We start from the raw sequence: 288,358 nt of genomic DNA, 5'->3' as shown, positions 1-288,358 counted from the left end.
CCTGGGTTATACTTTGGGCTCTGGCTCCTCATCTGTTCTCCGACTCTTCTTGTTCTTCCTAAGAGACTTCCATTTGTATCCTGCAAATGTGGGACTGATAGGAAGGTAGCTGAAGCACTTGTACTTCCGGATAAAGTTCATAATGAATGGTATGTCATAGGAATCATTCCCTTCCATACTCGGGCCTTTGCGAGCCCCACGCTTCCACTTCCGGATTCCCCTTTCTTCAGGTGTGCCTGAAAGGACCATTCACTCAGGTTAAAACAGAGGATTAAGTCTGTATGCTTTAGGTAACACGAATGCCCTGTTATGTATGTAGGATAAACATGCCTCAAAAACATTTCCAAACACATATTTTTCTGTATGATGTCTAGTAGAGGGACAAATACACATTACAGACCGTAAGCAAACTGTCCTATGTTCTATTACTTTCTTCAACCTGATATAAGAAGAATAAGCTCTGGTAGATAGTGCTCAGGTTAGAGGCATTTGTATCGCTTTATTTTTTTATTAAACTGTTTAGGCCCAAAATTTTTTATTTCCGTCTAGATTATAAAATTCCTGGTGCAATTCACACGGTGCAATTTTGCTTGCGATTCGATCCCGATTCACTTGGTATCAAATCAAACAGCAAGCAAAATGCACTTGATTTGGCCTATATAGTACAGATCTGAACTGTCTTGACTGCACAGTCTAGTTTTCTATTCCATTTTGATGCCGCAAATCAGTATCGAATGCGTCTGAAAACTGTTCTGTCCATTTGATTTTTTTTATATATGCAAAATTGAATAGAACAAGAGACCAAATCGAACCGTGTGTACGGGGAATTAGTGATATTTTCAGCCACAGGGAATAATTCGGAGGCTCCCAAACACAAGGTACCCCAATGGTCCAGGTTTTAAGTATAACCATGCTTAACCACAGGTGACTTAATAAGTACCTCAATTTCCTTTAACTATCATGTGGGGACCGTCAGGGTGACTTGTGCATTGTGTTTAGGAACCTCTGAGCTTATACACAACAAAAGGGGAAGACTTCTAGTGTGTATAGGACTAGAGAGAGATTACTGGACAGAAACCACGGCTTCTATCTTTTATGCGGATTTTAGATTGAATAACCAATTTGTAACCATAAGATAAAACCGTGCACTATGACCATTTGTGTGTTTATTTTGACATTACACAAATATAAAATGGCAAAATAATAATAAGATAAATGGCTTTTATACTAAAGGGGCCTGGATACATCTAAATGCTGTAGATTAGTGATTGTCAACTTTTTACCTTGCGGCACACTAAATAAGAATTTAAACTTGCCAAGGTGCACCATGAGATCCCCACACGGCAAAACACATTGGCCCCCACAGGAAAAAAAAACTTTTGGCCCCCATATAAAAAAAAGCACACTAGTCCCCATAGGTAACAAAATAAAATACATTGGCCCTTTACATGAAGAGACCAGTAAACAACAGTTTAACTGGTGGTGGCTGTAAACTGGTCTCTAGATCTGGGGGCACACTTGAGAACAGCTCAAGGCACACTAGTGTGCCACGGCACATTGGTTGAAAAACACTGCTGAAGAATCGGAATAACAGTGCTGACACATGGCCCACATAAAGCCACATTACCAAATACCGTACAAATGCTTATCTTTACACGTGAAGAACATAGGCTAGCCTAGGGCAGCAGAAACCACTCACCAGGAATAGTGTTATCCAAAATAAAAGCCACGCAGCCACCCACAAACATGGCTGTCGTAAGTAGCACATTTAGCACTTGATCAATCTCTGCAATGCCTGAAAGAAAAAATGATGATACATGGGAAGGCCTGTTCCACAGGCGGAAGTTATCATTTATTCTTTAAACCTAAATATTTTGTAATAACTATTTTTATTTTTTTTAGAGAACCACCCTACCTATTTTTTACTTTACAAGGTAAAGGTACAGATAAGGTAAAACAATGTGACTTTACAACTTATGGTTACAGCTTCAAAAGAGATAAGGATGTGTTCAGCTACTCAAAATTCCAAGATTGGACCGTCACTAGCGCTGGGTGTAAAAGCAAACACTGATCTCCTAGTGTGTATGACCCAGGAGGCAAGCGTTGCAGTTGATCCTCACTCAATTGAAGAGTCTGACCAGTTGGCTTGATCACCTCCCTGGATATATGTAACAGACAAAGAACTTACTTTAAAGTTCTGTCTCGTGTTCACATAGCAGGTACTTGCTCAGGGAAACAATCCTCAAATATGCGTCTGTGTGATAAGTGGAAACAGCACTTACTTTTAGGTTCAAACTCGCATGCACGTAGCAGGTGCTTGAAAGGACCAGGTAGTCACTTGGTAGGGGGTAACACAATTTATTCCACACGATAAAACACACAAGGATAGCGGGACACAGGTCCAAGGCAGGAGGCGCAGATAGTCCGGCGGAATAGCGCTGCAGACGCGGCCGCGATAAGCGCTCCTGAACGGTCCTGGTTCCCTTCCGTATAGATGCTGCTGTGTGAAGCAGGTAAGATGGCGTCAACGCGTTTCGGAACCGGAGTTCCTTTTTCAAGATAAGCCATCGATAGTTCTTTGATCCTTTTAACAGGTAACCTCCGGATCACATGATTATCACTCCTCCAATCGGAACCTGTATAGCCCGGCTTGTATAGTGTATTGGTATCATAACATTACTAACCGCAAGCGTTACCAGACAGTCTGGGCAATAATCATAAAGTGATACAGAGAACTCTGCGGTACTAAACATACATAATCCGAAGCATGATATATAAATTTATAAAATATATAAAATATATAAAATATACAGTACAGAAAATGGTTTAAAATCACATATAAAACATATCTACAATACTCCTAATCTTTCTCCATATTATAAAAAGCCGGGCATGGGGAGATAAGAAAATGAGAGAAAGGACAGATTAGTGAAGGTAAGATACACCTAGACAGGACATAATAATGGTTACAACAAATTTAAAGTGCACAATCAGTATAGCAGCATAGCATTTAATTAAAAAAACCATTTATACTCGAAATCAAGATTGAGACCTTTAGGTGCTAGTGTTTTTAATTCAAAGATGGTTCTCATTTCGAGTCTAGCAAGATCACTTTCTGCATTGCGGGTTCTCCAATTTTTATTACATACTATGATGCCGCAGAATGATTTCAAGTATTTAATGTTACATTCATGTTTTACTTTAAAATGCATAGACAAGTTATGTAGCTCATAGCCTTTTTTTATATTACGGCTGTGTTCGGCAAGCCTCTCCTTCAGCATCCGGCTGGTACGGCCCACATATTGGCAGCCACATTGACATTCTAAAAGATATACTAAATTCCTGGAGCCACAAGTAATAAAGTCTTTGATGTCATACGACTTATTGGTAATATTAGACTTATAGCTGGTGATCTTACTGGCGGTTTGGCAAGATTTGCACATAATGCATTGTCCGCATCGATAAAAACCCTTGGAGGTTATTCTTGATGGTCTCTTATCGATGGGGATAGCACTTTTGACAAGCAGGTTTTTTAGATTGTCCGCTCTTCTATACACGAAACGGATTTAGAGATAAAGAGAACCTCATTATTGACTTGTGTAGAGGCCCCCTACACAAGTCAATAATGAGGTTCTCTTTATCTCTAAATTCTCGTCTCAGCATCGTGTGGTTGAGCGCATTATTAATAAACATTGGGGAATTCTTATTAGAGATCCGGCATTAAAACAACATCTGGGCACAAAGCCCCGTTTCGTGTATAGAAGAGCGGACAATCTAAAAAACCTGCTTGTCAAAAGTGCTATCCCCATCGATAAGAGACCATCAAGAATAACCTCCAAGGGTTTTTATCGATGCGGACAATGCATTATGTGCAAATCTTGCCAAACCGCCAGTAAGATCACCAGCTATAAGTCTAATATTACCAATAAGTCGTATGACATCAAAGACTTTATTACTTGTGGCTCCAGGAATTTAGTATATCTTTTAGAATGTCAATGTGGCTGCCAATATGTGGGCCGTACCAGCCGGATGCTGAAGGAGAGGCTTGCCGAACACAGCCGTAATATAAAAAAAGGCTATGAGCTACATAACTTGTCTATGCATTTTAAAGTAAAACATGAATGTAACATTAAATACTTGAAATCATTCTGCGGCATCATAGTATGTAATAAAAATTGGAGAACCCGCAATGCAGAAAGTGATCTTGCTAGACTCGAAATGAGAACCATCTTTGAATTAAAAACACTAGCACCTAAAGGTCTCAATCTTGATTTCGAGTATAAATGGTTTTTTTAATTAAATGCTATGCTGCTATACTGATTGTGCACTTTAAATTTGTTGTAACCATTATTATGTCCTGTCTAGGTGTATCTTACCTTCACTAATCTGTCCTTTCTCTCATTTTCTTATCTCCCCATGCCCGGCTTTTTATAATATGGAGAAAGATTAGGAGTATTGTAGATATGTTTTATATGTGATTTTAAACCATTTTCTGTACTGTATATTTTATATATTTTATATATTTTATAAATTTATATATCATGCTTCGGATTATGTATGTTTAGTACCGCAGAGTTCTCTGTATCACTTTATGATTATTGCCCAGACTGTCTGGTAACGCTTGCGGTTAGTAATGTTATGATACCAATACACTATACAAGCCGGGCTATACAGGTTCCGATTGGAGGAGTGATAATCATGTGATCCGGAGGTTACCTGTTAAAAGGATCAAAGAACTATCGATGGCTTATCTTGAAAAAGGAACTCCGGTTCCGAAACGCGTTGACGCCATCTTACCTGCTTCACACAGCAGCATCTATACGGAAGGGAACCAGGACCGTTCAGGAGCGCTTATCGCGGCCGCGTCTGCAGCGCTATTCCGCCGGACTATCTGCGCCTCCTGCCTTGGACCTGTGTCCCGCTATCCTTGTGTGTTTTATCGTGTGGAATAAATTGTGTTACCCCCTACCAAGTGACTACCTGGTCCTTTCAAGCACCTGCTACGTGCATGCGAGTTTGAACCTAAAAGTAAGTGCTGTTTCCACTTATCACACAGACGCATATTTGAGGATTGTTTCCCTGAGCAAGTACCTGCTATGTGAACACGAGACAGAACTTTAAAGTAAGTTCTTTGTCTGTTACATATATCCAGGGAGGTGATCAAGCCAACTGGTCAGACTCTTCAATTGAGTGAGGATCAACTGCAACGCTTGCCTCCTGGGTCATACACACTAGGAGATCAGTGTTTGCTTTTACACCCAGCGCTAGTGACGGTCCAATCTTGGAATTTTGTGTTGCTATATTAGGAGATTGATGGTCTCCTGGACCCATTTAAGCGGCTTATCATTCATTTGATTCTGTGTACTCTTTTCACGCCAGGTTACATATTTGTCCCATTTTTGCCAGTGTTCAGCTACTATTCTACTAATGCAGGACCACATCCAGTATCCTGTAGTGCCATGTTCCAATGGGCGCTCTACGTCTCTGACTGAAATTGCCTTGCTCTGATGTTGTTCCACGCATATACTTCTAGCCTGATGCGTTCAGCAGTGACATGGTTCTATACTGTAACCATCTCTGATTGATAGTCTCCTGCATTGCTTCTGTGACATGCTACTGTATGCCTTTGATCTGAAGTTTTTTGGCAGTGCTGTGCTCCCATGTTGTACTGTATCTCCATTCATGACTGGAAGTGTATGCCAGTATCGTTCTCCCATGTCCTATCTCCATCCCTGACTTGAAGCACCTGGCAATGCCCTTCTCCCATGTCATATTTCCATCCCTGACTGGAAGCGCCTGGCAATGCCGTGCTTCCATGTCAGATCTATATCCGACTGGAAGTGCCTGGCAATGCCGCTCTCCCATGTCATATCTCCATCCCTGACTGGAAGCGCCTGGCAATGCCGCTCTCCCATGTCCTATCTCCATCCATGACTGGAAGTGTCTGGCAATGCCGCTCTCCCATGTCAAATCTCCATCCCTGACTGGAAGTGTCTGGCAATGCCGCTCTCCCATGTCAAATCTCTATCCCTGACTGGAAGTGTCTGGCAATGCTGTTCTCCCAAATTATACAGTATTTCCATCCCTGACTGAAGTTTTAGCAGTGCAGTGCTGCCAGACATGACATGCCTCACATCTGACTGAGGGGCAGATTTATTAAGCTTGGAGAAGAGATAAACTGGAGATAAAGCGGAGCAAAGGTAAAAGGAGATAAAGCACCAGCCAATCAACTCCCAACTGTCTTTTTCAAACACAGATGATTGGCTGGTGCTTTATCTCCTTTTACATTTTCTCCGCTTTATCTCCAGTTTATCTCTTCTCCAAGCTTAATAAATCTGACCCCAAAAGTGCCCTTTGGGGATTTGCCATACCATGACTTCACCTCAAATCTTATGTGCCCTTTAATAACACTGGGGCAGACGTATTAAGCCTTAACAAGAGATGAATGCAAGGGTGATAAGGAGAGATAAACATCCAGCCAATCACCTGCTTACTGCCATGTTACAGGCTGTGTTTGAAAAAAGTCAGTAAGGAGCTGATTGGCTGGACGTTTATCTCTCCTTATCACCCTTGCATTTATCTCTTGTTAAGGCTTAATACATCTGCCCCATTGCCACAAGCCCCAGCTAACAATGTCCAGCATATCCATGGCCCATTGCCGTAACTCTGATCTGAATTGTACGGCATGGAATTGTCCAAAGCCATTCCATTACCTCTGAGATGAAGTGAGGAACAGTCTAGAGTGCCACACCTCTGTCTCTGAGCTAAAGTGTCCAGAAGTTACATTGCCCCACGACATACCTCCCCCACTGAGTGAACGTGTCTGGCAGTGCCATGGCACCACCTGTAATCTGTAGGGTCAGGCGGTGTCCCAATGCCAAGCATTGTCTCTGATCTTAAGTTCTTGGTTTTCATAATTGCAACATGCCTAGCAACTAGCACTGACTAAGTGTTCTACACTGCTCCATACCACGCTCTGATCTTAAGTATCCGGTAGTGATTACCCCACTTCTGATCTAAGGTGCCTTGCAGTGACACTGCCCCGTGCAATATGGCAATCACAAATTGGAGTGTCTAGATGAAGACCTTGCTGCAAAATGAAAATTAACATATATCTCATATATAATTCTATATTATACAAGCCTTTAAGATGGTAATAAAATAACCAACAGCTGCCTTGATGGATGAAATTTCCCAGGACAATATTTGTGCCAATATATATGCCAATGAAAGATTAATACAATGAACATTGTAGCTTTGGCTAGATTTGTGTTTAGCTGGTGCATATATGCATTAATTTCACATTCAGATACTGAAATATCAGACACAAACTGTAGGCAGGAGACTCTGGCATTATGCTCCTAAAGAGAATATGTTTCCTATGTTTTACATGTTTGTATTTGGTGATTTTGGTTCAATACGAATCACTCATACACACAGGATTGGGTACTTATGTATGAGCCGGGTGCCCACTAAACAAATAGCATCGCATGCGTTTTTTGCATGCAATGCGATTTTCCTATGTAATTTATTCACTGCTCTCTGGGCCTTGGGCGTGCGACGAGATCGCATCGCATGCGATCGCAGCTCCCGCATACGATTTTATAGGGTGCAATGCCATTTAATATAGTATACACCAGGCCAGAGAGCAGTGAATAAATTACATAGCAAAATCGCATCACATGCAATCGCATCACATGCAAACAAAATCGCATGCGATGCGATTTCACTACGGTTTTCTATTTGTTGTTTTGCACAGAGAACTCACAAAAGTATAAATAATTCTATAGACTTATAACAATTTAGTTATTCATCCACAGTATTTATGGTATGCAGAATAACAGAGAGGCATGCAAGCCATGACAAAAGAACAGAGGCGTGCAAGCCGTGACAGAACAATAGAGAGGCGTGCAAGCCGCTACAGAACAATAGAGGCGTGCAAGCCGCGACAGAACAACAAAGAGGCATGCATGCCGCGACAGAACAACAAAGAGGCGTGCGAGCCGTGACAGAACAACAAAGAGCCGTGCAAGCCATGAAAGAACAACAGAGAGGCCTGCAAGCAGCGACAGAACAACATAGAGGCGTGCAAGCTGCGAAAAGAACAAAATAGAGGCGTGCAAGCTGCGACAGAACAGAGAGGCGTGCAAGCCGCCACAGAACAACAGAGAGGCGTGCAAGCCACAACAGAGAGGCGTGCAAGCCGCGGCAGAACAACACAGAGGCGCGCAAGCCGCAACAGAACAGAGAGGCATGCAAGCCACCACAGAACAACAGAGAGGCGCGCAAGTCGCGACAGAACAACAGAGGCGTGCAAGCTGTGACAGAACAGAGAGGCTCGCAAGCCGCGACAGAACAACAGAGCCACGCAAGCCACGACAGAACAGAGAGGCGCACAAGCCGCGACAGAACAACAGAGAGGCACGCAAGCCGCGCCAGAACAACAGAGAGGCACGCAAGCCCCCACAGAACAACAGAGAGGCATGCAAGTCGCGACAGAACAAAAGAGAGGCGCGAAAGCCACGACAGAACAACAGAGGCGCGCAAGCCGCGACAGAACAACAGAGATGCCCGCAAGCCGCGACAGAACAACAGAGAGGCCTGCAAGCCACGACAGAACAACAGAGAGGCCCGCAAGCCGCTACAGAACAACAGAGAGGCGTGCAAGCTGCGACAGAAACAACAGAGAGGCGTGCAAGCCGCGACAGAACAACAGAGAGGCATGCAAGTCGCGACAGAACAAAAGAGAGGCGCGAAAGCCACGACAGAACAACAGAGGCGCGCAAGCCGCGACAGAACAACAGAGATGCCCGCAAGCCGCGACAGAACAACAGAGAGGCCTGCAAGCCACGACAGAACAACAGAGAGGCCCGCAAGCCGCTACAGAACAACAGAGAGGCGTGCAAGCTGCGACAGAAACAACAGAGAGGCGTGCAAGCCGCGACAGAACAACAGAGAGGCGTGCAAGCCGTGACAGAACAACAGAGAGGCGTGCAAGCCGTGACAGAACAACAGAGAGGCGTGCAAGCCATGACAGAACAACAGAGAGGCGTGCAAGCTGCGGCAGAACAGAGAGGCATGCAAGCTGCGGCAGAACAGAGAGGCGTGCAAGCTGCGACAGAACAACAGAGAGGCGTGCAAGCCGCGACAGAACAACAGAGAGGCGTGCATGCTGCGTCAGATGCTTTCTAATGCCATTCTAGCCTTAAAGGTGATCTCAAAATTGTCAAATAAAAACATAATGAATAACTAGAAGGGTGTTTATCCTAAGAGGAATAGCAGAGAAATGGGGTAGGTACTGTATATGAAGGACTGAACTTACCTGTGACCAGTGGGTTCTGCTTTAGGTAACTGGGGAGCATCAGGCCAAAGAAAATAGAGAACCCCAGGACAAAGAGGTTTCGTGAAGAGTTTAAATCCACAAACTGAAGGTTGGAGAGGCCAACTGCCGTAATCATTCCTGAGTGGGAAGCAAACATGATGTGTCACCCGAAAGAACATTGGGAATCAGTATTAAACAAAGATATATGCTGCATGTAAAATAGGGATACACTTTAAATGTATTGTACATACATTGCATAACTTTCATACTTGGGTCTATAATAGGAAAAGGTTAGCAACATTGACTCACCAAATAAGGTGCAAAACAGCGCCCCCAGAACAGGATCAGGTAGAGAGGCAAACAGGGCACTGAATTTCCCAATCATGCCAAGCAGAAGCATGAAGGCCGCACCGTACTGAATAACCCTGCGGCTGGCGACCTGTGAGAAATTGGACATGACTAATATTACAAAGATGCAAATCCTACAAACCTCTTTTCTGCTAAAATAATACAAACCAAGCCTTAATATACACCATTAATGCTGGTCAAATATTTCACCTTGATTTAAAATTTCCATACATTATACAGTATATGTACATTGCAATGTCAGGCTTGCTCAGCATTCAGTAAGTCAGACATACAATATACATGCCACCATCTGGTTAGGGAAATGTATGCGTGAAAGGTTTCTGTATGAGGAAGGAGTTCTATAAACCTATATTAGGGCCGTATTCCGCATAGATTGCTAATCAGAGAATTCACAATGCATTTGATTATTGAACATAGAGCATGTGCAGCGCAACTAAATATCTCAACGCATAAAAGTCACAGTTTGACAGGAAGCTACTGTTTAGGGGCAGAAACATGGCGTTTCTGGGTGTGTTTATAAAAATACAGGCGTGCCCAGGCATTTTTTGGGTGGGTCTCTGGCATCAGTGATGACCACCACCAGCCTGATTGGATGGAAAAGACTGTTTGATTGTGCAGTTTTTTTGAATGGATCTGCGAATGCATCGCTATTTACATGCATTTGCAAAGAGGGAGAGAGAGGGAGAGAGTCACGTGAGGACTCGGCGGCGGACCTCTCACAGCTGTCAGTGAGCTGTGACGTGCTGTAAGCTCAGCTGACTTCAATGAGGGAGGGGGCCAGGCAAGGGGACAGGGGCATATTGGAGCACGTCCCACACACTGAGGCTGCCTCTGGCCAGGCACAATGCACAGTAAGTGAGACCGGACATACATTGGGCGGAAGAAAATAAACCATCGCCATCAGTTCCCATCATCGATGGCTCAAAACTATTTGACCTGTCACTATCGATGCCCAAAACATTGAGCACTAGGTAGCAACCGCCAATGTTTTGGGAACACCGATAGTCGATGGCCATCCCTACCATACACTGTACAATTATTGTATGCAATTTTGACTAGACAATGCGGTGCAATGAAATCTTGTTCAAATTGCATACAATAATTGCACCGTGTATGGGCACCTTTAAATAGATAGGATGATTAAAATCACTGAATGTTATTACCTGTGCGTGTAAAATCAGATTTTTCTCTTCAACAACCCGGAAAAACAGTTTGGAAAATGAGAGTATACAATCAAATCAATAACCTTACCTTTGTTATTCCGAGAACACCAATATTGGGACTAGATGACGTGGATCCATTTCCAGTACCAAAGACACCATCCAGAACACAGGACAGACCTTCTATAAAAATCCCCCTGCCATGTACACAACAGTTATTATGTAGCAGTGTATTTTTCTTGCACGGTCACAGGCCAGTGCAGCACAGTTTACATTCATTACCTTTGCATGTGTATAAACAAAATAACTAACCTATTAATGGCATGGATTGGAGGAGGTGGGGCACAAGACAGACGGGCACAGGCATAGTAATCGCCAATAGATTCAATAATACTTGCAACTACAGCACTTAGCATCCCGATGACCCCAGCTGCAGACACTGTGGGGAGACCCCACTGAACTGCGACAAGAGGAAAAACATGAAAGCAGAGTGTTACAAACTGCAAGAATAAAGGGTTGAAGCATTCAGTTTAAGTAAAGCCAAACAGCAAAAACAGTTCCAGCAATACTATGAATTGTACAGACTTTTCTAAACCAGGCATGTCCAAACTTTAGCACTCCTACGGTTGTGAAACTACAAGTCCCATCATGCCTTCCCACAGTTTTGCAATTAGGGAATGCTAATACTATGGCAAGGCATGCTGGGATGTGTAGTTTCAGCTGGAGGGCAACAGTTTGGCCATGCCTGCTCTAAACCTTGTACATGTACTAATATGGCTTGTGCTTCTAACATGAGCAACACATTGGATTCTAGCAATGTATTAGCCCTTACACCTGTAATAGAATAAAGGTGGAGACCAGTATTATGCCTTCTACAACCCGTGACTCCCTCATCGAGGTCAGATCATCAAATGTGGCCTTCAAGAGACATTTTTAGGTCCCTACCCATCTCCTACAACTGGTCAAATCAGCGCATACAGTATATAAGCACGTGACCGTGGAAGACATGAGCCCCAATTACTATATCACTATACAGTGTACATATAACTAATCTAAGAGGCTTTAGGAATATTTACTAGTGTCCCGGTAGAAGTTTGGGTTAGTACTCAACTAGAACGAGAAGTGTTTGCTCAGCTTTATGGATTCTCGTTGTTCACTGGTTACAGGAAATCCTTTAACAAAACAATGACCAAGCCAAATATGGATGTAGAGCGTATCCCAATAATTAAACAATCTAGACGCAATCACCGAGCATAAAATGACCGCCACCCTATCTTATACACCATGTGAGCATGTCGTCAATAAATGTTGGATCTGTATAGTAACAGGCACAATATATACACAGGAGCCACAGCAGGACACCGCTTCAAATCTTAGTGTACCATTAGACACCAATGACCTGTGCCAAGGCCAGGAAGGTATAGATGCTACCCATTTACGATCATATCGCTGAGTTTTCCCATCTGCAGGTAATTCATTTCCTGTCCCATATAAACAGACATTTTACATGGCTTTATTTAACGGTCAAATGTTGTATGCAATATCTTAAAGATACGGTGACCGACCACAACTTCCAGCACAGCAGGGCTGGTGGACAGGGGACAATAAGTCCTCTTCTGGCCACCAGCCCTGCTCTCATGAAGCAAGTTCTCAGAGTCATGGCTAAGTGTTCCTTGAATCAATACTGTTGGACAAATAAACATATCCCAGATACCACGCAAAACCAAATATTCTCACAGCGATATCCTGCCCCCTTACAGTCACATCAATTAAAACTTTGTCAAAGACAGATTTGTTTTATTATATAACTTGAGCAACAGCATCTTTTTGAAGTGGTGAAAAGACAACATATTATGAATGTACAAGGTTACCTTGATCTCTACAAGAATCCTTTTCCTAGAATGATGCGTCCTGACACCAGCGTTCGAAAACACAAGATATGTAAGTCCCTGTGTACACTGCTCTAATGGAGGGAAAGCCACAAGCGGGGGGACATTAACGCTGTAACGGCAAAAGTACAAAGTGATTTCTAAAGGGCCAAGCCTGCATGTATTCTTCTCCAGCACAGTCCCTGAACGGCCAGAGGGGGCAGCAGTGCACTGTCCTCCAGTACATCACTGCCCCTTCTGTCAACAATGTGGTTTAAACACACACGTGGATCAGAGCAGTGTACACAGAGAATGTGATCTAGTGGAGCCACACGCGCACACACACACACAAATTACATCTGTTCCACCCAATGGCACAAACGGTTATATCCTCAATAAAATAATGTGTTCAATATTTTATTTTTAGAAAAAAAAAAGGAAAAGGGCGATAGAAGGGCCCCATTTAACAAGAAAAAAGATGGGTGCAATATCCTGCAAAACCGCAAGATGTGCTAATTTTACTAGTTTATTTCTGCCCTCCGGCCACTGCTGAGTGAAGACTTCAGTACATACAGCAGGAGGGAAGATGTGGAGAGTGGGTGAGTGGGGCCGAGTGGAAGGGAAGGGGAAAAGAGTGGCAGGAAAAGTACGGAAGGCTGGGGGGGGGGAGAAAAAGACAGTCGCTCCAGGCGACGGAGCTGCATCACTGCATTGTGCGTAATGTACTGGATGCCAGTTACCCACCGATACAGATTAATGCCAGGATTACAGCGCTCACTAGAATAGAATCCGCCTTAGATACATTAGAAATTAGTAATAAAACTCTTTACACTCATTATTAAATGGGGCCCATCGCTTCTTTAGTCAAAAGAAAAGCAAGAAGTGGGGTGTATGAGACACAATGCAGTAAGTGCGGGCAAGCCAAATGTGTGCGTCACAGGGCAAGCCAAGGGCGCAAAGATAAAGGCAATGCCACGATACAATGTGAAGTCACACTGTGGGCATTTAACTACAGTATATGCTTACATGGTGACAGCCTTTTAGTAAGTGTGAGATAAATATTTGTGTTCAAAGAAGAGACAGAATATTTGAGGGACCTTTAATTACCATAAACTGTACATAGACTGACAAGCGGACACAACAGAAATGTCACGGAGGCGGGTCACATGACTCCTTTCAGCTACTAATACTAGCAGTGTCATGGCCGTAGTAAGCATGGCTGAGGTAGGGACCACGTTCTATGGTCACAAGACCTGCTTCATATCATGCAACTGCAATAAGGACAATCCCAATCAGTCTAACCAGTGCAGCACATCTGCCATACTGCAAATCATGGCATCTGATGGGACATACATCCATTACATAGGGGACACTTCACTAGCAATAAACAGTGACAACTGCATGCTCGTAACTACAAAGAGTAACAAACACTCCAAAGACCCAAGCTAACACAATATGGCAGGCTATGGAAAGGTCAAAGGGTAAGTGTACCGTGTGCGGCTGTGTTATGTACAGACTAATACTTACATGGGTAGGGAACTTTAAACCAAGGGGCCACGGTCAGAACCCCCTGCCTGGCATCGGTACGAGCATAATAGCCATATTTGGTACTATCTGGTGGGAAAACATCAGTTACAGTAAAGATGAAGCAGAGCAGCCAGGACACAAGGATGGCCATAATAATCTGCAAAAGAGAAGAAAGAACGGTGAAAATGTGCAGTAGCGACCACCGTTCACTCAATTTCATATATATACATAGATACTGTCATTATGTGGTGTCATGTGATCTGGACAGGAACTAATACAGGTGGCAGACACTGTACACAGGGTCATTAAGCTAGGTACAAGCTGAGACCGTGTTTACCGGGAGGATATGGCGCTGAGGGCGGTAAACATCAGAACGATCATTGTACATGGAATCACACAGGAAACGGGGTTTTTGCACCACCAGTATCGTAAACCGCTCACATTCAAGTCTGAAACAACTCACCGGAAACATTTTGAAGAGCTGAAACTTATAGGCGGTCCATCCCTTCTTAGACTTGTATATGGGAAGCGGTAGCTTGACATTCCTGGCGTACTGGGAGAAGAGGAGGACCAAGAAAATGGTGCTGATGGGTGAGAACAAAGAAACAAATACATCATTACTTTGTCTCAGTAGTAATAAAAGCCGCAGTCAAAAACGAAAAAGAAAAAATGGGCTGTAGACATACTGTAGAAGACATGAAGCCAAGCATTAAGATATAAAACTCAAGTCTCCCATATCCAAAATGCTTGGGATCAGAAGTATTTGGGTTATCACATTTTTCCATATTTTGGAAGATCTGCAGAACATAATGAGATTTTTTGGGGGATTGATCCCATGTCTAAACACTAAAAGCGTTTATATTTCATATACACCTTATACATACAACCTGAAGATAATTATATTCAATACTTTAATATGTGGGTGCATTGAACAAAGGTTTGACTTTGTGCACAGTAAACCATAAAAAGCAAAGATTACAGAATGTCTCACACTCAAAAGATTAAGTATTCCGGAATATTCTGTAAGGATATGCCCAATCTAATCTAGTGGCTATCCACAGCAAAAGCAAATCTTTCCACACACGGCTAAGCACGGTAGTGAGCGTACACGTGGCTTCCATAAGGAATGCATTGTGCATATGCCCACTGCAGCAAGGTGAGAATTATGGATAAGCTTGGCTAAACCTGTATTTATAAATAGGATTGTGACTGCTCTGAAAGCATAAAAACAAACCGGTTATTGGCATATATATCACATATGTAATTTTCGGAGTTAAACAGAACTAATGTAACACATGATTTAAAAGGGGAAGGAAAGGTTTAACATGTTTTTTTTAAACGGATGCAAGAAAATTGTAGGAAAAATGTTATGCCAACAGTGACTGCAAGCGGAACCAACCAGCTGCAAGTGGCAGTACAGCTATGGTAAAGGTATGACAGGAGGGATTCATCAGACTAAAGGCTGCTATTCCTTTAAGCCTACTGTTAGGGGATTAACATTAGCTCGGACCTGGACAACTGGCCGATCTTCATTTGTTGTGAAACTACAAGTGCCAGCCTTCCCTGCCAAAGTTTTGACATTAGGAAATGGCAAACTACGGCAGGGCATGCTGGGAATAGTTAGATCAATGGGACACACATCAAGTGTAATCTATGCACACAGCCTAATTTAAAAAAAAATATATATATATATATATATATATATACTGTACATAGTGTCCGTGTGACTCCAAAAACTGCCATCTGTTGGCACCAAGTGAACTCCATCTACTAGCTTTAGAGCAGGCTTACTAGTCGTATATATATAACAACAATATTCCAATTTGCGCTATAACATGAGAATTATATAACCTTTATAGCAGCCTGTAGATTATATTTCCCTGAAGGAAGCGAAACAAAGCAGAACAGCATGCGAAACAATAGTGTATTGGCGCTAATTTTTGATACCCAAATGAATCATTAGTGTACATAATGTGATTTTCTAAAGTACAGAACATCAAGCAGATGTCTTATCCAAAGGATTTTTATTAAAAAGTCTTTAGAAGCAAACTGGCACACTGAAGAACAAATTCTTCAGTTGTTTTTCAAGAAGAGGTACCCGACGCATTTTGTCCATAAAATGGACATCATATTTTTATTCAAGTCTTATTCCTCATTCCCTGTTTATAAAGTATACACAAGGTTCCAGTATGCCTGACTGGGGCAGACTGAATGCCAGTGATCAAAAGACAGCGTCGACCTGCTAAACAGAATGCCGGCAGGGATTGGGTCAGCATACTTACCCTCTCCCCCTAACCCTCCCTATATGCAGCCTAAGCATCCCCCACCCATAGCTTAACCTGACCCTCCACCCACACTGGCCGCTGGTCGGGAATACATCTTAGAGCAGGGGTGGGCAATAAGCCCACCCCTGCTGATGATGAACTTCACATCCCAGCATGCCTTGCTTTAGTTTTGCTATTAGTCAATGCTGTCACTGATGTAAAGCATGCTGGAATGTGCAGTTTATCAACAGCTGGAGGGCCACATATTGCCCACCCCTGGCTTAGAGTGCCTATTATAATAAATATGATGAATGCTGATCTGCTGTGAGTTTTATTTGAACAATGTGGTCACATATCACATGCACCTTAGATATAGGAGTGGTGAGGGCAGGAGATCAATGATTAAGAATATATATATATATATATATTCTGTCTATGTGTATGTATATACACAGGTGCATGTATTTATACACCCACCCACTCTGAGCCTGGTGTGGTACAGCTTTCACATGGTAAGGCGAGGGTCCTACGGTGGCTCATGGAGGACAAGAACCATCCGAGGAGCAGAAGAGCACACACATGACAATTTGCAGTTTCCCTTTGTCACTCAGTTAATATCCCTGCGAGTCACAAGACTCTTACTTACAGTCTGCTGAATATCGTCAGACTGAACTTCTCAGAAAAATACGCATGGGATAATAATGCAGATGTAATATTGTTTCAGTTAGCAGTGGAGATACAGACAATGCATTTAGACAGGCACATTAACGCGGTCCGTCAATTTATTTGAAATGTGTACCTAGGATTAATACAGTCATTTTTACCCGCAGGGGGTGGAAATTGCTTTACATACTTCTATTAAACTGCTGCTTCCAAGAATACATGATATGCTAGGTTGCAACATCTACATTTGCATTTATGGCTATGAGGCATGTAGAGGAATGGGGTGTGTTTAAAAAAACAAAAACACATCATGTTAAAGATCAAATTAGTAAAGACAACAATGTACCGTGGGAAGTGAAATGCAATAACAGAAATGTAAATAGTTGGAACACAAGTACCCCCCAATTGTGGGCTATTTGGGTCTGCTTTTTGGACTAACCAGAGCGAATGTAACTATTCAAGAATAAGGTCGCTGGGGGCTATAAAGCGACCAATCAGGAGGGGATAATAGGTCACCTGTCCTATTGAACCACGAAATAGAGGGAGCCTACTGGACGGTAATGCCAAAAAGAGCACATATAATATACTAGTTAAATATGGGGGTGTCTTTATATATAAATAACCAAATAGATAACATGCAATTATGTGCTTGCAGCTCACAGTACTTCACCTGGCCTTCTTTCATGTTAAACAGCCCTTTCTTTTTTGCGATTTTCCAGGAAAATAGCGTCTTATCTGCAAAACGGCATAGGACGCACAAGCAGCTTTTGTTAATTATAATGATATGCGGCATATCTATATGTGGTATGTGACTGCATACAAAAAGTTACATTACACAGCTTTCCAGGAAAACACTGTAACTTTCCATTTCTTACGCAGATACAGCGGCAGTCACACACTGAATATAGACATGCCACACATTTATTCAGCAGAAGCTGCTTGTGTGTCCCATTTGCTCCGTCTTGCAAATAAGACTATTTACCGTAAAAAGTCACCCAAACAAAAATGCTTAGCACTAGAGTCCCACGGAGCGTACGTGTTATGTATAACGTGACTTCTATCGCATGAAGGATAGATGTACTGTATGTGGACACATCTGTAGATTGCCAATGGTCACACAACTCTCCTTAGCATGTCTGCTGAACACTAGGGACGCGATATGATCATAGCAATAGAAATTCCCTTTGTTGCAATAATGCACCAGTAGATATCCTCTTGCAGTATCCATAGAAGGACTAATCGGCTTATTTAAATAAGCTGACGTAAGTAGCATACAGGCTAACCAAAAAAACAAACATTTGCTATCAATAGCAGGCGATAAATGATTATCATACGATTTGCACATTTCACTAGAAAACAAGCATTAATCACCATGGTAAAATTACAATCCCAGATTTCTTACGACTGTACCTACCGCTGAATGGTACTATTGCAGCCAGTAAAGAGAGCTGTGACCAGCTCACTGATCCACATCCTCTTGGTGGGAACAGGTAAGATCAATACAACAGTATTTAAAAAGTGGTGGTTAGGTAGCGGCAGTCAATACTTACAGCATAGCGATGCCCCAGTGTTTGCCTGCTCTCTCGCCAGCAGCCTGGAAGCCGGATAGGCCAATGAGAGACACAGTGGGAGTGATAGTCAGTGGACCGATGTACCTCAGCAAAGCTCCAGGAAGACCAAGGAAACCAATGACCACTTCGATGAGCGAAGACATGATAATGGCTCCCTGTATCTATATATAAAGGTGGAGTATGATAAAATAAAATTAGAACATGACACTGTCCCATCATCTAATAAAACCTAATTTCTCATAATACTTCAGCTGTGTATATGCTTATACATGTTGTGGATGCCAGCTATATGCGCTCAGCATTAAATGGTAGGTCCCAGCTAACAATTGGGTTAATAGGTGAAGTACTGTACCTCCCGTATCCTTGGGTACCATATATGTTCTGTGTGAAGGAGCTCTGTTCCATTGGCAAGAGACAAATCTACAAAAATAGACAAAACACCAGGTGACCCAATCGCCAGATCCGTAAGACATCTGCGAAACGAACTAACCTTGATTATTTCAATGCCCCTGGTTGCTTAAGGTGCCCACACACTAGAACGATTTTTGGGCCGATTGGCAGATTTCCGATAAATCGGCCGATATATCTATCGTCCGATGTTTACCGATAATCGGTCGAAAATCGGCTGATATCGGTCCGATGCGCGCTCCCGTGGATCTTTAGCTGAATCTTCTGATCTTACGTGCTGCACGAAAGATCAGAAGATTTAACAAAAGATCCATAGGAACGCACACAGGATCTTAAGAAAAATCTTTGGTAAAGATGCGCGCTTGCCTGAAATCTTTTGTCCAGGACGGGAAAAAGATTTCAAGGCTAATTTATGCGCACATCTTACGATCGCAGATCTTTCTAGTGTGTGGGCACCTTTAGACCACCCCAAAGAAAACCATTCCCTTAGTACCATCTGGATCATCAAATCTTAAAAATGCCCAAATTGTGTGTACTGGGTTCTTCGATCACATTAATAAGGTAATATATAGTTTAAAAAAAACTTTATTACTGTACGAACAAATCTCAGGTTTGCAAGTCATTCATTTTTAAAAGCGAATATAACTTTTCAGAATTTACCGAAGACTACTGTGAATACGTTAACAAGAATTTAAAGTGCATGACTATGCAAACAGACTGTTGGATTAAAAACACTTCCTCATCTGACAGCTTGTTCATTGTTTTCCAAGAATAAAAATACAGTAATACATTTCCCTGTCATATGTCTAATGAGCCAACACTATAAACAATGCAGGAGATTTAAACAAAGAAATATAGAATTTGATGGTAGATCAGAACCACCACTCACTCACTCAATCTGCCCTTTAATGGGTAGGGTATTAGGGTGCGTTAAGCGGTTTGGGTTAGGATGGAGTGAAGGTTTAGGGTGTTAGGGTCAGGACTAGATATTATAAAGCATTCTGAAAACCGCCAGTGGCTCTTAAACAGGGTGCCACTGTTTGGTGGTTCTATAATGTGATCATTTGTGGTCAACATGACTGGCGGCTGACAGTCATAAAATATGCAGAAAAACTTTCGGCCTAGGGCTCCGGGGGCAAAAAAGCTAACACTTTAGGCTGTTTCCGAAATACTTCTGTATCCTACAGATAGCAGTGAACAATCAATCAGACTTTATATTCAAATGACCTGCAGCAGATATCCAAAATAGATCATTTATTAATTGTATTAAGTTATGTTTATGATATGGCAATAAGTTTTGATATTTTGTATAATCCATACATACATGCACTCTCATTTGACATATGTATATGATTTATTTGAAATCTGTTTATAATACTTTATTCTTAATAAAGATTTATTTGTTAAAAGAAAAAAATGACCTGCAGCAGACTTGCATACAAACATTTTCTGTAAATTACATTTGGCTTTATTTAATAAGCCCTGTTCAATAAATTAAACTTAACATATATCTGCAAAATAAATAAGCCAAAAGTACAATAATAATAATTAGAATTTTTAAACAATTTAAAAAGGGGTCAGCTTGCAAAACCCAGGTTTGTGGGCTGCTAACATTTCCTAATCACATATGTAGCTTTCTTTAGTAATTGAAAGGAATCAACCATTTCTTCCTATTACTGCATACAATTATTTTAGTATAATACACACCGGATTAACACAGACAGGAAGGTGCAACCATGTATGTTCCTAATGAGTCTATGTACCCTATTCTGGTCCACGCACAATGCTGCAAATTTTGCAGCGTTGCATGTGGACTAAACACTGCATGCGCGGTCACCCGCCCGCCCTCGCACGCCGCGATCCCCCGCAGTGGCGGCGAATGGATGATCATCCATTTGCACACTTGTGCGCGGGGGAGAAATTATTTGATGGTCAGCTGCGTCACATGGGGCGATTTGCGTGAGAAAGCCCAGTGTTTTCATGAAACGCTCGGTGTTCCCATGGGCTATGCCTCCTGCCGCCGCCCCAGGCCCGTACTGCTAGGTACGAGCGGGTCAGCAAACATGTCGTTTGCCGTGCCTGCTCGCACCCTGTGTCTGCACATGTGCTAAACATCTGTCCCCCATATAAACGCGTGGGGGGGGGGGGGGGAGGGACACACACACCAATTTGAATACCCCCCCCCCCATGTTTTAGGAAAACATTATTGGAGATAATCCACGCTGAAGCCTACAAATTATTACTCATGTTGGGAAGAACGACCATAAAAAGTATCTATAAAACGTTCTTTAAAATTTAGGAGCGAGTCATATAATAGTTTTCAACAAGGGAGAGGGGAAGTAGACCATCTTTCTTTGTGCATCAATGCCGGTTTCCTTAGAGTGTAAGCTTGTCAGCAAGGCCTTCCCTATGTGGGGAATTTAGCTGCCTGCAGTAATTTACTGTGGCTAAATTGATCCCCCTGAGCTATTCAATTAGCCTCGAAGGCTGCCAGATACTGGCACTAATCGGGGATTTTGTCTGTTATTACCCAGTTTGGTAAAGCGGGCCAGAATATACTGATCTACATAAGAAAAGGTTAATAAACCAAATAAATCCTTTGCAAGATTTTTTTTCACTAATTTTCTTTAGCGTTTCTACTTTTATTGTGTAATATAAAATATGAAAACAATAAATAAATCAATATGCATATGCCACTCTGGCAGTACACCATTGAAATTAGAATTTGTGATTCTCCCAAATTTGTTTGAGAGTGGTTTCTAAAACTATTTAAAAATAAATAATATCCTGAGTGCCTGGGGAATCTAGTGAACAAGGACGAGCACTAAATATGAAGTTTTTGTTTAAACCCTTCTAAGACTGACGCATTTTTATGGGGAACATAAAACTAATAACTACTCAAAACTATAATAATAACAACAAAAAAAAAACCTGCTGGAAATTTCCATTTAAGAGATTCCCATGAGTGGATCATCATAATACCTGACCTTTGACCCATTTCCGTGAAAGAAATACCCCTCCTTTATCTTTCTCAACTGATACAGAAAGGATATGGAATGTGACAGGAGATAAGAGCCAGATTAGCCGCTGGAACTGTACTTCATAACCGTTTACTGTAATCCCACAGCTAAATATACCGCCAACGCTACTATAACGTGTGTGTGTGGCTCAACTCCATTAGTGTACAGACCTGGCTGACTCGATGTCCTACAGTTACACGGACCCCACACAGTTCACGTTTTCCAGGTCACTCAGCAGGTGCATTCATTACTCATTGACACATTTTTTAAAAGATCCACAGGTGGAACTAATTATGTGATTCTGTGAGGAGACATGCAAAACATGCACTGTGTGGGGTCCCGAGGACCACGTTTGAGTACCTGTGTATTACACCATTACACTGTGAACATATTGTGCAGATTTACTATAGTTAAAACCCTTATGGGTTTCAAATTGCACATAGTATTTGTGCATCAGATTATAGAGCCGCGGGAAACAATTACATATAATCCATACATTTCAATAGAACAGTGACACCCAATCTTTAAATTGTAATAGCAAAGATGTTATGGACATTGGCATTACAGATCTATATAGGTTACAAAACAACCTGGCTCCCAGGCGTGTGCCATGTCCACCAAACCTGACCACATGCTTTACGGGCGGCATCTTATTTCTTGAGAACCTGACGTCCTATGCTTATCTATTATTTCCTTGCCTCTGTGGGTTACAGCATGATTCTGAGTACATTCCTTTCCCCACCTGAATAAGACCCAAAGGCTCCAGTGTCAGAGATTATATGCATTCTTCTATTCACAAAAGGTGCCTCCACTCCCTGGGGAGAAGCGGATTAACCGCCAACAAGGGGAATAATCTCAGAGGTGTCTCACGCAGAGTCCAACCTGTCAGGCTGGGTGCCTGTCCACACAAATAATAGGTGGCAGCAGGGACCCCGGGGTGACATGGATTAGCAACTTCACACGGCTTAAAGCTCTTGGATATTTACCTGTAGCGTTACATTTCCACTTCTCAAGGGATAGGATGGCACGAGCTGGAGCCAGGAAAGCAAACGCACTCGCTTGGAACAGGGGTAACCTGGAGCAAAAATTAGACAAGAGGCAACTAAGGTCATTCATCTTGCACAATGTCACATTAACATTATTCTTAACAGGTTAACGCAAAGGTGACAATAGGACTTCCTTCTGATGGTATCATTCCAGCTGCTGACTATTATCAAGTCATTACATCACACCAAGTGGTTTAGAACTTTAAGGTGACTGGTTATATTATTTTCTAAACTAGAGTTGTGACATGCTGTGTGATGGGTGTTTTATGGCGTAGGTTATACTGTATTAGAATATATCCAGATTAATCTATAATTATAATTAAATCAATTTGTAATAATGTTTAAAGTGTACCAGGCCAATACCAAGGGCCGGATGTAATGCAGTGCGAGTCCGGCGACCAATGCGGAATGCCGATCGAACGCTATTTTTTTAAAGGGGCATTCAATTACAAGGCAAAACCATTATTTACAAATGAATGCACCTTAAAAAAAACATCCAGAGTTCAGCTGGCATCCCACTGGCCACCAGACTCGCTCAGTGTTCCATCCCGACCCAAGTGTCCGTGAGATTTCCCAAAAACTTTATATATTGCCAGCTTTGGGTTAAAGCGTTATAATGACTATAGCTGCCCATACACGCTGCTTTGTGAGCGTGCTTTCCGTGCTGTACTAGCACGGATCAAATCGCATTGCATTGCATGTGCAAACGTTGTGCATGCAATGCGATGCGATTTGATGAGAACTAGGTACAAAACGTATGTGCAAGCACATACTTTTTGTACTGTGCGATGAGGTGCGCGGGAGCGCGCACCTCAAAGCACACATCGGGTCAGCTCTCATAGCAGCGTGTATGGGCTGCTTAATGAGTATATTCTGATATTCTGTCCAATATCAGTGTGAATAGGATTGAGGTGACCACGGAAACGTCAGTATGGTGCATAATATAACCCGCAGCGAATCTCAACCCTAGCCAGCATCACTACTATGTTAGATCGAGAAGACATAAATGTACAAGTAAGACTGTCACCACTGTACTTTATTGGGTGTATTGGACTATTTGAGGGTAAAAGGCATGGCGGCTAATGTGGCCCATGCATCTAGATGTTATGCCCCAATTGCCCATTCTGTTGGATTTCGCTGATCGCTGATATCGACCACATAATTTGTACAAAACTACATGTTAACATAATCATTTTCACAAAACATAAAGGTAAAAAATCTGATGCAGTTGTCAAAAGCCTCACCTGCACCCAAACGTTGTCTGAAGCAGAGTCGTGATTCCCACACAGAAGAAAATGGTCCCAATCAGCTGACTAGTTGCCCACTGGTCAAAGCCAACGCACATGGCTTCTGCAAGCAGGAACGGCACAGCCACTGTCCCACTGAAGCAGGTCAGGTAATGCTGCCGGAGACCATGTGGACAAGAGGAAATTATGTCACACATATCAGAGATATCATTTTAATAAGACAGAAACTAACAAAGTACAAAAAATAAATAAAAAGTGTTTTATTTTTTAGAGTACATCTATTATGTTTATACATATGGCAACACGGGTCACTGAATAAAACACTGGATTTTTCAAGTGCACAATGAAATACCTTCAGTGGAGCGGGGAAATGATGGGGGGGGGGGGGGGTTTGATAGGAATTTTACATAATCTACTTTCCTGCCTTTTGGGGGACCTCCGACTACTGTAATAGCCCCCTCACCAAGCCAGTGACTCGAGGGTATGCGGGGTAATGATGCAGGGTCAAATGTGCATGCACACTGTACAATTTTTTTGACCAATTTCGTTCATTTCGGCCATTCTGAACGAAATTGGTCAAAATATCTTTCAGTGCGTTTGCGACGAAGGACGAATGATGATGCGCATACCAGCCAGTTGTTCATCAAGGTTGTTCGTCAACTGTGCATGCACCTCAATTTGGATATTTCAAAAAGAGCCTATAAACTGTAGCTAGATCTTTCATCTACATCTTTCGTCCAGGACACTGGGTTCAAGGGACATGTCTTTCAACGAAAATTGGTCAAAAAATTGTACAGTGTGTATGCACCTTAACCTAGATTTCAATGTAAATGTTCTAAAAGTCAGAATTTTAGGATGCTGCTGCCATAATTCATAACACCATGCTTAAGCTCTGTATACCGGTTAGTCCACAGCATCAGTAACTGGACATTCAGGCCCAGTGATTACATGGAAGGTAAAGGGCGATGTCCTTCAAAGAGAACATCACACTATTTGGCACTTGTATACAAGTGACCAGAGGTCAGTAATTAGTTATCAGGTGAACAGTCAGTACTGACAAACACACAAGGGGAAATAATAAGGAGAAAGGTGACTACAGCATGGCGATACTACCCATTGCTGAACATTTCCCCTGATGCAGTCACTTGGCATCGCATTGGCTACATGTATTTTTTCCCACAGCCTTGCTCATAAAATTATGTACAGTATTATTTTGTGAGCTAGGCTTTGTGATAGTTATGCGCATTCAGATTAATAGGCAATTATGTTTAATAATAACACTGCATGCTGCATGTGAACAATAATTATAAGATTTACATTGGTCACGCAACGGGCTGACACAATGCAGCAAGCTTCAGCATCTCTGGGTGAGGTGTTGCAGAGGATGCGGATGTAACAATGTAACTGTGCCATTCTGAGGGAAGTAAACACTCATTATGTTGTTTGGTTGTTCAGCGGATACCGGCAAGGCACAAATGCCACCTCCTAGGCACGAAAGGCCACTCAATTCTCCTTTGTCATCCGTATTGTGTTTCACAGCAGGGAGAGTAGACCTAAATTATAATGTGCTCTATGACTCATTTTGAGATGAAAAATGTAGCATGTGTAGGACTCGTTTACACTTTAACCTGGGCTTGGGCGCATTCACCATATCCCAGAGGTTCCCAAACTGCAGTCCAGGTTTTAAAGATATCCATGCTTGAACACAGGTGACAATTAGCAATTTGATTTGACCTCAAGCATGGATAACCATATACCCTGGACTGTAATGGTGGAGTTTGGGCAACTCCGCAGTAGACCTATGGCTTTCAAACTGTTAACAACTCAACCATTCTCAGTGTCCATGCATTGTATATACAGCTCTGCACTGACAACGGTCTGCATACAACCTACTAGTCACTACAATATACCCATAATACCCCCCAGGCTGTCACATCAGCCACTCCGCTGCTCTATCCACCTCCTGCTGGCACCCTTTCCTCTGCCAATACCACTCGCTCCATAGTACCAACTCACAGACCCAGCCACCTCGCAGCACAGTCCCGAATACAGATCACTAACTCATCAAATGTTCTGGCTCCCCCACCCACAGCATACATTTCCACACAGCCATTATCAAATATGGCAAGAATAGAGGCTTTTGGCTGAAGCCACACTGCACCCCTCTAATACACATGCTACCAACCACAATGCTTACAACTAATCTATACTACAGTACTACCCTAAACAACATTGCACCCCTACACATCACTCCCTGCAGGTATTACTATGCTACCACATTAACTAGACACTAAAGCCAAATCAATGCTTAACTTTATCGCCTCAATGTTCTGAAGGGTGTGGTACGGGACTCCGACAGTCGGGATCCCGACAGTCCCTACTCAGACAGCATGGCGAGCGCAAATAAGCCCCTTGCGGGCTCGCTGCGCTCGCCACAATTCTATTCTCCCTCTATGGGGGTCGTGGACCCCCACGAGGGAAAATAGTGGGTGGCCGTTGGGCACCCGGCTGTCGGCGTTTTGACAGTCGGGATCCCGACGTCGGGTAAACGACTGTCGGGAACCCGTTCTGACACCCACCCCGTACATCCACTGCACTCGTAACATCTATTAAAACACGTTAATGTATGCCACCTCATACCTCATCCACACAACATAAAAGTCAAACTTGCGGACATTCCTCATCTGCAACATTTTTTTTTTTTATGTAACCCCAGAGTAATGCTAATGTTTCCTTAACCCTTTGAGTGCCAAAATTGCTGTGGGAGATTTGCTAAATGCCCTCTAAAAATGCCAGTTGAGGAATAGGAATCACTTTAGTTATTGCCGGCAAATGATCTGAAGTCAATTATTTGAAATTGTTTTTATATATTGGTCCAACTTTAATTGTAAATTGTAACTTTCTTGTACTAGATTTACGCACAAGGACATTATTTACTTAAAAGAAGTCTATGCTGCATGCAATCATTTTATAAATGCACTTATCATAAAGACTGGACCGGTATAACAGGGGAGGAATCTGTTCCCTTAAGACCCATTATCCATGCGGTCCCTATAAAGAAATACCACTGTTGCTGCTCACTGGAAAGGCCATAGGCACACCTCATAGGAGGGGAGATGTAATATGCCTTCTAAAGAGTGGGGAAGTTGCCCATAGTAACAACACAGCTAGCACTGATCAAATCCACTCTATAAAATGATAGATAGAAGCAGATGAGTTGCTATGGACAACCTGTAGAAGGTTTGATACATCTCCCTCAAAGCTACGGAGAAAAGCGTTGCTAACCAATGCTCTGAGGGCATGCTGCTTTAAATGAAATCTTCTGGCTGCCAGATTTACCTGTAAGCCCAGGAAGATGCAGAGATACCAGGGCGGCACATCCTCCACTGTATAGATCATGTCCATTCGATGCCGGTCTAGACTTCCAGTGCTGTCCAGGGTCTCTGCCAAAGAGCTCTGCAAGAGAGGAGAGATGCATCAGTCTCTGCAGCAGCCTACAGGAGCTTCATGGACTTCACCAGATTTGTTAGGAAACGAAAGAAATTATTTTAGAATGGAGTCCAAGCTGATCTCTTAAAGTTGTCTCCTAGGGGCCAATTCAGGATCACTCGCAGTGATCTGAATTCGGCCCCAGCCCCGATGGTCAGCGTTTGCGCATGTGCATTTCTGGACATGTGCAAACCCCGACCGTTAATGGTTTTGGCAAGTTACACACTCACCAGGCCGTTCACTGCGGGGAGGGATGGGGGCGTTAACAGGTCTGGACCAGGGGAGCGCCCAGCATTTCCTGTGCGTCCCCCTGGAAATGATGGGCATTCCCCTTTGCATGTTTCAGAGGAGATTCTGCGGCGTGAGGTGGGGGCTTGTATTCGGTTGGGCGGCATCTCAGGCGCTCGGTAAGCTTACCAAGCCAACCTGAATGAGGCCCTAGTGCACATCAGAAAAAGATCAGTTTATAACTGTGAGACCGTACATTACATTAGTGGGGGGATAACTCAGGGGATTTCCTATAAGCAGTGGTGCTTTGTAGCTGCTAATAGGTTCATCCGGGGCTATCCCAAATAGCCCACATGCTGGCATCCCTTCTCCCAGTACCCGATGTTATTGCATGTTATGCTTTGCGTGCCTGCTATACAGGAAGCATAATTCCTGATAAGCAGCCGCCGGGACCTGCGATAAACAAATGGGATCAGGGACTTATCCCCGTACCCATGTGTTCTCGCAGGTCCATTTAAGGTGATAATTGTATACCGTTATAATGACCATCAGTCATTAAATTGCAATATCCGACCATTCTTACCAGCCAAAGCGGCATTGGTAATAATAGGATATCCTTCCCTTGTATAATCAGGGAGCAGGCATAACGTTTGGGATGATTAGATGTATGTTGAAGGCCTACTGCAGTATAAAAAAAAAAAAAAACAGAAATCCGCGTTCCTGAGCTCACTACACTTAAGGCATAAACCTTTTGCAGGAAAAATAAAGTGGAAGATAGGTTTTCTGCAATACTCTATCCCAGCTCTCCAGCTGTTGCGGGACTGCCTATCCCAGCATGCCCCCTGGTCTGCTGAGAAAAACATCTAGATATATTTATAAAAATAAGCAATATTTGCTCTACTGTCAAAGGGACAAAGACATTAGACACTAGATAACAAACTCGTGACACAATGGTCAATAACCTGTGGTGATATATTAAACAACATTTATACATGTACGGAAATTACCCTTCATAGTCTATTCTGGCATACACCAATTAGGAGATATGAACAGGCATACGGCAGAGTAATAAGAATAAGAAAAGGTAAAACTGATGTAGTATTGTCTAGCAATCATATACTAGAGCAATATACTGCTACTTAACCCTTTGAGTTCCAAGGGAATTTATCAAAATACTGTAGGTGTGAAAATTTCCAAGCAATAATTTTTATTCATCATAATGACCTGTAATGTTTACCTTACATCGAAGATAATGGGCCAGATGCACTATGCTTCAAAAGTGATCAAATGGAGAGTGATAAACAGCCAGCCAATCAGCTCCTACCTGCCATGTCACAGAGTGTGTTTGAAAAATGTCAGGCAGGAGCTGATTGGTTGGTTGTTTATCACTCTCCATTTTATCACTTTTGAAGCTTAGTGCATCTGGCCCATAATCTTTTTGTTCACTCAACATTTTTTATTTTAAATTCTATAACAAACGTAAGCGACTCTGGCCCTTTAAAGGGTTAAATATAGTCATGGCGACAAATAAGAAAAATGTAAAATGCCATTGTTTCATTGCAATACACCATCACATATCGGCCATTAATTGAGACCGGGCCGTATGTAATTGTTTATTGCAGCCCAATGTTTTTCAGCACGTCGACAAGAGAAAGAACTGAGAAAAGCCAGACTTCTGCAGCGTGGGCATCAGATCAGAGAAACAATTGAACAGGTTTTTTTGAGCGCTCCTAAAACAATGAAAGCCCCACCTCAGAGTGTAAAATAAATGGCATCAATCATGTGCCTGGAATGTAGACCATTATAAATGGTTGGATTGGTGAAAAAAAATAGTACAGGGAAGTACAAGTCCCTTCATTAATGTATGGAGCGGATGGCTACTGTGCGCCACAGTATGAGTTTAACAGTGTGCTCTCTCAATGTAAACCTACATTATTTTAATTAATTAGTGGAACACTGTAGACATTAGACACACACTAATGAATTATAATTACCTGTGGGAAATTACATTCACTATACAAGAAACAAAGTAATGGGCAATTGATATCTTCTGAGGAAGCAGCTATAATGACTGAGAAGCTTTGAAAGGCATCAAGAAGTTTATACGCTGCTTGGTTATGTCAGCACCAGTTGTATTGCTGGTTCTTGCTTTTTCTGTGCCAGCATATTCCAACATGAGATACTATATCCCAAACGTTTCGGCTCTCCTGCAGGTTGCATTATAGGGAGTCCCAGCAGCCTAGCACAATTGTATATGGATAACAATTCCATGGAATAGATGCTTCCTGTTGTTCTAAAGGGACATACACACTGTGGGGTAGATGTATGAAGCAGTGACAAGAAAGGAGAAGCGATAAAGTATCTGGTACTTTATCACCGGCCAATTAGCTCCTGAATGTTGTTACAGGCTGGGTTCAAAAAAGGGACATTTAGGAGCTGATTGGCCGGTGATAAAGTACCACACACTTTAACTTTATCACTTCTCCTCCCTTATCGCTTCATACATCTACCCTTAAGCCCCGCACAAACGGTGCGATTTTAGCAAGAATCGTTAGGGATATGGTCGCTGAGCAATCATATCCCTGTGCATACGGGGTGACTGTCGCTGGGATCAAGCTCCCAGGACCAGCCCTGCAATGGTCACAAGAGCATGCACCTGCGACCAGCGGCTTCCCCTGGTGGCTTAACGGCGAACAGCTGTGTCCCCCTGCGGCTTCCCCGGCAGTATCTCCTTTTCATCAGCGACCATCCCTGGTCGCTGATGAAAAGGAGACACTGAGCAATAAGATTGCCGAGCAATATATTGGCTGCAATCATATTGCTCCGTGTGTACGGAGCTTTAGAGAGATTTGTGCCAGAGATTTATAATAGGAGATTCAGCATGAGAGATTTCCAATCTCTCACTTCAGGGGAATAATTGCCAATATTGACAGTCACAGACTTTGTTCTTAATTAGATACATAAAAATAGGCTGCTCCCAATTTACCATGCTACAGAAGTTTTATGGTTTAATTTAATGTAGTTTACGTCATTTTGTTTGGTTACATTTATAGCCATGTGATTTTAATGGTATTTTTTTATTGTGCGATTCTAATGATATTTTTTATTGTGTGCTTTATTTTTATTATAATATAATCTGACAAACAGCCTTCGGTTTGTTTTTGTCTCTGTTGGATATTCGGGGGTTACATTTATGCCCTTATTTTTGGAAGCAGCAATTTGCCAGAACATATACTCAGGCTTACTGCGCCTGTTTTGTTTTAAATTCTGTGTGATAATCTGGTTAGAACCTGAAAGTACCGTTACTGCGCCCCAATCAGTTTGGCAGCTGATGTCATCGAATAACCTTGTCTGACAAGATGAAGACATTCTGTCCTGATAACATGGATTTCCAGACTGTTTGTGGACACAACCAATTCATGGTGAATAGAGTTAATAAAAGAAAGCAGAAAGTTATAACCATGTTGTATTACTTTCCAAACTCCAGGAGGAAGGTGTGGTTACCGTTCTCAAGTAAAAACCAGAACAACTATACCAAAGGTGAAACTATTGCAGGTTTTCAACTCCGTTTCTTCTGGCTCATTCAGCAGTTTAAGAACGTTCACATCTTTTTTTTTAAATACCATTAATTGTGTCAAATACTGTACATAAATACTCCATATAAGTACATACAAAGTCATATGTATTCAAAGAGTGCAGAATCACTGTGATTCATAGTAGTGTTGCTAATGCATTTGCAGCTGTGACCCTGTAAATAGCGGATGTCCGAAAATATGCACAGATGCCTTACTTTCTATTGAGCCCCACAGATCCAAGCAGCTGTCTACAAATATGCAGCGATTTCACAGATTCTTTTAAACAGACTGTGCCGCCGCTATTCCCGACGGGGGGAGAATAGCGGCGGCTCCCTATTTAATGATGTCTAGCGACAGAATTGAAGCGAGATCACAGCAGAACAGGCCCGACTTTAGAAGGTGTCGGGCCCGTTCTGCCAATAACAGCCGTGGATTTTCACGATCCAGGCCGCAGATCGACAATCCACGGTCGTTTTCATGGCCACGCCCCTTTGCGCTGATCGGAAGGCGGGACATTGAATCCCTCCTGTTGTTCAGCTGTCGGGCTAACCGCAAACGGGCCAGGATCACGGCTGTCGGGAGGGATCGACAGCCGCGATGCTGGATTGAACACCCCCCTGTGAATCACACTGTGGTCAGGTGAGGGAACTGGGGCATTGCGGACATGATTTGTGCATACAGAACTACAGCTGTAGGATGAGAGACAGACCAAAAATGGTCACATTGTAATGGTTTATGCTACCGCCTCCACCAAACAGTCGCTGACGGACAATTACTGTGGATAAATCCTACAAACAACATTGCTGAAGTACCTTATTGCATGTCCAGTTGACCGATAATCGCTTACCTCTGTAAATATTGGAACAACATAGATCTCTGAATAGAGGCCCTTAGGCTATATACAGAAAGTGGCAGTATGTCCTACAATTTCCACATGCTTGGCCACCCTTTAACCTGTACACCATGGCAGCACCTGTACTTGGGTGCAGTGCTAATGCAGGACAAACAGATGGAGCCTTCTTCAACTAGCCTTCTCTGGAGAGCCATAGCTCACCAAGGCCTATTGTTCTCAGATGCAATACAATACAGTAGGGAATTGGCATAGGATTAAGGTCCTTATTCTAGTTCACTATTTCTGACAAAATCCTTCTTAGATGGACAAAACCATGTGCACTGCAGGTGGGGCAGATGTTATTTGTGCGGAGAGAATTAGATTTGGGTGGGGTTTTACTTCAAAGTGAGATCTATATTGCAGTGTAAAAATAAAGCAGCCAGTATTTACCCTGCACAGAAACAAAATAACTCACCCAAATCTAATTCTCTCTGCACATGTTACATCTGCCCCACCTGCAGTGCACATGATTTTGTCCATCTAAGAAGGATTTTGTCAGAAAGAGTGAACTAGAATAAGGGCCTAAATCCGACAGCTCTGGCTCACCTAATCCTATTAAAAGGCTAGATGAGGATGGCTTTATCTGTACCTCCTGATCAATCAGGAGACAGCTGTGCTGAACTGTAGGATACAAACTGGCACTGTCAGGGATCACCCTAGGTTTACATTATGTGCAAGTGTGAACAATATCTGTATTTTATTAAACATACAGGTCTGTAAAAGGTAAAACAAATCATGCAAGGTATATTGTCCGGTTTAATGAGGATGCTGCTCCCTGTTCTGTTAAAGTGGAATCTCCCACGTCCCCTATCCCAGATTATTCCAAGTTCATAGAGTCTGAGCAAAGATCTGAGAACTATTTAAATAAGGATTACCCGTGGCTTTTCCAGCTTTCATGCCTGTCATACTAATGCAGAAACAAGGTCTGGAAATGAGCCCACCTGACAGTGACCTTAAACTTTGCAGTCTGGTCAAAGACTGTAAAGAGACTAAAACAATACATTTTGCTGCCAGAGTGACCACACCAGTGCCAGATCTCAAATGTGCACTAAATCCGGTATTATGTGGATCAGGTGGATTCAGAAATAGCATGGAAATGTAATCTCTAAAGAATTTTAAGAGACAAAAATCAAGTCTGTGCACATTGTGGACGTAAGATATAATTTACCCAGCCATTATATAACCTTATTCCCAGGATGCAACCAACTTGGCCAATCTCCCATAAAGCAACACAAATGCTTCAGGCAGAGCTGTCAAGTCATAACATTAAAGTCTTGCAGTGGGCCTGGCTCAGAGTCACATGCAATATTGTCATCGGACATTGATGCATGGACTGTCTGGTTCAAATCATGATCTGAGTCTGCAGGCACGGCGTAGGGTAACAATGAGACAATTCTTATTATGGGACAATTCACACCCCTATGGATCCCTCTTTATTGTTGAGTACATGTGACTGGGCTGTGAGCTGGGCATTCGCACATACGCAAGGTATTCCGCGGATGTTTATTCAGAGGGGAGAGCCCTCAGAGCACAACAGAGCTGGTGAAAATGTGTGCTACGGCTGCTGATGGCTACTGTTTCAATGGTATGGATGGGGGGGTGCAGTGGTTACATAGATACTATGTACCCTGAATACAGGCAGAGGACCCCATTTAAGGGCAAAAGCTGGCACAATCAAATGTTGCTCTTGTTCATTTTTGTATAAAATTGAGGGGGGACCAAAAAAAAAAAAAAAAGTACCTCGCATGTTACAGTGTTTTGGCTTTTTCCATTTCGAGTAGCTGATTATTACTACTCCATTCCAGACATACACGTTAAGTGGATGACCGAAAGGGTTCCTCAGAGAGATGCGATAGGCAGCATTCCCAGGGAGAATGTAGCAACCACTTCTATTTTAAGTAAGGAACTGGTTTTTATTTGAAAGCTCCCTGTGTTATCACAGCAGAGTGTGTGCCTCATACAACATATTAATTAGGCAAATGCCCAGGGGAATGTTGGGGGGGGGGGGGGGGTGTACTAACAAAAAGCCCCACAGCAGAGCTGTAGCAAATACACCATAGAGGTGACTGAGACGTCCGCGGCCACTCTGGCTGTTATAGAGGCTGCACATTACCCTCAATCTAGGTCAGAAATTAAAGCGCTGCATTCAATCAAGGAGATCATCTGTAAGAGATCATCTGTTACTGCAATAACATATCAGCAGGAATTTTAATTAAGTGGAACAAACGGAAAGAAACAAATCTAACAAAGCAGGAATGAGCCGGTGGGTTGCAAGCAAACTTGCCAGTGGCATCACTGGTGGAGATACATTATCCCGGGTAGGACACGGGAAATTGCCAGGGCATGCACTGCCTCAGACTCTGTTTACACTGCACTTCAATCTGGGTTATTCCCTGGTAATGCCCTTTTACAGTGAAAAACGGATCAGTCCTGCCTTTCCTTGCTGCGGTCATTAGAAATTGCCTTTTTGGGCTGTTTATGATGAGATCACAAGAAAGGAAACTCTTCAAGTTTTTTTGCTTTTTTATGCTGAAAAGGTCAGGTTTGAGGTCTGCCAAACAGTCAAGCTGAGGATGATGCTGCGCGACACACTGTGGGCCTTATTGTAGTTCACTCTTTCTGACAAAATCCTTCTTAGATGGACAAAACCATGTGCACTGCAGTGGGGTGGGGGGGGGGGGGGGGGGCAGATGTAAAATGTGCAGAGAGAATTAGATTTGGGTGAGTTATTTTGTTACTGTGCAGGGTAAATACTGGCTGCTTTATTTTTACACTGCAATATAGATCTCAATTTGAAGTAGAACCCCACCAAAATATAATTCTCTCTGCACAGGTAACATCTGCCCCCCCCCCCCCCCCCCCCCCCCCCCCTCTGCAGTGCACATGGTTTTGTCCATCTAAGAAGGATTTTGTCAGAAAGAGTGAACTAGAATAAGGCCCTGTGTGACAGCCAGCCTGTGTTGCTGCAGAAGAGGCTGTAAAGACACTGCGGAGAGCGCTTGCAGCACAGGTTGTTGCTGTAGTGTATTGTACAGGCTATAAACATCCTGGTATCCCTGCTTTTGCTGCTCTGTGTGGGTCTCCGGAAGATGACGTCATCTGCCAGAGCCACAGAAGCACCAATCAGCTTCCCGCAACGGTCTCCGGGTCAAATAAACTGGGTAAGTACAATACCATTTACACAGCCCCTAACCCCGGATAAGCCCATGTCCGACCCTGCCGGGGAACAGGACCCACATTATATATTTTTAGCCATTTACACCAAGCCCCGGCCCGGACTGGAAAGGCAATAACCAGATTTCACAAGAAACATGGCACAGTAAAATCTACTACTCTACGTAACCCAGTATGCATGTAAAATACACTGTATGCAATAGCAACCAGGCATCAGCTGACAAAGTAAGAGTGATATATGGTTTATACACAATTACCTGTGCACAAATCTGGGATTTATCATCAGATGGTTGTTGAGTGCGGTTACATCCAGTATAGTCATTATATATGGCTCTGCCAATTAGTATACATGTAAACTATACATTGTAAAACAATGTGATCATTAACATGCTAGAGATAGAAACAAAAGGTAAAATAATCCCCGTGGGTAAAAACAGACAGATAATAAATTCCACCCATGTCTTGGAAAGCTGCACCTTCAAGTCCTGTCTCGTGCGGCTAAGGTTGCCAAATTGTGACAGCATCGCCTATAATTCCGTGTTATGCAAGGAATAGTACTATGAAGGTGGGGCACACAGATAAGTAACGCTAACATTCATTGTGAGCAAATCACTCAATGCTGACACATTGAAGGGAACATGGCACATTCAGACTTAGAGATGTAATGTCTTCAAAGAGTGTGCACCCACGTCAGGAATTCATCATTTCCATCAATGCCTGAGCAACTTGAGTGCCAGGTGCGCACTTAAGAGCTGTTTCTGGTTCAACAATCTCTTTTCCGACCTACAATACCAGTAGTGATGTCAACATTTAACAAGCACTGCAATCATAGACTTGTAAGTGGCGGAAGCAGAGCTGCTGCCTGCGCCCGGTCATAACAGCTCCCTTTACAGGACATGACCTTGGCCAACCGCTGTACATACTGGGGGTTCTGGGTACCAGTGAATTGGAATACAAAAAATATATCATACCTCCCAACATGACCCTCTCCAGGAGGGACACAATGCCCTGTTCCTGGACTTCCCTCTTACTGTATGATTTCGATCACCTGGGGTGAAAAACCTTTTTTTATCCGTGAACCTGTTTAAAACAGGTGATGGTAATCATATATTAACAGGGAAGTCCAGAAACAGACTATTGTGTCCCTCCTGGAATGGGTCATGTTGGGAGTTATGATATATTAATAGTGTTCATTCTAGCACCCGCCATATTTGAAAACCCATGCAGTTCCTCTTCCTGCCTGTGGTGTCGCTGTCTGCTGTTGTGTTTCTAGCACAGGTCTGGTTTGCATATCAGAGCTGATATACAGACCACTCTGTGTTAGAAGCACTACAGCAGACAGCGACACTCCAGGCAGGGAAGAGGAACTGCATGGGTCTCCAAATATGGCGGGTGCTAGAATGAACACTATATTAACCTCTAGTATTTTATCCATATATTGACTGATATGTAATAAATACACAGAGTGTAGATCGAAGGAATAATGCCACTGTATAGGACATTAGTACGGCCTTGCCTATAATACGGTGTTCAGTTCTGGAGGCCATATCTTCTGAAGATTATGACTACATTGGAGACTGTACAAGGAAGGGCAACTAAAATGGTGCATGGCCTAATTGACAAAACTTACCTGAAAAGGCTGAAAGCTCTTAACATATATTGTTTGGAGGAGAAGGGAAAGAGGGGACATGATGGAGACTTAAATATAGCCAGGATTATAACAAGGTCAGGGAGGTACTGTAAACAATTTTCAAAAGAAGGTGAGAATTAGAACAAAAGGACAGGCACTGACATTGGAGGGACGGAGATTCAGGGGAAACCTGAGGAAGATTTACTTCACAGAAAGGGTAGTGAACAAGTGGAATAGCCTCCCATTAGAGCAGTGGTTCTCAACCTCACCCTGCAGGTGCACTCATTATACACCAACACATTTTCAAAAGATCCACAGGTGAGGCTAATTACTTCACTTGTGATTCTGTGAGGAGACCTGGAAAACGCAAACTGTTGGGGGGTCCTCAGGACCAAGGTTGAGAACCACTGTATTAGAGAGACAGTATAGCAATTTAAACATGCATGGGCTAGACATAAGGATATCCTTACAAACAAATAAGGATCAAATAGGGTTTGAGGTAACAATATGGTTAAAAAAGGGGCCGACTAGATGGGCCAAGTGGTTCTCATCTGCCATCACATTTTGTTTCTATGTGTACTCTTTAATTCTACATTTGAAAGCAATATTACAGTTTTTTTTTTTTTAAACAGGAATATGAAAAGGCCGCTCACAAAAAGAGGAGATATTATAGATTAGCAGAACAGCTACATATACATCTCTCTTATATTCTCATCTTTCATAAAACAAACTTTTCTGACACAGGGCCATCATTGCAGAATTCCAAAATGGGACCAGTTGTATGAACGAGAGTTTTTGGGTCATGATTTCCACACGAATACTTATTTTTAGGTCCGGAACAGGGAAACCGTTACAGATTTATCCCGTTAATATGGGAACAAAAGTTTTAACTACAGTAAAATTTAAGTAAACATATATGTGTGTGTGTAAATAAGGTGACAGTCATATGGAAAGGGAGATACGTGGGAGCGTTAAGTAAATATGTCACTGTTAGCAATCATATATAATGTATATTTAATAGCCTGTACTGCTGCAAGAGGAACGTATCTGTGAGGTTTTTATGTTACATTCGCACATGTGTGCTCTGCATATAATTTCTCTAGAGTGCCACCATTGTGGAAGCAACCATCACTGGATTTAGAGGAATTAACCTATCACAAGGGTTACCACACTCTGGGGCAGATTTATTAAGCTCGGTGAAGTGATAAACTGTCTGGTTTTTATCACCGGCCAATCAGCTCCTACCTGTGAAGTTACAGGCTTGGTTTGAAAAATTACAGGAACGAACCGATTGGCCGGTGATAAAAAACAGACACTTTATCACTTCACCGAGCTTAATAAATCTACCCCTCTGTGCCATCAAAGCAGCATGGTGCTATGGCAACTACCCACTGTTCATTTTCAGACGTAAAACATTTACAACCAGCACGCACCTTCTCCGCAATCACGCTTTCTGTCGTGTAAATGGCCATTAGTTCTGTGTCTTCAGTATCTTGATCAACACTGGCCGTAGCACCTCCATTTATCACCACCTGAAATCAAAAATATGAAGCATGAGACAGCAGAATCTGAGAGAAATCATTGGTAGTATTGTTATATAAAACACTTACAGGTCACATGAATGATAGGTCACATATTTTTAGACATTGATGCCCCTTTCTCACTGCAGGTCTTAAACGGTAAATTGCCATTTTTTTACCATTTCTAAACGTTTGAGGCTGCAGTGGGAAAGCGCCAGAGTTGATTTATAAGAGTTGAATATGCGCATATTTAATGAACGGCTCCGCTATTTCCCATTCGCGGCAGGGACCCCCGCCGATGACATGGCAATCTCCTAATGGACCTTCCTCCGCGTCCTCCTCCTGAGCACGGACGCGCTACCCAGATCCCCAGTACCCCCGCTGTCTGTGCACCAGCCTCCTCCTGCATGATGCTTTCAGCAATCAGTCTGGCCGACTAGGAGCCCTTGAATGCCCGCTGCCTACCCTGCCTACCATGCTGCTCTGCTGTCCGGATGCAAGGTACCAGCTGCAAGGTACCAGGGGAGGGGGGGAGGGGGGAGCAAGCTACCAGGGCAAGGGGGGGGAAGCGAGGGTACCAGCTGGCAGGTACGGGGGGGGGGGGGGGGGGGGGCGGCAGGACAGGTACCAGGGGATACGAGGGGTTTAAACGGTATTACTGCAATGTGAATGGTACTTAAACGGTATTTAAAACGGTAATCTACTGCAATGTAAAGGCAGCATGAGTTTTATTTGGGGTTCAGTCTGTCTAGGTTATTACCTCAGACATATGACTAGTGAATTGGTAGCTTGCACACTGGGCAAGTGCCCCCTGGACTGTACCAGCGAGCGGTTCTGGGAACTTTATCACATGGCATGGCTACCAGTGTAATTCTGTGCTTCGGAATGCAGTGGAGTGCGGCATTGATGCAGGTACCAAGAATCAGCACCGATGTGTAGATTTAATTCTTCTTTTACATTTTGTCAACTGCTACCATATAGTCTTCCGCCCCTCATCCGCCTCATTTTAGCTTAAGGGCCAGATGTATCAAGCTTCATAAGTGATAAAAATGGAAAGTGCTAAACAGCCAGCCAATCAGCTCCTACCTGCCATGTCACAGGCTGGGTTTGAAAAATAACAGGTAGGAGCCGATTGGCTGCTTGTATACCGCTCTCCACTTTATCACTTTTTGAAGCTTGATACATCTGCCCTAAATCTCTTTAGATGTAAATCAAAAAGGTTCCACCACAGCATTCACGGAAGACCCAATTGGAGTGAAATGGTTTTGAAATGAGTGAATTACAGATTAGGATTGCACCACTTGTCACAGGCAGCCACAACGATGGAAACAAGAACATCACATAATAGTGCAGGTGTGGTCTATAACCTATACGCTGGACTCCACTGAATGGCAATGCAGATTGCGGCCTTATTACACTGCTTGCATAATGATACACTAGGTGACCCGTTCCCTGGTGTTCTTGCTGTATTATTAATGACATCTGACTTCTGTAATTCGAAGTGCCACATTTGACAGCTTGGTAAGGAGCTGCTAACAAAGCAGAAAGGACTGAGGACAAGTTGCGAGCAGCAAATTATGGGACGAGGTCTATAGCGATGTGACAGGTGGCCAGGCACGTGTCCAATCGGATGTCACATTCAGGCTCTTACCTCCCATCATAACAAGTAGGATTGCAGCACATCTAGGCAACAACAAAACTTTAATCAAATAAAAGACAATTGTGTTTTTATAAAATAAAATGACACGGCTTTGAGGAAGGCAAATTGACAATGCAGTCAGTGTACGGATTCATCTGGGGACACAGAACGCATGAAAGAGCCTGAAGGTGCCCATACACATACTGATTATAGGGTACGTTTTGTGCTAAAATAGCATCGCATCGCATGCTGTAAGGAGTAGGGGGACAATTATCATTACATAAAGTAGCTAATATTTGTGCTTAAACAATATATGCATGTCATGTTACTAATTCCCTAATTTTGTCAGTTTATCTATTCTTAGGAGACTGGATGGAGAAACTCGGCATGGTGCAAATATAAGAAAGAATGCAATAACAAGAATACAGTGTTAGTTATAGGTCTTGCCACACAAGGCGATCTTTTGGTCACTGATTACACAACACTTGCGAACAATAGGAGCGATCATTATCTGGCATGGTGTAAATACGGTCAGTATATGACAGTTATTGGCCTCTGTGTGCAGTTATCTTTCACCAACACTAGCAGGGCCCAGGAATGCCAGAAGCGCAAGTGTCATAGTATCTCTCGCCCAGGAGCCAATGTGATGCCAGAGTTTCATATCACCCAGTTCATCGAGAATTATGGAATGCCTGAATTAAGTAAATGTGATGAGACCTGCCCAGTGCCTTTAACCCCCAAATCTATATATCTGGAATACCAAATGTATTTCAATTTAGTTCAAGTATTCCCACATGGAGTATACAAAGTACTCAGCCACATACAGGGGGACATTTATCTCAGCTGGCATATGCAGGAGACGAGAGGGAAGCTGCCACTGGCCGTTATTTCCTAAACTGTACATGGAAAATGAAAATGACAGACTCTGGGTGAGATGTACAAGTTACTTGTGCATCCGTGTCTGTGACTCTCTCCCATAAAGTAACCTTAGTGGTTCACATGGCTTCCATTGTTGTACACTTATTGGGTTTATGGGGAGAAATTCACTAAGACTGAATGGGTACGAATGCACTTATTTGCACCCATTCAATGTGAAATACGACTGGTATATTAGAATTGGCTAATTTACCATCAGCCAAATTCGGCATATTTTCCGTATTTATATACGGCAAGCTCAGACAAATTCAGGTGTACGGATGAATACACCATTGATAGAACTCGGCCCTATATAGTCATGAGTTCTATGGTGGTCTTCTCATTTACTAAAGTTCAGATACACGCCGAAAGCATTCGCACAGGGCAGACCCCTATCATCGAAATCGGGGCCAAATTCAGACCTAAACAAATGGGTCTGAATCGGGCCTATTCTCCTCGGAGTCTTGGGGCTCATCCAGATTGTCCTTAGGAAACGTTTTAGAGAGTAGTAGCTACCTCATTGCTACACTGATGAGCACGCTATACTTGTTTTGTGATTCTTTTAAAGGTGACCTCAAGATGCCTACAAATCCTTGGGTTGGGTACATATGGACAACCGTTGTGTGTGCATCCATGGCGACGTGAGAATTTTGACAGTGAAACTGTTGGCACACAGCATGTTGACAGTCATCATGTCTACATGGATGATGGGACAACACTATGAACGGTCGAAAAATAGTCCCCGGTGGTCTAGGATGTTAAATATTATCCCAGCGGCACCAGCATCCACTTCCAAGTCCCAGCATTCACGTGGGTTCTGGTGGTGATTTCACTATCCCGAATCATGATCCTTACACCTATCACTCCTCTTAGTGCCCAACACTAAAATCCTAACCTCTTCCCACAGGCTAATTCCAATCCTCTCTGAGATACTTAAACCTAACCTTCTGCACCCTCAGACTATGAACATTTCACATGGCCACAGTTCAGACGACGGCATTGTGAACTTGTCCACATTCTGAACCATGTCTACATTGTGGTGAGGGCATTATAACATGTCAACATGGTTAGTGTCGACCTTTTGACTGGACACAGACATGGAATCTGTGTCCTCTCCAGTAGGGCAGGATCCACCAAACTCAGGGTGGTCAGTCCGTGGGAAGACATCAGCCCTAACTGAGCTAATAATCACAGATGTATTTCCTTGAAAGTACTGCTTCTTTAAATTGCCAGTGTCTCTTTAATGCATACATTAATAAATAGTCCCATTGTCCCTGGCAGATCCAGATGTAGGAGTAAAGGCTTTATGCACCACACGATAAGGAGCATTCCAGGCAGATGACATGTAACAAAACTAACATAGCCCTGTGCCACATAGACTTTCACTGCGATGTAATGACTCAGCACCTTTCACTGCCTGACTTTTAAAGAGCACTCATTTTTACTGCTGAGGAATACAAATCACACCCGAAAATAAATAAATCTACATAAATCAACCCTTACTTTCAAATAGAAAGTAAGGCTTGATTTATGTAGATTTATTTTCTTTTTTTTTTTTTTTTATTGAAAACTCCACTATCCAACAACCAATGCTGTTTATGATCAGGATATTCTCTATCATGTATTATTTAATTGGAGGACCACTTGGCTCCTCGTCCAACTCATCGAACAGTATGGAAAAAGGATAATGCTCTCAGACAATGCGAACGGAACTTCGCAATGTAAGCAGCTTAGATAGGGATGAGCAGTGTACAATGAAGTGACTAATGTCATGGGAAAGCAGTATGTAAAAGGAACAATAGGAGGTGTCACTGTACGTGGTGTCTCGGAAATACCCAAACTTACATTTGTTGTAATTTGGCATGTCAGTCCGAAACCCGAGTCGACTGTTCATGGCAAAGCGATATGAAATAAACGGGGGCATGCCTGATGGGCGGGACATCTCATTTCATAAGTTGTGAATACATTCAACATTTCTCGATGTACATTGTCATTTGTGTATTGGGAATACCAGGCTCCTTGGACAGCATAGTGGCCAACCACGGGGGCTTGATGATCGTGACCAGTAGCATCTAAGCAGAACTGTCCATGGTAACTGAAGAGATACACTGGCTCAAGTCCTATACACAGTCAATGCAGAAGATGTTCTTTTGCTTCCATGGGATGTAGGAGAAGACCCACCAGAGTGCTTCTGTTACCATGGACATCAGACACTGCGACAATTGCACCCAGGAGGACTACAACATGTGGCTCCAGCAGTTTTGAGCGGATGGTAATGTTTGGGTGTGACGAAGACTTCATGAGACCAAAGACACCAGTTTTCAACAAGGCACCGCACAGGCTGGCGATGGTTACATAATGGTGTGGGGTATGTTCACATTACATGGGTTAGGTTCACATGTCTGCCCGAATGTGTCATCAACCAACCCAAGCATTCAAGAATTGGCTTGAGGAGCATTCTCGAGAGATCCGATAAATGGTGTGGCCACTACACTTTTGCTCATCATGAATCAAATCAAGCATTTATGGAACGTGGTGGAGAGGGTACATTTGCACCTACTAATGGTAGGGAATTCTGGAAAGCTATTCAGGTAGCATACTGTAAGTTAACATTGCTCCAGAGATCTTCTGCTCGCTTATGGAAACAATGCCATGTTGAGATGTCCCACTTTGCTGGACGAGAGAGGGTTCTAGATGATACTAGGCACCTCTCCCATGACTTTTAGCACTTCACTGTTTCTAGAGGCTGATGCCCTTCATAAGGCATTAGATCTCTTTGTACTGTGACTGATTGGTGATCAGACTCCTCTGTAAGCAGTCATTGTACTATAGCTGGAATTGGGAGACATGAGCAGGAACTAAATTCTTTCATAAAGGTGCGGGTCTAGCAAGCGCTTGCTACATTTTGTGGCCACATTGCTAAAAAGCTAGAGCTGCACTACACAAAGCCAGATACAGTCCAGCCATGTTTCAGGTCGCAACGGCTGAGTTGTCTGAACCACGACCACAAAAACGTTGGCCGCCGCCATACAAACGTTGGTCACTGCACAACTGCCCCTTATTGCACCATGATTGGTGTTCTAATTTTTTTTCAATGCAGTTCACGGGCGTGCGTGTGCAGATCTGCAAAGATCTCAATCTGTGATTTTTCTAGATCTGCAGGGATTGTTGAATTGGTCCCGGAGTCCGATCTAGCCACGTGCAATAGCTCTGGCTTCTGTGTGTGAATATTCTTATCTTCTTTATAGTCTCCAATTAAAACTTCTCTGAACTTTTACCCAGGAAACAATGTGCGATGAGCTCACCAATGACCCTGATAGCCGCTTTCCTCCTAGCACTGAAACCGGCCACAAGTCAGCTCATTAACCCATAACGGGGCAGATATGCTTTATTACAGAGACGTTTATTAAATACCAATTTACATTTCATAGGAGAACAAGGTGGTTTCTAGTTCTATTCAGGTGACCAATAACAGACTTTTGCTTCAGTAAGAGATGATAAACTGTATATTCCTGTTACACAATTCACATTTAAAGCAACATACAGTATGCAAACATACACACACACACACACACACACACACACAGGGAACTATGAATAAGTGAGGTGCTGGGGGAATCCAGTTTCATAAGTCACTTAGCACTGAAGTATTTTGATAGGATGGTACATTACAATAACTGCACATTTAGGGGTGTTAGAACGGCTGCATAATGTCACACGCGGTGGGATAAGGGTTAAGATGGGGCTGAAATGGGGCAGGATCTTCTCCCCAAACCATTAAGAATGATAGAGCAGCAAAGGAAGAGGTTTCTATGGCAACCAGACACTTGGATAAAAGCAGCAGATCTAGGGCATGCAGCAGATAAAATTATGTGTTCTAAAAAAAAAAAAAAAAAAAAAGGATTATTTCAAATATCATTGCTCCTGTGTTGTGTGCAGATGGCGACAACCTTTTATCTGTAGGAGGCAACAAAATGCATTCATAAAAAGAGACCTTTATAGTACATATGAACTTGTACATAACCCAGAAAGGTAGCTGGCAGAACAACAGTCTAAATGCCCATTCACACTGGGTGACTGAGCTGAAAGCAGCTCAGTTTTGTTGTTTGAGCTGCTTTCGGTTCAAAACCTGCCCCGTGTATACAGGGCAGCGATGATGCGCGCTCCCGCATCACCACCAGCCACCGATGCTCATTTGCTGGTATTACCAGCAGATGGGAGTCAGGATGGACAGCTTTTCAGTGTCCTGCTATGGAAAGTCATCCACCCCTGGGGAAAAAAAATGCTAAAACTGGCAAAAAACGCTCATTGTGTGTGCACTTAAGCGGTTTTCAGCGATTTTCCCCATGATCGGTCAGCGTACATGCTGGGCAATATCAGCCAGTGTGTATGCACCTTAACAGCCTATACTAACATACTGTAATAGGAAACAGATGAAGAATAGTATATCTTATTATAAAAAGGAGATTTGGAGATGCTAATAAATTCTGTAGAGTGATGAAAGCCGCTTCCAATTCAGGGAAAATATTCATTCCCCAGTTCTGGATAAGGCTGCAGTCCCACATGTAACCTCATGTCATAAGGCAGAGAAATACAGGCCCTCCCAAAATTACATTGAATTCAGAATTTCTGGCTGTCTCCTAAAACAAATCAATCTCCCTGCCAAACATGGAGGAATTCACGGTTTAAGTACCTGGGAGTATGGATTACTCCTCAGATTACAGTGTATGTATATCAAAATGGACATCATTACCTTTAATTATAAACAGAGGGTAAATATATGGTCTCCCTGTGTCTGGCCTCCCTCCTTGCTGCTGTGTCTGGCCTCCCTCCTAACCTGGCGTTACGTTCATACTTTGATTGGACAGATTATGTTAAAGACTATCCCTTTTGGTTGAACAATTCCTACAATTGAACTACTGAAACGCTCCACTGATACGAAATGGGGTTATGCCTGGGGTCAACGGTTTTGTGAGGGTTTTTCTAAATCTTTTCTTAGGTGCAAAGTGAATTTGATTTCTCGAACAAAGCCTTTTACATATATTACAAATTAGACCTGCAGAACCGTACAAATATGGTAATTCCTCTCCTCCATAATTATCATCTCCGATTAAATCTATGGTTGGGGGGAGTCACTAGTCCCCCTTAAAATTTAAATGCGAGGCTCAGATAGGCGCCATTTCGGATAAGCACTGGTTACAAATTTGGGGTTCTATGAAATACACCACCCCATGTGTTTTCTATAAGTAGGTCTTTTTCTATGCCCAATACAGAGTGGATCTGGTTTTTGGCATCTGTTGTGGCACTATCTGGTAGTGTTTTCTTTGCAGGGATGTGGGATGATATTAGGTCAACACTCACTTCTCTTTTTCTATTAGGCCATAGGATAAGTCTGCATGTCACCTTATCACCATGGCAAAAGTTACAGTGGCATGGGCCTGCTTTGCGATAGATCCTACGGATCTGTTAACAAGTTGACAAAATACCACTTTAAATGCGACAGATGACGCCCATTAAGATTAGGTAAGGGGACATCTCTATTGGCAGACCCTTAGAGCAGGTGGCTTGCGTTAGACACTTTGATTGGCGCTGTGGGCTCCCCATATTTATAGTACAATCCTTATCTAATGTTCTTTGAGGGATCGGTATGAAATCCCAGCGGTCAAAATCCCGACAAGGGGGGTATGTGGATCGCCCCCCCTTGCGGGCTCTCTGCGCTCGCCAAGCAGCAGGCCTGGTGCCTCGCTATGCTCTGCATACTAATTTATTCTCCCTCTATGGGTGTCGTGGACACCCATAGAAGGACTAAGTGCCGGGATTTCGGCGGTCGGGATTCCTACCGCCGGGATACTAACTGCATCCCGTTCTTTGAGTACGCTTTGCATGTCAGTACTTTGATCTGTTACGTTTGATTACTGTGTGAATTACAGTTGATGAAAGATCTGTCTGGTTTTATATGGATTGGTTAAACTAGTAAAAGATCATTTGATTAAAAAAATAATAATAATTGAGACATATATTGGGCTGTCTTGGTTTTAAAGCAGAAAATTTACACATCATTGATTTCCTATTGATTGCTAAACATACATGCCGGAAATATTTTGTACTGGTTCTTAAATACTGTAACTGGATGACATTTTAGGACTAACCAAATAGAAAATAATGCAGGCTATTGACATAAAACATACAATGGCTTTTAGTGCCAAACCAATGTAAAAGAGCATTACTACAAATGCCTATTATTATATGAATACTGAGTGGGCACTTTATGAGCTATATTAAAAGGACCCCTGCCTTAGATGTACGCAAAACTGTCTGCCTGAAACAGGTCCTGCGTCGTCACACAAGGTGAACTTAGCTCTGGCCCAACAGTCACATTACCTCCTTTATTCAAAAGAATTCCATTGTGTCACGGCTAACTTAAAAGGCAAAGTTAGCAGAGACATCATACCACAATAATCTGTTCCTTATCAGTTCAGTTATAAACTTTACAGGATGAGTCAAACCAGCGTCCCCAATGAGCAGTTATCAAACCTTTTATGATGCTCCTTTAGTAAAGGTTGTGGTGCTTATGACTCCTGAAAATAACCCATAAATGACTATTTCCTGTCCAACTTTAAATATCTTAGAAAGTACCGATTAACTCTGCTAAGAAATCTTTGCCCTTCCTTGAACTTTCCCTTCTATAGGTGTGTAAACCTACAATTCAAATGCATTACATCTGATGGAACTTAGCAAAGCAACGGACGCCTGTAATATACAGGCTAGCCTAGGGCTACCTCTGGAATGGAAGGGCAGAAGAAATCTGTCATGAATAATCCTTTTCATGCATAACTCAATTCATACCATTGTATTGTAGAAGTGGTTAAGATTCTCTCTCACAAAGGTGGACAGAACGGATTGGGGTGAGGCAGAAATGCTGCAACAGTTATTTATGGGCGGAGTTGTTCTTTAAGATCACTGCAAAAAATAACGCCTCAAGTCGTGAACTACTCCAGCTGCTAGCCTACTGTACTTATTAGTCTAAAAGGAGGAGAGATTAGTGCACTGAACTGTGGTCTTCTAGGCTGCCTTTATAAAACCATTGAATGTATGAAAAGTACCTTTGGGCTTACCGGCAAGGTGAAAAAGGTTGTATGTTTTGGTTCCTCCTCGTATGTCCCATCGGTTGAGTTTGTGGATTCCATCACTTTAGATGAGGGGTTCCGCCCAATGCCCATCGCTGGAGCAGTGTCTACTACTGTCTGGCCTTGGCTGAGCCTGGCTGGTGGGTTACAACACTGCAGTATCCCTGGGTTAGAGAGAGATAGCCACAGGGGTCAGAGAGATGGCTTGGCCTGCCTTGGCATCCGGACTGGCAAGTTTTGTACTTTTGGTCTTCAGTGGAACCTGGAAGGGTGATGTGGAGATTTTAAAAAAAAATACTTTCAATTCAAAGCCAGAATGAAACAAACATTCTTATACCTCTACGCATGGAGAGATGCTCAATAACTGAAATATAATACACATACAGATGAGCCATCCTCATCTAGCCATCTCTGGATAGCCATGGGTATCCAAGGCCTATTGTTCTCAGCAGCAATACAATACAATACAATATAGAACAATACATTAGGGCAGGCATGTCCAAACTGTGGCCCTCCAGATGTTGTGAAACTACACATCCCAGCATGCCTTGCCATAGTTTTAGCATTCCCTAATAGCAAAACTGTGGCAAGGCATGATGGGACTTGCAGTTTCACAACATCTGGAGGGCCATAGTTTGGACATGCCTGCAGTAGGGGATTAGCAGAGTAATCCTATTACTAACTTAATCCTAACTTAATCCTATTAAAGGGCTAGATGAGGATGGCTCCATCTGTAAATATTTCCTTAAATAAGAACACTTAGAATCTCAGTCCAGCTATAGGTATCTGGGTATATTGCTACACAAGACAGTAAAGAATGACGTGCACAGTTCACTGGGTTCTGGCTGGCAACCTGTCCTAGAGCTTACATTGTCTGCACAACTGAAAGGACATTGATTTGGGTTACTGATTATTCAGCGCTGTCGTTATTGTGACATTACTATTAGGGGTTATAGATTAAGGTCAGTCATTTTCTCTGCTCTACACACAGAAAGGAAAAAATAAAATATTAATAATAAAACTTATTAGATACGCTAAAAGCTGTGCAAGCAGAGAACGAGGAAATCTAGACACGCACTATAAACATGGAATGTTTAGAAACTGGATTCATACCACCGCTATGATATAAAAGAATGAGTCTATGCTCCTTTGACGTGCAAGCCACTTTTCACCATTTAAGACCTATTCAATTAAAGTGCTGATTTTTCGGCTGCTTGAATTATTTGCCGATCCACATGTTATTGTCAGAACTGCGGCCCTTTTTGACTATTGTTTTGTTATTTTTCGCCAATGCAGTTTAGCCTTTTCTAAAAAGTGAAACTGCAGCGGCAAAACAGGTCTAAGAACTATCAGAGAATAGCCGCAGTTAGATAGGAAAGTCTATGCAAATAAAAAAAAAAAATAATATATATTTTTTTTTTAATCCGTGCACGTCCGAGCAAACGTAAGGAACCAACTGGTTAAGGAGTATAACTTAAGGTGCATACACACTGGGCTATATCGCTCGATGCCCCCTTTTCATTGGCGACCAGAGATGGTCGCTGAGAAAAAGCAACCTCTGCCGGCGGTGCCACAGAGGTAATCAGCTGGTCGCAGGATTAGAACGGGCTTAAAACGGGAGCGCGCACCCGGCGATTTATCGCCGGGGCACACTCCCATCACTGGCAATATGGTCCCCAGTGACCATATTCCAAGCGACATCAGCCCCTATCGCAGCCGTGTGTACACGACTTTAGGATTCATGTTTGTTGGGGTGGCTGAAAGCACCATTTATCGGTCTCATTTCAAAGATTCCTCTGAATACTAGATTTGATCTACAGTAATTCAGAACCCCAGCTGGAAAATTTGGAGACAACAACAGTCACTACAACAGCAGCCTCGCCCTAATTAAAGTTTGGGAGTCCTTTTCTCATTGGTGCGATACACAGCCGTACTGTCCTAAAAAGGGGAATAACTATAGAAGGGAATCTGAATAATACAGGAAATACATTGTAAGTGAATGGTTACATATCATTCTAAGAATTAAATTGAGATAAATAACAACATTGTTCTCAGTAAAGACATTGCATGGGTGTGTTAAGTCTGTTATATCAATGGTATTAAAAACACAATCAAAAGATGTGGTTATGTATTTTCATTTGCGATGAGCTTTGAGTCATATGACAGGAGAACTTCAGAACATAGGAACCATTTATCAGAAAAGCAAATAGTAAACAGGAAATTGATTCAGACATGATGTACAGGATTTAGAGACATCAGATGGAACATTTATGAGGCTTGATGTGCAGTAATAGGACCCCAGGTGGGAGATTTAGGCTGGGTGTACAGGATTTAGAGATGGCGGCTCAACTGGGACATTTGAGGCTTGATGTGCAGCACTTAAATATGGCAGCTCAGCTGAGACGATGCTTAGGCCAGATATGTAACATTTGGAAACCGCAGCTCAGGTAGGTTATTGACTAATGACTTAAGTGAATAGCTCAGAGTTCTAGTACATCATTAAGACAAACAGGGTTCACTGCATTTATTCTATTCTATTCACTGAAGAGGTCTGTTGCATCATTGAGCATTGAGTCCCATGGGTCCTGAAGGACTAGACCTCAATGACCTATACACCTCAGTAGTCTGCTGAGGAACACATCCAGGGCCTTATTCTAGTTCACTCTTTCTGACAAAATCCTTTATTTTTACACTGCAATATAGATCTCACTTTGAAGTAAAACCCCACCCAAATCTAACTCTCTCTTCACAAGTAACATCTGCCCCACCTGCAGTGCACATGGTTTTGTCCATCTAAGAAGGATTTTGTCAGAAAGAGTGAACTAGAATAAGGCCCCAAGTGTGTGTCAGCTGAGGTGTAACATGTATGAGGCTGGCTGTACAGTGTATTAGGCAGTGTCCCACATACTTGGTGGAAGACGTAGGAGGCTCGCTGTGGTAGAGGGTTAGACACTCAGGTGTTATATTTGAGGCTGGACGTGCAGGACTTGAGAGCGCAGCTTACCAGGAACATTTTGAGAATTTGAATGGAATAATGAGGCCCTTGTCTCAACACAATTCATCTACAAATAAATGCATTGTAAAGATGAGTTATAAGATGTGATTACAGTGAATACCCCTATGAAAGCATGGTTACTGTGTTCGTAAAAGGTGTGCCACTGATAAATGCTCAGATAAACTCTATGAACCCAGCAAACACTACCAATCTAGATAGGAGTAATAAACCAAGTCACGTGACAACGGCGATACTACACAATCTCACACATCTCAGCTCAGTAATTTCACTACATTCCAGTGTACGGCTTGCATTTATTTGAGCTCCAATCTTCCAAGCCTGATTTTTATGTATAGGAAATGCCACAGTGATATCACAGGGTCCTTGTGAATTGAAAGACATTCTACCTCCGCCACGCAGGAGTTATAGGAGCGCACATTCGATGCATTTCTGGAATGTGAGATTGTCGATGCAGAGTAAAAGATTTCTGGGAAATGATTTTCTGAGCTGTAATAGGAAACAGAGGGAAATAAATGTGTTTAAAACATATCTTTCCTTCTCTGTGCACTGGTTGGTGATTTAGCATTTCACCACTCCGCTGTAACTACAGGTAGCAATCAGGATTTGAATGTCCCAAAAGGGAACAAGCGTGTGCCGCACACCACAGAAAAAACCCAACTGAATGACAGACACCGTCTTAGGTCACTGACTCAGTCATATGCTCTTTTTAACTAACGAGAGGTATAAGCCAGTACAGCAGACAATTTATTGAGACTACATGTGTCAACAGAACTTTAATATTCTGCACAGTAAGAGTCATATGACCCTGCACCGCTCATGTGACTTAAAAAAAAAACCATGCTTGCAAAAATCTTACCACAGACCAGAAGAAGTGCAAGAGAACATGCGGATGAACCAGTGCTGAAAAAAGCACGGTACTTGTTTCCTAGCAGGGCGCCCACTAAGCTATTTGCTTAGTGGGCTATTCTGCGTAGTGAAATCGCATCGCACATCGTATGGCATGGCTTTTTGTGCCTTGCGATGCGATCTCAGTAGTTCATTTATTTACTGCACCCTGAGTGAAATCGCAGATGAGATGACAGTGTGGCGAGCGCAGCGAGCCCCGCGAGGGTATGCGGATTACTTTACATGTATTCCGCGTCCCCTTGCACGGCTCGCTGCGTATGCCACGCTTCAGGCTCGGTGGCTCGCTGCACTCACTACACTATACATAATCAACTCCACGCTGACGTGGATAGTGGGGGTATGAAAAGGTCAGAGGATGCAGGGCTCGCCATGCTTCAGGGTGACGTGGAGAGTGGTGCTGTTTTATGTGCTTTACCATATGAACTACTGAGATCTCATCTCACATCTCACGCCACAAAAAAGGGCCATGCGATGCGATTTCACTCAGGGTGCAGTGAATAAATTAACTACTGAGCGTACCTAGGAAACGGGATGCAGTTAAAATCCCGGCGGTCGGGATCCCGGCGTTCAGAATCCCGACGCCGGAATCCCGACCGCCGAAATCCCGACACTTTCTCCCTCCGTGAGTGTCCACGACACCCCTGGAGGGAGAACAAATTAGTGTGCCGAGCGTAGCGAGGCACCGGGCCCGCTGCGTGGCGAGCGCAGCGAGCCCGCAAGGGGGGGCGATCCACGTCCCCCCCCTTGTCGGGATTTCGGCGTCGGGATTTTGAACGCCGGGATCCCGACCGCCGGGATTTCATACTGAATCCTAGGAAACAAGTACCAAAAGCACAATTGATTAAAGACTGCGTTTGGGACCACAAGTACCAGCAAGTCCTGCTGACCACTATTGCAATAGAGCAGTGATGGCTAACCTTGACACTCCAGCTGTTGTTGAACTACACATCCCAGCATGCCCTGCATCAGTTTTAGCATGGCCAAATAGTAAAACTGATGCAGGGCATGCTGGGATGTGTAGTTCAACAACAGCTGGAATGTCAAGGTTAGCCATCACTGCAATAGAGCATGTCAGCTCTTGTGGCACTACATAAAGTTTGGAAATCTACAGGTTTCCTATCCCCATGTTAAGCAGACAGATCTCTTCCCGAGAAGTAGGTGGTGCAATCTGGCCGTAAGAGAATGTATGAACCTTGACTGATCCACAGATTAGTACTCAGATCCCAATAAGCTCCTTGCAGTGGATAACGGACTTAAATCGCCAGTGTGTGAAGGTGCACACCCTGAGCAGGATAATCCACTACAGGAAAAATACAAGCCCTGCATCCCAGAGAACCGTTCCCTGTGCATAGAGCACCTTCTCCGGCACCAGGAGGCAGCAGTATCCTAGCTGCTGTGGAACTGTACAGGAGGTGACGTGCTGACTCACCACCGGGATGAATCAGTGCCCTAAAAATGGCCATTTCCTTTTACTCAAGTATGACGACAATCCAGATTAACCGTATCATTACCATTTATCTGAGAGCAGAGAAAACACACTAAACAAAGCCTGTAGGAATAAAAATTGAATATCCAATAATTGCTAAACCAAAGTTCTTGATCAGAAGAGCCAATTGTTCGCTGAGGATCGATTAAAGTGCAATAACCCAACCAATCGCAGCACACTGCAGATGATGATATTACCCTATAAACATTAATTTCTCTATACCGGCACATCTTCCGTTATCTGACGTGACCAATCAGCATTCTTCTCCACAGCTGTAACACAATAAATAAAACCATTGTGTCTTGTTCTGCTACATTCTGCAATGTACACAAGGATCGGCATATGTATATAGCAGCATTTCATTTCCATTGAGTGACGCACCAGTATTGTTTGCATTCATGTAAAATGCCTTCTCTGCATATCTGCCGGGCTGCCATTTATTTGTGGTGCTTGATACGAGTAGAATAATGATATGATGAGGTAATCACACAATCGATACGAACGTGACGCATACTATACCTCAAACCAGACCTTAAAATCCAGATGATGAATTTGCAATTATCCCCGCAGTGTCCGTGTATAAGCACGAACGTGATTTATAGCAGCGGACATCAGTCACATGCTAAGTTGCCTGGATACAGGTAGAAGAAACAGGAAGTGTTCCATATTAAGTCTGCAGAACCTGTTGTACATACTGTAGAAGCACATGGGAAATAAGTGCATGGTACAGACATATTTACAGGAGGAAGAACAAAAATTCACTAATACACACATCAACCTCCTGTTCCTCCTCCTTCTCCGTTTTACTATTTTTATCCGAGTTACCTTAATTCACATTGCTGACTGTATACCATCTGCCTTTACATAGAGTTTAGCTACAGAAACGTCAGTGTAATCAGCATCTGTGTCCAAGATGAGAGCAGTGCATAAGAAAAATCCTACTGATTACTGCTCGGGAAAGGTGGTCACTCTCAGAGGCCAGATGTAAAGGGCAGTTACCAATGAAAAGATAAGGGGGGAGATTCTCTAAAGCAGACATGCGGTAAAAACCCGTTATCTGGGTTTTTACCGCATTTCTGTATGCTCTGTCCCCCCTCCGCAGTGGCACTGCGGAGGGAATCGCCAGCAAAAGTTTAAAAAAAAAGAAAATTAAAAAAAAAAAAAATCGCTGGCTATTCCCTGCAGAAGCCTATGGACATCTTACCGCAGCGCTGTGTGAGGGATCTGTCACGGATCCCTCCCAGCATGCCCTGCAGCCGGCTCTGTGCTCTGCACATGCGCAGATGTAATCCCAGGTCTCTTTTTCATAGCGTCTTCAACGGTCCCAGGAGTGCATTTCACAGGCGCGCCGGTGACTGCTGAAAAAAGAAGATCCCAAAGGCCACCGTGGGACCATCGGGAGGACCAGGTAAGTATGTTAAAAAAAAAATCTGGTCCAGATTTTAGAGCAGCAGCAGAAAAACTGATGTGATCAGGGTTGGGCTAATTAGCAGCACCTGTGCTTTCCTGATATAAGTGTTTCCAGGGCAGAGGGTCAGGGTTCCTGATGGTGGAATAGCCGCCCAGGTGATAGGGCAGAGGTGTGAGCCACAGTAGGAACCACTGGGACAACATAGACTATGCTGTAACCAGACGACGGTGGTTTGCACCCCTAAACGTAGTACACTAAATTTCACGGTTACTATAAATCCTTGAGTGCCGTGTTTTGGATTACCCCTCGGGGTTACCATGCTATGCTTCTACTAATCTATAAAAAGGCACCCGGTCTGTGAAACCATTATTCTCAGAGTGCGAGTTTACTGAACAAAAACTGCGGCTGCTACATTGTAGAACTTGTGTGTGCGGATTCAGAGATCTGCTTATTGCTGACTATTGCCTAATAATGATGGTAACAATTGACTATTGCCTAATACCTCTGACACACCAGTGGTCTTACATTAGCCTATACTGTACATAGAGTTTAGCCCTGCATTTAGCAACTCAAATAATTAGATCACTCTACAATAATACTCTGTGTATTATTAGCAACACCCGGAGGGAGAAAAACAGAGATGATCACTGTATCGCTGGCAAGGAAGAGTAGTGTTGTTATTTATCCTGGTGATAATGTGCCTATTCTATGAAGCATTAAAGCTCTTCACATCTACTGACAAAGCTGCAGAGCACAAGAAAATAGGTGAATAGAAAAGCACCTATGTGAATATACCCGTACTATGGTCCTAACGAAGCAAAAATAGCTTTCACCTGACCTGACCGCAGCGTGTATACATTGGGGCAAAAATGGTCGAGTTCTGGCTAGTGAGTACTGTCGCTGAGAAGCCATATATTGCCCATATACCTTTACATTTGTGAAAACTATACTTTTCATTTAGATCATGTTATTTTTCATGACCGCCTGACATTTGGGCAGAAACCACAGCAGTTGGTCTTATAAAGTCCTGAATTGTCTGTAGCCAGTCTACGGAACAAGAAGTTAGGTAAGACCGACGTCTGCTCCCCAGGTGCGTTATCCGTGCCCCACCACCAGGGTTCTGCAGGGAGATGGGGATCTATCATAGCTATGCCTGTCCTTACCACTTCCCTAGACTTGTACGTATCATTATATTCTCTAACGGAAATAAATATTTGCAACAGAGCAACTAAATCACAGCTAAAGGTTAATTTTACTCAATGAATTTAAGCAGAATATAAGGTTTTGCTTTTGTGTGAGCTAAAGTGCTGTTGCTTTTACTGCGTATAGAACCCCAGTACTATACTGTACAGCTCCCATATAAAAAAAAAAAAAAGCTACATTAAAATAAAAACGTAAAATACAAAAAAATGTATAGGAAAAGGGCTAAAGAGAAGACTGTGCCCGTAATAAACTCCATTGCTCATACAAGGGTAAAATAAAGATATTTGTTCTTTTATTCATGTTACGTTTACAGACATATAAGGAACCACTTTAGGAATGGCCAAAACTAAACTAAAGACTGGTATAGAAGTGTGACACCAGCCGTAAAGTGTACTTGTATACTTATCTATAGTACTGTATGACTAACAGGCACTGGCATATAGAACATTTCTTCCATCCTAAATGTTGGCATCCCTGAAATGCAAGGACTGCCACACCAAATAGTAAAAAAAAAAAATGAATAAAAAAAAAAAAATTACAAAAATATTAAAAATAAAAATATAAAAACATTATAGACAGGTGCCAGAGTGGCCATCATTTGAATACAAAAAATGATGATAATAATAATCTGTTATTATATGTACATCAGCCTGCCTATGGTATATGCCATGCTACAATGTTCTATTACACAATCCCTAGAAGGCTTACTAGCATCCATACTACACTGAGAAGGACGCTGAATTGTAAGCTTCACGGTAAAGGATCTTCTGTAGCACTAGATCAGCGCTGATCAGACAGCCAGGGGAAGCAATATATCCCCCGTCCAGATATAAATAACATGACACAGCATGCAGTTCTAACAAAGACACCAGTGAAAGCAATATAAGAAAGTGTTAGGAAGCCTCCTTTTATATAGGAATACTATGGCAGTGCACTAAATAAAACTCCATGTATATCCAGTACATTAGGAGAATGAATAAGCGCACACACTGGCCCGTGCAAAGGCTCACATCCTGACCATCCTACCAAGACAGAGCCTCCAGGAATCAACTCGAATGCTAAACTTAGAACAAAGACAGTGCCTAGAAAACAGCTCCCAGCTCTGCCTGCTCAGGATATGACTTTGCCACACCAGACAAGACACTAAAAAAATGTGAAGCTTCGGGCTTTAAATAATTTCACATTCCGAGGACGTCTGAAATGAATGAAGATGCAAACTAGCAGCCTCGGAGATAGGACACATGTACTCACCTTGAATGAGATTCACAGTTCATGAACAAGATGTGTCTCCTCTGAAGCTCGCTCCCTGTCTGCGATCTCTTCCAGCATGTCTGTGTCATTATACAATAGCACACACAGCATGGTTACTTAACATGCCGGAAGGCTGTGCTGCATTGCATAAGACTAGACCTGCCTCACTAGCATCACTGCAGTCTGACTTGATAGATACCATCCAGTGGCACAGTGCGTTATTGCAAGCCAACTTCATCTGATTAAAAAGAAGGTGGCTTACAGCGCAGCATGTACATGGCCCATTAATAGCATCTGCGCATTTCATCAATGAATACACAATTATAAACCTGGTATCTTCAGGCGGCGCAGTCTGACATATTCATCATAGCTAAAATGACATCGCTACATTCCACATACACTGTATTCCTATACAAGACCCAAATTAGGTTGTACACTGAACAATCCAAGCAAAGAGCATAAAGCAGGAATGCAACAATATAACGGTAACTTACACAGTGCGCCAAATGTAATAAGGTGTGAGAATTAGAAAGTGAGCAATATTTTTAAAGCAGCGATCATTTACTCTGGGGGGGGGGGGGGGGGGGGGGGGACACAGGTGTTAAGCCCCCTAATGGTCGCTGGAGCAGCTGTTTCCCTCTGTGGCTCCCCCGCCAGAGTCTCCTTTTCATCAGCGACCATCTCTGGTTGCTGATAAAAACGGGACACTGAGCAATATATCGCACCTTGTGTACACAGCTTAAAGGTCCATACACCCTGGCCGACTATGCCCAGCGTGTATGGACAGCGATGACCACTGTCATCGCTGGGGGGGGGGGGGGGGGGGGGGAAGCCGGTCAGTGCATACACACTGAGCGGCTTTCCCAATGCCCGGTGACATCAGAGGGGAGAGGGCGGTTTTGCATAGTGCAGCGCTATGCAAAGCCGTCCTCAAAGCCACTCTGCTGGTATTACCAGCAGATGAACGTCTTTCCCGGTGATGATGCTGGAGCGCGCAGCAGCGCTCACCACCGGGGCATACACATGCCGTTTTGAGCGGCTTTCAGCTCTAAGTTGCCCAGTGTGTATGGGCCTTAAGAGTGCACCAAAAAGGAGTTTTTCTCTTTTTGAGTCACCTCAGTTTGTAGCGCTTCAATGATTTATACTTAACCAGCGTTGTCCCTTATCTCAGCCTATTGAGATAGCTAGATAGATAAAAATATCTTACATATGCAGCAATGGGTTTGCAAAGTTTCAAAGAAGGACCCTGTGAGCTGAACTATTAAATCTAAAACAAATGCTGTAGCTGACATGATGCAGTGAGATTTATGTTAATAGGGTGGAGGTCCAGTGCACAACAGGCACTCTGCTAGTGACGTGCACTGCGGCCAGACCCGGCATATCAGAGAGAGCAATAACTCTAGTAGCAGATGAAAAATAGTCCCAATTTCAGGAAAGTATGAGGAGAAGCTATTTCTTCTGGGTTGAACATGACTTTTAGTTTCCTTTAAAATACTATCATTTCAACAAGCGCATCACGCTCTACAAAATGGATCCAAGCTTATTTATTTATATAAAAGAATAGAAAATGCTATGGTACTGAATGGATGAGTGATTCAGTATATGTGATTTGCTTTTGACTTTCAATAAATTTGCAAAAAACAACAACAATTTTTCACTTTGTCATTATGGGGTATTGTCTGTAAAATTTTGAGGGGGAAATTAATTTATTCCATTTTGGAAAAAGGCTGTAACATAATAAATTGTGGAAAAAGTGAAGCGCTGTGAATACTTTCTGGATGCATTGTACATAATGGGGCAACTGTATTAAGCTTTAACAAGAGATAAATCCAAGGGTGATAAGGAGAGATAAACGTCCGGCCAATCACCTGCCAACTGCCATGTTACAGGGTGTGTTTGAAAAAAGTCAGTAAGGAGCTGATTGGCTGGATGTTTATCTCTCCTTATCACCCTTGCATTTATCTCTTGTTAAGGCTTAATACATCTGCCCCATTGGCCCTTATTCAGATCTGATCGAAGTACAAATTTGTTCTCAAAATGGGCAAAACCATGTGCACTGCTGGTGGGGCCGATGTTAAGCTGTGTACACACACACTTCGATTTGCTTTAGATTTGATGTTAGATTCGATTTTCTATTAGATCTGGCATTATATCTTCCCATTCAATTTGGCATTAGAGCTGTACTTTTGCATTAGATATCGATTTCGATATCAAATTAGATTTACATTCAAGGTACAGTGTACACATTCGATTTACTGGATCAAATTCGATATTTCCTTAGCTGCACAGTCTATTTTTCATTTTGATTTTGAGAAAACGGGAGCGCGCATCGAATCGAATGCAGATCGAAAGTGTCCTAAAAACTATTCAATGTGGATTCGATTTTGCTTCTATAAGCAAAATCGAATCGAAAACTGAAATATCAAAACGTGTGTACACAGCTTAACATGTATAGAGAGAGTTAGATTTGTGCGAGTTATTTTGTTTCTGTGCAGGGTAAATACTGGCTGCATTATTTTTACACTGCAATTTATATTTCAGTTTCAACACACCCCACCCAAATTTAACTCTCTCTGCACATATTACATCCGCCCCACCTGCAGTGCACATGGTTTTGCCCATTTTGAGAACAAATTTGTACTGCAATCAGATCTGAATAAGGGCCAATAACCGGGTACAACAGCAGGGACCAAGTCATGTCACAAATGATGCTGTAAGATTTCGTCTTCGGTTATCTTTGCTGCGACCCTACTTCCAATATTTATTTCCATTCTGAGGCCAAAAGAAGTGACTGCACACAAACAACTGCCATGCCACCAAGTAAACGATGCAGACCTATTCTGCAGCGCTGTACAGAGTATATTTGAACATTCACGTCAGTCCCTGCCCCAGTGGAGCTTACAATCTATATTCCCCACCACATGTACAAGCACACACAGACATTCTAGGGTTAGTTTGTTAGGAGCCAATTAGCCTACCTGTATATTTTTGGTATGCGGGAGAAAACCATAGTACCCGGAGGAAACCCACACAAGTACGGGGAGAATATACAAACTCCGCACAGTTGGGGCCATGGTGGGAATGGAACCCAGGACCTCAGTGCTGTGAGGCAGTCATGCTAACCATTACATCATCCATATTAATATGTGGGTGCTTTTAACATGTAGCCATCAGTTAAGGCCCCCATACATTAGGCCGACTTGTCCTAGGGACAAGTCGGACCCAATTTATCTGCGAGCCGCCCGGCAGCTCCCCGGGAGGCTCACATACAATTTGGCACTTGATGTGCCATTTTTTACATGGGATAAATCGCATGCGATTTATCCCATGTAAAAAAAAAACCCCGGGGAGCTGCAGGGCGGTGAGGAGTAGTGGGGGCGGGCAGCGGCGGCGGTGGTGGGGGCGGGCAGCGATGGCCAGCGGTGGTGGGGGCGGGCGGCGGGTGCGGTGAGCGCTGCTGACCTGGCCGGGCAGTGTACTTACACATAGCAGCAGCGGGGACGGGACGCGTAGTGGCGGCTATTAGATTTTTAAAATATTTGTCAAATGACCGGCCGCTCTCTGATTGGCCGGAGAGCTCTCAGCCAATCAGAGAGCGGCCGGTCATTTGACAAGTATTTTAAAAATACAATAGCCGCCACTGCGCTGCCCGTCCCCGCTGCTGCTATGTATGAATGGGCAGCCTGTGATTGGCTGAGCGCTCTCTCAGCCAATTGCTGACTGGCTGAGAGAGCGCTCAGCCAATCACAGGCTACCCATTCATTGTATGGGCTTTTTTTTTTTATTCCGTACTGACAGCTCCCCCTGCCCGGCTCTATGCCGCCTGTGTCCCCCGCAGCGCCCCCAGCCCCCCCCCTGCTCCCTCTACCGCCGCGCCGCCCCACTAGGTCCCAAGTCGGGTGGTCGGACGTGCAGCAGGTCCGACCACCCGACGCAGATCCGATGCGCACAGGACCGCGCATCGGATCTGAGGGGACATCAAAACTAGCCGATTTTGGTCCGATTTCGGCCAGATCCGACTGATCTGGCTGAAATCTGACCAAAATCGGCTAGTGTATGGGGGCCTTTACACACAGGAAGTTGGCACGACAATGGAGATTATGAATTCACCAGAAAGCTACTAGAGAAAGAGCCCTTCTTCCCTCAGGGAGGTTCCTTGTGCAAGGATAAGCTGCACATTCTGTCATGGCGTATGTGACCTATCTGTATCTGTACATCAACCTTATTCTTCTCATTTCTGCCTCCTCCCTTTTTATCTTATCCACACAACCACCATTGCTCTCATGACCTTCTGGTTTGTTTGTTTTTTTCATTAAACTTCACTATCTCTCCTATTTGCCATTCCTTCACTGATATTGTTCATTACTCTCCAGTAATATCAGACCTGTGATTTCTTTTTTTTTTTGATCAACACTCCCGAAATGCACGTATCCACTGTAGCTACTGATCCCCCCACCAGCAATGCTCCCCAAGTAGCATTCACCTCACACATCCCTGTAACATTATCCACTCCCCCCCCCCCCCCCTCCCCCCGGACTGTAAGCTCCTTGGAGCAGGACCCTCTTTCCTCCTGTTTTCAATGCCATCTTCTGTCACACATCAATTGCAGCTCTCTCCCACCTACCTAGGGTGGCCAATCCCGGGATCGGGATCCGCGGTATCCCGAGATTTGGCCCCCAAAACACCGGGATTTCAATCCCGGGATTGGAGTTTCCAATCCCGGGATTTCGGAATTAGACTGCGCATGCGCAGTCTAATGCCGGGCAGCGTCTGAGCGGGTGCTCAGCAGCTGCCCGGCTTCTCCCGTCCCGGGCAGTGCGGCTCTGCGCAGCGTGACGACGTCAGAGGTCACGCTGCTCAGGCCGCACAGGCTGTCTGCCTCCATTCTGTCCCCGGACCAGCCCGCCCGCCCAGCAGCGGACCTGCCGGCACACCGGGGCACCAGCGGACCAGCCCGGGCTGTCCCCGGATCAGCCTGCCCAGCCATCCTGTCCCTGGACCAGCCCGCCTGCCCAGCAGTGGACCTGCCGGCACACCGGGCCACCTGCAGACCAGCCCGGGGCTCCATCACCCCATCTCGCCCACCCACCCGGCCGCACCACGCATCTGTAAGTAAATATGCGGGGCGGCCGAGGTGGGTTTTTAATAGTAGGGAAGCCAATCCCGGGATTGGGCATTTTTCAATCCCGAATTCCGGGATTGAAAAAATGCCCCGGGATTGGCTTCCCTACACCTACCATCTATGCCTACATCTCAGCTCACTTGCGTTCATTCATCTCTACCAATGACAACTTGCCCCTGGTAACATGCAGACTGCTCCTCTGTTTCCCAACATCTCAGCTGTATTATGTACTAAGTGTGCTGCTGATTGTTACCTGTGCTCTGTTTTTTTGTTCTTCAGTTAGTTATGTTTAGTCCTTTGTACCCTGTATTGTTCTAATGTGTGCCATATGTATGGTGCTGCCAACCACTTGTGGCGCCTTATAAATAAAATGTAATACTAACAACCTGCAGCATTACCCTATAAACCTTGTTCATCCCCACACTCTTATCCATCGATCGCTCTTGTAGCATTACTCCCCAGCTCAGTAGCAACTGATCCTCATTTTACTCCCACCCATGAAACATTTGACTCCCTTGTAGCAATACCCCCTCAATTCTGTAGCTAATTACCCCTGTAGCCTCCTATTTATCCTTCCGCCCAGTGTCTATACAACCCCTTGAATCATTATTCGCCATCTTCATTTCAAATGATCCCCACAGTCTCGCCATATCTCCTTACCCCTGACCCACTTTTAGCAATTTAAGTATACCTAGACCACTTATTTGTCCCCGCTGAGGTCAGAGATCAGCACAGTGGGATAGGGACATATCCAGTTATTTGTGCACACTTTTGTATTTGGCAGGACAGAATCACAAATATTCAGGGAAGCACAATGGGCATGTGTTGCCAGCGGCCATAGCAATGTTATACTAAGCCTGCTGCAGCACTTCCCTCTGTGCAGGAGACTGTACCCATGATCCTGCCAGTGGGCATAGCAATGTTATACTGAGCTCACTGCTGCGCTGTAACATCGCAGCACTTCCCTCTGTGCAGGATACTGTACCCATGATCCTGTCAGTGGGCATAGCAATGTTATACTGAGCTCACTGCTGCGCTGTAACATCGCAGCACTTCCCTCTGTGCAGGATACTGTACCCATGATCCTGTCAGTGGGCATAGCAATGTTATACTGAGCTCACTGCTGCGCTGTAACATCGCAGCACTTCCCTCTGTGCAGGAGACTGTACCCATGATCCTGCCAGTGGGCATAGCAATGTTATACTGAGCTCACTGCTGCGCTGTAACATCGCAGCACTTCCCTCTGTGCAGGATACTGTACCCATGATCCTGTCAGTGGGCATAGCAATGTTATACTGAGCTCACTGCTGCACTGTAACATCGCAGCACTTCCCTCTGTGCAGGATACTGTACCCATGATCCTGTCAGTGGGCATAGCAATGTTATACTGAGCTCACTGCTGCACTGTAACATCGCAGCACTTCCCTCTGTGCAGGATACTGTACCCATGATCCTGCCAGTGGGCATAGCAATGTTATACTGAGCTCAGTGCTGCGCTGTAACATCGCAGCACTTCCCTCTGTGCATGAACATGTGTACAGTGAGGAATGTCAGGTATGACTGTGATGCACATTGCTAAAAGCAATGAAACCCTTTAGGTTAAATATTTTGGAAACACAAAAGGTTACATGGTATTATACTGTGATGATCTAGTAAGCTGAAGACAGGTAATATGTGGGCATCCTTGTTCTATGGCATTTTCTATTTACCTGTACTTTCCCAATAGTACAGTATGTACCGTGGTGCATACAGGTCATCTTGCAGTATAGTGGAAAAAGTCATACATTTTAAGATCTCAGAATCATATGATTGCAAACATCTTTTGCTATATGAATATATAACTTCCCAAACATGGAATATTCACAGCGAGAGACAATAACCTTTTGGGGTATATTCAATTCGACATTCTTTTGTTGGAATGGATGCGACACTACCTATAAATCCAGCGGTCAAATTTGAATGTTGCATTTGGCTGCTGATTGATGCTCACCCAGCCGGCATAGGGTCCGGGTGGGTGCGTCGGCGGGAGGTGGCGGTATATGTCCAGGAGGCGGTAGGAGCCCTGCTCTCACCCAGCCTGGTGGAGGAATGGGTGAGTGACGTGGGAGGTGCTGGGAGGTGGGTGGACGGCACCGGGGCGAGCTGCTGCTGCTCACCCAGCACCATCCTCCCTGCCTCACTCCGACTTTTGGATTGACATCAGATTGAGATGGTCAGAAAAGGGGCCAAAACCTGTTAGATTCGGCCCCGTTTTCTGACAAAAGCAGGTGGATTTGCAGCTATTCCGCCACTGCACTTGGTTTCAGACAGGTCAAAACATTATGACCTGTTGGAAAAAAAGCAGCTAGAGTTCAATAGGTCGTAACCCCTTCCAACCTATTCTGGTCAGAAACTGCCATCTTTTCTACAAGGTGGCAGTCCCAACTGAAATTCAATATACCCCTTTGAGTGCCAAGTGAATTTATCAAAACTGGTGTGAAAAATTACCAAGTAAACATTTGTATACATCATAATGAACTGTAATGTTTACCTTATATAGGAAACTAGGTAATTCATCGCGCCCTCCGGGCTCACAGGGGGAGGGAGGGCAGACCTGACGCTCACTTGTTGGCTGCTGTGGTGTATAATGGTGGGTGGTGCTGTTGCCCTGGTTGGGCGAGGGGAGGTGTTTTCCAAGGGGGTGGGGATGTGTGTAACGCTGGTCTATCCCTAGGGAGGCGGGTTTGTGTATAACGCTTGGCGTGGGGGGGGGGGGGGGTGTCCTTAGGCAGAAACTGTGTGTGTATAACACTGTCAATCACACTTGTAACCCCACCCAGCGTTATACACGCAGGGGATGAGTGGTTATTGGTTTCAAAACAGACTAGCAAGCTATAAAACAGAGGGCTCCTTTGAGTGCCGACATCTCTAACAGATGTCGGCACTAAAAGGAGCCCTCTGTTTTATAGCTTGCTAGTCTGTTTTGAAACCAATAACCACTTGGTTTCAAAACAGACTAGCAAGCTATAAAACAGAGGGCTCCTCAGGAACGGTACAGCCAGAAAGAACCCTATTGACCTACAGCGAATATGAAACTGACTGTAGATCAGGGAGTGGAGGATGACAGTTTCTAGTAAAGTATTTTTACACTAGGTGATTCATCGCGCCCTACGGGCGCTCTTCACACCGTCGTAAGGTGCTGTACCCCCTTACTTTGTGAACATTTGTATTGTGAGAAATATGGTTAGAATTGTATGAAAGATGGCCTGTATTGCAACTTGAGTTATAGGTGAAATGTGTTTAAATAGAGAGCATATGATTTGGAAGGGGGCGTGTATTGTTTTGTTTAATTAAAAAGCGGTTACAGAGTAAGATATACATTGATAGTGTGGATGGTACAGTGACATTTGTGGGTGTGGGTGTGTGTGGGGGGGGGGCTGTGTGTGCATGTTTAGGTGTGTGTGTGTGTGCGCAATAGTATAGTAGGGTATTTTTGAGTCAGCGACTCCCCACTGGCGGAGGTCACGACACAGGAAAACAGGAGGCTGGGTAGTGATAGGGATGAGTGGGCATACGGGGTACTAAAGAGGAGGGTGGGAGATACTGTGCAGCTTCTGCCAGTGGGTGAGGGTCCAGCGTGGCAGTACAGGAGTACAGGACAGTGGCCCTGAGTCAGTGTCTCCTCCTACTGGGTGGGAGTTAGGGTGCAGGAGGCTGGGCTATGAGGCATGATAGGGGCATGTGGGCAAAACAGCGTCAGCGACTCCCCAGTGGTGGAAGTTACGGTTCAGGAGAGCAGGAAGCTGGGTAGTGATAGGGGTGTGCGAGTATACGGGGGACTAAAGAGGGGCTTAGGGGTGCCGTGAATTGTGGGAGGGGTGCGGGGGGTGCCGTGAATCAAGGGAGGGAGGGGGCGCAGGTGTCCGCGAATTGCGGGAGAGGGCGGGGGTCCGCAAAGCGTGGGAGGGGGGCGTGAATTGCGCGAGGGGGGGTTGCGAATTGCGGGAGGGGGGGCACGATGAATCACCTAGTTGGTTATATATTCTTGTAGAAGGATGGTAGGATGTTGCTGTCATTGAGAATGCATTTACATAAACAGTAATAGTAGCAGTAAAAGATCTGACTTAAAGCACCTACAGGAAAACAGAACAGGTGTTATATATTATACAAAGAATTGGTTGATGATGACTAGGTTGACGTGCACATAGTTGTCACTGGAAAAAAATTGCCACAAGAAAAAATCAACACAGAAAGGTCAACACATGTAAATGTTGACATAAGTGTGGCACTTCATTGGTGTCCATGTCGACACATGAGAATTAATATGAAAACATTCCAAAAAAAGAAAAATAAATCTTCAAAAAATCATGTCAACCTTTTTTATTGTCGACCATAGCCGTGTCAGTGTTGTGCATGTGCCATTTAGTCCTGGGGTTGCCGTGAATCGCGGGGGGGAGGGAGGAGGTGAGGGGTGTCCCGCGAATCACGGGAAGAGGGGTCGTGGGTGGATGCCGTGAATTGGGGGAGGGGGGGTCGCGGGGGGGTGTGGGTGGGGGGTTGCCGCAATGACAGGAGGGGGGGTCAGGGGGGGGGAATCGCGGTAGAGGGGGTCACGGGGGTACCGCGAACCGCGGGAGTGGGGTGCGGGGGGTTGTCGCACCTGGTGTGTCTGGTGAGTAGCTGTGTCTTTGCTGGGTAACATGGGGAGGCAGAGGGTGTCTGGCACTGTGGGCTCACTGGGCTGGTTCTCTGTCATGTGAGTCAGTCATGTGAGTCAGTCATGTGAGTCAGTCATGTGAGTCAGTCATGTGAGTCAGTCATGTGAGTCAGTCATGTGAGTCAGTCATGTGAGTCAGTCATGTGAGTCAGTCATGTGAGTCAGTCATGTGAGTCAGTCATGTGAGTCAGTCATGTGAGTCAGTCATGTGAGTCAGTCATGTGAGTCAGAGGCTCCACCCAGCATTAGAGAGTCAGATACACTTTGAGTGACAGATGTAGCCAAATATATAAGAGATTTTAGAGTTTTATACTTTATTAACATGAAGCTTCTTATGTGAGATGCAATGTAATCAGAGTGGGCAAGGGGTCAGATTCAGACTTGTTCCCACAGGTACGAAATCGGCTCCACCCCTGATAGGTAGGGGACTGCACATGTGTGTAGGTGCTAATGCGCATGTGCATTCCCCCACAGCAGAAATTTGAATTAGTCAGGGCGCTCGCTGTCTGATTGACAGCAGGGGACGTTACCACGTGGATACCCACTGTTTCATGTGTGCCCACAAAAAGAATGGGTGTACCCATAGAAACGCTGGACTGGCCCCAGCAAACGCAGGCATCCCCATGCCTGCTCGGGGTGGGTGGAGGTCGTATGATCTAGATGTACAAGTTGTAACAGCTGGCTGTCATCCAATATGGCCACCTACTGTATATGTATGGCCAAACTGGATGTATGCGCTAAACCCACTGGGTAGTTTCGGCACATATCTGCCAGCATTTGTGTAGTGGGAGGAGCTACGATATGGGGAGCGGACATGCAATCATAAATCATGGCATATTCGTCCCGACAGGCAGTGAGGTCTGGCCAGTAAGTAAGTGTGGATATCCGCACACAGACTACACAGCATCAGGAGGTGCAGAGACCGAAGTAGATGCTTAAAGGGCCAGGTAAACCTAAAGGTGCGTACACACGTACAGATTTTCTGTCTGATCTATCTGGTGGGAACAAAAACCTGGAAATGTATGGGAGCATATGACAATCAAATAATTGTTCCCAAACACTTGAAAACAGACAGTGATCAGTCAGACAAATTGTTAAATCATTCTGATATACCAAATTTATCAAAGCATATATTTTTTTTCTGTTTTCCTGCATTTGGGTGGAAATTTTTGATTGTCATATGCTCCCATACATTTCCAGGTTTTTGTTCCCACCAGATAGATCAGACAGAAAATCTGTACGTGTGTACGCACCTTTAGACAGAATTCCCATAATGCTATTAGCCCTACACATCTGAGCGGCTCCAATCAGGACTATAGCCACCCTGCGCAGTCTGTCGGTATTGGGCGCGTGAGACGCTCGCACGTCATGACCCCGTTCACCGGATTGCCACTGCGTATGGCGTGCGGGCGGCCACAACGAGAGTGGCCCCATCTGTAGTTCAAAGTTTGTCTGCAGTTGATTTTACAGATAAAGCTTTCCACTTGTCTATTTAAAAATCACTCACATAATACAGAGGTGATATGGACGCCCTTACCATGACCGTATTTAAAACCGCAGAGCTGCATTCTAGACTTCGTGCCAAATCCTCCTAGAAAATCACCCCCCTCCACCTTCCCTCGTGGCTCTTCCTGCTCACTGGGGGTAACTCCCTTTGATATCCTGTCAACTACAGGATCAACGCCATTTATTTTCCCCTCCTCTGAGGTTCTTGGTAGAAGTAACAGAATATTTCTTAGTAGCAGTGTTGGAGGTTTGTAGAGAAAAGCTTGGCTGGAGTTTTTACTTGTGGTATCATGTAGGGCCTAGCAGAATATTTGCTTGTATTGTATATGACCGTTCTATCAGTGACCTATAAAACACGCCCGCGGTAAAATATTCTGAGGGCTGATATAAAGCAAATAAGGCCATACAAATTCAGTCTTCGGTTATAAAATGCATAACATTGCAGATTCAGGGGCAGATTTATTAAGCTTGGAGAAGAGATAAACTGGAGATAATGCGGAGAAAAGGTAAAAGGAGATAACGCACCAGCCAATCAACTCCCAACTGTCTTTTTCAAACACAGCTGATTGGCTGGTGCGTTATCTCCTTTTACCTTTTCTCCGCATTATCTCCAGTTTATCTCTTCTCCAAGCTTAATAAATCTGCCCCTCAGTCTTGCTGCAAATTTGCAGCCCTTCCAGTGAACACGTTTGCAGCTGTGCACAGGGTCGAGGGGTGGGAACTAGGCGGGGAGGCCTTGACCTGCTCGCTGGACAATCTTAGCTCAGCATGCAGGTCTGAATCAGGCCCTTGTTGTAGATCTAGGTAGATTTTATGGTACTTGTTTCCTAGCACGGCGCCACCGATTTTAATTGCATACAATCGGGTTGCAAAAATCGGGTCAATCGCATCGCATGCAACCAAATTGCATGCAATGCGATTGACCCGATATTTTACATTGGAACCAATCTTAAACGGTCCCTGAGACCCGATTTTACATTGGCCCCAATGTTAAATGCCCCCCAGACCCCATTTTTCATTGTATGACACCCATTGTTAACGCCACGATCAACGTGAACCCGAAGCGTGGCGAGCGCAGCGGTACGCGTCTTCCGACCTTTTCATACCCCCACTATCCACGTCGGCGAGGAGTTGACTTTATATAGTGTGGCGAGCGCAGCAAGCCACCAAGCCCAAAGCGTGGCGAGCGCAGCGAGGGTACGCGCATTACTTCAGACGTATTATGCGTCCGCTCGCCACACTATATAAAATCAACTCCACGCCGACGTGGATAGTGGGCAATTAGAGGACACGTTCCGATGCGCTCGCCACACTTCGGGTTGGCGTTCATCGTGGGGTGGCGTTAACAATGGGGGGGGGGGCATTTGACATAGAAATGACCCATCAGGCTGGGTATACAATCAAAAATTGCATCGCATTCCATTATAATGGCATGCGATGGACTCGATTTCACATTTGTCGGGAAACCTAAAAAAAAAGCCTGAAAATCGGGATCCGTCGGGTCCCATCGCATACCTTAAGTTAAGGTATGCGATGGGACCCGATGGGCGCCGTGCTAGGAAACAAGTACCGATTTAATTTTTTCTAATAAAAAAGCAATGTACGTATGAAGCTGCAATTTAGTGACATTTGGCAATTACTCTACAAAACAATAGTGAATGAAAATATATATTTCAGTTTTTTTGTTTCCCATGAATGATGAAGGATTATTGGACTGAGCGTTTTGAATATAACCCTTTCACCTCACACTAAGCTTTACAGGAACACTTTCCCAAGGACATTCTGTGAATGAGCTGGGTGTGCCTGTGAAATGACTCCTCAAGCGCATCTATTGCTGCCCATGGTTTTGGCTCCAAGAAGCAAAACAAACCTGCATCCATTACGGCAGCTCCCAAATGCCCTGTGGAATCATCGTCAGACGGAACGATGGTGATGCCAAGTAACTGTACACAACAACTGCAGCTAGCGGAGCAACTGGCACACACTGTGATACTGCGGTAACTGAACAAGCATCGTGGCTGAAACATTGCCCATACACGCTGCAAGTCTGTCAGTTTTAGGCTTCGCATGCAGCACATGACAGAGTGTACAAGCTGGGAACAGCTGGTATAGAGAGCTGGTAAATATGTACGGACAATCCATCCCTCTGGAATATGCCCACATCTGACAGCCCAAGCCCACTTTACCGAAGTGCACTTGAAAAAAAAAAATCGGACATGGGATTATGCCAGTTGCTCACATGGGTTATACATTGGCATTATTAATAAATGTCACAGTGTCACTTTCCAACATGGTTAGCAAAGGCAGACTGCATCTCTTACCAAGCAGATTTTCAGGCTCTTTTTGAGCTAGTCTGTAATATTATTTATTAACAATGCTTATATAGCGCACACATATTCCGCAGCGCTTTTACAGAGTATAGATTTATACATTCCCTGCCCCAGTGGAGCTTACAATCTATATTCCCTACCACATGTACACACACACACAGACATTCTAGGGTTAATTTGTTGGGAGCCAATTAGCCTACCAGTATATTTTTGGATGGTGGGAGGAAACCGGAGTACCCAGAGGAAACCCACGCAAGTGCGGGGAGAAAACTCCGCACCATGTGGGTATCGAATCCATGATCTCAGCGCTGTGAGGCAGTAAAGCTAACCATTACACCATCCATACTATAATATAAATGCCACCCATGCATGGGGGATAAACTCTGTGCGTTTTGAACTAGATTGCAGCGCACCTAGTTCACAACGCATCTGATGTGCTATTCAAAAGACTGGGCAGCTGCTAATTGGTTGAGAGAGCTCTCACAGCCAATAAGCAGCCAACCAATATTTTGAATAGGGTTTTTCAATTCGGTCGTCCCCTGCCTGCAGCTCCCTGGGCTAACGTGATCATTTGCATGAAATGTATCACATGTAAAAAAAGGGCACATCAAGTGCCATATCTTATTGAGCTCTCCCGGGGAGCTCAGGGGAAGTCGGGGCCAACTTGTCCTTAAGACAAGTCGGCCTAATGTATGAAGCCTTTAATCTGGCCTTAATTAGACCTGCAGTCACAGAAAGCAATCAGAGGCCAAGGAAACTGCCACGCAGTTACAGGAGCGTTAGGCCCCCGTTTTCCCAAACACCGCCTGCCTCTACTTATGTCCCTCTCTGCTAATGCCTGTCACTTAAGTAAAGGGCATTTGCATTTCTGAGATGTGCCAAGTTTCATGAGAACTGTGAAACTCCGCAATTCCATCTTACAAAAAACCCTTAAAATGGATTTCTATAATGTATAGAATTTTTATTCATTTGCATCCTACTAATTCAATCTGATGCTAAATTAAGTGGAATGCAATTCTATTGCCATCATGGATGATGCAGTAGATCAGCACCACGCTGTCCCTCCTCTGACAGTTGTTAGGGAGTAAGCAGTCACTCTTCACCATAGCAACCAAGCCAACTTAAAATAAGGTAACGCCACCGCTGCCTGAACCATTTACACCTCCCCAGGTATATTCCACGAAGCCTGCATGTGTCGTAACATCAGTGTGAGGACTGAGCTGATCCCTTCAATTACACCAAGTCGCCCAAAGGTGAACTTACAATATATGAGTCAACAGCGTAACAATAGTGGGAACATTAACACAAGGGTGAGATGTACTAAGCCTTGAAAAGTGATAAAATGGAGAGTGATAAACAACAAGGCAATCAACTCCTACCTGTCATTTTTCAATCACAGCCTGTTACATGGCATGTAGGAGCTGATTGGCTGGTGGTTGATAACTTTCCATTTTATCACTTTCCTAGCTTAGTACATCTGGCCCAAAGGACTATAAAACAACCACAGGTACTTGTGGATTATCACGGCTCCCATCGCATGCCATATATAGTGGCATGCGATGGCATGCGATTTTTGCCGTTTTTAACAAAATCGCATGCGATTTTTAGCAGAAAAGCATCCAAATGTATTGAAATTAGTATGAAACATGTTCAATGGCCCCCAAATGGCATTTTTGAGGCTGTACCACCCCCACTATCAACGCGAACCCGAAGCGCGGCGAGCGGCGGCGAGCGCAGCGAGCCCGCGAGGGGCGGCGGTACGCGTCCTACGACCTTTTCATACTCCCTCTATCCACGTCGGCGTGAAGTTGAGAATAGAAAGTGTGGCGAGCGCAGCGAGCCCCCGAGCCCGAAGCGTGGCGAGCCCCGCGAGGGGATGCGGACACCTGTGAAGCCCGCGAGGGGACGCGGATTCCTGTGAAGGGATCCGCGTCCGCTCGCCACACTTTCTATTCTCAACTCCACACCGACGTGGAAAGTAGGGGTATGAAAAGGTCGTAGGACGCGTACCGCCGCCGCTTGCCACGCTTCGGGTTCGCGTTGATAGTGGGGGTGGTACAGCCTCAAAAATGCCATTTGGGGACCATTGAACATGTTTCATACTAATTTCAATACATGTGGATGCTTTTCTGTTAAAAATCGCATGCGATGCGATTTTTTCATGTACGATGCCCATCGTAGGAGCCGTGATACTCCACAAGTACCCAACCACACACCAAGTGAGGTGAACCTGGGTGGCAATTCAGACTGGTGCGGGACAAATCAGCTCCCCCGGGCGATTGTCGGAGTTTGTTCATGCGAATATGCAAATGTGCAAACCCAGGTCTGTATCAGGCACCTAAAACACTGCATTCAACAATTCTGCATGATCTACTTACAAAGAGTTAAGTTTGACGGAACCTTTACGCATTCTATTGCTATGACCACATTAAAGCAACACTCATCAGATAATTACATTTAACACACAATATTCACCTCTTAATCCTAGCCGCTGACGAAAGCTTGCCTGTCACAAGTGTGGTTATTACCGCCTAGTGCCTGCGGTGGTTGTTCTTTTATTACTGTAGGAGTTGATCCAACAAGCAATTAATGCAATTTCAACATTCACTTATTGTATAACAAGGATTCTCACAGCCTGTTACACTACAGCAGAAGCACATTTCAGTTCTTATATATATACACAGACATTATATATACAGTATACACAGCACTGTGCAAAAGATTTAGGCATGTGTGGGAACAAGTGCTGCAAAGTAAAAGAATGCTTTCAAAATAGAAGTGTTCTTTTATTTTACTCAATGAACAAAAGGCAAAGAGATCCCTTCGTACAGTGTGTGCGTGAATGTCAGCTTTTAACATGTACAATGTGGTTCTAGTTGATAGATCTACAATATCTAGACCAGGCATTCCCAACCACGGTCCTCAAGGCACACCAACAGTGCAGGTGTTTGTGATATCCAGGCTTCAGCACAGATGGTTTAATCAGAATCCATCAGAAACTAACTAAGTCACCTGTGCTCAAGCCTGGATATCTACAAAACCTGCACTGTTGGTGTGCCTTGAGGACCGTGGTTGGGAATGCCTGATCTAAACGGTCAATATCTCTACCCCAAAAAAGGTGGACATGCAAGGGGTCGAAAGGGTAAAAGTTCAACAGGAAAACGTTTGAAATGCAATAGGTCGACAGGGTCAAAAAGGTCAACATGTAAAAGGTAGACAAATGACAATGATACGGTCAACATGAGTTTTTTATGATGATTTTTTTTTTTTTTTACTTCACCATCGATGTTGGCCTACTGGGAGAATATAATAGTGTGCACAGCATAGTGAGGCACCGAGCACAAAGCATGGTGAGGGTACGAGTTACACTAATTGAGAGTCCATGTTTACACTTTTCGACATGGACATCAAAATATGTGAAAACTCATGTAGACCTTTTCATGAGTCTACCTTTTTCATGTCCGCATTATGATCATGTCGTCCTTTTGAGGTCAGCCTATTGACTGTCTATCTAATAATCCACACCCATATAAAATTCCATTGGGACACGCACCATTCTAAATATGCAGATTCAGCTGCTTACTGTTTCGGAGGCAGATGTTAAACAAACAGCGGGAAAATTGCTAAGATGTGTATTCCACTTCACATGTGATGTTGCTATGGGCAACCAATTAAATCCTGTCTACTATCTTCTAGACTCGGGTGCTAAATAAAATTAATAGATTCTGATTGGTTGCCCATAGCAACATCACATGTGAAGTAGAATACACATGTTAGTAAATTTCCCCCATAATGTGATTGATTAATAATTAAAATGCTATGAATTTTATATCAAATTTTAGCTTGTGCGGGGCAAAAATAAAGTCAATGTCAATCCTGACTGGAATGGGCAGTAACCTTGGCAAGAAAATGGTTTATTAGCATTTACTTCCATAACGACAGCATATTTTCTTGCGCTTTACAATTGATGATGCCACGCACCATGTATTTGCAGGAGAACCCCCCATGCTAACGGTGTCCCCCCTGATCAGCCGGAGCACCACCTGTTTGAGTCTATCATTATTAGTCTTCTATATGACAGAGGCTCATTACCAAACTGCTAAATCGCTGCAGGTCCTCTGAAATGGTAACACGTGTCTCATATATACCGACTCTCTTATTTATGTAGGGTAGCGTCAGCTAGGAGCACAGATAACATACCTACTAGAGCAGGGGTCCTCAAACTATTTTGCTCTGGGACCCCATTATACAATAAAAATAATTACGGGACCCCAACAAGTGAATGCAGAAAGTCATCACATCACATGTGTAGGCAGCAGACAGCACATACCTGGCAGCATTGTGGAGGCACAGAGTGATGGGAGAAGTCTAAAAGAACAGACAACTCAAACAGATTTTTCAGACTCCTTGAATCACTGACTGAGATTAGAAAAGTCATCAGCCTGATGGTCAGCAACATGGAGTCGCGACCCCATGCTGAGTAGGTCGGGACCCACTTTGGGGTCAGGACCCACAGTTTGAGAACCGTTGTACTAGAGAGTACCATGGCTTGAAGGAGAAGGGACATCACTCATTTAAAACCTAGCCCCATTTTTAGAGTCCAAAATGGGGAGACAAACACTTTTACAATAGAGTCTAGGTTACTAATACCCCATTCAGATCGCATTTATAACCTGGGTTATTGCCACGTTGGGGTGCAGTGTAAAAGTACAAAAGTCAAACAACCGGCAATTCAACCAAGGTTATAAGCAAGGTTTTAAACCGGGGTTGCCCTATGTATAATGGACAACCCAGGTTTAGTGTGAAAGTGCTACGGAATCTGCTGCACTATATAAGAAACTGTTAATAAATAAATAAATAAAATAAAAAATAAATAGAGCCCTTATTTTGGCAATTGGCTTTTAGCACAGATGATTTAAACATGGTCATTCAGCAACTGGGAGGCTATTCCATTAGTCCCTCAGCTACTTAGCTGTTGAGGCAAGCAAACGTACTCATTCGTATGGGCACATAGCGTAATTACTTTTACCAGAGTTGCGAGTAAGCGATGCCGTTAACACCCTGATGGATAGGATGTTTGTAGTCAGGATTCTGATGCCAAGACTCTGACTAGCAGCCAGAAGACCGACGCAAGAATGCAAATTTCAATTAGGAAGCAGACATTAAAATCCCGCCTGTAAGCATTCAGTCAAGCAGGGCCAGCAACAGAAATCTTGGGGCCTGGTACACCCATATATCTGCGCCCCTCGCCTTCCCTCCACCCCCCCTCCAATCCTACCCCCATGAGCAGCATATGTTTGTTATGTTGCATACTGGATTTGTTTCTTAGATTACAAAAAAGCACAGAAAATGAATATTCATTAAGCAATCTAATAAAATCCGCTGAGCACAGTGGGCCATAATAGCATCTGCACTTTGATATTACAATTACATTGCATACTGAATATATAATTATCTGTGTGTGTGGGGGGGGGGGGGGGTGTTATAATTATTAACTGCCTGTTCATAAATGAGCCTGAGTAAGTTACAGCACTTCTGCATGGTCACTTTTACCAAGGCCCCTGCCTGGTACCACCGGCGCCCAGTGGAGAATTTCCCACTAGTCACGCTGTTGGGGGACAGTACTTGGTTGCTTGTATTGGTAAGGTCAGGCACCTGCCTGGTACCACCGGCGCCCAGTGGAGAATTTCCTACTAGGCACGCTGTTGGGGGACAGTACTTGGTTGCTTGTATTGGTACGGTCATCACAAAATGTATCAGCAACTGCAATTATTTGCACTATACTGGTCCATATGCCATCTTGAATGGAGTGTAAATGGGTAGAACATGCACATACTGCCCCCACGGGCGCTATACTCAGTAGTAAGGGGAGCCAGGCTTGTGACCAGACCCATGGGGATTACCAGGGGGTCCAATTAAGGTTCACTTCCAGAAAGCGAGGCAGGTGCTTTACCATACCAGCCATGCTTACAGCTCCCAAATCATTCAGAACCTTGGGGCCCCTCGCCCTTGTTGGGATTTCCTGCATCGGGGTGCTAGTATTTTGACTACCAGCATCCTGACCACAGGCCATCTTATGGAAATGCCATGATAAGATATATTAATATATTTAACCTTTATTAATTCTTGAACCCTTTATTTTGAAGGGTGAGTGGACTCACCCAATAAATACACCCCATGACTGAGAAGGAGGATTCCACTTGTCCTCAAGAATGCAACCTGGTTCTAGGGAGCAATGAAATATTCTATAGTTGCCTGAGTGCCTGCATCTGCCACTGGAGGAAAAATAGGGGACCGCATAAGTAAAGGCTGCAACAGAGCTTCTTCCTTCCCAATATGGCCTCTATAAAACATTGGACTGTCTTCCGTTGAAAGAGTGGATTCCTGTCTCCTTATAGCAGTTGTCCTCACCAGCAGGTAGATTATCTGCGATCACATGAAAGAAAATTAAGTTTTTCCACTTTTTATAAACTACAGTACCCAGCATTCCAGTCTTTGTACTATTAAAAGAATCTAAGGGGAAGATTAGCACTTCAGACTCCCATGTTATGTCCCTTATTTGATGGTGCCCTTTATGTCCCAATTAAGAAATTTGGCTTCTATGCATTATGGTGTGATGAGACCAGCCCCAAAAGTACCAAACAAGGTTCCAGAGGTGTGTTAGAAAAATTATTAAAACTTACTGTAGGAGGATATTCAGCAAAGCTTGGACAGAGATAAAGAAATCAATTAATAAGTTCCTGAGCGGTGTGGACGTGCTTCTCTGAGCTACCGGACGGCAACCCTTGGTCACTCTTCTATAAGTGACTGTCTGGCAGTACAGCTCCCTGCTGCTACCCGTTGCTGGAGAACTCGACGGGTGTGGTGTACTCACAATCTGTCATACAATACATCTGCTGCCTGATTGTATGATTGAAGTTTCATTTAAATAGGGGGCTGGGCTACTAAGATCAAAAGGATAGGAGTACCAAAAATACTGTTTTTTTTTCTTTTATAATTTACAGGTTGCCAGCAGTGACAGAATTGAGCAAAAGGACGTCCACTACTCTCTTCAGCCGCCCGCCCGTCTACCGCTTGGGAACATTTGTGGCTCTTCACTGACGCGGACAGCCCGGAAGCTCCGCTAAACTGGGAGGGAGTGTCAAATTACCCCGGTCATATGACAGACTGCACGTGTTTAAAAAGCACATACAATCTGCTCCCAATCCCAACTGATCTGATGTGCAGCCCGTCAGATCAGAGGACCAATCCTCCAACCCCCCATGGCGAGCATTGCACGACTGTGTGCACATAATCTGCATACAATCCATCACACACTCCTTCGAGATTGTATGATTGGGTGCAATGTCTTTAAGGTGTGTGGGGGGGCTAAAACCCCCATATAGTGACTAGGACTTTAAGAGAATGCTGCATGTTTTTCCCCAGCACAGATGCGGTTCAGAGGCTGCCTGCACTTGCTACTACTGTATAGTTGGCTGATAATCTCACGCTGGCTGTGGCATCCATACAGAATTACAGCATCATGTGACAGGAATTCCGCACTTCCAGCGACCTGCTGTGGCACGGAGAACACAGCGTATAAGTGCCAAGATCATACAGTTATAAAGCAATGCTCCTGTGAGACATCAGACTACAGTTTGCATTAATCTTTCATATGTGCCCGCAGCACATTTCTTCTGGGCAGTTCAGAGACTACACAGAAACACTAATCACCGACCACAGCATAGAACAGCTCTAAGCTTACACCGAGGAGTACTAGCCATTCATCACAATGTAGCTTCTGAAAGCCATTTGAAAACATGCTTTAATGGCTGGAGAGACAAAGATAAAAATCACAGCACGCTATGCTTCTTAAATAGATATTTTTACTACACGTGGCTTTGAAACTAATCACAGAAGCACCACAGAAAATAGTAATTGCGCAGTTTAAATCCTTCTTTCTCAGAATCTTGAGTTAACAAGAAGTGGTTCAGCAAATCCATAAATCACTCCCAAACCAAAGACCTTCATCATTTTCCCTGCATGCTTCACTAAATCAATGTTTTATAGAAAGTAATCACACGGTGAAGGCTACTCAGTGTGAAGGAGGTCCCGTTGCACTAAAGGGGTTAACCAAAATATTCCACATTCCAGCAGTCAAGGTCCCGGAAAAGATTGCCATGGTGCAGACAGTAGCAGAGGAAGGGATACTCCGGGAAAGGGATGCACAGTGCTCAGCCTCCCACTGAGTCTCACACAAAAGGGGACATGGATAGGACTGTGGGTGTCATGCGATATCGCATCGCATCGCATGCGACCATCGGATGCGATGACCCGATTTTTCCATAGGAATCAATGTTAAAATGATTCCTATGGAAAAAGGGGTCCTTTTCATACCCCTACTATCCAAGTGGGCATGGAGTTGGATATAAACCTGTGGCGAGCGTAGCGAGCCACCGAGCCCGAAGTGTGGCGAGCGAAGCGAGCCCCGCGAGGGGACGGTATTCCGTGTCCCCTCGCGGGGCTCGCCACGCTTCGGGCTCGGTGGCTCGCTACGCTCGCCACAGGTTTATATCCAACTCCATGCCCACTTGGATAGTAGGGGTATGAAAAGGACCCTTTTTCCCATTGAATTCCATGTTAAAATGGACTCAGTCCATTTTAACATTGATTCCTATGGAAAAATCGGGTCATCGCATCGCATCGCATCCGATGGTCGCATGCGATGCGATGCGATGTCCCGATCCGACCCGATTTCAAAATCGGACGCCCGGATAACTCACAAGTACCAAATAATTTGCTCCACCTGTGGATCTTTTCAAATGTGTCAGTCGGTAATGAGTGCACCTGTCGGGTGACCTGGAAAACATGAACTGTGTGGGGTCCAGAGGACAGTTTGAGAACCCCTGTATTATTAGATAGGTAATTTACACAACTGTTTTCTTAAAGTTGACTATCATAATGTTCTTCACAAACAACTTCATCCCCATAAAACATAAAATAAGCGATCTGGGGCGTGGCTTGGCGGCCATTCTGGGAGGCAGCGTCTACAGACCAGCTCCCGGTTATAGGGACAAATTCACCTCACCCTCATCTGCCACAATGCCTCCAGGCTGGACCTGAAGATGCCGTGCGCCGGACAGTGCTGACTGCGGAGCCGGTGAGGGTTTAATAACCCTCCTGCAGGTTGCGGCCTAGCGGGCTAGAAAAGCCAGGACCTAGATTTTGCAGCGCAGGAACATGGACGGCCGCTGGACCAGAGGCCACCGGACACCTGGAGGAGGCGGCCGCAGTGCCAGGTGAGGCCTGGGACACGATTTGGGGATAGCGGCCCATGCCCTTCCTGCCTGGAGAACCTGCTACCTGACCCCACCATACCACTCACCATATCCCTGGAGTGGTCTGGGTGCTGTGGACAGGAGGCCTACAGCACTTAAGGGTGTCCAGCCTGCGGGGGCATCTCCTACAAGGTACTGCCTAGCTTCCACCCCTGGCTGATCCTCCCTGCCCTGTCGCTTGAGGAACTTTCCACATATTCTGTGTAATATCCCTGGGCCACACTTTCCACCCTATATTGAATTCCTGCTGATGATGATCCTCTATTGTGATAATTTGTCACTGCACACTGCTTCCAGTTCACTATTATGCTGCATGGACTGTAATTATCATCAAAGTCTTCCCTCTCAGGGGCTGCCCCCTACACGGCTTGTTCATCTGATCTCTCTCCCTTTACTGGGGAGAAGTTCTGTGTATATGCCTATACTACTTACCTTTATCATCTTTTTGGGACTTACTCAACATGGGTGTTCATAATGTTCATCTAGATACTGCTTATTGTTGTTTGTTACTCTAAACCGGGCATGTCCAACCTGCGGCCCTCCAGATGTGCTAAAACTACACATTCCAGCATGCATTGCCATCATTCTAGCATTCCCTAATAGCCAAATTGTGGCAAGGCATGCCGGGATGTATAGTTTTAGCACATCTGGAGGGCCGCAGGTTGGACAAGCCTGCTCTAAACTATGACTGAACTCAACGGCTGCTGATGCTGTCACAGATCCCTGTTCCACGCCCGTAACTATGACCACTGAAATGTGACCGGTTACCAATATATCTCACACTTGCAGCCTCCCAATTGCTAGTCCCTGCAACGGCTGATATTTCTCATGTCTAGCGATCAGGACCTGTGTATGGAAAAATATTTAGTGCCTTTCTCGATGTCCTCTACTGGTTCATCTCAAGCCCCACCTACCGACTCTCAGTGTGGTTACTCAGACTGACCGCTCAGTTACCTGGCTAACTTCACAAACTAAACGTAAAGCAGCAAGCACACAACGATCATCTTAAATGAAACCTGCCGATGTTGCTGCAGTTATTGGTCCTATGCTAGACCAAAAACTAGCTGGTCTCAAGACGTCCATTAACTCCACCCTCGCTCAACTCACTCAACATTCCCAACGTTTGGACACTGCTGAACAAAGACTCTCTTCTCTGGAAGACGAGCTACATGTGGCTGAACGTACGGTGCATTCGCACTCTAAGGATATCCTCATCCTGACCGAGAAGCTAGATGATTTGGAAAATCGTAACCGACGTAATAACCTGCGGGTGGTGGGCATACCGGAATCAATCCGGGGGGCACGGACTTATGGATATCCTGGCCTCTTGGATCTCAGAACAATTGGACCTGGACCTCAAGGGGTTACCGTTGGTGATTGAGAGAGTGCACAGAATTGGACCTGACAGACCTAACCCGACTGGCAGACCGCGCCCTGTTATCAAGCGTATCCTCAATTACGCTGACAAAGTCAAAGTCCTAGAGCACTACAGAAAAACCGACAGCCTTACATACAAAGGAGACCGTCTCCTTATCTTCCAAGACTTTTCTAATTTGGTGACTTCTAAGCGCAGGGACTTTGCTCCTATATGCAAGCATCTTATTGATTCAAAGGTTACATTTTCACTGCTGTACCCGGCCTGTCTCCGTGTGTTCAGGGATGGCCAGCTACTCTTTTTTTGATGATCCTGCTAAGGCTAGGGCTCACTTTTCTATCCCTGAGGCCTGAGCATGGTGGCTGTTGTCCTTGGATGCTCAGAGACCCGTCGATGTTTGCTACGACTGTCTACTATAACTATTTACTGGTTGCATTGTGTGATTTCCTTCCCTATATGGTTATATCCTATTGACTGTTAGGCATCTGCTGAGTCTAGTTTATGGCTTATCTGTTCTTTCTTTTGGTTTTTGCACTGTTTTCTGTGATTGCCCGTCCTCCTACCGGACCCCCTCCCACTATGGGTACACCCTTCTATGCTCTCTGGGACAGGGAGGGGCCTCTCTCTTTAGGAGAATTGGTTGACATAGCTAATCAAACACCCCCCTCCATTATGTCAAGGGAAGATAAGATGCCCCACTCCTTATATCATCTCATGGAATGTCAAGGGTTTGAATCACCCTGTTAAGCGTAGGAAAGTACTCTCCCAGCTTCATAGTATGAATCCCCATATTTTTTTTCCTGAAAGAAACGCATTGGGTTGAGGGTTCTCACCCATCACTTAACGTTCCATGGGTGGTAGAGTGTCTCTCAGCTTCCTTTAGTAGTAAGACCAGAGGAGTAGCCATTTTATTTAACAGAAACCTTCAATATTAAATTATTAGATGATTTTTAGATACAGAGGGTAGATTCATTCTCATTGATGTGCTTATAGATAATGTTACATATACCATGTTGAATGTTTATGCACCGATAGATCATGACTCTTCTTTTTTGCCATGCTTCCGCTGTCTTGGGGATATACCAATCTTATTTTTGGGGGAGACCTCAACACAGATCCGAGGTAAGTGCGAATAGATCTCAAACCTCCCCTAATCTTCTATCTCCTTTCTGCTCACAACTGAATCTTACTGATCCCTAGCGTATATTCCACCCCTTACAGAAAGACTTCTCTTTCTTTTTACACCCGCATTCCACACATTCCCGGATAGATTATCTTTTTCTTTCAGATCACCTCCTGTCCAAGGTCACTCATACCTCCATTTACAATATCATTGTATCTGACCATGCACCTATACTATTGACTATACAACTGACTCTACCTCAATCATTTACCAAATGTTGGCGGTTCCCTGCCTATCTTTTTCACTCTTACACCTCAAACAGGCTTGGTTTAACTATACCACTGATAACTCAGCTCAGGCTGGCAGCTCTTCCCTGTATTGGAGTGCCTCGAAAGCAGTCCTTAGGGGCCACATCATGTCATATGTACATTTCAAACGGAAAAAATGTACTACCCAACTTAAAACCCTTCGCACCACACTCACCCTAGCCCATAATACCTACAAAATAAACGACACTCCTACTCACAAAGAGGAATATCTCTCAGGTTTATGACACCTTCAACCGAACAGACTCAGTCACACCACGACTATTATCGTAACCAGTTACACAGGTTTGGCAATAAATTTGGGAAACTCCTAGAAAACTTAATCAAAGGCCCGCGCGCTCGCATATGGGTTAAGGCTATTGACCATTCCGGCACCCTTCTCATCGACCCTAATGCGATTTGTAGTGAATTCTTAAACTTTTATAGCTCCCTCTACTCTAAGGAGCCATCTGATGCTCTTGAAAGTGAGACATTCCTTGCGACATCTAAATTGCCTAGATTAATTCAAAAAGAAAGGGAGATGTTAGACCGCCCTGTTACAGAGGAAGAAGTCCTTGACACCATTAAATCCTTGCCTAATGGTAAGAGTCCTGGACTGGATGGTTTTGGTGCTGAATTTTATAAATTGTTAAAGGTTTCCATTTATTTTATTGTCATATTTTTACTCTAATTTTAACACTGTAGTGGTTATATACCTATGTTGAGTGTATTGCTTAGAGATATCTTTTCCTTCTTGCTCCTTAGGAGCTGTAGTAAGCACCTCCCGCTCATCTTTTATTCAGATAGGAGATAACTAGCACGGATGGTGTAATGGTTAGCATTACTGCCTCACAGCGTTGAGGTCATGGGTTTGATTCCCACCATGGCTCTAAGTTTGTATATATATACAGAGTTTGTATATTTACCCCGTGCTTGCATGGTTTCCTCCCACAATCCAAACTCTGGCTTCCTCCCACAATCCAAAAATATACAGGTAGGTTAATTGGCTTCCAACAAAATTAACCCTAGAATGACTGTGTGCATGTACATGTACAAGCTCCACTGGGGCAGGGACTGATGTGAATATTCAAATATTCTCTGTTAAGCGCCGCGGAATATGTATGCGCTATATAAGAAACTGTTAATAAATAAATAACAATTTCATCTATTCTATATGTTTTTTTTTTTTTTTTAGAAAATGTTGAAAATGGTTTTTGACCCTCATTGATATTCTATATATCATCATCCACTGTTTGATGTACTTTTTTTTGTTTATTGAGGCTCAATAAAATATATTTTTAAAATAATAAGCGATCTGGCCAAGCATCACACTGTCCTGTGGTTTATTTTTTGCCTCTTTAGAATTTTTGTTCTTTGTACCAGTATAAACATGAATCATTTATACTGAGGATCCTTCTATAAAAAGCCGTCCTTAGGAAATATCTATCTCCGACGGAACTCTTAAAAACGAAGCACATTAGCATTTCGGCACTCAAGCTTGTTCCTGATCAGCGAACATTTGATCTCCATGTCAGAGCTCTCCCTCCACATACATAAGGAAGGAATGGGATGGAGAGGTGGCAGTTTGGGGGGTTTGGTCTATGATTGTGAGAACTAGCTTTCCAGAGTCTCCCTGCTCTCTACACTGACATTCACGTGCCTGTGGTTGCCATGATATTGCGTGACACTTTGAAAAAATTAATTTGCTTAGAGCATGAAGAGAAAACAAAAAAAGTTAGACATGTATTAACATAGGTATACGTACAGTGAGGGGGTGAAATAAAAAAAAAAAAGGTCGATTTTAAAACTCCTGTGCTTTTTCCTGAGCAGTTGAAATGTTAGGTAAAATCTTTATTTCAAAAAGGTAAAAATGTCAGGGCACAGTACAGAATATTTGGTTATCCTTATGAATAATGATGATGCACTTGAAGGGGTTGAAATAGAATGATTCAGCCACTTAAAGGCATATTCAAATTCTCTAAAATTCTCAATAATGGCTGAAATGATGTGGGCCAGGTCCATGGAGGTGTTGCATTGATGGGAGATCGGATTGTGATCTTGTAAATCGGAGCTTAAAAGCATTTCCTCAACTTTTATTTTTGCAAACTTGCATTAACACATGGAGAAATCACCCGACACAAAAATATCGATGTCATTCATAGAAAAACACTTGCTGGCTATCAGTTTTTCAACCATTAATAAAATAGTACAAAAATCAGCCATGACACCTTTTCAACAACTTGCCTGGCCTGGTTGCATCCGATGAAGCTCTTGGCGAAATGTAATAGAAGTCGCCCATACCTTCCAAGTGTACACGGACGGCTGTAGAGAAACAGCCACCGGGATAATTTAAGTTGATAGACAACTGTCTCCACCATCAATGTATTAACCCAGTGGTTCCCAACCCTGGTCCTCATGTACCGCCAATGTTTTGCAGTTCTCCACACAGAATCACAAGTGCTATAATTAGCTCCACCTGTGGATCTTTTCAAATGTGCCTGAATAATGAGTGCACCTGCCAGGTGACCTGGAAAATGTGCACTGTTGGGGGTACTTGAGGACCAGGGTTGGGAACCACTGTATTAACCAATGTTTTTTTTTGGGGGGGGGGGGGGGGGGGAAGGTTTAAAAATGTATAATACTCCACATCTACCATATATGAATTCGTGAGGAAAAAAATTGACCTGTGTAAAGGTAACTCACAACTTCTTAAATGCGAGACGCCACGCCTAGGGTGGCCAATCCCGGGATCGGGATCGGCGGGATCCCGGGATTTGGCCCCCAAAACACCGGGATTTCAATCCCGGGATTGGTGTATCCAATCCCGGGATTTCGGGATTAGACTGCGCATGCGCAGTCTAATGCCGGGCAGCATCTGAGCATCGCTCAGATGCTGCCCGACTTCCCCTGTACCCAGCAGTGCGGCCCTGCGCAGCGTGACGAGGTCATAGGTCACGCTGCGCAGAGACCCCGCCTACCCACCCGGCTCACGGAAAACACTTTCCTCCACCCGGCTTGCTCCGGTCCGAGACCCCGTCTACCCACCCTGCTCCCGGCGACCCCTCCTGGCTCCATGCCCACCCTCCCGACGACCTCAGCCAGCAACGTCCTGCGCAGCGTGACGAGGTCATAGGTCACGCTGCGCAGCCCGCCCCGCACAGACAGATAAGAAGCATCCTCATACTGAAGAATGTGCTGGCTCACGGAGACCCCGCCTACCCACCCCGCTTGCTCCGGTCCGAGACCCCGTCTACCCACCCTGCTCCCGGCGACCCCTCCTGGCTCCATGCCCACCCTCCCGACGACCTCACCCAGCAACATCACCATGCCCAAGTAAGTAAACATGCGGGGCATTTTTTTTTTTTTTAGGGAAGCCAATCCCGGGATCCCAGGAATCCCGGGATTGAGCATTTTTCAATCCCGAATCCCGGGATTGAAAAAATGCCCCGGGATTGGCTTCCCTAGCCACGCCAGATCTCTCTGTAGCGCAAATAGTTAAGTTGTCAGTACAGCTTAACAAACAGTTGGTCTCTGCATCATATGCAGAGATGCAATATGCATAGGGCTAACTACACCCCTAAACTTAAGACAGATTACCGGCCTCTCTACAAACTAACTGTTTTAAATGTTCTTCCCCCAATGCTGACATCATACATTGCTTATGGTCTTGTCCGATAGTGCAGGAATTCTAGAAGGAGATTCAGGAATATATCACGAAAGATTTAAACATTTCATTCATGGTCACCATGCCCTGGACTCTATGGAATTATTACCCTGATTCTCCTAGTCTTAAATTTACTATGGATAACCACTGCCTATTGGGCAGAATTGCCACAGCTGCGAAAAAGACCATTCTGGTGAGGTGGATTTATTCAGATTCCATATCGATGTCGCTCATGTTCCCAAGATTATCGCACATGTACCAAATGGACTGGATAGAATGTGCCTTGGATGTAGAGTCCCGCTCCACGAAATTCTTTGGTATATGGCTACGCTATATTCGAACGATGAAACGTGAAAATGGAGGGTAGTTTGTTTGTCTACATGGTACAATATGGCTACGCTAGAGGGAGGCGGCCTGCCTTTTTAAATATAGAGGACTTCATATAGTATTGGAAAATTTCTGCAGCCATGTACAATACCCATATAGATCTGTGAAACACTGCACTGTACTTCTATGTTCATGTTAAGATCTTTTTTATCGAGATGCTCAGGTCACATTTATTTGATTCATAAAACAATATTTATGAATGTATAATATATATTTATTTTATTCTATTATTATAAATTTTAATTTTTTAAGTAACCTCTAAACCCAAGTAATTCTGGTTAGAAATATACTTTTCATGAGATCAGATCACAAACATGTTTTAAATGGAAAAGACAAGGAGGATTCATTTTTAAACCACAGGTTTTAACAAGGGTAAGTATTGGTGTATTGTTGCTGCTTGTATAGAGGTTGGCAGTGTTAGTGGGTGACTCCCAGTACAAGTTAATGTTCTCTCTACCCCAAAGTTTGAAGATAATTATTATTATAATAATAATAATATACATAACTATGCCAGCCATAATTACCTAGCTGTGCTGTTGAGCATGGGTAGCAATATAAATAGGTTCAGTAACATTAGTATAGTATTATACTGCACTGTCACCGAGAGCACATGATATTACAGGAGGGACAGCTCAGTAGCACTTTGGAGAGTCTTGTGCTCTCCTAGGCGCTACCATATATCGGCCATGGCTGGAAACAGCAGCCAGGTCACCGTTAATACTAGAATAAGATCTAGAATGACTACGAGGAAGGGAGAACATTAGTTTTAACAGGATTGCCCTTTAAGGGACAGTTCTATTACAATGCCTAGCTAAAAGCCGTTTTTCTAGACTTGATTAGCAAAATGTTCTATAGGCCCAACTAGTTAAAAAAAAAGACACTGAAATAGAAAAAGTTGTCTATTTGCAGCGTGCTTGAGGAATGCTGTCTGTTTACTAGTCTAGATTAACCCCTCCCAAACACACACACATACACACCCCTGTACTACCGCTTTCAGACCGCAAATGCCGGGTTGAACACTGGTCCATCCCAGGAGTGACCTGGCATTCGCAGTCTGAAAGCTCCGCATCTGACACGACTTAATGCTCGACCCGGGGTGGCACTCTCACACCGCACCTCGACCCGGGTTGGTGACATAACAATCTGACAATAACCAAGGTGGAGAGTGCAGTCTGAAAGGGGTAAAATGTGAATGAGTATATTGTAATCCAGTGATCGCAAATATGCTTAGCCTGCATGTTACCCTAAATAGCAGACCGGGACCCAGTTTAAAAATGAGGAGGTCTCCGGAGACACAGGCTCTTCTGGACCCAACAGGAACAGTCGAGAACGCATGGCAGCAGCCAGCGACAGGAGATGGGGAACAGGGGCAGCTGAGAGATGGAGAGCACAGCGCCGGTGAACTGGAAGCCTGGAAAAAAGGAGAACCGCCTCCTCTCTCTACCCTCTCCTCTCTCCCTCCCCTGTCTCCTCACCCACTCAGCTCTTATGCTCCACTTTCACCTCACCTCCTCTTTCCCCTTCACTACTTCTCCGCACTCACTCTTGCCCCCTTTAAACTCACCAACTCTCACCCCATCCCTATGTCACCTCCTCTAGGCCCGTCACCTCAACCCCTCCCCTCTCCCCTATGTCCAGTCTTTCGCTCTCCCCCACTGCTCTCCTCTTTCTCTTTTCCCCCTATCTTTATCTCTCTCTTTCTCCTCGGTCTTCTCCCCATATTTCCACTCGCTTCCCTTCTCTTTCAGACTTCCCCCTCTCTCCCTGACACTCACTCTTGCTCCTGTGTACTGTTTTCCTGAGATTCTTACTCCTGCTTGTTCCTCTTTTTCCATGAAGACCTCTCTCTCTCTCTCTCTGACTACATCCCACCCACTTCCTTTCTTCACTCTTTTTCCCTGACACTTTTTGTCTCTCACTGCACTGACTCTTTCTTCTGCCCTCACCTAAGAGGCATTGCAGCAAAAAGTAGTAGTGTGATCTCACTTGAATGTGTCATCTGATAGCAACATCAGCAGCATGAACAACCGCACCTGATTCAGGTCCATTGTTTGGGAGGTTTGGACGTTCCATGAAATACTCATTTGCTATTGCATGGCAATCTGCTGTTCATATTTGGAGGTAACAACTGTATTGGCTGTGACACTCTTTGATGAGTTTAATACTTTTATTTTGCCGGTGATGGGGTAGTTTTTGTAGGCGCCAGAGTGGTAAAATCCCATTTGTACTGCTATTTATTGCCGTTTAATGCTTTTCTTTGGGTTTATGTGACGGTTTACGAACGTTTGTATGAAATTAGGGGCTTTGCCGTGAACTACTTAAGGTCACTTCAGAAGATATTCTGCCAATGGGTGGACAGCACATGTGCAAGACACGCTTTGCACATGTACATATCAGGTCCTGGGTTGTCATTTGCAGTCTCCCCCCCCCCCCCCAAAGCCACAGCATGATTGACAATCTGCTCTCACCTTGTATGTGTGCAGATGCCAGAATTTGCATCATCTAACACAGACTTCCTGGCCCTAGCAGAAGAGGTCCAATGGTCACTCTGTGAGGTCAACCCGATTCTGTGCGATCTGCTCAGATCGGCTATGCTGGACCAAGGCATCTTTTTTCCTCCGATTTTTTACTTTTCTGCTACATCCAAAAACAAGTGAAAACAATGTGCCAATCTCAGAAACACCCCCAGATTCTCGTCTTCCAGCAAAATAGGCCAAAGTTTCTCGATGACTGACTTGTCTGGCGTATTGCATGATGAAGTAGATTTCCACTCCCTTATTGTTGGTAGATCTCTACAAATTGAGTAATGAAGATCGCTCTACCAGTTCTACTTCAAATTTAAGGTAGAACTATGTTCTATTGAATTCAGTAACCTTTAGGCAACCAATGTACAGTACATAAAAGGGCAGAACAGATGTTTTGTTAGTAAGAGAAGTCTAGCTGCTACATTTACAATGGACCGTAAGGGAGAATCTACATAATAATTTACCATCTCCAGCCCAGGGCACGCACTTCCCTGGCTTCAGCCTCCACTATCCTATATATTACTGTTTTAGAAGTAGAACAATCTGAGAAGACTGTAACAACGGTATGCCCTCCCTTTGACATCACTTCTTAAGGCAATCATATTTGTTCAGAAAAGATAACCATTTTGAAAATTGTGATAGCCAAAGTCTTGAGACCACCACAAAACTGTCTGCACTAATGATAAGTAAGTGGAAAAGTACAGGGTGTCTAAATGTATAGTTTTAGTAAGTGTATACAAAAAGGTCAAGGATTTTCTGTTGTAACCAGCATTTCTGGTTTGTTATTTATTATTGTAATACTTTTTTTTTACTTTTGATAGGTATTTTTGCAGCATTCAAAGGACATGTCTATGTTCCTCCTACTTCACAGAGGTGGTAGGGTTGAGGAATGCACAAAGGATAAACAATAATAAGGGATGGGTCTTTCATTGTGTGCATTCTATCTCTCTATTCAACATACAGTCCATGCTGAAGTGATAATCCTGTGATGATGATTCATAGGCTGCACATAGAAGAGTAGCGAACATGTTAGGTGCTCAGTTAAGGGAGAAGATACCTAGAGCTACAAAAACTGCTTAATGCACATTGTCAATGCCTCATTGGGTAGACCCATTGTCCAATTAAAATACAGCGGAATATGCTACTAAGAATTACATTTCTTCAAGATACTCCTGGTGAAGCCATAGCTTTGGGATATCAACCCTTTCTCTTTGGATCCATTTTTCCCCTTTGTATATATCCCAGCTGCTCCTCTTCCCCCTGGTCTTTTGAGTGTCTCTCGATTATCAGTTCCTGGAAAATACACAATTAGAGGGGGGTATTCTAGGCTACCATGGAGTCTAAAAAACACACAGTGATTATAATCCACTATTTTCTTCTTCACTGCTTCATGGAAGCCATTACCCTGGGATATACCAAAGCAGAACACGAGCAAGGTAACAAAGACCTCTCACGTGTGTAATGTTCCCTAATCCGGCTAATTTCCTACAATGCCAGAGCAGGTAGAATACTGCTTCCCCTCGCAGTTATTAGACTGAGCCTCATGTCAGCCATACTGTCCCAATATCAGCTGTAAGAAGGTTGGGCGACAGAACCATTGGGGTACGTAGTGTGATCAAGTATCTGAGTCTAAAGGTGGACATACGCACGCAGATTTATCTTCAGATCTGGCTGGTTGGATCAAAAACATGGTTATGGGTGAGTGCAAATGACAGTTGACCATTTGCTTAGAAATGCCGGAAAACTGACAAACTGTCACTCATCCATTACCATGTTTTTGTTCCAACCAGCCAGATCTGAAGATAACTTACTAGTGTATGGGCACCTTAAGGGCACAGCAGCAGCTGACATTCATCGTCAACTTGTCGTAGTCTATGGTGATAACATCATGTCATAGAAACAGGTTTGGGTTCTTAACCATTGCGTCCTTAAATGACGCTACATACTCTGGGGGGTTAGGTGTGTCTCCTGCAGAAACACTACGTCCGCCTGCAATAGAAAGAATATATTCTATTAATTAAGGTGTGCCGCAGCACGGCAATCGTACCGTGTCTATTGAAAAAGAGTAGACTACACTCTTCTTTTTTATTATTTTTTACATATTCTGCACCGCAATTGAGAGCAATTAATGTATAATTGACTATAAGTGCATTCAATAACTGCTAAATACCTAGTTCATAATAATTGCATTACCACAGTGTTTATTAACATCCAGTAAAAGACACAATAAGTAACTGTTGATTGTAACATACATTCTAGTTACTATTCTACACTATTCAGCAAGCCATCTCTAACTTTTGAAACAATATTATCTTGATTGCTTAATTGAACAATTGAATATATCGAATTCTGCAAAGCTGAGTTTGTGTGCTACAAAGAACTGTTTGCTTTTGAAATATAAGGTTACTTAGGGGCTATTCCCCTGATTGTGCTTTTTTATGAATAACAGCAATTTGCATGAAGCTATTAAATAATTGTGACTTGCAATAGAAATACTTTTGCATTATCAGCCATCTGTCTGAAGTTATTGAATAATTGCGGTTTGTAAGAAAAATATATTTCGCATTTGTTGCCATTGGTTACCTCTAAAGCAACCAGAGTCCAGTCTTGTTACGTTACACTTAGAGGACAAGCTTGGCTTTGGAAAGTGGATACATATGGTACACAATTTTTGCTATATTATGTAAATAAAAAACATATTTTGTACTTGTTGCCATTGGTTACCACCAAAAAGTGGATATATGTTATACGAAATTAGAGTACTAGGTACTCTTTACCTAGAAGGGCGCCAACGATCAAAATCGTGGTCATCGCGGGTAAAAATCGCGGTGATCGCGGTCATCGCGGGCAAAATTGGATGGTCGCGATGCCCGCGATCACCGCGATTTTCCCATAGGGAACAATGTTAAAAAGGCTGATTGACCGCGATTTCACTGTTAAATGGCTCAATTGACCCGATTTGGCCATATTAACCCTGAATTAGGCCCAATTAACCCTTAAATGTCCCCCCCAATTTTTGACGCCACCCCACGATCCACGTCAACCCGAAGCGTGGCGAGCGCAGCGGGCCCGCGAGGGGCGGCGGTACGCGTCCTCCGACCTTTTCATGCCCTACTATCCACGTCGGCGTGGTGTGAGAATAGAATAGTGTGGCGAGCGCAGCGAGCCACCGAGCCCGAAGCGTGGCGAGCGCAGCGTGCCCCGCGAGGGGACGCGGATACCTTCACAGGTAGACGCGTCCCCTCGCGGGCTTCACAGGTGTCCGGGTCGCCACGGACACCTGTGAAGCCCGCGAGGGGACGCGTATAACTGTGAAGGTATCCGCGTCCCCTCGCTGCGCTCGCCACGCTTCGGGCTCGGTGGCTCGCTGCGCTCGCCACACTATTATATTCTCACACCACGCCGACGTGGATAGTAGGGCATGAAAAGGTCGGAGGACGCGTACCGCCGCCCCTCGCGGGCTCGCTGCGCTCGCCACGCTTCGGGTTGGCGTGGATCGTGGGGTGGCGTTAAAAATTTGGGGGGACATTTAAGGGTTAATGGGCTCTGTGGCCCATTTAACATTGATTCCTATGGCCAAATCGGGTGGATTGAGGCATTTAACACTAAAATCTGGTCCATCGCGGCTTTTAACATTGCTTCCTATGGGAAATCGGGAGCATCGCGTCGCGGGCATCGCGGGTACGTTTATGGCCGGCCGCGACGCGACCGACACGATTTTCATGTTTTACATTGGTTTCAATGGGAAATCGCGGGCATCGCGTCGGTCGCGTCGCGGCCATACATAAATGTACCCGTGATGCCCGCGACGGGCGCCGTACTAGGTAAAGAGTACCGAGTACTATATTATCCACGAATTATGTGTTTTTATGTTGAGTGTGTTTCAGTATGTCCTATTTTATGCTTAAAATATTTTGAATTATAGTAAAAGCTAATGGTGTGTACACACGTTAGATGTGCCTTAAGATCCTATCCACGATCTGATCAGATAGGATCGTGGATAGGATCTTAAGGCACATCCGATTTGCATCCTATCCTGACTATATAGTGCAGATCTGCACTATATAGACAAGGCAGCCAAGACTTTCTGGCTTTCGATACGTGAACGCGCATCGGGATCGGAACCCTTGCGATCTGCATCCGATGTTGACTATATCGTCAACATCGGAAAGGAAATCGGACCGTGTGTACACAGCATAAGTTTTAAACAATTTTTCAAAAGTAGTGCCCCCACAAACAGAGAGTACTTTTTCTTCTTTTCTCTAATTAATCTATTAACAGTGCCCCGTCGTTATTCAAAGTTTTGCCATTCCTTAGTCACAATTATCCTTTATAATTGTTAACCGAAAAAAAAATCTCCATTTCTTAGATCTATCTTCAAACAGGTACTGATCATCACATTTTTAACTCACTTTACGTTCTGTTAATCCTGTACCTTCCCAAATTTCTTCCAAATTCTCACTAGACATCCTCAACTATGTAGTGTATGGAACCTGGGAATCCGACAGTTGGAATCCTGGGCCGTTCTCGTTCAGTTCGACTGTAACTCGACAGCCGGAATTCAAAGTTCCGTTTGTCTAGTGTCAGAAACTCTGCGGATCGGACACGGATTGTCAAAAAAACTGCGTGAATTTGACAAACCACATCCGTTTCTGACAAGACAGATCCAACTGGTTTTAAAGTCCGGTCTGTTTTGTTGGAAACGGCCTTCAATGCTGTCAGTAATGGCAGCATTTAATAGGCAAGGGCCGCTATTTACGCCAGCGGGATTGAAGACCCCCTATATCTTCTAAAGAAAGTTTTGTCTGCAGCCGCCCCATGCTCATAATACAGGCTTGTCTGTAACTTAGATCTTTTGGACCCTTGTAAAGCACAAAAAAAATGTCACCCATTCTTTAAGTTGCTGTAGCTGGCTAGGCTGACTAGGAACAGGTGCAAGCTCAGAATATTGTATCAGGAGACCCAGTAAAGGCATATATTTGTAAGACATTTCTTCTTAAACATTTTCTTTCTAGGGATAATAGTTGCTCTAGGCACACTGTATATTTAAACAAAATGTCAGCACTTACTAACCCATCCATAACTTAAGCGCCCAAAAGAGGACATACCTCACCTAGTGGTGTTCTGTCATTGCCCTTAGACTGATCAAATAATCCACTCAGGGGTAGATTTATTAAGCTCGGTGAAGTGATAAAGTGTCTGGTTTTTATCACCGGCCAATCAGCTCCTACCTCTCATTTTTCAAACCAAGCATGTAACTTCTCAAGTAGGAGCTGATTGGCTGGTGATAAAAACCAGACAGCTTATCACTTCACCGAGCTTAATAAATCTGCCCCTCAGTGTCTTATTTGATCAGTCTAAGGGCAATGATAGAACACCTCTGAGGTTATGCACAGGCCACGTTCTGTCACACTGCATCCTGGGGCAGCTGTATCTCCTATGCCTTACAATGTCCTGGCTCACAACTGGCAACAATAGGATTTGAGCCTCTTCACAAATACCTGCTGGAGCACTGCGCTAACCAGAGAGGTGCACACTTGCGGCTCTATGAGGTACATCGCTGGCCGATATTTTGAGTTAAGTCCTAGATAAGATAAAAAAACAAGGTTCCCTACACAATATTTATTAGCAGACAGGGTAAAAAGACAAAAGGGGGCAGACCCTTGTGAAAAAAGTTCTAAATATACGAGAATGGGATAAGTCACATGAGGAAGTAATAAGGACATGTGGGGCCCCAATTTTTTAAACAAATCTGTCCAATCTTCTAAGCCGGGTATACATTACGCAATGTGTGTACCCGGCGATATGGGCAGCGACAGGGACCAGGGTGCAGTGCTGGCATTGGCAAGTGCATACATACTTGCCGATGCCGCTGGGAGGGCACGACGGAGGGGGAAGCGGGGCTATGCTGCAGCCCTCCTTACCATTGTGCTTCCTCCTCTGTACATGCAGGACAACAGAGTGCATCATTAACGACCTGTGGCAGGGTGCATCCTGGCCAATATCTAGCATACGCATTAAGCAATATTTTATACAATATTGCTCAGAAGGAAGAAAAATGAGCAATAGCATTTAAAATATGGCTTAGTGTGTATGGGGCTGGCAGTGATTTATAAGCACAGTGATAGAATCAGAAGCTACAGTATTCAGTCATATTCATGAGGTTTGAAGAAGTGCCAGACAGAAGCCATAACGGGACTGAAGCCGAGGAGAACATCGAAGTAGCCAAAACAAACCCCCAAGGGAGAGCTTTATTTTTACACTTTAACTCTAAACCGCAGTATACAAATAACGCTGCCCAGTATTTGCTTTTGAATGTAGCACACACAATACATTCCCTGCAATGAGAGGAGGGGTGGTGTTTGTACACACAACACCTGTAACTGTAAATGAGGGAGAGGTGTGTAGTACAACAAGAGTAATGGATGAGGTGTGGGAATGTCCTGGCACGAACATCCACAAAGCTAGAAGAGACAAACCATCATAAACTAATTTAGGATATGGGTGCCAGAGCAGCAACAAATGGACTTAGTCCATTCAGAAGCTGTGACTATTAATATATTATATATACACACACACACACACACACAAATGTCTAGGTATACTCGCATCTTCCTTGGCCCCTTAGTTACACTTCATTACTCTCTGTCCTAAATGAGAAGTTATTTAGTATAAATGGTCTGCAAATTCATAAACCATTTACCAGCCCCAGGCCATAAGTGCAACTGCTGATATTGTGTAAGAACATTTGAATTACATGGTGCAGTTGACATGTTGTAACATATAGTAAAGTGCCGTCACGTAACGTGCAAATAGAATTAGCTCCAACTGTGCATGGGGAAGTCAGACTGGTGCTCTATGCCTATGGTAGTTACATTCTGCTGTGTTTGTCAGGCATCTGTATGTATAATACATTGTACGATCTTACTTGGTATCCCTACCTGTGTAGCTTTGAATGTCACCGCTCTACATGTGGAACATATGTCTATCTTCCATTCTAGTTTAGCACTAGATTAAACTTTCAAAACACTCTGACAAGTGCTTCATGGAGCGGCAGATAATAGGTTAATTGGTCAGCAATTACTATACTGTGATAGGCTAGAAGGATAACAAGGAGCTCCATAGATTTCTATAATAACTGTAACCATCGAATATTTATAAATGCATAAGGATTACATAGTGTTGTAATGGTCATGTGAGATCAGGATGATAGACGCACATAAAGCATTTAACACGGGATTGGGGCTGATCTTGAGATGGTAGTAAAGAAAAAAGCAAGTACTGTAACTTGGCTCCTGGACAAACCATGTTACACTGAAGGGGATGTAAATACAGGCTTAATGAATGCAGGGTGAATACGGTCTGCTTTTGCATGTAACCCACAAATGCTTGCCAGCTTTATTTCAGTTTGTGCACATCCCACTGAGGTCTAATGGTGCCCATACATTTGTGCGATGGGACATCGCATCGTAAGTACTTTTTTCTTTAAAGCACCCGATGTTGCATGCCACCTGTCGAATGCCACCGGGTGCTGGAAGTGGGCAGGTGGGTGTCAGTGTAGAGAAGCGGGTGTCAGGAGGGCTGGTGTGCGGTGTTAGTCAGCGGCGGGCAGCAGAATTTGAAGAAAATTAATTAATTTCAAAACACGGTTTGGCCCACTGGCTGAGAGCTCTCTCGGCCAATCAGAGGTCTCACATTCAGGTGGCCACTGATTGGCTGAGAGAGCCCTCAGCCAATCAAAGGGCCGCCAAGTGTTTTAACATGTTTATTTTCCAATTCTGCTGCCCGCCGCTGACTACCGCCGCCTGCCAGCCCTCCTGCCGTCTGCTCCGCTACACCGCCACTCACCCGCTGATCGCATGTGGTTTTTAACAACATGCGATCAGCGGGCGAGTGGTGGTGTAGCGGAGCAGACGGCAGGAGGGCAGCAGAATTTAAAAAAAAAAAAAAAAACATGTTAAAACACTGGACGGCCCTGTGGTTGGCTGAGGGCTCCTGTCACCTGAAGGTGACACGTGCACATGCACACAATGTGACACACTGCACATGCAATTCAATAAAGATTATGTGCAGCACATAATATCTATTGACACAACAGTTGACCGGTGGGCCTGCGCATCGCGTCAGGTGATACATTAGATGTGCATACAATCCTCTGATGTATCGCACCGATGTGGACGTAATCGAAGAAGTGTATGCAATATTGCCCTGGTGTATCGGCACCATAAGTCACCCTGCACATTTAATACCTGGCCCAACCTGTAACAGAACACGGTTTTACCAATGTGCACAGGTACATCTGTGCACATTTTGTAGTTTGTACCCAGCACAGAATCAGTCCCATAAAGGCGTATAGCCCGATGGTGGGTCACAAATGGGAAAACTTTGTGTCCATTCAAAAATGCCATAAAAAAAAAAAAAAAAAAAAAAAAAAAAAAAAAGGTACACGTCACTAGGCAGGCCACATGAAGGTCAACATTCAATAGGTCGAAAGGCCTTAGGTCGACACCCTGAAAAAGTCAACATGGCTTTAGGTCGACAGGGTCATTCGGTCGACAAGCATTAGGTCAACATGTGCAAGGTAGACAGTCAAAAGGGTGACATGGGTTTATTCCACTTATTTTTTTTAGACGACATGTGCCGACAGGCGGTATTTCACACCCTACCATCCACTAGGGTGTGGAATAAGAATAAAATAGTGTGCAAAGCGCAGTGAAGCACCGTGCCGGAAACATGGTGATCGCAGTGAGCCATGCGAGGAGACGCGGTGCTACGTTACGGTGTCCATGACGACTGTGTCAGCATTTGGGACAAGAATGTCGAACTTTTGACTGCCGACTTTGTGCATGCCATCTTAAAGCTTGTGTTGACCCAATGACCCTGTCGATCTAACCCCATATCGACCTTGTTGAGGGAGTCAATCTAAGGCCTGTCGACCTTCAATGGTTGAAGGAATGAATGTCGACCTTCCTGGGGTCGACCAATTGATTCCAACCCTATTAAATCAGTTACACTATCTCATATAAAACCAAAAGGTAGTATCCTTCATTTATTGGGAGCCATAAACAAATTGCATATACAAATACACTGCAAACCACAGTGAGAAAAATACACAGTACTGAGCAATGATGAAGATATGATACAAGCCATATAAATAATACTACATACTTTATACAGTCACCATACCCTCAAGGCAGCAGTGGCAGCTAACAAGATGCTGCTGTTGGCAAGGGGGAGGTGATGGTCTAGGTAAGTTAAGGAGGGAGGGGGCTCTGCTCACAAGAGCGTACAATATATAAAGGTAATGCAGATACTTCTAGTAAAATTTCCAAGCAGCTGAGGTAAAAAAATAAAACACAGGCAACCAGTACAGCAGGAGCCCCAATAATACAACAAAGTCAGTGAACATACTCAAGACATAATAACTGGAGCCATTATGGGCCTACGGAAAAATGCTGGAATATCTATTAAATGCGTCTTCCTTCAGTATGGTTAGTTCTTTATTAATTAATTATTTCATTAAATATTTCATTAACATTCTGACAGTGTCCTTGTCTTAACCCTTTGAGTGCCAAGTCAATTTGTCAAAATAGATGCGTAAATTGCCCAAGCAAACATTTTTATTCATCATAATGACCTGTAAGGTTTACCTTATAAGGGAAATACAATATTTTTTTACACAACATTTTTTTAATTTGAATTCATATAACAAATGTGAGCGACGCTGGCGTTGTTAGAGAATATTTTGAGCATCTCTTATAGAGATGTGGGCACTCAAAGGGTTAATAAATAATCTGTGGCAATGCAACCGACCTTTCCCGGTTCCTTCTGAATTTGATGTGCATTTAAAGTCATAGCCCTGGACTGCATGGAAGTTTACCTTGAACATTGTGAATAAGGCACAGCGGGAATAGTTAGGACTTTCATGTGAATGTGTAAAAGTAAGCAGCTAGTTATAGGGGGAACTTGTCCTCACAACTATACACGCTGTACTGTATGTAGGTTACCGCGGCCATTATTTGTATGGCATGAACTAGTTGTACGCACACTATCACACATTTGTTATCTACGGTATCACAATAGGCTTGTTTTTGACAGTCACATTACATAGCTATGAGGAGCTTCTGGACTTCCCTTGAGATTTGTGTTATCTGTTGTGTGACCTACTGCCGGGGGGAGCATCAGCCTTGTGTCCTGTGAGGTTTGCGTTGGTATCCATATGGCCTTCCCTGGGACTTTATTACACTCTGGATGCTGTGCTTTGTATAGGATTTGTACAGCTTATCCGCATAATATCGGTCTATGACATAGCACTAAGTAGCTGATTCAAATCTTTTCACAGAGGTCTGAATTCGGCCCCAACCCCAATGGTGAAGGCCTGTGAACCCCCGCAGCGAGCACCTTTGGTATTCCGACTGGCCTGCCCAGCGTTTCATGGGCATGCCCACAAAAACAGTGTGTGCGCGCCCATAGAAACTCTGGGGAGCCCTTCAGAACTCAGACGGCTGATGTCACATGACGTCAGCGCCCACCCTCATTACGGCCATCGCCATGTAGGATAAAAGTATAGACTTTCTCTATACCCCTCAATCATTCAATGATGCGCGACCATCAAAGGTTTTTTCTCCGTGCAGCCGCATGCAAGCGGATGTGTAAGCGTAGATCTCCGCACACATGGTAGCACGAGGATTTGGGATATACGCAGCCTAGCGAGCAGGTCTGAATTGGGCCCTAAGTTCTCTAGTGCAATTCCACCTTAGATACAGTATAAGTATATGGAGTCAGTGGCACATTTTGCTGAGATGGTCTTACAATGGCAGAAAGGATTTATTTGCAAAGTGACCGACCAATAGGGAGCTCTGGTGAGCGATAATTGGTGTGAAGAGACTCATATGCAGGCATGTCACATGTCTCAGCCTTTGACTGCAATCCTCTAGGCCGCAGGTTCTCAAAGTCGGTCCTCAGGACCCCACACAGTGCATGTCCCAGCATGATCCAGTATATCAGTTTTACCCAACAGTGTGACTGCATGGAGTGCATTGTGGGAACGTTAGACTGCCTACCTTTCTTGGAGTCACCATCTGCATTATGTTACCCGGGCATCACTTCCTTCCAAAGATCCCTACAACACAAAGAAGAAAAACATATTTTTTTAAAAAGTGACAGTCATTCATATACAACATACACACTGCTTGCTATGCCTGCCCTGCTCTGAAGTACGCTACTTCAATTCATTGCTTTCGGTGGGGCCGGGGATGGCCGCACACATGCGAGCTTCCATTCACCGGAGCATTCCTCCCTGGCCCCTGAAGAAGGGGAGCCTTGCAGAAGGGAGAGGACGAGCGAAGAGGGAGGCAGAGATGGAGGAAGAGGAGAAAGAGAAGGAAGGCAGGCGGAGAAGGAGACAGAGGGCGCCGGAGTGCGGCGGCATCCACAGCCCCGCCAGAGGAGTCCACCCCTGTCTCCAGCAGGATCCCCTTTCCACGTCACCCAGCTACGACGCAGGGCATCAGCTCAGCCCCCGGGGAATGAGGGAAGGAGTCCCCTGGGCGGACCAGCAGGACCCCCAACTGCACCAGCAGGACCTTCCGGCCGAGGCACACACGGTCTTCTGGCCCGCAGGCCCCCAACAGTCTGCAGGAGCCTGTCTGTCCCCACCCGAGGCTTCAGCTCCGGGTTCGGTTCGGTGGCGGCCCCCCAGGTACCACTACACTATCAGGGGCATTATTCATGTGACATTTGGATAAACTTTTAATAAATCCAATTCCATAAGGAACAGGACTCAGACAAAACACAGACTGTAACCATACAATAAAGTTCTGTGAAATTACACCAGACTGGGCTCTGGTTTTTCCTGTGCTGTGCCCCAATGGTTTAACAATATATTAAATTTAACTATTTTTGCATTTGTTCTTAATAATAAACAATTGTTTAGGTAACAGAATGCCACATCTAGGCCCTTATTCTGGTTCACTCGCAAAGGAAAATACCTTCTCAAATGGACAAAACCATGTGCACTGCAGGTTGGGCAGATGCAGTCTTGCCTACCCTCCCGCATTCAGCATGTTTACACAGACTTTAGATTATTTTATATCTAAATTCATAGCAAATGCACTAAAGTATGTGTATAAAACATTTCAAAACAACCCTTTTAAAACTTCCTCTTGTAATACTAATACCCACATCTTTATTTCCAGGAGTAGCTAGCTCCATTAGGATTAGCACTTCCAGAAATACTAGTGTTACCACACATCTCTCCATGAGTTCAGTAAAAACATGTTTTTACACCGGAATTACTTAGAAAGAGCAGTGATTTGGAAAATGTATTTTTGTCCGTTTGCTTTCACTTTCCATGGAATGGACCAATGTGAGATCTCAGTATTTCCCTGCTGCTGTCCAGTAACCAAATCATCTATTTCACAGGAATAGAAACTAAATCTCATCTAGATGAAATAAGGAATCCCCAGACTCCTTTTGCTACACTAGCATTTATAATAAACTCAGATGAACAAAAAAAACCATAATAATTAAAACAAGTACAAAAGACTTTTCATTGAATGTAATTACTGTGCTACGGATTATATCAATATGCTTTGACAAAGTTCTTGCTACTCTAATGATGTTGTTGCCCAGCTCTCCTGACAAGCAGAGCATCAGGGGTCTGCCTAGCATCAGGGCACTAGCCTGGAATGCTGCTGCTGGCTACACATGGCCATGGTACTCCGGTATTCAGGTAGCAGCACCCCAGCAATAGTACTTTTTATTTGATTCACAGCAGGGGTTCCACTAAAGGTGCCCATACACGTACCAATTACCCGGTACTTTTTGTGCTAAAATAGCATCGCATCCCATGCACAACATATGCACAACGATGCTATTTTAGCACAAAAAGTACAGGGTAATTGGTACGTGTATGGGCACCTTTACACCCCTTTCACACTGGCAAATATTTCCCGGTTTATTGCACATGAACGCGCAACAACTGGGAAACTGGTCAGTGTGAAAGGGCCCCAAATGATTATCCCGGGACCAGCGTTCTGGTATTTCAACTAGGGTTTTGACCAGAGTTGGACCCGGAATGCTTGCGGGTCCATGGGCAGTGTGAATGAGTAACCGTCACGTTCACTGCACTGTAAAAGGTGCCGCTGGAAGATGCTGTCATCTGGGTCGGGCGTCTAGTGTGAAAGCACTTGCAAGCTGGGTCAAACCCAGGATTTTGTACCCAGCTTGCGACCTGGCTTGCAATCACTTTCCAGTGTGAAAACAGTGGATTATGCTTACGATAATTCCATTTCTGCCAGTATACACCACTTCCCAGATATCCCAGCATCTGGAACAGGCTGACCCAACGGCCAAACCATTTTTCCCACACTGCAATCCATTGGCTCTCCCTGTTTTGGGAAGTCCCGCCGTATATGACAAGGCTCACCGCATTTAAAGCATACCATGGGAGGCAGAGCCATTGGCTTAACCACTGGGACCAGAGTTCTAAGATTTGGTATTGGGACGAATCCTGACCTGACTTTATTCACTTTTCCCAGAATCAGGTGCCACTCAATCACCACTGCCAGTTCCTCAAATGTCTGGGGGTCAGCCTGAAGGGCCCACTGCTGCACCAAGCTATACAACGCCCGCATAGCCTGGTCCAGTGCACCTATCACCACAATTTGCACTGCAGTGTTTTTATCTGGTTGCAACCAGGCCTTGGTCAGCTGAATCCTGGGAGGCTCAGAGCCCTGCAGCTGCCAGTAATGGAATTTGTTGGCTTTCCTGGGGCCTGTCGCTCCAAATATTTCAAGTATAGCATTCTTAAGGGTAGGATAGGAGCGTGACTCAGCCACAGATTTATCAACCTAGGCCTACTGTGTCTCCCCGGTTAAACAGGGAGCCAGCCTGTCAGACCACTCGTCCGTAGGCCATCCCAAACGCGTTGCCATGCGTTCAAACGTGCAAAGGAATGCCTCTATGTAGTCAGCTGGGGTGAGCTCCGGTAGCTTTTCCCGCTCCTGCCAACTTTTCCACATTTCTATTAGCTCTTCATTCAGCAGCTGAATATGAGCTTGCCGCCCCTGTATCTGAGATTGCTGTTTATCATCCAGGTGCTTCTGTCCGGCAGCCATCTTCTGCTGTCCCTCATACATCATCTTGTTGCCCAGCTGCCAGTTCAGTAAACAGTGTTTAAAGCTCTCCTTGGAGGCAGAGCCTTTGGCGTAACCACCAGGACCTGAGTTCTGGGCTTTGGTACTGAAACGAATCCTGACTTGAATTTATTAAATTTTCCCAGGATCAGGTGCCGCTCAATCACCACTGCCAGTTCCTCAAGTGTCTGGGGGTCAGCCTGAAGGGCCCACTGCTGCACTGAGCGATCTAACACCCGCATAGCATTGTCCAGTGTGACTATCTTTACAATCTATCAATAATTGCCCGGCCTATGAATTTGCAGCTGTGCGATCAGGCCTGAATAACCCCCATAAGCAGTATCATCCTATTGCACCCACACTGACATTAGGAGACTGTACACGCAGCGTACTGTGTAAACAGGAAAATGCAGTTTACATGAACGAGGTTTTATAGATGAGATCATTAACTATTTCCCAATCTTACAACCAAATGTCCTCAGCATGTCCTCCATCCACACACACACACACACACACACACACACACACAGAGCATGGGTTGGAATCCATCGTTTCAAACACAGCCAATGCTTGTTTTACAATCAACCATTGTACATATTAAGTGTTCATTCATAGCCACAGCCAACATGCGGAAACATACAGGTCACTGCACCACAGCCAGTCAGTGAAATGGGCTAAGATCTGCAGAAAGTCATATTCCTAGAGCTTGTAATAGAAATAGAATGTGGAAGATGAGACAAAAACAAAGGAAAGTGTACTCCAGGCATGTTCAAACTATGTCCCTCCAGCTGTTGTGAAACTACAAGTCCCATCATCCCTTGCCCCAGTTTTGCAATTAGGGAATGCTAAAACTATGGCAAATCATGCTGGGATGTGTAGTTTAACAATAGCTGGAGGGCCGCAGATTGGAAATGCCTGGTGTACTCCTTTCCAGTGTCACAATGTGCTCGAATTCCAAACAGTTTTTTGTTAGAAAACATTCCAGACACCATCCAATATAGGGTGTATATTGTATACAATGTTTTCCAATACTCACTATTATCTGACCTAGTGTTCCCGCTAGGCTGTTTTGGCGGGGCGCTGCTCCATGCCCAATTTTTAAATAGCAAAATGCGCCCTGCCCCTTTAGCAGTGCCCCGCTAAAAGAGACTGCCTCAGACCATGCAGGTATGACCAGGGAAGCCCAGCACTGCCATAGATGGCGATGCCTGGTGCTTCCCCGGCAGTGCAGACACTACAGAGGGGCCAGGGACGCCCCCTTTGGTGATGGGGGCGACCGGGCCCGCCCCTTTTTGTGGCAGTGTGGCCCAGGCACGCCCCAACAGTGACTTCAGCAGGCCCAGTCAACCCCCCTTACGCTGCCCCCATGCAGCAGCGCCCTGCCCTGCTTAGTTCCTAGAAGGAACACTAATTCCTCCGTAGGCCATCCCAAACGCGTTGCCATGCGTGCAAAGGAATGCCTCTATATCGTCAGCTGGGGTGAGCTTCAGTAGCATCTCCCGCTCCTGCCCAGTTTTCCTCATTTCTATTAGCTCTTCATGCAGCAGCTGAATATGAGCTTGCTGTTTATCAGCCAGGTGCTGCTGTCCGGCAGCCATTTTCTGCTGTCCCTCACACATCATCTGGACCTGTGCTTGCGGCCCAGCTGCCAGTTCAGTAAACTTTTTTAGTAATTCCTCCATATTACCCTGTGCTGTATTGTATGTTTCAGCTGTACGTGACAAGGAATCACATACACTGGATAAAGATGAAGTCTTGGTCTTTATTTTGTAGAAGGCAAAACAGCATACCAGGTAATCCGCATAAGCAAGTATGGTTACAGCATTGCAGCATACAGGTACAAACTATTCAGAAAGCTCCAGTGGTCCCTACTGTAGCCCACACCCTGGTCTATCACTTGGGCAACTATTCCACCATCAAGATCAATAACCATCTGCCCTGGAAACTATTTTATTATTAGGAAGCCACAGGTGCTGCTTCATCAGCCCAACTTTGATCTTATCAGTTCGTCTTGCTGCTTCTCTTAAGGTCCATACACACTGGGCGGCTATGCCCAGCATGTATGGACAGCGATGACACTGAGCGGCTTTCCCCCTGCCCGGCGCCGACGGAGGGGGGAGGACGGCATTGCATAGCGCAGAGCTATGCAAAGCCGTCCTCAACTCTGTTCATCTGCTGGTATAACCAGCAGGTGAACGGTTTTCCCGGTGATGATGCGGGAGCGCGCAGCAGTGCTCACCGCTCATCGCTGGGGCATACACACTGGGCGGCTTTGAGCTGAAAGCCGCTGAAACAGGCTGTTTTGAGCGGCATTCAGCTCAAAGTCGCCCAGTGTGTACGGGCCTTTAAACCTGTACTAGATCCTCCACAGTACTTTCATGTAAAAAGATGTTCAGGTGCATGAAAGGGAGGGGTAAATGCTGTTTAAGAGAAAAATGCCGTTTTCTCCCAACACATATTGGGGGTACCTATTGCTATTGCCACACCCAGATATAGCAATAGGGACCACCAATATACAGAAAAGCCATTACAATAGTTTGGGTGCTTAATAATACATTTGCGCAAATATATGTAACCAAGATCTCTGAATTCTATTTGTTTATGTCTGGATACTGAGGTTATTCAGTGTGCTGGGGGGAATACTATGTATTTGTACTTCCATATATATCTATCTAAACACTGCCATCTGTTGGCAATGAGAGAAAATATATTATCTGTCTCACACATACAGAAACACAGAGGCAATCACAAGGTAGCAGACTAGCTTTCAAAGCTTTGGCTTTGGGTGGGCTTAGCTAGTATACAGATGGTGTTCTCCTATATCTACACTCAATACATAACAGAATTGAGAGCGCTAAAGTAGGCGAGAGTCAAAGTAGTGATTGCAAAGGAAGTAAAGTAATTGAATTCTCATTCACTTTATTTTATAACTTTACTTCAATAAATGATACTCCTTACACAACGTAGCACAGATGAACGCCATACTACCCTCAATACGTCATGCAGTACGAGGTGCCTGGCATGCAACTCTGCACCGGTTGGCGTCTTTTTCTGCCGCTTAAACCGCAATTAGTATGCACGAGGAGACTGTGCCGATTAAATATGACGCTTGGATATATACATATATCAAATGAATCAACTTAGTCTCATTGCACATCTGAGTCACACTGTGTTCTGACCGAGATGCATATTCGGCAAGTCGCCCGATGCAAGAACATTCTGGCATGACCTGATGTGACTGCGGCAAAGATGCATGAGGACGGATCTGTACTGCATGTGAACCAACAAGGCAAAGCAATTCTCAAAGCTCCCATGTATTTACACACATTTATAGGCAAAGCTGACACATTCATGAGATTTCTGTCATGCGTTAGATATGAAGTCTGCGTTACTAAAATAACTAGGAATGAACACAGATATGTCTGATGTACCCTTCACCTACAGCAGACATGAACAGCTACATTCCACTTCTCTGCACCATCCTCAAGAACCAATTCATATAAACAGAGATGGGGAGGATGGAAAAATGACCCTGTTCATCAAGTTCATCCACGATTTTTGCAAACATTCGGGGGTGCACTGGGTCCCTACAGTCATTAATCTGGTAAGAAACAATGACAGCAAGCAGATAAATACAGATTAACATGACAAAGATTAGTCGCAGTACACGGCATCTCCTGATTTAAGTGCTGGACACAATGTGGACAATTGAATAGCTCTAAAAAATAATCCTCAGAGATTCACAAATTTGCGTTCAATTGGTTATTACAGATATAAATCTACATTTATTTATAGTATATGTACCCAAATTTTGCACTACACATTACCTATGACGTTGCTACTAGTCATTATCATCAGTGAACACTTGTATGAACCCTCTACCAAGTGCAAAAGCTACATCTGCAAATATTATTACACTTATGCCCCGAAGATCCCATTACAGCAGTTAGCCCTTTTCAGTGATAATTGTAGAAGCCATCAACATGCGTTACATGCTGCATAACCCAAGCTTTTGCAAGCTAAGCTGTGGGACATGCACTGAAAGCACACAAGGCCAGCACCATCGACAGGAATACTGGGGCAGATGTATTAAGCCTTAACAAGAGATAAATGCATGGGTGATAAGGAGAGATAAACGTCCAGCCAATCACCTGCCAACTGCCATGTTAAGGCCGCCATACACTATGCGATTTGGGCCCGTTTTGACCCGATTCGGAGGAATCGGGCCGTGAAATCGGGCCAAATCGCATGTGCAGACATCCCATCCGACCCGATGCGCGGTCCCGTTAAATCTTATGTGCAGCCCAAGGCGGGCAGGGGACGCAGCGTATAGTACGTGCGGTGGAGGGAGCCGAGCGGAGGACTGTAAGCAGGGAGCCGGGCTAGAGAGGCAGTGGGCGCACTATCCTGGGCGGGGGGGGGGGGGGGGGAATGCCGCAAATAGATACTTCCAGGCGGTGAACGCTGCAAGGGGATCAGAGACAGAGACCAGGTAGCGTAGGGGAAGCCGGGCACATAGAAATGAATGGACGGCCAGTAATTGGCTGAGAGCTCTCTGACTGAGAGAGCTCTCAGACAATCACTGACTGTTAATTCATTTCTATGTCCGCCCGCTGCTGCCCGGCTTCCCCTACGCTACCCGGTCTCTGCTCTCTGGTCCCCTCGCGGAGTTTACCCCCTGGACCAGTGCGCCTACTGCCTCCCCTGCCTGGCTCCCTGCTTGCAGTCCACCGCTCGGCATCTGGCTCCCTCCACCGCAGGTACTACAGGCTGCGTCCGCTGCCTGCTTGCAGCCCCCATGCCCTGCTCAGCTCCCGGCTCCCGCTGACAGCAGCTCCCCGGGGGGGACTGCATGTGATAAATCGCATGCGATTTATCACATGCAAAACCTGGCACATCAAGTGCCAAATCGTATGTGACCCCCCCAGGGGAGTTGTCAGTAGATTAGGTCCGACTTGTCCTTCGGACAAGTCGGCCTAATGTATGGGGGCCTTTACAGCCTGTGTTTGAAAAAAGTCAGTAAGGAGCTGATTGGCTGGACGTTTATCTCTCCTTATCACCCTTGCATTTATCTCTTGTTAAGGCTTAATACATCTGTCCCATTTTCACTTCTGTACTGAGCCCGGTTCAGAGTTTTGATAATAAGCCCATACACCAGTGGTTCCCAAACTGTGTGCTGTGGCTCTGTGGGGTGCCTCAGGACACTTGCAGGGGTGCCTCGGGTTGGTTGTCCAGGACCAATTCAAATTATTTATGATCAATTATTTCTGGACAAAACCAGTGCTGGTGGCTTCCAATCATAAAATGTGTATAATCAGAACCAAATCCTGCCCTTTACCACATAACGGAACCTAAGAAGCACATATAAACACAATCTACTTAATTTGATATATATTTTTTGGGGCCATGGGGTGCAGTGGAAAAATTCTGATACTCTAGGGTGCCGTGATTAGAAAAAGATTGGGAACCCCTGCCATACACACTGGGCGATTTTGAGCTGAAAGCCGCTCAAACTTGGTGTTTTGAGCATCTTTCAGCTCAAAGCTGCCCAGTGCGTACGGCCCGGCGGTGAGCAATGATGCGCGCTCCTGCATTATCACCGGGAAAGCAGTTCATCTGCTGGTATTACCAGCAGATGAGCAGCTTTGTGGACAGCTTTGCATAGCGCTGTGTTTGGACAGTCACAAAATGCTGTTTCTGATGTTCATATAAGCTCTTCTTTCAAAACTGAAATATATGTTGTGATTTGTATGTAATTAATAAATGATGTTTTAAAACTTTCATTATTTCCTGCTATTTGTCTCTCATTACACGGTTCCAAGCATAGTAAGGAAGCACGGGTTGTATCATGGTTAGCATTACTGCCTCACAGCGTGGAGGTCATGGGTTCGATTCCCACCATGGTCCTAAAGGCCCCTATACACTATGCGATTTTTGGCAATATGTGTGCGATAAATAACTGGTAATAAACGTGGCCAATGTTTTGTCTACTGTGCATGTGTCTGATCCACACTGTGCATATACAGTATATACTGCAATGGTCTTGCAGTCATAGTGAAAGTGTGGTTGTAGATGCAGGGCAATTGACAGTCATTTGGGGCAAGGTAAAGGGGATAACCAAAGAATAAGATCTTTAGACTTTCAGGACCACCATCCTTTTACAAATGAGAAAACAAAACTCAATGTAAGGATTATTTATAAACATAAAAAACGTTAATAAAATATCATTGACCCAAATGTGATGCTAAATGAAATAACTATAAGGTTATAATACTGCAGAAATGCCCTTGTGCTCACAATGGAGTAATAAGTAATAGGAGTTAGAAATTGCACAACTGGTGAGAACAAATCTAATTTTCATGGTACATGGTTACACCAAAGCAATTACAGGAATAAGTCAAATCTCAGAGAAAGCAGACAGATGCACGCAAGATAGGAATCTCAGCACCCCTGGGTGTCTTATTGCTTTTCAAAATGAGTAACTGGTACAATTATCCACCAGAGTGATGTACCGACTCCAGGAGTTTCATCAACTGCTTCTAATGTGGATACATTTATTTTATGGAGATTCATTATGTCTAGGCAGCAGTGGCATGGTTTCACCAGTCTGCTATGTCCATGTGACCTACATATTACTGCATCTGTCATGCTGCAGCAATGTTACTACTACATGCTCTGCTGCACTGATTGCCCTCATTTGTTCACAGTGCCCTGCAGCACCCACTACCAAGTCACCCACACCATTCTCTGCAGCACCCACTGTCTCACACACACAGTGCCCTGCAGCAGCCACTACCCTGAATCACACACCGGGCTCTGCATCACCCACTACACACAGGGCCCTGCATCACCCACTACCCTCGATTACACAGTGCCCTGCAGCACCCACAACAATCCATTCATTATTCCTGCCTCCCTTTACTTATTAACATGCAGCACCCACTACCCTCCATTACACAGTGCCCTGCAGCACCCACTACCCTCGTCACATGCAGTGCCCTGCAGCACCCACTACCGTTCATCACACACACACACACACACAGGGCCAGATGTACTAAGCCTTGAAAAGTGATACATCACCAATCAGCTCCTAACTGTCATGTCCAAACCTCGCCTGGGGCATGACAGTTAGGTGCTGGTTGGTTGGTTCTTCATCATTCTCAATTTTATCACTTTTCAAGCTTAGCACATGTTGACGGCAGTGCCCTGCAGCACCCACAACCCTTAATTACTCATATGGCTCTTGTAGTACCCACAACAATACAATAATCAAAGTGCTCTACTTTACTTACAGTGCCCTGGAGAACCTGCACTCTCCTTAATCAGTGTCCTACATGATCCACTGTCTTCCTTTACTTGCAGTGCCCTTCAGCACCCACTTACTACCTTCATTTGCAGTGCCCTGTATCAACCACTGCCCCCGTTTACGGTAGTACCCTCCAAGACAATTAGACTATGCCCTGCAGCACCCACTGCCCTCCTATACACCCAGTGCCCTGCAGCACTCTCCATTTCCTGAGGGTTTGCGCACACTGACGGCCTACATTAGGGCACATGATAACCCCTCCAGCTTTGCTATCTCCATTACACTCCTCACCTCTGTTTCATACAAAACCGTATCTGCCTTTTGCGTCCCTGGCAGCCCAAAACCCGCACACCCCACGCAGCCTCCGGGACCACGGTATTACCTGCCATCAACGGCATTCACTGTGAGCGCAGTAGGGCGTCCCGTATCCCCGGGCTTTGTTGTCTGCCAGCCCCTGTGAGATGGAGCGGCGGCTGGCAGCGGAGGATGGAGGCGGATCCTGAGCTCCCAGTCTACATAATCTGCACAGCGGCGACACTGACAGTTCACAACGTGCGTCATTACGCAGCACGCCGAAGACTGGCATGAAGCTGCACCGCGCGCTCTGAGTCTGCTGCCTGTGCCCTCACTTGCTAAGTGGTGACTGTGTGAGGCGAGCGTCTAGTAAAGCAGAGCAGCCAGTGGGTGCTCAATGTATCAGAGGATAGTGGTTTGTTCCTAATATACCTACCACTGAGCTGTTCTTGTCCTGTCATTATTGGAATACACCAATACTTAAAATAGCTGTCCTACAGATAATTGAAGAGTCGTTCAACTTTAAACCTCATCAGCAAAAATCTCTTTAGTTCGAATCCAGATGAAGTAAAGGTGGTTATGGAACATAGGGTTTAAAATGGATTAAGCTTGGTGAAGAGGTAAAGTGGAGAAAAAGTAGAGCTAAACTTGAAGGAGATAGGAGACAACACACCAGCCAATCAAGTTGAATCAACTGTGTTAGAAAAATGATAGCTGCGAGCTGATTGGCTGGTGATCTACTTCAGGTTTATCTCCACTTTATCTCTTCACCAGGCTTAATAAATCTACCCCAATGATCACTGGCCGTCCTAGTAGGGATGGCCATCGTTGCCATCGATGGCAAAAGTGCAAACGATCATCGATAGTGCATAAAAATTTGATGGATGACCATCAATGTTTTTACATATCGATGGTCATCCATTTTCTTTGTTTGATTGGCCTCTGGGCCTATCAAAATACGGGGGCGGGGCTTCGCGGGTGTCAGAGCTATGCTCTGTGTCCCGGCCCCTTGGGGAAAACGCAAAAACAAAACTATTTGTTTAAGCTTGACATCGATGGTGGGGAAACCATCTGGTTCTCCCCATCGATGGCAAAACTATTCTACATCGGCCATAAACCATCGATTATTTCTAATCATCGATGGTCAATGGCCATCCCTACCTCCCAGGTGTTCTAATATAATGCATGCTCATTGAGCCAGAGGGCTCAATGAGCATGCAGGCTTAGCATACTTTCTATAAAAATGGTCCAACTGTTGTCAGAAATGATTTTTGGGTTACATGCCCAACGTGTTCAACATTACAGAATTCTTTAACATCACAGTTTTCTTGACATGCACTATACTTTGAATGGTGGTCCATGAATTGGTTTCCAAGGCATCATTCTTATCTTTCAATATTTATATATAAAAAATCCATTTTATGGTAAGACCAATGTGCCTGGTCGACAAAACGTTCGTGGTCACGTTTTAACTTATGATGCCTTGCAATACCAACCTAACCATACCAATATTTTGCTATTTATTTAACTTTTGCACTTTATATATTGATTTGTACTAATTTTTTCACGCATCACTGTTATGTTGTTTTTTTGCACTTTTGTTCTTTTGCACTGTTTTAAGTACAATTTATTTCCAAGTAGATTGCAACTATGTTGCAACAATTATTGTCACATTGATTTATGTACTGAATTTTTTTGTACATTCTTAACTGCAACACAAGTACTTGTTTTACCTTCCAGCACCGGACGGCTCGCTTCAAAGCCCGCCCCTTCACAACGGGGCGATGACGTCACGACTGAGCGCCGGGAGGCGGCGCGGCAATGGACGCTGAGCTGCACGGAGACGGTATAAAGGTATGTGGTATGTCACTGTACATTTGTCTTAATGCACCTTGATAAAGAGGCTGCACCAGCCTTGAAACGTTGGGTCACCATCCAGTTGTCTGGTCCATTTTTTTGCATTGAGTGCCGCCGTCACCAAGAACCTATATATATATATATATATATATATATATATATATATGTTCTAAATAACTCTGTACTCCATACACTGTGGCAGTTCTACAGAGACTACCATGCCACCTGTCATGTTTCCAGGGTAACGCTGGACTTTTCTACAGATAATTTCATAACCCAGATGAACTGTCCAGCTCAGAGTCCAAATCTTAACCCCGTTAAGAACTTTTTTGGACAAATTGGAGTGAGAGGTGCTTTCAAGACTGACCCATCCTTCTTCGTTGTCACAACTGGATACTGTAGTTAAGGTGAAATGGCAAAACATACCATCTGCTGTTGCCCAGGAACTTGTGGATAGTTTGCCATAAAGGTGTCTGCAGTAATCACTGGTTGGTGGACCTACAAAGTACTGACATCAATACAATCTTGTTGATCTATTTGCTGTCAGTGTCAAACAAAACTTACAAATAGGTTAGCTTAGTGGATCCAAAACTGTGTGCCATGGCACCCTGGGGAGACACAGAGCACTTGCAGGGGTGCCTCGGGGAGGTTGTCAAGGACCAATTCAAATTATCTATGGACAATGTAATAGGCAAAACCGGAGCTTGTGGCTTCCAATCATAAAATATATGGACAAACAGAAGGGAATCCTGTCCCTCAACACGTAACTGAATCTAATGCTGCCCATACATATGTGAGATATTGCATGCAATAATTCGATTTCGGACACATCTGGCCAATAAATCGAATGATTGCATGCATTTTGAAGGGGACATTCGACGCGATGCGCAGGCACGCCGTGGAATGTTGCATCGATAGATATTATGTGCTGCACATAATATTTATCGAATTGCATGAGCAATCGCATGTGGTTTTTAACCACATGCGATTGCTCAAATGCAATCAGCGTGGGGACCGGAGCTGGCAGCGGGGACAGGAGCTGGCGGTGGCGGCGGAAGACAGGAGCGCTGGCGGGGACCGGAGCTGGTGGTGGCGGCGGCAGCGGAGGACAGGAGCGCTGGCGGGGACCAGAGCTGGCGGTGGCGGAGGAACTGGCAGCGGCGGAGGAGCGGGACAGAAGCACTGGCGGGGACCGAAGCTGGCTGTGGTGGAGGAGCTGGCAACGGCGGAGGAGCGGGACAGGAGCGCTGGCGGGGAGAGGGGTACATACCTGGCTGGGGACCGGAGCTGTCATGCGGCGGGACTCAGCAGTGGCAGCATATGACTTTGAAACACAGGATGGCCCTCTGATTGGCTGAGGCCTCTGAGAGAGAGCTCTCTCAGCCAATCAGGGGCCGCCTGAATGTCTCAGCGGTAGCGGTCAATTAGAGGGCCGTCCAGTGTTTCAAAGTCCTGCTGAGTCCCGCCGCCTGCCTGACAGCTCCACTGTTCTGGTCCCCAGACAGGTACGTACCCCGATCCCCGCCAGCGCTCCACACAGCCACTTCCAGCACCCGATTTCTGGCATGCTACATCGGGTGCTGCACTGGGCACCACTTGATGCGATCAGATGCGATGGGACATCGCATTGCGATGTCCCATCGCATCTGATGGCATAAGTGTATGGGCAGCATAAGGATGATATATAAACACATTTTAATTTAACCCCTTCATTGGCACTCCTGAGAATTTTCCGGGCTATGCTCCAGTGCACAGACTGGCAAACCCGGAAGATCCTCGGGAGTGCCACTGCCTGTGCTTCCTCCTGCTGGGCAGCTCCTTGCTCAGCTTCAGCGGCTGCTTCCCGGACCTGACTCCTTCCCCGGCTGTATGCAGCGTGACCTTGTAATAACACGCCGCACACAGCCAGGTTGCCGGGGGCAGGGCTGGGCAGCGGCTGATAGACTGTTCAGGGGCGCTGCCCGGACCCGGGGGTTACAGTGGTGGGGATTTTTTTAGGGAGCGTTCCCCCGAAAAAATGTGCCCAGTGGGGAGCGCTCCCTAAAAAAAAATACCACTGAAGAAATTAATATTTTTTTTCAAAATAACTCAAGAAGAAACTTTTGGTCTAGGGGTGCCACGAAAAAAATTCTGATACTCTTGGGAGCCGTGATTCAAAAAAGTTTGGGAATCACTGGGTTAGCTCATAATCAAAAGTGCAAAATGATTAATACTGGTCCAATAACATGCCCGTGAAATACATTGAGGCAAAGAGTAAATATATTTTACAGAGGTATGCATTATAATCCTGGCTTATTGACTATGTTGGGTGTATAGGTATATTGATTGAAGCACATATCTTCTGTCCAAGCAACACAAGTCCAACGCAAGTAGTAGTGCAGTGCAGGTGGTGTAATCGGCCTCACAGGCCTGTGGTCATGGGTTCAATTCCCACAGCAGCCCTAGTTGTGTATACACTCCCTGTGCTTGTATGGGTTTCCTCCAACAATCCAAAACTATGATTATAGGATGCTTGTCTGCCCAACTAGTTGGCATATCAAGCATGTTTGATTTTGCCCAACTAATCTTATAGACAGGGCTGCCACTAGGAATTTTGGGGCCCGGGACTCATTTCCAGTCCCACCATCTCCCCCCCTCCCTTCACTTACTGCTCGACTCCTGCTGCAGGTCCTGAAGCACAGGCTTTTTCAATGCAGGACCCAGGGGACAATTAAAATGCTGGTGAGGCAATCAGAGCTCGTGTACTGGGCCGGCAGCCGCTCTGATTGGCTAATGGTACACAAGCTCTGATTGGCTCAAAAGCCGGTGCAGCATTTTAATTGGCCACCCGCGTCCTGCATTGAAGAAGAAGGCTGCACAGCGGAGGCATGTATGTAGGGGGAACTTATTATCATACAATGGAAAATAATGTTTTACAAAGTTCAATAATTAATACACACAGGGGGTGATTCTGGTTGGCTCGTTTAGCAGCGCCCCCCCCCCCCCCACCCAGTAAATATCTCCGCCGCACTGCAAATGGATGTTTTGCATAAACATCCATTCGCAGGGTAGCGTGCGGGCCCAAAATCGTTAGATTCGATTTCTACATGTACAGTGCTTCATTATCAGTCCCCTGCGTGAACATGCTGGTGACCGATTAAATTAGTACTGTATACTGGAAAGATATGTGAGGGTACGCGCATAACAAGCTACCTTTTCTTGATGTCTCAGGATCCTTCTTGTTTCTCTCTCTCTCTGTTCTGATTTTGACTGAACTGAACCCTCATGTACAGTATTTATCCCTAATATTATTGACCTACTGTATCTGAGCTCCCTCAAGTGATCAAAAGAGTTCTATCTCCTTCAAACAAATTATTTGAACTAGTCTGTAAAACAATGGGGCATTATCTCTCACTGAGGTGTTTATCTTTGTAACATAAATGTGATAGTTCAGCAAAATAACCATAATTCATTGTTTAAGAAATGCTAATTTAGGCCAAGACTCTTGTTGTAGTATACAGTACCTTATCAACTCCTTTGTATTACATTGTAATCTGGTCTTGGAAGAAATCTTTTGTGAAATTCTTGTGTTCTTGAAGTGAAGACAATGAGGTCTGGACAATGCCATGGGTAACTTACCCATGGCATTATCCAGATCTCATTGTCTTCACTTCACTTCACTACTGGGGACATCTGTTACTGGCACTACTGGGGACATGATATGTTACTGGCACTACTGGGGACATGATATGTTACTGGCACTACTGGGGACATGATATGTTACTGGCACTACTGCGGACATGATATGTTACTGGCACTACTGGGGACATGATATGTTACTGGCACTACTGGGGACATGATATGTTACTGGCACTACTGGGGACATGATATGTTACTGGCACTACTGGGGACATGATATGTTACTGGCACTACTGGGGACATGATATGTTACTGGCACTACTGCGGACATGATATGTTACTGGCACTACTGGGGACATGATATGTTACTGGCACTACTGGGGACATGATATGTTACTGGCACTACTGCGGACATGATATGTTACTGGCACTACTGGGGACATGATATGTTACTTGCACTACTGGGGACATGATATGTTACTGGCACTACTGGGGACATGATATGTTACTGGCACTACTGCGGACATGATATGTTACTGGCACTACTGGGGACATGATATGTTACTGGCACTACATGATATGTTACTGGCACTACTGGGGACATGATATGATACTGGCACTACATGATATGTTACTGGCACTACTGGGGACATGATATGATACTGGCACTACATGATATGTTACTGGCACTACTGCGGACATGATATGTTACTGGCACTACTGGGGACATGATATGTTACTGGCACTACAGCGGACATGATATGTTACTGGCACTACAGCGGACATGATATGTTACTTGCGCTTCTGGGGACATGATTTGTACTTGCTTAAATGATATCCTTTTAAATTGATATATTGGGTGAGATTTAATAGGATGAGAGATTCAGAAAGTGAGAGATTTGGTAAGAAATCTCCAGGCTTATTAAATCTCACCCAATGTTTCAGATAAAGGTGCTTTATCAGTATAAACACAGGCCGCACATTGTTTACTTCTGGTAATACCGGAAGCGACGATGTGCATTCCACTTCTGGTGATATTGCGGCACAGATGCTGTAATTACGAGTCTATGCGCGCTAATCAGATGCTAATCAGATGCTAATAAGCTTAAATAGATAGGGTATATATACTGGGGCCTGGCGTCAGTTTGGCATCAGTTTGGCGTCAGTTTCACTGTAGGGTCTCATAGACAAGTTGGCTCCATTTGGATAAGTACTCTAAAACATTTTACAATTTTTCTTTGGTGAATGTTTCTTGAGAAAGGTCCAATACTAAGGACCTAGACGTCGGAGTTTCACAAAAAATACTTGTGGATATACCTATTAATACCTGTTGCATAAAGTTTTCTCTTTTTCTTGTGAATCAAGTATCACCATTTTCCAATAAAATCCCCCCTAATACAACTTGGTACATGACTCGTATAGCAATAAAAGATCCTCCAATAATTCTTTATGGGAGAAGGTGAGGGGAGAGCGAGCATTTTGTTTATTTATTAAAAAAAAATATTATTATCAAAATATCTTTATCTTTTTTTTTTTGCATCTTATTAATAGATGTTTATTGTTATAACTAAAATCTCCTATCCTTATGTTTAACATAACTATGGGCCTTATTTTGGTTAATTCTTTCTGACAAAATCCTTCTTAGATGGGCAAAACCATGTGCACTGCAGGTGGGGCAGATGTAACATGTGCAGAGAGAATTAGATTTGGGTGGGGTTTTACTTCAAAGTGAGATCTATATTGCAGTGTAAAAATAAAGCAGTCAGTATTTTCCCTGCACAGAAACAAAATTACTCACCCAAATCTAATTCTCTCTGCACATGTTACATCTGCCCCCCCTGCAGTGCACATGGTTTTGTCCATCTAAGAAGGATTTTGTCAGAAAGAATGATCCAAAATAAGGCCCTATGTGCAGAATCTTATAAAGGTACATATGGAGCAATTTGTGTATATAAAGACCCGATTCAGGTTTGTTTGAACGGAATTCGATAATTGGAGGACAACGTATGCGTACAGTCTGCTGTGCCCATGCTTGCACAGGCTCCGAACACTGTTTGAGTGACAGCATGCAACCATTTGAGGGTGTGCCACCGGCGTTTTCAGGGACTGTCCTGGAAAACGCAGGCAATCCCCAGACATCAGTGACCTCCTTCTCCCCACGGTCTTCACAGTGCAGAGTCAGTCCTGGCTGCCAGCAGGGGAAAAGTCACTCAGTGGTGAATCATTTTTCCCATGTGCACAGGTACGGGTACGGACGCGGCCGTTCTGTGGGGTGGCGTTAACCTGCTCTCTGGGCTCTGATCACTCGCAGCTCAGCGAGCAGGTCTGAATCAGGCCTATTGTTTCAGTGTATGCCCCATGCAGGAAACTGTACCAAAGGGCTACTTGTTGTTCTTTTATTCTGGGATTAAAACTGCCTTTCACGTAGCATGTCTAAACATGTAGATTTAATCCCTCAAAAATGGAAATGTTAATCACTTTCTAGACCTGAACTTGTTAACAATGAGAAATGTCAGCAGACTATGAGAATAATAATATAATTATATAGTAATCAGTCACTAGTAGTAATCAACAGAACACAGGCAGAAACAGTAAAGGTTACTTTAAAGGGTGCTTTTCCCAGCACTTTACAGGAAGAGGAGGCTGTGGGGGTTATGGCCTGATTCTAATGCATTTGGTCCCTGGTGTGTTCGCAATGGGGACCAATGTTCCTGCCCTGCATATGCGCACATTCACATATGCAGGGCTTCTGGATGGAGGTGGGCGGAGAGCGTTCACATGGGGACGCCCAGCAAACACAGGCGGGCAGGAGGTCAGATGTCACAGGACGTCAGCCGCCCGCCCAGTTCTCAAACCCGGAAGCCGCAAGTCTAAGTCAGCACAGATGGAGTTAGATTTGTGAGCAGGGGAGACAACATTTGATGATTTTGCCCTGTACGTTACCCTGCAAATGGATGTTTATGTAAGACATCCATTCTTAAAGTGGCGGGATGTTTGGAGCACGTTTGGCATTTGCCTGCGCCATGTCAACAACATAAGACTGGCTCCTAGTGGCTTCAACCAATAATTTACCATAAAGACCTAATTCTAATCCAGTGCCTAATTGTATTTTTTCCAGCTACAGTATGGGAAAGTTTTTTATTAATCACTGGATCCGTTTACTCACAGACCCTATATCTGTGAAGTTGTATTATTTCAAAATAACCCAAACTCATAAAGATTCATTAGCCCCTAGATGTTTAAAACTGATTGATGTACAGAATAATTGCTTTAATACCTAGTGGTTTCTTTAAATAAAAAGTAATTTGTGCTGATACTGTATTCTAGCATGATTTATAAACCATTCGATAATCCCACAATACTATTTCCTGTAAAACTACAGGGTATATATTTCCTAATATTTCCTAATCAGTATTTTTAAAAGCCAACAACTCTGCCCGCCTAGGGTGCCAGGATGTGTGGGGTGGCCCGTCTAGGGTGCCAGGATGTGTGTGGTGTCTCCATTCCACCTAGGGTGCCAGGATGTGTGGGGTGGCCCGTCTAGGGTGCCAGGATGTGTGTGGTGTCTCCGTTCCACCTAGGGTGCCAGGATGTGTGGGGTGTCTCCGTTCCACCTAGGGTGCCAGGATGTGTGGGGTGTCTCCGTTCCACCTAGGGTGCCAGGATGTGTGGGGTGTCTCCGTTCCACCTAGGGTGCCAGGATGTGTGGGGTGGCCCGTCTAGGGTGCCAGGATGTGTGTGGTGTCTCCGTTCCACCTAGGGTTCCAGGATGTGTGTGGTGTCTCCGTTCCACCTAGGGTGCCAGGATGTGTGTGGTGTCCCCGTTCCGCCTAGGGTGCCAGGATGTGTGCACATGGTTTTGCCCATTTTCCAAACAAATTTGTACTGCGATCAGATCGGAATAAAGGCCAGTGTTTGTATTGCTTGCGATACAGATACGTAGAGCCACAAGGTCAGTATCACAAGTAAAAATAAACTGTGCAGGAAATACACACATATACATGCATACTGCGTATTTAGCCATGGTCAAAATCGTCTCTATGCACTACAAGGGGAAACCGCAGTTAAAATAGTCTATAGACCTTATTAGCAGACTATTAATATATTAGTTTGTGCAATTATGCAGATTGTTTAATTAGTGGACACATTTGTATGCGATTTTCTGTGTCATTTTATAGATTAAAATGTATTACTACTGCACATGCGAGTGTGCTCTATTTTTTCATTGTATATTATATTAGTTGTGCTAAGTATTCCTGAATACTAGTTGGGAGCTGCATCAGATCTTAAAGCAGGGTTGCTGACTTCAGAGGCGCACGGGGGAGTGAGGCCACTGACAGGGCAGGGTGGCGAGCGGATATCCAGTGTAGGAGTGTGGTAAACACAATTGTGCCCGTGACCCCACCGGTATTTCAGGCATTGCACAGTGGGGCGGGGCTACAAACACTCAAATCGCACCATTTGCTTTCACGGAGGCTTGCCTACCTTTCTGGCGGGGCGCAAGGTTGACCCGATTTCCAGGACCCTCCCAGCCATTCCAGGAGGGTAGGCAACCCTGTCTTAAAGTGATCAACATGTGGTTATGTATATTATATTTATTGTTGCGTCTGATTATTTATTTAACACTCCCAAATCATTTAACAATATATTTTGCGCTGTGGTGATCTCTGTGTACCCATGGGCTTAGATCTGGGTAACCCCAGTAACTTATGGGTCTATTTAGCAAAAATTTCAATATACGCTCAAATATATTCATATAAACAAAACAATGGACAGCAAATAAGAACCACTTAGCCTGTGTAGTCATTCGCACAATATCATCACGATTATTGCCTCACTTTTCACTGCTATGCAGCAACAAAATCTTCTCAAGGACCGTGGTTTTGTTAATACGCTGTTCCTGCGAAGTCCGTGGCATCAATGTTTTTCTGAATGTGGAAATGATGGAATCCAGTTTATTGTATAGCGCATGCGCAGCCAGAAGACCACCTCCATCTGCTGAACATGCATGTCCACTTTGGCTATATAGCCAATCACCCACATGTTCAGCAGGTCCCAGTGATGTCACCGAACAGTATTGTTTAGTGTCTACACTCAATTTCGTTTTGACCAGCAGCAGTACTGATAAAACACAAACTCAAAAATCCTGATGTTTGTGCCACCAGGAGTGCCAGGGTAAATGCAGGCATGGCCAGGCGTTTTAGGGGAAGACATGTGACATCCGCTCCAGCCCCGATCAGCCTGTTTCTATTGCAGCCGCCAAATAAGTCCCGGGCTACGCACAGACTGCACACACGGTAAAAATCATCCAATGGTGAGTGGCTGGCGTATTGTTTTGCTGCTTTTTGCCAATCTGCGTCATTTTCGCAAGCCTTGCACAGCAATTTGCAGGCTTGCATGGGGTTGGATTTCACTCTGACTGGGTGGCGGTTACCTGATTACAGGGCTCAGCGATCAGGTCTGAATAACCCCCATATCTGAATGGCCGAAGGGCTGTAAAACCATCTTCATCAAGGGTAGAATAAAAGCAGGAAGGGTGAGAGTACTGGATCTATGCATCCATTTTGACCAGTGGCGAAACTACTGAATGTACGCCCCCCCGGCGCAAATTTTTCGGCCGCCGCCTCCTCTAGCATCCTCAAAAACCTTCTGCAATATGGGGGCAGCCATTTTCTAAGTGTCACTTTTCATTATAGCAGCAGGAGCCGGCGCCGGGAGAGACAGGACCGTGACCGCAGACAGATGCGGCAGGCCAAGTACCGGCAGACAGCAGCGGGTATCTATAGCCCCGCAGACCCCCCGGCACCCACACTTTCTCTGCGCCTCCCCGCAACCGCGGGGGCTGCGGAGCTATAGTTACGCCACTGATTTGGACTGGGTCCTGGCATCGAGGAAGATGGCATTTCCATGCAGCAACTATCTTGGCTATATGGAAGTTTGGATAGAAGCACAAATCTCTAGAAGACAAATCAGCAAGAAGATGGTGGAAGATTTGGCAGGAGAGTCTGGGAGCTGAAGGCAATGTATCATATGGCTGATGACAAAGACATCTGGCACAACTTATGGGAGCAGCAGCCATGTTTTGTCCTCCATCTTGCCCCTGAGGTGTCTTATGCAAGGCCTTACTAAGGTGTTTCCCACAGACAAAAGCACTGGATGGTGCAGGGGATTATTTTAGAACACATTTAATAGAGGCTGTCTTTCTCTTGAGGGAAGATGTATTAGATTCAAGTTTTTATCCATAATGACAATTAGTGGACACAAGACTCTTGCGCAGCTTCTGGGAATGCTCCAACATGAAACGCTAGGAGAAAGTTCAGCAGTTTGCATCCATGTCTTTTACTGCCATTTACCATCCCTTGTTGGCTTCAAATACCCTTAGGGGTAAGGATTAATCCTGCTCTTTTTTAGAAACATTATCTTTTAAGAAGTATCTTTTTTACCGGCTACATGCAGGATATGGTTATAGTATTATTTTACTTCATTGTAGGTCTATACAATAAGGGGAGAGGTCTCGGTCCATGATATTTTGTGTAGGCTAGGTTACTATTGTGTATTATAACAATACTCAGATTTATATAGCTTCACTATGTTTATTCTAATACTGCTTTCACATTGCAGAAATGGGTAATGACACGGTATTCTTAAATGGGACTTTAAAACGGGTCTGAGCCTTGAGACCTTTCACATTGCAGGTGAAAACCGTTTTAAAAATCATTTTATACCATTCAAACATTCAACCCGTTTAACCCCCAAGGGACACGTTTCAAGCCATTGAAATAGAGCTGTTCAAACTGCCAAAAAAACGGCTTTAAAACGTGTAGGACTCTGCTTTTTAACCGTGTTGAAATACCGGTTAACTTTAACCGGTAAATCAACTCTGGCACTTTCACATTGCAGCCTTAAACGTTTTAAAATGGAAAAAAAACGGCAATATACCGTTTTAAAAGTGCGATGTGAAAGGGGTATTAGTTATATTTTATTATGTTTGTATAGAGTGCCCAACAAAGTCGTTTTCTTGTGTCCTTTTGTTTTCCTATTGTACATATCACATAATGCCTGAGAACTGCTATTGGCACTTTTGCTTTTTAACAGCGATTTAAATTAGTACATTGTGGTTTATTTGTTGGTTTTGCAACATGATACTTTATCATGTGTGGAAATTCTCTTTAAATTCTTGAGGCCACACAGAGATTAGAGACTCAGGACAGTGCGGCTTAGGCAGCAAGTTACTACATACTGGCATAGTACTAGAACAGGCTCTTGGTATAACTCCCATTCTCTACTCCCTTCATTTGATGCCTATAAAATGGCGTATCATCTTCAAGATTAACTTAAGCTGGCCATACATCTACAGATGGATTGTTCGATCTGGCTGATTGGAACAAAAACCTGGTAATATCTGAATGACAGTTTGTCAGTTTTTCAGCATTTCGAAGCAAATGGTCAACTGTCATTTGCGCTCATCCATTACAAGGTTTTTGTTACAACCAGCCCAATCTGACAATAAATCTGTAGATGCATGGTCAGCTTTACTAGGTTTCAAAGCACTACATGACCAAGGCCCAAGGTACCTGAAGCAGCTTCCATACAGTCCCACTGCAATCTGTTGATGAAGGACTTTTAGCAGTACCTAGAATCTCCCATAATTCATCTGCGGGTCAAGCTTATAACCATGCGGCTCCAACTCTATGGAACTCACACAGTTCAAAAGGCCCCCTAACTCTAGAATCCTTCAAAAAGAGACTCAAGACTTTCCTGTTTATTCAGGCGTTTCCATAATTCCCTCAAGTATTGTTTTTGAAAAGCTTTTATGTACTTCATTGTTCCTGTACTATATCATTTATTCCATCTGTAGGCGCTTAGCCTTTAGTCCTATTGGAGAAAGAGCGCTATATAAATAATAATTATTATTATTAGAAAGGTCACAGCGGTGTTTGGATATCATAATGCTACCTAGCGCTTCTCTAGAACACAAATGTCTGGTCCAGGTTACTATTCCCAATAGATAGCCAAGTATATAGTAGTAGTGAATTGAAGCAGTTTAGTTATGGATGCCCTGGGAGTTCCACGTTCTAAACTTGAGCTCCATTACACATAGCAAACGTAGTGTAGAGAAATGGACACTGTTCCCTTCTAGAGGAAAAAGATTAAATTAAATAATCAATAGCATTTATTTCACACTAAAAGCATAATACAGCAGAGATGTCAGATCATGTTGTACTTTGGTGTGTATGAGAATCAATATGCATTATGTACAGCTGCAGCGCCATGGTGTATGGAATAGCACCAATCTACATCGAAAATCAAATATCACGCTCTAATAACTTTAAAAACATAGAACATGGGACAATGACGTACAAAGTATAACGGTAGGGAAGCATGGGACAGGGGCGCATGTTTGTTTTGTAAACTGAAAATCCCTTCTATAGATTCACCTGTACAGCTTGTATACATCTTATCCTATGTATATTTATAAAAAAAAAAAATTAAGGAAATTATTACAGTTCAATTATGGACTACATGTCCCTTTGGTGGGACTGAAATGTTTTGGTGTATGTCCAGTGCATGACATCCAGTATGGTTTTTTTCCAAGCGTTAACCTACTTGCTGATGTAATATAATTTGTTTAAAAAGAAAGTCTAAGAATCATATCGCAAGTACGGAATATCTCCACCTTCCAAACCTTTTAGGACAGTCGTAGAGAGTGGTTTACAATGTTAGAAGCAGCAGTCTACTTAGCGGCTACACTGATGCCGCATTGATTGAACAGTGGGTCTTCTTCTGCTTGTCCTACTACAATCGTCAGGCGGCGGATTGCAGCACCATCACGTATACCGTTCCCATGGCGCGCACACGGCGGCTCAGTCATCAAAGTCCGGAATGTCCTCATACGAATATCCTCGGTATCCTTTAGAAGCATAATAAGCGATTCGGAGGTGGTAGAATCCAGGCAGGAAGACCAGAACTCCAATGATCAGTATAGGAATGGCACGCTCGTTCCCCTTCAACAAAACCAAATGTTAGAAAAATGATGATCGGTAAATACATCATAGTAGCCCATTGTACCAAATATGTGTCAACACCAGTCTACAATACTAGCACTCTAAAACCATTATCTGATAGTCTAATCCTTGTAGAAGGACTATACACCTTTCATGACCATGATCTTCATGATAGAAACTTTCAAATATATCAAGGGCTTTAACAAGGTACAGGTGGGAGACATTCTTCACAGGAAGAGGAGCAGCAGAACACGAGGACATGCACTGACACTAGAGGGAGGAAGATTCAGGGGAAATCGGAGGAAGAATTACTTCACAGAAAGAGTAGTAGATAAGTGGAATAGCCTCCCATCAGAGGTGGTAGAGGCAAATACAGTAGAACAATTTAAACATGCTTGGGATAGGCATATCGATATCCTTACAATAAAAATAAGCATCAAATATGATTTGAGGTAACCGGTTTAAAAAAGGGGCAGACTAGATGGGCCAAGTGGTTCTTATCTGCCGTCAAATTCTATGTTTCTAACCTTGGTGAGAGAGAAAGTACAAATCAGCTCCTAACTGGCATGTTACAGGCTGTATTTGAAAAATGTTAGTTAAGTGCTGATAGTTTTTTTTATCACTCTCATAGCTTTGAAACATATGCCACTAATTCATAAATGATAGTGATAAAACCCTCAAGCTGGATTCTGTCAACTCTGTGAGCTTCCTAATAAGTTACTGGAAGCTATCATGTTACTTATTAATTCAATAAAAGTGCTTTAGATCACAGGAGGTTTCTGGCAATGGGGTGCCATCACAGCTCACACGGTCAGTATTTAACTGACCCCCTACACACGCCGTTCCCACCTTGCTGGGTTTTTGTAGCTGCATGGAAACGGCGTGTGCAGCCACTAAAACAGCGAGGCTTGCAGCTAAATGCAGCAGGCTCCCTGCATTAGCCGTGAGCCTCAATGTTTGGGGGAATCCTCGCTGTCATTGTTTTCAGCAATCCCCACAAGTCACATTGAATACGGCCAGTGTATAGTGAGTAACTGCAAAATGATTCTTCAGGTAAACCATTTTTCTTTTCTTTTTTACATTCTAGGGCAGGGGTCTTCAACCTTTAAGACAGTGTGGGCCACATTAAAAAATTCAACGAAGCCCGAGGGCCACTAAGCTCTACTGTGGTATTTAGCACAGCTCTTAATAGATAGACAGCACAGCCCCCGCATAGATAGTTGGCACAGCTGCCCATACACATAAACTCTGCCCCCAATATATAGTCTGCACCAGGGCTATTTCTAAACAATTAGGGCCCCAGTGCGAACAGAATAAAAATGCAGCCCCCCCATACATAACTTGGTATTTAAGAAAAAGGGGTGTAGCCTAATTATAAGGGGTGAGGTCTAATTATAAGAGTGTGAACTAGCAGGAAAAAAAATTACCTGACACCTCACTTTTGCAACCTGCATGACCAAACATTGGTTACCGCAGGAATGGCTGTTGTCCTTCAACGCTTAAGTTGGCTGTCTAAAGGCCGCACAGTGACATATAAACATGAAGGCCCATTACACCATGATGCCCATTGCACATTATGCCACACAGCGGTGATGCCCATTAAACATTATGCCACACACCGTGACGCCCATTGCACATCATGCCTCACACCATGATGCCCATTGCACTATAAGGCCCCCAATACTCCTGCTTATGCATATGATGCCCCCAGCAGTGCCTCTCACAAAATGCCACCAGTAGTGTCCCTCATAAAATGCCACCAGTAGTGTCCCTCACAAAATGTCCTAGTATTGCCCTCCATAGTCAGCACCACATTGCACTGCCAGCCTCCCCTCCCCCATAGTCAGCACCCTCCCCATACACAGGGCCACATTGCACTGCCAGCCCCCCTCCCCCATAGTCAGCACTCCCAAAACATTTCTAAATGCAGCCAGGTCACCGCACCCCCCAAAAAAAAAAAAACATTTCTAAATGCAGCCTTCTAAGCCAGCTCACCTCACCCTCACCCCCACCTTCAACAAAACAATTCTATAAACAGACAGCTCATCATCTCCTGAGGCACCTGCCTCAGTGTCCCTTGCAGAGGGCTGCTGCTGCTGCTGGCGGCGTCAGCGTCTGTCTTTGCTGTCTTCACAGCTAAGAAGGGACAGGTGCGGTGCAGTGCCTGGCTGGAGGCTGGCGGCGTTTGTCACAGTCTCCTCCCGGCTGTCTGAAAGGACGCGGGCGGGACGTGTGCGCGGCATCAGGAAGTGGACAATGCGCACAGTCCCACCCGCCCCAGCCTCAACGTCACCCAGCAGCATCCTCTGCCGCATCCCTCTGCTAAGAGGACAGCAGGGAAGGATTTTTTTTTTTTTCATACAGCACGCATCATTTTACTGACGGGCCAGGAAAAACAAGTCGGCGGGCCACGGGTTGAAGACCCCTGTTCTAGGGTATTCAAGTTTAGGTTTACCTTAAGCACATTGGGGCAGATGTATTAAGCCTTAACAAGAGATAAAGAGAGACAAACGTCCAGCCAATCAGCTCCTTACTGACTTTTTTCAAACACAGGCTGTAACATGGCAGTTAGCAGGTGATTGGCTGGACATTTATCTCTCTTTATCACCCTTGCATTTATCTCTTGTTAAGGCTTAATACATCTGCCCCATTATTCCCTATTCCTATAACCCATGGCCAATCCTCAGCCTGTATATTCTTCTATTCATCCACCTACTTTCTCACAGTCTTTAGTCACAAATCAACATTTACTTATATAGCAATAGCATACTTCAGCACTTAAGGGGCATACACCATTTAAGATGATCTGGCTGATTGGAATAAAAATCTGTTGACGTATTGGAGCAATTGACCATTTGCTCCCAAACATTGAAAACACAGCTAAATTGGTTACATCAGATTAATTTAACCAGTTTGTAAGAATGATGTTTGTCCGTTTTCAGCTAATTGCCATTTGCTTCCATTCAATACCAGATTTTCATTCCAACCAGCCAGATAATTTAAAGGTGGCCATACATCCACAGATTGATTGTCAGATTGGGCTGGTTGGAACAAAAACCTGGTAATATCTCCGATCTGACAATCGATCTCTAGATGTATGGCTAGCTTTAGTGTGTGGATCCCTTGAGCCCTCAAACAAATGAAACATTTTTTTTATATATAAATCGTTCTATGCTGTATATACATATATACACTTGTGAAGAGAGGTAGCACACCTATATGCAGGGTAGTAGTCCTGGTGCCCTCCAGTTCACTTAACAAAGTGAAAATAACACAAAGAGGATAGCGGCGGCACTCGGCGAGGAAAGAAGTCAATGGATGCAGTACTTGGTTCAAACGTTTTCGATATCTAATTTGACATCGTCATCAGGATGACGATGTCAAATTAGATATCGAAAACGTTTGAACCAAGTACTGCGTCCATTGACTTCTTTCCTCGCCGAGTGCCGCCGCTATCCTCTTTGTATATATGTATATATATATATATATATATATATATATATATATATATATATATATATATATATATATATATATATATATATATATATATAATTTCACTTACATATGCTAATGTTTATTGTAAAAAGGTAATGATAAGAGAAAAGACAGATGATTATTTGTTGAAATAAAAGTGAGTGAAAGGATGGCTTACCCCATTACTAATGTGCCCGGTAATTAGGAGGGCTCCGATCACAATCAGAAGAGTACCAATCAGGAACAGGACAGTTGCCAAAGCAATGGCTTTGTAGGGGATTTTCGGAGGGCTCCTCTTAAACTAGGGGAAAAAAAAAAAACACTTAAAAATAACTTTTCTTCTGCCTCCCTCCATGAAATGTTATTACTGAAACTCAAGCGGATTAGTATTACAATGTGTCAACACAATCACCTAGCCAAGTATAGCCATAGATAAGGATAAAAGCCGCTCTGGAGATGAAGGTAGGTAGGATAAAGTACACCTGTCACCTACAAAGTAGAGATAATGATCATTTGGCTGCCAAAAAACTAAGATAAAACGCTTACAAATTAGCAAGAAATCAATGACTCGTCTGTAATAAATATTTTATAAGCTACCTTTGTATGAATAACACTTTTGTCCCAACGCTCTGCCCACGATGTGGGTAACAAGCGCACACCATGTAGTGGCATTATATGAGCTTAAATATTAATGAGACCGTATAGTATATAACCTGGATTCTGGAACATTAGACAATGGCTCAGTGAGGTCACCGATTCCCTGAAACCTGATAGGCTGCACAAGGGTTCAATATCTTTTTTTATATAAACATCAGTGAAATATCTGAGAGTGCTCATATTGGTTCATCAAAAAAGCAGGATAATATATGTGGGCTTTCCTAATAAAATTTGCACTAGAAAATGAGAATGGATAGTTTTTAACCTTATTTTGTTGTGATTGTTCCATAAGAGAATCCCTGCTGCATTCAACAGATGACGTTTTTTATTAATCTCAAAATGGGTAGATCTGGAAGTTGTGTCGTACTTGCCGACTGATAAAATAGCCTCTCCGCGAGAAGCCCGGAGAGGACAGCTGGATCTCCAGGTCGGGGGGCGGGGACAGGGCGGATGAATCAAAGCCCCACCCCCAATTCATGCAAATGCTGCGATTTGCGGTTCCACAAGTAGGGAACGGGGCTAAAATGACGCGATTTGCATAATTTTAGTCCCGCCCATGCTGCGGACCCGCCAAAACCGGTAATTACTGTGGCACGGTGGGGGGGGGGATTGCGGGGGCTGCCTGGCAAATGCGGGAGGATTGCCAACCTTCCCGGGGGGGCCGAGTTGTGTCCTCCTCTCATATGCGGAAAATGTAGTGTTTGGAATCACCAGTCAATAATTAGTAAGACGGGGACTCCTACCTTACAGTGATAGGGAAAACACATATTTTCTCATTCAGTGCCTTCTCCATCAAAGATGTACTGTAGTGCACAGTGCTTGGTAATCAGACAATAACAACCAAGGAGCCCATATCTCATTAAGGAGCAGACCATTTGGGGGTAATTTGGCTGACTTTGTGTTCCGCAGTGTAGGTGGTTATGATTTGGTTACACTGATCACACGGACATAACTTCTATGGGACAAAAGGAGACTCGTCTCTTTGAAACAAGGGTGCCCCGATCTGTCTAATACTGGCCATACACTAGAACGATTTCAGGGCCGAATGTGTGATTTTGACGGCTCATGCGATGCATTGTGTGTTTGTACACATCGTAAGGTGTTTCGTTAAGTTTACGATCTGATACGCGGGTCGTTAAATGGATCCTATGATCTTACCTGCTGCACGCAAGATCTGGAGATGATACCAACGACCAATATGCTGGAGTTGCAGATCTTATGATAGACGTAATGTGAAGTTACACACATAAGCTCTATTGTGTGTCTGGGAAGCAGCTGTGTGTCTGAAATCTTAAAGATTCCAAATCGCTTTAATGTATGGCCAGCTTCAGTGCAGGAATGCGGCACTCCCCAGCATCACTACAGAGATTTCCTTTCCCACCTAGCCTCACTTGTTGTTTACGACCTCCTCCCCTGCCTCCCTCTCAGCACTGATCACAGGTGGGAGACTTCCGAAGTACATTCTAAACAGATCATCAGCACTTCAGTTGAACACTTTTAATATACATGCTGAAACCAAAAAGACTCAGCCTTAGCACTCAACCAGATAACGTTATGGTGCCCATACACTTGGGTGCTGGAAGAGGGCTGACTGGCGGCGGTGTAGAGGAGCTGGCGGCGGGGGCAGCAGAATTTAAACATTTTTTTTTTCTCAAAAGACTGGGCAGAACTCCAATTGGTTAAGAGAGCTCAGCCAAATCCTGCTGCACCCCGCCACCAGCTCCACCACACCGCCACAGATCACACTGCAAGCGATCGCATGTGATTAAAAACTGGCGGGCCAGCCCATCACGTCGGGTGACACATGCATCGAAAATTGCATGTCATAGCTCATTGTATGGGCAGCATTAGAGTGGAAACTGACACAAACTTACATCACTGTGCCTTCTACTACATGAAACAGTACTGTGATATTGTAATGATAAAGTTTTGCTGCATAGGAGAGACTGTTAGGAGCAGACTAGACTTAAATTGGGAGAGTAGTAAAAAAGGGGGACATCTGGTGGACAGATTCCCTTTTAGTTATTTATTTTTTGAATACGATGACATAGGAGCCATCTTTTTTTAAATGATTCTGGGTGCTCACATTATAATTTTTATATGAATGAAAACACCATGTACAGATATGGGTAGTGGTTGCAGCAGTACTGATATTGAGGGTGCACCCACAATAACCTAAATTACAATATATTTCTGCTCTGCACTGCAGAACTTACTCATTGTTTTCTAAATTAAAAGTATGATGCCATCTAGTGGTAATAATGCAATCCTACACATTTACAAGTATCACATTATTTATTAACAGTTTCTTATATAGTGCAGGGCCACACACATCGCTATGCCCTTACACGGAGCAATGTAGGGGCATTTTCTAAAGCTGTGTACACACGGTGCAATATCACTGGCAATATAGTCGCTGAGCGATAAATCGCCGGTTGCATGCTTCCGTGTTCAGTCACCTAATTTCCCGTGTTCCAACTGTCTTTTTTATTTACCATGTACTTGTCCTAATTTGCATTTGTACTGTAAATCACAATCTTTCTTATATTCTTCTTTGCGCATCTATGTATTGTCAGGCGCTGCGGAACCCTTGTGGCGCCATATAAATAAATGATAAATAATAAATAAGTGATCTAGGGGCAGATTTATTAAGCTTGGAGAAGAGATAAACTGGAGATAAAGCGGAGAAAAAAGGTAAAAGGAGATAAAGCACCAGCCAATCATCTCCCAACTGTATTTTTCAAACACAGCTGATTGGCTGGTGCTTTATCTCCAGTTTATCTCTTCTCCAAGCTTAATAAATCTGCCCCCTAGTGAGATTGCTTAGAAAATGCCTGGGAATCGCTACGTGTATAGACCCCCTTAGAGTATGATTATGTAAATCAAAACAAATAAGCGTTCCCTCCTGCAGTGTAGTTGAAACAAGTTTGATTTGATATGATGTGTCCCAGATGCACTATACACACAAAGAACTTTTAAATCCAACTCCTTTTATCTCTCCTAAATCAGTCCAGTCAGCAGGAGGAATTGTAATTTTCTTTGTGTGGTCTAGTGCTATGTGCCGCAGTGTTAGATGTTTATTTCTATACTGAACTTAAAATAATGAAAAACTACTATGTTTCTGTGCCAAAACCAATTAACACATTTCCTTGTAAATTCGCTTGCATGGCCTTGTGAAGTGAGCTCCACAATCTACAATTAGCAGTCAAATGTGTGAACAGTTCAGAGTATAATCTAAAAAAATCTCAGACACCTGAAGTATCCTTGCTAGAAAACGCATTAGACGGTTTTGCGTGCCCTAGAAACATGTTAAATCAGGAGTTCTCAAAACCAGTCCTGAAGTACCACCAACAGGTCATAATTGGTGGATTTAATCATAGACAGGTGAGTTGCTTTATGTTGCTAGTTAGTAATTATTCTACCAGAAATCCTCAAAGCATGACCTGTTGGAAAAATGCGAGGGTTTAGGTTGGGAACCCCTGCATTAAATGGTTCTGCATTTGTTTCCCCTGAGAGAAAAGGTAATTTAGTGGACGAATTTATTGCTAAGAGACGAGTTGTTTTCACAAGCCTGCGAGCGCAGAGTATTGTCTCTAGTCAGTGTAACATTTTAGAAAAGAAACAAATTGGGAAGCAGTGGATATCGATTTCTTATAACCTCCAACGATTGCTTTAGGATTAGCATCCTCTCTGATGGTGTTCTCAGTGAAATCTATGTAGTAATAAAAACGGCGCATTCCACAATAGAACTTATGTGTGTAATAACATATTAGCGACTAAGAAATGAGCCCTCTAATCTCTTGTACAATATATAGTACACTGTTGCCTATGGATATATGCACTCAATATACAAAGTGTATTCTACTTAAAGAAAAATAGCCACAATTTATTTTCAGCCGAAAAAAAAAAAAAAAAAAAAAAAAAAGGCCTGATATTGGAATTCATGAATGCATCAACTCGGTGTCCAATTGGAGGATGTTGAAACCGAGAATGCTTCACGCACAATCCCTAATAAATTCAGGCATCATGGCATAAACATGCCGGCACTGAGGCTAATTGGATAGACCCCGCCATTAGTATTAACGAAAGCCTTGGGCTATTTAACTGGATGCCAGCTTTAGTATTAACATATCTGGCCAGAGTAGGTTCCGCAGTGTGTGATCTATAAACATTAATCTATTATGAATCAATGTTTTTAATGGAGCCCATATAAGTTTACTATTATAAACAGATAACCTCCATTATTTATACAGATTTAATATATAAGAAAAGTTTTTCTTTATAGTGGTCTACAATAGATATTAGCCTTATGCTGTGTACACATGGTGCGATTGGCCTTGCTACTCAATCTGGATTGGATCGCACAACAAGCCAACGTATTAGGTTTTGACTATTTGGCTATTCGATTACAGCTAAACTGGAGCGCGCATCGGAATAAAATTGGGATCGAAAGCTTAAAACCATGTTTGATCTTCATTCACTGTGTATGCCATACCGAGTTCATTTTGACTATATAGACAATATTAAAGGGCATAAGCTCTGTACACACGGGGGCGATAGGGGCTAAAATCGCTGGAAATATGGTCGCAGGCGACCATGTTGCCAGTGATGGGAGTGTGCCCCAGCGATAAATCACCAGGTGCGCGCTCCCATTTTCTGCCCCGTTCTAATCGCTGGTCGCAGGAGCTTGCTGATTCCCCCGGCAGAGGTTCCCTTTCATCAGCGACCATCTCTGATCGCTGATGAAAAGGAGAAACTGAGCAATATATCTCCCCCGTGTGTACGGGGCTTTAATCTCACAGTGTGTAAACACCATTAGAGTGGTATCCTATTGCCGATGGTAATTTACCACATGGCAAAAGCGGTATATTATCCTGTTGATATTACCAGGCTATCCAATTATATAGCTCGCTTTTACTGTGTGGTATATTATCAGTAATAACACGTGATCCTGAATAAATTCCCAGACCCATCTCGTTCTCATGGAAAAACAGGGCTGATAAGGCTGCTTATCGAGGAATTCTGCTTGCCAATGAGGGACGGATTGTTAGGGCTAAATGGATAGCCCCCGGGGTATCAATTAGTCACTGTATTTACTATGGCCAATGGCTGACTAATATATATTTCTTACTTTTAGTGAAATTGTTAGGAACATCCGGACTGCCCCTGGGCCTTATCCTCAAGGTGAGCAGGGAGCTGTAAGTGTAGAGCAGCAGGAACACTCCCATCTGAACTTGTGTGCTCCCACTCTCTCACACCCACCTATAATTATTCCATAAGACCAGGACATTTAGAATCTAATCAAAATAATGTTATCTCAATGTTCACCCTTCCATTGGTTACCTGCAAATGTGTTCTTGCCATACGCGTACTTCCATCCCACTATCTGCTACTCCTGTAATGTGTACCTCCACTGATTGCACACCCTGCCAGCGGTGACCTACGCAGTGCACCCCAGATGTTCTTCACATGGTTCTTTCTATAGTGCACCCATGGAGGATATTACCCAAAAATCCTGCACCAATCCTGTATTGTGTGCTCAAGGTTTTCTTTTTTTTGTGTCTTGTCTATTGCTCTAGTACTTAAATCTTCTGCATTGTTTTTGATGTCTGTAAAGGCAGATATTGTATTTCCATCATAGCCTAGGACAATGGTCCCCCAAACTGAATTACTGTGCCCTCAAGTAACAATGTTTGGCCCCTAGGACAAACATTTCTTATTGAGAAATTCAGATATAATTTTTTTTACATACATATACACACATATATATATATATATATATATATATATATATATATATATATATATATCATCTTTAGTATTAATTATGTGATGAGGAAATAAGATTTCCTTCTGCTTGTAAACATATTTTCTGACTGTCAGCCACCAGCATTGATTTTGCCTACCACATTGACCATAAATAATCTGAATTGATTGGACCACCAATCTGAGGCACCACTGCAAGCTGGTTTCACACACTCTGGCTCCCGCCGGACGGTGAAATCCCGCACGGCCAGGGAGCCGTGCCGCACACATTAGTTGTGAATGGACACTATTGTGTCCATTCACACGGGACGGCCATGGCCCGGCCGCACGGTTGCAGCCGGATCCCGCCACTGGAAGGGACGGCTGCCAGGCTGTGGCCATCCCCTAAATGATAATCTACTGTGTGCGGCACGGCTCCCTGGTCGTGCGGGATTTCACCGTCCAGCAGGAGCCGGAGTGTGTGAAACCAGCCTAAGGCAACCAGTTCGGGAAACACTGTTCTAGCATTTGGTTAAAAAACCTACAAAGATACCACCATAGCACTTAAGCCTGTAGAAAGCATGAGCCACAGTAATGGCAATAGCGTAGAGCACAGAAGTGGCACATGGGCATTGCAACCTATTTTTATTTACCAGATACAGATTACGCACAGCCCTAACAAACTGGTTTACAATGCTACCACCAGGTGCCTATTCCAATGCTGGAGATATACTGGGTCAAGAAATACTGATCTGATGTTTAATCCCCCCCCCTTATGGAACCTTACCTGAAGATCAATGTAGCCATCATCAGTGTCAGAAAGCTTAGAGTACTTCACTTTGCTACTTGGCATTGCAGTTGCGCTACTCCGTGTTGGCATCATTGCATAGAGGGAGATCCTAATACCTACAACATAATATAAAATTATAGAAACACCAAACCTTTGCAATTCTGCCTGAAATGCTGCTTAAACCAGTGACATGACCAATATTGACTGCAAGACTGAGCAGCAGCAAAAAGGACTCAAGTACTAAAGACTGTTCCATTAGCTTCAACTTCCTGAATCCATTTATTGGTGACTTCCATATCGTGTACAGTGACTATTTATTGCTTATTAAGCCCATGTGCCAATAATAAAAGCACACCTAGGAACAAAAGCATGGAGTTACATTTTCAAAATCCCAAGATACATTCAATATGTAGCTTAAAATAAAAGGCCTAGCTGATGAATTGGGCTGACTGCTATTGCTAGACTTTATATGGAGGGTCACCAGGAAGAACAATAGAGGTTTCGGAATTGGGAAACTGATAACTATACATAGTTCAGATTTAGGGAGGTATTCAATCTCGGGTAACGACTGTCAATCTGCCCAGACAGCCGTTTCGTTTTGCTCGACCGCATATCGCCAGATGCGATTCAATGTCCTGCCTGTCGATTGGCAAAAAGGTGATGTGTCCACATAAACAGCCAGGGATTGTCGAGATTCAGCTGTGATTGCAACAAAATCGGCACGACAGCTTTTAAAATCAAGCGATGGTTATGTGGCCTTTTGAGTCTTATATGGACCATAGATCAGGTCAGGGCATCTGGGAAATTCTGCATGTTAAAAATCCCCAATTTGCCAACTCTGATTATATTTTAGATGGAATTGCCAATGTGGGGAAATCCAACATGCTACATATACCAAATAGCCCCAATGGATCACTGATATACGGGTCTTATTAGCCTATGCCCATCAGCTTTGTACTGAGGTATTTTCAGATGTTTTTTCTATTTATTGATGGTTATTTATATACAGAGAAGACCAACTGTACCAGGCTTTACGGGGAATATGTAAGTGGCCCTAGACCAGTGGTTCCCAACCCTGGTCCTCAAGTACCCCCAACAGTGCACGTTTCCCAGGTCTCCACACAGAATCACAAGTGCTGTAATTAGCTCCACAGTGCACGTTATCCAGGTCACCCGGCAGGTGCACTCATTATTCAGTGTCCAGCACTCAGCGGAGCCGGGAGCAGGCAGTGTATCAGAAGCCGGCAGGTCCCGGGACACGCACAGACCGGGAAGCAGCTCTCCGGCCCGGGGATTGTATACGTAGTACTAGGTCACTTGGGGAAGGTTACAATTTGTACTGCTTAGTAAATAGCCCAACGGGTGTTGCGCTGGGTCACCACCTCCGGCTGGACCCTATGCAGGTGCAGAAGCAGTAATGTATCCCTCTAGCCACAGCACTGAGCCATCACATCCACACACTGGCAGCAGGTTACAGTAGTTGTTATGTGGACCAGGCTGGGAAGATGAATGAGCGATGCAGGGACTGGCGTAGAGAGAGGGGTCTCTGTCCATGGTACCGAGCAGATTCAGGGCACAGTACAGTGGGGTCCGCCCCACGCCTTTTACTTTTCTCCCTGAAATGATTTATCAAAAAGTAGGCAACCCTGCCATAAGCTAGTGTCAAGCTTTTGGCAGTATCAACCCTTATGTGTCGACCATTAGTGGTCAACCTAGACTTTCATACCTCCCAATATGACCCTCTCCAGGAGGGACACAATGCTCTGTTACTGGATTTCCTTCTCAATTTATTATTGCCATCACCTGTGGTGACACACCTTTCTTATCAATTAACCTGTTCAAAGCAGGTGATGGCAATCATACATTACCAGGGAAGTCCAGGAACAGAGCATTGTGTCCCTCCTGGAGAGAGTCATGTTGGGAGGTATGGACTTTGTGTATGCACTGACTGCATACCCTGCAGAAGTGCTACATGGCAATACAGTAAATACATTGCGGTACAGAGGCAGCATATGAATCCGGTGTATAAAGTATTGGCTGCAGCGCCTGGATACACGCAGGATCTAAGCCACCAGCTTGCAGTGCATGCCGGTGTCATAATTGAGAGACACATACCTGCTACTTCTCTGTGCGGCCATGGTGCACTGCAGACAGAAGCCCCGGGACAAGGTGTAACAGGAAGGAAGAAGCAGCTAATCGCTTCCCCACCATCTGCGCATGCTCCGCCACATGACGCGCCGGCCCCGCCTCCCACCTACCAGGAGATCTGGCTGCTGATAGGCCGGATCGCCTGTCACTCTGCCTTCCCTACTACTGGCGGAAGACTTGTTTCACGTAGGAATGGACAACGCAACGGTAGTTGAACTAGCGATGCAGCCGCCGGGTGTTAACGCATCAGCGCTGACCCATCCGATGTTCTATTGCACGTTGATGTGGTTGTCTATTGGGCAGGTGGAGCACACGGGCCCAAAGATTGGCCACCCTAATTCCAACAGGCATTCCTGTGCGCACCAGATAGGAGCTGGGAATCGCAAGGGCTGCGCATAAGATTTGTCAGATTCTGCAGCCTGTGCTAAGATACATTGTATGTAAAAGGTGTGCATATGAAGCATCTTATACAATCGTGCTGGCAGGCTATCGCACGTGGGGTGCCGCATGCAAGGAAGGAATGCAATACCATACATAAGTGTATATGAACCACTGCAGCATACACTAAGTGCTGCGGAAATGTATGCGCTATATAAGAAACTGTTAATAAATACACATGGGGTGACTTCAGCCCCTGCTAAGTGATGTAGGTTAGCACAGATTGCTCAGTGCACATACCTTGTAAGAGCAATGTTTGCTGAGCGATCTGTGTGGACCATTGTTCTCAGCATGAGAACACTGGTGATCTCACTTGATGTATACTGCATGCAGAATATAGTCAGGTGATGGCAACACGCAGGACCACACATCTCTCGGGCCATGCTTCATTTTTAAGCGACCTAGTTCAATCACGTAGAAATAGCCTTCAGGTCCATACACAATGGGCGACTATGCCCAGCATGTATGGACAGCGATGATAGCTGCTCAGTGCATTCACACTGAGCGGATTTCCCCTGCCCCGACGGAGGGAGGACGGCGTTGCATAGCGAAGCGCTATGCAAAGCCGTCCTGAAAGCTGCTCATCTGCTGGTATAACCAGATGAACGGCTTTCCCGGCGATGTTGCAGCAGCGCTCACCGCTGGGGCATACACACTGGGCAGCTTTGAGCTGAAAGCCGATGTTTTAAGCGACTTTCAGCATGAAGTCCACCAGTGTGTATGGGCCTTTATAATCGCAACATGTGTATGCCTCATAAAGGGTAACTGTATTAACGGCAATGTGATAAAGTGGAGAATGATAATGCAGCAGCCAATAAACTTCTTACTGTCAAGCTAGTCTGGGTTTGATAAATGACAGGAGCTGACTGGCTGATGACCGGCCACTCTATCACATCTAAACTCAAAAAAGGGTCTCGGATATTTTTTAATTAACACAGCAATCATTTACAAACCAAGTAAAATTATTGCCACTTAAACCCCCCCCCCCCATTAAAATTCAGTGTCACACCGCCAGTCAACTCAGATTATTTTGCATCCCACTATATGTTTCTATATGAAGATGATTGACTGCATTGTGATTTAATCTCCAAAAAAGCCCCCTCCACCGTACAGGGTGACTACCAGTGGCAACTTCTACTTACATCTGATAGAGGGAATGTCCAAAGGGGAGACAGCCCCCAGCCCTGGCACCTTCACAATAAGTCAGGGAATGGCTCCTCCTTACAGGAAGTCAGTTCTCAACTTATCCTGGAAGCTTTGGAGGCAGGGAACATCTCCCAATGGGAAAGCCGTATTTCTGGCACTGACAGGAAGAACTTCTATTACAGTAAAAGACTGCATATTTTTCTGTGAACTGAGTGGCAGATTTTACCTGAGGGGCATTAGAGATCAAAGAAAATTCTCATCTCATTTTGTATGTACACACTAGAGCAGGGGTCCTCAAACTATATTGCTCTGGGACCCCATCAGACAATAAAAATAATGACAGGACCCCAGCAAGTTACTGCAGGCCATCACATCACATGTTTAATCAGCAGACAGCTCATGCTTGGCAGCATTGTGGAGGCACAACATGATGTGTGGAGTCTGAATAGACAATTCAACAGATTTTTCAGACTCCTTGAATCACTAACTGAGATTAGAGAAGTTATCAGCCTGATGGTCAACAACATGGAGTCGCGACCCCATGCCGACAAGGTCGGGACCCATGTTGGGGTCAGGACTTAAGGTGCCCATACACTGCCTGCGACGTGTCGCAGCAGTGTACTGTTAAAACTGAAATAACGCATCAATAATTATATACTTTTGTTATACTCTGTTTTCTCAAATATTGTTTTTATTGCTGCAGATGACTTTAGCTTGTTGCACAATGTACTATTCATTGCGTATGAGGCCTTCCCTTTGCGCTAAACAGTTATTATATGTTAGAAGCAGCAGCCATTTTGTTAGGCATGACTTGCATATCTCGTTACAAGATGGCGTGTGGAGTCAGAATACTGCTGAAATAAGTAATTTCTTATGAGATATTGTTTTGGATTTCTGGGTTTAAGAATGCCTTATTGATGTAACAGAGAACAAGGACAGACACCTAGACTCCACAAACTGAATAATATGGGAACAAGGCCACACATGCGTAGACCCACAAGGCCACTGAAGTTGGGTGTTGGGTTAATTATGACATCATGATTGAAAGCAGAGCTTGCCAATAAGACTCAATGCTTATGAGTAATTAATAAATTAATGTGATAAAGGTTTAAATATCAGAGTGATAGAGGGAGGAAAAAAGGCATTTGAGGAAGAACACGCAAGCACGGGGGGCTGGAGGTAACTATGAAGGAGGTTTAATCATGGCTGATCACTGTCCTTGAAAGGTGTCCATTTTTATTTGATTTAGAATTACTGTTTAAGTATTAGCTAATCAATTTTATGTTTCTTGTGTTAGTCTGCATTTGCAAATATCTGTAATGAAGCTATTCTTTAAGTAAAGCATTGTCATACCTTTTATAACAAGGTTGTGTGGGTGTGCAATCATTTCAGCGTTGCCGTTATATTTAAAGGTAATAAAGTAAATAATTTGGTTTGGGTTATTTATCATATCTAATCTTATCAGATAAATATCTGGTTTATCAGTTGGAGGCCCCAGCGAGATTCAATGATGTTGGTTTTCACATTTTATCAGTTGAGAAAATCAAAGTTTGAAAGAAAAAAAAAAAAAATTAGCTATTTAAAAAAAAAAAAAAAAAAAATGTGTAGAAAAAATTGTAAAGTCGGTGCATTTTTTTGTACCCTTATCTTTCTTAACATCTGTTAAAGTGTGCTAATCCAATATCACTTGAAACAACTTCGATCTTTAATTATAAAACAAATAGATCGTAATTTAAGGCATGGAAAGACAACGCTGCATTTTGCAGACTGTCAGCTTGATAAACCCCCCCCCGCATCGCCCATTTCTTCTCTGTGTCAGAGAATAGATAAGGAGAGCAGCGAGAAACTTGGCAAGAAGTTGTAAACAACATTGCTTGGGTCAGGAAGGGTATTTCTTTAGTTTATTTGCAAAGCATGCAGACTATAGCAAGCATATTGGTATAAAGGTTATGCTGGCAATAAATTTTCTACTTTAAAAAAAAAAAAAATATTCTTTAAATGACAGTATTTTTTTTTGTTTGTTTTTATTTTTTGACCGCGGTTGGATTGTTTGGTGTATATTGTCTGCTGAGGATATTGCTGAAGTAACTAATCTGTAGCGGTTGTTTTGATAATTAGAGTTTCTTTGTTTGTCCAATCTATAAATTTTAAAGAAGTTGCATATATTTGTTGTAGGTTTTCCCGTGCTTATAATTTGGTGATTAGAGATAGGTAGAGGAGATTGTGCATTTACGTCTCTTTCTGGTTGTCTGGCCAGCAACATGTGGAAGAAATGGAATGCATGATTTATCCATAATCTGTATTGTTTGGAAACCTCCGGATTGTCTACTGTATATGGTTTATATAAGAAAATGTTAATAAATAATTAAGTATACGTTGCATTGTTAGAGCTAGCAAGCAGTCGGATTACAATAACAATTTGAGATAGTTTCTTTGTATCCATAGACAGAGGTCAGTTAAAATACAGAGTTTAAAGGACTAGACGCTAATATTGTAAGCCAAGTAACAGTTCATTTTTACCACCAGAATAAATAAAGTTAATTGGAATATTGTTTATAACAAAGTAAGATCGAGTTTATCTCATTGTAAAGTTTTTTTCATCTCTTGTCTTGCGGAGATGAAGTCCGTAAAGTAGGACTGATGTTTTTCTGCTTTGGGTTTTTGATTTAATTTTTTTGGTTTATTAAACAAAGCAGCTGTGAGTTGGAAACTCTAAAGTGATGGATTCAGTTGATGTAATGCGAGATAAGGAGTTGTCCATGTTAGGTGAAGAAACAGGAAATGATCATGTGAATTCAATGTTTTTTTTCATTTAATGAGTAATACATTTTGGATAAGAAAAGTGATATATATCGATGAGATATAAGTCCAATATAACATCTATTCTTAAAGGTTCATATTGATATATTAGACCATGTTTTCTGTTGGCAATTTCTGTTGCCTATTTGTTTGATCTGGATACATATATTGAATCAGATATACCTTGAGTAATGCGCAGATAAGTCCTGGGTTTATTTTTATTCTTATGAATGGAAGGTAATCAGTGATAACTGACTCAAGGCTGTGGGGTTTTCTTTAAGCCAATTTTTGTTTTGTTTTTGATTTGTGTTAATTTAATTTTGTTTGTTTTGAAAAGGGGAGGGTACTAAATGTATAGAGTATCTTAAGGGGTTAATACTGTGGCCACAGTTAGCTAGATAACCAGGGGAGATAGTGATCTAATCGTGTAATGATCACTTAGACAATGTGCAGATATGGTAACAAAGAATGACATATTGCATATAATTTTTTTCTGATTTGATGAGTTGATTTTTTCCTGTGAAGAGTGCTGACCGGTAGCGAGATTCACAGGGGGTATCTGCCACCTACGTACAAGGTAGAATATATGGGGAAACATAATAAAAGAAGAAAGGGAGGGGGTGGGACACGTGACTACTGATAACAGAGGACAGTAGATGAAACACCATACTGATAACAGAGATGGACAGTAGGTGGCCCACTATACTGATAACAGAGGACAGTATGTGGAAGGCGTAGGTGTGATAACAGTGACAGACACATAACGCATGGTTAGGTTTTCTGGGGACATTTTTCATTTATTTTATTTACATTTTTGTCTTTGAAAGAGGTAACACCTTTTTAGGCATTTGTATGGGATCACAGAAAGTTCTGAGTATGTGACAAGTGTGAGCAAGTGAGAAGGAATAGAAAATACTATGCTGGTCATAGTTAATTGGAATTGGCGATGATGATGCACCTGTGAGGTAATGATTATTGGATGAGAGTGAACGCGCAATGGTCTGGTGACAGGTGGTGAAAGCTTCAAGAATTGAGATAGTATATCCCACTAACCCACATATGTTTGGAAAGATTGTACTGTCCCACTGAGGGGTTAATTCTGTTCAGTGAGAAGTGAGGAGAGGTGATATGTCTTTTAGAGCCTTAGGGAGAAAAAGAAAAAAATGGGGAAAAAAAGAATAATTTTAAAAATTTTTGTTTATTTTTGAAAAAGCAGAAGGGAATAAGTTTTTTTTCAGTGATAAGGTGAGAGTAACATCAGAAATAACTCTGTAGGAGATTAAAGGCAGGAAATGGTTAATGAGATTGATAAGAGAGTAAAGTTGTATTCCTAAATTATGTGAAATATCCAAGGAGTGTTACAGAACTGTTTTCCATAACAAGGACATGAAAGATCTTAGAATTGAAGATATTGTTTACCCTTTTGAAAAAGGCACAATGAATAGATTAAAGTTATTGCAATGTTCTGTATGGGACAGTGATCAGCCATACCCAAGGATGACCTCCAGCCCCCTCCCCACTGCTTCCCTCAAGTGATAATGTTGTTTTGTCAACATCTGTTTAAAAACTGCCATTTTTTTTTTTCCAAATGACAAATGCTAATATGATGTCTGAGCTTAATAATGCTATTGCTTTTGCTTGTTTTATTTAAATAAAAATCCCAGCCAATAGAGGTGTGACTATTCCAGAGAAAAGATTAATTTACAAATTGATGCATTTCATTTTGCACAGAAAAAGCAAGAGTTTAAAAAAAAAAATATATTATTATTAATATTATTATTATTACTGAGCCACTAAAAATTATTTAGAAAAAATATTGAGTCTGCAGGTACCTCTGCAGAATCCTTATCAAAGCCCTTATTGAAAAATACAGATTTTATAGTGATTATTATAAGATGCATATTGAGTTGCATTTTTATGCTTACTTATTTATCTGATTGCATGCTGCCACTTTACTAGATCCATTGGTCATGTATATGAGCCCACAAATAAGGAATGGAGGTCACAATTAGGTGCAGCACTACTGGGTTCTGCTACTAGTAAATCGCATTTGCTGCACAACTAATCATGATATTCTCTTAAATATTTGTAATGATTTAATGATTGTTTTTTCTCAGAGTGGTTTGGAAGAAATTGTGTATTATTAACAGGAATCCATGAGAGACTGCTGTCAGAAGGCACTAACCGATATGAGGACCCTCACGGGGTTAGAGGATACGAGTGATGCTCATAGGGCATTAGCAATTAGTATTTTGATGAGTTTTCAACTACTCATCCTGTCACAAGTTTCTGAACATCTATGGACCACAAGAAATAGTTTTTTCCAGATTTTACAACAACGCATACTATTTAATACCCATAGTATTTGCAACACTCTGTTATTGCAGGTTATCTGCCCAATGTGATTATTACAGTCATCTAATCATTGATTTATGATCTGCATAGTTCTTAAAGCAGATAGTCAGGACTTACTACATTTATTTACAGCACAGTCCAATATACGTGGACTTAATTAAGCCAAAGTTTTATGGACAGCCCCACTATGTCCCACAATGAGTTGCATGATTGCTACCACAATGCTGATTCAATATGTTTATGATCTAATGATGTGTTTAAATTCTTTACAGGACTCTCTTACTGACACCTTTTCTATTACTACTACTAAATCTAACTGACACAGAGCTGACAAAGTACAATATACTGACATAATTGCTTCATTTGAGGCTCTGATACACGCACTGACAGAAACCACAGCACTGGATATATCAGATTTATCATATACCTGTCTTTACTGTAATGAACAACAAGCAGCGGCCTTGGGAGTTTGAACACATATACATGGGGGTTCACATAGACCCATCAGGTACTACAGTTGCACACTTGACCAAGTGGCATCTGCTTTACCAACATGTTTAAGGACTGTGGCGGCTGCTGCAGCCTTTGTATAGAAATTACAGAACACCGCACACTATGTGTCTCTAATGCTACATCTTTTCTAATGAACTCTTCACGGACAAGACACATTTCCAGTGCATGGTTCTCTCGTTGGGAACTTTTCTCCCAGCGCCACATGACCTGACTATTGTCAGGTGTGGTACGCTAAATCCTGCTACTCTGCTACCTGGTGGGACCCGGGAGTCCCAGAGGATGGATGAGAGGCAGGATTTAGAACATGATTGTGAGGAATATTTAAAGCAAAATTTCTCCAATTAGACCTGATATCTCTGACACGCCACTACCATCTACAAAGATTGTAGTTGTCACCAACAAGGAGACTCAGGATGGCCATATACGGGATATGCGGTAGTATTGGATTTAGAGATCCTCATTTTCCATCGTGATTTTGCTATGATATAATACGCTAATATCACAGCAAGTAAAGGAGCTTATTGAGGCTGTGCAACTCCCTGCAAAGGCAGTAGTTGTTAAGTGTCAAGCTCACATGTTATAAAGTGATCTTGTTGCACTTGGTAACAAAAATAAGATGGCCACTGTTGTGAATCACACCACTATACAATTTAATGTTTTTACAATTGACCAGCAGAATCGTATAAAACATCAAGAGTTGTGTATTTAAAAGGAATGTGCCAATGGATGATGAATGGATACAGTCAAAAGGCTAATGGCCTATGTAAAGATGGTGGGGGCAGATCAGTAGCTCCCCAAACCCCTCCTCCTGGCATATGCGGAAGCTGCCCATGGGATGACCCATGTAAGGAGAGAGAGGGCATGTATGTTGATTTCATCTTATGCAGAGGCCCAAACGCATCTGCAGAAGAATGAACTCAGGAAAATTATTCCTATAGAACCATCAAACATTTCTCCTACCACTGGTCCATTCCTAAGGTTTAAATTATTTTTTTGGGAATTTACATGCATTTAAAATTGTCATTATATTTAAATGGTATCTGATATGTTATCTTGATTATAAGGAACATCCCAGCTGTCCCATGTACAGCATCCTTTACAGCAAAGAAATGTTTTGAGAAGTTTGTGTTCAGATATGTTATCCCATAAGGTATATGGTATTTAAAAAAAAAAAAAAAAAAATCATAGAGGTATTTGACAGGAAAGGTATTCTAATGACTAAATCAATGTATGGTTATTGAAGGTTGGTTGCACTCACCATTCACTAAAAGGTTTTAGTCAAAATTGAACATGTTAACACATGCACATTGAGAACACATTATTTAGGGTGGGTGTGGAAATTACCATGAGTTGACTTGAAGTTTTGTCTTCGGTTTTGTATGACATTCACACTACTCCTCAGCAGCCACTGAACCTGTCCCCTTCTAAGATCATTATTTTAATTTATATATACATTTTTTTGGGAGACCATCAATCCCTATTCAACATCCAGCAGCAGACTTGTCACTCTAATTCTCACATCATCTAAATACTTTACCAGAAAAGCAAACAAGCTTATGAAGGGATGTTGTTATAAGGTCCAGCCTGGAGACTATGCAATGGTGAGAAAATTCTTACAATTAAAGGTCTCGTAGATCAAAGGCAAGACCCGTCCCTGTGAAACAAACCAATTGAATTAATGCGTCTCACTGCAAGAAGGTTTCCGACCTGGTGGTGATATCAGTTGAAAGAAAAATAAACTGATGCAGATAAATACTGTGACTTTGATTTTAACTTAATAAACTTATTTGATGATGGGCCTGTCCAGGGCCCCCACACAGACCAAGACAAGGTCCACGGAATCGGGGGGCATCCTTAGTGGTGTCCCTGCGGGTTGTGGGCAAGAAGAGGTCCACGGAATCGGGGGATACCCTTAGTGGTGTCCCTGCGGGTTGTGGACAAGGTGTAAAACAATGATCCCCATGAGTGACCAAGTTTCCCATACACTTACTAACTGAAGAAGTCATTTTTGTTTTTTTAAGTTTTCATATTTTTATAGTGAATGAGGGTTACCAGGGATTGGTTGCTGGCAAGGACAGTGTGTATAGTTATCAAAGAGGTAATACTAGAGTCATGGTGGTGGATTCTACTTCTGCTTTTAATTTTAATCCCACAAGTATAATCATAACAGACACACATATACATCATACTACTGATGCTCCCAGGTTTCGGTATGCATCAGAGGATGGTAATAAAATACTGATAGCCAATATGTTAAACTAATTAGAAGGTTTAAAATAAATATATGAGTAATAACATAAAAGTAACTAAGAACATCCACACCAGAACCATTGATAGAATACATCTAGTAAGGTATCAGTAAAGAAGAGGCATTCTAAGTAATGATGGTAACAATGGTGCAAACATAATATCTAAATGCAAACTGACATTTCTTCCTTAGACGCTCATCATGAGCTGATGAAAAGAACAATAAGGTATACTGATTGTTGGTTATATTGTCATCTACGGTACCACTCCGGTAATGTTGGGTTAATGGCTACTTATATTTGCAGTCAAATCAAACAACACTTCATTTTCTATGTAGGATTTACACAAGTGAATCTTATAAGGTTACTGACTCTCCCTAGGTTTAAAATTGGTAAAGAGTGTAATAACAGGAGATATTTTGGAGTACAACAAAACATGTAGTTATGTGACAGAGTTGGGTGTGCTAGTATAACATCAAGAAAAAAAAAAGGGTACTCATTGAATTGTTTTTTATGATGTTTTCTCAAACATACCGTCTCATAAGCCATGGACATTACCACAAGGATTATATTATATTTACAAAATTTAAGGTTTCTAAATGGTTACAAACAAGATCTATTGTAATAAAATTTTACTTTTACTAATTAATACAGTGGTGATTCAACATGAAGATTTGAAAGTAACACATGGTATATTAAAGAAACACACTTATTTACATTATCCCAAGTTCATAAAATTGTATTTGAATTTGTGAATATAATTAAAATATGGTACCAGCATCACAAATACTAAACGGATGATGACATTAAAAGGAAAGTTGAATGAAATTATTTGGGTTAAAAATTAGTTTATTGAACAGGTGTGAGTGATGTGATTCCCTACAGTTGGTTTATTTGGTTGAACCCCAATAACTGGTTCGCATAAGTCAATGTTATATGCTTTAAGAAGTTTAATGTTTTTGCCAAGATAATATTATTGATTTTTCTGTATACTAGTGAAATGCTTCAAGAAGGTTTTCCGATGTATTAAGAGAGAAACAAATGATGCGTTTTGCAAGAGATATGAACTTTCTTTGGAGAAGTTCAGAGGATGGACTGTTAAAACTGAAATAACGCATCAATAATTATATACTTTTGTTATACTCTGTTTTCTCAAATATTGTTTTTATTGCTGCAGATGACTTTAGCTTGTTGCACAATGTACTATTCATTGCGTATGAGGCCTTCCCTTTGCGCTAAACAGTTATTATATGTTAGAAGCAGCAGCCATTTTGTTAGGCATGACTTGCATATCTCGTTACAAGATGGCGTGTGGAGTCAGAATACTGCTGAAATAAGTAATTTCTTATGAGATATTGTTTTGGATTTCTGGGTTTAAGAATGCCTTATTGATGTAACAGAGAACAAGGACAGACACCTAGACTCCACAAACTGAATAATATGGGAACAAGGCCACACATGCGTAGACCCACAAGGCCACTGAAGTTGGGTGTTGGGTTAATTATGACATCATGATTGAAAGCAGAGCTTGCCAATAAGACTCAATGCTTATGAGTAATTAATGAATTAATGTGATAAAGGTTTAAATATCAGAGTGATAGAGGGAGGAAAAAAGGCATTTGAGGAAGAACACGCAAGCACGGGGGGCTGGAGGTAACTATGAAGGAGGTTTAATCATGGCTGATCACTGTCCTTGAAAGGTGTCCATTTTTATTTGATTTAGAATTACTGTTTAAGTATTAGCTAATCAATTTTATGTTTCTTGTGTTAGTCTGCATTTGCAAATATCTGTAATGAAGCTATTCTTTAAGTAAAGCATTGTCATACCTTTTATAACAAGGTTGTGTGGGTGTGCAATCATTTCAGCGTTGCCGTTATATTTAAAGGTAATAAAGTAAATAATTTGGTTTGGGTTATTTATCATATCTAATCTTATCAGATAAATATCTGGTTTATCAGTACGGACACCCAACAGAGTGCGAGCTGCCGGAACCTTCCCAGCGGCAGGGACACATGCGATCCGTTGTGATGGATCGCACGCGTCCCTGCTTCCCGCCCGCCCCAGAACGGGTGGTCGGACAGCCAGCCCGACCACCTAGTCGGGTCCGATGTGCACGGGACCCGACTGCATTCGGTCCGATTTAACAGGCCGATTGGTCGCAATCGGCCGAAATCGCCTCGATGTATGGGGGCCTCTACAGTTTGAGAACCGCTGCACTAGAGCAAGGATGGAACAATCATTTTCCATACTTCATTAGCATACTAGAGAGCACTAGCAAAATTGCTTGGTTTAATTATGCTGTATCTCAAACCAAAGGCCATTCACTAGCAACCTCAAAAACACACAATCCACCATATTCCATAAACGATCTGGCATTACGGTGTAGACCACACATGCACTTTTTATTGGATCTGTTGTTTTAAGATGCATACACAATGCAATTTTGGCTATATTGTCAAAATTGCATAGCAAGTTAATTAAAATTGCAATGATCCTGATGCGTGGCCCTGCATGGCTAAATAGACTGTGTAGGTAAGTATGTAGGTGACCATGTCACCTGTAGAATGTTTGGCCTAAGCCAAATAGCAAGATAGTGGAAATTTTATGCTGTGTACAGATTTAGGCTAATGACCAATTTTGACATGGTACTTAAAGGGGCATACACACATAGCAATTTAAGCCCTATTTCTAAGCAATCGAATTACAGTACAGATCACTCCATGTTAACACCCTATAGCAGAGGTTCCCAAACACGGTCCTCAAGGCACCCCAACGGTCGAGGTTTTAGGTATATCCATGGTTCAGCACAGATGGTTAAATCAGACTTATTAAGTCACCTGTGGCTGGACCGTTGGGTTGCCTTGAGGACCATGTTTGGGAACTTCTGCTCTATAGCGATGGATGCAGTCCCACAAATATAGATGTGCAGGTGCCTACCCTGAGCATTTTTGCCCTGCGTGTATACAAAATCACTCATTGAATAGACACTGAGCAATTTTCACACATTTATTGATTTTTGTGGTGGAGGACTGCAGTAATGCAGGAGTACTTGTCAGCATTCACCACCTACAGGGGCAGCTTTTGAGCTGAAAGCAGTCTAGACTAAGAGAGCTGCTTTTAAGCTCAAAATCAGCCAATGTGTATGGGCCTTTACAATATGTTGATATTGGCCTACATTCTACAAACTACCTAGTATGGTCAGATTAGCCTGCACTCTCTCTAGCTTACAGACACTACAGGGCTGTGCTTAGTTATCGCATGTGGCACAATACTGGGCGATTTGGACTTTTAGCCAAAACAGTTCACCTGAATTGCACCATGTGTACACAGTGCAGCTAGCCAATATCAGCCTGAATTGCACGTGTACACCAATATTTTCGAAATATCAGGAACGGAAGTCTATGCCACTATTCATGATTAAGATCTGTGAGAGGAGAATGAGCGTAAAGGACAAGCAGCCACTAGTTCCCCAATGTTGCAAAGCAGACAATAGTCATTAAAACACGTACACTCAGCTACATGTACCCGTCTTGTGCACAGCAATGTACTGTTACCTACCTGGTTGTTGTGGCAAAACTGAATTGGTTGCCTAGGCACTGCAGGTATGTGTTCCCTGTGTGATAACTGTACCTGCTGTATTGTTACCTACCTGGTTGTTACGACCATTGGTGCCGCTGACGGCTGCCTAGGCGCTGTGCATCTCAGCAAATATATGTTCCCTGCATCTATAACCCCCAGGGTACATTCTATCTAGTCTATACCTGTATGTTGGTGAATCGCCAGACTATCTCTGCTGGCGATCAGACAGCAGCCCGGCGCTCCATCTGAGTGAGACGCATGCGCGTCTCAGTTTCCATGCGGTGGGAACCACGTCAGTCTCCGCTTCAGGGAAACGGACAGGGTTAGGGGAAGCGGTGGGGACCCAGGTGACCGCCGGCAGGGACCTGGGGGAAATCGCTGTCGGAAAGGGACGCGGATGCATCTCGTGCGTCCCCTTTCGCAGAGCAGATGGTGGCTGGCGATTCTACCACCATCCCCTGCAAAGACAACACTGGCTCCATCTGTATATCTATACGGTCACTGTTTAACTACCTAACTGGCTGTTGCACAACAATCCAAACCAAATTCCTAGCATGCGCAAGTATACCTGGCCAATAAAGCCAATTCTGATTATTTCTATCTGTTTTCAAACATTTGAGAGCAGATTTTGATCATACCAGACAATTCTATAGACATAAACCAGTCTTCAGTGTGCCTTGAGGAGCAAGGCTGGAAAAACATCTTGGCTCCTGAGTGGGCATAAGGAGATTGTGTAAAGTAGTGTTTGTGCATTGTGAAAATTTACTGCACAGAAACCTTGCAACCAAAATGACCACGTGTTCCAATAAATCATGAAAATCCCAAGTTTGACATTACCAAATGCTCGACTAAAAACAGAAAATGTGTAATGCCAAGACCCAAAGGGAGATTTTTCTAGGTCATCTAAGATCCCATTTTCATACTTTCCAAACATGTTCAGAAACAAGGACAATTACCGTACAGAGCAGCTGAAGGTGCTGACAAGTAATTGTGTCAATTGAGTTGAGGTAAAAGGTCTACTTTGGAATTATGGAGAACAATCATGGGATTGATAGGCCCTTTGGCCTAAAATCAGGATTTGAATACCAGGATTGGTATTCAGCAGCTTGCATATTGCTTATGCGCTACACTTAACTCTCCGTCCTGTGTTTTATGTATGTGCAGTAAAATATATACATTTTTAATTAATGCTGGGCATCACTGAGCACCTGTAGCAGACAGCCTAGGCCAGAAATGGCTAACCTTGACACTCCAGCTGTTGAACCACATCATACCTTGCTACAATTTTGCTATTTGGCCAAGGCAAAACCATACAGGGCATGCTGGGATGTGTAGTTCAACAGCTGGAGTGTCAAGGTTGGCCATCACTTGCTTAGGTATTACCCATCTAACCCTGCCACCAGCAGTGTACAGCAGGACGTACCAGCAGAGGTGCAGCCCTGTAGCTGAACCAAAAACCTTAAGATGTGCTCATACTGTTCAAATGGGCACCAATCTGTTTCCCCATCCCTTTCTTTACAAGAGTTGCCAAGCACCCACAAGTACATCTAATGAAGACAGCAATCATTATTACAAAGATGTATTGGCTTCACATGGCAGGTTATACAAAGATTGATTATTTACAAATATATCTACAGACATGCCTAGAAGTACAGCCAGGGTGACATCTTGCGTTACTGTTACAAGGCAGTTGAGAAGAGCTGGGTTTTTCTGGTGACATTATTGCCTAAAAGCTATACAACATTAAGACCCTTCTTCATCCTCGATCTTGGGAGCCAGATAGTATTTCACGTGTCCCATATCTGCAATTTTGTATTCCACCACTGCAAGATAAACATTGTAGTGTTAACACACATTGCTAAATCACACAAGCAATTCACAGCAGATTGTCGAGAAATGTAACATTTTACCAACTAAACATCTATATGCAAATAAACGCAAGTCTATATAGCCAAACTACTAGAATGTATGAATCCCAGCACTCACCTAAGGGGATATCAGCAGACATACTAAGAGTCACCGTCGGGGACAGCGGTGTGGCTTTGGTGAAGAAATTCAGATACCTCAGAGCAAATGTTAGCTGGACTGCCTCATTCATTTCTATTGTTACCTGGTGAGAACAAGAAGTGGTGTTACATAGGTATTTAAATCAGACAAGCTACAACACACAAGGCAGAATGTCTCTCGCTGTATTACACAAACACCGAAATATCTTTGAGGGGCCTTCTATTAGCCTTACTGTGGCAAGCTAATAGTAACCATTAGTCACAACACTAATTTGCTTTAATATGTACAGATGGATTGCCGGTACTAGAAGGCAACTTCAATTTGGTCAAAGTAGACTTAAAACTTTGGCCAAAAAAATCTGATTATATTGCCGATTTATGCAACAAATGAATTTGGTTTGTTTGTTGACACCATTCTTCTAAGGCTAAACAAGGACTAGAATGAAGCCTCTCATACAGAAGGAACTTACAATCCATATTTGACAGCCTCCAATACCTAGCACTGCATACACAATGTCAGTTTCTCAGGCATCCTTCAAATGATCTACTTAAAACGAAATTTGGTCACTACTGCAATTAAAGCCTGGGTCTAACTGCAGCATTTGGATAAAAAAAAAAACATTATGTCATACTTACAGCTTCATCCTCTTTGTCCACATTGGAGGTCTGTGACAGCTTAACATTCCCTGTTCCCAGCTCACCACTTGCAGAGAATTTTACACCATCTTTCGCACAAGAGATCACAACAGCATCACCAATCTGACTAAGGTCTCTGCAGATCCGTGCAAACTCTCCAGATGGCATCTTTATAACACAACTGTACTCTTGTTCCTGGAAGAAATACCACAAGCATTGGATGACCCCATTGAAGCCACACAATCACTAATGCCAACAATAATGGACTTTGGGTCTATGTACTAAGCTTTGGAGAGAAAGTTGCCAGATAAAGTAGTAGCTAATTGGTTCCTAACAGTCTGTAACAAGGTAGTTACAAGCTGACTGGTTGGCACTTTGTATCAGTCCTCTCCCCACAAAGCTTATGGCTATAAACTAGGCGATAGGCATTCAATATGGACATTATGCATACAAGTATAGCAATCTTTTAAATAAGCAGCATCCAAATTGCATGCATTTGACAGAAGATTCAATGCATGGTCCTGTGCACATTGCACAGGTCAAGTCACACCAGCTGCAAAAAAAATCTGAAGGATCGCATCTGTGCCAAGTAGGCATGTGATATCATGGGCGGGATGTATTAAAATAAATCCCGGCCCTTCGCGCCCCCCTCCCGCCGCATATGTACTAACATATGCGGCTGGCATCGCGGTGCGGTGACTGAGGCCCCCCACGATACCTGGAATGTGGTGTGCGGGGGGCCTCCGTCACCTCCCAGCCGGCTCCTGCATCCCTCACGCGTGAGGCCGGTTGACGAGGCGGTGGGTTTGCGTCCGCTGTATCATTTTTGATACATAGGAAAATGCAGTAAAACCTGTGTTTTACCGCATTTTCCATTTGATACATCTCGCCCCATATGAAGTCCTTTTACACACAGAAAATAAAAGGACTACATGTGATACTGCCACCCGGGAAGGTCTTGCTTATTCAAGGGGGATGCAGGCAACTTCTCCACTTGAAGTCACACCAGTGTATGGGGCCATAAGTACATAAACATTTAAAATGGAAAGCACTGTACAGTCAAGTGTCTAATAGTAAAGCTTACTGGAATTCCTAATTGCTCAACATCCAGGTCCATCAACTTCATCTCATAGTCAGAAACCTTTTCTTGATCTGGTTAAAAAAAAAATTTTTTAGCTCATGTGCACATTACAGGCACTACAGATAACATTTTTATTTATTTAGTTTCTTATTTGGGACAGCATATTCCGTTGCGCTTTACAATTGGAAACAGATAAAAAAAACCTGGAGGCAGAGACAGAGGTATAGTAGGAGGGCCCTGCTCGCAAGCATACAATCTATAGAGATAACAGGAGGGATACATAAGGATAGAATTCCATAGCATGGCAGTCCCAACAGATTACAAGACAGTAATGATGGGATGCAATTAGCTCTGAATGCTTAATTTATCCCCCCCAAAAAATCTAATACCAGAAACAAGTGGTCAAATTTTACTCACATCAGCTAACGTCAAAAACTCTAAACAATGTATGCCAACATAGGCCTTCCAAGACTAGTAAATCTCCAGAATGAAGACCGGTCTCAACCAAAATGAAACATTTTTCCTAGCACAATTTAGAACTGAACACTACCCTTGTCTTAAGGCAGTGATGGGGAACCTGTAGTCCTCCAGCAGCTGACGTACAAATCCCAGCATGCCCTGCAAGTTTTACTATATGGCCATGCTAAAACTGTTGCCAGGAAAGCTGTAGTGCATAGTTAAACAGCTGGAGGGCCTGAGGTCCCCCACATCCATGTATTAAGGTATATATGAGAACAAATGTTAATATACTTTATATTTCCTCTCCCTGCATCATTCAATGCTATAGATTGAAAGCTTGCGAACAGGGCCCTCATACCTTTGACTATCTGTAAATATCCAGTTTGTTGTATCACTGTCTCTGATTGTAAAGCACAAAGGAATATGCTGCACCAGGGTTCGCAAATATGCGCTATAGCGTGTATTTTACCCTAAAACGGCCACCGGGGACTCAGTTTTGCTGCGCCTGTGAGCCGCCGTTAGCCAATCACAGCAGTGGCAGCGCCGGGACCCAATCATTACACAGTGGCCGCCCGGCAGCCAAACATTGCAAGTGGGTGCCCTGCAGTTACTAAAGCCGCGCGCCCTGCCATATTGTGAGAGCAGGTTCACGGTCAGTGTCTGTGCGGCTCTGCATCCTTCTGCCGCCCCCCGTCCATTCTGCTGCTGAGAGCGGGGGACGGGATGCGATATGGCTGTAACAACTGACAGCCACTCTCGGCATAAGAGGTGAGCGGGCTGTCAGCCCAGTGGGGGACTGGATGTGGCTGGAAGAGCTGACACGCTGCTCAACTCAAAGCAGCGTTTCAGCTCTTCCAGCCACATCCAGTCCCCCCGCCTCGCAGACAGCCCGCTCACCTACTCTTTCATCAGCCTTACCAGCCCCCCCGGGGCAGCGAGCAAAAAATGCAACCCCCACCCTTGTGGCAACCAGAATTACCCCCCCCCCCCCCCCCGGCAACCAGAATATTCCCCCCCCCCCCCCCCCGCGCCAACCAGAATGTAACCCCTGCAAGCAGCATGTAGGTAAGCAGCACTTATTTGCTATAATACATACTGGGCATTACATTGTGTGCTATAATACATACTGGGCATATCAGTGTGTGCTGTAATGTGTACTGGGCATTACTGTGTGTGCTGTAATGTGTACTGGGCATTACTGTGTGTGCTATAATGTGTACTGGGCATTACTGTGTGTGCTATAATGTGTACTGGGCATTACGGTGTGTGCTATAATGTGTACTGGGCATTACGGTGTGTGCTATAATGTGTACTGGGCATTACGGTGTGTGCTATAATGTGTACTGGGCATTACGGTGTGTGCTATAATGTGTACTGGGCATAACTGTGTGTGCTATAATGTGTACTGGGCATAACTGTGTGCTATAATGTGTACTGGGCATTACGGTGTGTGCTATAATGTGTACTGGGCATTACGGTGTGTGCTATAATGTGTACTACTATGTGACCACACCCCTTCACCCAAAAAAACATGTCCTAAATTTTTAGGGCGCGCACTGTCCCTGTTTTCAGGTTTATATACTTTCTAGTATACATGTATCTTTATGCGAGTGGGCCAACGGTGTGTGCTATAATGTGTACTGGGCATTACAGTGTGTGCTATAATGTGTACTATTATGTGACCACACCACTTCCCCCCAAAAAACATGCCCTAAATTTTTAGCGCGCGCCTTCGGCGCGCACTGTCCCTGTTTTCAGGTTTATATAGTTTCTAGTATACATGTACCTTTATGCAAGTGGGCCAATTGATACTTACCCCCCCAACCCACATGTGCCATGCTGGGGAGAAGAGGCTTTATTCCGTTAGGACCCAGAAAAGGTCCGATAGGACCCCAATTTTTAGAAGTGAAGGGTCCCCGGGACCCACTTTTTTGGGTGGTTTTCACGAACACTGCTGCACTATATAAGAAACTTATTAAACCATTGCACCGTTAGCCTGCCATCAGTATTCAACACTCCGATCACTCAGTTTCCACTTCACATGCTCTCTAATATGCAGCGATCTCCCTGCATTTGCGATAAACCTCTCTGTTCCTGGGAATGCAATTTCCCTGGAAAATAGAATACAACGAGCAGATAGCAAGGATTACTTCTCCTCACTAACACCCGAAACCCCCCTTGCCAAGGAAACTGAATACCACCCAATGGGGCAGATGTATTAAGCCCTAACCAGAGATAAATTCAAGTGTGATAAGGAGAGATAAACATCCAGCCAATCAGCTCCTTACTGACTTTTCAAACACAGCCTGTAACATGGCAGTTGATTGGCTGGTCGTTTATCTCCTTATCACATTTGCATTTATCTCTTCTAAAGGCTTCATACATCTGCCCCAATGAGTGTAACTGAAGGCAAACCAGCCTTTTTATTACAATTACCCTATATACTAGTTAGCAACAGCTTTGTAGACTAATGCCACAAATCTATATACAGCTGGCAACAGGGCCAAGTCCAACACCACTATTAAGGCCATTATTCATACTTACAGCCAAACAGACAAGAGCCATGCAAGCATCAAGCCATGACTGACAAATAAGCAGCTGCGTACCAAAGTGCACCAATGCCAACCCTGTAATAAGAGACCACCCTGTGTGTGGAGCCTGTATATTCTACCCACATTGAATGGGTCCTTTGCAAGTACTAAAGGTTTCAATCCACAAATATACCTGCAGGTTAATTGCCTTCAAACCAAAATGTAGAATGGATGAAAACACAAGTGTTTAGGCAGAGCAAACTATGCGGGCCTAGTGGTGCTTATCTGTTTTGAGAGCACCATCGGCTCTATAGTAGGAGAGCATTATAATTAGCATGTAGTCGTGTGCATTAATTGCAAACTTACTAGGTGACTCAAACACCATTGTAACAGTGTCTGCGCTGTCCTCTGCCCGAAGGGTGATGATGTCGTCACTTGCCGCACACTTCAGGATCTTGGACATACTGTAAAAGAAAAACACTGTATAAGCTTCAAACATTAAACTAATGAGCTTATTTGCATATACCAAAGGAGATTATATCAAAGCTCAGAAATAATGTACTAATCAATTCACTTTTTTTCCCCAGGCTGTTAGTCTGAGATGATCAGTTTGAAATTTCTCCTGAATAATTCATTCATTCAACTTGAGCAGCTAGGGAGGCCAATCCCAGGATTTGCCCTTAAAACGGCAGGATTTTGGCATTAGACAGGGCATGCGCTGCACGGCTATTCCCTACGCGCGCCATTACTTGGCGTCACACCCACCACCTGCCCCAAGTAAATTAATGTGGGGGGGGACTAGGGAGTCTTTTAGGGATGCCAAACCCAGGATTGAGCATTTTCTTTATCCCGAGTCCCAGGATTGAAAAATTGCCCTGGGATTGGCATCCCTATTTATAACATATGACCTGACAACATTCCCACAAATGTATCATAATAAATAAAGCAGCCTGCAGACTTCAACACAGGCTGCAGTGGTATAAGTGCATCTCTGCAGTGCTATTTTAGCTGTACATGCAACATGGGGGCAGATATATTAAATTAAGCCTGGTAAAATGATGGAGTAGCAGGTGATAACGCGGCAGCCAGTCTGCTCATAATTGTCATTTCACAGCGTGCACGATGACAGTTTGCTGCTGCGCTATCACCTGCCACTGCATCTAGGCTCAATACTTCTGCCCCATGTATCCTAAAGCACAGGGACCACACAACAGCAGCAGCGCGCTTGCCCGGCGAACAGTGATTGGCTGCAGTCCTGGCTTCCCATAGGGGGAGCACTTCCCGCCAATCACGGCTTTGAGGCAGGGGGAGCGAGTGACGTCACCCCACCGCGCGCGTTCTGGGATACGCAGTTAGAAGTAAAAAACGCGCGAGAATCAGACATGAACGGACAAGTCCACCCAGTACCGGGAAACACGCGCTACAAGATACCGGCATATGCGCATGTATAATGCAAAGCATGGCACCGTGCCAGTAATGTACATAGCTCCATGTATACTCGCAAATAGGGCAGATTCCCGCCAGTACTACCCGCCTCACATTATGATGCTCTTGGGCAGAGGGGCACACTGCCGGGCTTACCTGCTCATCTTCACCCCGATGGACTGGTTGCGGTCGCATCGGTAGGTGTCGAAGCCATCGGAGCGCAGGGTGAGCTGCACCAGGGAGACGTGGGACGAGTCCATGCTCTGCAGGCTGATGCCGCTGGAGGTGATGTCCCAGCACGCCTCATCGATCAGGTCCTTAAGCGCCTCCAGCACCTTCTTCAGAATGGAGCCCTGCACTAGTCGCGCTTCGAACATGGCGGCGGCTGTATAATGTGTGTGTGAACGGTGACACGGAGCCGGTTGTGGTGACTGGCAACAGATTTCCCGCCTCCTGGAGACTGAGTGCTCCCGACTGCAGCTGCTGCTCTCCTCGCTCCGGCGCCAAATAAGCCGGAAAGCGCCGCCTCCTCTGCCTCTTATTGTCCCGGTCATGTGATGCCGACGTCACTCAGGGAGAAAGGCGCCAAATTCGTTTCCCGCCTTGTTCTGTTGTCTTCTCCGTGACACATTGGTGGACTGTGTGTGGGTGACACTACACATGTCATAGACAACCAGCAGTGTACACCACCACTGCAGTGTGCAGGTCTCCCAGAGTAACCTTGTGTCCTGTCACTGCAGAGAGAGAGAGAGTATATCTCCACTGTAATCTGTGTCCACATAATAAAGAGTAAATAAGACAGGGTTGCCTACCTGACCCTCTCCTTCAGGGAGAAAATGCTCTGCTCCTGGACTTCCCTGGTAATGTATGATTGCCATCACCTGATGGGAGCTAGGTAATTGATAAGAAAGGTGTTTCACCACAGGTGATGGCAATCACACATTACCAGGGAAGTCCAGGAACAGCATTTTCTCCCTGATGGAGAGGGTCAGGTAGGAAACCCTGAAATAAGAGCCTGCGCAAATGTAACTATTTTAAAGGAACAGTGTGTGAGGGTACGAGTTCCTCAATCACTCAGACACCGAGCAGATGAAACCAAAATATGGTTTATTTTTATCACAGCACACGAAAGTAGATGAAGACAGGAAAAAGAGGCAAATGTAGCATATAAATGTTCGGGTAGCAGTCCAATGGCAGTCCTTGTAGCAGCAGTTCCAAAGTACAAAACTATCACTTATCCCACACCGCAGTGATAGCATATAAGTCCACACGATACCTAGACAGAGCATAACCTCTTAGTCCAGGACAGTCCATCAAAAATCTCCTCCTGGCTTGTGTGCCAGTCATTTTAAAAACTTCCAATTTCCCACGCTTCTCCATACCATCAGTGGGCTTGCACTCAATCCCTATTGGTGGATTCAAGTCAGGTTTATCCCCCCTCCCAGGTACTGCTGCTGCCCATCTGCTTCTGCCCCCTGCTGGGGTCGGTTCCAGAAAGTCTGGAAGTAGCCAAGATATGCATAGCAGAGTCAACACAAGATACAAAACACAGTCTGATTACATTATGTGGTGGTCACCCCCTGTGGACAACCTTCCTGTTGATAGTAGGGAAATTTGATCACCCCCTGTGGTGATTGTCCTTCAGCTATCCCCCTCATGTAAACAGCAGGAACAATAATCGGCTGATTACATTATGGGCTGATCACCCCCTGTGGACAACCTTCCTGTTGATAGTAGGGGGATTCGATCACCCCCTGTGGAGATTGCCAATGGTACAATGCTTACATGAATAAAGTCCTGGGAAATACAGACATTACATTTGAGGTGGGATTATACAGCCTAATAATATATGATCTGGAACTACACACACATATAGGGGGTATATAGACATATATGGAGAACAAGAGGGTACCGACGGACTAAAATAGTACATTAATTACTACACCTAATAAAATATAGTAATTACAGATTTACAGTAAATCTGATAACCTCACATTCCTTCCCCTACTATTGTAGTCCCGGTACCAAGCTGTTCAGGAACCAATAACAACCTGGAATAGCGGGATGCAGAGCCGAGAATCTGGGGTTTGGATATACCACCTGAGTCCCACAGGGTGACATCATACCAAACCCATCTTGTAAAAGGCGGCTGGTTTGCAGAACCAGCAAGGGCATGATTACAGTCTAAGTCATACATTGGAACTAACAAGGGCTGTAGCGATTCCTCTTCTTCGGATTCTGGGTACCCCCCCTCTGCAACATTGTAACCTACTAATACTTTTGCCTCGGGCACAATGGGGCAGGGACCACTTTCCACCTCCCCCTCTTGCCCAAGGAACAGGGGCCAAACAGCAGGCCAATATAGGGGCTCTGGCCCTGGCACTTCCACCACCCCGTCATGTCCTTCCTCCCCCACACCCAAACTAGGGGCATGGCAAATTTCAGTCCAGCATTTGGTCTCAATGTCCAGGGCTGAGGAGGGACCCTCCATCACAAACAATTCCGCTGGTGGCTGCAGGACAGGCTGTGTCAGCTCTGTCCCCTTAAAAGCCAGATGCTCACCTGCAGCTACTTCTGCGCACACCTCCTTCTCCGCGATAGCCTCCTTCCCCAGCTGAGTATGCTGGGCAGCCCGAAACACGACGTCATCTGTGACTGGTGTGCTGATGGCCTGGATGTTGTTGGATACTCCTCTAACCACGGTGATCTCCTCCTGGACGCAGTCCTCATAGATCCCCTGGCAGCAGGTTAATAATTCTGCATCTCCCACCTCAGCAAAAGGGAAGCTGTAGCGCAGCTCCTCCTGAATAACCTCCTTCACTTTGGGGATAACCTCCCCCTGCAGAGAACACTGAGCAGCTTCCTCCCTAGGATGGGGGAGAAGCAATTGCAAACGGTGCCTTTCATCACGCCCCCTGCGACACTGATCTTGCCATGCTGGGGTATCCAGGAGCCCCCGATCAATCGCCTCTTCCTCTGCCACCACGAAGCACTCCTCCAGACACTGCAATTGTTCCCACACACTCAACTGTGCACCGAAATGGAGAATCCATGCTCGGTAATCAGCAAATGCATTTGTAGGATCTCCCTGATCGTGAAGGATCTGCTGAAGGATTTCCCCGCGAGTGCAGGATCGGATGGGTATACCTCGCAGCTGACCTTCTGCTATCAGCTCCTCCATACTCATTTCTTCAAGGGCAGTTAGGGGCCCCCCTGACAACGACCCTTCTCTTGCAGTAACAATTAATTCTGTGGCAGACCCCTCGGTTGTCTGCCCAGATTGCAGTAGCCCCCTTCTAGACCTTTCCTCTGGTTCTATCTGGGGCATCAATGTATTCTGGACTTGTCCTTCAGCCTCAGAATATTGTCCTCTTTGTAGCATCTGGGTAACTGTGGCAATCACTTCCTCTGTAAATTCTACAAACTCTGGCTCTCCCAGCAGATTCCAAGAGGTGGCCTCACCTTTACAGTGCAGAAATGCATCCCCCAGGTAACACAACTTGTCCTGTATGCTGGATACTCTCCACCCGCTGACCATCTGCTGAGCGTCTTCCCAGTACTTCCAGATATAATGCATCTTTCTGACAATAAATAACAGATCCGGCTTCCCAGCCTGCCGATACACTGAAGAACCTCCATCCCTGAGCTCCTCTGCTACAGGGGTCTTGAGGCATCGATTTTCTTTCCTTGGAAACATTTTCCCTTTCACAGGACTGACACCTGCTCACTTGCTGAACATCACCTTATTGCATTTTCCGTTTCCTTACATATGGTCTGATCCTCTGTTCTCTGTGCTTTCTGTGCTTGAAGGTTGGTGTCTGAATGATCCCACTGTCGCTGCCGCCAAATGTGAGGGTACGAGTTCCTCAATCACTCAGACACCGAGCAGATGAAACCAAAATATGGTTTATTTTTATCACAGCACACGAAAGTAGATGAAGACAGGAAAAAGAGGCAAATGTAGCATATAAATGTTCGGGTAGCAGTCCAATGGCAGTCCTTGTAGCAGCAGTTCCAAAGTACAAAACTATCACTTATCCCACACCGCAGTGATAGCATATAAGTCCACACGATACCTAGACAGAGCATAACCTCTTAGTCCAGGACAGTCCATCAAAAATCTCCTCCTGGCTTGTGTGCCAGTCATTTTAAAAACTTCCAATTTCCCACGCTTCTCCATACCATCAGTGGGCTTGCACTCAATCCCTATTGGTGGATTCAAGTCAGGTTTATCCCCCCTCCCAGGTACTGCTGCTGCCCATCTGCTTCTGCCCCCTGCTGGGGTCGGTTCCAGAAAGTCTGGAAGTAGCCAAGATATGCATAGCAGAGTCAACACAAGATACAAAACACAGTCTGATTACATTATGTGGTGGTCACCCCCTGTGGACAACCTTCCTGTTGATAGTAGGGAAATTTGATCACCCCCTGTGGTGATTGTCCTTCAGCTATCCCCCTCATGTAAACAGCAGGAACAATAATCGGCTGATTACATTATGGGCTGATCACCCCCTGTGGACAACCTTCCTGTTGATAGTAGGGGGATTCGATCACCCCCTGTGGAGATTGCCAATGGTACAATGCTTACATGAATAAAGTCCTGGGAAATACAGACATTACATTTGAGGTGGGATTATACAGCCTAATAATATATGATCTGGAACTACACACACATATAGGGGGTATATAGACATATATGGAGAACAAGAGGGTACCGACGGACTAAAATAGTACATTAATTACTACACCTAATAAAATATAGTAATTACAGATTTACAGTAAATCTGATAACCTCACACAGTGAAACAATCAGACATTTAGAATTTCTGTTGAAATTGGTTGCATGCAAATGGTTCACCGCAAAACTAGATATATAGAATAAAAATCTAGGTAATTGTGGAGTCTTTGCTGTGCATATTTGGGGTAACCTATACAGGGCTGGGCAATTGCGGCCCTCCAGATGTTGATGAACTACACATCCCAGGATGCTTTGCATTAGTCTTGCTATGTGGCCATGCTGAAACTGATGCAAGGCATGCTGGTATGTGTAGTTCATCAACATCTGGAGGGCCGCAATTGCCCAGCCCTGCTATAGATTGTAAGCTTGCGAGCACAGCCCTCCTACATTTTGACTGTCTGTAAATACCTTGTTTTGTTGTATCACTGTCCCCTTTGTAAAGCGCAACAGAATATGCTGCGCTATATAAGAAACTGTTAATAAATAAACTAATTGGTTCGTATATTGTGCTGGATACACACTTTCACATTGCACAAAATGACTAGGTTCTTGCCGATTCGAACCGGAAATTGGTTTCTATGTGAAAGGGGTTACCAGTTACAGCTAACCGGTAGCAACATGGCAAAATGATCCGGGTAAAAAGAAGGGTTTTTACCAGTTCGTTGCCATGTTGCGTTGCAGTGTGATCGGATTCATCGGGTTGAGTGACCCATTTCCCGTTCGCACTATGGAGGAGGCAGTGCTTGGAGCAGCTCTAAGCGCTGCCTCCTCCCTTGCCCCAGATGACGCTTCACCGTGCCCCCACATGACATCAGCGAACCGGCAATATTGCCAGTTCGCTTATGCAATCTGAACAGACTGCACATGCAGGGTCGCACCGGGAATTAACTGTTTCAAAGTCCCAGTGCAGTCCTGCAATTACGGTCTGAAAGCAGTATTAGTGATACGTCTTATGATATACCAACACGGATATATCATGTTTATCTGCATAGTGGGCCTGATTCTAGTTCACTCGCAAAAGCAAATCCTCTCTAATGGACAAAACCATGTGCACTGCAGGTGGGGCAGATGTAACATGTGCAGAGATAGTTAGAATTGGGTATTCATTTGTTTCTGTGCAGATTAAATACTGGCTGCTTTATTTTTTACACTGCAATATAGCTATCCCTTTGAACCAACCCCCCCCCCCCCATCTAACTCTCTCTGCACATGTTACATCTGCCCCACCTGCAGTACATATGGTTTTGTCCATTAGAGAGGGAATTAACCAGAATCAGGCCCAGTGTGTCATAGTGGCCTACCCTCCTGCATTCTGTAGGAGACTTCTGCAGGAGACTCCCTTAAATAGCAACAATCTTCCTCTCTCCCTTATTAAGCTGGGTACACATATATACAGTCGTCGGGCCATTCTTCCGTTCTGGGTCGAACAGCCGTTCGATTGTATAGGTGTGTACGCTGTCACGATTCTTTCTGTACAATCGATAAATGGCCAAAAACGGTCTTGTCCATCTAGTCTCGGTCGGTCGAAGGTTCAGTGCTATTTAATGTTCATCCGACTGGACGGGCCCATATCGGAACAAAAGTGCAGTGTGTACGCACGTTCGATCGATATGCTGGCCATTCTTGCGATTATACTGCCAAAATTGGAACGCCCAGGTGGGCATTCCATAGCTGCATGATCTCTCCTACAGCACAGCATGTAAACAAGAAGCGTTCACCTCCAGGGGCCAGAAATACGTCAAACTGCTATATAGACGGGGTATGCATCTAAATTAGTCAGCCGGCAGGGTGACTAGGGCAAACTGCTTTATAGACGGGGTACTAGTCTAAATTAGTCAGCCGGCAGGGTGACTAGGGCAAACTGCTTTATAGACGGGGTACTAGTCTAAATTAGTCAGCCGACAGGGTGACTAGGGCAAACTGACGGGGTACGAGTCTAAATTAGTCAGCCGCCAGGGTGACTACTCCCTGCTGGTTACATGAATATCATGGTCAGATAATAAATATACAGTACAAAAACTTAATTCAGGTGCAAATTGTAAAGAATTCAACTGTGTAATTGTTCAGTATTTTGAATTAATGACATTATCAGGGAAATATCATTAAAACTTGACGTATACCTGTATTTATTGGCTGTTAGCTGTTGTGCAGTAAGCATCCATGGTGGGCATAGCATACAGTACCTTTCAGCATTTGTGAATGCTCACTAAACCCTATCCGTTGCCCATCCAAATTCCTGTTCAATGTGCTTAAACCCCAGAAACACACTTTAGATCATTTTTAAGTCTGAAGATTGGGACAGTTGTGAAGTATGAAATAGGGACAGAAGTGGAATACTTAGTTGCAGCATCGCATTAGCAAAGTGTTTGCAGACATTATTTAAAAGCCTTCATTATAAGTGGGATTCACCATTTAGATAATAATTACTATAACATTTACAATTTGGAGGTCATTGTGGCTGACCTGCACAGCTGCAAAATTCACAGGTTTGTGGGGCAACCTAAACGTCACCCGTGCGAACGCCTGCATGCATACTACAGCCGCATGCATCCAAATGGATATTTTGCATTTCTGTAGTGCTTGTAGATCTCTCTGGTGTCTTAGCTCTGAGGCGCCCCTGTACAGGCAGAGGGTGAGCAGAGGGCGGGCAGCTGACATCCGCTGATGTCAGCTTCCCGCCCCCCACATCCGCGTCACCGGCGAATCTCCATGGGAACACCTGGTGTTTTCCTGGGAACACCCTGAAATGCTGGGTGTTCCCATAGGCGTGATTGCAGTGCGCGGGGACATGACCCCCGCCCACACTGCTAGGTGTGAACGGGCCAGCGAATAGTCAATTTGCATAAATGCTTATGTGCAGTTGCTCCCCTGTGTGAACGTGCGGGGAGCGATCAAATCAGAATGAGGACCTTAGTGAGAGAAAGAGAAAAGGGATAGACGGCGCCAGGGCCGGTGCCTCCACTAGGCAGCTTTATGCATTTGCCTAGGGCGCCGGAGGGTGGCAGTTTGGAGGCAGCCCCCCCCCCGTATGGAGGTGAGTGGAGGTGGACTCCCCCTCCCCTGGCTATATGCAGCAGGGGGGTCCGTGCGGTCTGAGGGGTCCCTGCGGCGCTATCCGGTGGAGGGGGCTATATGCAGCAGGGGGGTCCGCATGATCTGAGGCGGCACCCCCACCGCTCATAGCAACTTATAGAGCCCCGCTTCCCGCGCTGCCACCCGGTGGATGATGATGGGCAGCAGCACTTCACTCCGGCTAAGTAGTACACGGTCGGCTCCCTCTCGTGGCCGGATGGTGGCAACCGATGGGGCTCTGTAAGTTGCTGTGGGCGGTGGGGGCAGCGCAGGTACCCCTCAGACCGCGCGAACCCCCCTGCTGCATATAGCTCCCCCCCAAACACCAAACCCACCCCCCCCCCCGTGTAGCAGGCGGGAGCCGGGGCGCCCCCACCCTCCCCTCGCCTGGCCCTGGACTGCGCCAGAACAGAGGTTCCTCCATGGAAAAACCGAACAATTCACAATTATATTGATATATAAAAAGATCACCACTAGGAGTCACTGTGTCCACCTTAAATCAGATTAGCTTTATCATCAGCACCTTTTACCGTTTAAGATGCATATATAAGCAAGCACAAGATACTATAGTATCAAATAAATATTTAATTCTAACTTAATAAAAATGGATAAAGTAACAATACAGAGGGGCAGATTTAATAAGCTCGGTGAAGTGATAATGTTGCTGGTATTTTATCACCGGCCAATCAGCTCCTGACTGTTAACTTACAAGCTTGGTTTGAAAAATAACAGGTAGGAGCTGATTGGCCGGTGATAAAGACCAGACACTTTATCACTTCACCGAACTTAATAAATCTACCCCAGAATGTCAAATTAATCATACAACTCATGTAAAAAGACAATAGAACTCAGTCCAAGTCAGGATGAATAGGTTAGTGCTTGGATAATTGAAAATCTCCCACTAGTTAGCGCAGATGTTTTTATGCGGCAGGTAATGGGATCACCTTCTAGGTGTCCCCACACCTCACAAATTCTTGGTAATAAAACAGGTAAGTATAAATACACAAATTATGTGATCCCTCCACCGGCGCAAACAGAGTAGCGAAATAATACGTCCCTACTATGGAGGTGACGTTCCTCTTCTCCGCCTCCGAATTGGGGATAGGATGTTCTAGATTATCCCCTTAGCTCATATCTGCATCCTTGTTTCTTCTTCCTGTATTGGGCTCTCTTCCCCGGTATTTAGACCGTGGGTAGCTAACCTATGTAATGGAGAACTGAGTTTAGACAGCTCTCTCAATTCGCATGTGGGTAAAAAGGGATCTCTCAGTCGGTACCGGTATTCCTTCCTCGAGATCCAGATGGTAGTAGGTTTCCACCTTGCTGTACTCAAACGTCCCCGGCCCCCTCCGATCACAAAATGGCTGCCCCCATACAGCAGACAGTTATTTTGGGATGCTAGAGGAGGCGTGGGCCTCCTCCAGCATCCTTAAAAACTGTCTGCTATTAGGGGGCAGCCATTTTGTAATAGTTATTTTTCATTAGAACTGCAGGAGAAGACGGAGCAAGGAGAAGATCTGCGCTGTGGGATGCTGAATGCGGCAGCGCCGGCGGCATGCGGAGGGGTAAGGGGGTGTTTAACTTCACTTGGGAAGGTGGGTGGGAGGGCTTGGTGGAGGGGCGGTGCTGCTGATATTGGTGGGGGGGGGGACCCGAAAATATTCTAGTTACGCCACTGTGGAAAGCCAAATAGAGGGCATGGGGACCAGTCCTGCACAGCGTCTAATGTCAAGCAGGCTTAAGACATCTTTGCCAGTAGCAGGTGCTTTACTCTATCCAATTGTAGTACAAGGTGTACCAGAAATGCTACAGCAGAGGAAGCAGATTTCCAAGTTGGGGTATAATAGACTTAATAAGCAGTTGCCTGAACTTGCTATTGGTGAGCCAATTCGTATGAAGTCCCTTCCAGGAGATCACACAGGCCGTTGGAGACGTGGTACCTGTGTGCGCAAAGTTGCACCATGCTCATATCTTGTGGATGTGAAAGGTAATTTGTACAGACGCAATCGTGTGGATTTGCATGAGACTGTAGGGCATTCCATTCATGGTCTAATTATGGAGCTGGCTGTGCCAATGGCAAATAAAGAATTTGAAAGGCCACAGGTGATGGGGAAAATGAGAACATGGAATACGCAAGCATACCGGATGGCAGTCCATCATTATCACCCACTAGAGTTCTAAGGACCCCGGCACACGAAAATTCAACTCCGGCTCAACCTGTCTATACTCGCAGTGGACGTCAGTCACGGCCACCAGACAGACTTGATTTGTAGTTAAAGAAACAACTAATGAAGGACATTGTTAGCATTGTCAGTTATGTTATACCTTAAGTATATTTTAAAAAGGGGGATGTTTGTGTAATGTTAATCTTATGTATTTGGCCACACCTAGTGTTGCCATGGGAGTTGGGGGTACGGTTTCCTGTTACATCTGTTCTTGTACAACATGGCTACTTGAAACTAGCATGCAGTGTCTGTCCTCATTCATACATCTGAAACAGACGTAGCTTCCTCTACCTGCCACTCCACTGTCTCCCATTCCCCTACAGAATTGTCTTCAAACACCTCACTCTCAAATACAAGTCCCTATCTAAAGGTGCCCATACACTAGGGTGATATGCATGTGATTTGTTCATTTTTGATGTTTTGATGTGATTATGGCAATAAATAAAATTAAAGGTGTCCAAGTTGCATGTATGTGACATGAGGTCAGATGCTGTGCACGGTCCCTTGCGCATCGCATCTAAACTACTGGATCGCACTTGCTTCATGTAAGACCCATCGCATCACAGCCAAGCCAGGTAGGCTTGGCTGGGATCGCATGTGATACATTGTATGCCGAAAAGGACCACATACAGGTGACTCAGGGGCGGCATAATGGGGGATCGTGGACAACTTCTCCACTCGGAGAAGTCACCTAGTGTATGGCCATCTTATCTCCACTGCTCACTACATCTCCAACCTCATTTCCCTTCACACTCCCTCTTGCCCTCTCTGGTTGGCCAATGACAGTCAGCTTTCCTCTATCCTGGTCACTGCATCCTATGTGTGTATCCAAGGATTTGTCCAAGTTGCCTCTTTCACTGGAATGAGCTCCCTCACTTTATTAGACTCTCCCCAACCTTGCAAAGCTTCAAACATGAACATCCACTTGTTCATCAAAGCAAACCCTTCTTGATAATCTAGAACCAAGACCGCTCTCCCTACTTGCCGCCTCATGTCCTGGCCATCCGTGCTATGCTCACTTCCTGCCCTCAGGCCTATATGCCTGCACCTCATGTTGCCTGTTTGTCTCCCAGCCCTCCCTCTATACTCTAAGCTCCTTGGAGCAGGTCCTTCTTTCCTCCTCACAGCCCTCTTCTCTTCCACTCCATTTACAGCACTTTTACCATCTATTCCCGCACCTTTTCTTACTTGCGTTCATTCATCTCTACCAACGACAACCTGCCCCTGGTAGAATGCAGACTACTCCACTGCTTGCCTACATCTTAGCTGTATCGTGTACTAAGATTGGTTCTGCTAATTGTGCTCTGTTTTAGTTTTGCAGTTACTTTTATGTTTAGTTCTTTGTACCCTGGATTGTTCAAATGTGTATGATATGTACAGCGCTGCGTACCACTTGTGGTGCCTTCTAAATAAAATGTAATAATAAAAGCTATAATAATATGTAGTAAGACAGTTACTTCTTTATAGTGATGATATACAGATTTTAATCAGGGTTGCCTACCCTCCCGGAAAATCGGTCCCCCCTCCCGGCCTCTCGGAAAGGTGGGCACCCACCCAGATACCAGCGCACCCCCCCCCCCTCCTTCCCGCATCTCCCTCGGGGTAAATGTTAATTTCCTGTGATTAGCGGCTTTTCAGGGGAGGGGACGGGGCTAAAGATGCAAATCACGTCATTTAGTCTTGCCCCCTCCTCGTAGACCCGCGAATTGCAGGATTTGCAGTACTAGGGGGCCCAAATAGATTAAAATTATCAAAGACACACAGGAGCCCATAATACAGTGTCCTTTATTGTCACCGAGCAGCATAAGGTTATTGCATTTACTATTCAGTAAAAGCTGATACGGCCACATACTTGGCAACTTATACCGCGATGGAACTGTAGCCAATGAGGGTAAGAGACGCCACCAGTAACCTTGGTAACAGGCCGGAGACACGGCCGTAGACAGCGTAATACACGCTGAGAAGGGTGACGTCTTTCCCACAGGCGGAGACGCGACCACGCACCATATGATTGACACTCACAAGAGTGACGCGGTGGTGCATCATGGAGACTGTTGCTAAGACCGACAAGCTTCCGGCTGGAGAGACGGCTGCATATCACGCACCTTGCGTATACATGACGCGAGGGTCACGTGATTAGCAGCCGGACACTGATAGGTAGTATAACGCGATACACCGCTGTAACCACCAATGAAGTTAGGAGGCATGGAGGGGGCTTAACCAATGAAACTAATAGCCACTCTCTCCCCGCGAAACCTCGGGGCTTAAAAGGACACAGTGTGACACAGAGCAGGTACTGGTGAACAAGCAGGGGCGAAACGCGCGTCCAGACGGAGTGACTGTCACAGAGGGGAGGCTGCCATTTGGGGCATAGAACACTGAGCAGAAATACGATGAGTATCACAGGGAGAATATACCTCCCATTTACCTGTTGCTAAATCGATTTCCTTCATTTCTTGAATTGTTTGCAAGGCACTTAAGCCTTTCTTGTACAGTTTACTTTCATATTGTCGGGGAGATATAAGAGTATGATTCTTGGTGGGAAGAATGGTACTATGTGATTATAGAAGGCACATTATTAGTCCATAATTGACATATGAGGAAATGTTGAAATGATGTACCTTTATACTAGGACTGTATTTGCCTCTTACTAAGGGACTCTCATTGAACCCAGTCATCATTTGACCCCTTGCGCTGGTTCTTACTAACAGGGGTGATATATGAGACTGATGAGCAACAGCAGATCCCTACCTTCTACTTCCTTCTAAAAGTGCCCTCACTATTTTGGCCTCAGCTTTAACATTCTCTCATTCGGTCCGTTCACTGCCCTAGAGGCACACGGCCGAAAAGCAGAAATGGTTGAGCCCAAATGAGAGCATCTCATATCCTTATTTCTATTTTTTGATTCTATCCCGCATATATATACAGGTTGTAAATTTATGCTCAGTATAGACATGATATATGAATAGAAGTAAATTCATGCTCAGTGCAAACATGACATATGAGTACTAAGCCGAACCGCTAAAAGTACCGCAGAAATATATACTGTGGGTACCCCCCATGACAGTCACTAAGAAACATCATATTTCGCCATAATTTTATGGTCTTAGACTAAATATATTCTTTGATTCTTTCCACATTTATTATACACCTTATTTAATTCTAAACACACGATAATTCTTCTTTTTTGTCACGCAAACAAAAAAACAAAAAAATTAAAATCAGCCAGGCGATTATAATGCCTCATGGGATGACATCCCTTTATTGAGAACATGCTTTGACCACGGCTGACACAAATATTATTTGATAAAGTTTCAATTTGATTTAATTGATGCTTTATCAATTTGTTCTACTGAGTCACATACAGATCTAATATCTCTCCTTTTTCTGTCTTGAACTAAATATACCCTTATAACAGTGCTGGAAGGTGTTCAGAGAGTCCCCCTATAATAAAAACTTTTAAAAAAATAAAAAAACTTTTTTTAAACTAAGTTGTGCCCCAACAAAGAGAGTCATCTGTCCCTACCCTGTATATAAACTCTCCCCAACCTTGCAAAGCTTCAAACATGAACATCCACTTGTTCATCAAAGCAAACCCTTCTTGATAATCTAGAACCAAGACCGCTCTCCCTACTTGCCGCCTCATGTCCTGGCCATCCGTGCTATGCTCACTTCCTGCCCTCAGGCCTATATGCCTGCACCTCATGTTGCCTGTTTGTCTCCCAGCCCTCCCTCTATACTCTAAGCTCCTTGGAGCAGGTCCTTCTTTCCTCCTCACAGCCCTCTTCTCTTCCACTCCATTTACAGCACTTTTACCATCTATTCCCGCACCTTTTCTTACTTGCGTTCATTCATCTCTACCAACGACAACCTGCCCCTGGTAGAATGCAGACTACTCCACTGCTTGCCTACATCTTAGCTGTATCGTGTACTAAGATTGGTTCTGCTAATTGTGCTCTGTTTTAGTTTTGCAGTTACTTTTATGTTTAGTTCTTTGTACCCTGGATTGTTCAAATGTGTATGATATGTACAGCGCTGCGTACCACTTGTGGTGCCTTCTAAATAAAATGTAATAATAAAAGCTATAATAATATGTAGTAAGACAGTTACTTCTTTATAGTGATGATATACAGATTTTAATCAGGGTTGCCTACCCTCCCGGAAAATCGGTCCCCCCTCCCGGCCTCTCGGAAAGGTGGGCACCCACCCAGATACCAGCGCACCCCCCCCCCCTCCTTCCCGCATCTCCCTCGGGGTAAATGTTAATTTCCTGTGATTAGCGGCTTTTCAGGGGAGGGGACGGGGCTAAAGATGCAAATCACGTCATTTAGTCTTGCCCCCTCCTCGTAGACCCGCGAATTGCAGGATTTGCAGTACTAGGGGGCCCAGCTTGATGATGTCTACATCAGGCCCCTCCCACCAAAGTGCTGCGGACAGTCTCAACTCCGGGCTTCTCCCGGAGAGGAGACTTTAAAAGTAGGCAACCCTGATTTTTATAATCCTTACAAATTTTGGTCACTTTTGCCATAAATACTGAAGCAAAGCCATTTTAAATCAAGATTGTTTTTGTTAGATTTACTAGTTTTTTCATATTGCACCCCCCCCCCCCCTTTTTTTTTCCTCTCTCGAGCCCCCTCTGAATTGATAACAAGGTCAGTAGGGAGCAGGAAGTCCCAAAAGTTGTAGGTTAATGGATGTTGGCTAATTGGCTATTAGCTTGCAGAGTGCCTGTCTGGTGTGTTATGGGACATATTGCACAGCTTTCCTGACTAGGGAGCTTCATATTATTGTCTAGATGCAGAGACAATGGAGTAGTGATGGGCAATTATTTCAGATGTCTGGCCATAAATGTAAAAGGTTTAGTACAGTATGCTGTTTAGGGACGTACACAAAATGTTTTACAACACCAATCAATAGCATCAGTCAAATTGTAATGGTATCTATTGGTTAAGCTGACAAGGGTTGGTCTATGGATAGGCAGACTGGATAAAGCATAAGCAACTCAGATGCCATGTTTTCTCTTTCATCCGCCAGGGAACACTGGAATTCTTCACAATGGGGTATAGGGAGTTATTCAGACCTGATTGCTGGGCTGTGAATTCGACGGCCGTCTAATTATCAAACAACTGCCTACGGATAATAGAACAAGGTCATCCAATGATAAAATCAAGTGTTTTTTTAATCACAAGCAGTTCACAAGTTGATTGACAGGAAGTGGCATTTGTTGGTGTCACCCGGCCATTTACTGGTGGTGTCAGAGAATACGCAGGGGTGCGATCTTTGATATTTTCACAACCCTCTTGCAGCCTTGTACAGGGCGGTATTTGACTCTGACAGGCGGTGGCTATCTGATTGCAGGGCTATGCAAATTAGGTGATAGCCAAGCCTTACGCATCAGCCGGCAGGCGCCAAGCGCTGGAGCGTGGCCACATGCCTTAATGCCCATTACACATTGGGCGGTATTCAATGTGAATACCGGCGACGTGCAGCAAATCCTGTTTAGGATTTGCTGCACATTCGCCACTGCTCGCTGCTTTCTGGAGCCTCGCTGGCTCTGGTATTCAACGAGTCAGGGGCTCGCTGCCCCTGACTGGCGAATTTGAGCTCCTGCGGCGGACGCCGCAGGGAGCCTGAGGATGGTGGCAGGCAGGGAGATGGAAGTCTCCCTGCCTGCCCCAGAACGTTTGTGGGGGGGAGGTGGGCTCCCCGGGTGCCAGGCAGCACAGGCAGGGGACCGGGTATATTCACTACACCCGATCATGCATATGTAATGATCGGGTGAAGTGAATATATGAATATCTAATGAGCGGCTCGGCTCCGGCCCCCTGCTGGCTGGTCTGTGTAAAAAAAAAAAATATATATATATATTTTTTTTTAATTAAATATATATTCATGTGCTTACAGCACATGAATAAAAATAGGATGCCCCTCCTCAGAATAAAATTCCAGATTTTTTGACACCAATTGTAAAAAACAAAACACTTTATTTTAAAAGTTCACCTTCCACTTCACCATAAAAAGATAGCGATTGCTACTCGGTGAATCATGGCGAAAAAAACCTTGAAATGTATTCGCCATCTGGTTATTGAATAGGGTGATTCACCGTTTTAGTCAGAAATTCGCCTTACAGCACAAAATCGCCATAAAAACCTGGCGAATCAGCCTCATTGAATACCGCCCATTGTCACACACGGCAATGCCCATCACATATTATACAAGACACCATAATGCCTATTACATATATGCCACACACACCGTAATGCCTATTACATATTATACAACATACTGTAATACCTATTACATATTATGCCACATAACTGCCGCTTACTTACATGCTCGTTGCCAGGAGTTACATGCTTGTTGCCAGGGATTTATTGCTATATGCCAGGGCTTACATCTCTTTGCCTGGGGGTTACATGCTCCTTGCCAGGGGTTTAACGTTTGTTGCCACTGGGGAAGGTGGGGTTAAATTATAGTTACCAGGGGATTACATGCTACTTACCATGGGTTTCATGCTCTTTGCCACGGGGGAATACTTGCTCATTGCAAGGAGGAGTTACACGGTCATTGCCCAGTGGGGATTACATGATTATTACCATGGGGATTACATGTTCATTGCCAGGGGGAATTACATGCTCATTGCCTAGGGAGAGTTACATTCTTATTACCCAGGGGAGTAGCCTGCTTGTTGCCGGGGGTGTGCACTGCTGGGTAGTGCTGGGCACTCTGTGCTCCCTTGTTCCATGCTAGAAGTGCAGGAGCACCTCTAGCCTCTGTCCCCAACCAGGCAGCAACCATCTTTGGAGGGGGGCAGGGCCTCTGACTTTATGGGGACAGAGACTCTAAGCCCCTGAGGCGCCACTCCCTGACAGCTTTTTCATGTGAGCTTTTTTGTATTTATTAAAATGTATGAAGCCTTCCAGGGATTCAGTGACCTCACTTGCGGGCAGCCACTGGAGAAACTTCCCAGTAAGATCAATGGCCAATCCGCCACTGCCGGGATACCACTGCGTCCACCATATTCCTGTATAGAACTGATTAAACACCAGTTCCATCAATTCTGGTAATTTACTTATTTAAAATATCTGCATTAGGAGTATGTTTATTCCTATTTCCCATTATTGTGTGAGCCTGGATTTAAATAGGGGTGTGGCCATGTTTTGATATGGTGTGTCCCCATCACAGAGCAGGCTCAAAGTATTATGACGCCCTTAATCCCTGTTGCCACCTTTTCATTGGTGCAAGTTCAATTGAACTACCTATGCACCACTGTCCTACTATGGGATCAAAGGTGTAACTACCATAGGTGCAAGGGATGCAGCTGCTATGGGGCCCAGAGCTGAAGAGGGCCCATCTTTGCTGTTTTACATACATTTATCACAATAAGTTGCTAAATAGGGGGCCCTTTCAAACTTTTGCTATGGGGCCCACGATTATCTAGGTACGCCTCTGTATGGGATACATGTCATACCTTTTAACTGTCTACAATATAGTTACCACCTGCGAGTAGTCAGTGTAAGAAGGCTTCCTATCAGGGGCGTAAATTCATACTAGGAGCCCAGCGGTGAGCCCCTGTCTGGTCACATTCACTAGCAACACTTCTCTCCAGGACCGCCAAAAAGGGGGAATGGGGTGGGTAGTAATTACCTAGGCCTGTGCTTGTTACATGGATTTGAACTAGGAATATGCACCGGACACTTTACGCGTTTTGGGGTTTAAGTTCTGATTACCTTCAGGTTTTGGGTTCTAATGGGTTTTGCCAAAACACCCCCTAAATGTTTTGGGTTCTGATTTTTTTTAAAAAGCATAAAAACTGCTAAAATCACAGGTTTTTTTTGTTTTTGCTCTTACACTATTATTAACCTCAATAACATTAATTTCCACTCATTTCCAGTCTATTCTGAACACCTCACAATATTGTTTCTAGGGCAAAAGGTAGCACCGAGGTAGCTGGATAACTGTGCTAAGCCACAAAAGTGTGCGGCACAAACACGTGGCTCATCTAGGAGTGTCACTGCAGTGGTAGACAGGATGGCAGTTTGAAAAACTAGGCCCCAAAAAGACCCCTATCTGGCTTGATCGTGTTTACGATGTGCAGCCGAGGAGCAGTGGGCGATTCGTGCAACACTGAGTTGTTCTGCGAGTGTGTATCTGTTTTGGTCAGTTTAATACCCAATAAGACCCCTATCTGGCTTCATCGTGTTTACCACCAGCCGAGGAGCAGTGGGCGATTCGTGCAGCAATGCAATAGCTGCAAAGGAGTGGAACCTTCTGACCAGATATAACCTGGCAATGACCAGCCGAGTAGCAGTGGGCAATTTGTGCAGCAATGCAATAGCTGCACTGCAGAGCTGCAAAGGAGTGGAACCTTCTGACCAGATATAACCTGGTGACGACCAGCCGAGGAGCAGTGGGCGATTGGTGCAGCACTGCGAGTGTGTATCTGTTTTTGTCACTTTAATATCCAATAAGACCACTATCTGGGTTGATCATGTTTACCACCAGCCGAGGAGCAGTGGGCGATTCGTGCAGCAATGCAATAGCTGCAAAGGAGTGGAACCTTCTGAACAGATATAACCAGGCAATGACCAGACTAGGAGCAGTGGGTGATTCATGTAGCACTGAGTTGTTCTGCGAGTGTGTATCTGTTTTTGTCTGTTTAATATCCAATAAGACCACTATCTGGCTTGATCGTGTTTACCACCTGCCGATGAGCAGTGGGCGATTCGTGCAGCAATCAGTGACTCTCAGCATTAGGATTGGTCAGCTCTGTGATTATTACCACTTGAGCGCAAACAGTTGTATGCGTTTAAAGACGAGTCCACTTATCTCACATATGAATGACTCTCAGCAGTGGGATTAATGAATGGTCATGGCTTGATCGTGTTTACCACCAGCTGAGGAGCAGTGGTCGACTTGTGCAGCAATGCAATAGCTGCAAAGGAGTGGAACCTTCTGACCAGATATAACCTGGCGACAACCAGCTGAGGAGCAGTCGGCGATTGGTGCAGCAGTGAGTTGTTCTGCGAGTGTTTATCTGTTTTTGTCAGTTTAATATCCAATAAGACCACTATCTGGCTTGATCGTGTTTACCACCAGCCGAGCCACAGTTCCTGAACTAAACACTGAACAGGTGACGTATAAGGTAGGCTGTCCCTAGGTGGGCAAGATCGTTACCCCTGCTTATTGGAGCTTTACATAAGCTACATATGGCAATACATTTGTTGTCCGGATTTGGATAAAAAATTTCCAGACTGTAGAGGTGGATTTATTGGTTCTCTGCCCAGGCATGATGATGGGCTTTTTCATCCCATGGACAACAACTGTTTCCTGACCTGGTACCTCATTTAAGCAAACCACCTCAGCATCCTCCTCGTCAACTTCCTTCTTAGCGCCAGCTACTTCAATATCCTCCTCTCAGTCTACAACATTGACACCTTCATTATCAAAATCAGGAACTGCACTGTGGGTGATCCTTCCAGCATATGCAGAGGGAGTGCTGAAAATGGTGGAAGTAGCCACCTTTTCCCGTACAGCGATGGGAACGTCGGCATCGCAACCACCAACACCCTTAGACTCTCCTTGGGGGTTTGTGATAACATGTCTTCTATAGTAGGCAGAGATGTTTGCTGTGTTTTTGATGACAGCTGAAATCTTTTAAAATCTCTAAAGGGGGAGTAGGAGGGCTTGAATCATCATCTGAAGTTGAACCACCAGTCATGAATACAGGCCAGGGCCTTAACCTTTCCTTGCCACTCCGTGTCGTAAATGGCACATTGGCAAGTTTACGTTTCTCCTCCAATGATTTTAATTTCTTTTTTTGGGTCCTTTTTTTAGTCAACTTTGTCTTTTTGGATTTAACATGCCCTGTACTTTGACACTGGACATCGGCCTTGGCAGATGACGTTGATGGCATATCATCGTCTATGTCATCATTAATACTTGCAATTGCAGCAGATTCAGAAGTAGGAGGAAGCGCCCCTTCATCTTTCCCTATTTGATTCACCATATTTTGGACCTCCGTTATTTTTGTGGCGTTATGCAATATATTACACCACAGGACAGCACCACTGGAGTGCAAGTATATACGGCAGTAGATGCACCAGTAGAGAGGTATTATATATATATGGCAGTAGATGCACCAGCAGAGAGATATTATATATACTGTGGAAGTCGAGTTACACACACGCCATTTTAGGATAGTATGGCCGCCATTTTGGTTCGCAGAGTTGCGCAAATAAAGTTTCCATACCCGAGTATGTGTGACAAAGTGGACCAGAAGAGTAGCCATACTATCACCCATAAATTCATAATAACACACTCACACTAAATGAAATATTGTTAAAGGTTTAGAACGACACACATAGCTTAGTTAGCCCTACACACATTTGTCTGTATCATGTTTAGTATCGTTCCGTTCCGTTCATTGTGCGAAGTATTCCGGTCATTGCGAATATTTCGCAATATACACGGCTCGATAGTTATGGACATAATCCATATTCCAGAGACAGTTTCTGTTGAAAGTATGTAACAAAGGAATCTGGATGAAACTGGTTCTTATCACTGCTGACGCCGAAACCATCAAACAAAGGACTCTTAAAGTTCACTCCCCTGCACCTAGTCAAACCAGTTGTATCATCTCACCCCCCAATCACAGCTGACCTGACATACGACCCCTGACCAATGAGAACGGCCTTTGACCTCCCCTTTCTGACCCTATAAGATAGGCGACCCAGAGCAGCCAAAGGCTCTTCGGCACATCTACCTTTCCCTGACTTTCTACCGGGCTATAGTTCATTCCTGAACGATAGCGAGCTCTGACCGGACTGCGCTTCGCATATTTGATGAGACGGTAAACGGTTGCATTCACGGTATTTATTCTTATTATATTGTTGGCTGATTGTGTCTTGTATCTGTATTCTTTCCCCCTAGCAGAGCCTGTTTAGCTTTCATTGTTAGTATATTGTATCACTTGTTATACCTGTTTATTCTTATTTCTGTAACCCCCTTTTGTCCATTAGGGACTTAAATACAACCTTTTTACGGAGTTCTTATCTCCTTATTTCTATACAGTGGTCGTGTCTGTTTATTCGCATAATAGCGATAAGGTATATTACGGACACTGTCCTTTAAGGTATATTCGCAGATTAGAGACAAAGTACTGCGAAGGAATCCCTGATTAAGGTATTGGTTCTTGGTGTACATAATACAATAAAAGGTACGCTACGCTGCGCTACGCTTTGTTCGCACGTAGTTAGGTATAAAGGGTACGTTGGTTGCGGACTTATTACGTAACCTGCGCTTTTCACTTATTGTCTCTCTGGTCATATTATATCGCCATTAACAATTGGGGGCATCGTCCGTCCGCTCCACATTCCAGAACTCAGTACCAGGCGTGCGACCCGACCTATACCAGCAAAAGGGTGGAAGTATTATCCATTGCTGGATAGGCCGGGTCCGCGGCGGTGCGGGGTTTGGGAAGTGCTAGCGTTGAACCCGGAGCACAATAAGTGAAAACCACGTGTTTAAAGTATATATTAAGTGTTTAGTAAACTGTACTTCTGCCTGCCACAAGTAGTTTAAGGGGGTATAGTGTCTTGAGTTGCTTGTTCATTACAGTATATGTACCACGTGCGATAAGGTTCGCACACGTGGAGTCTGTGTTTATTATAGTACATAGAGGATCCCCTCTGTGCAAAACTATAACTTTTTATTGTTAGTTACTGCAAAACCAGGGACTCCGCCACGTGGCGACAAGTCCTGGGCCTTTTGCAGTAACGTAAAGCGTCTATTGTGTATTACGCAAGGTGCGCGCACGTGCCCACATCGGGAAAGTTTCGCATCTTTGTACGTGATTTACGGATTAAGTGCGGGATTTATTTCGCATCTTGATACGTAACTTTCGGACGGAGTTAAGGGATTTATTCCACATTTAGGCGCAATTACTGCGTATAGCGAAACCCGAGCGCAACCTTGCAAATACACTATAGAACACGTGGGTGGCCGATTCATCGGCGGCCTGTGAACAACGCACGTACACACGTGGCTGTTCATTGGTACTGCACATGCAGCACACATAGGAACTCAAAGGTGAACAGTATTAAACCACTAGCCTTATTTAAACAGTATAGTAATATACTGCGAATGGGGCGGTGATTAATAAAAGAAAATAAGTTTTTCTTTTTGTTCATTTTTTTTTTAAGCAAGCAACTCAAGCATTATTTTAATAGATTCCTATAGCGTATTATAAGGGATTTATACCTGCATAAGTATCTAGTGAAAAGCTACCAGCCTGGGAAGATTTTCTGTACAGAAATATTTCAAATATATGCATAAGACCAAGGTGTAACCAGCGCCCAGTGTGAAACATAACTGAGGCGAACGGGTGTGTGACGGCACGACTCAAGCGCAGTGTAGTCCAGTGTAGGACAGTCCAGTTAGGACAGGGTTCACGTGACGACGTGCCCATAGGAACTGCCCCTTCAGTGGAATTAATTCCGCTAGGAGGGTACAAGAAGATACATCGGAACCCAGTTGTTTCCGATTAGCTACTTTAGAAATCCAGTTTCTGGGGGCACAGGAAAACAAGTTTGTTGTGCCCTGGAGAAATTAGGCCGCACCTTGCAAGTTGGCTAGAAGTTCGCTGCTAGTTGAAAGACTTGGTGATTGAGTATCATACCTCGTATCCTTCGCACCTGCTTGACTGTGGGATGTTCTAGGAAGCTGTAGAAGTGAGTGTTTGGGGAGCTCTCAGACAAGTAATAACCCACCGGTATCTATTAAGCTGTGAACGTTTATTCCTGTAATTATGGGTAATAACGGGTCACGCTGTGATAACGTGCATGTTAGGGAGGAAGCAAGCCGGCCAAAAGGATCGGCGGCTTTTATTATGTGCAGGAAGCACGGTGAACGCGCAGTTGTTTACCAAAATAAATGGATAAAAATGACACAAGGCAGCAAGTTAGAATTTCCCAGTGTTGGTAGCTTCGATCCAGAAATCTTATCGGCAGTAAAAGATGAAATATGCCTACTCTCCAGTCGTAAGGAGAGAGTGAAGCATATAGATATTCTTAAATTGTGGCAGAAGGAAGGACAGGAACAATGGGGAATCAGAGGTCTGGCAATACCAGATGCAATCAGCCACAATAAAAATGCAACCGCTGCCACAATAGAATCAGCTCCCCCACCCCCATATGTGCCGAAGGGGTTAATGACTCATAAGAAAGACATAAGTAATAATGTATCCGTTGCTAACTTGTACCCTGTCTTATCCCCTTACAAGGAAACCCGAGGGGAAAACGAGCAGCTGTTGGCACTGGCCGTCTCCCATGCAATTAACATGATTGAGGGAAAAGCTCAACCCGCTGTTGAGGCCCCAGCACAGGAGGAGGAGACGGCTGATGCCAACAGCGTAGTATTGGACTCAGGTAAGGATGCACTACACAGCACAGACAGAGACAATTCCCAAGCAGGTCCCAGTAATGCGGATGTGGTACAAACATATCCTATGCGCACACTGGAGGTTCCCTATGGTAAGGCAGACAGAGAGGGTGTGATACCTACCAGGAAGATGACCATGCTAAACCCATGGACACGGTTAGAGCTGCGGTCCATCATTACAGATTTCCCTGATCCTAGGAAAGATCTGGCATTGTGCCGGAAATTTGTAAGGGATCTGGGAAACTCTGATGAGCCCACCAACAAGGATTGGAGAATCATGTTGAGGGCCTGTCTCCCCACTCACATAGACATCCCGAAATTCATTCAGGATAGTGGATTGAAAGTGGACAAGGAGATAAATGATGAGATCAACCAGGAAAATATATGCCTAATCAACTTACAATTGGGAGTATATTTTCCTGCGGCAGTGGAATATAGCAAGATTTTCACCATCAAACAAAAGGATGGCGAAACTGCTGCTGATTATTTCACTAAGGCCTTACTGGAGGTATCAAAATACACTGGTGTCTCCGAGCCTAAGGACGACCCCCACCTGAGGGAGATGATTGTCTCTGTGCTGGTGGAAGGGCTTAGCGAAAACCTGAGAGCCAGAGTCCAAACTTCCTTTCCAAATTGGCGTGGAATGACAGTAGACGCCCTACGGGAATCTGCTGTAGACCACGACCGAAACATCAAGAAGCGCAGAGAACTGCAAACTGATAAACTGATGATGGTTAGCATCCAAGCCCTTACTAATGCCCCAAACAAAGCTGCATACCAACGAAACACCAGGGACACAGGTAGAAAGCCAATTATCTGTTACAACTGCAATAGGGAAGGTCACTACTCAGCTCATTGTAGGTCAGGAAACCCCAGGAGTTATCAGACACATAAGCGAGAATGGGAATCTCACAAAGGTGAGACACGGAGATACCCAGCACCTAGACAATGGGAGGAGACAGACAGGTCACGCAACATGCCTCCTCCCCATCTGATGGCTGACACTGTGCTAAGGGCAACCCAGGTCAGACAATAGGAAACAGGTCATACCTGTATCCTACAGCCAGTTAGACTAACACAACACCTTAGAGAGGAACCTCAGGTGAAAGTTGATATAGCTGGAGTAAGGCAAACCTTTTTGGTTGATACAGGGGCGGCCAGATCTGTTCTCAACACTCCTCTTCACTTGGGTTTCACTAACAAATCAGTAGCAGCAATTGGGGTAACAGTGACGAAACCAGCGGAGGTTACAATCGGGCCTCTGCATACCAAACACTCTTTCCTGTTGGCTGCAGCGGCCCCGACTAACCTCCTGGGTAGAGATTTACTATGTAAAATGGGATGTGTCATCTATTGCACTCCTGATGGGGTATTCCTAGACACTCCTAAAAATCTTACACAAGAAGTGCAAGATATGCTGGACAGTCCTCAGAGGCTAATGTTGTATTCCACTGTTGTAGAATCAAATCCATCTAGGGTAGCTGAAATTACAGCACAAATACCGGGTTCCCTTTGGACTAAAGATGGACAGGATGCTGGGCTGATGGCAAATGTAGCTCCAGTAGAGATCCGCTTAAAAGAAGGCAGGATAGCCCCAAAAATACCGCAATACCCTTTAAAACCTGAAGTTGAGCTAGGAATATTCCCAGTGATCCAACGATTGCTCCAACAGGAAATCCTAGTTAGAACTTCCAGCACGGCCAATAGTCCCATCTTTCCTGTGAAAAAGAGCGGGGGGAGGGGCTACAGACTAGTGCAGGATTTAAGAGGGGTAAACAAAGTAGTTGAGAGCCAATTCCCCGTAGTGCCAAACCCAGCTGTCATCCTAATGCAAATCCCACCTCACTGTACTCATTTCACAGTCATTGATTTGTGTTCAGCGTTCTTCTCCGTCCCTTTGCACCCTGACAGCCAGTATCTGTTCGCCTTTACCTACAGAGGAGTACAGTATACCTGGACACGACTTCCCCAGGGGTTCATAGACAGCCCCAGCATCTTCTCCCAGGCCTTGCATGATTGTTTACAATCCTTTCAACCCATGAGTGGTTTGATACTGATACAGTATGTTGATGACTTATTGTTGTGTTCTGGGTCACTGGAGTCATCAGTGGATGACACTAGACAACTACTGATGCATCTCTCAGAGACAGGACATAAAGTATCAAAGGATAAGCTGCAATTATGCCAGACCAGGGTTAAGTATCTGGGCCACTGCCTTACCCAAGGGCTGAGACACCTCACCGACGACAGAATCCAAGCGATTCAGAACATGGTACTGCCACAGACCCAGCATCAGATCCGTACGTTCCTAGGCATGTGTGGATACTGTCGCAATTGGATCCCAGGATTCTCTATTCTGGCATTACCACTACAAGAGATGGTTTCCTCAACTAAGCCAGATCGGGTCTCTCATACTGAGGAATCTGAGCTGGCTTTTGAGGAACTAAAGGTGAGCCTAACAAAGGCCCCAGCACTGGGAATGCCAGATTATGGGAAACCCTTTGAACTGTACGGAACTGAATCAGGTGGGTGTGCGGCAGGAGTACTTGTACAAAAACATGGTGATGCCAACCGACCAATAGCGTACTACAGTGGCCAGCTGGACACAGTAGCACGCTCACTCCCAACTTGCTTACGAAGTGTGACTGCAATAGCACAACTAGTAAGTAAGAGTGAGGACGTAGTGTTGGGACACGATTTAACTGTTCATGCTCCCCATGCTGTCTCTGCCCTCCTAAATTCTGCCCAAACACGTCATGTGTCCTCAGCACGGTTCACTAAGTGGGAACTGGCGCTGATGGCCCCAGTAAATATTACCATCAAAAGATGCAACACACTAAACCCAGCCACATTCCTTCCTCATGTGCCCTCCAAGGCACAAAGGGTGGAGGGTGATGGGAATGTTGCTGAAAATGGTAAAGCAGAATTTAGTGAGGGTGAGGACAAACATGATTGCATGACCTACCTGAATCAGACCTTCACAGCACGTCCTGACATAAGCGACAGCCCATTAAGTGAGGTAGACATAACCTTATTCACAGATGGTAGCTGTCATAGACAGACGGACACGGGAGAGCTGTGCACAGGCTACGCAGTAGTAGATGGAGAAGGTGTTGTGGAAGCTGAACCCTTGGGACCACCTCACTCAGCACAAGTAGCGGAACTGGTGGCATTAACCAGAGCATGTGAACTGGCCCAAGGAAAATTAGTTAACATATATACCGACTCCAGATATGCTTTCGGAGTAGTGCATGATTTTGGAGCCCTATAGCGCCTCCGAAATTTCATGACGGCGGCTGGCACACCAGTGGCGCATGCGACATATATTAGGAGACTTCTGGGAGCTATTCAGCTTCCAGACAGAGTGGCTGTTATCAAGTGCAAAGCTCACACATCAGAGAAGGACCCGGTGTCACTTGGTAACAGCCGCGCTGATGAGGCAGCGAAAAGGGCCGCATGCCCTGTAAATATTTTCACCCATCCTACCAACCTTTGTACACTGAACATGGTATCCACATCCAAACTGATAGACATGCAGAATTTGTGTTCCCCACAGGAAAGAGCAGTATGGAAGTCGAAGGGATGTGGCCAAGAGTCCACCGGACTTTGGAGAGATGGACACGGGAAACCAGTGGCCCCCAAGGCATACCTTCCTAGTCTAGCCAAGGCAGCCCATGGGCTGACACATCTTGGGAAGGAAGGTATGTGCAAGCTGGTAAAGGCCTACTAGTGTGCACCAGGGTTCGCTTCTCAAGCAGGTAGAGTGGCAATGTCATGCCTCACCTGTTTGAGGAAGAACGTTGGAAAAGCCATCCCAACAGAGCCATCCCACATCCCTCCTACAGAAGGCCCTTTCCAGGTAATACAAATCGACTTCATACAGTTACCACCCTGTAGAAATTTGAAATATGTATTGGTTTGTGTTGACATGTTTTCCAGCTGGGTGGAGGCTTTCCCCGCTGCCTCCAACACTGCTACCTTTACAGCAAAGAAAATATGTCAAGAGTTTGTCTGTAGATATGGTATCCCAAAGGTCATTGAGAGTGACAGAGGCACTCATTTCACAGGAGAGGTCTTCCAAATCATGTGTAAACTCCTGGGGATTAATAGTACACTTCATACTCCATATCGTCCCCAGGCGAGTGCCAAAGTTGAGAGAATGAATGGTACTATTAAGAACAAATTGGGTAAAGTTATGGCTGAAACAGGGTTGTTATGGCCAGAGGCACTGCCTATTGTGTTGTATAGCATTAGGACCACTCCCAGGACTCCGCTCAACTTGTCCCCCTTCGAAATATTGTTTGGTCGGCAGCCACACATCATGATAGACCCACAGGATGATCTCAAATGTAACAATGAGCTAACTGTACAGTATATCCTAAAGCTAAACAAACAGCTAAGGGAGCAACAAAAGCAGCTGAATTTACTGAACCCTGATATGCCTACCGAGAATTGTCATAATCTTAAACCAGGAGACTTTGTTATGATCCGAAATTTTTTCTGCTCAGGTTGTTTGATAGACCGTTGGGAAGGACCGTACCAAGTTTTGTTGACCAGCACTACATCGATTAAAGTCGCAGAGAGAGAGACTTGGATACATTCGTCCCACTGCAAGAAAGCCAGTAACCCAGAGTCCCAGTGTGCAGAGAGCGAAAGAGAAGAAGTGTCGCTAGAAGCATTGTTTCGGGAACACTGAGAAGCAGCCAAGGTCGAGCAACCTGAGCAAACAAAGGTCTAAGAGCAGAGCAAAATAGAAGTCCCCTGGTAGAGATGATGGAAGGACTCCAAGCAACAGGTTCACAGTTATGCATATATGTCTTTGTTTTCTTTCTGTGTTCTTTTCTTCATCCAAAGATACTCGGTGGCTGCCACATTCTAGAGCGATCGGAGCGGAGTTCTGACAGTGTAATAATGGACCCAGATATGGGTGAGGTAGAATCCCTAAACCAGCTTGACACTTTGCCCATGACAGGAGAAGGTAAAAGGTATGAGGAAAACGTAGTTCAAGGGCTATGTGATGAGTTATTGTCTGGTGAGTACTGTGTCTGTAGATATTGTCAACCTAAAATGGAAGAAGAATGCATCCAGCGATGTCAGTCGACAAGTAAGGCAACTACAGGCCGACATCCTTTGAGTGATTACCACTCACTAGTGGGTAAGGTCTTAAACCAAACAGAATGCTGGGTGTGTTCACAAGTGCTACATAAAAGAAGTAGTGTAGGCCTAGTCCCATACCCGCTTAATATCTCTGAGATAAGCGTATTAAATAAAGGGAGGCCACTGGATAAGAGATACCTGTATACCAGGTCCCCTAGTCTTAGATTACACCCATACCAAGTGGATAAATCCCTGGTATGTATGAACTTCTCGAGTTCCAAAGCGATTGGTACTTGGGAAGTGACATGGCATAACCAGACAATAACTTACTCCCAGCGTCCAGATGGAGAGCCTATTGATAAAGAATTGTTGTTAAAGATCCGAACCAGTGGGAGACACTATAAATATGTTTACACGGTGAAGAAAAATAAAATGATGGCCGGCAGAGTATCAGCCGGCTACTGTAATATGACCCTACAGCCAGAAACTTGTGAGGAACAAGTCAGGGAGCAGGGGACGGGAATGTTCTTATGGATAATGTGTGACAAGATCATGAAATACTCTGTCCCTTATTTTCTCCCTGACGACGTTTATTATATTTGTGGTAGGAGGGCGTACAAATGGCTCTCCATGAACTACGTTGGTATTTGTTATTTAGGCAGAGTGTTACCTGAAGTGATGACCCTCACACATGATGAGATGGTGAGCATACACAGAGGTATTTCTCCTCCTTACACTCATACCCATTATGACCAAATCCATAAAAGGGATTTAACAATCAAGAAAGAACCCCTAGCTTCTGAAATGATACACGAGTCGTTCGGTATCCAACTCCTCATTGCATTAGATATCACCCATACCGCCAGAGGAGTCATAAATTTTAAATATATACAAGCATTAGCCAGCTTGGTAGATAACATCACTGAGATTTATGATGACACTTTTAGATACACTGGGAAGGAGTTGCAAGCATATAAAAGAGAGCTAGTCCAACATCGGATGGTGCTGAACTATCTGACAGCTATGACAGGAGGATATTGTGTCACCCTCTCTACACAGTTTGGGGTGAAATGTTGTACATATATCACCAACAATACTGAAGACCCAGAAGAAATCATCGATCATCGGATGGATGAGATTCTTCAGCTTAAATGGGAATTTAGAAGGGAACATAAGGGGAAATTTACCAAAATGGATTCGTAGAAAAAAGGTGTATTCGTAGGGAGAAATACACCTTTTTTTTACGAATTTGTATTTTCGGGATTTACAATCCCAAAAATACAACAATTCGTAGTCCTAAAGATGGAACATTCGTATTTGTAGTTACAAATACGAATGCCCTACACCATCGATAGGATACGACAGAAATCACCATTCAAAAGAATGGTGGTTTCTGATTTACTAAGCAGCCGTACTGACAATACGGCTGCTTAGTGGTGTGAAACACCCACGCAAATACGACAGGAAAATAGAACACCATTTTCCTGTTCTATTTGCGTTTTAGCCTGCACGGATCAGTCAGATCCGTGCAGGCTGCAGTGTAAAAAAATAGAAAAAATAAATAAATTAAAAAAAAAACCGGCGTGGGGTCCCCCCCACAGCCGAAACCAGCACCAGGCTGAAGGAGCCGGGGCCGGTAATTAAAAATCAGGGAGCCCGACAAATAGGGGTTCCCCGATTTTTAACAACCAGCCCCAGGCTCCAGGTCCGGGGCTGGTTCCCAAAATACGGGGGACAAAATGAGTAGGGGTCCCCCGTATTTTAAGAACCAGCCCCAGGCACAACCAGCCGGCAGGGTAATGTCACAGCCGGGGGACACTTATAATATAAGGTCCCGCGGCCAAAACATTCTCCCTACCGACCAGTCAGCCTGGCCAGGGGCCCTGGGGGAGTGGGGACCCCCCCAATAAAGGGGTCCCCCCCCTCCAGGACTTACCTGACCAGGCTGAAGCCTGGTGCTGTCCTCGATGCCCCTGGGCGGTGGGCATCGAGCTGATAAATGTTGTAAAAAAAAGATGAACCTATTGTTTTTTACTGTGGCACTACAAGTGCCAGCAAGCCTCCCCAGCAAGCTGGGACTTGGAGAACCACAAGTCCCAGCCTGCTGGGCATTAAAGGGCCCGCTGGCACTTGTAGTTCTACAGTTAAAAAAATAGTGCACAAAACACACTGACACACTTTTAAAATAAAACTTTATTACACACAAAGCCCACACATACTAATACTTACCTATCTTCTTCCCGTAGGTCGCCCTGATGTCCTGTGTCGGCGTCTTCTGGTCCTGTGTCGTCTTCTTCCTCCATGTCGACCGTCGCTGTCGCCGTCCGGATCCGAAGAAATCCATTTGGGAAGCTGTGGAAGGAAACCATACTCACCTGTCCCAGCGCGACGTAGTCCAGGTAAGGGTCTTTGCAAAAAAACAAAACGAGCACCCGAAACCAAGCGGACTGACGGAGACGCACGTGTGTTTGTTTACATCGTGCGGCTCCGCCTCCCGAATGCCGCTATTGGCCGCCTTGCGGCCTAGCGGCTCCTGATTGGCCGCTAGGCCGCAAGGCGGCCAATAGCGGCATTCGGGAGGCGGAGCCGCACGATGTAAACACCGTGCGTCTCCGTCGTGTCCGCTTGGTTTCGGGTGCTCGTTTTGTTTTTTTGCAAAGACCCTTACCTGGACTACGTCGCGCTGGGACAGGTGAGTATGGTTTCCTTCCACAGCTTCCTCCATGGATTTCTTCGGATCCGGACGGCGACAGCGACGGTCGACATGGAGGAAGAAGACGACACAGGACCAGAAGACGCCGACACAGGACCAGGGTGACCTATGGGAAGAAGATAGGTAAGTATTAGTATGTGTGGGCTTTGTGTGTAATAAAGTTTTATTTTAAAAGTGTGTCAGTGTGTTTTGTGCACTATTTTTTTAACTGTAGAACTACAAGTGCCAGCGGGCCCTTTAATGCCCAGCAGGCTGGGACTTGTGGTTCTCCAAGTCCCAGCTTGCTGGGGAGGCTTGCTGGCACTTGTAGTGCCACAGTAAAAAACAATAGATTTTTCTATTTTTTACAACATTTATCAGCTCGATGCCCACCGCCCAGGGGCATCGAGGACAGCACCAGGCTTCAGCCTGGTCAGGTAAGTCCTGGAGGGGGGGGACCCCTTCATTGGGGGGGTCCCCACTCCCCCAGGGCCCCTGGCCAGGCTGACTGGTCGGTAGGGAGAATGTTTTGGCCGCGGGACCTTATATTATAAGTGTCCCCCGGCTGTGACATTACCCTGCCGGCTGGTTGTGCCTGGGGCTGGTTCTTAAAATACGGGGGACCCCTACTCATTTTGTCCCCCGTATTTTGGGAACCAGCCCCGGACCTGGAGCCTGGGGCTGGTTGTTAAAAATCGGGGAACCCCTATTTGTCGGGCTCCCTGATTTTTAATTACCGGCCCCGGCTCCTTCAGCCTGGTGCTGGTTATGGCTGTGGGGGGGACCCCACGCCGTTTTTTTTTTAAATTTATTTATTTTTTCTATTTTTTTTTACACCTTGCAGCCTGCACGGATCTGACTGATCCGTGCAGACTGCTAGAAATAATTCGTATTAGCGGCCGTATATACGGCCGCTAATACGAATCATTACACCATCGGAGGGTTACAAAGCAGTCGTATATGACTGCTTTGTAACTGATCCTCCGGAACACGACTTTGCATACGACTTAAACAGTCGTATGCAGTCGTAGGGAAACTACCAATACGAAAAACTAGGTTTTTCATATTGGTAAATTTCCCCCATAATATCAGCCTGGCAGAAATAGGTAACAAAGTTAGCGAATGGACCTCCTGGTTGAATCCAATGCACTGGTTCTCTGGTTTAGGAGAATGGGCGCAAGGGATTATAGCTAGCATAGGAAAACTCCTTCTCTGTATCGGTGGTGCCATCCTAGTCTTTGTGTTATTGTTCAAATGTTTAAAGGTGGTGACCCGGGGAAAGGCAAAACGTACCGAAATCATGAGTGTAGGAACGAGAGATACAGAGGAAGACCAGGGTTTGGTATATGACCCTAGAATCGAAACCACCTCCCTTTAAAGAAACCATATTTGTGAACGTGTATATGTTGTAACCACCCCGGTTTTTATTTTTATCCCAAAATTGTACATTATCCTTTGTGACCCTGAGTAGATTGTTCGATAAATGCGGCCCATCGTTTATCCGTGATCCTGGATCAGCCAAGAGCAGATGGTTTACTCCCCTTATATGTTTAGTTCATGGATCCCAATTTCTTTGTTAGGATTATGAATTTCTGTATTGTCGTGTAAAATGTTTTGTATTATAACAGTTTTATATTTACTGTTAAAGGGTGGACTGTGGAAGTCGAGTTACACACACGCCATTTTAGGATAGTAGGGCCGCCATTTTGGTTCGCAGAGTTGCGCAAATAAAGTTTCCATACCCGAGTATGTGTGACAAAGTGGACCAGAAGAGTAGCCATACTATCACCCATAAATTCATAATAACACACTCACACTAAATGAAATATTGTTAAAGGTTTAGAACGCCACACATAGCTTAGTTAGCCCTACACACATCTGTCTGTATCATGTTTAGTATCGTTCCGTTCCGTTCATTGTGCGAAGTATTCCGGTCATTGCGAATATTTTGCAATATACACGGCTCGATAGTTATGGACATAATCCATATTCCAGAGACAGTTTCTGTTGAAAGTATGTAACAAAGGAATCTGGATGAAACTGGTTCTTATCACTGCTGACGCCGAAACCATCAAACAAAGGACTCTTAAAGTTCACTCCCCTGCACCTAGTCAAACCAGTTGTATCATCTCACCCCCCAATCACAGCTGACCTGACATACGACCCCTGACCAATGAGAACGGCCTTTGACCTCCCCTTTCTGACCCTATAAGATAGGCGACCCAGAGCAGCCAAAGGCTCTTCGGCACATCTACCTTTCCCTGACTTTCTACCGGGCTATAGTTCATTCCTGAACGATAGCGAGTTCTGACCGGACTGCGCTTCGCATATTTGATGAGACGGTAAACGGTTGCATTCACGGTATTTATTCTTATTATATTGTTGGCTGATTGTGTCTTGTATCTGTATTCTTTCCCCCTAGCAGAGCCTGTTTAGCTTTCATTGTTAGTATATTGTATCACTTGTTATACCTGTTTATTCTTATTTCTGTAACCCCCTTTTGTCCATTAGGGACTTAAATACAACCTTTTTACGGAGTTCTTATCTCCTTATTTCTATACAGTGGTCGTGTCTGTTTATTCGCATAATAGCGATAAGGTATATTACGGACACTGTCCTTTAAGGTATATTCGCAGATTAGAGACAAAGTACTGCGAAGAAATCCCTGATTAAGGTATTGGTTCTTGGTGTACATAATACAATAAAAGGTACGCTACGCTGCGCTACGCTTTGTTCGCACGTAGTTAGGTATAAAGGGTACGTTGGTTGCGGACTTATTACGTAACCTGCGCTTTTCACTTATTGTCTCTCTGGTCATATTATATCGCCATTAACAATACGGCAGTATATGCACCAGCAGAGAGATATTATTTATACGGCAGTATTTGCACCAGCAGATAGATATTATTTATACGGCAGTATATGCACCAGCAGAGAGATATTATATACGCAGTATATGCACCAGCAGAGAGATATTATTTATACGGCAGTATATGAACCAGCAGAGAGATATTATTTATACGGCAGTATATGCACCAGCAGAGAGATATTATATACATGGCAGTATATGCACCAGCAGAGAGATATTATTTATACAGCAGTATATGCACCAGCAGAGAGATATTATATATACGGCAGTAAATGCACCAGCAGAGAGATATTATATATACGGCAGTATATGCACCAGCAGAGAGATATTATTTATACGGCAGTAGATGCACCAGCAGAGAGATATTATTTATACGGCAATAGATGCACCAGTACACTGGTATTAATATTTATTTATATGTCAGTACAGTAGATGCACCAGCAGAGAATATGTTTACTAGTTATATAAGGCTGTAAATACAGAAGCAGGGAGGTATTATACAGCAGATGCACCAGCAGACTGGTATACAAGTGGTTAATAAGTTTAACAACAGTGCACACAGAAATATACTGATTGAAGTGGCCAGGTACTGGCTGGGCTGGCAGCCACTGGCAGTGCAGAGCACACAACAGGCAGCAGAGCAGACAGCATACCTCCCAACTTCTGTGATGATGAAATAGGGACACGAAGCCGCGCGAGCGCCCGAAAAGGTAATTAGCCGCAACCTCATTTTCATACGAGAATAGACGCTGTGCGCGTGCGCACAGCGTCTATTCTATTAGATTGGGGGGTCTCCCAACTGCCACCCCCCGCAGCGGGACAATGCCTGCCGTGGGTGGGACAGCGGGACAGGACCCGAAAATCGGGACTGTCCCGCTGTAATCGTGACAGTTGGGAGGTATGAGACAGTGGCACTAGTAGGTACTGGCAGTCGCACCAGCAGCAAAAAAGACACAGCTCCCTAACCTAACAAAGCTCTGCACACAGACAATCCCGACTCTAACAAAGCTCAAATCATGAGTGACAAACGGCACTGGATGCTCGCTATTTATATAGCGGTCCGGATCTCGCGAGAATCCGGTGCCGGGCAATGACGGTTTGCCCGCGCGCCTGGATCCGAGTCAGGCGGGAAGCTCTGAGCGCCGTCCGGATCCGGGCTCGGATTAGTGAGATTCGTGTGAGCTCAGATCTGGGAAATCTGCTAAAAGGGACATGATCACTCTGTGGAGTTGCCCAAGTTCCCTGAGAGGAGGAGGAGGAGATGCTTTTCTGGGCTGCAAGTGTGACTGTGCACTCAAGGTGCTGGCGGCTGTCAGAGGTGCCCTCCTGCACATCCCATACACCTCCTTCCTCCACATTCACTTCCACAACACCAGCAGCACCAAGAGAGTGAGAGAAGGACTACGGCACATGCCCCATTGGTTCTCTAGGATAAAGAACCTGGAACAATGGGGGTGTGCCCCCTTCAGGGCTGGCACCCAGAGGCAACGGTCTTCTATTATTCCTTGTATTTACCTCAGACAAGTAAATATACTCTTACTCAGCCACACAGTGAGCAGAGGGCAAGCATTAAAGGCTGCTTTTATCTTTATTTTGGGCATGTATTTTGACCACTTTTTACAATGTTGCCCTAATATGCCCAGACATTTCTTGTTAGCATGTGTCACTTCATCATCTGCCAAGAGGAATCAACGAGAGGGCATTGTTATGATGTCATCCTGCTTATTATAGCTCCTAGACAAACAATATAAGGACTTACTGTAGATGTGGAAAAAAATTCTAAAGATATCTTTTTATTATGAGGCATTAAATGTGGCGATCCTTTCACAGCTTCCAGAATATAAATGCTTACATGTTTTTCTTAATTAAACTAATCTGAAACCTCTTACAATGTTCCATGTTGTTTCACTAAGAATCTAGTGCATCAAATCCTTAATCATGCTGTGCACTTTCTTTAAGGCCCCCATATATCATTGATCGCATTTACAATGCAATCTGGGCAGAATATTACCACCCAGGATCGCATTGTAAAATGCGATCCCATCACCTAAATGTATTATTCTGCTAGACGCAGGGACGGGGCTCCGAAAGGAGCCTGTCCCTGCAAAGCCCTGACCCGGAAGCCAGGGGGTCTGCGCATGCGTGGTTATGCGCTGACCCCCCCCCCCCGCGACCCCGCTGACCGCACTGCCGCTCGGGCAGTGCGATATGTAGCCATAGGCTACAACGGGCTATCGCCACATTAGAATGGCGATAGCCCAGGGCTGCGATGCCGGGCTGCCCGATGTTGATACATCGGGCAGCTTCGCATCTCCCATACCTATGGGGGATGCGACCGGCGGCGCTGCAGGGGGGGATCGCAGCAGGGATCGGAGATTCCTGCTGCGGTCCCCTTTAATACATTTAGGTGATACTTAATATTTGCGGCTAAACCCCGAAAACGTGTGTTTTCGGGGGTTTAGCCACAAATATTGCCTGATAAATGGGTCCCTTACTCACTTAAAACTCCCAATGGATGGGATGTACTCAAATACAAAAATACGGTAAAAAAAAAAACCCTCCCAGCGGGTCTTAGCTGCAGGGGTTATGCCAGCTCTAGGTGGCGTAACCCCATAGATGCCTATGGGCTTCTCTTTGCAGTGCTGCTGTGTGAGGGATTTGACATGGATCCCACCCGGGATGCCCGCGGCAGCCAGCTTCTCTGCGCATGCACAGTTAGACTTCCGTGTTAAAAACGAGGAAGTGCAGGCAGCGGCAGGGATCGCAAAGGGCAGCTCTTATTGGGAGAGCTGCCCTTTGCATTGCTCATCGCATATGTTAGTACATAGTTACATAGTAGGTAAGGCTGAAAAAAGACTTGCGTCCATCTAGTTCAACCTGGTATAGATATCCATTGCTGATTTGGTTGGTTCTGGTATTTTACAGACAAATTATATTTCTTATTTGTCGTGTAAAATGTTTTGTATTATAACAGTTTTATATTTACTGTTAAAGGGTGGACTGTGGAAGTCGAGTTACACACACGCCATTTTAGGATAGTATGGCCGCCATTTTGGTTCGCAGAGTTGCGCAAATAAAGTTTCCATACCCGAGTATGTGTGACAAAGTGGACCAGAAGAGTAGCCATACTATCACCCATAAATTCATAATAACACACTCACACTAAATGAAATATTGTTAAAGGTTTAGAACGCCACACATAGCTTAGTTAGCCCTACACACATCTGTCTGTATCATGTTTAGTATCGTTCCGTTCCGTTCATTGTGCGAAGTATTCCGGTCATTGCGAATATTTTGCAATATACACGGCTCGATAGTTATGGACATAATCCATATTCCAGAGACAGTTTCTGTTGAAAGTATGTAACAAAGGAATCTGGATGAAACTGGTTCTTATCACTGCTGACGCCGAAACCATCAAACAAAGGACTCTTAAAGTTCACTCCCCTGCACCTAGTCAAACCAGTTGTATCATCTCACCCCCCAATCACAGCTGACCTGACATACGACCCCTGACCAATGAGAACGGCCTTTGACCTCCCCTTTCTGACCCTATAAGATAGGCGACCCAGAGCAGCCAAAGGCTCTTCGGCACATCTACCTTTCCCTGACTTTCTACCGGGCTATAGTTCATTCCTGAACGATAGCGAGTTCTGACCGGACTGCGCTTCGCATATTTGATGAGACGGTAAACGGTTGCATTCACGGTATTTATTCTTATTATATTGTTGGCTGATTGTGTCTTGTATCTGTATTCTTTCCCCCTAGCAGAGCCTGTTTAGCTTTCATTGTTAGTATATTGTATCACTTGTTATACCTGTTTATTCTTATTTCTGTAACCCCCTTTTGTCCATTAGGGACTTAAATACAACCTTTTTACGGAGTTCTTATCTCCTTATTTCTATACAGTGGTCGTGTCTGTTTATTCGCATAATAGCGATAAGGTATATTACGGACACTGTCCTTTAAGGTATATTCGCAGATTAGAGACAAAGTACTGCGAAGGAATCCCTGATTAAGGTATTGGTTCTTGGTGTACATAATACAATAAAAGGTACGCTACGCTGCGCTACGCTTTGTTCGCACGTAGTTAGGTATAAAGGGTACGTTGGTTGCGGACTTATTACGTAACCTGCGCTTTTCACTTATTGTCTCTCTGGTCATATTATATCGCCATTAACAATACGGCAGTATATGCACCAGCAGAGAGATATTATTTATACGGCAGTATTTGCACCAGCAGATAGATATTATTTATACGGCAGTATATGCACCAGCAGAGAGATATTATATACGCAGTATATGCACCAGCAGAGAGATATTATTTATACGGCAGTATATGAACCAGCAGAGAGATATTATTTATACGGCAGTATATGCACCAGCAGAGAGATATTATATACATGGCAGTATATGCACCAGCAGAGAGATATTATTTATACAGCAGTATATGCACCAGCAGAGAGATATTATATATACGGCAGTAAATGCACCAGCAGAGAGATATTATATATACGGCAGTATATGCACCAGCAGAGAGATATTATTTATACGGCAGTAGATGCACCAGCAGAGAGATATTATTTATACGGCAATAGATGCACCAGTACACTGGTATTAATATTTATTTATATGTCAGTACAGTAGATGCACCAGCAGAGAATATGTTTACTAGTTATATAAGGCTGTAAATACAGAAGCAGGGAGGTATTATACAGCAGATGCACCAGCAGACTGGTATACAAGTGGTTAATAAGTTTAACAACAGTGCACACAGAAATATACTGATTGAAGTGGCCAGGTACTGGCTGGGCTGGCAGCCACTGGCAGTGCAGAGCACACAACAGGCAGCAGAGCAGACAGCATACCTCCCAACTTCTGTGATGATGAAATAGGGACACGAAGCCGCGCGAGCGCCCGAAAAGGTAATTAGCCGCAACCTCATTTTCATACGAGAATAGACGCTGTGCGCGTGCGCACAGCGTCTATTCTATTAGATTGGGGGGTCTCCCAACTGCCACCCCCCGCAGCGGGACAATGCCTGCCGTGGGTGGGACAGCGGGACAGGACCCGAAAATCGGGACTGTCCCGCTGTAATCGTGACAGTTGGGAGGTATGAGACAGTGGCACTAGTAGGTACTGGCAGTCGCACCAGCAGCAAAAAAGACACAGCTCCCTAACCTAACAAAGCTCTGCACACAGACAATCCCGACTCTAACAAAGCTCAAATCATGAGTGACAAACGGCACTGGATGCTCGCTATTTATATAGCGGTCCGGATCTCGCGAGAATCCGGTGCCGGGCAATGACGGTTTGCCCGCGCGCCTGGATCCGAGTCAGGCGGGAAGCTCTGAGCGCCGTCCGGATCCGGGCTCGGATTAGTGAGATTCGTGTGAGCTCAGATCTGGGAAATCTGCTAAAAGGGACATGATCACTCTGTGGAGTTGCCCAAGTTCCCTGAGAGGAGGAGGAGGAGATGCTTTTCTGGGCTGCAAGTGTGACTGTGCACTCAAGGTGCTGGCGGCTGTCAGAGGTGCCCTCCTGCACATCCCATACACCTCCTTCCTCCACATTCACTTCCACAACACCAGCAGCACCAAGAGAGTGAGAGAAGGACTACGGCACATGCCCCATTGGTTCTCTAGGATAAAGAACCTGGAACAATGGGGGTGTGCCCCCTTCAGGGCTGGCACCCAGAGGCAACGGTCTTCTATTATTCCTTGTATTTACCTCAGACAAGTAAATATACTCTTACTCAGCCACACAGTGAGCAGAGGGCAAGCATTAAAGGCTGCTTTTATCTTTATTTTGGGCATGTATTTTGACCACTTTTTACAATGTTGCCCTAATATGCCCAGACATTTCTTGTTAGCATGTGTCACTTCATCATCTGCCAAGAGGAATCAACGAGAGGGCATTGTTATGATGTCACCCTGCTTATTATAGCTCCTAGACAAACAATATAAGGACTTACTGTAGATGTGGAAAAAAATTCTAAAGATATCTTTTTATTATGAGGCATTAAATGTGGCGATCCTTTCACAGCTTCCAGAATATAAATGCTTACATGTTTTTCTTAATTAAACTAATCTGAAACCTCTTACAATGTTCCATGATGTTTCACTAAGAATCTAGTGCATCAAATCCTTAATCATGCTGTGCACTTTCTTTAAGGCCCCCATATATCATTGATCGCATTTACAATGCAATCTGGGCAGAATATTACCACCCAGGATCGCATTGTAAAATGCGATCCCATCACCTAAATGTATTATTCTGCTAGACGCAGGGACGGGGCTCCGAAAGGAGCCTGTCCCTGCAAAGCCCTGACCCGGAAGCCAGGGGGTCTGCGCATGCGTGGTTATGTGCTGACCCCCCCCCCCCCCCGCGACCCCGCTGACCGCACTGCCGCTCGGGCAGTGCGATATGTAGCCATAGGCTACAACGGGCTATCGCCACATTAGAATGGCGATAGCCCAGGGCTGCGATGCCGGGCTGCCCGATGTTGATACATCGGGCAGCTTCGCATCTCCCATACCTATGGGGGATGCGACCGGCGGCGCTGCAGGGGGGGATCGCAGCAGGGATCGGAGATTCCTGCTGCGGTCCCCTTTAATACATTTAGGTGATACTTAATATTTGCGGCTAAACCCCGAAAACGTGTGTTTTCGGGGGTTTAGCCACAAATATTGCCTGATAAATGGGTCCCTTACTCACTTAAAACTCCCAATGGATGGGATGTACTCAAATACAAAAATACGGTAAAAAAAAAAAACCTCCCAGCGGGTCTTAGCTGCAGGGGTTATGCCAGCTCTAGGTGGTGTAACCCCATAGATGCCTATGGGCTTCTCTTTGCAGTGCTGCTGTGTGAGGGATTTGACATGGATCCCACCCGGGATGCCCGCGGCAGCCAGCTTCTCTGCGCATGCACAGTTAGACTTCCGTGTTAAAAACGAGGAAGTGCAGGCAGCGGCAGGGATCGCAAAGGGCAGCTCTTATTGGGAGAGCTGCCCTTTGCATTGCTCATCGCATATGTTAGTACATAGTTACATAGTAGGTAAGGCTGAAAAAAGACTTGCGTCCATCTAGTTCAACCTGGTATAGATATCCATTGCTGATTTGGTTGGTTCTGGTATTTTACAGACAAATTATATTTCTTATTTGTCGTGTAAAATGTTTTGTATTATAACAGTTTTATATTTACTGTTAAAGGGTGGACTGTGGAAGTCGAGTTACACACACGCCATTTTAGGATAGTATGGCCGCCATTTTGGTTCGCAGAGTTGCGCAAATAAAGTTTCCATACCCGAGTATGTGTGACAAAGTGGACCAGAAGAGTAGCCATACTATCACCCATAAATTCATAATAACACACTCACACTAAATGAAATATTGTTAAAGGTTTAGAACGCCACACATAGCTTAGTTAGCCCTACACACATCTGTCTGTATCATGTTTAGTATCGTTCCGTTCCGTTCATTGTGCGAAGTATTCCGGTCATTGCGAATATTTTGCAATATACACGGCTCGATAGTTATGGACATAATCCATATTCCAGAGACAGTTTCTGTTGAAAGTATGTAACAAAGGAATCTGGATGAAACTGGTTCTTATCACTGCTGACGCCGAAACCATCAAACAAAGGACTCTTAAAGTTCACTCCCCTGCACCTAGTCAAACCAGTTGTATCATCTCACCCCCCAATCACAGCTGACCTGACATACGACCCCTGACCAATGAGAACGGCCTTTGACCTCCCCTTTCTGACCCTATAAGATAGGCGACCCAGAGCAGCCAAAGGCTCTTCGGCACATCTACCTTTCCCTGACTTTCTACCGGGCTATAGTTCATTCCTGAACGATAGCGAGTTCTGACCGGACTGCGCTTCGCATATTTGATGAGACGGTAAACGGTTGCATTCACGGTATTTATTCTTATTATATTGTTGGCTGATTGTGTCTTGTATCTGTATTCTTTCCCCCTAGCAGAGCCTGTTTAGCTTTCATTGTTAGTATATTGTATCACTTGTTATACCTGTTTATTCTTATTTCTGTAACCCCCTTTTGTCCATTAGGGACTTAAATACAACCTTTTTACGGAGTTCTTATCTCCTTATTTCTATACAGTGGTCGTGTCTGTTTATTCGCATAATAGCGATAAGGTATATTACGGACACTGTCCTTTAAGGTATATTCGCAGATTAGAGACAAAGTACTGCGAAGGAATCCCTGATTAAGGTATTGGTTCTTGGTGTACATAATACAATAAAAGGTACGCTACGCTGCGCTACGCTTTGTTCGCACGTAGTTAGGTATAAAGGGTACGTTGGTTGCGGACTTATTACGTAACCTGCGCTTTTCACTTATTGTCTCTCTGGTCATATTATATCGCCATTAACAATACGGCAGTATATGCACCAGCAGAGAGATATTATTTATACGGCAGTATTTGCACCAGCAGATAGATATTATTTATACGGCAGTATATGCACCAGCAGAGAGATATTATATACGCAGTATATGCACCAGCAGAGAGATATTATTTATACGGCAGTATATGAACCAGCAGAGAGATATTATTTATACGGCAGTATATGCACCAGCAGAGAGATATTATATACATGGCAGTATATGCACCAGCAGAGAGATATTATTTATACAGCAGTATATGCACCAGCAGAGAGATATTATATATACGGCAGTAAATGCACCAGCAGAGAGATATTATATATACGGCAGTATATGCACCAGCAGAGAGATATTATTTATACGGCAGTAGATGCACCAGCAGAGAGATATTATTTATACGGCAATAGATGCACCAGTACACTGGTATTAATATTTATTTATATGTCAGTACAGTAGATGCACCAGCAGAGAATATGTTTACTAGTTATATAAGGCTTTAAATACAGAAGCAGGGAGGTATTATACAGCAGATGCACCAGCAGACTGGTATACAAGTGGTTAATAAGTTTAACAACAGTGCACACAGAAATATACTGATTGAAGTGGCCAGGTACTGGCTGGGCTGGCAGCCACTGGCAGTGCAGAGCACACAACAGGCAGCAGAGCAGACAGCATACCTCCCAACTTCTGTGATGATGAAATAGGGACACGAAGCCGCGCGAGCGCCCGAAAAGGTAATTAGCCGCAACCTCATTTTCATACGAGAATAGACGCTGTGCGCGTGCGCACAGCGTCTATTCTATTAGATTGGGGGGTCTCCCAACTGCCACCCCCCGCAGCGGGACAATGCCTGCCGTGGGTGGGACAGCGGGACAGGACCCGAAAATCGGGACTGTCCCGCTGTAATCGTGACAGTTGGGAGGTATGAGACAGTGGCACTAGTAGGTACTGGCAGTCGCACCAGCAGCAAAAAAGACACAGCTCCCTAACCTAACAAAGCTCTGCACACAGACAATCCCGACTCTAACAAAGCTCAAATCATGAGTGACAAACGGCACTGGATGCTCGCTATTTATATAGCGGTCCGGATCTCGCGAGAATCCGGTGCCGGGCAATGACGGTTTGCCCGCGCGCCTGGATCCGAGTCAGGCGGGAAGCTCTGAGCGCCGTCCGGATCCGGGCTCGGATTAGTGAGATTCGTGTGAGCTCAGATCTGGGAAATCTGCTAAAAGGGACATGATCACTCTGTGGAGTTGCCCAAGTTCCCTGAGAGGAGGAGGAGGAGATGCTTTTCTGGGCTGCAAGTGTGACTGTGCACTCAAGGTGCTGGCGGCTGTCAGAGGTGCCCTCCTGCACATCCCATACACCTCCTTCCTCCACATTCACTTCCACAACACCAGCAGCACCAAGAGAGTGAGAGAAGGACTACGGCACATGCCCCATTGGTTCTCTAGGATAAAGAACCTGGAACAATGGGGGTGTGCCCCCTTCAGGGCTGGCACCCAGAGGCAACGGTCTTCTATTATTCCTTGTATTTACCTCAGACAAGTAAATATACTCTTACTCAGCCACACAGTGAGCAGAGGGCAAGCATTAAAGGCTGCTTTTATCTTTATTTTGGGCATGTATTTTGACCACTTTTTACAATGTTGCCCTAATATGCCCAGACATTTCTTGTTAGCATGTGTCACTTCATCATCTGCCAAGAGGAATCAACGAGAGGGCATTGTTATGATGTCATCCTGCTTATTATAGCTCCTAGACAAACAATATAAGGACTTACTGTAGATGTGGAAAAAAATTCTAAAGATATCTTTTTATTATGAGGCATTAAATGTGGCGATCCTTTCACAGCTTCCAGAATATAAATGCTTACATGTTTTTCTTAATTAAACTAATCTGAAACCTCTTACAATGTTCCATGATGTTTCACTAAGAATCTAGTGCATCAAATCCTTAATCATGCTGTGCACTTTCTTTAAGGCCCCCATATATCATTGATCGCATTTACAATGCAATCTGGGCAGAATATTACCACCCAGGATCGCATTGTAAAATGCGATCCCATCACCTAAATGTATTATTCTGCTAGACGCAGGGACGGGGCTCCGAAAGGAGCCTGTCCCTGCAAAGCCCTGACCCGGAAGCCAGGGGGTCTGCGCATGCGTGGTTATGCGCTGACCCCCCCCCCCCCGCGACCCCGCTGACCGCACTGCCGCTCGGGCAGTGCGATATGTAGCCATAGGCTACAACGGGCTATCGCCACATTAGAATGGCGATAGCCCAGGGCTGCGATGCCGGGCTGCCCGATGTTGATACATCGGGCAGCTTCGCATCTCCCATACCTATGGGGGATGCGACCGGCGGCGCTGCAGGGGGGGATCGCAGCAGGGATCGGAGATTCCTGCTGCGGTCCCCTTTAATACATTTAGGTGATACTTAATATTTGCGGCTAAACCCCGAAAACGTGTGTTTTCGGGGGTTTAGCCACAAATATTGCCTGATAAATGGGTCCCTTACTCACTTAAAACTCCCAATGGATGGGATGTACTCAAATACAAAAATATGGTAAAAAAAAAAACCCTCCCAGCGGGTCTTAGCTGCAGGGGTTATGCCAGCTCTAGGTGGCGTAACCCCATAGATGCCTATGGGCTTCTCTTTGCAGTGCTGCTGTGTGAGGGATTTGACATGGATCCCACCCGGGATGCCCGCGGCAGCCAGCTTCTCTGCGCATGCACAGTTAGACTTCCGTGTTAAAAACGAGGAAGTGCAGGCAGCGGCAGGGATCGCAAAGGGCAGCTCTTATTGGGAGAGCTGCCCTTTGCATTGCTCATCGCATATGTTAGTACATAGTTACATAGTAGGTAAGGCTGAAAAAAGACTTGCGTCCATCTAGTTCAACCTGGTATAGATATCCATTGCTGATTTGGTTGGTTCTGGTATTTTACAGACAAATTATATTTCTTATTTGTACCCATGGATGTTTTTCTCCAGTAAATGTTTGTCCAACTTTGCCTTGAACGCATTTAATGAGCCAGCCGTTACCACCTCTCTGGGAAGAGAGTTCCAGAGTTTGACTGTTCTGACCGTAAAGAAATTCTTTCTACTAGCTGAATGAAATCTTTTTTCTTCTAATCTATACTCATGCCCTCGCGTCCTAGATTCCTTTCTAGTAGAAAATAGGGTGTGTGACAGTTCCTTATATTGGCCCTTGATATACTTGTACATGTTGAGCATGTCCCCCCTTAAACGTCTCTTTTCTAATGTAAATAGTCCCAAATTGCTTAATCTCTCCCCGTAGCTTAAATTCTCCATTCCCCTAATAAGCTTTGTTGCTCGCCTTTGGACTTTTTCTAATTCTATGATGTCCTTTTTATAGTGTGGGGCCCAGAACTGTACTCCGTACTCTAGGTGAGGTCTCACCAATGCTTTATATAGGGGCATAATTACCCTTGAGTCCCTAGTTTCCATTCCCCTCTTAATACATGCCAGAATTTTGTTGGCCTTTTTTGTAGCTACATTACAATGGGCACTACATCCTAGATTGCTGTCTATTTGGACTCCTAGATCCTTTTCAAGTATGGAATTACCCAGTTCCTCTCCGCTAAGGTTGTAACTTGCACACTGCTTGTGTCTCCCAAGGTGCATAACCTTACATTTATCTACATTGAACCTCATCTTCCATTTTTTTGCCCACTCATCTAGAATTGCAAGATCATTTTGAAGCATGGTGACATCTTCTGGTGATTTGATGACTTTGCTAAGTTTTGTATCGTCCGCAAAGATGGATACATTGCTGAGTAACCCTATCCCAATATCGTTAATAAAAATGTTAAACAAAATGGGCCCCAAAACCGAACCCTGGGGCACTCCACTTAGTACCGGTATCATATCTGATACGGCACCATTCACAACCACTCTTTGTTCTCTATTACATAGCCAATTCCCTACCCATCTGCAGATATTTTCACCCAATCCTAGGTTCTCCATTTTATTAATCAATCTCTTGTGTGGGACAGTATCAAATGCTTTAGCAAAATCTAGGAAAATCACATCTACAGCATTTCCATTATCGAGGTTTTTGCTAAGCTCTTCATAGAACCCTAGTAGATTAGTTTGGCATGAACGATTTTTCACGAACCCATGTTGGTTAGTACTGAGTAGAAGGTGATGATCTAAATATTCCTGGATACCATCCCTTAAAAATCCTTCAAATAGTTTACCCACAATTGATGTTAAACTAACGGGTCTGTAATTAGCGGGATCTTCCTTTTTTCCTTTTTTGAATATTGGCACTACCTCTGCTATTCTCCAATCTTTTGGTACTATACCTGACGATAGTGACTTGCTAAAGATATAATGTAGGGGGGTAGCTAGTTCATCCCTTAATTCCATTAATACCCTCGGATGAATCCCATCTGGCCCTGGTGACTTATTTGTTTTGAGTTTGCTTAGCCTCAGTATTAATTCTTTCGGCGTGAAATCCACAATGAGATCTGGCTTATTTGTCCCGTTTGTGGTAAATGTTCGTTCCACAGTCTGCTCTCCCTTAGTAAATACTGATGAGAAGAACTCATTTAACAGTTTTGCTTTTCCCTTGTCCTCAGTAACACTTTTTCCACTAGTATCAGTTAATGGGCCTATGTTTTCCTTAATTAAACGTTTACTATTTATGTATTTAAAAAATTTCTTTGGGTTGTTTTTGCTTTCAGTGGCTATGCACTCTTCATATAATATTTTAGCTGCTTTGATTACCCCTTTACAAGTTTTGTTTGATTCTTTGTATTTTGCGAATGCCTCCTCATTCAAGTTATTTTTATAGAATTTAAAGGCTCTGGTTTTATTGTTGATAGCTGACCTTACTTCTTTGTCCAACCATGGTGGCTTTTTTTTGTTGAATTTACCTTTAGTTACTTTAGGAATGTATTCAATAGTTAGTGAATCAAGCACCTTTTTTAGAGTATCCCACATTTCCTCTGCATTTTTTCCCTCCATAACCGTTTCCCACCCAATTCCTGTTAGGGCTTCCCTGAATAATTCAAAGTTCGCTTTTCTGAAGTTTAGTATTTTTGCAGATCCTTTTTGATGTAATTTACTGAAGTTGATTTCCAGTGAAACCATATTGTGATCACTATTCCCTAATTGTTCAATTACTTTTGTGTTTGAAACTAAGTCTGTGTTATTTGTTAATACTAAGTCCAAGAGCGCCTCATCACGAGTTGGAGTTTCTACCGTTTGTGTAATAAACTGGTCTTTAAGTAAGCTTAAGAACCCATTGCTTCTTGCTGATTTACCTGTTTCGTTTTCCCAATCAATGTCGGGTAAATTAAAATCCCCCATAATTAATACCTGACCCTGATTTGATGCTTGTTTGATTTGGTTTAAAAGAAGAGACTCTTCCCTTTCATTTATATTTGGTGGTCTATAGCATACCCCTATTATAAATTTGTTTTTTGGTTTCTTATTATTGTCGGTTATCTCTGCCCACACTGTCTCCGAGTTGTCGTCTTCCAGGTCTGTGCTCATATTTTTCTCACATGATGTTAAGTTATTATTTACATATAGGCACACACCCCCGCCCCTTCTATTTTCCCTGTCTTTCCTGTAGAGTGTATATCCCTCCATGTTTAATGCCCAGTCATGCGACTCATTACACCATGTTTCTGTAATACCAATGATGTCGTAGTCATCCCTACTGATCACCGTTTCAAGCTCCCCGATTTTACTCACTAAGCTTCTTGCATTAGCCAGTAAGCATTTTAATTTATGTTTATTTTTAGATATGGCTCTAATATTGTGATTAGTTTCACCCCAGGACCCATTTGAATTCTTTACTAGCTTCCTCTTTCCCCTCTCCCCTTCAATAGACTCTCTACAGGCCTCCCCACCATGCACACTGCCTGCCCTCTCCATAGTTCTGGGAATTCTTCCTCTGTCATTCCCTTCTTCCCGTATACTAAGATCATCTGTACCTAAGAACTGTAATGGGGTAACGTGACTGTTACAACATAACATTTTATTACATGACATTCCTGATGCACCCTGAGAGTTACCCCCGATTATACCCTTGTTATGTCCCAGGACTTTGTCTATGTCTCCGTCCCCCCCCCATCTCCTTCCCCCATATGATTCCTGATCCCAGTCCGGCTTCTCTCCCTGATGGTCCCATAATGTCTTGCTGCCCCCACCCCCCCCCGTCGCCTAGTTTAAAATCTCCTCCAACCCTCTAACCATCCTTCCCCCCAGCACCGCAGCCCCCTCCTCGTTCAGGTGCAATCCATCACGGCAAAAAAGATGGCGCCTGACCGAGAAGTCCGCCCAGTGTTCCATGAACACGAATCCCTCTTTCCTACACCAATCCTTAAGCCACACATTTACCTCCCTGATCTCCCTCTGCCTCCCTGAGCTAGCGCGTGGCACTGGTAATATTTCCGAGAAAATTACCCTAGATGTCCTCGCCTTTAATTTCTTACCTAATTCCCTATACTCTTTCTTGAGGACATCCCACCTACCATTGACTTTGTCGTTGGTGCCGATGTGCACCAAGACCGCCGGGTTGCTCCCAGCCCCTCCCAACAATCTGTCGACTCGGTCCGCGATGTGCCGTACCCGAGCACCCGGGAGGCAACAGACCGTGCGGCGATCGCGGTCCCGATAGCAGATTGCCCTGTCTGTTCTCCTAATGATGGAATCCCCTACCACCACTATCTGCCTTGGTACCTCACTAACTGTCATCCCGTTTGAGCTAGAGGGACCTCTCCTCTGGTTGCTAGAGGGAGCCGTCTCCTCCAGCTCCGTCATTTCGTCTCTATCCTCCCCCGAAACTTCGTCCAACCGGGCAAATTTGTTCGGGTGTGATAGATCCGAGATGTCGTTCCTGTCCCTCCTGTCCCTCTTGCTTCCCCTTCTAACCGTGACCCAGCTGGCTACCTGATCCTCCTCCTCTACCAGTGACCCCATCTGCAACTCCTCCACCGTTCTATTTAGGCTTTGCTCAAGATTGGAAATATCCCTCAGTCGCTGAACGGTCCGCTCTAGATCAGTGACCTGGGCTTCCAGGGCGGACGTTCGCTCACATCTCGTGCAGATGTACTCGCACTGGGACTCATATGCGATGAGCATCAGCGCAATGGGCGGCGGGATGTACCACCACTGCTTGGTACATCCCACCCAATAGGTGATACTGCTGGATGACTGCAATGGTCCTGATTCATAGTTGCACGCTTTGCAGTAGCAGCTGCCACAGTTGTCATAGCCGTTGCTGTGAAACTACGCTAATGCTGCAGGAGAATCTTGTGTAGATACCTTCTGTCCGACTCATTGAGAAGAATACTGTCTCTTTAACTCTATTAATATTCCAGATGGAACATAAATTGAGATGTTTAAATTGTAATGTCCCTGTTAAGATACTATGTATGGGGCAGTATGGGTGGTGTAATGGTTAGCATTACTGCTTTACAGCACTGAAGTCATGGGTTAGATTCCCACCACTGTGCAGAGTTTATATATTCTCCCAGTACTTGCGTGGGTTTCCTCCGGGTACTCCGGTTTCCTCCCACAATCCAAAAATATACTGGTAGGCTAATTGGCTCCCAACAAATTAACCCTGGGATGTCTTTGTGTGCGTGTACATGTGGTAGGGAATATAGATTGTAAGCTCCACTGGGGCAGGGACTGATGTGACTGTTCAAGTATTCTCTGTAAAGCGCTGCAGAATATGTGTGCGCTATGTAAGAAACTGTTAATAAATAAATATAATGCCTGATGTGATTATTTACATTTTGATATATACTGATTGACCTTGTGTGACCCCCTATGTTTTTGTTTCTCTGTTTCTTTCATCTGTACCCCATTTCTATGATAATTCTCAATAACAATTTATTGATGTTAATAAAATGAAAAATGCTCAATCCCGGAATTCCCCAGATCCCGGGATTGGCCTCCCTACCCGGCCTGCTCACCAGCCCGTATGGTCCCTCTCTGCTTTGTGGCAGTGCAGCACCCAACCTCAGGGATGCCCGGCTCCTGCCCGCTAATCACCACCAGCCTCGTCCCTCTGTTCCTGCCGTGGCTCAGTTGCAGCCTCATGCTGCACTCCACCCGAATCCACCTCTGCCCTTAGAATGGCGGGCTCGGCTGAAGAGGTGGACTGGCATTTGAAGCTGCGACCTGCCCGGCAAAGCTGAGAGCGGCTGCAGACTGACAATGTAAATCAGGCGGCTGCATAATCCTGGGATTGAGGAGTCCAATACTGGGATTCGAATCCCGCTAATTGTGGCCTTAAATCCCAGTATCCTGCCGATCCCGATCCCGGGATTGGCCACACTAGTTGTTTCATATTCTGTGAAAGAGAGGCCCACCGGTAATCTTAGTGAATTACTCTTGTGTTTTATAAATCCCATCATGCCCATCAAATCGTGACCAATGAGCCTACTGAAGCAATTCCTTGTCTGTCTGGTATGAAAGTCTTCCCCTGAGAAAGGGTAATGACTTGAGTGGCAGCTACTACACACAGAGAACTAAGGGCCTTTGATCATCCATTGGTGATTGGGATAAGTATTAGCCGTATGATTCCTCGAACCAAGGTGGAATGTCACTTGGATTCCAAAGCATATAAAGAACAAAGTCAGGCTTATCGAGTCAATTTTTATAGTCCGTGTAAATGGTGAACATTTCCCCAGACTGATGTGCCCAATGATGGGAATGGAGTCCACTCCAAACACAAACATCTCCAATTTTCAGAACGGCTTATTGCCTCTGAGCCATCTAAATATCTTTTTGATATGCTGGGGACATGTCTAAATATCAGGGGAAATGAGGAGGGTGTCATCTAAATAGACTGCTACGGTCATGTAGACAAGGTCTCAGAAAGTTTAAAAATACAGCTTGGCATTGCACAGACTGAATTAGTTAATCTTCATACAAATATTAAAAGGGCCAATAAATCTCAGACCCAACTAGTGAGATAATAGCTTAAGCTCCATATTCTGAAATATACAATACAGCGGTTTTTATAAAAGGGAACAATTACCTGACCAGTTACAGAGACTTAGCAGCGATCCACCTTTAAACCAACAATCAATCAATGCATGCATAAAAACACTGATGAAGCTATTAGAAGCAGATGTAGATACCACTGTTCCCTGCTTGCTCCATAAGTGGCCCTGGTCATACAGGACTTATTTGCATATATGTCTCAAGTTGATGTACAATTGAATATGCCTTCAGGATACAACAATAATTGCAGCCAGAGGCTCACTATCAATCATGTGTAAGTTTATGGCCGGACTAGTCAACTTGTCTTTGTTTTTGCTCTGCCGAAATCATAATTCAGACTTCGGGTAGTATTCAATGAGCATTTTGGCGATGTGCAGCGAATCCTGTTCAGGATTCGCTGCACATTCGCCACTGCTCGCCGCGTTCTGGAGCCTCGCCGGCTCCAGTATTCAACGAGTCAGGGGCTCGCTGCCCCTGACCGGCGAATTTTAACTCCTGCGGCGATGCCGCAGGGAGCCTGAGGACGGCGGCAGGCAGGGAGATGGAAGTCTCCCTGCCTGCCCCAGAACGTTTGTGGGGGGGAGGTGGGCTCCCCGGGAGCCAGGCAGCACAGGCTGCCCCCCGGGGGTGCCAGCAGGGGACCGGGTATATTCACTACACCCGATCGTGCATATGTAATGATCGGGTGAAGTGAATATATGAATAGGTACTTATGTATTATCTGGACTCCCATGTTAAATGCACCCCATTTTTTCATACCCCTACTATCCAACTACGCATGGAGTTGATTTTATATAGTGTGGCGAGCGCAGCGAGCCACCGTGCCCGAAGCGTGGTGAGCGCAGCGAGCCCCGCGAGGGGACGCGGTCTCATAAGAAAAACAGGAGTCCAGATATTACATAAGTACCTATGAATATCTAATGAGCGGCTCGGCTCCCGGCCCCCTGCTGGCTGGTCTGTGTAAAAAAAATATATATATATTTTTTAAATTACAGCACATGAATAAAAATAGCATGCCCCTTTTCAGAATAAAATTCCTGATTTTTTGACACCAAATGTAAAAAACCAAACACTTTATTTTAAAAGTTCACATTCCACTTCACCATAAAAAGATAGCGATTGCTACTCGGTGAATCATGGCGAAAAAAACCTTGAAATGTATTCGCCATCTGGTCATTGAATAGGGTGATTCACCGTTTTAGTCAAAAGTACAGCACAAAATCGCCATAAAAACCTGGCGAATCAGCCTCATTGAATACCGCCCTTCATTGCATGGCAAATTTGTCCTCAATTTTTTCCTAAAAATGAGCCATGCCATGTGCACTGCAGTTGGGGCAGATGTAACATGGGCAGATAGAGTTAGATTTGGGTGGGGTCAGTACAAATTGAAATCTGAATTGCAGTGAAAAAATAAACCAGACAGTATTTACCCTGCACAGAAACAAAATAACTTGCCAAATCTAAAGCTGGGTACACACCCAAAGATATATTTGTCCAATCTGACTTGGGAGAACAAAAATCTGGTAATGTATGGGAACAAATGACAATCAACCATTTACTCCCAATCTCTGGAAAAGTCATTCAGACAAATCGGTAAATTCCATTTGATTTAACAAACTTATCAGAGTGATTGTTTTTGTGCATTTTGACAGCATTTGAGAGCTAATGGTTGATTCTAATGTGCTCCTATACATTAGCAGGTTTATGTTCCCACCAGACCGATTGGACAAATACATCTTTATGTGTGTACCCAGCATAATTCTCTCTCACATGTTACATCTTCTCCACCTGCAGTACATATGGATAGTGGTAGATGCACAATTAGTTCAGTAATACCACTCAGGTGCATGACGGAGGGGTTAATACTGAGTAAGTAAAACAAGACATAGTTCCCCCAGCTCACTGAATGGCATACCTCCCAACATGACCCTCTCCAGGAGGGACACAATGCTCTGTTCCTGGACTTCCCTAGTAATGTATGATTACCATCACCTGTGGTGACACACTTTTCTTCACCAATGAACCTGTTCAACACAGGCAATGGTAAACATACATTACCAGGGAAGTCTAAGAGCAGAGCATTGTGTCCCTCCAGGAGAGGGTCATGTTGGGAGGTATGGAATGGTATTAGTAACCAATGTTGAACACTACATGATAATAGAATTCAGAGATATTGGTTACATTTACCTGCGCAGGTGTATGATATGCCCCCAAGCCACGTCAAGGCTTCTCTGTATATTGGGGGTCCCTAGCACTATATCTAGGTGCAGGGTGCGGCCCCCCAAAAAAACTAGCATAAGCTAGAAAGCCCAGTGCGGCACGCCAGTGAAAAACTATAGTGTTAATAAATATTAGTAGTTATGCTGTGTACACATGGGGGCGATAGGGGCTGAAATCGCTGCGAATATGGTCGCTGAGCAACCATATTGCCAGTGATTGGAGTGTGCACCAGCGATAAATCGACGGGTGCACGCTCCCGTTTTCAGCCCCTGAATGGTCGCTGGTCGGAGGAGCATGCTCCTCCGACTAGCGACATCCACTGCCTCTTCACCCAGCAGTGTTTAAATTTTCATCTGCGACCATCTCTGGTCGCAGATGAAAACGGGACACGGGGCAATATGATTGCTGAGCAATATATTGCTAGCAATATATTGCCAGCGATCATATTGCCCCGTGTGTACGCACCTTAAGAAGCCGAAGCTATGTATAGAGAGAGAGAGAGAGAGAGAAAATGAAATGTAATTAAAATATGAAAGAAATAGTGTTAGGAAAATAAAAAAAGGTGTTTATAGAATGTAAGGGTGTGCCGCACTAGAGCCTGCAGTACAGCATGGTTTTGCCCATTTTGAGAACAAATTTGTCCTGAGATCAGCCCTGAATTAGGCCTGATGTCCTGGAAGGAGACCAACATTAGCTCCCAAGGTAATGCTGTGTACACACGGGGGGCGATAGGGGCTGAAATCGCTGGAAATATGGTCGCAGGCGACCATATTGCCAGTGATTGGAGTGCGCACCAGCGATAAACCGCCGGGTACGCGCTCCCGTTTTTAGCCCCCTTATGATCGCTGGCGCAGGAGCTTGCTCCTGCGACCAGCTGATTACCTCTGCTGCTCCCCCGGCAGAGGTTCCCTTTCATCAGTGACCATCTCTGGTCGCTGATGAAAAGGAGAAACTGAGCAATATATCCCCCCCGTGTGTACGGGGCTTAAGACTTTGAAACACAATACATTTTAAAGATCGGCCGATGCCCACATTCCTTTGTAAATGAAAAATAAAATGTTTCCAAAGAAATACACACATGCTCTGCACTGTACATTTATTAAATATGTTGCCAAAACTAACCTAAAGTTACAAAGTATATTAATATACATAGTAGCTGCAACATTGTGGGTCAGTGTGTGCAGATCATTTTTTTTACTCATTTCTGAAATTTCTTGTTTTTGTTTTTCCTGTTTTTGGAACTACAAATAATTAACAATGGCTCCAAAAAGAGGTACTGATACCACATACCCCTGATTTCAAAAATAAAAAAATGATGATAGTGTGTAATAAAACCTTTTATTTTGTACAGGGAGTCCAAATAGCTTTATTGGTGGGACCTTTCCAGAACTTATTTGGGTGTTGCATTTTTTTTACTTAAGCGCCTATTGTTGACAGTGGATCTTCAACAGGTTTCATAAAGGATAGAAAAAGTACATTTTTAAGGTGAGCAAAGCCCTGTTGAGCAGACGCCGCAAGTGCATCTGAACTGACGGCACAAAATATGAGCTATAAGGGAGAGGTTCCCAAACTTTTTTGATTCACAGTGCCCTAGAGTATCAGCAGTTTTTTCAAGGCACACCTAGCATAAAGAAATAATTTTATGGATAAAAAACACTTAGGGGTAGATTTATTGAGCTCGGTGAAGTGATAAAGGGCCTTATTCTAGTTCACGCTTTCTGACAAAATCCTTCTTAAGGTGCGTACACACGGGGGAGATATATTGCTGAGCAATATATTGCTAGCAATATATTGCTCAGCAATATATTGCTCAGTGTCTACTTTTCATCAGCGACCAGAGATGGTTGCTGATGAAAAGGAACCTCTGCCGGGGGAGCCGCAGAGGTAATCAGCTGGTCACAGGAGCAAGCTCCTGCGACCAGCGATTAGAATGGGGCTGATTTATCGCAGGGGCACACTCCCATCACTGGCGATATGGTCGCCAGCGACCATATTTCCAGCGATTATAGCCCATATCGCTGCTGTGTGTAAACGGCTTTAGATGGACAAAACCATGTGCACTGCAGGGGGGCAGATGTTACTTGTGCAGAGAGAATTAGATTTGGGTGGGGTTTTACTTCAAAGTGAGATCTATATTGCAGTGTAAAAATAAAGCAGCCAGTATTTACCCTGCACAGAAACATAATAATTCACCCAAATCTAATTCTCTCTGCACAAGTAACATCTGCCCCCCTGCAATGCACTTGGTTTTGTCCATCTAAGAAGGATTTTATTAGAAAGAGTGAACTAGAATAAGGCCCAAAGTGTCTGGTTTTTATCACCAGCCAATCGGCTCCTACCTGTCATTTTTCAAACCAAGCCTGTAACTTCACAGTTAGGAGCTGATTGGCCGGTGATAAAAAACAGACACTTTATCACTTCAACGAGCTTAATAAGTCTGCCCCTTGATGCTGTGTACACACGGGGGCGATAGGGGCTGAAATCGCTGGGAATATGGTTGCTGAGCGACCATATTGCCAGTGATTGGAGTGTGCACCAGCGATAAATCGCCGGGTGCGCGCTCCCGTTTTCAGCCCCTGAATGGTCGCTGGTCGGAGGAGCATGCTCCTCCGACCAGCGACATCCCCTGCCTCTTCACCCGGCAGTGTTTAAAATTTCATCTGCGACCATCTCTGGTCACAGATGAAAACGGGACACGGGGCAATATGATTGCTGAGCTGTCAGCGATAATATTGCCCCGTGTGTACGCACCTTAAGGCTCATACACACTTGCTGACTTTGAGCTGAAAGCCGCTCTAAACAGCAAGTTCGAGTGGCTTTCAGCTCAATTACCATTATTACCATATTACCAGCAGATGAGCGGCTTTGAGGATGGCTTTGCATAGCTCTGCGCTATGCAAAGCCGTCCTCCCCCCGCTGTTGGCGCTGGGTAGGGAGAAAGCGGCTTAGTGTGTATGCACTGAGCGTCTCTCCCCTCAACGATGATACCGATCATCGCTGTCCATACACGCTGGGCAAAGTCGCCCAGTGTGTATGGACCTTTAGGGTCAGATATGTGGTGGTGTACAGCATTTTAGGCATTTCTATAATGGATCCCTGAGTCCAGGGGGCCCACAATACAGCTATGTTTTAATAATTATCTCTCCGGAGTCCTGCATTCAAGGCTACATTTGTGGCTGTTGCGTATTTGCAGTAGTGAAATTTGCCTGCACATGCTCAGTAAACTCCTGCACAATACAGGAGCCTACTGAACTGTAGATGGGAGGGGGCCCATCCGGAATCTCCACGTTAGCCACCAGCACTGCTTTTGCCTATCACTTTGACAATAAATATTTTGGTTTGGTCCTGAACAATCAACCCAAGGCACCCCTGCAAAGGCATAACTACCATAGGTGCAAGGGGTGCAGCTGCTATGGGGCCCAGAGCTGAAGGGGGCCCATCTTTACTGTATAAATTATATTTTCTATATACATTTATCGCCAATATTTGGTATACAGGGGCCCTTACAAACTTCTGCTATGGGGTCTGCGAATAATTAGTTACACCCCTGAGCCTCGGCACATAGTTTGAGAACCAATGCCTTAAGGTGCTCATACACTAGTGTGATTTGGGCACTTTTCACCCAATTTTGGCTAATCGGGAAGTTAAAACGGACGAAAAGTGTCAAATCGCATGTTTCAGGTCCAATCCAATGCATGGTCATTTGCGGATTGGAGTCAAAGATCCCAATGGCTGCGTTATAGATTTACCGGATCCCACAGCCCTTACCGAAGCTGCATACGATATACTGTATCATATGCAAAAGGGATGCATACAATGTATCATTTGCGATCCTGCCACCCAGCATAATGTTGGGTGGTTTAATGGGGATCATATGTGACTTCTCCCCTTGGAGAAGTGGCAGTAGTGTATGGGCACCTTTAGGGTTACATTGTATGAATAATTATTGTGCTGGCAATCTGTACCTGTATCCTGTACAGGATATATGTTCCCCATGTACCATGATGTGTGCCCGTCTAGCAAACTGCTGATGTTTCTGTAAAGAACTATAACATCTAGAATGGCATTGATAAGAACTCAGTGAGTGTGGAAAATATTGGAATATTACAGTCTCTGCAGATACCAATATTAACTGGTGCTCTTATTTATAAACGAAATAGGGTTTCCTGTGGATGATATCTCAAGCCTGGTGTCTCAGGCCAGATGCTGGCACAGCGCCCCCACTAGGCTCAGCAGGGATCTCAGCACATGCATGGCTGGGGTGCAGCCTCCGGAAATAATGAAAACATACATATGTAGTTTATATACAGAGCATCCTTCATGTAAACTAGGGATCAATGACGTCAAAGGGCCTGGTAGGCGTGGCCTGTGGCAGCTCCGGGAACGCGCTCTCCGGGTGTCTGTCAGGGATGCGCTTCGCGCTTTCAGCCAGTAGGGGCACTGTCCGGCTGCATCCCCGTCCATTCAGCATGAGGGAGGCGGTGCGGGTGTCCGCCGGGCGCGTTCACGCTCAGGTGCTGGAGGAGAGAGGAGGTGGTGGATTGGTGGTTGCTGTGCTGACATCGCGCAGGGTACTACGGTATATCGCTGCCATAGGAGCCCGGCACCAGGGAAACCCCCGTACTGCGAGATGACAGAGCTGAGGCAGAGAGCGGGCCGGGAGCAGGAGGTGGAGGAGAAGGTAACGGGGGTACCGAGAGCCGTACTCACTGGCCACACTGCACAGCTGCCTATCCGCGCATCACCAGCCACATCCTTACCATTTACAGTCCCGTTCTCCCCATCAGCAGCACTATGCCTCCCATAAGCAGACCCATGCCTCCCCATCACCAGCCCCATGCCTCCCCATCACCAGCCCCATGCCTCCCCATCACCAGCCCCATGCCTCCCCATCACCAGCCCCATGCCTCCCCATCACCAGCCCCATGCCTCTCCATCACCAGCCCCATGCCTCTCCATCACCAGCCCCATGCCTCCCCATCACCAGCCCCATGCCTCCCCATCACCAGCCCCATGCCTCCCATCCTCTGCATCCTGATTACCAGCCCCATCCTCCACATCATCAGTCCCATGCCTCCCATCACCAGCCCCCATCCTGTGCATCAGCAGCCCCATCCACCATACCATCCTCCCTTTCTCAAGAACCCCATCCTCTGCATCACAAGCTCCATCCTCTGCATCACCAGCCCCATCCGCTTATCATCACCAGCCCCATCCGCTTATTATCACCAGCCCCATTTTCTGCTTATCACCAGCCCCATTTTCTGCATCACCAGCCCCATCCGCTTATCATCACCAGCTCCATCCTTTTATCACGATCCTCATCTTCCCATCACTAGCTCCATCTTCTTATCACCAGCCAGCCCCCATCCTCATCCCGGAGTAGCCCCACCCTATCATATAACTTTAGGCAAGACTCCCAACTCTCTGTTTGAGGGTACTACATATTTTCTTGCTAACGGGTGCTTACAATGTTAAATGCACCCCCACGCCACCCCCCCCCACTATAAACGTGAACCCGAAGCGTGGCGAGCGCAGTGGTACGCGTCCTCCGACCTTTTCATACCCCCACTATCCACGTTGGCGTGGAGTTGAGAATAGAAAGTGTGGCAAGCGTGGCGAGCGCAGCGAGCCCCGCTAGGGGACGCGGATACCTCCACAGGTATCGGTGTCACCTCGCGGCCTTCACAGGTATCCGTGTCCCCACGCGGGGCTCGCTGCGCTCGCCACGCTTCGGGCTCGGTGGCTCGCTGCACTCGCCACACTTTCTATTCTCAACTCCACGCCAACGTGGATAGTGGGGGTATGAAAAGGTCGGAGGACGTGTACCGCCGCCGCTCGCTGCGCTCGCCACGCTTCGGGTTCACGTTTATAGTGGGGGGATTGGCGGGAGGGGGTGCATTTAACATTGTAGGCACCCATTAGGGTGCTTATACAATGTTTAATCGCATTGCATCGCATTGTATGCCATATACAATGTCATACTATTAAAAAATTGTATGGCATTGTAAAATATCGATACCGATACGTCGCGTCGCATCGCATACCATCGTATGCCTTATGGTTTGTGATGCGATGGGCGCCGCCAAACTACACAAGTACCAGACAGTTTGCTGCCCCAGATATGTTGCTTATCCCTCTGCCCTGTTACCATTGGAGGATAGTATGGTGTTTACTTGCTGACTATTGGCTGTCGTCATAATTCTGAACATCCAGTATTCACTTAGCCAAAGATCCCCTTCCCTTCCCCCAATCTACGTTAATTCTAGGTAATGATTATTTGGGCCTATATTACCCTCGGCATTGCTGACCTGCTGTCCTGCCTTGGTTTGAGGATATTTGATTAAAGGTTAATAGGTAATATTATACTGTAGGTCCCTAACACAATATTAAATATGTAAGCAGCTCAGCATTGACTAAACCATATATTTAATACCCCTTTCACATCTCACTTTTAAAACGGTATATTGCTGTTTTTTTTCCATTTTAAAACGTTTAAGGCTGAAAGTGCCAGAGTTGATTTACCGGTTAAAGTTAACCGGTATTTCAACACGGTTAAAAAGTAGAGTCCTACACGTTTTAAAGCCGTTTTTTTTGCAGTTTGAACAGCTCTATTTCAATGGCTTGAAACGTGTCCCTTGGGGGTTAAATGGGTTGAATGTTTGAATGGTATTAAATGATTTTTAAAACGGTTTTCACCTGCAATGTGAAAGGTCTCAAGGCTCAGACCCGTTTTAAAGTCCCATTTAAGAATACAGTGTCATTACCCATTTCTGCAATGTGAAAGCAGTATAATTTGTGTGAGTGCATTGTTTACCTTTCCCTAGCACCCAAACACTTGTCACTGTTAGGTGAGGCTAGCATTGATTTGTGGTTATTCAGATTTCCATGTCTTACTGACGATCGATCACTCCTTTGCTGACAAGCAGAGAACTGCGTGAGAGAAACTCACATTCCCACTTCCCATGTTACTGAGTTTCTGTGTTTCATGGTTGGGATGAATATACTGTAGGTTCTTTTAATTTCATTGCAGCTCTGTCCAAGATTTTTTATTTTGTGAAATGGAATGTAAATGTAGGGGGTTATAGGGTTAAACCATCAAAATTGTCTATTTTTTAATAAATGGAGTTGTTATGGTTCACTAAAGAACGTCTGCACTGTCCTAATCCATCCTAATAAGGTCCCCGAAGAGAATATGCAACATTTTCTGAGCACCGTAATTGTCTATATATTACTCTTGCTCTATCCCTTCCATCTTAGCTGCCCTGTGGGTAAGTTCTTTATAACAGGATGACTATTTGCAGATGTTCTGGAGAGATATAAATCTATATAGCGATAGGAAATGCTTTTTCCTTTCTCCTCCTTCCCTTACAGGAAGACGTTCTTGTTCTGTTTGCATCGTTTTGTGTTTATTTATAACTTGTGTTCTAAAATAATACATGGACCACACATTCTATTACGTAACTGTACTTTGCCCTGCGCAATGTAATGGAACAAAACTGCCTTGTGGTACTGTATGTTAGCAATCAATACATTCTTCTGTAGCTGTGCACGACTCTACTAAACGAAGACCAAACTTAGCGGAAAGTACTAATTACAGGTGTTGCAATGAATCCGTTACTTGATTGCTTAGTGGCCCTCTACATGTTAGTGTTTCGCAATCACAGGCACTTGGTACACGCTGCAGGCGTATTTTAAATGAGTATAAATACTAATGCAAATATGTTTAAGGATTGCTACACCTGGCATTGTACTGCCTACTACAAAATAAAGTGTTACCATCTTGTGCGTTAGGCAGCTGAAACTCTGCCAGCATCTTATGGACCAAATTCAGACTTGATCACAGAATACATTTGTTCTCGAAATGGGCAAAACCATGTTGCACTGCAGGTGGGGCTAAATGTATTATGAGCAGAAAGAGTTATGGGGCCTACACACGGGGACATTTCAGGGCATTTTCTAAGCAATATAACTAGATCCTAAGTAGAACTAGGGTTAGGGAACTTTTTACCTTTTACCCCAAAATATATTTAGATACGCCGACATTACCCCCTTTATTTGTAAGGAAGAAAATCATATCATTGTAATATACACTGTACCCCCAGAAATTGATGCTATTCCCTGCTAGTACGGTACACAGCCTGGCAGCCATTGATGATGATGGTTACCATGTAGGGCTGTGTGTGGTAAAAACACACAGCCCTACATGGTAATCATCATCATCATCATCAATGGCTGCCAGGCTGCGTGTGGTATAGCCATTGATAATGTGACGTCCAGGCAACTATTAGTGTCAGTATTATAAGATGATATAGTGACAGTCTGTGCAAATAGTTTTCCCTGTGCAAATAGTTTTCCCTAGACTATAACCAAGTCGGCACCGCAGCACAGTACAGACTGCGGGCTGCCGAGATGACGCAGAAACTAGTCAACTCTACTGAAGAAGGGAATGGACTTGGAGGTGGGGCCCAGGGCATCATACAGGGAAGTGTGTTATACACAAGGGCATGTCCTACTGCACTGTGTCAGGTCCTTGTACACTGCAGTACTGTAACATGCATATGGAATCGATATATAGATTCTATATGCAATTAAATGAAATTCCTGGTGGTAATGGACGGAGACACAGCCAGGCATTCATATGGATCATATGCATACCTCGCTGTGTCTTGGCAGTGCGATCATCCTTTAGCCCCAAGAATTTAATTGTTACCTCTGTTCCCTGACCTCTTTCTTAGAAAATGCCCCAACATCACTCCAGGGCGTGGCATCAGAGAACACTGGCCCTGACAGATTGCTCAGCACACAGTGCTGACACATCGCTGCCATGGGGTAGCATGCTGGGTCTGCCATGGGGCTAACATGCTCTCTGGCTTCTGGTCTCGGCTGCCCCAGCACTGGCATCTACTAATAATCACCGCACTGAAGCAGCAGTACAGGTGCAAGCAGCATTCTGTGCTGCTGGTTCAGTGCGGTGATTATTAGTACAGTAGATGCAAGTGCTGGGGCTGCCGAGACCAGGAGCCGGTGGTCTGTGGGAAGCTGCTAAGAGCTGCTGCTGGACAGAGCCCTGTTACAGGGCTGCTGTGCTCCGTGCCGGGTGCTCCCCCTTCCTCCAGGCGACTCGTGTGCTGTCCGGATCCTGCCGTCCCATCCGCAACCGCTGCTGCTGGACACTGTCCCAGGCGACCGCTGTTGAACGGAGCAAACCCTGCATACATTAGTGCAATTTATGCCCTTTTCATCTGATTCCGACAGATGGGGCAGAGAAATCAAATGAAAAATGTCAAATGGCATGTGTTTCAGCGCCGATTTCCATCTTCGGCCCCGTGCGCATCGTATCGGAGCCAGAGATCATAATGGCTGCACTATTTTTGAGAACCAGCAGCCGCTGCTGGGATCACATATGGTACATCATATGCAGAAAGAGGGCATGGGAAATCTTCTGGGACTGCATTTGATTCTGGTTAAACACTTGGCAGACATTGCCTGTTCCAACTATTGGAAATGTTTTTAAACAAACGATCTGGTGGATAAAACACTACATCGTCCATACATTTGCACTGGGCTGTTTGAATACATATATCAAATATCGTATGAAGGGAGGTAATGTAGCTTGAAGAGACGCCTGTATGATGCAAATCTGAAGATGCCATTATTATCACAGTGCTCCCTCTGATATTTTTTTCACATTTTTAATTTGAGCAGATTACAATTCCCAAGTGTGAATGTGAATTTAAGAACTTGAAGGGTATTTTTTTTTAAATTTTCCGATTGTCCAAATCTTTTAATATTGATAAATATGCCCATTGTAGTGATCCCTCCAGACAAAGGGGGCACTTTGAATGCTGATCCTGGCCCGCCGACATCTCTAATGTGGGTGTGGGCCCACTACCACCTGCCAATGTCACTAATGTGGCCTGTCCTCGTCACTAATGTGGACGGGCCTGCCCGCCGGCATCTCTGTAGGGGGCGTGACCAGCTCCTATGTAGGTGTTGGGCTTCCCCTGAGCTCTTCTGACAGCAGCGGTGGGGACAGGAGGGCCCTGCTGTTTTAGCAGGGTGCCGCTAAATGGGCAAGGTTAATTTTGCCCTTTTAAAATCGGGCAGGGCGTGGTGCCCTGCTAAAACAGCCTAAAGTGAACATTGCCATTGGTGTCTCTGCCCCAGTGGACTGGCGAGCGGCATCTGGGGGACTCGCAAGGCTGCAAATTCTCAGCCTTATGAGTCAACCAGTATAAGGTCCAATGTAGATGAAAGCCATTTAACAGTCCACTAATGTCTTTGTGTCCTGGGAGAAAGCTGGAGGAGCACCCATGGAAAATGTACAATCTCCACGCAGATGTGTTGCTCTTCCCTGCTGAAAGGCAGCCACTTTAAGCCTGTTGGACCGGTGGTTGCACCACATTTTTTTCCTGTGAAGTATAAAGAATCCTCTTTACTTTATTCAAGGGCTATTTGTTTTGAAATAGGAACACAACATATATCTACTTCTCAAACTTTCAAGATCCCTTTCTCTTCAGATCTTAAGAATAGAGACTGTGACTATGAAAGCTTGTATTTAAAAGTAAAATGCCAGCACATGTCATCAAAAACATCATAGAACATGACAGATTTACATTAGAAAGTATTAGGTTTTACAACCTGAAACATTTTCAGCAACATTTTTTGGTACTCTTTACCTAGAACGGCGCCCATCGCGGTGATCGCGACATCGCGGGCAGTACATAAACGGCCGCGACGCGATGCCCGCGATCACCGCGATTTTCCCATAGGGAACAATGTTAAAAAGCCTGATTGACCGCGATTTTGCATTCAATGCCTCAATGCCCGCGATTTTCACATAGGAATCAATGTTAAATGGTCTACAGAGCCCAAATAGGCAGAATTAACCCTTAAATGTCCCCCCAATTTTTGTACGCCACCCCACGATCCACGCCAACCCGAAGCGTGGCGAGCGCAGCGGTACGCGTCCTCCGACCTTTTCATGCCCTACTATCCACGTCGGCGTGGAGTTGAGAATAGAATAGTGTGGCGAGCGTAGCGAGCCACCGAGCCCGAAGCGTGGCGAGCGCACGCGGATACCTTCACAGGTAAACGCGTCCCCTCGCGGGCTTCACAGGTGTCCGCTTTTCGCCACGGATACCTGTGAAGCCCGCGAGGGGACGCGTATAACTGTGAAGGTATCCGCGTCCCCTCGCGGGGCTCGCTGCGCTCGCCACGCTTCGGGCTCGGTGGCTCGCTGCGCTCGCCACACTATTCTATTCTCAACTCCACGCCGACGTGGATAGTAGGGCATGAAAAGGTCGGAGGACGCGTACCGCCGCCCCTCGCGGGCTCGCTGCGCTCGCCACGCTTCGGGTTGGCGTGGATCGTGGGGTGGCGTACAAAAATTGGGGTGACATTTAAGGGTTAATTGTGACTATTTGGGCTCTGTAGCCCATTTAACATTGATTCCTATGTGAAAATCGCGGGCATTGAGGCATTTTAAAGTAAAATCGCGGTCAATCAGGCTTTTTAACATTGTTCCCTATGGGAAAATCGCGGTGATCGCGGGTACACGATTTTTATTTACCCGCGATGACCGCGATTTTTTACCCCCGACGCCCGCGATTCTAATCGCGGGCGCCGTTCTAGGTAAAGAGTACCCATTTTTTTTTACTTTAGTTTTCAATAAAATACTGAAGAATGGCTTCCAAAGTAATATCACTAAAAATAAAAATAATTTCTATATTTAAACCAAAAAGGTGAAAACCTCATGTCGACCGTTTGACCATGTCGACATTTTGACTAATAAGACACTGTGTATCTAATAATCCACACCCGGCCAGAGACATGTAGTAAACTTGGGACATACAGACCCAATGGGCTAGCACATGACCTGATCACATGCAGTGACTGGGATACCAATAAGTAATCACATGCACACTGTCTGTGACGCATAGGGCTATTGTAGAGATGCATTTTGTGGATGAACTTGGCCATTTAGTACTGTGCTTTGGTGCTCGGCTCACCAGTATATATCTTGCCTCCTGGCAACTGTGACGAACTTACGCCACTGTGTGAGTGGGTTCTGATATTGATAGCTCTTTAACAAAAACAAAGCATGTGCCGCATAGATGTGTTTAACTCTGTATATGGGCCAATATCTGCCTTTGGTTCCTTTCATGCAAATGTAATTGAATAAGCCCCATAGTGTTATCTCACGGACTCAGCTGTAACTCTGCCCTACACTTATTTATCTATTTATTAACCATTTTTATATAGTGCAGCAAATTCCACTGCGCTTTACAATTGCAAACAGTGATAAAAGTCAAGAATGTAGGACGGCCTTGTTCGCTTGCTAGTGCTCTGTTCGCTTGGTGCACTTATCCATCCAGGAACAAGTGATACCTCTATTTAATATTATTCTGCTTCACCATTGGCCACTCATAGAATGAGGTCATAGAATGTGCACCCATAAGCTGGGTGCACATATTTATGTATGTTCATATCATTGTTAGAATATAGAGGGGAATCATGGCTTTTGTGTTGCATGACCTCTCCCAGCAAACCTGACTGTTGTCTCCTGCTGGTAGGATCGGACACGTATTCATGTTTCTATAGCATCTTTACGGACAATCAATTTCATGTCTGGAAAAACTCTAGAGATTGACCTAACCCTTTGCAGTCCAATTTTTTTTTTGCCAATTCAAACAGTCTGGTTTAAATTAATTTGTACCGTATATATATATATATATATATATATATATTTTTTTTTTATAAAAAAATGGTGTACATTGAATGTTGAACAATGTTAATGTTCTTATTTTAAAGTGGCTCATCATTGGATCTGCTACTAGCGCTAGGACTTATGAGTCTGACTAGACGTTGGACTTGAAAGGGTTAAGGAGTGCTGTGCTTTCAGTAGCCACCTACACTGTAATACCTTACAGGGATCTCTGAGCTGGGACCAGCTTATTCTCTGACTCCTGGCACCAGATCAAACCATAGTTGACTCCATTTGTGCTTATGGTTAAGGATAGGGATATGTTAAAAGAAGTATATACAGTGATTGTCACCATAAGCAGAACACATACATTGTGCTCCCCCCCCCCCAGAGTTTTGGAAGACGAATATGTTTCTCTTGTCTGGAGTCTAAATCCTTTCTCCCTTTTATACTTTGACTGCTGGAATTCTCATGTTGCCTATGACTTTGGATGTACAGTAGGCTTGCAAATGTACAGTATCCCGTGTGTACATCTGACCACATGTGATTTGTACTGCGCTGCCCTATTATGGTTGTGGGAAAAGGTTTCGGTTAGGGCCACCCATATCTAAGCTGTTTTGTTTTTCAAATGAGCTTTTTTCTTAAATATTACATTCTGTTTTTGTCTGCTATTTACTTATGTTTTGTTGAATACTGCTTTGCTTCGTGTTTGGGTTTGGCTATTAAATTAACTAAAATCAGCTACCAATCAGATGTCTGCTTTTTGTTTTTTTAAAAGGAAACACAATTATGAACTGGCATCTGATTGGCTACATGGGACAACTTTATCTTTCCTTTGTGTTACTGTTTGATAACCCTCCTGTTACAGTCTACATTGTCCAGTGGCTGAGAGCTGATCTTTGTACATAACCGAGGCATATGTCCTAGTGTTCATTCTAGCACTCGCCATCTTTGAAAACCCATGCAGTTCCTCTTCCCTGCCTGCTCTAGTGCTTCTAGCACAGTGTGGTCTGTATATCAGCACTGATATGCAAACCAGACCTGTGCTAGAAACACCACAGCAGACAGCAACACCCCAGGCAGGGAACAGGAACTGCATGGGTTTCCAAAGATGGCGGGTGCTAGAATGAACACTATGAAACATTTTAAAAGGGCTTATGAACAATGCATGTTGGTCCTGTTAAGTATAAATTCTTATTGTTTGTTCTCACACTGAAAACAATAGATCTTTTTGTTGTAATTCATTAAGAAACGTGTGATGGAACAGTGGCTCCGATAAGCACCTGTCCTTGTGAGCAATCTGTTTCCTAGTGATATCACTTGTGTGCTCTGGCCATAGGCTACTACTGCTACCACCATCTTCAGATGGCAAGACAAGCTGCAAAAGCAGATAGCAGTCCATCGGGGCTAGAGTATTCTTAGCTTGCGGTTTCAGTCTTTCTAAACTTAGAATCCTTTTCCATCATAGATGAAGAAATACAGGTTTTTAGTGTATGAACTCTTTCCATTAGCCATCCAGTTCTGCCTGTGCTGAGCTAAGTGTGCTTATATCGCTGCTGCTAGTCACAGAGCACATACACTTCACTTTGTTTCTCCTGTGATGTTCCTTAGTACAGAAGTGGTTGGATCTTACGTAATTGTTAATGCTCTTTATCTTGCACTCGGTGCTCGGGTCAGATGGTTGGCATAGTAGACTGAGATCATTGCAAATACATATGAGTTGCATTATGTACTTGCTGGGGTGACAAAGCCTGGTGGTTGCTCTGGGCTGATTTGGGAAATGGAAATTTTATTTATGTATCTATTGTATATTTTGATATAAAAAAAAGTGAACGCATGCCGATTGGTGCAGCTCACTGACAGCACACAACTTGAGTGCAGCGCTGTACTTCTCTCTTCCCACCATCTTTTCTGCAGCGATTGACTCACCACTGCTCAGCCTCCCCTCCATGGTTCTGTGAAGTGAACCATGGATATATATGTGGACCGTGAGGGTTTTCCCTCATCATCATCAATCGTTACCAACCATTCAGCATGGTGGCTTATTTATAATCCGTGCTTTGTTTTGTTCTGTGCTCAAATGTACTCCTGACACATTTACTGCTGGACCAAGCAGAATCTACTGTGGTTTCCACTGCAGCCCCATGTGGAAGTTTCATGACCTATCGGTTTACACGGCTTCCCATGTGTCCTCTATTGCTGGCAGTCATAACCCTCTGCATAAATCTGCTCTGTGACATCATTATAGGATACCCCTAGTTTCAGCCAGACACTGAGCTGCATTCCCCTCCTTCCTGTGAATGCCTGGGGAGAGGATGCTGTTGCTGTGGAGGTATATGTTATTGCTTCCCCCACAGTCTGTGTAGTGTACATTTCCCCCTAGCAATGTACTAGTTCCCCCTAGTATGAGAATAACCCCAGATCTCTAACTGTCATGTGTCCCTGAATCCAGTACAATAGTTCCTGGGTTATATAGATCCATTCCAGTAATATCAGCAGCAAAATTTAAATAAAAGCCCTCATTATCCAAATACATCTTTTTCTATTTCTGGCCTTAATACATTCATTTTTTTTCCCTGAAAAGATATTCTAAATGCGAGAATCATAAACAATAATGACTTGCTGGGGATTGTGGTGCACCTTGGTTCTCTGTAAAGAAAGGTTACTCATTTTGGAGGTTATTCTAGTTGACCCACATCATTGCGTAGTTCACAGTGTTGCGTATCATTGTAAGCCCACTGCTCGCACAGGCCGCCACCCCCCTTTGCAGGGCGCATCCGTCTGTGCGGCTGCGACTGGATGTTTTGCATAAACGTCCATTCGCAGCCTATGGGACCCAACCCACTTCATTTGATGGTAGCTGACCATCGAATGATGTGGAAGGTACATGCAAAACTAAGAAACTCTGAGGTGTCTTAGCTTTGCGTGTGTTCTGAGGGGAAACATGGTGGGCAGCTGATATTCGGTGATGTCAGCTGCCCACCCCCAGCACCCACGTCACTGAGTCTTTAACATGGGAACACCCAGCATTTCCATGGGAACACCCATGAAACACTGGTTGTTCCCATGGGCGTGACTACCCGCCACCACCCCATGCGCCTGGCGGACACTCTGTTCGCCGTGGCCGCTCGCACCCTCGGCACATGCGCAGAAATGCGCATGCACGTTTAGGAAACCTGGCTCACCGTTGCAAATTTGCAATGGTGCACATAAACTAGAATAATAAGAATGCCGGGCACATCCGCTACTTATAATGTAATTATAGACTTACCCACATAATGAGCACAAACCTTATCTGTCACATAATAACTTCATCATACCTGCTTAAAGAAACCCAATGAATATTCTCCCTACGTTACTCACTTGAGTTCCAACTAAGTAAAGGTAAAATTATGTGGATTAAGTAGGGTTTCATCTTATGTCATTTGATTACCACCAAGGTCCATATAAATCCTATGAACAAGGGATGACCATCGATCACCTGGTTTGCCATTAATGTGGCAAACCAGATGATTTCCCACCTTTGATGATACAGAGATAACAAATTAATTTTCTTCCTGCAAGTGTTGGGACATGAAGCCTAGCTCCACCCTCAACCCAACCCCCCCCCCCCCCCCCCAGACTTCGACTGGCCTGCAGCTCACTTAGCACTAAAGCAGGCAGGCGGTTGGCGGTCTGACCAAGCGATGGCTGCCACTACTGTGAACGCTTACATAGTAAATACCAATTTCTTAACTTGTTAAATAGTTAGTTTCTCAGTTCTCCCAACCTGTTGATTTTCGTTGGGGTTATTCAGACCTGATCGCTTCTCTGTTAATTTGCAGAATCCTGCGATCAGATAGCTGCCGCCCCGCCAGAGTGAAATCCCGCCCTGTGCAAAGCTGCAAAATGCTTGTGAAAATATTGCAGGACGGCGAGTAGCTGCAAATCCATTCGCAGCTCACGCTTCATCAGATGACTTTTCCAGTGTTAGTGTTCCTTCTAGGAACCAAACGGGGCAGGGCGCTGGAGGGGCTGACCGGGCACGCCAACATCACTAAAGGGGCCGTGCCCGTGCCGGCGCGTCACAAATGGGGCCGTGCCCGGGCCGGCGCGTCACAAATGGGGGAGTGCCCGGGCCGGCGCGTCACAAATGGGGGAGTGCCCGGGCCGGCGCGTCACTGAAGGGGGCATGCCCGGCCATAACTACGTCCCCGAGCTGCCGGGAAAGCGCCGTGCACCGCAATCTATGGCGGCGCTGGGCTTCACCGGTGCACTCCGGCGGGCAGGTAGCAGGCTGTTTTAGCGGGGCGCTGCTAGAGGGGCAGGGTGCATTCTGCCCTTTAAAAATCGGGCAGGGCGCAGCGCCCCGCTAAAACAGCCTAGCGGGAACACTACAGTGTGCGCCGACTGTGCATAACCTAGGACCTACTTGAACGGTGCAATAGAATCAGGCTGATCGAGGCCAGAGCCCACGTCACATGCCCTCCCTGAAAATGTCTGGGCCCGCCTATGTTTTCCCTAACACTCTCAGATAAAGTCAGTCACCCCCCTCCCCCCCCCCCAAACACCGGCTTCCTGTCAGTCAACTTGCGAACAGCCAGCAATTAAACAATGCTGTATTTTAGCGCAGAATGGCCTTCTGCAAGCGCACTAATATCCATACACATGTGCAGACAATCGATAATCTGCCAGGTTGCGAATTCGCATCCCAGCAGTCAGGTCTGAATAACCCTCCACAGATATAGCTGTTATTGCCTGCATTTTTTTAGCAGTCTAGCAAATAGTCTGACAAGTCTAATTTTAGGAGTGACTGTGCGCATGAATGAATGCATTTAGTCCTGATAACTGTGGCTCAATAGAGGCATCTGAGGAAGAAAACAAAATCATGGTCTCGGCTCCTCTTTAGAAACTTTTTACTATGTAAAATCAGAAGGAACTGTAATGGAGATAAGAGCACTGTTAAGGTCCATACTCACGGGGTGATTTTTGCCCAGCGTTTATCGACAGCGATGACCACTGTCATCGCCGGGGGGAAAGCCGCTCAGTGAATACACACTGAGCAGCTTCCCCCCTGCCCGGCGGTGTCAGCAGGGGGGGGGGGGGGGGGGCGACAGCTTTCAAAGAGCAGCGCTATGGAAAGCCGTCCACAAAGCCGCTCCTCGTATGCTGGGAATACCAGCAGGTGTGCCCCGTACACACTGATATACAAAGTTGAATGAATACAAAATTCAAACCAAAAGTATCATAAAAAAGAATACTTTACACATTTAGTACTTTAAAATGCAATATTTGCCGCTAGATCAGGCCGATCAATTTAAAATGCGCTCCGTCTTATTCTTTCCAACTTACAAAGATTTCCTAGCAGAATCCCAGCATGCTACTCCAAGAAAACTGACCTGTGTTTCAGATGGGTGTGGAATGGGGGCCCGACAGTCGGTAGACCGGCGTCAGAATACCAACTGCTGGTACTCAGACTCCGTGCGGGCTCGGTAGCTTGGACCCCCATGAGGGGAGAATAGCCCCTGTAAATCTGGATTCTGATGTCAGAATCCCGACAGTCGCAAGCTAATCCAGCACACTTTCAGATAAGGAACATTGTGTTATGCTTCTTACACTTATATTATATTATATATTATTGCAGCAGGTAGGATCTCAATAACGACCGACCCGCGGGACCGCGCATCGGATCGGTATCGGTCCACACCAGGACAGAAAAGGTCCCAATCACCACACAATCTACATCCAATTGGTCGGAATTGGATCTAGATTGAGGGGATCGGGCCCTAGTCATCCTGGTGTGTACCCAGCATAAGACACTCAGGGAGGGAACAGTGTTTACTGTGCATTGCCATTGTGGTTTGGGAACAGCTTTCCAATGACCCCCCTGCCCTACAGTGCTTGCTGGTGTTTGCTGCAATCCTACAATGACCCCCCCTCTACCTCACATCAAATCTGAATTTGTAAAAACATCCATTTTAGTTTCAGTATCTGACCTTTTTTTGTCTATTTCTGGCAAGCTGGGCATAGTTTGCGTTGGTCACCAGTGTAGCCTGTCCATCTTACATTGAGCCAATACGCCCTGTGTTGCAATATGAGGAGCATCATTTTATCTTGTTCCTTTGGGAGAACCTTCTGCGCTGTTGACATAATTCCCTTCTCTTTGCACTTTTCTTATACCAATTATCTGTTCCATTGAGCCCGAACAACTTTGTATGCCTTATGCAAGGATTCTGAAGGGAGATAATCTAATTTATTACTATTCATGCTCCATATTCAACTGATAAGTGAATTACATTTATTGTAGGCACGCCACTGCTTAATATAGTTACTACTGATATGACCATGCCTCAGTGTGTATGTCCTATGTCCTAGAAACTCATTTTACATTCAGTTAATCAAGCCCACAAGATAAACGACAATTGGATTTGGTTGCTATGTTTTAACATGCCGTTTTCTTGTGCACATTTTTTTTATTTTTATTTTTTTTAGGTTTATAATAAAAAAATAAAACCATATGTTAGACCTTACAGAACAGGACAGGGGAGGTAAAAGGATCTTCCGGTGTGTGTACTTGCTTGTGCGTATGTCCTAATTCCATTCATACATAGTATTTCTCGTTATCTGCTATTACCGGCATCCCTCCCTATTAGACCCTCCACCTCTCTACAAAACTCTCATCCTAACCTTATTTTTCTATTCAAAGAACTGCTTGGGTTTTGAAAGGTGCAGGTTTACTAGAACTCGATCTCTTTTATTTTTTCCACTATTTACTAAGATGGGAGTTCTGTTGAAGATGGTCAACCAATCTATTCTCTTCTAAAAGGTGTTAAAAATAATTGAATTGATCTGATTGGTTGCCATGGGCAAAATCCCATATTCAAAAGAGCTCCCATCTTAAGGTGGCCATACATCAGAAAGACACTGCACCCAATCATACAATGCCGGCCCTAGGAGATTGGAGGTTTGGTCCTCTGATCTGACGTGCTGCACGTCAGGTCAGTTGGGATTGGGAGCAGCTTGCATGTTCTTTTAAGCACATACAATTTGTCTTTAGATTGCTCATACAACCAGAGTCATGTGACACTCCCTCCCTGACTAGCAGAGAAGAGAGGTGCAGCTTCCGGGCGGCCAGTGGCAGTGAAGATTGCGGGAGCAGCAGAAGTTTCCAAGCGGCAGACGGGTGGGCGGCTGAAGAGAGCGGTGGATGTCTTGTGCACAATTCTGTCGCTACTCTGAAAACAGTTTTCACAGGATTGGTTCTTTAGGGCTGTTTAATAATGGCATAACAGCAGATTGGTAGTTACTGGCAACCTGTAAATTAAATTAAAAATAACAAACAAAAAACTGGATTTTGGTAATCCTATCCTTTTGAACCTAGTAGGCCAGCCCCCTATTTAAATGAAGCTTCAATCATGCAGCAGATGGAGTGTATGACAGATTGTGAGTACATTGTGTGTCCAAAAACCACCAAGGACTGGGAGAGAAGGAAAATTGGATACAATCATGATTGTAAAGCCCCCCATACACGGTCCGTTTAACGGATCCGTTCTGTGCTGAAACAGTACACATCGTATCGGATCGCATCCCTAGTGCATGCAGTGCGATCCGATACGATGTTTACCTAGTACAAAAAGTATGTGCAGCACATAGTTTTTGTACCGTACTATGTGATGCGCGGGAGCACGCATCGCATAGTACAAAACGGAGCCGCAGAAAACGGAGCGTGTATGGGCTCCTTAAGACCTTTCTGATGTGTTGCCAGCTTTTAGTAAATAGATCCCTAAGGGCTGCATTTATCAAACAATATTTGCGGCTAAATCCCTGAAAATACCCGATTTCAGGGGCTAGCCGTTGCAAACGCAGGATTTCTAGAGGGGGGGGGGGGGTTTCAAATGCAGTACACAATTGAGCACTCTGTGGAACATTGGAGCAAAAGCTGGAGTCTGGGGGAGCTGTAGAAGAACCTAGTAACGTTCCTGGACATTAATGCATAGTTGCCGACTTTTGAGCTGCCCTCTCCGGGAGAGGGCAGCCAGCTCTGTCAGGCAGGGGGGCGGGGCCATTCCCTGGACTGGAAAAAGAGGCGGTCTGGGGGCGTGGCCACACAGATGATGCCCTGTTGGGGGCATGTCTACAGCATCACAGCATTTTAGCCCCCCCCCCGCCGTGCAATGCCGGTATTTCAGTCATTGCACTGCGGGGGGTGGGACTAAAATGCCGCGATCGCGGCATTTTACCTGCGGACCCCCCCGCCAAGGGACACATTGCGGTAGCTGGGGGGGATATGCGGGAGGATTGCCACCCTTTCCGGGGGACCCGATTTCCGGGACCCTCCCGGCCATTCCGGGAGGGTAGGCAACCCTGCATTAATGTACACACTGTTCTTTTTATACACTGTAAACTGAATGGAATACAATATTAATATTTAAGACTATATATGTTTATACTATATTATAGGCTGTATAAAACGTTAAAATAATATAAATAAGTTGTCAGGAAAAGGTTAAAAATACCATAATGAATAAATACACAAACATAATAGAACCAGCACTGCACTTTCCTTCTTCCTGGTAGCTGCTCTCTGGTCCAGTGCACTGAGGGCCTTATTCTAGTTCACTCTTAGAGGCAAATTCCTTCTCAGATGGACAAAACCATGTGCAGGTGGGGCAGTTGTAATAGGTGCAGATAGAATTAGATTTGGGTGAATTGTTTTGTTTCTGTGCAGGGAAAATAATGACTGATTTATTTTTACACTGCAATATAGATCTTGCTTTGAAGTAAAACCCCACCCAAATCTAATTCTCTCTGCACAAGTTACATCTGCCCCACCTGCAGTGCACATGGTTTTTAGAAGGAATTTACCTCTAAGAATGAACTAGAATAAGGCCCTAAGAGTGAACTAGAATAAGGCCCTGTTTGAGGACTCAGATCCACACAGCAAATTTGGTAGAAGACCTGCTTGTGCAGCAGCTCCGCACTGTCCCTTACACTGCAGGATGTGGTGGCAGCTCTCATAATCCTATCCTATTCCATTGCTATTCTCAAAATGTGAACCACTTGCCAAGAGGATGGGGGTTTCTGAGCAACCCAAACCCCCCCCCTGCATTTGCCTATGGTCAGCCGCAAATATTAAGTATCACCTTAATGTACCAAAGGGGGACCTGCTGCGATCCCCCCCTGCATCGCCGCCGGCCGCCTCCCGGTGTATCAACATCGGGCAGCCCGGCTTCACATCCCTGGGCTATCGCCATTCTGAGATGGCGATAGCCCATTGTAGCCTACGGACTGCTGATCGCACTGCTGCCGGGGCAGTGAGGTCGGCGGGGGGTCGTCAGTGCTAACCGCGCATGCACAAACCACCTGGTTTACGCCTTTCGGAGCCCTGTCCCTGCACCTGCCAGGTGATACATCCAGGTGATAGGATCGCATTTTACAATGCGATCCTGGACGGTAATATTCCACCCAGATCGCATTGTAAATGCGATCAATGATAAATGGGCCCCTAAGTATCTGCCACCCTAATAATTATTTCAGTGTCCGGTGTCAACAATCTTTATTTACCACGTGCTTGTCTTAAAATGCCTTGTACTGTAAAGTTGGCCATACACTTATGCGACTCTTGCATAAGCTTTCCCTTGCTATGCTAGGGTTAATGGTTATTGTTTGTTGTAGGGTCACATAAAGACCTTCACATGATTTGCTTTCTGTGTGCAGACATCCTTGTACTTATCCAATTTACAATTCTATTTTCAGAGAGTGGCTGACATAGCCTCAGTGATCTTTGTTTTGCATTTTCAGTTTGCATATAGCATGTAAATAGGCTGCAGACAAGCTCAGTTTAATGTGTTGGCATCCTCTGCATTACCAGCGACTGCAAATGGCCTCTGTGACTTGTTAGTTCGGCTGAGTAACCTATGACAGTCCAGCTGTCATACAGCTATAGTCCCTGGCATTCCCTTATGTTAACCAGCGTACAGTACGTCATCGCCACTGCATGGCTGAACACACACAAAGTAAAGAAGACGTGGAACTCTTGCTCTTGACACTGCATTACTTACGTTTTGCAGTAGCAGGATTTTGAACAATAAAGCTTTTAGCATAGCAAGGCCAGTATTCCCGCAAGCATGCAATGGCTGCCTGATTCTTGTGTCTGACACAGTGATTATGCATTGCTGACATACTAGGGGAAGCCTGCAGCGCCACATTTATATATATATATATATATTTATTTATTTATTACTGTTTTCCATAAAAGGCCATGGGATGTGAGTGTGGGGATGGGGGAAGAAGATTGCAACAACCAGAAAAATGAGTTTTCAAGTAGTGATGGCAGCACAGAATATTTAATGTGTAAGGATAGAAACTCCTTTTACATATTGGGCATTAAGGAATAGCCTGTGACACGGTTTCCTAAACTTTTTTTGGAATCGCTGCACCCTAGAGTATCAGAATTTTTTTTCAGGCCAAAAATTGAGAAATTCAGGATTTTTTTTTGTTCTTTTTAAATTAAGTAAGTCGTGTTATATGTCATATCTAGAGACAGGATTATATGCAACATAAAAAGCTTGAAATATGCATGCAAATATGCATGAAAAGTGTTCAAATATGCTACATTAAATAATAAAAAAAGGTAATTTTTAACTTAAAAATCTGTATAAAATTTGTTGCAAATAAACCTCAAAAATGGGCCCACAGCATCTGCAGATGTCTAGTGCTATACACAGGATTTTTTTTCATCCTGGCTGATACAGCATACTGCAGCGTCCAAAGCTCTTCTTGCATCAACTACACGGACCCTCATCTCCAGCGCCAATGGATCAAATGTCAGCATTGCATGTGAGGGCGCAGTGGAAGGCTTCCTCCCTGCGCCACATACTCACTGTGACACGGCATTTCCTCTGCGCTGCGTGATGTCACAACCCTTCCGCCCGCCTCCTCTGCTGCAGAAGTCTGTCTCTTGGTGTAAAGTCTCAGGCCAGGGGCAGGCAAAGGTTCAGGAGCTTTGTAATGGCATCCGCCCCGACTGACTTTTATCAACATGGATTGGCAGCCTAGAGCAGTGTCAGACATAGCGTACATCCAAGGTTCCCCACACTGCGCACATATTGCCCCAGCCTGCACACTCTACCACTACCTGGCCAGCAGCAGCAGGGCAAAGCAGTGCTGTGACTCGTGGGTGGAAAGGGGGCAGGGCCTAAAATATGCACCATCACTAGATTTTAGGTAAAATATGCAATAACCAGTGAGAATGAGCAAAAAATGCAAATGCATATAATCCTGTCTCTAGTCATATCCTTGGGTTCAGTTATGTGGTAAGGGACAAGATTTGCTTCTATTTGTATACATATTTTATGATTGAATTTTAACATGAGTTTTTTTTTTTTAGCTCATCTTTTGTTTTAATCTCCTCAATGCAAACTACCATATTTGTATGAAAGTCTGTCCCTGAAAGTCACATTTCTGTTTTTGTAATTTCATACCTCCCAACTGTCCCGATTCCGTCGGGACAGTCCCGATTTTCGGGTCCTGTCCCGACGTCCCACCCGCGGCAGGCATTGTCCCGCTGCGGGGGGTGGCAGTTGGGAGACCACCCCAATCTAGTAGAATAGACGCTGTGCGCATGCGCACAGCGTCTATTCTCGTATGAAAATGAGGTCGCGGCTAATTAGCATAAGCCACGCCCTCATTTGCATACGCCCCGCCCCCTATTTCCTTCGGACGGAAGTTGGGAGGTATGTAATTTCACCTAGTGTATGATTATTCGTTTGTGTGCATACATGGTTTTGTGTGCCTGCATTTGACCTGGCTATAATCAGCCACAGAACCTCCTGTGTAACCCATGAACATCTTGGTTTGAAGTGCTGGTGTGGTAATCCTGCCTATGAGGATGTTACTCAATGAATTAACTACACAGAGGCGAAATATTACGAAAAATCCGATCAAACAAGTGCAAACCACTCTGCTGCCAGCCGCTAAACAAAAGCTCAAAGTACATAATCTGCTTTTATTGTCAGTAATGTTATTATAAAAGTAGATATCACATTTGCTTTTGTTGTATAAATAGTAAGCAAAACAAAAGTTCTGGTTGCATCCATCACAGTTGTCAGGGAGTTTCCAGCAATAAAGTGACAATGATAATGAGTATCCCATATACTGTGTCACTGTTATAGTAACTTATTTAGAACTAGTTATCAGCTAGTCATAATAACAGAACAGCATACCAGTAATATCATACCCCTTTTACACCGCCGAAAAATCCGGGTCAGCGGCGGGTCAGACCCGGATCCGCGGCGGTGTAAATGGGGGGTATCCGTTTCCATTTACACGGGTCCTCTACCCAGGTCCTGACCTGGGTAGAACACGGATAGGACCCGTGTAAATGTCGGTGTAAATGGTCCCGCTGCGGGTGCAGGCACCCGCAGCGGGTCCACAGCGTGCAGCGCTGGGGAAGATGTTCCCAGCTGCTGCGGGAGGAGGGGGGTCCCTGCGGCTGCTGAGGAGAGGGGGGTACCTGTCAGCCTGCTGTGCTGGGGGTACGGGGGTGCTAGGGGTGCTGGGGGTACCTGTCCTGCCTGCGGTCGGATCTCAGCGGAGAAGATGATGTGCGCCGCTGCTGTATCACCCCCCCCCCCGCATCCGGCAGCCGGTCCCTGCGGCGTATGGAGTGTCAGTATCGGCGGTCCCTCCAGCGCATAGGAACTAGTACTAGTTCCCATGCGCCAGAGGGACCCCCGCCACTGACACTCCATACGCCGCACGCCGCAGGGACCGTCTGCCGGGGAGGGGGGGTGGGGGTGGTACAGCAACGGCGCACATCATCTTCTCCGCTGAGATCCGACCGCAGACAGGACAGGTACCTTCAGCACCCCTTGCACCCCCCAGCACCCCGGTACCCCCAGGTACACCAAGCACAGCAGGCAGGACAGGTACCCTCCGGCACCCCCAGCACCTTAAAAAAAAAAAAAAAAAAAACACTTAACCTGGGTCAGCCCTGATATATATATATATATATATATATATATATATATATATATTATATTTCTATATATTATATATTTCTATATATATATATATATATATATATATATATATATATTTTTTTTTTTCTATAAATATATATATAAAATATTATTTAAGGCAGGGCTGACCCAGGTTCAGTGTAAATGGTGCAGACCCAGGTCCGACCCAGGTCAAAGTGCTGTGTAAATGGGGTATAAAGCAGGGTCAGACCCTGGATACTCCAGCATTCAAAGACCAGGGTCCGACCAGGGTTTTTGGTGTAAAAGGGGTATCAGTGCCAATGTGAAAAACACTTGCTTTCCCCCTATAAGGAGGAGCAGAGTTAGCCTTTTATGACGTAGGATTTAAGAGTGGATCCCAAGGTATCCTGAGCCTGTGTTGACGTGTGCAGTTTTTGGTGTTTGATTTGTGTTTTCATGCTTACTTCACAGACCAAGTAGGATATGGGAAGTAACATTAATAGATCAAAGCTGCTGTGCAGATGGGTATGTGTGGGTAATACAGCGCTGCTGTGCAGATGGGTCTGTGTGCGGAATACATTGCTGCTGTGTAGATGGGTATGTGTGGGGAATACAGCACTGCTGTGAAGATGGTCTGTGTGGGGAATACAGTGCTGCTGTGTAGATGGGTATGTGTGGGGAATACAGCACTGCTGTGCAGATGGTCTGTGTGGGGAATACAGTGCTGCTGTGTAGATGGGTATGTGTGGGTAATACAGCGCTGCTGTGTAGAAGGGTCTGTGTGGGGAATACATCTCTGCTGTGTGGATGGCTCTGTTTGGGGAATACAATGCTGCAGTGTGGATGGGTATGTGTGAGGAATACAGCACTGCTGTGCAGATGGGTCTGTGTGGGGAATGCAGCGCTGCTGTGGGGAATGCAGCGCTGCTGTGGGGAATGCAGCGCTGCTGTGGGGATGGCTCTGTGTGGGGAATACAGTGCTGCTGTGCAGATGGGTATGTGTGAGGAATACAGCACTGCTGTCTGGATGGCTCTGTGTGGGGAATACAATGCTGCTGTGCAGATGGGTATGTGTGAGGAATACAGCACTGCTCGGCAGATGGGTCTATGTGGGGAATACAGCGCTGCTGTGTGGATTGCTCTGTGTGGGGAATACAGCGCTGCTGTGTGGATGGCTCTGTGTGGGGAATACAGTGCTGCTGTAAGGTAGAGACATTTTAAAAGTACTGGTTCAAGATTTACTTTATTATTTCTAGAATAAAAAAGCATGCAAATGAAGAACATATTATTTTGCACTTTAGCATTGTCAGGAAATGGGCTGCACTCCTGGCGGTCCAGCTGCTGGGACGCTGCTCATGTGCTCCGAGATCGCAACAAGTGTGACTTCTTGCCCGCTTTAAGTAAGCGTCTATTGATTCCCTTCTGGACCGTTCTGTCCTCCTCCCAAAGCAGATGGCAAGTTCTCTAGAGACTGTTGCTGTGTTAATTAGTAATCTCAATTAGACGTTTGGCTTTCATGGCTTAGAATGACCTACGCTAGCGTCACCGTAATGATCTGTAATTAGTGATGTCACTGTGAGACAGAAGCCCCAGGGATCACATTGTGTGAGAGAGAAAATGAACAATTAGTAATACCATGTTCTGCCTACTGTCTATGAAGGAATATTACTTGCGGATCCAAGACTATAGTGATGTCACTGGGAAAGTCTTCATGTCATGTAGTGCAACCTTTACTTAGCCAGTGTGACACACACACACACACACACACACACACACACACACACACACACACACACACACACACACACACACACACACACACACACACACACACACTCTGCAGGTAGTGCAATACAGTTCTATTATAGAAGTAGGGGGGCAGAAAATTGTTTGGTAAATGTGTTTTAGAACAGTGACCTGTGTGGTATTGCAGAGATAGAGGGTAAAATGCTGGTGCTTCCTGGCAGCAGGATGGACGGATCAGAAGGATTATAAGCAAATGTCTAGTGTATGGGAGGGGGCAATCAGGGAAAGTGTTGTCACAGTAACTGTAATGACTGAGCTGGGTTATTTCCCCTGGAAACCAGCACTGCCAGGGCCAGGTCAGGGAATCAGGGCGTACATGTTCAGAGCGAGCAGACAGTTAACAGTATAAAATGTACTGTTGCCTATATTCATAGCGAGGTAGGTGGCAATTAATCCGATTATTCCATGGAGTGTGCAAAATTACTGGCTAGGCCTAGTCATCTATTATCTTTCATAAAACAGCATAGCATTTTTATGAAGGACTTATTTTTCTAGTGACTCAGACAGGTATTGAGGACCCATTAATGTACTGTACAAATACATGTGCTTGTGTGTGATAAGGTGATGTCATCGAGGGATTATAAAGCATCTTGGTAGCAGTCACAGTTAATGGAACAGTGTAGAATACCCCCTATTGCTGTTTTCGCTGTCACATCCTCCCCCTCTGCCTTATGCTGAATACAGCACTGCTGTGTGGGTGGGTTGGATGGGTCTGTATGGTGAATACTGTGGACCTTATTCATTCATTCTTTAACGCAATCTGTCAATGGCATGTTATTATGGAAATGACATGTTATTATGAAAAGTAAGCCTGAATGTGACCCTGGAGGGCCTGATTCAGACCTGATCGCAGCCTAGCAAACAGGTAAACGGCGCCACCAACCGAACGCCTGACTGCCCCTGCATCACACCCCCACCCCCCTGCACGAAACCCCACATTTGCATGCGAGGGGATGTGTACACTTCCACATTCCCTCCCTCGTCAGTTAATTCGATGGTCTGAATGGAATTAGTTTGATCTCCAATTGAGATGGCTGAAAAGGGGCTGGACGCTGATGTCACCTGCCTAGAGCAGGCATCGACCCGCCTGCATTCTCAGGGGAACACAGTATTTTCATGGGGACTCACATGAAATGCTGGGCGTTCCCCAGACCCCATGTCTATCATGAGTGTGATAGACATGGGGTCCACACTTGCGCATGCACAGACCGGCACCATCAGAGGCAAGGACAAATTCAGCCCAACCAATGAAACGAGAATCAGGCCTTTAGTTGCCAGAAATTGTCTCGTATGCAGCCTCCGGAAAGCGTCTGACCTGTGTCCGCTTTGGACCTGGAGTAAGTATACACTTGATGGCGATGAATGTGCTGGATTGCTCACAAATGTGAAAAATATACCCGTTTATTTAAATACGTGAAAACATGAGGAGCAGCATTTAGCGACATTATATAATGTAATGTAAGAAAGAAGAAAAAAAAATGTATTCCGGCTGTTAACTGTAATATATTTCCATTGTGTGCTCAGAGTGTTACCATCTTCTGTATTATCTGTGATTCATGCCTCCGGTCGCAAGACTGATCTCTACTAGGTACGACAAGGCGAGGGTCTGGCAGCCAATGGCAATCACAGCCAATGGGTCTGGTATGACAAGGCGAGGGTCTGGCAGCCAATGGCAATCACAGCTAATGGGTCTGGTATGACAAGGCGAGGGTCTGGCAGCCAATGGCAATCACAGCCAATGGGTCTAGTATGACAAGGCTAGGGCCTGGCAGCCAATGGCAATCACAGCCAATGGGTCTGGTATGACAAGGCAAGGGTCTGGCAGCCAATGGCAATCACAGCTAATGGGTCTGGTATGACAAGGCGAGGGTCTGGCAGCCAATGGCAATCACAGCCAATGGGTCTGGTATGACAAGGTGAGGACCTTGCAGCCAATGGTAAGCACAACTGAAGCCTTGCAGGTGTAACTGGCTGTGTGAATACATTGCAGAGATGCAACTTTCAAAAATGTAAAAAATATAATTCTCAAACGGACTCTGATAAAGGCCCACTGTGCGAACCTCTGTGTCTGTTTGACAGACTAACTGCTAAACAATGTGTAGAGTCCGCTCTGCACTGTAACATCCTCCCACTGCCTTCTCCTTCTATGCCTATGCATGATGTTCTGAGAACTTCGAGGGTTAAATTAATAGTAATAGGTTACAGAATCACATAGGTCGAATTAGCCACCTATCACTGCCCCACAATAGACAGCAAAGGATTTCCAGGACAGGAGCTTTATGCGCCAAAACTTTTGGTAGAAGACTTACCCCATACGCAGTGCCTGAGCTTACCTGAGAGGGACAGCAAGAAACTGCAACACCTCAGTGTTTCCTGGCCGCTGAGGAGAGTGTAACATGGAGGGACATACCAAGGTATAGAGAAACCCCAGTACAATACTGTACTGAATGCTTACTAGTGGCGATCTAGAGCAGGGATGCGGAACCTTCGGCCTTCCAGCTGTTGTTGAACTACACATCCCAGCATGCCCTGCAACAGTTGTAGCATGGCTACATAGCAAAACTGTAACAAGGCATGCTGGGATGTGTAGTTCCACAACAGCTGGAGGGCCGAAGGTTCCCCATCACTGATGTAGAGAATAAGCACATAATGGGAACCAGTGAAAGGAAGACTGACTGCGGCAGTGAAATGGAAGGAGAACTAATCGGGCTATAGAAGGGGAAAGAGATCAGATACTAGAGATTAGATTAGCGAGAGTTTATAGAGGGAGAGAGGTAGGAGTGTAGAGGGAGACAGGATACCTGTAGGGACAGGACAGCTGTCAGGGATAGAGAGTCCTGGTAAGATGACAGGGAAAGCTAGCACAAGGATGGTAATACAGGAGGATACGATCAGGTGTTTTTCTTATTGATTAACGGAATATAGAATACAGAACCAAATATGGTGGAAGGTGGATAGGGCAAAGAAGGTGGAGTTTGGACAGTAGTCAGTCCTCCGTGGTCCCTTTTTAAGCTTACTGTAAGCAGTGTGAATGGAATTTGATCTCATGTTACCAGTAATTAAATAGCCTGTACATAAAGAGTAACACTGGAAACCATAACAAAAGGTGCCCATACACGGTAAGATATCTTAAACGATATTGCCGGTTGGAATGGCGTATTTTAAAATAACTGTCGCATGATAACGAAGCAATCCGAGCAATTTCGACCTGTCCTACATGTTTTGCCCCCTCCTCGTATTGTGTGCACGATGAACGATTTGGCTGCCCACTCCCCTCCTTCATTTTCCATGTCTTTAAGGTGAATTGTGAGGGTTATTGGTACCATACAATGTAATAATTTGCATTTGTGAATGACCCATCTATAACCTTGGATCATCTGTACAATCGTTACGTGGCCCTTATTCTGGTTCACTCGCAAAGGCAACTTCCTTTTCAGATGGGCAAAACCATGTGCACTGCAGGGGGGGGGGCAGATGTAACTTGTGCAGAGAGAATTACCTGCTGGCTGTGTACTGTCTCTGAGGTTCCCGATAATACCTATATAGCAGTGGTTCCCAAACTGTGCGCCTAGGCTCCCTGTGGTGCCTCGGAGCACTTACAGGGGTGCCTCAAGTTGGTGGTCCAGAACCAATTCAAATTATTTATGGTCAATGAAAATAGGCAAAATCGGTGCTTATGGCTTCCAATTATAAAATATATGGGTAAACAGAAGTGTGAATCATGTTCCTCACCGCATAGATGGACCCAAGTATAAAATGTAATCACAACTTGTTTAATTAAAAAAAAAATTCAGAAATTCTCAGTAACAAACTTTTGACCTAGGGGTGCCTTGAAAAATACTCACATACTGTAGGGTGCCGTGATTCAAAAAGTTTGGGAACCACTGCTATATAGTGTTTATTCTAGCACCCGCCAACTTTGAAAACCCATGCAGTTCCACTTCCCTGCCTGGGATGTCACTGTCTGCTGTGATGTTTCTAGCACAGGTCTGTTTTGCATATCAGTGCTGATATACAGACCACACTGTGGGGTGCCGTGACACTACAGCAGACAGTGACACCCCAGGCAGGGAAGAGGAACTGCATGGGTTTTCAAAGTTGGCGGGTGCTAGAATGAACACTACTATAAGATTAATGCTGGTGCTTCCTCCACCTGTATCAGCACGGGGCAGATGATCGCTGATGTCTGAGGGCAGATCACGTAGCTCCCAGTGGATTACTGGTCAGGCAAATGCACAAGAAGATGCTGATAACGTTACAGACTGAACCGGAAGTGACGCAACGTGGTTCATCTCCACGGCAACGGGAGACTTCTTCCTTTCTTACCCCATTACCAATATAAATTTCAAGTAGTCATCCTCCCCCAACCAGTCTGCAGTGTACCCCAGGTTGGGAGCCACTGACCTAGACCATGTCAACCTTTTTCATGTTTCAATCTATCGCCTGTTGACCAGTAGTGGTCGACCTTTTGACTGTCGACTTAAAACCTCATGCCCTAATGGTTAGTATATTTTCATGGTAATATTCTCAACCTTCCACATTGTTCCATATCCATTTTTTAAACCTGGATTTCCTTGTATAATGTACTAAATCTATTTTTTTTTTTTACCCTTTATACATCTATTATGACACACTTACCCATGCTATTACTAAATATTTATGTTCTACTTGATTTTCATGTCAAGAAATGGGATTTGCTGATGAATGTCTCCCTTGCTTGTACAAAGGGCCCTCATGCACCGATACATTTTGCACCGTATAGCGTGGTGGAAGCGTGAGTTAGGTGATTATTGGATGACTGTGCATTAGTCCAGGCATCTCATTGATTGCTGCTAGTGAGGATTTATCCGCACAGTGATTGTCAGGGACTAGCAGCAAACATGGAGCCAGTGTCTCAATTCATGCAGCCATTTTGTGTCTTGGGGCCTGATTCAGACCTGTTCACTAAGCTGCACATATTAGTTATCTAGCAAGCAGGTAAATGCTGCCCGGCTGAATGCATGCCCCCCTCCCCCTGCTGAACGAATCCCCGCACTGCATATGAGCAAGCGGATGTTTACGCTTATACATCTGCTCGCATGTGGCCGCTCGGTGGAAAAATCATTCGGTGGTCACTCACCGTAGAATAATTTTTCCACGGCCAAGAAGCTGTGCACAGAAGTTTAGAATGGCCACAGCCCAGCAGCCGTCCTTTCCAGTGGTGACATCTGGCTGCAACCCGGTGGCCGTCCCGTGTGAATGGACACAATAGCCGGTTTCTGCCGAATCGTGGGCCTGGGCTGACATCATGTGACATCAGCCGCCCAAACAGACCCGTCAGTCTATGGGCGCATCTGCCATTTTTACGGGCTTCCCCATAAAATTCTGGGCACTCCCCTCCACTCATCATTGAGCAAACGCACTGGCGAGTGTGACTCTCGCCAAAGGCGTTCATTTCGAGGGTGTGCACATGCGTAAACCCCCACCATCGGCCAGGGGAGCAAATTTGAACCGCACAGAGCAGGTCTGAATCGCCCCCCCCCCCTTAGTGTACTAGATATTTAGGGTTCGTATTTTTGTAGAAAATGAACGGTTTAAAGTTGCAGCTTAAGCATAATGATGATTGGCGTGGCTCTATTCCTACATGTCTATTCTCTTCTTTTTATTCTTGATTGTGTACATTTTCCTCAGTTTTGCTACTTTTTCTCCTATTGTGTAAGGTTTGTTGTTTTGCTTCTAGTTTAGTAGGTACTTAGGATTGGTGTATACGCCCTGCTAAGTGGCAAAGGGCCAGATGCACTAAGCTTCAAAAGTGATAAAATGGAGAGTGATAAACAGCCAGCCAATCAGCTCCTACCTGCCATGTTACAGGCTGGGTTTGAAAAATGACAGGTAGGAGCTGATTGGCTGGTTATTTATCACTCTCCATTTTATCACTTTTTGAAGCTTAGTGCATCTGGCCCAAAGTCTGTGGCACACTAAAGGGCTATTCGGTGCGTTTGGATTCTAGCTGTATGCGCACGCCTCTGTAGCATCTATTGCTGTGTCACAATTAAATGGATTTTACCTGTATAAGTTTGATGCACAATCAGTGTTATCCTCTGTACCAGCCTCCATTATCTGGACTTGTTTTATGGAAATATTTAAAATTTATTTCATGTTTTTACAGGAGATTGAACCTGATGCTAAAATTATTGATGGCGAGACCGCATCGGACAGCGACAGCAAAACAGACCCGGCCGGCACTCAGCAAGGCACGCCAACGGATGACACCCCAGAAGTCCTCAATCGGGCCTTGTCCAACATGTCATCCAGGTCATACAACAATCATTATTACGGTCATCCAGTGTTGTGCAATGTGCAAACTAAATCATCTCTCTGATGATCACCATAAGGAACCATTTTGCGATTGTTTTCCTTGGCCTACAAGGGTTAAATGTTTATAGTGGTGAGAACATCACTGTTAATGAAATGAGACAACCGGCTGACTTGCATTCATTCCCTGACTGCACTGTAAGCAGATTACAGGGAAACCTCTGCACTGTTAAATCCCAGCTGGCAGAATTACTGATGGTGCAATGATAGCAAAAACAAACAAACAAACAAGAAAAAAAAAATCAAAAATAAGAAAAAATGTTTGGTACTTGTTTCCTAGCACGGCCACAACGATTTAGATCGTTGTGGTCGTAAGATAAAAAATCGGATCGATCGCATCGCATGCGATTTGGTCGCATACGATGCGACCGATCCGACCGACCGATTTTTCACCCGATTTTTTTTTTTTTTTCACCAGATTTGTTTCAATTGCCCCCCCAAATGTTACTAAGTGGGCTAGACCCCACGATAGACGTCAACCCGAAGCGTGGCGAGCGCAGCGAGCCCGCGAGGGGCGGCGGTGCGCGTCCTCCGACCTTTTCATTCCCCTACTATCCACTAGGGCGTGGAGTGAGAATAGAATAGTGTGGCGAGCGCAGCGAGCCACCGAGCCCGAAGCGTGGCGAGCGCAGCGAGCCCCGCGAGGGGACGCGTCTAACTTCACAGGTATACGCGTCCCCTCGCGGGGCTCGCTGCGCTCGCCACGCTTCGGGCTCGGTGGCTCGCTGCGCTCGCCACACTATTATATTCTCACTCCACGCCCTAGTGGATAGTAGGGGAATGAAAAGGTCGGAGGACGCGCACCGCCGCCCCTCGCGGGCTCGCTGCGCTCGCCACGCTTCGGGTTGACGTCTATCGTGGGGTCATGGCGGGCACATAAAAAATGTGAAATGGGTCATATTGGGCCATTTCACCTTTTTTATCATTTTACCCTATGTGAGATGGACTTAATCAAGTCCATCTCATCTTGTGCCATTATAATGGCACAAGACCGACGCGATCCTCCCGATTTCAATGTTAAAAGTTTTTTTAACATTGAAGTCTATGGAAAAATCGGGTCAATCGGTCGGTCGCATCGCGGCCGATTTTAATTGGTCGCGACCGACCGATTGACCCGATTTCTGTCAATCAAAGTGAAAAAATTGTAAAAAATCGGCCACATCGTGAGGATCGTGTCCCTTAATTAAGAGCCACGATCACTCACGATTGTGGCCGTTCTAGGAAACAAGTACCAAATGTTTATACAGTGAGTATCCATTATCCAAAATGCTGGGGACCAGGACCATTTCGGATAAGGGATAATTTCGTATTTGGGAATATTTTTATACTCACCTGGTCCATCCTGAGAGGCATCCCCGGTCCCAAAAAAAAATTGGATATTCTGAAAACCTTCAGTTTTTGGAATATTTCATTTAAAAAAAAAAAAATGTATTTCTGTAGGGGAAAACATGACCTGCAGTAGATATTTGAGTATTGGATATAGGAATCCATATTCTGAAGTCATGGTTGCAGAGTCATGCTGCGAATCAAATGCCAATGATTGTATTAGCTAGAAAATAGCGACATTCGAAATACATCCATCTTGGAAGAGCAGGAGGGGCAGATTTATGTGCATAGATTATATTTGGGCAAGGGGGGTCCACTTAATTCTGGAATGCTGCAAAGACACAGGTTGTCTGCTGTAACACAACTACTGTCCAATGAGAAAAGGACTCTCAGAAAGCAGAAGTAAGGAAAACCGGCTGTATTTATCAATAGGACATAAAATGATCTTTCACCCATTCTGGGAGATTTACATTCATCCCGTGCTTGCCATTCTCAGGATGACCTTTCCCGAATTAATGAAATGCTGTAGTTATTCATATGAGGCAGTAAATGTTATTAAGCATGTCTTCTAGTCTGCTGGCAGAACTGTGCTCCTCTGACAGCAGCCATGTTTGGGAAGACCACACCACAGTAACACCATGCCATGTTATCAGGGGTATAGGGGGAGCCTGCACTACTCTTGTGAGTTCAGCATTCCAGCAATTAGCTACTAATGATATCCGTAAAACAGAAGTCTGTGCCGCACATAATATTACACAGTATGCACAGGTAATGCGCCAGCGTTACCGTCTGTTTCAGGGCACTTTTTCTATTTCTTTGTCCTATTAATAATATGTCCTATTTCTTTATCGTCCACTAGGGGGCACAGGAGTTCACGCTGGGTATGAGAGGTGAGGTAGCAGAGCGTGCACCAAAGGGTTACAAAAATGTACCCAGCATGCTCCCTGCCTCCCTTCTCCCTCATAACCCGCCCCCTGACCCTGGGTCACCAGTTTTTTCTTTGGTGCCAAGGAGAGAGCAGCACCATTATCGCAGCTGTTAGAACAGCCATGGGTTAGAGCTGCTGCGGCGGGTGCTCTTTTAGTGAATCACCGGCAGCGCAGCTCCATCACTCGGTGGCGGCGACGGCAGCGCTGGCGACTGGGCTGGGGACTTCCGTCGCGGGACCCTCTCTCGGAGGCTCCCGCATGCTGCACTCCGTCCCCGGGCAGGTAAGCGGCGGTTCCCTGCTTGCAGGGAGCCGCGTCTAGCAGCGATCCCCCCCCGTTTGTATGGGAGTCAGCGGGGGGGCAGGCAGTGGGGGTCTGGACTGCTCCACCTTTCCACTAGATCACCAGGGACAATTAGTCAGGCTATGTCCCGGGGGTTGATGCCTGAGGGGGAGGTTAGACAGCCTGGGAACCTACAGCCATACACATTGGAAATGTTGTATATTGGGCCTGGTTAGTACTTGAGTGGGAGACCACATAGGAACACCAGGTGCTGTAGGTTAGTCCCTCCCCCACCCCTGGGGAAGTGCTGAGGCTTGCTCTCTGATTGCCCCAGGTGTCCCAGCTCCTCGTTGAGGTCCTAATCAGCAGCCATTCTGGCACTTGCTGGGTTTAGAGACAGAGGCTGCTGGGATTCTCCCCCACACCCTGCTCCTGGAAGCCTGGTGTGTGTGTAGTATTTCTCCTCTCCTGCTGCGGGCTGGATTGTTGAGCTCTGCTGATGTCTTCTTTCCAATATCATTGGAAGCTTAAAGACAGCCTGGGATCTACTGCTAATGCTGTATATTGGGCCTGGTTAGTACTTGAGTGGGTGACCACATAGGAACACCAGGTGATGTAGGATTGCCCCAGGTGTCCCAGCTCCTCATTAAGGTCCTAATCAGCAGCCATTCTGGCACTTGCTGGGTTTAGAGACGGAGGCTGCTGGGATTCTCCCCCACACCCTGCTCCTGGAGCCTGGTGTATGTGTGGTATTTCTCCTCTCCTGCTGCTGGCTGGTTTGTTGAGCTTTGCTGATGTCTTCTTTCCAATATCATTGGAAGCTTGAAGACAGCCTGGGATCTACAGCTAATGCTATATATTGGGCCTGGTTAGTACTTGAGTGGGTGACCACATAGGAACACCAGGTGCTGTAGGAGTACGGAGGGTGTAATGGTTAGCATTACTGCCTCACAGCACTGAGGTCCTGGGTTCGATTCCCACCATGGTCCTAACTGTGCGGAGTTTGTATATTCTCCCCGTACTTGAGTGGGTTTCCTCCGGGTACTCCGGTTTCCTCCCACAATCCAAAAAAAAATAAAAATTTTGCCCCAGGTGTCCCAGCTCCTCATTAAGGTCCTAATCAGCAGCCATTCTGGCACTTGCTGGGTTTAGAGATGGAGGCTGCTGGGATTCTCCCCCACACCCTGCTTCTGGAGCCTGGTGTTTGTGGTATTTATCCTCTCCTGCCGCTGGTACTCTGATGCTGTCTTCCTTCCAATATCATTGGAAGAGATGAAAGTTTGAAACACTGTCACCATTCATAGTATTGGCTTTGCATATACGGTGTCTCCTTTTCAGCTTGCTGAATTGTTGAGTTAACCTGCCCATACCAAATGGCTTTGCTAAAGCTTTGTGGGTAAGGCTGCAAGTGTGTTGCTTGGGTGTCAGTGTTGTAACTGCTGGTGTTTTTTGTCTTTTATCATGGACAGTATGCCTAAGGCGAAACCTGGCAAGGAGACTCCATCTCCGATGCAGCGTACCTGTAGGGTATGTGTGGACATACTCTCTCAGCAGGAGGAGGATATCTGTTCCAGGTGTTTGGCCCTTGAAGCAGATCTTCTGCTGCCTTCACAGCAGGAACCGGCCTGGGCTTCGACCTTGACTCAGGTATTGACATATTGACCGCTTGTCAACTCCTTACCTCCTGCGCCCCTGCCCCCTGTGCCCATGCCCCCTGTGGCAGTGGCCAGCACCAGTGTTGGGGCAGCTCCTGCTTATGTAGAGCCCCCTTGGTGGCAATCCTTTGCACAATCTGTGCAGGGGTTGACGGCTACTCGGGCGGGCAGGGATTCCAGGAGGCAGGGTAGGCAGCAGAGTCCCGATGCGGGTTCTCCGCGTTCCGATTCGGATTCCAGCTCAGTGGCGGAATCCGCAGGGGCCGATGATACTTTGTCCTCAGTGGAGGTAGAGTCTCTGATGCAGGAGGTTAAGGCAGTCCTCCAGAGGGAGGATGAGGCTCCTGCCCCTAAAAGTAAAGACCTGCTTTTTAAGCGTCTTAAGAAGGTATCGGCCCATCTCCCGCCTTCGGCCCTCATGGAGGATTTATTGGAGACTGCGTGGTCTCAACCGTTTAGAAGGTTCCAGCTTTCCAAGCGACTTACTACTTTTTAACCTGTTCCTCCCACAGAGAGGGCTAAGTGGGAAAATCCTCCCCTGGCGGATGATCATGTTGCGCGATTAGCTCGCGCTTCAGTACTGCCCATTTCGGATTCTTCATCTTTGAAGGACCCTTCTGAGAATTTCCTCAGGACTGCTTTTCACAGGCAGGGGCCATTAGGTGTACCACGCTTGCCGCGTCATGGGTGGCCAAGGCAGTGTCTGAGTGGGCGGGCAAGGTGGAGAGAGGTTTGTCCGACGGCACTAGTCCTTCCTCTAGATTTTCCTCATCCACTAAGGGAGCCAAGCCCTGCACCAAGCAGCCCTGGGCTACCAGACGTCCAGTGGCTAAACAGGTCAGGGAGGTGGTCTCCAGGGGCTATGCCCTGACATTCCGGTTCCCCCCTCCTCAGTGTTAATTTTGCACGGGTCTTCCAAAGGACCCAGCGAAACGACAAGTGCTACAGCTTTCCATCTGCTCTCTTTTGGACTCGAACGTCATTGTTCCAGTTCCTCAGGAGCAGAGGGGTCAGGGGTTCTTCTCCACCCTATTCTTGATTCACAAACTGGATGGTTCTCACCGTCCTATCCTGAATCTGAAGTCGCTCACTATTTTTCTGCAAGTCCCGAAGTTTCGCATGGAGTCCCTGCGTTTGATCATTCTCTTACTGGAGCCAGGGGACTTCATGGCCTCGCTAGATATACTTCACATCCCCATCCGACAGGAACATCAGCACTTTGAGGTTCGCCCTTCGGGTCGAACACTTCCAGTTCAGGGCGCTACCTTTTGGTCTATCTACGGCTCCCAGGGTGTTCACCAAGGTGATGGCGGTCAGGGTTGCACACCTGCACCGGCTGGGGGTTCGGATGATTCCATACCTGGACGGCCCACTGATTTTGGAAAGTCCCCAGACCTACTACGGAGTCATTTGCAGGTCGTGATTACACTTCTGTTATCTCACGGTTGGAGGATAACCTGGAAGAAATCGTTTCTTACTCCTTCCCAAAGGACATTTCACTTGGGAGCTCGGCTGGGCACTCGGTTGTAGAGAGTATATCTTCCAGAGGATAAGATCCACTCCCTTCAGAGGAAGATTCATTCCCTTATAGGTCACAGAAGGGTCTCAGTACACAAGTGTATGGTGGTGTCTTCGACATGGTAGAGTATACACAGTTTCACTCGCGCCCACTTCGGCTTTACACTCTCAGCCAGTGGACAGGAGATCATACTCGTCTAAGGAGTCAATTGATCACACTGCCCCCGAAGGTTCGCCTGTCTCTCACATGGTGGTTAAAGACAGACAACTTGTCTCAGGGCCGCCCGTTTTGGATTCCAACCTGAGTCTTGCTTACCACGGATGCCAGCCTACGGGGCTGTGGAGCGGTTTGCAATTCTCAATCTTTTCAGGGTCGCTGGACGGCTCAGGAGTGTCGCCTTCCGATCAATCTCCTGGAATTGAGAGCAATCCTTCTGATCCTTCAGAGGTTGGGGTCCCTCATCCGAGGGTGCCCTGTAAAGATCCGGTCCGACAGCACCACGCCTGTGGCCTTTATCAACAGGCAGGGCGGGACATGCAGCAAAGGAGCGATAAAAGAAGTCTCCTAGATATTCAGGTGGGCGGAGAAGCAGATTTCTGCAATCTCTGCAGTCTTCATCCCAGGGGTTCTCAATTTTGAGGCAGACTTTTTAAGTCGGCAAGATAGTGTACGCATTCCCCCTGTTTCAACTCCTACTTCGCCTTCTGTGGAAGTTCAGGAAGGAGGGAGGAATGATGATCCTAGTGGCCCCAGATTGGCCCCGTCGAGGTTGGTACGCGGATCTATGGAACCTGTTGGTAGCCTCTCCTCTGAGTCTATCTCTGCGTCCAGACCTGATTTCACAGGGGCCATTCCGACACCCGGACTTTAGTGGCCTGGCTTTGACGGGCTGGCTGTTGAGGTGTCCCTCTTTAGAGGTTTTCCGGGCACTTCAATCGTCTCCTTTCGAGCCTCTGGAGGAGGTGGATCTGAAATGGCTATCCTGGAAGGTGGCTTCTTGTTGGCTATTTCCTCAGCACGAAGGGGGTCTGACATGAGTGCATTATCATGGAAACCTTCTTTTCTGGTATTTCACCCGGACAGGGCGGTTCTTTGTACCAAACTGGATTTTCATCCAAAGGTGGTGTCTGAGTTTCACCTTAACCAGGAAATAGTGGTGCCTTCTTTTCCAGGTTCTTCTGAAGCTGAAGCTTCTCTTGATGTAGTCCGTGCGTTGCAGATTTATCTTCGCAGGACTAAGTCAACTTGTAAGTCGGGTTCACTGTTTGTGCTTTATGGGGCCAATAAGAGGGGCTAGCCCGCTTCCAAACAGTCCTTGGCGAGATGGCTCAGGTCAGTGGTTCGCCAAGCGTATCTTTCCACACTGATTACTCCCCCGGAGGGGATTACTGCACATTCTACCAGGTCTGTGGGTACATCCTGGGCCGCTAATCGAGGCGCCTCGGCTGAACAGCTCTGTAAGGCGGCTACTTGGTCCTCTTCCCAGACCTTTATCAAGTTTTATGCATTTGATACCTTTGCATCGGCTAATGCATAGTTTGGTAGACATGTGCTTTCCGCAGTCCAGGAGCGTCCCCCACCCGTGAGGGGACAGCTTTAGGACGTCCCAGCGTGAACTCCTGTGCCCCCTAGTGGACGATAAAGAAAATAGGATTTATGGTCTTACCTTGATAAATCCCTTTCTTTGAGTCCATAGGGGGCACAGGACGCCCTCCCAGACGCACCTGGTAGCGGGGCTTCCTATTTAGGAAAGTTCCATGGCTTTAGGGCCTGTATGCTATGTGGGTGTGCGTTTGCTCTTCCTTCTTCTCTGGCTCTGCTCCTACCTTGGGCTTGCTAACGAAACTGGTGACCCAGGGTCAGGGGGCGGGTTATGAGGGAGAAGGGAGGCAGGGAGCATGCTGGGTACATTTTTGTAACCCTTTGGTGCACGCTCTGCTACCTCACCTCTCATACCCAGCGTGAACTCCTGTGCCCCCTATGGACTCAAAGAAAGGGATTTATCAAGGTAAGACCATAAATCCTATTTTTGGCACTTTTTAATAAAGGATGATGCTAAAAGGAGGCACTCCTGTCGCTTGCATATAATAAGTAGACTTATAGGGCACCTACTGTTATTGGAATACTTTGTTGTATTACCTATATAAAATGACAACATGAAAGAGCAGTGTGTGTGGTATTCCGCATAGTGACCTGTTGTCTGTGTGTTCTCTCTGACCAGGTGGAAGAACTGGTGGGTCCGGGGAATTCTCACTCTGGCCATGATCGGATTTTTCTTCATCATCATCTATCTGGGGCCCATTGTGCTAATGATGATTGTAAGTGTGACTTTGGGGGGGGGGGGGGGGGGAACCTCACTATTTTTTTAAAGAATAAACTGATGTGTAATATGCAACTGTCTCTTCCCGCAGGTCATGTGCGTGCAGATTAAATGTTTCCAGGAAATTATAATGATTGGCTACAACGTCTACCATTCCTATGACCTGCCCTGGTTCCGTACGCTTAGCTGGTAGGTACAGGGGGCAGGGGAGATGCTTGTAAGTCTATTTGCTCACTACCTGTAAGTCTTGGATAAACCCAACTGAGCCAATTACATCTCTATACACTACAGTCATCCTTTTAGGTTTTGTTCAAAACATTATTTTCCTCCTGAGGCATTTGTGTGTATTATTAATTTGCATATTGATGTATTTTAATTATTTGGTTGCTCCATTAAGCACAGTGTAACCCTTGAATGTCTTCAGGTACTTCCTGCTGTGTGTCAATTACTTCTTCTATGGAGAGACCGTCACCGACTACTTCTTTACATTAGTCCAGAGAGAGGAGCCGCTCCGAATCCTCAGCAAATACCATCGCTTCATCTCCTTCGCCCTCTACTTGATAGGTAGGAAATGGCTCTCATGTATGTTTTGATCTTTCACGTATTCACTGAGAGAAAATGCATTTCACTATAAATGTTACCTGACGCGTTTCATGTGCTGTACAACAGTGTGTGTTTTAAAAGGAAAAGTCTATTTTCATGGCAAATTTATTTTTGTTAGAAGTTATATAAATTGTAAAATGGCTGCACAGGTTCAGTCTTCCAAACTATATCCTTTATACTATGTACTATTGCTATACTTTTTTTTTTTTTGTAACAATGCAACATCTTCATGTGTAGTATGACGGAATGCTTTCTAACCACATACAAACCGTTGCATATCCCCACAAAGGCCCTTATTCTGGTTGGTGCGGTCGAGCCGCATATGCGGCTCCGACCGCACCAGACGAATCCCCGCCTACAAGACGGATCGGCACGGCCGTCCGTACACGGACGGCTGCCTATCCGCATGAAAATGGTGGAGGCGTACGCCTCCACCATGGTGGGAGCTGCCCCCTGCATTCGATGGTCGTCGACCATCGAAGGCAGGTCCGCACGCCGCGGCAGCTCCCGCAAGCTGAGACCACACGGACAATCGTCCGTGTGGTAGCTTGTATGGGGGCTGAAAGCTGACATCCGGCGACGTCAGCTTTCCGCCCCCATGAGTTGCGTCATGGCCTCATTACCATGCGTACGCCCCGCGTTTGCATGGGAACGCCCATGAAACGCGGGGCGTATACATAGGGAAATGAGGGCATGAAGCCCCTCACGCCCCTATACGCCCCCTTTGCGGCGTACTAACGTTATGTGCGGCGAATTCGCCTGCACATGCGCAGATTGACCTCTGCGCATGTGCAGACGGAAAACATCGGCGGTACGGCCGCACGCGGGCCGTACCGCACGAACCAGAATAAGGGCCAAAGTGAGGTGCTGTTCTATAATGGTACATATATTGTACGTGGTGTTCAGGTCACCCCTCTCACTACAGGGTAACTATCTGATAAGGCCTTCATACATTACGGTGATTTCTCCTCTTGGGGAAGTCGCTCGCAATCCCCCCTGAGCCGCCCGGTAAGGCCCTGGGCAGGAGGATTGCATGCAGTATTTCTGCATGCAATTTATCACATGCAATCCCAGCCAAGCCTTTAAAGGTCGACAGGCCTTAGATTGACCCCTGAATCAGGTCGACAGAGTCAGAAAGTCGACACGAGCATTAGGTCGACAATGGAAAGGTAGACAGTCAAAAGGTTGACTTTTTTCAATTTTTTTTTTGAGCCAACGTGCCGACAGGCGGTATTTGATGCCCTGCCATCCACTACGGCGTGGTGGGAGAATAGATTAGTGTGGCCGAAGTATGTACAGTGTCCATGTCAACTGTGTCACATTCGGCTAACAAAAAAGAGAAAAACTCATTTTGGTCTCTTGATTGCCGACCTGCCCATTGTCGACCTAATGCCTGTATCGACCTTCCGAACCTGTGGACGTTACCCATGACAACCTATTTCAGGCGTCGACCTAAGGCCAGTCGATCCAATGCATGTCAATCTAAATTTGGTCAACTCGATGACCCATACCCTCATAAGCAATCCAAGAGATGGCTTGTGTAGGCTTCGGTGGGACTCGCAGGCTTCGGTGCGATGCACACAGGGCCGCACATCGCATCTGCTGTCATTCACCTGCAGTACAGGCTCTTTCCTTCCATTGATCGCTGCAATCACAGGAAAAGAGCCCAAATTGCAGGTAAATTGCCTGGTGTATGGGGGCTTTAAAGTAATATGTGTATTCAGTATAATGGCACAATGGGGCAGATGTATTAAGCCTTAACAAGAGATAAACGTCCAGCCAATCACCTGCTAACTGCCATGTTACAGGCTGTGTTTGAAAAAAGTCAGTAAGGAGCTGATTGGCTGGACATTTATCTCTCCTTATCACCCTTGCATTTATCTCTTGTTAAGGCTTAATACATCTGCCCCAATGTCTGTTAATTTTCCAAGACAGCACGGTTTTGTATGTGAAGGTATACAATGTTTACAGTTTTCACTTTCTTTATGTTTGCGTCTAGGTTTCTGCATGTTTGTGCTGAGCCTGGTGAAGAAGCATTACCGGCTACAGTTCTATATGGTTTGTACCAATGGCTTTCATCTTGTGTACAGCATATTAACATATATTCATTCAAAAATACTAATGCATAACTAACAGAGTAAGCTCCTGCTAAGCCCTTGCAGCATTTGTGCACGGTCAGTTGGAGATCAGTGATCAGGTAGAAAGGGCCTGATTCAGGACTGACCGCTTAACAGTTCAGATGAAACCGTAAGTATAGTGACATGGTTAATCTCCGCGGCAATGGGAGACTTCTTCCGCCATCAGGAGACTTCTTGCTCTTCCATTACCAATACTATTTTCAAGTACCCCCAATCAGTCTGCAGAGTACCCCCAGGTTGGGAACCACTGGTCTAGGTCATGGTGAGGCCAAGTACTGTGTATGCAACATAGTTTTACTCGGTCTCACATGGCCCCCTGTGACTGCAAGCCTGTGTAAGGTCAGACTTAGGATGCAGTCACAGATGGTCGCAATGTTCATCCCGAACTGCAATCACATCGCAGTTTTAGTGATATGCACCTCGTCCTGCATTGGCATTGCTAAGGATCGCATATGAGCACGTACAATCCATACTGAACGAGATCCAGATTCAGAGAATACTTGTATAATTACATATAACTGTATCTGTATTTTATGATTCAGTGGTGGTTCAATAAATAAGGTAACCAGACCTCTCATGTGTAATGTTTTCTATTTCATTCGAATTTCCCACCATGCCAGAGCAGGTAGACCACTGCTTCCACTCTGGTTTTTAGGATCAGATTTACATACATCTTAAGGTGCACTGCCCATATAAAGGTCCGATTTGGCCGGTTTTCACCGATTTACGACTGACGAATTGGGGAAAAGTGGCTAAATCGGACCTGTGTTGAATTCAGGTTCAATGCATGGGGCCGTGTGCATCGGAGTCGGAGAGTATACGTGCTGCACGTATGACCTCCAAATTGGCTCCCCTCCCTCAGCAAGAAACAGGGTTGCATGCCATACATTAGATGCAGAAGGACCACATGCAATATATTGCATGTCACCTGGGACCTGGGTGGTTCAAGGGGAATCGGATGCTAATACACTGCTCTGAGAAGTCGGATCAGTGCATGTCCACCTTTTTAGAGACTGGTCCTTAATACTGTACAAATAAATTATAGTATATTAAATTGGAAGTAAATGAAATTTTTCTGGGTAATTTACAGTGTAGCTGGGAATGTATAGATGAGAGAGAGCAGCATATGGTTATAGCAGAAAAGATGTCACTGTTTTGTACCCAAAAATTCTGGTGACAGGTTGTTTTGTCCTGTGTTTCTCCACAAAGACGCAATTTTTTATGTGTGTTTATTTTTCCTAGTTTGGTTGGACTCATGTCACTCTCCTGATTGTCGTCACACAGTCTCACTTAATTATTCACAACCTGTTTGAAGGCATGATCTGGTAAGTTCTGATTCATGGTGCTGTTCAACATATTCTGAATATCTGCTGTTCTCCAACATATTCCCGTTACATGTGTTCGCTTGAAATGTATCACGCACGTCTCACACAGTGGAGGCAGCCATTTTGTGGATGACTTTTCATTAGTACATGATTAGCTAGAAAACTTGCGAGCAGGGCCCTCCTACCTCTATATCGATCTGTTACTACCCAGTTTGTTTTATAACTGTTGTTTCCAATTATAAAGTGCTACAAAATATGCTGCGCTATATAACAAACTGTAAATAAATAATTAGTGTTTGATTTTCTCAATTTAAGATGTTTATAGTCCCAGTCCTACTAGAAATCCTATTTAAGAAAAAACATGGTTCAAATTTTGTGACCCAACATTTCCAAAGTCTTTATGTGCTTACTAGTTAAAAGATTGTCAAAATGACAATACTTCACCTCAGAGATGAGGTGCATTTAGCTATATAGATACAGTTAAAGATACACATCGTGAATATTCTATGTAATGGGAATCCTAAACTGTGCATAAGCAGACAGTGGAAAATTGGTTTCCTTACCTTACATTTCAGTGGAGGACCAGATGCTGCATGAGCCACTTGATAGGAAGATGATAAATGGTCCATGCAGCAGGATTTCCCAGATTATTTTGCAGATAAAGCAATATACTGTAAAGGCCCATACACACGGTGTGATTTTGAGTTGAAAGCAGCTCGGTTTTGTCGTTTAAGTTTCTTTGTGTGTACGGGCCATGGATGAGCTGTTAGCTGCCTCATCACCGCCAGCCACCAATACTCATCTGTTGGTATTACCAGTAGATGAACGACAGGGTGGGTGGCTTTCCATGGTGTCCTGCTATGGAAAGTCACCCACCCTTGGATTAATTGCTTGGACGGCCGAAAATCTGTGTGTATGCACTGATCGATTTTTCAGCCCATCGATACTCCCCATCATCGGTCTGCATACACGCTGGGCAAAAATGCCCAGTGAGTATGCACCTTAAGCGGCATAAGAAGTCTCCTCTATCTCTTCAGTTTTGCATCCAACGTGTTTAGTAATGGGAGATGTTAGACTTGTTTGCTGTTATATTGATCTTTTTTATTAATGTGTTCTTTATGTTTGTTTTGTGTTAACGCTAAACATTAGAAGCCACAATAAATAAAGGAAAGGCTGGCTCATGGGCAGAAACCATTATGCACATTTCTTAAGCCCTAAGACTTTTTTTTTATATGGTCTACCCTCTCCTGCAGGTTCATAGTGCCCATCTCCTGTGTGATCTGCAATGACATCATGGCGTACATGTTTGGGTTCTTCTTTGGCCGAACTCCTCTCATCAAGGTAATTGCAGCCAACAGATTAATTGCCTAGCATCTTTAGTTGTGTCCACATGCATGGTAGTTCTGATTGGGTTTGCAATAGTATCCCTTTAATCCGGGACACTTTTGTTTTACACAGGTTCCGTGGCTGGCTAAACTAAAACCTGAATGTCACCTGTATTTAATCCACCATAGAACCTGTGTAAATCATAGATGCCCCGGATAAAAGGCATATTTGGGCAAGCCTAGTTATAAAGATACAGTAAAGAACATACAATGAAAAAAAACAAATACTGTAATAAACCTTTTTCAGATACTGCTGCAAAGGTATAGTAAGAGCGTTACAGCACAAATATTATGTATTTTGTAAGCACCTATTTGGCATTAACCCTTTGAGTGTCAACTTTTGCTGAGAGATATGTGCAAAATATCTGCTAAAAATGGCAGCCTCGCTCACAGCGACTGTCGGGCGCAATATTTAACTAAACTTTATTGACTTCAGATCATTTGCCGGCAATAACTAAAGTGATTCATATCCCTCGACTACGGCCCTGGCAGTTCTAGAACATCTCTCACAGCAACATTGACACTCAAAACTTAAACATGTAATGCTACAGCATCGGATCTCCTGTGAACTCATCAAGTCATATGAGCAGCCCTCAAGTTACGCACAATGACCCATATTTTCGCTCTTTCCAGGCCAGAAAATCTTGCCATGCACACCTAGAATGCGTAGAATGGTCCCCATCACAGCCGCAACATGTTGGTTATGCTCTGGCTTAGGGGTTATGTGGACGACAATGCAGGACATGTGTGGACTAGGTTCTTAGGCCCTTATTCTGGTTGACTCACAAGGCTGCGAATTTAGACAATTGAATGATTGATTGCTCATCTCTGATAAATAGATTAGTAGCTGTATTTTATGAAGTGTTCTGGCTGGAAATCCCTTCCTCTGTTCTGATCCGGTTCTTCCCTGTGCTCTCACCAGCTGTCGCCTAAGAAGACGTGGGAAGGCTTTATTGGAGGTTTCTTCTCTACGGTCGTGTTTGGAATACTGGTAAGTGCTGTTCTCTGGCAGATCATTCTGTCTTCTTTATATCTTTGTTATTTAGTAGAAAATGACACTCTTGACAGAGAGGCCTGCTTTTTCAACGGTCCAAATGTGACAGCTGCTTATATTTATTAGTGTCTGTGTGCCAGCTTCTACCAAGTTCCTGTATTTCATCTTGTATTCTATGCGGAATTAGTAAGGTAGCTGGGTTCCTTCTCTACAGCTCTGTAAACTGCACCTGAGGGAACGTGAACTGGGGTTCAAGTGTTAGGGTTCGGAATCAGTTAGGTGCTCTCAACGCAGACAATTTGTTCGTCAGGTGAAAAATCAGCACTTTTCGCTTGTTTTTAAGGCAAATTTGACTCCCTCTATTCAATCCCCATGCTGATGGGCGAAAACCATGTAAATTCACGAGGTTTTGTCAAACTCGTGTCCGTTTTGGACCGTGTTTGAGGCACTTTTCATTCATGCCGATTCAGATCACAAAAAAGTGAAATGGTATGGGTGAAAATGTACAAAAAAAAAACGAAAACTTTTTTTTTCTTGGTAAAGATTTCAGATGGGATTGAATATCGCCCATAGAGGCACTGTTTCTGGGCAGTGCTGTTAAGAAATATTGCATTTTATTATATATTTCATATATTCATATTCTATTAAAACTTTTCATTCAGTGTTCCCTAACTTTCATCAATCTATATAGATTATGTTATAATCAATCATTCATATATGTTTTCCTTATATGCTTAGATGTTTACTGCCACCTGATAACTTATTTTATATGTTAATATTAGTTTTGTTTGTATGGTGCGGCTATGATAATATCAAACTCTCTGCCTGGGATGTTGTCCTTCAGAGATGAACACTGTACGCTGCTGTATGTGTCCTTACTTTCTGCAAAGCAAATACATTGTTCATTCCAGTTTCTTTGTCACATGACAGAGTTTATTTCCTGCCCCTACGGGAATTAGCAGATGACAGTACTGTAGGAGGGGGGAAAGCCCTAGCAGAAGCCAAGGGAGAGATGACTGTGTTTTAGCCAGAAGGCTTCCTGCATCCATATAGATAGATCTCATGGTAACTGGCTTGTCGGTTAGGATTAGATCACGCTTCCATTTGTTCTCATAAGTGCTTGAAATTCAAAAAACCTTTTAAAGGCTTTTGTGCCTTAGTGAGGTCTCCCTTGGTTACAAAATGCTGCATATTAAAACAAAAAGTAAGTGAGCATTGCAGCGATGCGCGTAAACAATGATTTGATTGCTGCTGTGAGAGAGAAAATGTCTATATTGTATGTGCAGTTAGTTGTGGATGCTCGTGATGTTACACACACCAGAGAGGTTTTTCAGAAGATCTGTACATTCTTTATTTCTCCTTCCTCCACTAGGGGGCACAGGGAGGGAGATGGGCATAGCTTGGAGAGGAGAGTCTGGACACCACACAGTTAATTTTATGTATGCAGCAGCCCAGAGTTACCTCTCTCTTATATCGCACCCGAACACTCAGGCCAGCCAGTTTCATTCTAAATACTTTGTAAATAAAATAACAGGAATATAAAAATATAATACCGGTTTGTTTTGGCATGAGCAAGGGGTCAGTGCTGGGTTAGTAGTCTAGGGCCAAATTTACTTTGGTAAGTTAGCCTTGTACACATTAAGCGATCACCACCAATATTGGTGCTGGCGGGGAGGGATCGATGGCGGGGGAGTGAGGGCCATCGTTAACGATATTGCGTGTACACACTAGACAAGATGGTTAAAGATATAGCTGAGAAGGGCCCTTCTGAGCAATAGCCTTTACTACCTCTTCTAGGGGTAGATGTATGAAGCAGTGATCAGGGAGGAGAAGTGATAAAGTGCCTGGTACTTATTTATCACCGGCCAATCAGCTCCTGACTGTTAAGTTACAGGCTGGGTTTAAAAAGGGACAGTCAGTAGCTGATTGGCCGGTGATAAAAAACCAGGCACTTTATCACTTCTCCTTCCTTATCACTGCTTCATACATGCAATCCTGTGTATGGACTTAGTTACACCACTGTCTGTGTTGGTATGACTTTAGTGAGGTTTCAGTATCCCAGTGTTAGTCTCCCTTTCTGCTGCCTGCTAATGTGTTTTTCTGCTCTCTCTCTAGCTATCCTACGTCATGTCTGGGTATAATCACTTTGTATGTCCTGTGGAGTTTAACAACGATAGTAACAGATTTACTCTGGACTGTGAGCCATCAGAACTCTTCCAGCTCCAGGAATATCCTATCCCGGCTATGCTGCAGTCTGTCATCAGCTGGGTAAGCACCACAAATGCAAGACCTGTTCCTTTAATACATATTTTATAAAGATGTACACGAACGGGTTACACATAAATGCAGACACGCCTGGTTCATGCAGATTCCTTGTATCAATAAGGAATTCTAGCTATGTTTCATTTACATTTTATTGTTCAGCACCAAGTAAGGAATTGACCACCTGAAGTACATCCCAGACACTGGGGCAGAAGTATTAAGCTTGTGAAGAGATAAAGTGGAAGGTGATAACGCACCAGCCAATCAGCTCCTTGCTGTCATTTTTCAAACACAGCTAATTGGCTGGTGCATTGTTACCTTCCACTTTATCTTGACTTTGGCCCTTATTCTGGTTGACTTGCAAGTCTGTGAATTTTGCAGGCTTGCGAGTCCACCAGTTGCCACCTGCAGCACGCACAGCCGCCCGCCCCCCCCCTCGCGTGGCGCTATTAACCGCAGACATGCGAATGGATGATTAGCATACTCATCCATTCGCAGCCTTGCGTGCGGGCACAACATAATTCGGTGGACGCGTACCATTGGATGGGTTTTCTAGTGCTCACAAATAAGACACCTATTTGGAGTCTTACATCTGCGAGTGCCTGTACGGGAAGCAGGCGGGCATCTGCCACCCGCTGATGTCAGATGCACGCCCCCATACCCGCGTCATCAGGGAATTACTATGAGACGAATCCCCCGGCCCGCAAACCCACGCCCCCTGTCCACACTGATATGTGCGAGCACCAGCAAATAATCTATTCGCCGTGGTCGCTCTCACACAGTGGCTGCACATGTGCATAACAGACTATGCGCATGTGCAGTGGCAAAACATCGCTCCCCTACGTGAACACGCAGGGGAGCGAATCAATCACCAGGCTTAATACATCTGCCCCATTCTTGGTTATTTGGTCAGAAACATAATTACAGAAGCGCTCACCTGCCCCAGCGCTGGCCGCTCACCCGCTCCATGCCGCAGCCGCATCAAACCCCCCCCCCCACGGACGGATGCGGTCGCTACATAGGGGGTGGTAGAGGAGGCTTGAGTAGGATTGCCGCCCGGTGTGATTCACCGCTGTAAGATGCCATGGGGGGGTGGGGATAGGGATGGCGGGCGGACAGGTGGGGGTGATGCCACAGTGTCGCTGGGAGCAGGGGGGGAGAGGAGTGACCGCTACTCACCTCCATCCAGCGGGGTCCCGGCTCCCAACTACCGCCCTCCATTAGCTGGCGCCCTAGGCAAATGCCTAGAGCTGCCTAGTGGTGGCGCCGGCCCTGAGTACACCCCTCCCATCCTATAAGCTTAAAGGAAAAGTTTTTTTCCTGTAGCTTTTTTGATCCACATGTGAGAGTCCTGCTTCGAATAGCTTATAATAAGTGCTACAATTAGGGGAAGTTGGCAAAAAGTAATCTTCAATATTAAACCGTTTTTTATCATTTGTATTTTGACACATGGTTACTGTGCAGGAAATAATACAGAGTACTTTTCAACAGCTACATCTAGTGGCTATACTGAAGAATGCATGGGAAAAATTAGTATCACTGGTACTTGTTTCCTAGCACGGCCACAACGATCATAATCGCGGTCATCGGGGGTAAAATCGGGGCCATCGCGGACATCGCATGCGCAAAAAAATCGGGTGCGATGGGCCAGACGCGATGCCCGCGATTTCCCCATAGAGAACAATGTTAAATGCCTCAATTTACCCGCGATGACCACGATTTCCCATAGGAAACAATGTGAAATGGCTCAATTTACCCAAATTATCATAGGAACAATGGTAAATGGGCCAAAAACACCCCTGAACATTGAAATGTCCCCCCAAAAGTAGTTTACGCCACCACGTGATCAACGTGAACCCGAAGCGTGGCGAGCGCAGCGAGCCCGCGAGGGGCGGCGGTACGCGTCCTCCGACCTTTTCATACCCCTACTATCCACTAGGGCGTGGAGTTGAGAATAGAATAGTGTGGCGAGCGCAGCGAGCCACCGAGCCCGAAGCGTGGCGAGCGGACGCGGATACCTGTGAAGCCCGCGAAGGGACGCGTTTACCTATGAAGGTATCCGCGTCCCCTCGCGGGGCTCGCTGCGCTCGCCACGCTTCGGGCTCGGTGGCTCGCTGCGCTCGCCACACTATTCTATTCTCAACTCCACGCCCTAGTGGATAGTGGGGGTATGAAAAGGTCGGAGGACGCGTACCGCCGCCCCTCGCGGACTCGTTGCGCTCGCCACGCTTCGGGTTCACGTTCATCGCGGGGTGGCGTGAACTACTTTTGGGGGGACATTTCACTGGTCAGGGTTTTTTTTGGGGCTTTTTGGCCCATTTACCATTCTTCCCTATGATGATTTGGGTAAATTGACCCATTTAACATTGTTTCCTATGGGAAATCGTGGTCATCGCGGGTAAATTGAGGCATTTAACATTGTTCCCTATGGGGAAATCGCGGCCATCGCGGGTGGACCATTTAAGCATTTTTAGGCGCACACGACGCGACCGACCCGATTTTTCACTGTTTTCAATGCATTTCAATGGAAAAATCGGGGGCATCGCGTCGGTCGCGTCGCAGGCCACTAAAATTACCCCCGATGGCCAAGATTTGTGGCCGTGCTAGGAAACAAGTACCGTATCACTTAACAGGAACCTGTCTGGATTTAAGTTTTTTGTTTTATACTCTTTCACACATTGATGCTTAATTCATGGTTGCCTACCTGACCCTCTCCTTCAGGGAGAAAATGCTCTGTTCCTGGACTTCCCTGGTAATGTATGATTGCCATCACCTGTGGGGAGCAAGGTAATTGATAAGAAAGGATTTTCATAACAGGTGATGGCAATCATACATTACCAGGGAAGTTCAGGAGCAGAGCATTTTGTCCTTGAAGGAGAGGGTCAGGTAGGCAACCATGGCTTAATCTAACATTTAATTCAAAGCCTAGGACTCCAATAAAACAATGTTGTTTGTGTAGTCATTTATAAATGAAACAATCCCAGTGTGTAGGACATTAGGGAAAATAGAGTAAAATAGGTGTTGTATGTGTATAGATAGCCATACACTAGTAAGATTTTCACTTTTCATCCGGTACCTTCATATTATTTTTAAGCCGATTTCAGTATCACTATACTTTACATATTCTATTTGATAAACTAGTTTTTTTTTTTTTTGTCAAAACAAACAATATTTTGAGTAACTTCATAGAGAGAACAGAATGATATACAACAATACTGCAGTTTGTAGATAAATATCATCAAATGACGCTGAATGAAAAAAGAGACCGCACCTCTCACAACATGTACATCTTCAATATGAATAATTAAACCATAAAGAGAAAAAAAATAAAAAATAATACTAATAAACCAACTTATCTCCAACACAACCACACACACACACACTTTCCCCTGTTGATTAGCTAGTTAATTGTGTAGAGTTTTAGAACCAAGGTCCACTTACCTTAATTTAATGGCGTGAACCCTAATCTGCCTTCTATCTCCCAATGTATGGCTATCTTGTCCTTCAGTCTGTAGTAGTGGCGGGTTCCCACCACTGGTCATGTGGCTGCAGTGAATATTAGTGCAGATGGGTTTTTACCCTGTGCACGGCTGTGTGCCGGAAAGATGAAATGAGAAGGCCAGTGCTCAGGGTATTTATTGGGAGGGAGACGGATCTAAAACTGTCATTGTCTGCCCTGGTGTTCTCTTTCTCAGAGATTGTTTTGTTTTCACTGAGAAGAGTTCGGCCACAGCAGTGTGAATTGGTCATGATTACATTGCTGGAGCTTTCTGATATTTAAACCAATTACTAGGTACATATCATGGACCTCTATCTCTAACCTTTCTTGCTCTCACCATCACCTATATTGCTCTGGTATTATTTAGAATAGGGATCCTTAACCAAGGTGGGAGCCTTATTACCACATCACTATTGGCAAGCAAGTCGATTAATGGTCATATGTACTAACCACGTGCCATATTATTTTCAACTTCCTGTGCAGAAAACAATCTGGATGTACCCCTTCCAAATACACAGCATCGCTCTATCCACGTTTGCTTCACTGATTGGGCCATTTGGAGGATTCTTTGCCAGCGGATTCAAGAGAGCCTTCAAGATCAAAGTAATTATTCTAAGTGTAACATATGTCTGTGCTTTGTGATTGCAGAGGGCCAGATGCACTAAGCTTCAAAAGTGATAAAATGGAGAGTGATAAACAGCCAGCCAATCAGCTCCTGCCGGCCATGTCACAGTCTGTGTTTGAGAAATGTCAGACAGGAGCTGATTGGTTGGTTGTTTATCACTTTCCATTTTATCACTTTTGACGCTTAGTGCATCTGGCCCAGAGACTGATGGAGGGGCAGCCTTACTATATGCACCAATTGTTCATTCGGTTCTTTAGTTATTCATCCCAGACAGTAGTTTACCATATTTATTTCCAGAGTATGGAAAGATTCTGTGCAGGGTGCAATGGGCTCTTTCATTGTATCGAAAAACCTTTTTCTGTTTTTAAAGGCGGTCTAATCCAGTGATCATTTCCTTTCCAGAAACAGCCAATGGTATCCCTCCTCTTCAATTCCTCCAATGATATTTTAGCATGGTGGCCTCAGATGAAGGACAGATTAGACTTCATACAGCGTTGCTCTTTAGATAAAAGGCATTAAATGATTATAGCTCTCCTTTTAACCTGTCTATAAACATAGGGCTATGTAAACATTTGCTCATGTTATTGTGTGTTGCCTCAATTCCTTATGTTTATTCCCATTCTTCAGGATTTTGCCAATACTATCCCAGGCCATGGAGGCATCATGGACAGATTTGACTGCCAGTACTTGATGGCCACGTTTGTGAATGTGTACATTGCCAGCTTCATCAGGTGAGCAATGGTTGGATCCTCGTGTGATCCTTTGCTAAATAGAGCCTCTTAGTGTAATAGGAGGAATATGTATCTTCCAATACATTACTGTTCTCCCCACCACCACACATATTATAATGTTTGCGCTGGTTCTTTATACTGGACCTCTCCCTGTGCATACAGAATAGTCTGTCTGCTAGAATAGGACCAGCTGCTGTCCGGTCGTGCTAGAATCCGTGTATTCAGTCCTGCCACTGAGACTATGCTAATATTCAGTGGTCTGAGCTTGTCCACTTCTCTCTTATAATAGAATACAGACTGAATGAACAGTCCTCGTATACTGCTCCTTCTATATTTTCTAATATAGAGGTGGGATATTGGATCTGGAATGCTTTTGTCAAATTCACTTGGTACTTAAAGGGTTAATATAGAACACCTTAATGAAAGTGTACGACAATACATTCCTGTCCTCCAGCTGCACCCATATTTCTTTTCCCATTGCCGTGCGCAGCCCTGCTCATTATGCAATGAGCATAATGACTTAGATTAGCCATGCAACTACAGATGTGCATTGTAAGCACACCTTGTGACCAGTGTACACACATTTATCTGTTATATTAAACTGTAATTGAGGGGTAAATGTATGAAGCTTGGAGAAGTGATCTCTATTCCCATGAAGAACGTTATGTGCAAGGTGATCATGCATCAGCCAATCGGCTATAATATGTAAATTGACAGCTGGGAGCTGATTGGCTGGAGCATTACCACCTTGTACATAATGGGGTAGATTTTATGAACGGTCAATCAGGAGAATATGCGCTATCCCCATGCGTTATGGAAGGGGATAGCGCTTCCCCTGATCTATGACACCCGTGATGTGGGTACTATATCGGTGGCGCTACGGGGGAGATAGCTTAGCGCAGCTGCCATATTTTAAATAGAGCGCCTGGCTCCTACCTAATGTAAGAACGGTCAGCAGCTATCCACTCCGACAGCTGCAGGTGGCGATGTCCTATCCCCACAGCAGGGACTGCACTGTCCCTGCTGTTGGCTCTGAGCTGCGCTGGAGATCTCGCTGGAGTAGCGAGATCCCGCGCATGCCCAGTCCAGCCGGCCGGGGGAAAGGAGACAGCGCGTCAATGTGAACTGATGCACTGTCAGCAGGAGGGGGCATCGCCAGAGGTGGGAGTTTATGCTCCCCCCGCTTCGGCAGACAAGATGTTAGTACATCTCGTCGGTCTCCCCTCCTGCATCGACTTGTTAATTACGCAGAAGCAGGAAGTCTATAATAAATCTACCCCAATGTTCTTTATGGGGAACGATACCACTTCTCCAAGCTTCATACATTTACCCCAGAGTATTTTATTTAGTCATTAAAGATAATTGGACTCATTACCCCTTTTTTTTTTTTTTTTTTCTAGGGGCCCCAATCCTAGTAAACTAATTCAGCAATTTCTAACTTTGCGTCCTGACCAACAAATTCACATCTTCAATACATTGAAATTGCACCTAACGGAAAGGGGAATGCTGGGAAACGGCCAGGAAGTGTAACTCCGCTGTGCATCTGGTCTTGGCAATTCCTCAACCTGGCGCATGTGGGTTCACTGTACAATGCTGTTACAGCCTTTCGCAGAGAGGACTCGTTAACCCCTTTGTTTCTGGAGAAGGTCCAGAAGTCATTTCCTGTTTTTGTGTTTTTTTCTGTAAACATTTGTGCAATGCTCCCTTTTTCCTGTTCTTTTTTTTTTTTTTTTTCAGGTTTTATTTTTCTTAAAAGCTTCTGTTTACATGTACGTCCTGTTTCCTACCCGATTCTACTCACGTAGGTGTAACCTGTAGAAGATTCTGCATACTGACCTCACACAGGGACTACTTATTGGGGGACATTCCTTAAAGTGGTTTAAAGCAAAGTCTGTTTCCAAATTCCATAGTAAGAATTGTATTGTGCACGAAGGTCCTGATAAATACATTGTGCTCTTTACAGCTGCTGTTCCTTTTAAGCCATGTGTGTATCCAATGCATCAAGCAGCTGAGCCCTACCATATACAATTGTTAAATAATAGTAATAATTATTAAGAATTAAAATTATTTTGCAGTTTGGAAGGCCATTCGATCACAGGTTCTCAGGACCCCACACAGTTCATGTTTTCTAGATCACATGTGGATTTTTAAAATGTGACAGTTGGTGATGCACAGTGCTCCTGCTGGGTTACCTGGAAAACATGACCTGTGTGGAGGTCCGAGTTTGAGAACCACTACTTGGCTTTGTTTTAGTCTTTCTTTACTCCACTTACATCAATGTCCTCTCTGTATTTCTAGAGGCTCTCAAGGCATGTTTGCATTGTGTTTTAGCAGCCTTCCTGAGCTTTTATTCTCCCAGCACTGACACAAGATATAAATATACCTGTTCACATTTTAGCATTTATATTTATATATACATTTTAGAATTTTATATACTGTAAGTGTTACATCGTGTTTAAATTATTATCATTATTGTTTTATAGCTTGTTATGAAGGACTGGTCATTTAGGCAGCAAGGGGTATAATGTTGCGGCAGCCATCTGCAGATTGAAGGTTGCGGTGGTCTCCACGCCTGTGCAAGTGAGCATACACCAGGTCACTACAATGTGCCCCGTACACTGATTCTGCTCATATGCAGGAACTTTCGCTACACAGGGTTGGTCACTTATTCGGCATCCTTCCCTATTTAGGTTTTCCTTTTAGACACTTAGCTGACTAGTTCCTTAAACATGTTTCATTGTGACAGGGTTTTCTATATGTAGCACAATTTTTAAGGGGAAAATGTAAAATATGCTTTGGGCCTATTCCGCTAAAGTGAGCTTTCGCCCATTCATTGTTGAATGTATGTGATGCTGTATATTATAGCAGACTTAAGGATGCGTCTGTTTCCTGCCAACAGTGTTGGCAGCCATTTTTGGGTTTAGTCATTTCTCTGAGGAAACTGTGAGGTGGCACAGGCTGCATCCATATAGACACTGGTATTACACCCAAAATGGCTGCCTCCTGAAATATCTATGTGCACATAACAAGTGCAGTTTATGCAAGCCGTTCATTTGCTCGGTTATGGTATAAATGATAGACAATGTCTAGGTCGACAGTCATTTCGTTAACCTCTAATGGTTGACAGTGACTAGGTCGATGCCTTCAAATGGTCAATATTGAAGAAAGGTCAACAAAAGCTCATGGTCAACATGAGTTTTTCAAGTTTGTTCTATATCAACATATGTCGACATGGACACCATTTTTAAGTGTACCACATCTCCTTGGATGCTTGCTACCCTCGGCACACTATTATATTCCCACTCTATGCCCACTTGGATAGTAAAGCATGAAAAAAAAAACCTTTTGGGGGGAAAAAAATGTGAAAAACTCATGTCGATCCATAAGCTTGTGTCGACATTTTGTTAATGTTGACCTAGTGACTGTCGACCTAGACATTGTCTACTCAGTGACCACATACCAGTTTGCTCTGAGGGGGTGTGCAGCCTCCTTCAGAATGCTTTCACTTACAGCGCCATCTAGTGGTTTAGAGAGTTTCTTTGTGCATTTTCCATATTTATTAACGCTTATGTAGCAGCAGCATATTTCAGAGCGCTTTGCATCAGTTCTAAAGACAATGCAGCATTTAATCCTCATGGTCTGTCCTTAAATAACCGTTGTTTCATGTTTGTGCCCACGACCAGTGTTTGTGAAAGCGTTAGATCCCAATTCCAGTGCATACACAAAGAATGCAGAGCTAGAGGGAATTTGATGTATTTATCTGATAGAGACTTGTGGTTGATTTGCAGCTTAATGACAGGTATCTGTAGATCTTTTTGATAGCTGTTTCTTCAGTTATTGTGTCCCGCTTTGGAACTACTATAAAAACCATACATTTAATTTTACTACATTTTAATGTTTTATTTTACATTTAATGATCGATTCTTTGTGATAGGTTTATTGGATTCTATTGCAATTAATATTTATGTATATTTGGTATTTTTGTTACGTGTGTATAAGTTTACATAATGTTTTTTGTTGAGCGTTCATGTTTAGGCCAACAGTCATGAAGTGCATTTGTTTTGCTGTGTTCCCATTCAATGCATTATTATTATTTTTCACCCCAGTTGGCTGTCCTTGTACGGTCACCAGTTTTGTTCTTTTGTGCATGGCCTTTTCCTGCTCATGGATACACATCACCTGTGTCAGTAACAGGAACAGTGTTTATTGGACCTTGCGACGTTGTTCTAGACCAAACCAGTGCTTGCCAATTATTCTTCACTCTAGCTGGCACTGCCAAGGTTTTATGTGTGGTTTCACACTCATAAAGTTGACCGTAAACATATCGCCTAATGTGCTGTGATAGTTCCTCACCTCTCCTGGCGCACCTAGGTGAGGACATGCATAGCAGGAGTAGTGTGCAAATAGAGGCTGGGATCAGAATTTTATACTTGCTTGCTTACATTTATCCCTGGAGGGGAGTAAATATTGCCTAGGTCATTGGCTAGAGGAATAGACATGCTATTTACATAGTTGCTGTGACTCTGAGGTCTACATTTAACATTGTTTATTATTTCTCAGTGTTTCTGTGAATTTGGACATCCTTAATTCTGGTCTATGTATCTCTATACAAGAGATGCCCCATCTGCTGCATCTGTGTAGGGCACATCTGAAAGTACCTTTTTAAACTTTTTCTTCTGTGCTGACTGCAGGGGTGATTGTATCCTGGACTGTAGTGGTGGTTGTCCAGGTGGCTATGGTGATTACATGGCATTTATCCAGATTTTGGTGATGTTTCCTAGATGGTTTCAGTTGTAAGGTGGACACTGACAAAAGGCCGATATGTCAATGGTCGACACAGGAAAAGGTTGACGTTCAAGAGCAAGCAAAGCGCACATGCCAATCAACTGTCTTACTGACATTTTTCAAACACAGTTGATTGGCTGGTGCGTTATCTCCTTGACTTGATCTCTACCCTTTCTCCACTTTATCTCTTCACCTGGCTTAATATGTCTGCCCCCGGGTTTGAAAAAATGACAATTAGGAGCCGATTGGCGCGTCATCATTTATATCTTCTCCGAGCTTAATACATCTGCTCCAATGGTTGAAAAATTACAGTGGGGAGCTGATTGGTACTTTATCACTGCAATGCTCAGTACGTCTGCCCCAGTATCCCTGGTTGAAGTATACGGTTGTACGAGGCTAGACTGTAGAGCCGCTGGGGGGGGAGTTGGAATGTACACCGTAGGTATATTTCTGTATGCACGTGTACTGTAAGTGTGCTAGGTGTGAATATGCTGTCTTTTGACTTCTTATGTTCCCTGACTGTGAATCGGGTCAGTTTGCAAAGTGTCTGCGCACAGGTAGCTTATTTTGTAGAGGAATATTGGTCCACAAATGACTGTTCATGGCAGCCGTGTAATGTCTTTAAGGTCCGGTTTTTAACCAAGGGGTTTAGAGATCGTCTCCCCTCTCACACTGTAAAGGCATGATCACAGTTGTCCTCGTGCAGACTTGACTTGTCCATGACTTGTTACCACCTTTGTAAACGCCTGCCTCTGGATCGCTGCCAAAAAATATAGGTTATAGTAAACCAGGCAGTGCGTGTAGACCATTGGGTTACATTTCCTTGTGCGTCTATAGGAACACATTGAAGGTCACTCTATATATAAATAATTATTGACTGAGTGCCAAGAGTGCAGGTGGTTGATATCATTTATCACTGCACAGTACTAATATCTTTGTGGGATTAGTTGGAACTGGAACAATGCTGCGAAAAGTGAATGAGATCAGAAAATGTGTTGTGGTCAAAGTCAGGCGTCCAAAAATGGTCAATAGCAATTTTTGCTCTATATACCAGTATTACCATTGTGCATCACATCAGATGGGACAAACCCCACAGACGACATACAGGACTGCGTAATCGCGTGTACACACTGACCAGTATAGATGATCCAGCATTCCGATCTTCATCTGAGCAATATATCCAATATATCGTCTGATGTGAGCCTGGCCTTACTGTCATGTTTCAGGCTGTGTTTGAAAAATGCCAGGAGCTGATTTGTTGGTTCTTTCTCTCTACAAGGTTTGATAAATCTCTCCAAAGTGTTTTCTATCCCCTATTTTAAATAAATTGACTGCAAAATGTTCATGGTAGTGGATTAGGCTGTAGGGAGGTCTTGATATGGTTATCGTTTTGGCTCATGGTGTTTGAGTAGGCCTGCGTTGGCTAGTGAGACACTACTGTACGTCAGGGTTGCCGACTTTATCAGCCTCCTCCCCGGGAGAAGCCCGGAGAGGAGACTTCCAGCTGCAGTTCTGGGGGCGGGGCTTGGGCATGACATCATTAAGTCCCGCCCCAGGATGTAATACCCCAAGTCACGGATCTCTGTGGAGGGGGCGGGGCTAAAATGACACGATTGTGTACATTTTAGCCCCGCCCCCTCCTCTGAGAGACCCGCAGAAACGGCGCAGATTGCTGCATTTTTAAATCAGGTCAGGGGTAAGACGCTGCAATCGGGGGGTGGCGTGGGGGTCCCCCAGAATCCGGGAGGGTTGCCCACCTTTCCGGGGGGCTGGGAGGAAGACCCGATTTTCGGGATTCTCCCGGCCATTCCGGGAGGGTAGGTAACCCTGCTGTACGTCCATCTTGAATTTGACATTTATTTATAAAGTACCAGTATATTCCATAATGCTCACAGCTTCCACTTGACTACACTCCAAAGAGTGGTATCCAATAATGTGCGATCATTGATCACGGATAATTTCTTCACCGGAGGCTGGACTATTAGCCCCAATAAGCTGGCACAAGCCATGGCTTATCAGGGATTTTGTTTCACCTGCTTCATTTCTGCTTTTTTTTTTAATCGATGTTTGCCATAAGCCTGACCTGTGAGGGTTCTTTATCCGGGCCATTTATTGATCAAGAACCGTTATTGTGCTACAAATAGTAAGAATGTTCCTTTCATGTGTTTTGCAAAATGTTTTTTGTACTTTTATTTTGTGCACAAAGTATATAAGATGATTTATAAATATAAAAAAAAAGCCACATTACTCTGCACCTCATGTGGAATGGTATCACCTTATCTGACTGCTCACCTTTTTATAAAAGCAGATGTTACTTTCTGAATATTGTAAATATGCTTTATAACAGGCATGGGGAACCTTCGGCCCTCCATCTGTTGAACTACATATCCCAGAAAGCCCAGCAACAGTTTTAGCATGGCCAAATAGCAAAACTGGAGCAGGGCATCCTGGGATGTGCAGTTCAACAACAGCTGGAGGGCCGAAGGTTCACCATCCCTGCTTTATAAGGAGGTTTTTTTGTATAGGAGGTGGCTGCGCCCCCCCCCCCCCCCCCTCTTAAAGGGGAAGTATGACTTTAAAATGTGGTCCTTGCTACGGATAAAATTAAGTATTCCCACTGCTGGCAAGTTCACCACCAGAAGTGCAGCTAGGTGTAAGTACGTGCTGTACTGGGTCTTTCCTCTGTCATGGAACCGCAGTGGAGCTGCAGACCGTTTCTCACATCCTCTCACTTACTAAAGCTCCCTCTAATGATCAGACTGTAGTTTCTGTCAAAGCAGACAAGTGAAGCCTGTGATTTGTTGTCTGTGTAGACCAAGCCTGGCCAACCAGTGGCTCTCCAGCTGTTGTGAAACTACCAGCCCCAGCATACCATACCATCATTTTGCTTTTATGGTATGCTAAAACTTGTACAGGGCATGCTTGGACGTGCAGTTTTAAAACAACTGGAGAGCTACAGATTGGCCATTGACCAGAGACTGACCTGTGTAGGTAGCTTCAGTAAGTCATAGGATGTGAGGCAATGGAGTAAATGTTATAGGGTGCAGGTGTTTGTCCGAGAATGGCCTTTTTTATTTATTTTTTTAAGAGCCACAATCATTTACAAGGTAAACAATGTTAGTTTTGCCTTGTAAATAATTGCCACTTTCACCATTGGCTATTCTCAGACAAAGTCCGTACCTCCAGCTTCTCGCACCCAATGACATTTACCCTGCTGTCTACTTCATGTTAAATGGGTATCGTCACAAATTACCAGATTAGTCCCCGTATATCACTGAACATGTATTTAAGTGCACCACAATCACAATGGAGGCAGGAATTTTGTCATGCCTACTATGTGCAGGTTACAGATGCCCAATTATGAAACAGAATTGTGCACGCAGTACCACCCAGTGCCTGCAGGGTGCACAGCTTGATCTGTCTATGTAAATGTTGCAGGAGCATGTTTAATAGTGATACTTACCTCGCCACTAATGAAGGCTTCAGATGGGGCCAAGAGCACAGACCTATTTGTATATTTGAATAGCTAATTGCTGCTTTGCTGTGTTCTAATTGCTGTGGGACAACAACATGTCACCCTGTCCCCAGCAGATACCTGTAGCTTAATGCTGTGTAACTACTACTAACCAAAGTGGTCAGGTGCCCTGCACAGCTGTGCGGCACCTTCTGTTTGAATGTTGGTATTTAATTTGATTGCGAGGGTCTTATGAATTTTATTTTACAAAGGTTTTTGATAAACATAGCTACCAGAGATGTGAATATTAGGAACCATTGGGTGATATAGATCTGGTTACTCCAATTGATTATAATGTTTATTATGTTACACCAACAAAAATGTATTAGACCAGGCATGTCCAACATTGGCCCTCCAGATGTTGTGAAACTACACATCCCAGCATGCTTTGCCACAGTTTTGCTATTAGAGAATGCTAAAACTATTGCAAAGCATGCTGGGATGTGTAGTTTCAAAACATCTGGAGGGCCAACGTTGGACATGCCTGTATTAGACATTCCCAATCTAGTTGTCCTGACATTATATAATCCTGAATCTGACTAGACAAGATGGAAGTGACCAATCACCTAGGTCAACCGTAATACATGATACCTATTATGAACAATCCAGACCTTTGCATTATATGAAAATACATTTGGCCTGGAATCTGGTGATCTCCAGTAGCAATGGGATTGAGCTAGTACATTGTTTTGTGTGCGCGTCTTTAGATTTTTGGGGGTAAATGAAATCGGGTTCGGGAGTTTTATTGAGAATGGCCGTATTTTTAAATTGGCAATTATTTAAAAGGCAAAACCAGAATGACATTTACCCTGTGTTATTAGTAATCTGCAGCTTGTTGTAGATCGCTACAGGGGAGATTACTTTGGTAAATTTTTTTGACGCACTGTGCCAGAATTGCAGAATCTGGGTAATAAGCTCTATGGAAGGGGCCGAGGCGACCAGAGGCGATGTGCTGAAGAGGGCATGGTCTGTAGGACGTGATACATTTAGAGGTGTATTCTAGTTCCCAATGTGCTTGTGCTCCCTAGCAGCCCCGGCCTCTCTCTGTGTGTAGCTTCCCCAGTTATTTGCAATACAAGGTATTTGGTTCTTTGAATTGAATGTTCCCATGTGAATATATTGTATGTCCTATTTATATTATGCAACTGAAAACAAATAATAATAAAACATGTCCAATAAAAAGTATATTTGTAGCCGTTGTTTCATTTGATAGATCTTGGATCTGTAATGTGAGTTATTGTAGCACAAATTACTGCACAGACAGTATGTAGATATCAGCATATGGTCCATGAAAACCTGCACTAGCACTTGAACGCAGATAAAAAAAATGATCAGCCTTAATGTGGGAGGCGGGGGGGAGCATTGTCGCATAGTTTTTCACAGCATTAGAGACCCTGCGCATCTCCAAAAATGGCTGCTGCCACAGAGAAAACACGCTAGAAGTACTCCTGTACCTCTATTGTCTGTGTCCTCTGCTGCATTGGCCATCTTTGGAGGGGTGCTGGGTCTCTAATGCTGTCAGAGACTCTGCACCTTCACAGTGCCGGTCCCCCTGCTGCCCCCACAATTAAGATTGATCTCCCCCTGGGCAATGAACATGTAACTCCCTATGGCAGCAAGCATGTATGCCCCCCTGGCAATGAACATTTAATCCCCTATGGCAGCAAGGAGGTATTCCCCCCTGGCAATGAGCATTTAATCCCATATGGCAGCAAGCATGTATTCCCCCCTGGCAATGAGCATAGAACCCCTGGCAATGAGCATGGAACCTATTATGGAAAGAACATGTAATCCTTATTGGCAACAAGCATGTAATCCCTCCTTTCAACGAGCATGAAACCACCTTGGCAACGAGCATGGAACCCTTGGCAACAAGATTGTAGGTAAGCGGCACTTATGTGCCTTACAATGCGATTAATCACAGTTAATCCTAAAAATCTCATGCCATCAATCGCGATTATGGCCCGGCACTCCTCTAGTCTGTGGGCTAATGGTTACCTGGCCCAGGTGCTCGCTTCTAGAAAGAGCAGAGGCTCCACATGTGTCCTGAAGATGGGTCTAGGACCCAAATGGTGTATACCACATAAAGGCTTTTTTTCACCAATTCCCAAATATACATTTGTTACTTGTCCTGGTGCTCTCTCCCCATCAGCATGGCGGATGACAACAAATAAGTCAGACAGCTGGTAGGCACGCACAGCACAAATATATACAGATACAAATTTATTAATACCATGTTTCAGGACCATATCTGTGTTTCCCTGAGTAAAGGACATGCAATAAAGGTCCTGAAACGTTGGATTAATCATGGAATTAGAATCTATGGGCCAGATGCAATAAGATTCAAAAGTGATAAAATGGAGAGTGATAAACAGCCAGCCAATCAGCTCCTAACTTCCATGTCACAGGCTGTGTTTGAAAAATGTCAGGCAGGAGCTGATTGGTTGGTTGTTTATCGCTCTCCATTTTATCACTTTTGAAGCTTAGTGCTCCTGCCCTGTTTTGTTAGTACCATCCAGTTGTCTGATAATTCATGTTTCAAAGTCCATCTCTGGTCAAAACAAATGAGCAGGTCTTAACCCTTTGAGTTCCAAGTGAATTTGTCAAAATAGGTGTGAAAATTACCAAGGAAACATTTTCATTCATCATAATGACCTGTAATATTTACCTTTATATAGGAAATATAATCTATTTTAACATAAAATGTTTTATTTAAATTTATATAACAAATGTGAGCGAAGCTGGTGTTTTTAGCGGATATTTTGTACATCTCTCAGATGTTGGCACTCAAACTTTTAAGGCCCCATACAGTGGTCCAGCTTGTTTAAGGTACAAGTCGGACAGGTTTCCCTTTTATCTTCCCAGCAGTTTCTCCAGAGTCCTTCATCTGTCTTGGCAATTGATGTGCCATTTTTTACATGCAATATATTGCATGTAAAAGGACTGCCAGGAGCTTTCGAGGGAAACTGGATATGATCCTATAAAGCTCCCGTTATGTGCTTCTGATGGCTGCACATACAATTTATCTTCTGTGCAGCATGTCCGACCTATGACCCATGCGCACGGGACCAAGCATCAGGTTCATTCGGATGTCATATAAACATGCGATTTGGCCCGATTTCACCAGATTTCTTGGCCCGATCCGTTGGAATTGGGTGAAAACAGGCCAAATCTCACCAGTGTATGGGCAACTTTACTCCTATATTAAAACTGCAGTGGTGTGGTTCTTTGTGTCTTTATCATGTATAGTAAAGTCACATGCATAAACCCTTACAAACTGTCAAAAAGAGTACAGATCAAGCATAAGATTTAAACCTGCCTTGACCGTTAAAGGCCTAGCAATATGTGCATGCAGTTTTGGACTACCCCTTATTCAATAGTGTTGTGTAGAGCTTTGTAGACCTTAAATTCTGGTCCATCAAGGCCTGAAGATCTATATAGGTGGTTGCTAATGTCCATCGTGGGACAGGAGCATGTTGGTGCAATGTATTACAGGGAGAAGTAAGATGGTAGTGAAAAGGATATGTGTGCGGAGTAAAACTGAGGGCTGAATCAAGGATGGCAAGAGAGAAGTCCGGAATTAGGGACTGGGGAGAAGGTTATCAACAGTAAGTGATGAGGGGTAGGTATGGACACTGGGAAGATTGTGATTTCATTGTGTGACGTATTGAGCTTTAGAACAAAACTCGGTTATGGGAGTTAGATTTAGAGGTTTTGCGTAGAGGTGACAGTGGAGGTTGAAGTACCATAGAGGTGCAAGTAAAGGATAGTTATGCAGTGGACCAATCAACTTCTAACGTTCTTTAAATTTTTAGATAAATTGCAGTTAGAAGCTGATTGGTTGAAAAAGGTATCTTATCCACTTTGTCTCTGTTTCATACATTCCCCTATAAAAAGAAACAAAAGAACCAAAAAGAAAGAACCAAAAAATTGGCAACATTTTCAAAATATCATGTTTGCCCGAGTTTATGTTCTTGGGTGTATTTCACCTTTTTTCAAACTTAGAGACTAAAGGCAAACACACGAGTAATACACCATTGAACCACAAAGTACTTCCAATAGAAAAGAATACAACATGGACATTTACTACGAACTACAGTGTTTAAAAATATGGAGCAAACTCAGGACAAAAAAAAAAAAAACTTTTCAAGTACAGTAGATGTCCCTGTGAGTATCGTGTTTAGCACCGATCAGTGTGATCTCTGCATGCTTATGTGTGTGTGAAAGTAAAGGAATTGTTAAAATCAGAAGAAAAAAAACTCCAGAAGCATAACCATCCTCAGGCTCTTTGACCCGGCCCTAGTTAAAAAAACAAAAAACAGGGAACAAAAGTGTAAGCCCCCCACCCTTCCTATTTAATGATTATAGCACTGAGCTTGTGGAACTGGCCTTGGTACAAAAATACAGGAGAAGAAATGGGGTGGGGGGGCCAACAAAGCATGACTCTCATCTAGCTAGTTAGCCCAGGTTGTGAATCTCCCCAATAAAGGGGTCCTTCCTCCAGTATACTTCAGGCGTGGTCTGAAGCCTGAGGCTATTTCCCTGCATTTAGGGATGCCAATCCTGTGCCATTTTTTTCAATCCCGGGATTCGGGATTGAAAAAATGTAAATCCCATGGTTCCTGGGATCCCAGTATTTAGTTAATAAATATTTTCTAACATAAATGAGATACTACAGTCACTGCAGTGCCACTCAAAGGTGCAGCCGAGCTCCAGTTCTCCTCTTTCCATGCTCTCTGTCCACTGCCCCTCAGCCCGGTCTGCAGACCTCTCTCCTCCTAGCCCGGCAGCCCCTCAGGGAGGTTCTCTTGACAGCTCCCCAAGAAGGTCCTCTCAATGGCGGCTCTAGGCCTGCTCAGTTCCACATGCCGGTGGAACACTTGGCGTGCTCACTTCCGTGCTTAAAATTACAGGCGGGCACATCTGAAGGAGAGGACTGCTTTGGGGCAGCACTGCGTGACCTCTGACTTCACACAGTGAGGAGCCACACAGACTGAGCGCTGCCTATTAGGTATGAAAACATGCACTGCATAATCCCAGGATTGGGGCGTCCAATCCCGGGATTAAAATCCTGGTAATCCTGGTAATTTAGGCTGCAAATTCCAGAATCCCGCCCGATCCCAGTGCTACATGCACTGCTTCCTGGTGTAGGCTCAAAGTTGGGGACTTGGTAAAGTAAATCAAAATGACAGGTCTCAGCAAGCCTATTCCGCATGCCCCTAGTTGAAGAACCGCAAGTATATATAAAAAATTCTGACGTGCAAAAGCTGGAAATATTTAAACTTATGTTTGTATCTGTTGCACAACCTAAAGCTGCATACACACCCGAATGATGTAGCGATGGTCGATGTAACCATATATTGTGCCAGTGTACACACTACACAAGACGCATACAATGACATGAAATATTGTTACATGGGTAATGTTATTGCACTGCATCATATGTTGTATCGTCCCCTATCACATGGAGCACATAGATGTGACGATAAATTGAGGTAAACACTAAACAATGATCGCTGTGATCCAGTGGTGGCCACAAGACCAGGTGCACACTATACCGTATATTGGCCCTTATTCAGATCTGATCGCAGTACAAATTTGTTCTCAAAATGGGCAAAACCATGCGCACTGCAGGTGGGCAGATGTAACATATATAGAGAGAGTTAGATTTGTGTTTATTTTGTTTCTGTGCAGGGTAAATACTGGCTGCATTATTTTCACACTGCAATTTAGATTTCAGTTTCACCTGCAGTGCACATGGTTTGGCCCATTTTGCGAACAAATTTGTACTGCGATCAGATCTGAATACGGGACATTGTCCAGTTTTAAGTGGATTTTGTCCGCTCTCCAAATGAGCCCAAAAATATGCACCTGGGAGCCAAACAGGTTATGAGGTAATTGATTGCCATTAACTCACAAAGGTGACAAGAAGCAGATTTAGGAAGAATATGTATAGGGAGTGTCCAAGCAGTGCACAAAGCAGGCGTGCGAGACGGAAGTAACTGATACTGATGGGAGAGTGTTGGATTTCAGAATGTTTTCACAAAGACCTTCTGCTTAAAGGTGCCCATAGACGGTCCGTTCCCGGACCATGAGATGCTCGCTCCCGCACATCTCATCGTATGGTACAAAAAGTATGTGCTGCACATACTTTTTGTACTAGGTACACATCGCATCGGATCACAGTGCATGCACTAGGGATGCGATCCGATGCGATGCGTGCTAATTAAGTGCTGACGGATCCGTTAAACGGACCGTGTATGGGCACCTTAACTCCTGCATAACTCACCCATACTCACTCACACTAGGGGGTGGCTGCCGAGTGGAATCTATGCTGATAGCAGAGCATGCCTTGTATGCAGTTGCCCTGCACATGTGGTAGACCACAGGTCTTCAACCTGTGGCCCCCCAGATGCTGTGGAACTACATGTCCCAGCATGCCCTGACAGTTTTGGCATGCTCTTATAGGAAAAAATGTGGGAATGCATGTTGGAACATGTAGTTTCACAACATCTGGAGGGCCACAGGTTGAAGACCCATGCGGTAGACAATAGTGTCTGCAACTATGGGCATTGTGGAGATTATTCCATTTTATCTACATTTACCACAGTAGAATCTTAACTGGTCTGTAAGGGGAACGTTGTTAATAGGCTCAATGAGGATGTGTTGACACAACTTATTAATGAAACCATGCATGTAAATGCAGGGCAGGGCAGGCATTGTGATCCGGAGCACTACACGGGAGGCACAGTGGCTGGTTCCATTATATGCAGATATGCCCCTGTGTGGTATACCTCGGTATTATGAATGCCAGCATTACTGCCAGGAGACCAGCGCCGGAATCCTGAGTTGCGGGATGCCGAGTGTAAGTACCCTGGGGGTGGGTAAGTGTTAGGCCAGGGTTGCCTACCTGACCCTCTTCTTCAGGGAGAAAATGCTCTGCTCCTGGACTTCCCTGGTAATGTATGATTGCCATCACCTGTGGTGAAACACCTTTATAATCAATTACCCAGCTCCCCACAGGTGACGGCAATCATACATTACCAGGGAAGTCCAGGAACAGAGCATTTTCTCCCTGAAGGAGAGGGTCAGGAAGCCACCCCTGTGTTAGGCCAGGGAAGGAAGGGGGAGGGGGGTAGATTTAATCACTAGGGGTGGCGGGTTGGGGTTATTTTAGGCACTATGTTAGACTGTGTCAGTGGGGGAGGGGAGGTTAGGATGAGGCTATTTGGAGGGGGTTGGGCACTTAGAAGGGGGTATTAGGGTCAAACTGCAAGGGGAGGCTAAATGTACTCGATCCATGTCGGGATTCCCTCCTTCAGTTTGCAGGCATCCGTATCCTGGCCAGTCATCCGTAAGTATCCCCACTGTGCAGAGGAACATACTGTACTATGAAATGAATAGAAATTATAGTTGCTAAGCCTTTGCTGCCTCTATGACACCTTTACTGTGTCAGTAATATAACTGCATAGCTTTCTGTTTAACTGTCAGCAACTTCATTCCACTGGATACATATCTAACTTTCACTGGGGCTTTCCAAACGTTGCTGTGCGTTGCATGATACTTCCTGAAATAAACAGAGAAATGAAGTCTGTGCTGGAGCTTGCAGTTGGGAGGAAAGTGGCAGAGAAAAGGCCAGCTCGCGGTGGAGCCAGAACAATCTATGGGCTCCGATTCAGGCTTGCTGGGTACCAAGCACCTGAGTCATCGCCCTGCCGATGTGCCACTAGCAGGGTAAATTATTCGATGGTCGCGCCAACTATCGGACGATTTGTCCTGCTTTTTGTTAAATAAAAAATCAGTCTCAACTGGCTTTTATTTGAGGGCACCGGAATGAAGACCGGGCAAAGCACATTCTGAATATCAGTAAAGAGGGGATTTAGTCTGGGGCTGGTGTAGCATCGATGCTTTAAGACACTGTGGAGCATATGTATAAAAGTATGGAGAGCGATAAAGTAAAACCAGCTACAATGCAAGGTTGAGCATATTCTAGAAATGGTACATTCAGTTTTATATTCCTGGTTGAAAGTCAAACACTGTCTCCTATTATTTTTAGGATAGCCATCGCTAGCAAATGCACCACCCAGTACTTAGGTGGGAACAGGACTGCCATCAGAAAGTGTGGCCCGAGGGGGGGGGGGGGGGGGGGGTGCTCCAGAGATATCAGTGTTCCGGGCCCAAAGATTTCTGTTGCTGGCCCTGATCCATGGCACTATATTTTTGTTGCTGATTGCAGACAGCATTGATAGAGAACATTGGCATATGCACAGTCTGATAAGAAATGCTCAGATGCGTGAACATCGACATTGCGTACAAATCTGAATCAAGCTCTAGGTCTTTTGGAAGTAAGCTTCATTTAAAGTCAACTGAATGCCCGCTTTATTTTACAAACATGTTTTCCTATCAAAGAACATCAAAGGGACTTTGAGAGTGTGGGCAAGTGCATGTGATGGCCTGAAGTCATGCTGTAGTCCCGCAATGCACCAATGGGACTGTTTAGGATGGCCAGGATATCTTTATTGGGCTTTCTGGGCCCTAGGCAGGTGCCTAGGTTGCTTGTGGAAAATCCGGCTTGATCTAGAGCAGGGGTGTCAAACACAAGGCCCGCGGGCCAAATCCGGCCCGCCAGACCTCTTCATGTGGCCCGCGCAGCCACCGCCAGCCTTCACCTTTTATTCTCGTTTTTTTTTTTTAAACAAGAAAGCCGCCTCTTCCGCGCATGCGCGGCAGCCTACAAGCCAGAGAACGTCTGCCCTCTAGCGCAGTGCCGCCGGTCGTCAACCCCTCCTCCGCTCCCACCTGCTGTATAGGAGCCAGAGAGAGGAAAGAGCAGGTCCGTTGTGGTGAATGGCGCGCTCCAGGTCACTTACTGCTGAGTGTGCACTGCACAGTGACCGGGAGCACGCTGCCCCCCACTCCTGGATAGATAGTGCGAGGAGCGCTACTCACAGGAGGGAGGGGGAAATGCGCCTGTGTGAGAGCGCAGCTGTGTCCTTGGTGGTGGAGCAGCTCAGACTGGAGTGGACGCATCAGAGCGGGTAAGTGTTAAACTCTCTGCCTATGTGTGTGTGTGTGTGTGCACTGGCACATTGCAGCCCATCATTAATTGCTGTGTCCCATGATAATAAGCAGGACATATGCCCTAAGACTGAGTGCTGCCCCCCTGTGCAGGCAGCGTGTGCCCTAATGCACTGCAGTTCACAGCAATAGCAGGAGGGAAATGCTACTGCTGAGTATACAATAATTGAATGCAGTGACAATAATTTATGATAATAAAGAGTGGACACATAGTCCTACAGATACAACCGGCCCTTTGAGGGTGACCAAACTGCTGATGCGGCCCCCGATGAATTTGAGTTTGACACCCCTGATCTAGAGGTATTTACCTTCCAACCCTGGTGCATAATGCCAGGCTGGTGATGTCACCGGAGCCAGGGCCTGAGCCAGTGCTGGGAAATGACAGAATATCCAAGTGCCAAATTTTCTACTGCAGTGAACGGTTACCTGTTTACACTGCACCGCGAACATTTGACGGGTGGAAATCCCTGTTCAGGCCATTTACACCACCTGCAAACGCGCTCCTGTGAAAAAACCCAGGTTATTAGGGCTGGTGTAAAAGGGGTATTAGTGCCCAGTTCTTGGTTACCTTACCACAGTGCACGATCCTACAATGCACAGGATGCAAAGAGACCTCTAATAATGGTGACCATATATTCTGTGATTCAGTCGACAGGTTATTGTATTTAGTAAAGCGAAGCATAAACAGGGCAGATGAAGTGTATCCCCCAAGCCAGTGGTTCCCAAACTGCGCCTAGGCTTCCTGGGGTGCCTCGGAGCACTTACAGGGGTGCCATGGGTGGGGGGTCCAGAACCAATTCAAATTATTTATGGCCAATGAAATAGGCAAAATCAGTGCTTGTGGCTTCCAATGAAGAATATGTATGTAAACAGAAGTGTTTCTGACCACCTAACTGGACCTAAGGAAAACATTTAAATTACAACTTATTTAATATTTTTCCCTGAAATTAGTAACCAACTTTTGGCCTAGTTTGGCCGTGAAAAATATTCTGATACTTTAGGGTGCCTTGATTTAAAAAGTTTGGGAACCCCTGCCCTAAGCTAATTTGTTGCTATAGACAACTTCTCCACTGGTTTACTTCCCAACACTTTGCACTACTCGATACATCTTGTCCTTTGCTCTGTGCGTGCAATGTGGGTGCATTTACTAACGTCTTGTATTCAACTCTGCATAATGCCTGGTTCAGCTTCAACTGCAAATCTGATCCCAATTAAGGGTATTTGATTGTTCCGTGCATCTTTACAGTACAAGATTACATTATACATACATATTG

At 44.7% G+C, this 288,358-nt stretch overlaps 4 protein-coding genes across 9 annotated transcripts in view; 1 reads left to right on the top strand and 3 right to left on the bottom strand.

The window, feature by feature from the left end:
- The window catches only part of SLC23A2 (solute carrier family 23 member 2), a 117,388-nt gene extending 5,117 nt beyond the window's left edge, over positions 1–112,271 (bottom strand). The window contains exons 1-19 of one of the 6 annotated variants that reach the window (XM_083184568.1): positions 112,104–112,271; positions 107,858–108,016; positions 101,341–101,399; positions 91,433–91,570; positions 48,631–48,916; positions 38,887–38,985; positions 27,805–27,921; positions 24,463–24,620; positions 23,159–23,247; positions 19,097–19,164; positions 18,724–18,905; positions 14,710–14,830; positions 14,247–14,403; positions 11,164–11,311; positions 10,943–11,048; positions 9,632–9,761; positions 9,323–9,460; positions 1,700–1,795; positions 1–236 (exon numbers count right to left, since the gene is read on the bottom strand). The exon at positions 1–236 is cut by the window's left edge and continues 5,117 nt beyond it. In XM_083184568.1, coding sequence (XP_083040694.1) covers positions 7–236; positions 1,700–1,795; positions 9,323–9,460; positions 9,632–9,761; positions 10,943–11,048; positions 11,164–11,311; positions 14,247–14,403; positions 14,710–14,830; positions 18,724–18,905; positions 19,097–19,164; positions 23,159–23,247; positions 24,463–24,620; positions 27,805–27,921; positions 38,887–38,985; positions 48,631–48,747 — 1,956 coding nt within the window. In that variant the 5' untranslated portion in view covers positions 48,748–48,916; positions 91,433–91,570; positions 101,341–101,399; positions 107,858–108,016; positions 112,104–112,271 and the 3' untranslated portion in view covers positions 1–6. Of the gene's footprint in view, positions 237–1,699; positions 1,796–9,322; positions 9,461–9,631; positions 9,762–10,942; positions 11,049–11,163; positions 11,312–14,246; positions 14,404–14,709; positions 14,831–18,723; positions 18,906–19,096; positions 19,165–23,158; positions 23,248–24,462; positions 24,621–27,804; positions 27,922–38,886; positions 38,986–48,630; positions 48,917–57,927; positions 58,087–91,432; positions 91,571–101,340; positions 101,400–107,857; positions 108,017–112,103 lie in introns of those variants that run through there. The other 5 variants (XM_083184566.1, XM_083184565.1, XM_083184564.1 and 2 more) reach the window with 5 other exon arrangements.
- Positions 112,272–125,645: 13,374 nt separating this feature from the next.
- Positions 125,646–241,538, bottom strand: TMEM230 (transmembrane protein 230). The gene is made up of 5 exons (XM_083184563.1): positions 241,534–241,538; positions 139,280–139,308; positions 137,162–137,280; positions 130,151–130,273; positions 125,646–126,495 (listed from the first exon to the last, which is right to left on the bottom strand). Exons 3-5 carry the CDS (start codon positions 137,255–137,257, stop codon positions 126,355–126,357), a joined length of 360 nt encoding a protein of 119 aa, XP_083040689.1. The 5' UTR covers positions 137,258–137,280; positions 139,280–139,308; positions 241,534–241,538; the 3' UTR covers positions 125,646–126,354.
- PCNA (proliferating cell nuclear antigen) lies at positions 153,953–161,054 on the bottom strand. The gene is made up of 6 exons (XM_083184562.1): positions 160,684–161,054; positions 159,469–159,566; positions 156,116–156,183; positions 155,032–155,226; positions 154,376–154,499; positions 153,953–154,212 (listed from the first exon to the last, which is right to left on the bottom strand). Exons 1-6 carry the CDS (start codon positions 160,902–160,904, stop codon positions 154,133–154,135), a joined length of 786 nt encoding a protein of 261 aa, XP_083040688.1. The 5' UTR covers positions 160,905–161,054; the 3' UTR covers positions 153,953–154,132.
- Positions 218,771–279,191, top strand: CDS2 (CDP-diacylglycerol synthase 2). Its single transcript, XM_083184561.1, has 13 exons — positions 218,771–218,964; positions 247,909–248,054; positions 256,047–256,143; positions 256,237–256,334; positions 256,570–256,709; positions 258,748–258,806; positions 260,129–260,211; positions 261,465–261,552; positions 262,519–262,587; positions 264,706–264,858; positions 268,835–268,954; positions 269,604–269,707; positions 271,108–279,191. The coding sequence occupies exons 1-13, from the start codon at positions 218,914–218,916 to the stop codon at positions 271,235–271,237; spliced, it is 1,338 nt and encodes a 445-aa protein (XP_083040687.1). The 5' UTR covers positions 218,771–218,913; the 3' UTR covers positions 271,238–279,191.
- Positions 279,192–288,358: the final 9,167 nt, after the last annotated feature.

The sequence above is a fragment of the Crinia signifera genome, chromosome 4, assembly GCF_055691185.1.
Source record: "Crinia signifera chromosome 4, ASM5569118v1, whole genome shotgun sequence".
NCBI classification, from domain to species: domain Eukaryota; kingdom Metazoa; phylum Chordata; class Amphibia; order Anura; family Myobatrachidae; genus Crinia; species Crinia signifera.
This window is presented reverse-complemented; position numbering and strand designations above follow the sequence as displayed.

Excerpts from the sequence above, each read along its gene's own strand:
- TMEM230 (XM_083184563.1), bottom strand. The coding sequence starts at position 137,257 with ATGATGCCAACACGGAGTAGCGCAACTGCAATGCCAAGTAGCAAAGTG. Across the intron at positions 130,274-137,161 it reads ATGGCTACATTGATCTTCAG|TTTAAGAGGAGCCCTCCGAA; the intron begins GTAAGGTTCCAT and ends TTTTTCCCCTAG. Across the intron at positions 126,496-130,150 it reads CCGGGCACATTAGTAATGGG|GGGAACGAGCGTGCCATTCC; the intron begins GTAAGCCATCCT and ends GTTTTGTTGAAG.
- PCNA (XM_083184562.1), bottom strand. The coding sequence starts at position 160,904 with ATGTTCGAAGCGCGACTAGTGCAGGGCTCCATTCTGAAGAAGGTGCTG. Across the intron at positions 156,184-159,468 it reads AATGGTGTTTGAGTCACCTA|ATCAAGAAAAGGTTTCTGAC; the intron begins GTAAGTTTGCAA and ends TTTTTTAACCAG. Across the intron at positions 154,213-154,375 it reads GTCTGCTGATATCCCCTTAG|TGGTGGAATACAAAATTGCA; the intron begins GTGAGTGCTGGG and ends TTTATCTTGCAG.
- CDS2 (XM_083184561.1), top strand. The coding sequence starts at position 218,914 with ATGACAGAGCTGAGGCAGAGAGCGGGCCGGGAGCAGGAGGTGGAGGAG. Across the intron at positions 256,335-256,569 it reads TGGTTCCGTACGCTTAGCTG|GTACTTCCTGCTGTGTGTCA; the intron begins GTAGGTACAGGG and ends GAATGTCTTCAG. Across the intron at positions 256,710-258,747 it reads CTTCGCCCTCTACTTGATAG|GTTTCTGCATGTTTGTGCTG; the intron begins GTAGGAAATGGC and ends GTTTGCGTCTAG.